Genomic DNA, 288,358 nt, shown 5'->3' with positions numbered 1-288,358 from the left:
CAGCGGTGCCCAGCTGCCGCGACTCTCCTACCTCCGTCCCGGCCTTCGCTATGACAACCGGGATGTCACTTCCGTGGCCAGCCCGACTGTTGCCTTAGCAACGGTCGGACGCTAGTCACTCCAGCGCCACGTCCCGGCACTGTGGGGTAGCCGGGCGCGTGCACAGTAAATTTACCAGCCAGTGGGCTGATTATTAATTCATTACTTATTAGGCAGAGGCTGGGGGCAATTTCAGAGCTAGGCTCTGATTGGTCACACTTAATATTTAAGGCAGGGAGGGCTTAGCCTCCCTGCCGGTTATAGCTTCCAGACTTCTGTGTTGCTGCCTGCTGCTGTGCTGTTGGTGTTAACCTTTGGACCTCCGTTAGCCGTGTATGACCCTTGCCTGTACCTTGGACTTGTCTTTTTGCCTATGCCCTTGACCTTCTGGCTTGAACCTCTGATACTGCTGATTTGCTCGTGACCCTGACCCCTGGCGTGTTTTCTGATGATTCTATCTAGCAAGTGACCCCTGACCTCGGCCTGTTCTTTGGATTCGCTGTTTGCCATAACCCTCTGCTCCTGGGTTCTCCACAGCTGGTAGACATCACACGACCCTCTGTAGTCAGCGGACAAGTCTGTCCCCACCACTAGGGGCTCCAGTGAACACAAGGCTGTCAGAGCAGACTCCGGGTGTTGTTGTACTGTCTGGAGGGGTTCCTAACAGTTAATAAAACTGTTGTCTTTATACCGTTCAAAAAAATTTAAAATAATCCTCCACCATTCTTTGGATGTTTATAGTTGATAGTAGGTGGAATTACAGCAGAGGTGTCACTAATTCTGGTCAATTCTTTTACAGTAGACAAGACCAGATGTCAAAATGTTGTGCTGAGTCATCTGCATTATCAATGGGTGTCTAAGATTTTTGCAAAGCCCAAAACAGTATATAGGACATGTAGGTAAAACTGGCACACAGCGGTAGCTGAAAGGAAAAGTGGTGCAAGATGGAATTGTCCTTGGGCCCGGCCACCCACTATTATGCTGTCATCTATCACCCCCCTGGTCCACACCAACAATTTCTTGAACACTTCTCTGCATGGCTCCCTCACTTATCTACTGACATCCCCACCATCCTCATGGGTGACTTCAACATCCCTATTTCTAATCCACTTTCCAATGCTGCTTCCAAACTACTCTCTCTGACATCCTCACTTGACCTCTCCCAGTGGATTGAATCCGCTACTCACCAGGATGGCCACTGTCTTGATCTTGTTTTCTCTAGACTATGCTGTTTCTCATTTCCTTAACATTCCTTTCTCCCTCATGGATCATCACCTTATTAGCTACTCGCTCACCCCCAGTTCTTTACTCTCCCTAGTGTCAAACTCTTCCAAGCCTCCTCACAACCGCAGGAATTTTCTTCCCAATTTCTACATTCTGCTTCCCTGATCGGGCAGTACCCCATTTTCATCAAACCCTAGCAACTGCCCTGGATCAAGTGGCTCCAGCGACACTACATACTTCGCGTAGAATTCATTGCCAACCGTGGCACACTACAGTAACATGAACTCTACAAAAACTTTCTCGTAAAGCAGAACGTCACTGGCGTAAATCTTGTACCTCTAATGATTTCATCACATATACTTATATCTACCACTCCTATAGAAATGCTCTGGACACTGCTTAACAAAATTACTTCCAATCTCTCATCTATGCTCAGGCTTCTAACCCCAAATGCCTCTTTAACACATTTAAATCTCTTCTGAATCCTCCTGCCCCAAATCCTCCAACTACCATCAGTGCACAGGATCTTACTTCCTATTTCAAGGACAAAATTGATAAGATCAGACTTGAAATGATATCATCTCCCTTGACAAGCCATCAGCTCAATTCCTTTGTAGCACCCTCTGACACACTCTCTTCATTTGAGCCCACAAAAGAAGTGGAGGTTTCTACTCTCTTCTCATCTTCCTACTCTACCTCCTGTCCTCTTGATCCCATTCCCTCACAAATTGGTATGTCCCTGTCTCCTGTGCTCATTCCCTCTCTAACTAAAATCTGTAATCTATCTCTTTCTACTGGTATTTTTCCATCACTATTCAAGCATGCAGTGAAAAAAACAAAATTCTGACCCTAACTCTCGTAAATTACAGCCCCATCTCCCAGCTCCCATGCCCCTCCAAGCTTCTCGAGAGAATTGCCTACACTCGCTTCACACACTTTCTTACAGCAAACATCCTATAGGATCCTCTTCAGTCAGGCTTTCGCTCTCAACACTCCACAGAGACTGCGCTGACCAAGGTTGTCAATGATTTGATCACAGCAAAAAATAATAACCATTACTCTCTTCTAATTCTCCTGGATCTCTCTGCTGCATTTGACACTGTTGACCACTCTCTCCTCATACAAACGCTACAATCCCTAGGTCTTGAAGGCACTGTCCTATCCTGGTTCTCATCCTACCTATCTAATCGCTCTTTCAGTGTTAATTTCTCTGGATCCACCTCTGCTCCGCTTCCTTTATCAGTTGGAGTTCCACAAGGCTCAGTCCTAGGTCCTCTGCTATTCTCTATCTACACCACTTCTCTTGGAAAACTAATAAGCTCCTTTGGATTTCAGTATCATCTCTATGCGGATGATACACAAATTTATCTATCCTCTCCTGATCTTTCACCATCTGTGTTGTCTCGCGTTACTGACTGTCTTTCTGCCATTTCATCTTGGATGTCTTCTCGCCAACTCAAACTCAATCTTTCAAAAACTGAATTAATAATATTCCCACCCAAAAACAGAAGCTTCCTGCCTGACATTTCTATTTCTGTTGATAACATGACCATATATCCCACCCCGCAAGCTCGTTGCCTGGTGTAATCCTTGATTCACAACTGTCGTTTAGTCCCCACATCCACTCTATATCTAAATCATGTTACATACACCTAAAGAACATTTCCAGAATATGCACATATCTGACACAAGACACCGCAAAAACATTAATTCATGCACTTATCATCTCCCGCATCGACTATTGCAATTCCCTCCTTACTGGTCTTAACAAAGTCAGACTTGAACCCCTACAATCTATTTTGCATGCAGCGTCTACATTGATTTTCCTTGCAAACCGTTATTCCTCTGCTGAGCCACTCTTTCAGTCTCTACATTGGCTGCCTGTATTTCAACGAATCCAATATAAAATTCTTCTACTAACATATAAGGCCATCAACAAAATTGCACAGATATACATTTCCTCACTTGTCTCAAACTATCTCCCAACTCAACACCTCCGTTCTGCACAAGATCTATGTCTCTCTTCCACTCTCATTGCATCCTCCCATTCTCGGTTACAGGATTTTTTCCGGGCTGCATCCACTTTGTGAAATTCCCTCCCACGCACAGTAAAACTTTCCTCTAGTCTTGAAACATTGAAGTGTTCACTGAAAACCCACCTCTTCAGACAAGATTATGATATTCCTCAACCACCATCTTAATTTCCCTAGATTACTCTATTACCATCCTCTACACTGCCAATGCAAGACAACAACCCTCTGACCAACATTGCAACACACACAGCCCACTCAATACTTTTACCTTTGCATTCTAGCTGGTCCATTGTGCAATATGATGTGTGTGACATGCCCTTGTGTTTCAAACTCCCATTGCCCTATAGATTGTAAGCTTCTGAGCAGGGTTCTCTTACCTCTCTGTCTGTATGTATTACCTACCAGTATTGTCCTATTAATGTTTGTTCCCAATTGTAAAGCGCTACGGAATTTGCTGGCACTATATAAATAAATGTTGATGATGATGATGACATGCACACTTTAACAAACCAAGTACTTCAGCGACTAGGAGTGCTACTTTTGAGGCTGATGTGCTTGGTTTGTTTGGGCCCTCACAAAACAAGCAAATAATGGGCTTAATGCACCTAAGATAACAGTGCTGTTAGTTAACTCTACTGTGGCAAGATGTTATTGTCATCATCCTTAGCCTCATCCTCACCCTCAGCAGTTTGTACATCATCCTCACATATTATTAATTCATCACCGCTGGAATCCACCATTACAGAAGTCTTAGTATTTTGATGTAATTGGCAGGAAAGGCCTTCCTTGTGGAAATTGAAGTTCATTTTTATGAACATCATCCTTTCCACATTTTGAGGAAGAGGCCTCCTACGCGGATCTCTGACAAGGTTCCCGGTTGTGCTGAAAACTCTTTCTGAGCACACACTGGAGTGAGGGCAGCATAGGCAGTGCAAAGTGAGTTGGTACATTGGTCTCCAAATTCCCTTTTTTTCCTCCCAGTAAGTAAAGGGACTGTCTGATGTGTCTATTTCTATGCTGTCTTCAAAATAATCCTCCACCATCCTTTGGATGTTGATAGTAGGATCTGGTGGAGTTACGGCAGAGACATTTTTTGGTCAATTCTTTTAGACCAGACCAGATGTCAAAATGTTGTGCTGAGTCATCTGCATCATCCCTGGGTCTCTTGGGAAAGTTAAGTTTTTTCCTAGCAGCAGTTGAGTGAGAAACTGAAGGAGAAGACGCTTTCCTGTCCGTAACACTTGAGCTGTAATCTTGCTCACCAGGAGCTCCTTGCATCTCTTCAGATCTGGGTCAGTTGGAAACAAAGAGAAGACATAGCTCTTAAACCGAGGATCAAGCACAGTCGCCAAAATGTAGTGATCCGATTTCAAGATTTTGATAACTCTTGGATCCTGGCAAAGCGAATAAAGTACTTGAACTACAAGCCCGACATACTTAGCGTAATTTGGGGGCTCGAAAAGGTAACACATTGCTCATGGATTCACAAAACCTACGGATTTTCTTTTACCAACAAAGGGTGGGAGACGTGTCATATACAGGTAAGAACGCAAATAATTCTATGCCTTTATGTCATCCAGTGTTGCCAAACCGAATATCCAATTTGTGTAATCTATGAGATGCTGGTGAGGACTTAGGGCCAAGAAACAAAAACTGTTTATTTTTCATGTCATTTTGCGATTTAAACGTGGTTTGTTTGCATAGTGTACGCATATGTTACCCTGTATTGCCACATATTTAAACGGGTGTATTGATAGTTAGTCGTGTTGTAGTTTATAGTGAAATGAATTATTAAAATCTCTGAGAAGTTATTACCAGCATTTGGGGAAATCTTTTTCTGTACAGAAAACAAAGGTGTATGTGTATGTGAATTGTGTGATTGTTAAGACAAAGTAAAGTTGAAGAAGCAGGTTGCTGTTGAGGAAACAGGGTATAAAAAATTACAGAGGAAGGGTATTCAAAGAAGGTATACTGCATTTACGAAAGCAGGGTAGTTTCGTGATGAACCGCAATTGTATACAGATAGCTTAGTATCTGTAGGCTGTGCGATCGAACCGCATGTGTTGCATACATGACAAGTGATTGTGGAGGGTTGGAGGAAATTTGATGGAAAGGCTGAGTGTTCATCAGTATTCAGTTCTCCCAGTTCTAAAGTACTCAACAGGCACTAGCTGGAGGGGCGGGATATCGTTTTATGCTTTGAAGTGTTGATTTTTCCGTTGTCCCAGTTAAGTTCCTGTGTTGGAGTGTCAAAGTCAATTCGATGAAGTAAACCAAATTGATTCATATTGTTTTACCGTGTGATTGCGATCAGTAAGCCACGTGTTATTACGCAATCGCAAGATAAATAACGCACACACACACACATTCACACGAACACATACATTGTAATTAGTTCATATTAAACATAGTTCCAACGCATAGTAATTAATAATATAATGTAGCAGAGTTTATGATTAAATATTATAATGTTATATACATTTTAATGAGATCTAAGGTTCAGGATACAGGAAACATATCATGTTTAGTATAATTCTAATCCCCTAGTTATCCTCAGACGTCCGGTTCAATCGCCTAAAGCAGGGGTAGGCAACCTTAAACACTCAAAGAGCCATTTGGACCCGTTTTCCAGAGAAAAAAAACCTCGGGAGCCACAAAACCCTTTTGACATCTAAAATGACGATAACACTACATATATAGTTTTATTAGCTTTATGCTATGTATAAAAAAACTATAGTGTGTTGCATTTTTTTAATTAATAAACTGCTACAGAGAAAACAAAATTTTATTTCAGCATGCAACAAAAACATTTTGAATGTCGAAAAAAAAAGACGCCGGGTAGAAGATAACATTCCAATAGCAGAATTCAATAGCAAAATTCAAAGCAGAACTTTAATTATCACCCTGCAGCAAACCAAAAATGCTGTCATCCTTTTATCACATGTACTGGATCGTGCAGTCAGCTGTCAACCTGAATAAAAAAAAAGGCAATGTTTGTTTTTAACAAAGTTCATGCTGGAGAAGACTTGCTCACATACGTATGTGGATTTGAAGATTGATAGGACTCCAAATGCATACTTTTTCATGTTCATATAAGTGTCGGGGATGGCATTCCATGTTTCAAGCACAAGTTTGTCCAGTTTGGGAAGTTCTCAATATCACTCCATTTGTGATTCTGAGCAAGAATGGCCTTCTGACGGGCAACATCTTCAAGATCAGCTGTCAAGTGTTTGAACTTGGACACCCATATATCTTTGTCAGCTATGTCGGCCAGTTCCATCTCAAGATCGGGTTGACTTACACCTGCAGATGCAGTCATATCCAATAGGGATGGATCGATTGTCAGGGGAGTGACAGGGAAGGATAATGTGTCTTATTCCTCTCTGAACTCATAGAATCGTTTCCCAAAGGATGTTTGCATAGCAATGATAGCAGACTGCAAATACTTCAAATTTATCTCATTGTTATCTTGTTTGAAATCTCTCAAACAGGGGAAGTGTAAATCTCTGGCAAACACTGTCAACTTGCGCTCAAATGCCAAAACCTCTTCCAGCATGTGCAGGGATGTGCTTCCTTTTCCCTGAAGTGTTGTGTTCAGCCTGTTCAGGTGCGCTGTCATATCTACCATGAAGTGCAGCTTTTCCAGCCACTCTGGCTGTTCCAGCTAAGGAAAGGTGAACCCTTTGTTTTCACCTCTTCCAGACACATGGCAAAGCGTTTCAGCAACTCCCCTCTGGACAGCCACCGGACTTTGTTGTGCAGCAGGAGATCAGAATATGTGCTTTCCACCTTGTCAAGTAATAAACAGAACTGACGGTGATTTAAAGCTTTTGTCATTATTTTATTGACAATCTGAATGACAACATTCATTACTTCTGTGCATTTGGGAGGAAATGTTTGAGCACACAATGCCTCTTGGTGCAGGATGCAATGAAATGTCAGCAGCTTTCTACCCTGCGGCTTCTGCAATAAAGCCACAAAGTCCTTTTGCGCTCCTGTCATACTCGGAGCCCCATCAGTAGCCACTGACACCAGGTGGGTGGTGATTATTTCTTTGGCTCTTAAACAATCCAATACAGCTTCACAGATGTCCTCCAGGTGTTTGGCCTTTTAGTGGTATCAATTCAATCATTTCTTCCTGTGGCCCAGCAGAGTTCACATATTGGCAGAACAGCTCTATTTGTTCAATATCACCTTTGTCTTTGGACTCATCACAGGCGATTGAGTATGCCACAGCTGAATTTATGTCTTTAATTTGCTGTCTGGTGATGCTTTCTGACATTTTTAGGGTTCTGTCTTTGACAGTCTTTGCAGAGAGAGGCATATCTCTGATTTTCTGCACAATTTCACTCTTGTTTTTGAAGTCTGTAAATAGATGTGCTGAAGTCTTTATGAATGATTCTTTTATATATTCTCCATCTGTGAACGGCTTCCCATGCCTGACTATTTCCTGAGCAGCCACAAAACTAGCATATGTAGTTGAATTTGCAGACTTAATCCACTTCTTAAAATGATTTTTACTCTGATCAGTCTTCCGCATCAGTTCCGCAACGGCTTTTTTTCTCTCCTCTCCATCCGGATATTTTTTGGCAAAGGCTATGTGTTTGTTCTGGAAATGTCTTTCAACATTTGACTTTTTGTTGTTTGCCAATTTCTCACCACATATTAAACATACTGGTAAACCAGTCTTGTCAGCAGTGAAACCAAATGAATCTGCCCACGCAGCATTAAACGTTCTGTTTTCTTCAGAAACTTTTCCTTTCTTGGATTAATCCATAGTTGGCTTACAGAAGGTCGAAAAGCTCTATAAATCGTGTGCCAGCTGATGTTGCATATGGGCGGTTGTAACGCATATTTTGAGCGACACATTTAAACACGTTTTATTTTAATGTTACAAGATCACCATAATCTTAAATTTAGAATTACATATAAAAAACGAAAGAGCTAAAATAAAATAAAATAAATTTAAATTAAATACTAATTTATTTTCCCAGTGCCTGCCCTAGCCAATTTGGTGCTATTGGCAAGATTTTGGCTGATGCCCCCCAGCAGAAAATCCTGACCAACAGTAAATAGTTATCTTTCTGTCTTTCCCACAGTAATGTAAAAGAGGTACAATGAAATACAAAATCTAATGACTAGTATTTTTCAATACAATAAAGATATTTATAGTTATTACTCCTTCTTGTATGTCTCAATTTATAATGCACTCCCCTCTTGTATATGCAACTTTTATAATGTGCTCCCCTCTTATAGGTCACAGTTATATAATACACTCCCCTATTGTAGGTCACAGTTATATAATACACTCCCCTCTTGTAGGTCACAGATATATAATACACTCTCCTCTTGTAAATCACAGTTATATAATACACTCCCTTCTTACAGGTCCCATTGTTATTATGCAGTCCCCTCTTGTAGGTCCCTTTTTTATTATTCTGCCCCCAAGAAAATATTTTTTTAATATACTATTTACTTACCTTCACTCAGGTGGTGTCCCGGTCCTGGATCTTCTCTTCTCTGCTCCTCCTCGGCGTGCTCTCTGTCAACTGAATGATGTTGACGTGACCTTAGGGTCACGTCAGCGTCATTCCGTCATTCAGCCAGCAGGGAGCTGCGTCGGGGGAGGAGCGCTCTCTCCTCTGGCGGCTCCCATTAGTTTTTTATATTTTTAAATCGTAATTATTATAGCAAAGGGGGTGACAGAGAGACGCTCTGTCACCCCCTTTGCCACTGACACCCAGACTCCGAAGCCGCAGCAGATGGCTGAAAGAGCCACATGCGGCTTCGGAACCGCTGGTTGCCGACCCTCGGCCTAAAGGATCGCACCTTGCACATGCAAAATATGGATTATAGGAAATAAATGATCAGTATTGCCTGTGTGTATAATGAAAATAGACCAGTTTGAACCAGCTTTCGGCGGGAAGATTAGTCTGCATCTTTTGGAGATCTGACCCCCACCCTTGGAGGGCATCATTTGAACTGGCCAATGACCTGCATTACACTGGACTGTCCTGAAGCCTGAACCTATGGAAACATGCCAAATCATCTGTATTGTTTACACTGTATCACTAACTGTATATATGCAGTGGCTCTGGGGCCAACAGACAGTCTTTCGACCACAGACTTCAGGATTGAATGACTGTAACCTAGATCCAGAGCGCCTGCGTATGAAATCAGCTGTACTTATAATATTGAATTATTATTCTGTTGCTTGTGCTAATAAATCACATTGTGAGTTGGAACCACACAAATTGCAGCAGACAATGTTTATTGGTCACTTTAACAGGGGTCCTAGCTGTGTATTCTTATCATTGCATGAATTGTTAAATTGTACCCAGTTGAGAAGAAGTGAGTGGATGCAGATTATGGAATTCATCCATGGCCACCACAAAACTCTAATGGAAGTTTTGCATGATGAAGCATTGAGTAACACCGGCACTAAACAAATGTGTGAGATGGCGATGTGACCGACGTACAGGTCAAAGAAGGCCCGATAGGGTCTATGATTGTGAGTAGAGAAGTGTAAGGTAAGGTAGGTATGCAATGGCGTACTATGAAATTAAGTATGCAATGGTGTACTGTGAACTTGGTCAAAATTAATGTGTGAAACCTTTTTGCAAAGTAGGTAGTTTTAATCCAGAGGTATTGAGTATGATTAGAGATAAAAATGTTTGTGAAAACTGAGAATTAAACACACTGACTGATTAAAACTGTGGCAACAGGAAGGGATCATGTGGCAGGATAGCGCGTGCATAGCGGAAAGTAGTGTTGCGAAGTGAAAGAAGCGAGCGCAAAGCGTGCCCCTGTCGCCATGCGGGCAAGGGAGGGAATGTATAACCCGAATAAAAAAAACTTATAAAAAATAACAAATATAACTTATAAAGTACAGTCATGGTCAAAAGTTTTGAGAATGACACAAGTATTGGTTTTCACAAAGTTTACTGCTTCAGTGTTTTTAGACCTTTTTGTCAGATGTTGCTATGGTATACTGAAGTAAAATTACAAGAATTTCATAAGTGTCAAAGGCTTTTACTGAAATTACATTAAGTTTGTGCAAGGAGTCAATATTTGCAGTGTTGACCATTCTTTTTGAAGACTTATGCAAATAATCCTGGCATGCTGTCAATCAATTTATGGGTCACATACTGATTGATGGCCATCCATTCTTGCCTAATCAATGCGCAGACCCGATCTATTCATTCCACCTGCCACACTCCCATTGGCTAATGTTTTTGGCTCCAAACTTCAAAAAGCACCTCCTCCTGATGTTTGGTGCCTGTTCTTTTAGTTACCTCCAAGGTGCTAGACGTGGCTTCTTTTCTCCTGTTGAGTACAGAGCTGAGTCCTTACAGAATATTTCCCCGCCACTCCAGTGATAATCTGTCATCCACAGAGCTAGCGTTCTACAGAATATTTCACCGCCATTCCAGTGGTAATCTGTTGTCCGCAGGGCTGACACTCTACAGAGTACTTCACCGCCATTCCAGTGGTAATCTGCTGATTACAGAACTGACACTCCACTGTGTACTTGCTACCATCTCTCCAGTGGTGACCTGCCGATCTCTACTACTCTTCTGCTCGTGTTGTCCGCCATTGCTGACCATCCTTGCATATTCTCCTAAGGGTTTTGCCTGGTACACCTAGTAGGGGTCGCGACCTGCGGGATAGACGCAGCAAGGACCAAACCGCCTTGCGGTGGTTCCTGGTGAATAACTTCTTCCCATTAGACTCCGCGCCTTACTTGACTAGTGCAAATCTAGGCAAACCGAGAGATCCATTCTTGAGCTGTGACACCATGGACCCAAAATTTCAGTTTTTTGATCCCCGAGCTACTTAGTTATCACTATTGCCTTATGGCAAGGTGTTCCATCATGCTGAAAAAGGCATTGTTCATCACCAACTGTTCTTGGATGGTTGAGAGAAGTTGCTCTTGAGGATGTTTCGGTAGGATTCATCAGAGAAAATGACTTCCAATGGCAATCCAATCCCTGTACCTTTTGCAGAATATCAGTCTGTCCCTGATATGCACTCACATCTGCCTGCTTTACATTCCTGAGCAAGCTCTGCACTGGTGGTGTCCCACAGCTGAATCATTTTTAGGAGACTGTCCTTGCGCTTGCTGGATGTTCTTTGGTGCCGTGAAGCCTTCTTCACAAATATTGAACCTCTCTCCTTGAAGCTCTTGATGAACTGATAAATGGCTGATTTAGGTGAAATCTTACTAGCAGCAATATCCTTGCCTGTGAAGCCCTTTTTGTGCAAAGCAATGTTTCCTTGCCGGTAACCATACCTAACAGAGGAAGAACAATGATTTTAAGCACCACCCTCTTTTTAAAGCTTCCAGTCTGTTATTCCAATTCAATCAGCATGACAGAGTGATCTCCAGCCTTGTCCTCATCAACACTCTCACCTGTGTTAATGAGAGAATCACTGACTTGATGTCAGCTGGTCCTTTTGTGGCAGGGCTGAAATGCAGTCGAAATGTTGTTTTTAAGATAAAGTCCATTGTCATGGCAAAGAGGGACTTTAAAATTGATTGCAATTCATCTGATCACTCTTCATGACATTCTGAAGTATATGCAAAATGCCAAAATAAAATCTGAGGAAGCAGGCTTTGTGAAAAATAATATTTGTGTCATTCTCAAAACTTTTGGCCATGACTGTATAATTAAGTGTGTAAATTTTCAGAGGCAGATGAGTAACTTATATGTATTTTTTTCTTTTATATTTTGTTTCTGTTTGTGTGTTTGTGTCAAAGCCCTGCAATAGAAGGGGCAGTGATTGAATCTAGAAAGAAGTCTTGCAATAGAAGTACAGTAAGTGCCACATAGGCAAGACAAAGGGTGGTAATTGAATCTAGTGAGACCAGTTTTTCAAACAGTCTGGAGAGAGGCTTAATATGTAAAGTTAATAAATAAAAGTGACATTCCCCACCTTACATGGATAATAACTAAAGTGCAGCCAGGGAAAAGTAGTGTGCCATGTTTTAATATTAGTGAAATAAGTTTGTTCCAATCCTTGTAATGGCTTAGTTTCAGAAATTTTAAAGGAGTAATAAGATTCCATGTGTATGTACTATTAGTAGATGAGATATCCATCATGTACAGACAATGGTTTTAGCTAATTTACCCTGGTTGCAATGAGGCTATCATCATCATCATCATCATCACCACTATTTATTTATATAGCGCCACTGATTCCGCAACGCAGTACAGAGAACTCATTCACATCAGTCCATGCCCCATTGGAGCTTACAGTCTAAAATTCCCTAACATACACACACACACAGACAGAGAGAGAGATTGAGACTAGGGTAAAAAAAATTGATGGCAGCCAATTAACCTACCAGTATGTTTTTGGAGTGTGGGAGGAAACCCACGCAAACACGGGAGAACATACAAACTCCACACAGACCATGGTCGGGAATTGAACTCATGGCCCCAGCGCTGTGAGGCAGAAGTGCTAACCACTGAGCCACCGTGTTGCCCACACTATAGAGTTAGTACAATACAAAAGACAAGTTGTTAGGGATAGATTTACATAAGAAACATTTGCTGCCAATGAGTTTTTTTTGTTCTTTGCTGTTGATTGATGATAAGGACTGATAGTGAAGAAATTAAAATGCGTTGTTTGTTTTCTGATACTAACTAAACTTTGTTGTTTTTTTTTCTATTCTTTAGACACGGACAGCCAGAGGAAAATATATCATATATGGGGATTACAGGAGAAATCAAAATTTTTCCCTTAAAGACAGAAGTTAACATTGAGTCATTCTAACACTCTTTCTTCTAGTTGCGGTTTCTCATGATAACTTATTTGGCTGAGATTTATTATTTAAAATGAAGTGTGTAATATACTCTGCTTCTAATCGTGTTTTTTTATGTACACTAGGATGACACACATGGGAGATACAGAGTATGTGTCACAAGGGATAATTCTGCAATTCACTGTTATAGCCGCAAGTCCATCACAGATTGTAGAATTATTCTGATCAGAGATACCAGGTTCCTTATGAACTAATGATGGATGACACTGGATTGGATGGGTAATGTAACTCCCTGTTAGGTTTAAAAAGAATGGGTGAGGGGTTATAGATTAGTCAAGATTTAAGGGGATTAATGAAATAGTTGCTGTAAATCTCCCTTTTTGCTTTCCTGCTTTACAGTTTTTCTGCAAATCATTTCATTATTATTATTCTTTGCTGACTTATTTCCCGTTCTTTATAAATCTAACTTTCAATACCTCAGCCTTTTCTTATAATGAGGTACAAGATTGGCCTGGCATGACTGTTTTTAATCTTCCCTACCAAATAAGGGGTCCAGTAAGAAAAATAATATTGCTGTGTCCTGATTTGTTTATGTCAGTTTGAAACTGAATACTTCATTAATTTCTCGGCAGCAGGACACAAGGTTGCAAAAGGGTGGATTACAGCCGTGCCAGACAAAGGTTTATTTATTAAGATATTGTCTCACCCAAAGGGCTAAGAATTTTTTGCCAATGGACAGAGTTAAGGGTACACACACTACACTGACATAGCCAGGGGTGCCGAGAGGGGAGGGGACAGGTACCGATTACCGGGGCCCAGGTATGTCAGGTGACCTGGGCCCACACTGCAGACTAGTTAGATTATTTTTTTCCTACTAATTGTTTTTTTTGTTTGTTTTGTTTCCTGGGAGGGGGACGTGGCGTGGGGGTGTTGGACAGGCAGTATATGCGATCCCTGCATAGGCTATCAAATCGCATACTATGTGTTGTGACAGTCTATACAGGGACCGCACAGGCTGCATCCATCTCCACTAGGTAGCGGCTAGATCTCAGTCACTGTAACATCAGCAGGTCATGCAGTCACATGACACACAGTGCAGGCAGGCTGGCTTGATATTTTCATGTTCCTGTGTGCTTTGCAGTGGATAAAAAGGTAAGAGAAAGGGGTGATGTGTTGAGGAGGGGCATGTGTGACTAAAGCTGCTGGGCAGAGTGGGAGATGTGTGATTAAAGCTGCTGGGCAGAGAGGGCAGGAGTGACTAAAGCTGCTGGGCATAGAAGGTCATGTGTGACTAAAGCTACTGGGCATAAAGGGGCATGTTTGATTAAAGCTGCTGGGCCTAGATGGGCATGTGTGATTAAAGATGCAGGGCATTTCAGTAATGACAGTACTACAGGGCTCCATCCCTAGACTACGGGAGCCCTGTAGCACCAAATGATTGTATCCTCTAATGAATATATATTAAATTATTCCTTGCCTTGCGCTTTTTACCTCCTAGGCATACCCCCAATGACACACAGCCACACCTCCAATGGTATGGTCACACTCCTTTGGTGGTGCACCGCCACTGCGCAGAGGCACATGGGTTTCCCTTCTGCTGTACCAGGGCCCAAAATTTCTCTTTGCTGCTCTGGACATAGCCACAAAGATAACTAAGAATTGCATTTATATGCATACCGAAGCTGCTGGGTTCCTTAATATGGTACTGGGACATGATTCACATTTTTATGCATTGCATGTGGTATCTGCCCACCTAAGTCCTGTATAAATTACATATGGTTGTTGAGCAAGGTGTACAAAGTGTACCTCTAGATGCACAAAGGGTGGAAGGAGCAAAGGAGACTACCTGAAGGGGAATTATGCAGACAAACAGATACGCATGACTGTGTGGAACATTTGAATAAGACTTTTGCCACAAGACCTGACATAAGTGACACCCTATAGAAAACGTAAAATTGTCATGTTTCTTTATTTGTCATAGACAGACAGACATGTACTTGACATTGTTATAAATGACAAAGATGCTATAAAAAGTGACCCCCTTGTCCCTCCTCATTTGGGAACTGGTAAGAGCTTACTGGTGTGCACCAGACTTTTCTTCTCAAGGTAGTAGAAAGGCATTGTTTGTCTTACTTGAGGAAAAATGTTGGATAGACAATTTCAATAGAGCCATCCCATAGCCCTCCTACAGATGGACTTTTTCCAGGTAAAACAAATCAATTTTATTCAATTGATACCTTTCAGGATTTTCAACTACTGTATATGCTGGTGTACTGATGTAATCTAGATTTGGGTAAAGGTTCATTGAAATGTTTCTATTATTGCTGTGTCATACTTGGAATTCTTGTTAGTAAATGTGGTATGCATAGAGTTATAGAAGGTTATAGGGGTATTCATTTTACTGTTAATAACTTTTAGATAATGAGTATAACATATGGGCAGTGATAGTAAGTTACATACTCTTTATCAGCCACAAGCCAGTGGGAAAATAGATTAAACTGTACTTTCTAGAACAAATTCAATAGAGTGATAGTTGAAACTAGATTGGAGTGAAGCTTTGGCCACTAGTTCTCCCCACTATCAGAGTCACTCCTAAACTGCATTTTAACCTCATTTTAACCTGTCACCTTTTGAAATATTTTTGACAAGCAACCTCACTTGATGTTAGATTCCCGAGATGAGTTCATAATGGATAGACTGTTGAAAATTTTATAAAGAGAACCAAATAGTGAGACAGCAACAAGGGGCATTCGAAACACTGTCTCCTGATATGCTATACACTAACTGTCATGATGTTGGATTGGGAAAGTATGTTATGGACTGTAATTTCCTACGCTCAAGTTGTTTGATAGACAGGTACGAAGTGTTGATGAACAGCACCACTTCTCTGGGAGCAGCAGACAGAGACACTTGGACCCATTCCACCCACTGCAGAGGAATCAACAACCCGGAGAAGGTTCAAATTATAGCAGAGACTGACACTCATAAATCTATTCCAGAAAACCTAAAGTCGCACTTATTAACACCTGAGCCAAGGACTTTGCAAAGACTGTTATCCCATCATGGAGCAGCGGTTTTCCTGTTTTTCCCTTTCCAGTGATTCTCTTATCCTTCTTCTCTTTCCAGGGCATTCATTTATTTCATTGGTGATCAGGTGATGGAGACTGGTTCAGGGACAGTGTGAGGGGCTATTGTCTGAAGAATATTGTGTCTGTGACCCCATATTTGAAGAGAAGTGCATCCAGCCATATCAGTACAGTAATAATTTGGACTTGAGCGGTCATCCATGAGAATGATTATTATTCTTTGGTGGCTAAGGTTTTAGACCAAACTGAATGCTGGGTCTGCTCTCACATGCCTCAGAGACTGAGTTATGTAGGACTATTTCTCTTTCCACTAACTATTTCTGAGGTACCCGAATTATGGGGTGGGAGGCCAGTAGAGGGAAGGTAATACAACTAGGTCCCTTAGTTTGAAGTTAACCAATATTCGGCAGACCGATCACTGTTTCACATACAAAGAAACTTGCGTATTGGGAGACTTGACAGAATGAACAGAGAGTAGCCCGCCCCACAAGTGTTGATGAAAAAAACCCATTGATATTATTAGAGTGTATTTAATTAAAAAGGTTGAAGGAGATCATAAATGAGATTATGTTAACACACATAAGATGTGGTTATTTGTGGAAATGTATTGTTTAAATGTCATATACGCTAAGACATGCCTCAGACAGATGGACATACTAGACATGAGGAGCTTTATAGAATATTGTGTATTAATGTAACATACTTTATTGTACCTAGAATTATGACTGTCTTTTATGGTAACCTGGCTGATATCCACAGACAGTGTGGTTGTACTCGGGGGGGAACATACATTACAGAGAATGTACTACTGAGATCCTGCAGTAAAATTTGAAGGTGATAGTTTTGTGCAATATCAAAGGGTGGTCTGTGGAACTCAAATAATTGGTTGAAGTAAACTAAATTGATTAATATAATTTTACCGTGCGATTGTGTGGTGTACGCCACATGTAATGATGCAATCGCACTGATTAATAACACACTCATTTACATTCGCACTTACACTTGTAAATAAAACATATTTATTAAGGTTTCAATCCACATTTCCTAATTAGTATAATGTATTAGAGATTATTTATACATAAATAAAACTACATCAGTGCACTATTTTAAGCACTTTCTCCTATCTCCCGTTGTCAGTTCTTCATGTTTCCTTACCTGTGAGGATGCTGTCCTCTCTGACTCCCGTTCGCATGCTGACTTCTGTGTTACCTGTCATGATCTGCCTCCTGCAGCTCCTGTTTGCCAGGAGCTATGTTGAACCTTCTGGATATATATATATAGCCTGCAGTAACACCATGCCACCAAAGGGGCCACTGTGGTGCTTGAACTGTTTCCCTTCCTGCTGAACTATCAACCTGATAGGAAGCATTCTCCATTGACTCCAGTTCCTGGTTATACTTTCCTGTGTGCCTGTCTTGGTGTCTTTTCTGTTCATTCCAGTGCCGCAGACACAGCTTCATCTACCCTATTCCTGAGTTATACACCTATGTGGATCTCGGTGCTTTTGCTCTCTGCAACTCATTGCTTCTCAGTGTAACCTGTTCAGCTTACTTCCACATTTATCTGCTGTCTACTCTTAAGTATTTCAGCATTAACAGGCTACTCGTCTCACCACCTCTCTAGAGATATACAGCCCTGCAATCCACAGACTACTGCTTCTCACCATTGCTTTACAGTATTGCTTTACAGTATTGCCTATTCCGCTGTTAAGATCTGTGGTTATATTACTGCCTTACTAGTTTTTGCATCCTGAACCTGTATTACCTGTGTCTCTAATAAAACCACTTTGTTCACCTACTGTCTCTCCGTGGTCTTACATTGAGAACCCTGACATTACCTTTTCCATCTTCAAGACCTATGTTATATTGCAGATCCTCATGCTTCATCACCGCTCCCATTTCCAAGTTACTCGCTGTTCAGGGATCTCAGCGCATCAGTCATCTTCAGCTCATCACCTCTCTGTTGGTATCCTTTGTTATCTATTCCTCGATCTAGACCCTTGTTACTCTGCAGTACGTCGTGCCTCATCATCGATCCTGCATCTAGCCTCAGCCACCCACTGTGATCTCAGTACTCCAGCCCGCAGTAGTACTTCCTCATAGTTTCTCCTGTGTCTCCCCTTCCACAGTCCAGGATTGAGGGTCCTCTACAGGACGTGTGCATCATCACTGATCTAGCTACTAGGACCTCAGCGCTTCAGTTCACTGCCGTAAACCTATTCTCGTCTAGTATTCTGTTCTCCAGGATCCTCCAGACTTATCTGCCATTCATCCAAGACTCTGCACTTCCCTTCTGGTAGTCCTTCACCGCTCCTTGGTTCCTTGGTTCCCCTTAGAGGACCGCGACCTGTGGCTTGAAAGCATCTAAGCCCATATTCCCTTGCGGGGATCCCTGGTGAATACCTCTCTACCATTAGACTCCGCACCTCTCTGGGGGTAAGCCTATCCTGAGCAGGTTTCAAGGTCTATTTCAAACCCAGACTCTGTGACGGTAAGAACTGACCAAACTAGGAATGGACCCCAATCGGGAACATTCTGCTAAGGACATGCTGCAACATGTGGTTGGTCAGAGTGAACGGCAGAATGTTTACGCAATAACAGCTCCTTCAGTGTCTACAGGCACCAGCCTCACGTTTAAACTCTCAGCAAACGGCCTTGCCTGTCGCCCAGGCTCCACCAGTTACTGAGCCCAGTCACTCTACCCAGACTGAATCCTCCACATCTCTACATTTACTTACTCCTCAAAAGTTTGATTGTGACCCTAAATATTGTGGAGGAATTTTGAACCAATGTTCAGTTTGAGCTACTCCCGCAAAATTTTCCTACTGATAGCACTAAAGTGGCTTATATCATATCGCTTGTCTCCTGTCAAGCTCTGGCGTGGAGAGGAACGATTCTTTGCTACAAGACTGTTCTGCTTTCACCGCAACATTACAAAAAAATTTCCATTAACCTGGGCGTGTTTCCTCGCCGCTTCACGTTTACTTAGACTTCGACAGGGTTCCCATACCCTTACTCAATATGTTATTCAATTCCATACTCTTTCTTCCGAACTGCAATGGAATAATGAAGACCTTGTGGCTATACTTGGTTTAGGGCTCGCTGACCGAATGAAAGATATTTTAGCTTCTCAGGAACTACCAACTACCCTAGACGCCCTGATCTCCTTGTGCCACCATGTTCACATTAGATGTCAAGAGAGGGCAACTGAGAAACTGTGAGAATGACCACCCAGAGCCTACCCTCTAGTGCCACAGTGGAGGCCATGCAGCTATGGCGCTCTAGGATCTCCCCCGAGGAGAGACTGAGAAGAATTTCTAGTGGACTTTGTCTCTATTGTTCTGAACCTGGGCATCGCTTGCCCTCATGCTCTAAACACCAGGGAAATGCCAAACCCTAATCTGTGATTGATAGGTCAGGCTAGAGAGATTTAAGTCCTCTCCAGAATTTAACAATTCATCTGCTTGTATTATTCCTGTTACCCTTCATGGTCCTGGGGGATCTAAACTTCTCTCTGCTCTCCTGAAATCTGGGGCAGCCAAAAATTTTATTTCTCATGCCTTAGTGGAATACATATCACTACCTACCACGTTATTATCTACCCCAGTGGTGCTCACAGCCATAGCTGGGAGTCATATTCCTAACGGGAGAATTCTGAAACGAACAGACACTTTGTCTCAATAAACCGGGGTCCATCATCATCATCATCAACATTTATTTATATAACGCCAACAATTTCCGTAGCACTTTACAATTGGGAACAAACATTAATAAGACAATACTGGGCAATACATACAGACAGAGAGGTGAGGGAACCCTGCTCACAGGCTTAGAATCCTGCATTTTAAAGAAATATCTTTCTATGTGGTGTCACACACCTCCAGTCTGGTTATCCTTGGTTTACCTTGGCTCTGTCTGCATTCTCCTCATATTGATTGGTCGACATCCCAAGTCCTGCCTTGGGGTCCATCCTGCTTTTCCAAGTGTTTCGTACATGTCAAGACGTTACGTTCAGTTGATGTCATTAAAGAGTCCACCAAAAAGGTTGTTCCTCCCCAGTACTCTTCATTTGCCGATGTTTTTGATAAAAGTAAGTCTGAGGTTTTGCCCCAATATCGTATTTGGGACTGCCTTATTGATCTCCTTGCTGGCAAGATGCCACCCAGATGCCATCTTTATCCCCTGTCGGTTACCGAGACACAGGTCATGGCAGATTACATCAAAGAAAATCTCCAGCGAGGGTTTATTCGTCCTTCCTCCTCTCCAGATTGTGCTGGTTTCTTCTTCGTTTAAAAGGAAGACGACCATCACTCAAAAAAATTGTTATACAATTCCTGTGATAACCAAACTGTTTGACTGTATAAAATGGGCACGAATTTTTACCAAGCTAGACCTGAGGGGCGCATACAACTTAATCAGAATTAGAAAAGGAGATGAGTGGAAGACCACCTTCAACACCAGAAACAGTCACTATGAATATCTGGTTATGCCCTTCAGGCATGGTATGTCATAATCCAAAGGAGATAATCTAAGGGAAAAATATAATCAGCCCTCTCTCTATATATATCATTGATAACCAGGATATTATACTAGTATATAAGATTAGCGGATTATATATTTACATATGTAATACTGGAATATTTATGGTGGCAGCAAGGTTATGCAATTTGTGCTGCATTTTTTAATTGCACAGGACACATGTTTTTATCCTTTGTTTTTAATTATTTCGCTCTCTGTCCAACCAATTCAACTTGTTCAACATAATTTTAATGCATACCTAATAAAGGTTATACATTTTTATGTATTGGCCACCCTGGAGTGCCCCTAAAATACACATCTTTTTCTTTTTCCTTTTGGTGTCCTTCAGGCTTAGTAACGATCCTGTGGTATTTCAAAGTTTTGTGAACGGGCGATATTTTAACTTTTACCAGGATCAGCCTTCCCACAGACAACATGATGCTGAGGTTCTCTCGAGACTTAGGGCAATGACCTTTTTTCAAACTCAAGAAATGTGTCTTCGAAGTCACGGAGACATCTTTCTTAGGATACATTGTTTCCGGTAACAACTTGCGAATGGACTCTGAGAAAGTGCGAGCCATCATGGAGTGGCCTATTCCGTTGGGTCTGAAGGCCATTCAACGTTTCTTAGTGTTCGCTAACTATTATAGACAGATTTTCCAAAATTATTCTTCTATTGTGGCTCCTATTGTCGTTCTGACCAAGAAAGGCCGCAGACAGCTCTCTCTGCCTTTAGCACCCTCAAGAAAACATTCTTTACAACTCCGGTCCTCAGGCAACCTGGTCCTTCTTAACCATTCTTTGTTAAAGTAGACGCCTCGGCAGTAGTAATAGGCGCAGTTCTTTCCCAGAACCCCTCTACCAAAAGACAGTTTCATCCTTGCGCATTCTTTTCACGTAAATTCCTGCCTGTTGAAAATAACTATACCATCAATAATAGAAAACTCCTAGCTATGAAAATGGCACTATCAGAATGGAGATATCTCCTGGAAGGGGCACGTTTTCCCGTAACCATTTTTTCTGACCACAAAAACCTGCCATATCTCCAATCGGCACAGTGTCTCAACCCCTCGGCAGGCCTGTGGTCCCTCTTCTTTTATCATTTTAATTTACATGTTACATTTCAGCCGGGATCAAGAAATAGAAGAGCTTATGTAGCTTATCTAGGCCGTTCCCCTGTGAATTTGAACCTCCGGATGCTGTTAGCCATCCTATTCTCGAACCCAGATTTCTACAGGTGCCGTCCGTATCTCCTGACTCAGTACTACAACCGGGATAAGTTTTGTACCTCGGAACCTTCAAAAAAAACTTTTGCATTGGTTTCATTGTTCCCGATTTTCCGATCATGGCAGGTCCGCCAAAATTATTGAACCCATCTCTCAGAATTTTTGGTGGCCAACCCTTAGATGTGATGTCAAACAGTTTCTGGCAGCCTGTCATATTTGTGCATAACACAAGACCCCCGACCGTCTCCTACTGGTCTTCTCATGCCGCTTCCTATACCATCCAAACCATGGTCACATATATATCAATGAAATTTGTGACTGACCTCCCTCCCTGTAAGAAGTTCAACACCATCTGGTTGATTGTAGACTGTTTCTCGAAGATAGCACACTTTATTCCTCTCATTGGCCTTCCATCTGCATCCTGTTTAGAAAATATTTTTGTCGAGGAAAAATATTCTGCCTACACGAATGTCCTCTTGAAATTGTCTCTGAACGGGGAGTTCACTTTACACCCAAATTTTGGAGAGCCCTCTGTAAACTCTTGGATATTCAGCTGAACTTCTCGTCATCCGACCATCCGCAATCCAATGGCCAAACCGAAAGTGTGAACCAAGATTTGAAGACTTTTTTTTTTTATATATTCCTCGGCTTCCCAGGATAACTGGGTTGACCTTCTGCCTTGGGCAGAATTTGCCCATAAAAACTTATCTTGAATCCATATCTTGCACTCCGTTCTCTATTGTTTATGGCCTTCATCCTAACTTTCCCAAGTTCTCAGCCCTCCCTCCCACCCAGTTTCTGGCTGCTAATGACCTCCATTGCATCTTTCTTTCTATTTGGAACCAGACAATTGAAAGTTTCAAAAAGACTTCTTCCCGTTATAAACGGTTTGCAGATAGAAAATGTTGGGCGGTTCCTCCTCCAAAAAATATTGTTATAGTATATAGTTCACTACTCTTCTCAAATTCCTTTCATGTATCGCTCCTCAAAACCCTAATCATTATTCGGTTTTCTTCCGATAAGAGTACATCTCTTCTTCCGGCTGTTCAGCAATCTGAAAAATTCTAAATCTCCCAGATCTTGGATTCCAAAGCCTTTCAGGGCAAGACTAAATATTTAGTGGATTGGAAGGGAAATGAATCTGAGAAGCGGTCCTGGGTGGATGCTTCCAATGTTCACGCTTCATCTTTGGTCAAGAACTTTTGTGCTAAGTATCCCAAGAAAGTTAGGCCTTTGGTGTTCAATACCCACCATTAAGAGGGGGGAACTATCACACGTCTCACCTATTCCGTGCTCTGCATGGCGTTCCTTCACCTTCTGTCATTATTGTGCCGGTCCTACCGTGCATGTGCAACCCTAGCACTTTCAAACTGTGGTATATTGCAGAACATCGCACCTCATCATCGATGTCGTCTCCAAGCTATTTGCTGTTCAGGGATTTCAGCGAATCAGTCCTCTGTTGCTCATGACCTCTCTGTTAGTATTCTGTGTTACCTGTTCCACGATTAAGACCTGTGGTATATTGCAGATCCTCGCCCTTCATCACCGGTCCATGTTTCCAAGCTTCTCGCTTACCATTAGACTTCGCACCTCTCTGGGGGTAAGCCTATCCAGAGCAGGCTTCAAGGACAATTTCAAACCCGGACTATGTGACTGTATCATGTTTAGTGTCATGTTGATCTGCACATTACCATCAGTAATCCACTACTATTGGTAAAGCAATCTTTTAGTTATGGAAGATAAAGGATTAATGCTCAAAATTATATTGTGTTTGGAATGCAAATAGGTTGGATTAAACTGGATTAGGTTGGTTCCCTTAGGCACATGCTCTCAGTTGTTGGAGTGAGCTGGCCCCAGGGCCGGACTGGGACTAAAAATCAGCCCTGGCATTTAAAGTACACAGGCCCATCTCAGTCCCAGCATAAAATGAACCGTGCGCCGCCGCGCAAAGGGCATGCCCACATTGTGTTTTGGGTGTGGCCAACATGTGGCATTGATACATATATTATAATAAAACATTACATTTATCACGCCCTCCCAGTCACATCACGCCATCCCCAGCCCACTGGGGATGCTTCTGGTGCTGCTGACATCCATCAGGGTGGGAACTTCCTGTAGAGTGAGCAGGGAAGCTCTTTGTCTCACAAGATTACCAAATCTTGTGATACTTGGAGCTCCTAGGCTTCCTCTGCAGGCTGTGTCCTGTCCGGGAACTGAGAGCAGCTATCCGTTCCCTTCCCCTAACATGCTGCATTAAGGCTAAGGGGCCCAAGGTATTTAAGACAGCTGGGCCCCTATTATGTAACATGGTTATCAATTTAGACAAATACACAGGCAATACTGTGTGCACTACTGTTAGAAGCACACAGCTCTGCCTTCACAAGCAGTACGTTGTGAAGCGGGACATACCTCCCAACTGTCCTTGCAGTTAAACCAAATCCTGACTAAGTGAGACAGTCACCCAAATTCAGGACTGCCCCACCAGATTCAGGACCGTTGGCAGACTGTCCTGCTCTCTCCTACCTGTCTTGGTCACTTTCACCGCTTGTAGCAGCTGGTTTCTTTAGCTCAGTTCTTTCTTGTCTTTATCCTGGAATATTAGATCCCCAATTCTGAAAAAAATGGGGTACATGAGATTTAGAAAACTCCAACTCACGTTTTATAATTAGGCCTCCCTCCAGTCCCCACAATAATAATATTCACATTTAATAAGTATACCTATTTCCCTTCAAACAGCCCCAACATTAAATTAACAATATACCCATTTACTCAAAACATATTTCCCTCCCTGCAGACAGTCTAAGTAATAAATTAAATAGCATTAAAGTTTAATAAATATAGCTATTTTCCACAACCATCGCCAGCAATAAATAATTCATATTCACATTTAATAAATAGCCCTCCACCCCACAATCAGCACCATATTCAATTGATAGCCCTAAACCACCCAAGCATGAAATTAAAGATTCCTTCACCTCAACTTAAATAGTTAGCCCCCACCTACACTCCACCATTAAATAGCCTACCTCCCACACTATATTAAGATCCTCCTTTCCCTCACATATTATATTAAAATACTGCGCGCACAAACACACTAATATATACATGGCCACACACACACTAATATATACATGGCCCCACACACACACTAATAAATATATATATATATATATATATATATATATATATATATATATAGGTCCAGACTTCACACAATGTACTGATACACACACAATTGCCAGCCAGACACACCCCCCCCAGGGAGAGACACAGCCAGCCCCCCACCAGTGAGAGATGCAGCAACAGCCAGCCCCCCCAGTCAGAGACTCAGTGACAGCGATAGCCAGCCCCCCCCCAAGTCAGAGACATAGTGACAGTGACAGCCAGCCCCCCCAAGTCAGAGACATAGTGACAGCCAGCCCCCCCAAAGTCAGAGACATAGTGACAGCCAGCCCCCCCGAGACAGAGACAGCAACAGCCAGCCCCCCCTAAGTTAGAGACATAGTGACAGCGACAGCGACAGCCAGCCCCCCCCAAGTCAGAGACATAGTGGCAGTGACAGCCAGCCCCCCCGAGACAGAGACATAGTGACAGCCAGCCCCCCCCCAAGTCAGAGACATAGTGACAGCCAGCCCCCCCCCCAAGTCAGAGACATAGTGGCAGTGACAGCCAGCCTCCCCCAAGTCAGAGACAGTGACAGCAACAGCCAGCCCCCCCCTAAGTTAGAGACATAGTGACAGTGACAGCCAGCCCCCCCCCAAGTCAGAGACATAGTGACAGCCAGCCCCCCCAAGTCAGAGACATAGTGGCAGTGACAGCCAGCCCCCCCCCCCAAGTCAGAGACAGTGACAGCAACAGCCAGCCCCCCCCTAAGTTAGAGACATAGTGACAGTGACAGCCAGCCCCCCCCATGTCAGAGACATAGTGACAGTGACAGCCAGCCCCCCCCAAGTCAGAGACATAGTGACAGCCAGCCCCCCCCCAGTCAGAGACATAGTGACAGTGACAGCCAGCCCCCCCCCAAGTCAGAGACAGTGACAGCAACAGCCAGCCCCCCCTAAGTTAGAGACATAGTGACAGCGATAGCCAGCCCCCCCCCAAGTCAGAGACATAGTGACAGCCAGCCCCCCCCCCAAGTCAGAGACATAGTGACAGCCAGCCCCCCCCCCAAGTCAGAGACATAGTGGCAGTGACAGCCAGCCCCCCCCCAAGTCAGAGACAGTGACAGCAACAGCCAGCCCCCCCTAAGTTAGAGACATAGTGACAGTGACAGCCAGCCCACCCTAAGTTAGACACAGTGACAGTGACAGCCAGCCCCCCCTAAGTTAGACATAGTGACAGTGACAGCCAGCCCCCCCAAGTCAGAGACATAGTGACAGCCAGCCCCCCCCCCCAAGTCAGAGACATAGTGGCAGTGACAGCCAGCCCCCCCCCAAGTCAGAGACAGTGACAGCAACAGCCAGCCCCCCCTAAGTTAGAGACATAGTGACAGTGACAGCCAGCCCACCCTAAGTTAGACATAGTGACAGTGACAGCCAGCCCCCCCTAAGTTAGACATAGTGACAGTGACAGCCAGCCCCCCCAAGTCAGAGACATAGTGACAGCGACAGCCAGCCCCCCCAAGTCAGAGACATAGTGACAGCGACAGCCAGCCCCCCCCCAAGTCAGAGACATAGTGACAGTGACAGCCAGCCCCCCCCAAGTCAGAGACATAGTGACAGTGACAGCCAGCCCCCCCAAGTCAGAGACATAGTGACAGTGACAGCCAGCCCCCCCCAAGTCAGAGACAGTGACAGTGACAGCCAGCCCCCCCCAAGTCAGAGACAGTGACAGCAACAGCCAGCCCCCCCTAAGTTAGAGACATAGTGACAGCGATAGCCAGCCCCCCCCCAAGTCAGAGACATAGTGACAGCCAGCCCCCCCCCAAGTCAGAGACATAGTGACAGCCAGCCCCCCCCCCAAGTCAGAGACATAGTGGCAGTGACAGCCAGCCCCCCCCCAAGTCAGAGACAGTGACAGCAACAGCCAGCCCCCCCTAAGTTAGAGACATAGTGACAGTGACAGCCAGCCCACCCTAAGTTAGACACAGTGACAGTGACAGCCAGCCCCCCCTAAGTTAGACATAGTGACAGTGACAGCCAGCCCCCCCAAGTCAGAGACATAGTGACAGCCAGCCCCCCCCCAAGTCAGAGACATAGTGGCAGTGACAGCCAGCCCCCCCCCAAGTCAGAGACAGTGACAGCAACAGCCAGCCCCCCCTAAGTTAGAGACATAGTGACAGTGACAGCCAGCCCACCCTAAGTTAGACATAGTGACAGTGACAGCCAGCCCCCCCTAAGTTAGACATAGTGACAGTGACAGCCAGCCCCCCCAAGTCAGAGACATAGTGACAGCGACAGCCAGCCCCCCCAAGTCAGAGACATAGTGACAGCGACAGCCAGCCCCCCCCAAGTCAGAGACATAGTGACAGTGACAGCCAGCCCCCCCCAAGTCAGAGACATAGTGACAGTGACAGCCAGCCCCCCCAAGTCAGAGACATAGTGACAGTGACAGCCAGCCCCCCCCAAGTCAGAGACAGTGACAGTGACAGCCAGCCCCCCCCAAGTCAGAGACTTAGTGACAGTGACAGCCAGCTCCCCCCCAGTCAGAGACATAGTGACAGTGACAGCCAGCCCCCCCCAAGTCAGAGACATAGTGACAGACAGCCCCCCCCCAAGTCAGAGACATAGTGACAGCCAGCCCCCCCAAGTCAGAAACATAGTGACAGCGACAGCCAGCCCCCCAAGTCAGAGACTTAGTGACAGTGACAGCCAGCCCCCCCCCGTTCAGAGACATAGTGACAGTGACAGCCAGCCCCCCCAAGTCATAGACATAGTGACAGTGCCAGCCAGCTCCCCCCAAGTCAGAGACATAGTGACAGTGACAGCCAGCCCCCCCTAAGTTAGACATAGTGACAGCGACAGCCAGCCCCCCCAAGTCAGAGACATAGTGACAGCGTCAGCCAGCCCCCCCAAGTCAGAGACAGTGACAGTGACAGCCAGCCCCCCCCAAGTCAGAGACATAGTGACAGTGACAGCCAGCCCCCCCCAAGTCAGAGACATAGTGACAGCCAGCCCCCCCAAGTCAGAAACATAGTGACAGCGACAGCCAGCCCCCGCCCCCAGTCAGAGACACACTTACCTTATCACCTCGCTGCTCGGCGGACAGTGTCAGTGCGATGCGCGGCGCGCCAGTAATCACATGGGAGGCACATCATGTGACAGGTGCTGTCACATGATGCGCCTCCCATGTGATTACTGGCGCGCCGCACATCGCATTGACACTGTCTGCTGAGCAGCGCGCAGTGAGCTGCGCTGCTCGGACGGACATCCTGCCCCGTTGGACCGGCCCAACTAGCCATCGGCCCTTCTGGCATTTACCAGAAGTGCCCGATGGCCAGTCCGGCCCTGGCTGGCCCCCACTTTATTCAGAGGAATCCTTTGAACTTACTTATGATTTGCATTGTACTGGTCTGACCTGACCCCCTGAAACAATGAAGAAAGACCTTAGTTTATCTTTGTGTACATTGTGACATCATCACTGTTTTTATGTTAACTGAAACTGCATATAAGCAAGTCCTGCGCCAGTGTTAAATCTCTCCTCCTGACTACAAGGCTGCACATGGACCTGGGCCCAGAACGTGCTTGTGAAGTTGTAATTACTCGGTTTAATACTTTTCTGTTGTTATATCTTGTATGTTTCATCATGGCTTGCTGTAGACCCTGTAATATTGTAGGGTGGCAAAACAGATGTCAAACTTATTACATAACATGCAAGAGTCCTAGTACAAGGAAGCACAGGGAGACGGTGGCAGTAGACAGGAAGAAAGAGGCCCTGACAATGAAAGTCAATTGTTTATTTAAAAATATATATAGAGTTTCATTACAGTGAGTAGCATGTCAATTTTACCAATTCCATCAATTTGTTGTGGATCGAGGTAGGACAAGGCTTTCTGCTCTGGCCCCCCTAATATAATATTGTTGCACTCTAATCTGTCTTTAAGCCTACACTGAAAGTGCTGCCAGTTTCTTCACCTTCTCCAGAGAGCGTGTGGTCAGAGTCACTACATTGACTTGGTTTGTTATTTCTTGTAGGTACAGACAACAGCCTGCTGGCTCTCAGCTGCATTTCTGCCACACTATTCACTATTATCTTTACATCAGCAAATCTAACTTTTGCATGTCTTTTTTTGTAGGTTGCTTGTCCCTGGATAGATATATATATATATATATATATATATATATATATATATGTATTGCATTTTTTCCAATCTGGCTCTTTTGGGGTATGTGATTGAAGTATGAACGGTGTAGGGGAGCAGTGTGTTTTTTTTTTCACAGGAAACATAAGTACACAAATGTTGGTTAAGAGAATATGTGGATCCACAGTGGCTTGTCTGCATGACAATCAGTTGTGCTTCTTTTGGTGCATGTCAGTCAATCACTGTCTTGGAAGCTGTTTTTGAAAAAGCTAGTTGCATACAGGAGAGCTACAAATTTCTCAAAAGAAAAGCTTCTGTTAATGGTGCACAACACGAACAGATAACTTGCGGGCAAAGAACATATCACTAACATTAGGAAGCATTAGGCCTACATATAAAATCCACACAACTCTAGGAATACATCTCTCCATTAGCCAATTACAAAGGCAGTGCAATGATTTGAGCACACCGCACTCGTGTATTGAGCAGAATGAGCAGGAGAATTATGAAAGATATTTAAGATATTTTAAATTTTTTACTGTCCTGTTCCTAAGTCAAAATTATATTTACACATTTGTTTATAACAAAAATAAGATGATACAGTGATAAGACAAATAATGACACAGCAAATGAATACTCATGGTTCATATTATTGCGTGTATATCATCCCAAAATGATAGCGGAATTATAAGAAAAATGAAAAAAGTGCTTTTGTGATGTGTATAAAAAAATAAAAAAATAGAAATGATAAATAATAAACCTAAAACAAAAGTTAGGTACTCTTACAACAATATCAAATTCAAATATATTATATGCTACTTTGGCTGATAGAAACTATAGTTCCTACAGCTGAGGTGTAATGATTTAAATGATAGCTATCTCTGAATTAATAAAGATACAAATAATTGTATACTTAGTTTAATATGTTGTATCATTGTAGAAGTGACAAATCAGTAATTATTCTTTATAGGAAAAAATATACTGACATTATAGTACTAGTTTTTGAATTGTAAGCGTTTATTCACAGTGCCATTTTTTTTCATGTTTACTTGTTTAATAACAATTTAATATGTCCATAACATATTGTAAAATCTGGAGTTGCTCAAATTTATTAACAATATATTGTATATTTCAGTCAGTTTTAATGATTTCTAGCTCTGTATGGCTGCAGCTCTTTTAATCAGTATCATTTTAACTTAACTGAAACAAGTTGATATTTTGAATCTAATTCTTGTAAAGGCTCTTTCTCCTTCAACATCAATGATTTCTTGTTCTGCACCGCTGCAGCAAACGTTGTTCTGATTTATTACCTTCTGATTTGCAACAACTTGATACATTTTTTTATTTAATATGCCATTGTAGAAGTTTTCACTCAACAGCTTTCTATTCAACTACAGTGGATTACAGATAGTTTAATGTAACCATTAATATAGTTGCTAAATAGGTGTCTGCTAGCATGCTGTAAATTAATTAGAGTTGCTGATGTCTTCTTTGCTATTCTATAAGATTGACTTTGTTGACTTTTTAACAAAACTAGTATTCCAAATTATTCTGTCCACTATGACAGCTTTCATCTAATTCTGAACATGTTTCTACTCCGCAATGGACATGCTGACAAACAGTGTGTGCCTCCTGTCTCCTGATGTGTATTTTGCTACACTGTTTTTTTTCAAAGGATTTGAACCCTCCATTCAGGTTTAAGAAGTTTAAATAGAGGGCTTCAACTAAGCAATTTAAATACACATTTAAATACAGCACAGTGGCCTAGTGGTTGTCACGGGCACTAGGAGTCTTTGCCCAGGATATCACCAGATGATGTTCTTACCAGAGTAATATAGCTGGTACTATGGTCCTCTGGTAGCAGGGTGACAACGGAACAGGAGAATCAGCAGATGGTGAGAGAATGCTCAAGGAAAGTCTATGACTAGCAGCAACTGGTAATGACTAGATGTATGTACACTAGGAACCAGATGGACAAGTAAACGTGAGGAGAGTCAGTGGTCTGCGTACAGCAAGTTGTACCACTGCTTATGTGAGAGGATACTTGAAACTGGTGCCACAGGTAAACAGGAGTCAGTGGTCTGCATTCAGCAAGTTGTACCACTGCTATATATATGTGAGGAGGGGCACGAGGAGATGAATGGAATGGAATGCAGAGGATACACGGGGCACACGGAACTTGATCCCACAATGATAACCACAATACAATAATAACTGACAAGCGCTGCTTGAAGTATACAAAGTCACTATAGAGATCCAGGTAATAGGAAACAAAGTCAATAGTAACAATAGCTTCAGTAGATGGAAGACTCCGGAGATGAACACAACACAGTCCAGACGGATATGCAATACAATAGCAAAGTCAATGGAAAGTATGCATACCGCGATTCAGGAGAGCAGGCTGTCAAGGAGACGTGCAGGGATACCTGAACGGCTGAACGCCGGCAGGAGGAGAGACCACTGGAGGATGGAAGCGGTAATCAGGTTGGTGCAGCGCACGGAAGATAACCGGTAATCAACGGAGCAATACTCAGGAAGCAGTAGTAAGTAAAACTGGAAACATCATGAACACGGGAGAGTTGAGGCTGTCTGGTATCCGGCAGTAGTAGCGGAGGCAGCGGAGGGAAGGCACGCTGAACACGGGAGAGTAGAGGCGGTCTGGAATCCGGCAGTAGTAGCGAAGGCAGCGGAGGGGAGACACGCTGAACACAGGAGAGTAGAGACGGTCTGGAATCCGGCAGCAGTAGCAGATAGGAATCAGTGGAGAGCTGACACGATGAACACAGGAGAGTTGAGACGGTCTGGAACCCGGCAGTAGTAACGGAGGCAGCGGAGAGCAGACACGCTGAACACAGGAGAGTTGAGGCGGACTGGAATCCAGCAGCAGTAGCAGATAGGAATCAGCTGAGTGCAGACACGATGAACACAGGATAGTTGAAGTGGTCTGGAAACCACAATAGTAGTAGACAGGAATCAGCTGGAGCTGAATACACGAGGAAACACAGGAACACCTTCAGAGGCTCATGGGGAATGAGACTCCAAGATCAGGCAACCAGGTAATGATCACAGATGGTTTAAATAGGGAGGGTTGCCTGATCATCCAATCAATTAAAAGCAACAGGTACTGAAGGTTTCATAAGGGCTGCACATGCGCAGACCCTAAGGATGGCGGACGGCCACGGTTCCTGAACACAGGAGAAATGGCACTCACAGTCCGGTGAGTGACAGTGGTTAGCACTTCTCCCTCACAGCTCTGGGGTCATGAGTTTGATTCCTGACCATGGCCTTATCTGTGTGGAGTTTGTATGTTCTCCCTGTGTTTGTGTGGGTTTCCTCCGGGTGCTCCGGTTTCCTCCCACACTCCAAAAACATACTGGTAGGTTAATTGGCTAAAATAAAAAAAATTGACCCTCGTCTCTCTGTCTGTCTGTGTGTGTATGTTATGAAATTTAGACTGTAGACTCTGCCTCTGTTTGTGTGTGTGTGTGTGTGTGTGTGTGTGTGTGTGTTAGGGAATTTAGACTGTAAGCTCCAATGGGGCAGGGATTGAATTGACTGATGTGAATTAGTTCTCTGTACAGTGCTACAGAATTAGTGGCGCTAAAATAAATAACTGATAATAATAATAATAATAATGATGATTGTCACTCCTATAACCACTCAACATGGAGTTGGTCTGTGCCCTTTGGCTCTTTCATTAAAAACAAAATCCTGGGTTTCTATCTCTCTCTGCTCATCAAAATAAATAATTATAACTCATATGACCCATCAACATAAAAAGGGTCATATCCAGTTGGCTTTCTCATTCATATAAAATCCGGTATTTTAGAGCTCACTGCAGGACAAATATTTCTTTGCTTCTTTACATTGGACAAACATTGTAATGTTTGTTAAATATTCTTACTCAACAAGACAGGTTCTTAGTAATTATCATGCTATAAAATTGATGCTTGCATATTTGAGCGATTATACTTGCAAGTTAATTATGATGATGTTCTCATGGGAATAAGAGTAATCATACTGACAGAGACATAAGAAATCATTATCACAAGGATTATGGTTATATGCTCACAGGAATAAAGATCATGTTTTCCTAATTAACTGTATTCAGTTTATTATGAGTGTACCAAATCATTGAGTATTTAGATTGCAATAGTTTTAAGGGATTAATTGATTCAATATCAACTTGATGCTATATTATTAAGCCTATATAGACACAACATTTATAACAATAACTCTTTACATAAAGGCAAATAAAAAGGTTGAAAAATACACTTTTATAAAAAGTGGTTATATAAAGTTAAAATTTTTGTGATACTGTATCAAATACTTATTCACTAATTTGCATGAAATAGTAATACAAAGGAGACACAAATTAATGCAAAGAAAAATATACTTAAACATTAATTATAAACATTTCATAATTTATAGTAAAGTGTAAAATAAGAATGCAAAAGAAATGTTATATAGTGTTAAGCAATAAATGGAATAACAATTTGATGTATATAAACAAGAACAATTTTATAAATTAAATTCATTTTACAATTTACAAGAAACTGAGAGATTTAGTTGACATCTGCCATATTTATCTTTAATATGGGATAATAATTTAAAAAATAAGAATGATAAATAAGTGTGATGTGATGCGTGAGGAAACTGAACAAATATCATAAATGGTGAAGTGCTAAAACTAGTGAAAGAGAAAAATATAATATTGTTTATTTTCATAAACTTATTACACCTTTCAAAGTGAATTCCAAGTTTAATGTGTAGTTTAATGTGTGTTACTAAAATACTTTCCAAACCCTCATGACCCACATAAGTAATATAGCCATTGAGGCCAGTTGGCACAAGGCCTACCATTTAAAAAAAAACAATAATGTTCCTGTTTTATTAACTTTTTGTTCCCCATCTCTAATTCTCAAATGGACATTTTCTAAACTGAAGGCTCATATGTCCTTCAAATTACCTTTACATACAAAGTGAAATATTTTGTCATTGTTGTTTCATTTTCTTTATGTCTGACTCCACATCCATATAACCATTTCATGGCTGTTTTCTAAGGCAAAATTGTGAGTGAGCACACTCCCTTAGTTGAGAAGCAACCTTACACACGAATGGTCTCAGGATGCTTTACTGTTGACATGACACAGGACTGATGGTAGTGCTCACTTTTCTTTCTCAGGACAAGCATTTTTCCAGATGCCCCAAACAATCTGAAAGGGGATTCATCAGAGAAAATGACTTTACCTCAGTCCTCAGCAGTCTAATCCCTGTAGCTTTTGCAGAATATAAGTCTGCCCTTGATGTTTTTCCTGGAGAGAAGTGGCTTCTTTGCTGGCCTTCTTAGCACCAGGCCATCCTCCTAAAGTCTTCGCCTCACTGTGTGCAGATGCACTCACACCTGCCTGCTTCCACTCCTGAGCAAGCTCTGCACTGGTGGGAGTGGGCTCTCTTACAATTTTGTCTAAGATCACAGCCATGAATAAAGAATTGTACCAAAACATCCTCCAAGAACAACTTCTCCCAACCATCCAAGAACAGTTTGGTGACAAACAATGCCTTTGCCAGCATGATGGAGCACCTTGCCATAAGGCAAAAGTGCTAACTAAGTGGCTCGGGGATCAAAACATCAAAATTTTGGGTCCATGGCCAGGAAACTCCCCAGACCCTTAATCCCATTGAGAACTTGTGGTGGGTGGACAAACAAAAACCCACAAATTCTGACAAACACCAAGCATTGATTAAGCAAGAATGGGCGGCCATCAGTCAGTAGGTGGCCCAGAAGTTGATTGACAGCATGTCAGGGCGATTTGCAGAGGTCTTCAAAAAGAAGGGTCAACACTGCAAATATTGACTCTTTGCATAAACCTTTTGTAATTGTCAGTAAAAGCCTTTGACACTTATGAAATGTTTGTAATTTTACTTCAGTATACCAAAGCAACATCTGACAAAAAGGTCTAAAAACACTGAAGCAGCAAACTTTGTGAAAACCAATACTTGTGTCATTCCCAAAACTTTTGGTCATCACTGTATTAGTTTTTTTAAAGCACTGCAAGGAACAGTAAATTAGAAACACAAGAAACAGGAACAGATGGAATTTGAAGGAGAGTCACAGTTGTAAATGAATGAAGAATCCAAATTAATTAATGAGAATTATTAGACTTAGTAATAAAATATTATCTGTTAAATATTTTGGGCCTGATTCATTAAGGAGAGTAAAGTAAAATAAGGAGTAAATGTGATCCCCCATGCAAGGGGTGCAACTTAATTTATTATTTTGCACGTAGGGAAAATAGTGGCTGCTTTTTCTTGTAGCACACCAATACTTACAGTTTCATTTTTACATTGAAATTTAAAGTTGATCTAGGATATGCCCTACCCAATTATAAATCTGTCCCCACATTTTAAATTTACCTCTCCCTCCAATGCAACATGACTTTGCCAAGGTGCAAAGTTACTCCTTTTTTTATGCTTTGCTCCCCTTAATGACTCAGGCCCATCATGTTTTTTAAAATATGGGTTTTCTCCAAAAACACATTTCAATAGGTTCAAAGGAGAAAAATACCTCAGATTATTTGGCAGAAATTACTTTTAACAAAATGTATGTTAACATACACTTGAATGAAACTCCCAATTCTGACCCTATGTCCCGTCTAACTGAAATCAAACAACTGTGATTGGAAGAGGAGCCAGTATTTTTTCCTATTACTTTATGTAATATAGTAAGAGAATGTTATCATAAGAGGATATGGAAATTCTAAATGTGCTGGAAGATAATTTAATAGCCCATAAGCAAGCAATAATTAATTAATAGAATAGAGTGGGATTTTTTAAAGGTAGACAATCCTATAGTAACAATATTTTATTTACACGTAAGAATGAAAAGTGCCCAGGAGGAAGAGTATGAAAATTCTTACTGCAAGTATTTTTTTAGATACTTATGGAAATGTGTTACCTGTATTCCCTCATATGTTAGAGGATAGTCTAAATTACTTTAGAAAGATCAACTATATAGCTTTGAATTATAACACCTTCCTAGCCATTTATGACATAGAATGTTATATACTAGCATTAAACATGAAGAGGAGATTAAATCAAGTAAGTATTTTTTGTAGTGAGTAACCAGGATATTGTTGGCAGAACTCAGAAAGTCAGGGGTTAATGCAGAATAGTCTGGCACTTGTCGGATGGAGTGGAAAGTTCAAGGTAGCAGGTATTGATCAACCAGAATGTATTTGGCAGATCTCAGAGTCAGACAAGCAGGGATCAGGAGTAGAAAAGTCAGCAGAATTCTTGAACAATCTGGGTCAAATACAGAGAACAGAACTGGTCAGGATACAAGGCACACCTGTCCAAGCAGGAACTATCACTAGTATTGGTATGCTGCCAGGAAGAGTTTTATAATGGCAGCAGTACCAATCAAAACTGCAGGAAATTGAAATCTAATTATTTCTAATTACTTCTAAAAGTTGCCAATGTCAGGCCCATTTGAGAATTTCTGTGTGGAGTAAGCTAAAACATTTTCTGCATTTTGTGTTTTTTTCCACTGCAAACCAGAGAAGTACATATGTGGATACCAAAATATCTTTTATTTCAACAATTTTGGGGAGGAAGTTGTGCATTATTAAAAAAAACTGCAAGGGTGCCATTTGTTACCACGACTGTATATAATAAACATTACAATGTTTGTTCAATGTATGCAATAAAGTGACTGAATTATTTTTCCTGCAGTGACATAGATTGAATGAGGAATCCAAATTGATTTGACCCTCTTGTTGGACACATGAGTTTTATAAATATTTATTTTGATAAGTAGATTCTTGAGAACATGATCACATGACTATACAGTAATCATCTAAATGAACTGATTTGAGCAATAAAAAAATGTCTGGCTAATACAACCCGATCAGCCACAACATTAAAACCACCTATCTAATATTGTGTATGTCACCCTCTTGCCGGCAAAACAGCTCTGATCTGTCAAGGCATGGGCTCCACAAGACCTCTGAAGGTTTCCTGTGGTATCTGGCACCAATGTGTTTGCAGCAGTTCCTTTAAGGGGTGGGATACAAAATTACAATGGCAATAATGCTGACATCAATTACATCAATGCTAAAATGGCAATAGGTACAATAGCAACATCTAGGAAATAGCGACTTACACAAAAACTTGCAGACAATATTCTCGACAGCCACGGTAGAAATGCCATCACTAGAAAATGCTGTGCACATTGCTGGTATTAAGGGGGCACTGCGAGTGGGTCCCGCCGCTATACAGCCGCAGTGGAGAGAATCATTTGCACGGCACAGGTTTAATCATGTAGAATAGTATAGAAGACTGCAGCATACTTAATGTACTGCATGATTGCAGACACCTACTTAGCAACTATCTTATAGCAACGCAATTTGTAATCCATTAGAGTTGAATAGTTAGAAAGCTGTTGAAGGAGAGAGCTTATATAATGTATCATAGATGTGCCCTCAATTCTTAGCATGTCACATAGATGTGCCCCCAATTAATAGTATGCCAGGTACTTGTTTCCCAAATTTCTAGTATGCCACATAGTTGTGCCCCAATTCTTGATATGCCACATATTTGTGCCCCAATTCAAAATATGACACATATTTATGCCCAAAAATCATATCATGTCACATAATTGTGCCCCCAATTCATAGTATGTCACATAGCTGTGTCACAATTAATAGTATGCCATGTAGTTGTCCCACCATTTCATAAAATGCCACATAGATATGCCACATAACTGTGTCCACAATTTATAGTATACCACATTGATGTGCCCCAATTCTTAGAATGTCACATAGTTTTTCCTCCAATTCCTACTATGTCACATAGATGTACCCCCAAATTATAGTATGCCACATAGATGTGCCCTCAATTTATAGCATGCTACATAGTTGTGCCCCCAATTTATAGTGTTCCTCATACTTACCTTTTGAGTCAGCACCCCTCCTTCATTCCATAATGAAATCTGGGAGGTGCTTCACTAAAGCAGCCGATGATGACTGTGATGACTGAGGGAAGTCTGGGAGATTGTAAATCCAAGCAACCTAATCGTTTCTGAACAACTACATGTGTATTGTTGGCACACAATTATACAGCCACTTAGGGTGGTGGAAGACAGGAATTGACAACTACCAGAAACAATAAGCTATTGATAAGGTGACAAGGAGGAAAACTGTCTTACTCTGTATTGGTTGAACTATCTTCTCGACATAGATCATCATCATCATCAGCAGCTATTTATATAGCGCCACTAATTCCGCAGCGCTGTACAGAGAACTCATTCACATCAGTCCCTGCCCCATTGGGGCTTACAGTCTAAATTCCCTAACACACACACACACACACACACACACTTTAGGTCAATTTAATAGCAGCCAATTAACCTACTAGTATGTTTATGGAGTGTGGGAGGAAACCGGGACAAACAGAGGCAAACACGGGGAGAACATGCAACAGGCCATGTTTGAGAATTGAACTCATAACCCCATTTCTGTGAGGCAGAAGTGCTAATCACCAAGCATCTGTGCTGCCCATATATGTCACTCTGTTGACATACATTCAACACTCACAATCTATCCAACATGGCACATGACACTACACATGTACTCAGTGCTTTATTAGCCATAAATTACTGCCCTGTTCATAGAGACTATGTTCAAATTACAAGCAGATCTCTCAGATATTATCTGTTCAGAGACAGACTGTTCCAGCTTTCACTTTTCTTTCCCCAACACTATAAGTAACCCCCAGCAAAGTGCACCACCGGTACCAACAGTTAATAATATTGCATACTGTTAGTGAGAACTATGTATTGCTTAGTCAGAATTATATTTGTATTGTTTACTGAGAGCTGTACTTAGTAAGCAGTGATCAATGAGTTTGCATAAATGACCCGTGGAATGAGAAGCGCAATTACTATAGTTATGTTTTGTACCATCTACTGCTTAATTTAACATATTCCTTTAATAACTATTATTTACATTCTATGCTCAATTCTTCTTTACAATGTATTTATAATTGTGAGACTACAACCACGCACCTAAAGTGTCACATTTTTTACCACCCTTTCCTTGCAGTTAGGGTTTTCCCCATTATTTTATTATTGATTAATACATAGTGGATTTTATAATAAAAGAGTAACCCAAGAGTTCCTGTCAACAGAAAAGTTTTTCTTTTTCTTTTTTTTTGGAAATTTTTGCATATTCTTCTATGGTGCACCACTCATAATATTTAGATAATATAGAAGTAAATAAATATATTCTATATTCTTGGGAGTTAGTTCTTATAATCTGTATGTGGAGTTTCAAGTTGGACCTAGAGAGTACTACCATAATTGGTAATATAATAATAAAGTAATAATTAAGTTTAATAGGACATTAAGAAATTACATATTTGTTAAGACAAATAATGTGTGAATAATTCATGAAAAACAAGTACTCACCTAAAGGGGGTTCTGGTTTCCCAGAACCCCCTGGCCAGAAAATGGGGTGGTTAAGGGCCCAAGATTAAATATAGTGCAAGATCAATTTTACTGTTCCTACTCCTCTCACACTGTCACACCCTGTAGTGCTCCCGCGGCACGCAGTAATCTTCTTACTGAGGAGAGCTCGTGACAGTGAGACACTCTCATGAGATCTCCTCAGTAAGAAGATTACTGCGGGCAGATCAGGCAGCTAACAGCATAACATTTGCTGTTAGCTGCCTGCCATTCTCAAGCTGACAGTCGGATCCGGGGGCAGGGATGCCCCCGACCTGATGAATGCCAGCGGGCCCCCCAGATGCCCGCTAGCCCAGTAGACCTCGGATTAATCCGACCCTGCACATCTTACAGTGCCGGATGAAAGATGGTAACTGTGTGTGTGTGTGGGGGGGGGGCTCTTAAAGTAATGTAATTGGGGACTATTCATTTAGTGGTGGGAGCTATAAATCTATTTGTGGAGTGATGATGGAGTTATTTATATGATTGTGTAGGCTACTTAATTTTATAGTGAGGTCATGGAGGTGCCTATTAATTTAAGGTGGGGTAATAAGACTATATAAAACCATATCGGTGGGGCAGTACCATGTACGATGCCGTGGAAGTATCTCGGATGCAACTTTACAGAAGATGTCTTGGAAGTAGATGTAGAGTGCTGGAAGTCTTGGTAGATATGTGAGAATTCTGCAAGGAATAGAGGGCTTTAAAGGTTTTATAATGGGAAGGCATCTCTTAAAGCACTGAGCACCACAAGAAGTAACCTGAGCCAAACTCCAGTTAAATTGGGGTGCATGGAGTCTGAGCGACGATAAGCCCAAAATAACAGAATTTATGGACTGGGGTAAGACCAGAAACTCTATCCATTCCGTATGTAGCACCCCTACCATCAGCCGAATGGAAGAAGTGATTTGGGAGCCAGAACCATTATTAACTCGGTTCTCATCCACGGCGGTGAGGAACAACGGCTGAAGCACATCTCAAGTAGAAATATTTAGTTGCAATACCAAAGTGGCAGAGATAAAATTTCCGGCAGAGTCGGAATCCACGAAGGCAGAGGTTACAAATTGGCCGTCAGGAGTTCCCTGGGTAATAGGCATTAATAAATCTGAACCCGCAGAGCTGTAGGGAGTGGTGAACTTGACTCCTAGATCGGCCTCCCTGTTACCAGCTAGGAGGAAGCATTTCCCGGCCTCTTAGAGCAAGCGAAAATTAGATAGCCTGGTTCCCCACAGTATAGACAGAGGTTTTTGATGAAACACCTCTTTCTCTTTGGGGCGTGGTCAATCACGTCATTTTGGCCCCACCCCCATGACGTAAACGTCATTTTGTCGCAGGAGGCGGGGCCAAAATGACGCGATTCGCTGCAAATTCCGTCATTTTGCAAAGTATATTCCAGTATGTGGGATATTTGCCTGCTCTCCCAGGAATCCCGCAGACCTACCCAGATTTCGGGAGTCTCCCGGACATTCCGGGAGAGTTTGCAACTATGCTTTAAAATAGATAAAATATAATGAATTTAGAAGAATACAAAGCAACAACTTAACTTTTCTTATCCTAGCCAAGAGGTACCTCTATCTTAAATGCTTACTTGCAACTATTCTTCAACTGTAACAATATCTAGCAACAGCACATTCTAAACTCAACACATATCCACTAACTTAACATGTTATACATCAATATATACATATTTAGCAATAAAATGCAGTTAAGTGGTCTTATGAGGAAATTATTGACAAGCAAACGTCTCTCCACTTCTAAATCCCAGAAGCAGTAGACTATGGTAGAAAAGGCTCCAGAATAAAGTCGCTTGTGTCAGTTTTCCTTAGCTTTGTCAAACATAAATCTTGTTTAATGGTGACAATCTGTAGTATCCATTTCCAATAAGCACAGTCTCTAGTCTGTCTTTTTCCAGCGGAATATGACTTGAAGAAATTAGGCATGTACAACATAGTTGCCTACTCTCCCGGAATGTCCGGGAGACTCCCGAATTTTTGGGAGTTCTCCCAGACTCCCGAGAGAGCAGGCAAAAATACCGGATCCAGAAGTCGCTGCTGTTGAAGATGGTGGGGGGCGGGGCTAAACGCAGCATTGTGGCCCCATCCCCTGCTGCGATTGGCTAAAATGGCCTAAGATTGACTGGGGCAGAGCCATTTAGGCTTCTATTAACCATTTGTCTGATATTTTATTAGGTGAGAAGGTCTGCACTGTACTGCATAAACTTGGTACCCATGTTTAGTTTGCTTGATAGTAAAATTAATTTCATATTGCGGATAAAGAGTAACTTTCTTACTTGCATTAATCTGAGTTGAAAATATAGCATATTGTCAGATTGCACAAATGATACTACGTATTCAGAATAAAGCATTTCTGTTTTTATTGCCCACACACAGAAAACACACTGAAAATATTGCAAAATATAAGTCATACTAAGTCTGTTGAGAAAATAACAAGTATCACATCGTACCACAAGAACATTTTTTATTGCATGGCCTGTAGAACAAAGGGATATGAAAAGCTGACAACATTACCACATAGAAGGATAATTATATTTGTTAAGACAGTAATAAAATGTGTAATGAGATGCGATAAGGAAGAAGATAAAAAAAAAAATCACACAACTGGTTTACAAGTCTGTCATAATCACATACTTTGTGTGTGCGTGTGTTATAAACTTTACAATCATTATTTATTACTTCTGTCACAGAGGTGAAATAAAACATTACTTGTTTCTAACAGCAGCTACAATCTTATTTTACATAAGAACATCATAATTTTGCAATTTTGCATATGTGGGTTAGAAAAGGAAACTGTTGCTGAGTTGAACTTTTACCAATATGAATAGTGTAAATTCCGTAAATTTGTAGTGCGCTTGCCTGCAGCCAATGCACACGCATATGTGTGAGTGCAGAGTTGTGCATATCTGACACTTGCGCCTCCTTACAACTAAAGAGCTGGAGCAGCAGAGGAAAAGAGCGGTCCACTATAGGCCGAGTGGAGGAAGGGTGAGCATCTAAGGCAGACCAGCGCAGAGATGCCTATACGCCTATCAGGAACTGTATCCTGTGCTACTGCTAGAGGGCAGATGCAAATACACACTGATGATGATGATGGTCGCAAGCACTAGCTAGATGCTTGTGATTGGCTTATTGCAAATTCACCACTGAAGCTGATGGTTGCTTTCTGCATTGATTATTCATATACTATAGGATTTTGAAGGCGTATTTTGAAATTAATTTTTGGTACTCTCATTCATATGCGAGAATTTGACCACTCTATTTGGTTTGAATGATTAGGTTTAACCTTGCCATTTGCGAAAAAGGCTGTGTAGTTCAGGGAGTTTTTATTTCACAGTGTGGTTGTCTTTATTTTCCAGTGTTTTTTTTAAAGGCGAACTAATGACCCAGTGAGCCCTAGATGACAGGACATGCTGGAGATTGTAATTCTTTTACAGCCAGCATGTTCTGGAAGCCATGGATATGTTGTTGCTTGTAGTTATACAAGTGCCTGCCTAACCTAAAGATCTGGCATGACAGTGCTTGCTGGGACCTGTAATTCTCCAGCAAAAAAAACATTAATTTGTAGCACAGCCACTGCACCAGGGGTGTGCTTACATGTACTGAACAAGCTAGAATTGGTTGACATTATGGCAGGGGGACCCCATGCTGTGGGTTTCCCTGCTATAGTTGTCACCATAGCTTTGTGCTGGTAGAGGCTTATTTGGAGACACACACACTGATTGTCTTCATCAGTACATATGTTGCACCAGGGGTTGAGCACCCACAACAGATACGCCTCCTGACAGATGAACCTGCTGGTGCTTCCACTTCTGCATGATACGCAAATTATGTGAAACATCCTTACTATACTTGGCCTACTTTGAAACACCACTTTTCTAATCTCTAAGTATAGACAGTAAAAAGTGTAAAATGCGTCTGAGTCTACACAGGGACTTACTCTTATGCAGGGTTTGTGTGCAGTAGGGAAATGCAGATTTTGCGCAAATAAAATGGAATTTTGTCCAACTCTATATTAAGCCCTGTGAGAGCAACTGGTGCATTTTATATAACACACTAGTGCAAGACTTACTTTTTGGTGTATTAGTCAATAGTCAGTCTGTCAACCCACTGTAATTAAAACCATTGTGAATGATTCTCTTTATAGAGAATGATGATTTTTATAAAGAAAAGAAACCTGTCACGTGCCGCGGCGGTACTCACAGCCGCCGCGGCTCGCTTCTGGCCCCCTCTGGCGTCCCGGCCGTCACCTTGACGACCGGGGCGTCACTTCCGGATCCTGTCCGGCAACGGTCGGAAGCTCTGTGCCCTGCGCTGCGTCCCGGCAACGGAGGAAGCCGGGCGCGCATGCGCAGCAGTTAAAACTACCTGTGGCTTGATTTAACAAGTCTGTGGGCTGATTAATGCCTGATACATTAATCAGGCAGGGGGCTGTGTGTGATTCAGAGCTAGGCTCTGATTGGTGGCCACTAGTATTTAAGGCAGTGAGGTCTGCAGCCTCACTGTCGGTTATAGCTTCTGTGCTCCAGTCTGCTGACCTGCTTGTTCCTGTTCTAGTCTTCTAAGACCGCTATTGACTTCACGTGTATGACCCTTGGCTTTGAATTGGACTTTGCTTGTGTATCTTGTAACCCTGATCTCTGGCCTGTTTACCGTTTCTGCTATCCGCCTGTGACCCCCGACCCCAGCTTGTTTACTGATACTGTTGTCTGCTGCCGGCCCTTGACCTCTGTGTGGACCTCACTCCGCTTGCCTGGGTTCTCCCCATCCGGTACACACTTCACGACCCTCTGTCAGTCTGCGGCCCAGTCTGTCCCCACCATCAGGGGCTCCAGTGAACACCTGACTGGCAGAGTAGATTCTGGGTTGTGTTGTACCGGCTGGAGGGGTTCCTAACATTATAACCGGCCTACACACTGAGATGAGGTTGCGATGGATGAAAGCGGATCCACACTGTCTCCGGCACAAGCCTTAGCAGGCCATGTTGAGTCCTTGTACCAGGGATTGGCTGAGCGGTTGTCCGTTCAAGAGGAAGCCGCAAAAACTTTACAACCCACTCCGAGTTCCACCTGTGAACCTAAGGTGAATTTACCGGATCGGTTCTCTGGAAATAGATCCCTGTTTCGGAACTTCAGGGAGAGCTGCAAGCTCTATTTCCGGTTAAGAGCAACAAAGAGTCGGGATTATCATTTCCCTCCTACAAGGTGATCCCCAGTCCTGGGCTTTTTCTTTGCCACAGACCAGTCCTGCCATGCAGTCCGTAGACGCTTTCTTTGAGGCATTAGGTCTACTATATGATGACCCGGATCGAATGGCCTCTGCAGAAGCTCATCTACGGGCCTTGAAACAAGGCCGACGGTCGGCAGAGGAATATTGCGCTGAATTCCGTAGATGGTCACCTGATAGTGAATGGAATGACCCCGCCTTACGTAGCCAGTTCCGTCTTGGCCTGTCGGAACAGATTAAAGACTCTCTGGTGCAATACCCATCTCCTACCTCTCTGGAGGATATGATGCACCTCTCCATTAAAATGGACAGGAGATTTAAAGAGCGGAAAACAGAAAAGGAGGCATCTTCACCTCCATCCGCCTTCATTCCTGTTTCCACGGATGGTGAGGAACCCATGCAATTAGGAGCATATCGCCTCTCCCCTGAGGAAAGAGGCAAGAGACAATCACAGGGCTTATGTCTCTATTGCGGCACAAAAGGCCACTTCTCCCGTTCCTGCCTGAATAAGCCGGGAAAAGAGCATGCCTAGGGAACGAGGGGAAAGTTCACCTAGGTCTGCAGATTTTCTCCCCGAAAAATGCTGTATTGATCCCTGCACAGCTCACCTTCAGTGCTCGTTCTGTGGACCTGTCGGCCTTCATTGACAGTGGAGCTGCAGGCAACTTCATTGACTTTGAGTTTGCCCGCTCTGCTGGAATTCCGCGGGTTAAACTCAAATCTGCCATCACGGTATGTGGCTTAGATGGCACTTCATTGCCAGGTGGTAAAATTACCTGGGAGACCCCACTACTACAATTGAACATTGGAGCTCTCCACTCGGAATCCATAGTCTTCCGCCTTATCGAATGCCCGTCAGTTCCTTTGATTCTGGGCCACCCTTGGCTATCTCGCCATAACCCTGTCATAGATTGGGTAAAAGGAGAGATTGTCCAGTGGAGCTCTTATTGTCCTCAGTCTTGCTTGACACTACCTCTGCGTGTGATTCAGCCTATTCCAGAGCAGCTTCCTTCACACTATCATGACTTCTGGAATGTTTTCTCCAAAAAGGCTGCTGACACTCTACCACCGCACCGGGATTTCGACTGTGCCATTGAGCTCATTCCGGGTTCAAAATTACCCAAGGGACGCTTGTACTCTCTCTCCGGTCCAGAGACCCAATCCATGCAAGAATATATTGATGAAAACTTGGAGAAAGGCTTCATCAGGCCATCCAAGTCCCCAGTAGGAGCAGGGTGCTTCTTTGTATCCAAGAAGGACGGGGGACTCAGACCCTGTATTGATTACCGAGAGCTGAATCTTATTACGGTTAAAAATACCTATACCCTTCCTCTCATATCCGTACTTTTTGACCAATTAAGAGGGGCAACTATCTTCACAAAAATCGATCTTCGTGGTGCCTATAACCTCATACGTATTAGAGCTGGTGATGAGTGGAAGACGGCATTCAACACGCTCTCGGGCCACTACGAATATCTGGTCATGCCATTTGGCCTTAGTAATGCCCCTGCAATATTCCAGGATTTGATTAATGAGGTGTTACGTGACTTTCTGGGACACTTCGTTGTTGTCTACTTGGACGACATCCTCATATATTCTGAATCATTGTCAGTACATCAGGGTCACGTCAGACAAGTCCTACAGAAATTGCGAGAACACCATCTCTACGCTAAACTCGAGAAATGTGAGTTCGAGGTCCAGAAGGTATCCTTCCTGGGTTATATAATCTCCTCAGAAGGTTTCTCCATGGACCCAACCAAGGTCCAAGCAATCCTGGACTGGGTGCAGCCGAATAACCTCAAGGCGGTTCAGAGATTCCTGGGATTTGCCAATTATTACAGGAGATTTATTGGCGGCTTTGCTGATATCGTGGCCCCTATCGTTACCTTGACCCGCAAGGGAAGCGATCCAGCTAATTTGTCTCCACAAACAATAATGGCATTTGAAACCCTGAAGAAAGCCTTTGTGTCTGCTCAGGTCCTTAGACACCCGGATCCTAAAGTACCGTTTATCCTTGAAGTTGATGCCTCTGACGTCGGTGCCGGGGCCATCTTGTCACAAAAAGATCCCCATACTCACCGCCTACATCCATGTGCTTATTTTTCCCATCAGTTCTCTTCAGCGGAAACCAACTATGATGTTGGAAATCGAGAACTGTTAGCAATTAAATGGGCCTTTGAGGAATGGTGACATTGGTTGGAAGGCGCTGCACATCAGGTCTCCGTTATAAAGGATCATAAAAATCTACAGTATATACAGTCGTCCAAACGACTGAACCCTCGACAGGCTCGTTGGTCACTGTTCTTCACCCGTTTTAACTTTATAATCACCTATCGTCCAGGTTCTAAAAATGTTCGGGCAGACGCCCTGTCCAGAAGTTTCCTGGCACACCATGCCCCGGTTACTAGTCCAGAGCCTATTGTTCCTGTGTCTATGATCCATGCCGGGTTAACTTAAGACTTGAGCTGTACCTTACAAAGGTTCCAGAGGTTGGCTCCTAATAATACTCCGGTAGGATGCTTGTTTGTCCCAGTTCATCTAAGAAAAGCAATCCTTACTGAAGCACACAATAGTCACTCTGCTGGACATCCTGGAGTCTTCAAAACATTGGAAATCCTTTCCCGTACTGTATGGTGGCCGTCTTTGTCTGCTGACGTCAAGAGTCACGTCCTGTCTTGTGAAGTTTGTGCCAGGAACAAAGTTCCCAGGACTCGCCCGATAGGTCAGTTAGTTTCGTTGGCCGCTCCTGCAAAACCTTGGACATATTTGTCCATGGACTTTATAGTTGATCTGCCACCCTCGGCGGGACACAATACTATTTGGGTCGTGGTAGACCGGTTCAGCAAAATGTCGCATTTCATTTCATTAACCAAGCTTCCTACTGCTCGAGATTTGGTCGTCTTGTTCATTCAGCACGTTTTCCGTCTCTTCTGACATCGTCTCCGATCGGGGTTCTCAGTTCATAGCGCAGTTCTGGAAATCCTTCTGTACCCTCTTTGGAATCAAGGTCAGTTTGTCCTCCGCATACCACCCTCAGTCAAATGGGCAAACTGAAAGGGTTAATCAGTCTTTGGAGAAGTTTTTACGATGCTACACATCGGAGTTCCATGACAACTGGTCCTCCTTGTTGCCCTGGGCAGAATTTGCCTGTAACAACTCCTGTCACTCATCTACCAAAATCTCTCCGTTTTTTTGCAATTACGGTTTTCACCCCAGATCTAACTACTTGTATTCACTTCAGTCTGTTGGTATCCAGGAGATCCGCTCCACTGCCAGGGATCTCAGAGTTATCTGGAGGAAAGCACACTCATCATTGAGACAAGCCTCACTTGTTGCAAAAAAAAATTCGGACCGACACTATACCACCTGCTCCCTTAAGGTTGGCCAGAAAGTGTGTCTGTCTACAAAAAATACCAGGCTCAAACAGTCTTGCAAGAAGTTGGGTCCTCAGTTCATCGGGCCGTTTCCCATCGTCAAGCAGGTGAATCCCGTTGCATTTAGGTTAAAAATTCCGCGCTCATTGAGGATCCCCAACACGTTTCATTGTTCGCTGTTGAAGCCGGTACTATATCCTGGTCAAGCCCAGTCTTCTAGTGTGTCTGGGAGAGGTTCCAGCGGGCCACAAAGGTTCGTGGTTCAAAGAATCCTTGATTCTAAAAAAGTGCAAGGGCAGGTGCACTTCCTGGTGCAGTGGAGGAACCGCGGGTTAGAAGAGCGGTCTTGGGTTCTGCGGAGACAACTCCATGCTCCCAAACAACTGAAGGAGTTCTTCAGGAAATTTCCAAGGAAACCTGGGTGTCGGGGTTCCTTATCCCCTCCTCAAGGGGGGGGTACTGTCACGAGCAGCGGCGGTACTCACAGCCGCCGCGGCTCGCTTCTGGCCCCCTCTGGCGTCCCGGCCATCACCTTGACGACCGGGGCGTCACTTACGGATCCTGGCCGGCCGTTGCCAAGGCAACGGTCGGAAGCTGTGTGCCCTGCGCTGCCTCCCGGGCAACGGAGGAAGCCGGGCGCGCATGCGCAGAAGTTAAAACTACCTGTGGCTTGATTTAACAAGCCTGTGGGCTGATTAATGTCTGATACATTAATCAGGCAGGGGGCTGTGTGTGATTCAGAGCTAGGCTCTGATTGGTGGCCACTAGTATTTAAGGCAGTGAGGTCTGCAGCCTCACTGCCGGTTATAGCTTCTGTGCTCCAGTCTGCTGACCTGCTTGTTCCTGTTCTAGTCTTCTGAGACCGCTATTGACTTCCCGTGTATGACCCTTGGCTTTGAATTGGACTTCGCTTGTGTATCCTGTGACCCTGATCTCTGGCCTGTTTACCGTTTCTGCTATCCGCCTGTGACCCCCGACCCCAGCTTGTTTACTGATACTGTTGTCTGCTGCCGGCCCTTGACCTCTGCGTGGACCTCACTCTGCTTGCCTGGGTTCTCCCCATCCGGTATACACTTCACGACCCTCTGTCAGTCTGCGGCCCAGTCTGTCCCCACCATCAGGGGCTCCAGTGAACACCTGACTGGCAGAGTAGATTCCGGGTTGTGTTGTGCCGGCTGGAGGGGTTCCTAACAAAACCTAGGCAAAAATCAGCCAAAGTTAGCACATGTTGACAATTCACATGATAAAGGAACTTCATCATCCTCTTCATCAATTTATGAGAACCTTCTATTTAGTAACACCTTTGTGGGCTTTGAGGAACATTTGACAGGCCCTAGCAGTGGTGAAAACAAAGTATATCTCAATTACAATTAAGTGCCAATGACAATTTGCGACAGTGCAGGATTTTGAGACAGTATAACTGCATGTGATATTCATCCTCATATCCTCAAAAGAAGTAATGCAGGTTCAAGGTGTAATGAAGTAAAGAAACTGATGCATAATTTTTCAACTTCTTCAGATTAAAAAAATAATAATGAATGTCTACCATTGTCAATAGTACACAACACATAGCCCTTTGTATTTGTAGATTCTCGTGTAATAGCTTCACAAAAAGAAAAAACTTTATACAATCATTTCGGGAATTGATGGCAAGTGTGGGACCAAGATGATATGTTGAGTGACATAAAGTTTTCACAACTCACGACAATGGAGTGATTCTTCAGTGTCTTCCCAATAACTATCATTGTCTTCCTTATCACCATTGGCTTCCTCATATTTAAATAAAAAAAAAATTGAAAGTTTGCCATGTCATCTAATATTTACTCAGTAGCATAGTGAGAGTGATCAAAACAACAAGCTGCTAGCCACTTCAACTAGGTATGTGCACCGGCCACTTTTGGTGTCTCGTGTTTTGTATTCAGATTTGCTTGAGGTTTTGGGTTCGGATTTGTTTCGCAAAACACCTGACGAAAGGTTTTGGTTCGGATTTAAGGTTTTGGATTCGGATTTATTTTGAAAAAAACATAATAAGTGCTAAAAATCAGTTTTGTGTTTTTTTTTCACTCCTACGCTATTATTAACCTCAATAACATTCAATAACAATCATTTCCACTAATTTCCAGTCTATTCTGAACACCTCACAATATTGTTTTTAGGCCAAAAGGTTGCACCGAGGTAGCTTGAGCACATAATGCCAAAAAAAGAGGTACAAGATGGAATTGTTCTGGGCCCTCCCTCCCACCCCTCGCGAGATTCGACGCGAGACTTGGACGACAGAGCCTCGTTTTCAATTTTTTGCCCGCCGGAAATATCCGAACAGTGCTCGGATCTCGTTCGGATCCGCACTGTTCGGGTGGGCTCGGATTAGCGGAATCCGAGCCCGCTCATCTCTAACTTCAACCCAACAATCACATATATGTACATTTTCAAGCATTTTCACCTTTGTACTCTTAACCTAAATCATATAGTTATAAATCATATCTGCAATCTGCCCTTTGTTTCATCAACATTTTATTTTATTGATTTCTTTTTATCACAGGTATAATATGAGGTAAAGGTAGTAAGTGAACTTTGTTGAAGTGGAAATGACTCGGGGGGAGCAAAACATAAAATCAATTTGTAATAATGTAAATTATTATTAAACTTTTTTCTCTATGGTATTTCTGTGCTGTGTTATAAAACATACAATTGTACTTCTTGCAGGGGTTACCTGTAGATTTTTAAATTGTCGTTAGGATAGCTAGATGTATATTTACAGGTAACTATCACCAATACAGTTATTTCTTTCCCCTTTCAAAACCTTTCAAAACTTATTCACTCACCTATAGTTAACCAACATTGGACATGTATTTAGGAAGAGCAAAATTTTGTATGGAATATTCTTCTATTTTCTCAAAGTGGTTGTACTGTTCAGAGCCGACAAGAGGAATTTTGGGCCCCTGACACAGCAACTTTGTGGGGCCCCCTGTCCATAGATGAATAGGAAAAGGATTGTGTGCCACCACTGAATGGGGTGTGGCCACATAATGTTGGGGACATAGCCAACATGGGGTGTGGCAGCGCCTCTTTAGACATTACATATTATGTATTAAAACAGTGTTACTCTTACTAACCTGTTATTGCAGCTTTCACAACCTGGTATTGGATTCTTGTATGAATCCTGAAATTTTGGGACCTCTTTGGAAAATGTATGGTACCTGAAATATGGAAAACCGAGCAATAAGTGAACACAGTACATAACATAAATCATGCAGTATAAAATACATACATATTAATAAAACATTACATTTATCACACCACCCTCCCCATTCACATCACTCTCCCCCAACCACATCCCACCCCCCCAGCCAGACATCACACCACACCCAGCCACATCACACCACACCCAGCCACATCACGCCAAATTTTAGCCACATCACGCCACCCTCAGCCACTTCATGCCACATGACACCACCCTCCTAGACACATCACGCCACCCCCATCACATCACGCCACACACCTAGACACCTCATGCCACACCCCCAGACAAATTATGACACCCCTTCCTCAGACACATTATGACATCCCCTCCCCACACACACATTATGACACCATCCCGTGACACATTATGACACCCCCAACCCACTGTACTTACCTATGCGCTGGTGCTGCTGACATCAGAATGGAAACAGGATGAGCAGAATGAGCAGGGAAGCTCTTAGTCCTGTGAAAGATTTAGAGCACCAAGGTTTGCTCTGCAGTCTGTCGGACAGTGTAATGTGACACACTCAGGGCCGGACTGGCCATCTGGCACTTCTGGCAAATGCCAGATGGGCCGGCCCGACTCCTCTTGTCTTCTTGGTTCCTCCCTGGGAACCAGCCACCTCTGTTGCACCCTCCTCAACTCTCTCCCCCATTATGCTGTGTCTTGATTCTCGGGGGAGGGGGGGTCGCGGGGGTGCCACGATTTTCGTGGGGGGGGGGTGGAGGGGGGTCGCGGGGGTGCCACGATTTTCGTGGGGGGGTGGAGGGGGGTCGCTGGGGTGCCGCAAGTTGCAGGGATCATTGCAGGGATCATGTGTGAGAGAGGTAGAGGATAGGGGCTGCTTGGAGAGGGGTGAGAGAGCCAGGGGGTAGGGGCTGATGGGAGAGGGGGTGAGAGAGCCAGGGGTAGGGGCTGCTGGGAGAGGGGGTGAGAGAGCCAGGGGGGAAGGGTGTGCTGGGAGAGGGGGTGAGAGAGCCAGGGGGGAAGGGTGTGCTGGGAGAGGGGGTGAGAGAGCCAAAGGGGAAGGGTGTGCTGGGAGAGGGGGTGAGAGAGCCAAAGGGGAAGGGGGTGCTGGGAGAGGGGGTGAGAGAGCCAAAGGGGAAGGGGGTGCTGGGAGAGGGGGTGAGAGAGCCAAAGGGAAAGGGGGTGCTGGGAGAGGGGGTGAGAGAGCCAGGGGGTAGGGGGCGCTGGAAGAGGGGGTGAGAGAGCCAGGGGGTGCAGGAAGAGGTGTGAGAGAGCCAGGGGGGTAGACTGTGCAGGAAGATGTGTGAGAGCACCTGGGGAGAAAGTGGTGCAGGAAGACTTGTGAGAGAGTAAGGGGAGAAGGTGGTGCAGGGGGTTAAGTGAGGGGGACAAAGAAGAAGATGGTGCAGGGGCATAGGTAAAAGAAAGTGTAAAGGGAGAGACATCTTAAGAATGGGAATGTCAGGGATGCAGCCATCATAAAACACAAGTAATAATGAAGAATGGGAATGCACAGAGGGGACAAGTGTTAAAAAAAATAAAAAATCAAGCCTTCATACTCCATTCACTTATATTTTCCATACCCCCACTTCTAAATTTCCGCTTCGACCACTGCCCTCTGTTCCTGCTCCCGACTGCCTGTGTGAGCTGACAGCTGCTGATCCCTCCTCTCCCAGCGTGCCCAGTAGGAGAACAGAACACAGGATGCCATAATCAGGTAAGTTCATATATTTCTCATGTTCAATGTGTTTTTAACCATCCTTTCATGAACTGGGAGCACTACTGTGTATCCAATGACGTTTAAAACACTATGTATTGCTCATTATTGCACTGTAATGTTTCTTGCATATTTATCTGTACAGAGATTTTTAATTAAGAGGAAAAAACATTGCTTGTCATAAATTTTATCTGTGATTGTGTCAATATATCGATTTTTGTTTGCATTGTAAATGGTGTATTAAGCTGCTCCTGGGACTCACACTCTCAGTATCTGATATGCTGTACTAATTTTTATTTGTGAATTAGTTTTTGTCTGGGCACTACTAATGGTTTGGGGGCACTGCTATGGCATAATGTTATTTGGGGACACTATTGTGGCATAATATGAGCTTGGGGCACTACGATGTGGCATAATATGAACTGGGCGCTCTGCGGTGTGGCATAATATGAACTTCTGCCAAAGGCAAGTCTTTCATTGTTGAATATGATGGTAGCCCAAAGAAGTTGCTGTATCGTGGCCCAAAATTCCTCTTGTCTGCCCTGCCTGTGAGTCAAGGGGGTAGACGTCTCCAGGTAAAAAATCTAAATGTTTCCCATCTGTTTTCCATCAAACTGATGGATCACAACCAATTATCTCTCACCCACCTCCAATATCCCGCTTAATTTATATACTGTGTTATTTAAAATGAATAGAAAAGACGCATATCCAGTTACTAAAAAAAGTTAGTAAAAAAAATATTTTTCTCTGACATTTTGCTGTAGATGGAAATACTTTTAATGTGGCCATGTGGGTTCAAATGATCATTCAATAGTTATGTTTTTTTTTTAGATATATGTTATAGTTTTATTTCATGTGGAATGAGTCATGAAAATTCTGCCGTTACTATTTAATTGAGGGAAAGGGTAACTGTTGACTATATGTGTGTAAGTATTCTGTTGTTGCTATTTTGTGGGAGATTTCAAAAAAGCAAAACATTGGTTTCCTACAGTGGCGCCTGTTTAATTGGTGGTATTGCTGTAGTATGGGGTGGCGTGGTGGCGGCAGTGTTGTAGTGTGTTTAGGGCTTAGTATTGTTAATAAGTAGGAGAGGGTATTGCTGTAATGTGGGGGGTGAAGCCGGTTGTTGTAATGTGGGGTTGATGCCAGATGCTTTAATGTGGGGGGTGATGCCGGATGCTGTAATTTGGGGGGTGATGCCGGATGCTGTAATGTGGGGGATCATGCTGGATGCTGTAATGTGGGGGGTCATGCTGGTTGCTGGAATGTGGGGGTGATGCCGGTTGCTGGAATGTGGGGGTGATTGATGTAGTATGAGTGTGTGTGGGGGGTTGTTTATTGCTGTAATTTGGGTACTAATAATGTATTGTCATGGTATTTATTGATGTAATTGGGGTGCTAACAATGTAATGTTAAGGGTCATCAGGAGAAATAATTCTCCCCCCCACACACACACTCATAGTACATCATGTTGTACAGCTCCAGCAACGCGCACTGCGCCAGCATCAGTGTGCAACAATATAGTACATGGAGCCCACAACACGTGGGCCTGTGTGCTTTAAATGCCAGGGCTGATTTTTAGTCCCAGTCTGGCCCTGGACACACTGTACGGGGGCTGGGAGCAGCTAACAGTCCCCTCCCCGCCCACTAACCCATCCTAACACCCCCACACGGATGCACACATTAACATGCCACCTTCTGGACAAATAAAATTGATTTTAACAGAATGTAAAATTAAAGATTAAAAAAATTTGATGACCTGGCTGCTTGCTTCCAGTGGAGGCCTGGGACCCACAGGCAGGCCCGAGCCCCGGTACTTTATACCCGAACCCCCTCTTGGCACATACATAGTGCATACATCAATTTACCCTTAAAGAGGTTGTAACATCAAAATATATCAGTTTGCAAATTATTTACTTGCAAAATAGTATATAATTTTTATTTTTCTTATTCGCAATATGATTAATAAAGTCAACACAATCTTTTGATCTCCAAATATCCCTGTCTGGAAAGTATTAGGCCATAAGCTTTATTACTCAGTATACAGTAGTGTAAACATTATGTTTAAAAGATAGAAAATTAAAAATGTTTACAAATGTTATTCTTTTGAGTGATGCATCTTAAAGCAATGATAACATCAGTGATATTACTCTACAGCCAATACATATGTTTCAAAAACACTGATACAGCTTTTACTTAAAGATGCGCTACTATAAAAATATTTTACGAATTTATCCCCTCCTCCTAGTTAGAGACCCAGGAGCCCAGCTGTCTTTCCCAAACTCAGCCAAAAATTAGGGGCAATGGAAGAATGAAGACCAATTGCAACACAGAATTGGTGATTGGTCCTCCATTCATAACACCCCTCCTCCACCATATAAAAATGTTTAGTTCAATTGATTTGCTGGTTCTGCTTTACAGAACTGGCAGAGCCCAGGGAAAAATTGCTTCCATGTAGCAGCCCCCAGGTCACTGCCAGGTAGCGAGACGTGTTAGTGAAAGATTATCCTAAGTGGTAGTGCTGCGTTAACTATAACATCTGCAGAACTTTGCTCAGGCATGACATTTCATGAGCATGTTTGAAAATGTTGAAATATACTGGTATTTAACTGCTGCTTAAAATGATAGACCAGAGAAAACCTTTTATCAAAGCTATTAAGGCACACTATCTGTGACCTATACAGCTCAAGATAATTATAATTACCCTAATGACCAATAAAAATAACTACTGGTTATTTATCAAAGTCCAAGATTTTTTTTACATATCCTTACATTAAGGTATCAATAATCATGTGTACTTTTTCAGCAAGGTTGTGTTTTTGTTTTCCCTAGTGTTTTTTTTTTATGTTTAAATTTTACTTTAAGTTTATGTTTTTTAATAAATTGATCAATCTATATATTTTTTCACGAGGGTGAGCAGGTCAAACTCCTGATTAAAGTAAATAGACCTATACAAAAGAAGCCACACAACTTTCTTGGAAAAGCCACAGTCCAGTTTATTTTGCCAAGACTTGTTACATTTAACCAAAAACCTATATATAGTCACAAAATTAGAGATGTGTGCAGACCCCAGTGTTTTGGTTTTGGTTCTAAAACTATCTTCGTGTTCTGGTTCTGGTTCTAATTTTGACCAAAAATCTTCATCTGTTTTGGTTTTGGATCTGGATTGAATAAAAAATTGTAAAAAAAAAGGGTAAATCATTTGATTTTGAGATGTTTCTGTTCCTACATTACTTTTCTAAAATCAGCATTCATTTAATGATCTCTTCACAACTGTCAAAATTTTCCCCAATTTTGGCCAAAGGCTGCAGCGAGCTGGCTGGCAAAAATTAGGGACAGCGCAGTGGCACAAATATATAGAAAACTTAAACTGCTTGGCCTCACTGCTCCACATTTGAGGCAAGAATCAGGGCCGAATTTCCCGCTAGGCACCCTAGGCAACTGCCTAGGGCCCAGCGGTACCTAGAGGGCCCTGTCAGAGCCAACGGTGAGCGGGGTATGTAAGGCAGAGGGGCGCTCCCCTCCGCCTGCCGGCATAACGGCGGAAATAAAGATGTAAAAAAAAGAAAGAAAAAAAAGAAGTCAGCTGACTGGCGGGACCTGGCAGTCTCCTCTGCTACTGAAAATGACGTTGGGCGTGATGACTTCGCTCCCGACGTGATTTTCAGCAAGAAGTCAGCGAGGAGCACTTGCTGAGCAGAGAAGAGGAGCAGCGGCAGCGCGACATCGGACAATAGAAGGTAAGTTAACTAACGGAGGGGCTATGTCAGAGAAGTTTGAAACAGGTATTAAGGGAGGGGGCATGATGGCAATATTAAGTATATGAGGGGGCATGATGGCAATATTAAATATATGAGGGGGCATGATGGCAATATTAGGTATATGAGGGGGCATGATGGCAATAATAAGTATATGAGGGGGCATGATGGCAATAATAAGTAGCAGAGGGGCATGATTGCAATAATAAGTAGCAAAGGGGCATGATGACAGAAATGTGGAACAGGCCGTGTGAGGGTAAATAAACAAGGGGAGCAAAAATATGGAGGGCACAGTGTGATGGTGAAGGGTGCACAGTGTGATGATTAAAGGGCAAAAGCAAGATGGAGGGCACAGTGTGATGATGAAGGGAGTACAGTGTACTAAAGGGGAAACAGTGTGAAGGAGGAGCAAAAGTGATGAAGTAGGGGACATTTTCTTCTCTTCTGTACTTTAACTTATTTGCCCAAATACATTTTTTGTAGGAGGGAGCTGTGAGAGCTTACACGGGCCCAGTGTGCTTGGTCTGGGCGTGCAGGGACTGAAGTGACATCATACAGAGGATCAAGGTACAGTGCGCAGAGTTGGACCAATAATATCAACCTGCAGGGACTGAAATAACCTTTCTTTTCATCAGCAAATGTGAGTAATGAAAAGTTATCATTCTAAATGATAAAAAATCCTATTATTGAAATGTAATTATCTCTATTGTAATAATGTGCACTCTTCAGTCTGTGACAGAAGCTCTGGGCAAGTGGTAAATAGCAGGTACATAAGTCCCAGGTTCCTGTCGGTTGTACTTTAAAACAGACTGATCAAGAGATGGGAGGTGTCTGTGAAAAGGCAGCTGGGATATGCATCCAGTGTCTTAGACCTGGGGAGGAGATGAGCTGCCTCCTCAGACACTCTGCTGCAGTGAGCAATAATAAGTTGTAGTTCTGAAAAAGGGTCTTGCTAAATGTATTGTCTAGTAGCCAGACGGCTAGGATTTTGATTATATTCTGTTTTGTTTACAAGCTGGTGAATAAACTGTCTGTGGTTGTTATGGTGAAACGTCTGGACTTGTGTGGTTTACTGCTGCTGCTCACCCAGGAGATAGTACCTATTCCCCTGATTATACTACAAGTCTTTATATAGTGCGAAATCATGGGGGGAGCATGTCTTCTCTGGGAGTGTGTGTTATACACAGTAGTAAATTATATTTACAATCACATGCAAATGATTTGGTTAAGTGTGTATAAGGTTGCTGACCTCTGCATGTTATATGATCACTGACTTTACACCTACTGGGTTAAATCTTGTATAAATATCACATGCAAATAAATGGATAAAATTCTACCATACATTAAAGTATTGACACGTGACATGAGGGATACTACAAGAATATGTAAACACAAATGGGAGGTTCAAACATGTCCATATGCTTATTGCTTTTTCTGCATGGGAAAGACAGTAGGTTATAAATAGACCTATGTGGCGGAGCTTCCTTCAGTTTGGATATGGTTCATAGTCCTTTTTTACGATTATATGTATTTCTGTATCTGTAGAGAAATCTGTATGTGAAAGAACAAATAATGTATTTATGTTTCAAGGTGGTGATTGGTCTTTTTTAGGGGCTTGTAGTTAGTCAACAGCTGCAGTCAACTGGTAGAGAAAGTGCAGAACTGATTTTGGAAATGATAATATGTTTAACATAGTTGATTAGTGTTGTCCCAAAACCTTCAGTATGTAATTTATTGTATATTTAGGAATGAATGTTGCCATGCCAATTTTATTTGGGGGCAATTGTGTAGGATTATTGACTTTTCTGTTTTTGTTTGGATGTAGCTTAATACACAATGATGACATTTTCAGCAGGAAAATAGAATGTAAGGTATCGTATAGGTAATACAATTGCTATTAACTTTTCTTATTCTGTAGAAAAACTACAAAATTTGAATAGAAGATTGTTTGCATTGTGTTTTATGTCAAGTGTATAGTTACAAAAAAAGCTTGGGGTAAGAATTCTTAGCATTTAAAGCTATATACAACATTATTTGCACTCTGTTTTATGTAAGGATTTAATTAAAAGTTATTATTTATTGGTATAACATTGTCTGCACTATCTTTTCTAGTACCTATTAAAAGTTAATATTGTTTCACAGAGGGGGGCACTAAACCAGTATCTTGCCTAGGGCCCTATGAGGTCTATATCCGTCTCTGGCAAGAATTAATGGGGCTGTCACGGTCCGGAGACTGGATAGGAGCCCAGTGGCAGGGAGGAAGGCTGGTCAGTAGGATATTATAATATAAGAATAGTCAAACATAGCCGGTACGTTACACAGAGAGGCAATGAGGTCCAATGGTTAGGGAAGAAGCGAAGTCGAGGGCAAGCCGAGGTCGGTACACGAGTAGTAGATGTCTGCAGGTAAGAGGAGCAACAGGTACAGGAGCTAGCTCACAGGCAAGGAGCACAATAATCAGGCACTGGAGACAGAAAAACTGGCCAGGCTTTTATAGGAAGTCAGGGGATGGAGCTAAGGCATGCTGGAACATCAGGAGATCCCTAGAAATGATCTGGAACACAGGCTAAAGGCAAGGAACTGTCCAGCAGCCAGAATAGCTCAGTCAGTAGAGCAGCAGTCCACAGAGCCAAAAGCCCAGGGTTCGAATCCTGACAGTACTCCCCTCCTTCCAGTACCTTCTCTTGCTGTCTCAGGAGCTGGTTTGCTAGGATGTCACTGGTGAAATATTCTGGTTAATCTGGAGGCATGGACATTTTCTGCAGGCTCCCACAAATTTTGTTCCGGACCATATCCCCTTCATTTCACCAAGTATTGTAACCTATTTCTGTGGATTCTGGAGTCTGGGGTCTCTTCAACAATAAATTCTTCTTCTCCTTCCACAATGACTGGTGGTGGTAGGGCTGACAAGGGAAGGTATTGTCTTGAAATGGTGTGAGCAGAGAAACATGGAATACCGGGTATATTTTCATAGAGGCTGGAAGTTCAAGGCAACTTGACCAATTTGGGATAGGATATCTACTCTGCCTGAACTCCACGCTGCTGTCCGCCAATCACTCCATCCCTGGGTTCTCCTTAGCCGGTATACAATTCTTGACCCTCTGTCAGCCTGCGGCCAAGTCTGTCCCCATCACTAGGGGCTCCAGCGAACACCAGGCTTTCGGAGTAGACTCCGAGTTTTGTTGTGCCGGCTGGGGAGTTCCTAACACACAGAGGCAGAAGCCCTGGGCTCGAATCCTGACAGCAGCTGAGGAAGTGTTACAGACTGCATTTTTGTTTGATCACGGGCTGCGGGCAGTCCACTCCAAACTTAAGGGACAGCCATACAGCAGTTGTGTTTCTTCACTGAAGGATTTTTTTACCCATGGTGGCTACTCTATGTGAGCTGTACTTGATTGGGGCTACATTTTTCAGATCTGATGGAGACCGCATCCACACCAGCAGTCAGTCCACACAGGATGTTTGTAAGAGTGTCTTTATCCAAAATACACAGGAGGCCATCCAGTGCCAGTTGACACTTCTCAATGCACCTGCATACCTCTATCCTGTGGCCATGGAGTAACTTATGTCCTGTAGATCTCTTGGGGCAGATTGCCAATAAAAACCTCAGATTCGTGGGGAGGCATTTTCCTAACCTGACTTTGCTAGGGCTGCATTTTTAAACAGGACTCCCGCTGCGGTTTTTGACTCCCAATCCAGGAATTTATACACTCCAATGTCCCCAGAAATTTGTGTTCCTTCTCACACAGTTTTCCCAATATCTTGTCGGACAAATTGAACAAGAAACTTCACTTGGGTAGCATGATTGGCCCTTTCCCTTCCCCTCCTTTACAAAATTTAGTAGTATTCCCAGTGGGTATTATCCCTAAGAAAGCAGCAGGTAAATATCGACTGATTTAGCATCTCTTATATATACGACTGGGAGATCGGTTAATGATGCACTATAGCTCAGTTTGTTACCAGTCCACTCTGGTTTTAGTTTGAGATTTTGGCCCCGGGCTACTCTTGGCTAAGCCTGACATTGAGTCCGCCTGTTTGCTGCCCCTCCATGCAGACTCTTTTTGTTATATGGTTTTTCATCTGGCAGACGGTTTCCACATGTATCTGTCTGTCTATGGGTTGTTCGATTTATGTGCACATACTTTGAAAGGTTTAGCTCTTACCTTCATTGTTGTGTACAGGCAGGAACTGGGCATAATGAGATGGCCATCTACCTGGATGATTTTTTTTATATAGGGTTCGTGAATCCCTCCCAAAGAGCTAAAACTTTGTTCGCTGCTCAGGCTCTATTCTCTGTCCTAGGTGTTCCCCTAGCACGCGACAAGACGGAGGATCCCTCCTCCTGCTTGTCTTTCTTGAGCATTGAAATTTACACACTGGAGGGCTGTTGTCGTCTCCCGCTAGACAAAGTGCGTAAGATGGAAGCATTGATTTAAAGAGTGCAGGGTGCCCCTTCAGTGCCCCGTGCAGTCCCTTTTGGGCTCCTTCAATTTTGCTTTTAGGATTATTCCCGTGGGTACAGTTTTCTGTTGTAAATTTCAACAGGCCACTGCAGGCTTACGTGATTGTATGCCGTTGTTCTTTTGTTCCGGGAGATCAGAGATGAACTTCAGGTGTGGTTGCGTTTCCTCAGGAATTTCAGTGGGGTGTGGATTTGGCCTATCCTTTTTCCAAGCTGCAGATACATTTGAATCCCAGGGTTTTGGGGCCTACCTGATTGGCGAGTCGTGCGCCACTCCTTTGCCAGACTCCTGACACCAAGACAGCATAGTGACTAATCTTCAGGCCTTAGAGCTGTTTCCAATCATAGTGGCCGTGGAATTCTGGGCATTGCTCTTACGCGGATGCAGCATAATCTTTTGGTGTAACAATGCGGGTGTGGTTCAGTCAATAAACAAACAACACTTTCTTATGCTGGACTATGACATCTCTATGCCAGGCTTAGACAACAGTATAGCGAACTTCCTCTCACACTTTCATTGGCAGCATTTTAGGGCTCTGACTACACATGCTAACCTCATTGGTACTCCCTGTTCTTCTCATGTTTGGCCCCTTGTCGAACAGACATAGAGGGTCTCATTGAGATGTATCTGGTCTCTTCTACCAGACGGGCTTAGCACTCAGCATGACAGCAATGCGTTCCCAGGGCTGCTGGGACACAGGTCACAGTAGCGATGTGCCGGCCTTCATCTGGTTCAAATATAAGGTCAGGGTCTCCAAGACCTCCATTTCTGCTAAGTTGCTGGGCATTTCATTTATGGATAAGTTGCATGGGGTGGAGAACCTCACAAAAAGCTTCCTGATCTCCAAGGCTCTGAAGGGCTGGGCTTGGGATAGGTCAGTGGGGGAGGATACCAGAGGACTGGTAGGTGTTTACTTGTTACATAAGAAAGTGCGTGCCCTGCAATTCATTGCTTCTGATTCCTATGAAATACTGTTGTTTTTCCCTAGCTTTTCCCCTAGCTTTCTTTGGTGCTTCTAGGGTCTGTGAGCTGGTGGCTCAGTCTAGCCGCTCTGCAAGCATGGGTTTGCTAGCTAGGCACATGGTTGTCAATGATTCACAGGTCTCCTGCAAGCTATCCAGGTCCAAAACTGGCCAATTAGGCAAAGGTTGCAGGTTTAACATTCCCGCCCACGAGAATACAGATGTGGGCTCGCTAGCTTTATAATAACTACTAACACCCTCAGGGTGTAACTTCAGCACTATTAGATGGATGGAACGTAGAAATAGATTTGAAATATTATAATATCATTTTTCATCACAATGGGTGTGATGGACCCTCATCACACCCTCAAAAAACACAACCAAAACAGAGAAAAGCACTGAAATATTAATCATACCACTTAATATTCAATAATACAATGCACGGGTTTTGCAGATGAAATATACAATATATAATTTAATTTATTACATAAAACCATTAAATAATCATATTATTATACAGAGCCACACTAATTATATATATAATATGCCAATAAAAATTAAAATGCACACATAAAACCTACATGAACACCACAAACAAATATTGCAAATTTAATGCATAAATAGAACAGATCAGAGTGCTGTATAAATGGCTCAATGAACGTTCGGCACCTTCAAATCACAGTGCTAAGTACCGATTAAGAGCTCTGCAAGACATTATGGGGCGTATTCAATTGTTTTCCGTGACCGCCGAAAAACGAGTGCGTTAAAACTATTACCGTTTATACGGTAATTACTCGCTCAATTTTAGCTCGCAGCTCCCTGAGCAGCGAGCTGAAATTGAGCGAGTAAATTACCATATGAACGGTAATTACGCGCAATATTACCGTATAAACGGTAATAGTTTTTGAGCGCTGGTTTTTCGGCGGTCACGGTAAACAATTGAACACGCCCCTGAGAGTAGGAAAAAGTCTCTCCTAGTGGATCCTGTTGTCAGTTCATTTAGGGAGCGATATCCCAATTAAAGCAATATGAACTTTATAAATGGATCCTGTTATCCACATATGTTTACAGAGAGACTTCACATCAGTCTATCCAATGTTAATGCCCTTGTAAAAATTCACATACCAAACTCTCCTCCTTCCAATAATAAAATATTCATCCAGATTCCGGAATAAGAAAAAGAAAGACTTCTTACCAGCAACAATAATGTCAACCCTCTGAAGGGATTGCCCGACTGTGCACTCTGAGTCCTTGACTTTCAGAAGTATTTCTACACCATGGGTATCTTGTGCTTTTACCGCTTGTCATCACATCTCATAGGTGTAACCTTCTTAGCGGTTCTAACAGAAACGAGAAAAGCGTATAGTAGTTCCATAAAAGGAAGGAGCTTGTGTTATACTTGTATTACCGAATGTAATAGCCCGACTCTGAAATAACAGCTGACACAGTTTTTTTACGACTTTCTCAAAACTCAGCTAGCTCGCTAGCTTTATGTAAACAATTTTTGAGGATCAGACCCCCAGGGGGAGATCTGTGGTTAGTACATGTGGACAGTTCCATCCTCACTAAGTTTCAATTAATTACACCCTTTAAATGGACCAACAAATTTGTCAGCTTAAGTCCTTGGGCAGAAATCTGAAGCATACAAGAACTGTTATACTTATATTAAATAATATGATGCTGCTTCCCTCAGTAACTCAGGGCTCTGCTGATTGCAGCTTATAGTGAGGGCATGAAGAGATTTTTTCTGATTTTACCCTGGATCAAGGTCTGATTATTTATGTGCCTCCAGGACTTTTTACAGGATTTTTACCTTCATATGTGGTACAGTTTCCCCACCTCCCTTTCCCTTCCAGCAGCACTATACTCCCTGATTACAGGTTTGTCTACAGCTTTATGTTAATTTTGCTGTGTGATGCTTGATAATTTTGTTCACAGGTTTGATAGAGTGGAAGATTCAGGTCTGGGTAGTGGGGCATTCCTTTGTGTTCTGGGCATCCAGATACAGTATGGCCCATGGCTGGTCCAACTTTTCACGCCCCGTGGAGGTGTACTGGCTGGGTAAGAAAGTTTTATGTTGGCCGGCCTTTATGCCTGTGGAGATAGGAATATAAGGGCCCCCCAAACATACTGGTCATGCATCTAAGAGGCAGTGGCTGGGGTAAGGGGTAATCCTTAGACTTAATAATGGGTATTAGGGAAGATGTTTGCCTTCTGAAGTTTTGATGCCGTCCTTATGGTTGTGCTGATCTGATATCATCCCATGGTTGGTAGGGTAGTATTCCTACTCATGTCAGACACCGTCCCTGCTTGTCCTCTGCAGCCGGGGACAGACGCCTTCTTGCTGTTCCTGTGCACACCGTTGCTAGGCAACTGGGTGCTTCTGCTCTTGCCTGCTGGGCCCGGCACTAAGGACGCATGTGCGTCCGTTGTCAATGCAACGAGATGCTTCTTCATTAACTCCTGACGGCGGTCAGCTATTCTGACTGCCAAAACCACTGTCCATCAATCAGATTCTGGTATCCTCTATTTTAGGGAGGCTTTGGGACCATTAGCATGCCAGAGTATTTAGGTCTCCCTAAGCTCCAGCACTCCTGTACTAGTTACTATCTTCTGCCTGACTTCCTGTGTTTTGACCCGGCTTCTCCTGACTCTGCTTTGGATAATTCTTTGCCATTTACTCTGCAATCTGGTTCTGACTCCTGGTTTCCTGACCTCGCCTCTGCCTGCTGCTCTGTACCTTGCCTGCCCACACGGTTTGACTACAGCCTGTACGACTATGTGTTAGACTCTCCGCCTCCTTGTTTAGCAGCACCAATACCGTCAGGTGACCTTCAGCCCAAATTACTCCATGACAGTATACTCTGGCCATGTCTTCTGAAGAACCTGGTGAACCGTCTGCTCGTGTCTTGTTACTTCATCTAGCCCACAGGGTAGAGAAGCAAGAATCTGAACAGACTCAACTGCTCCAATGCATCCAGGGAGTCGCCGCCAGACTTGAGTGTATCCAAGCCTCCGTGGCTGCCTCGCAGGCAGAATCTGTCACCACCTCTAGTGATCTGCAACCCACTTCTTCTTCTGCAGTAATCTCCACATCTTCTTTACGCCTTCCTTCTACGGAGAAGTTTGATGGGGATCCTAAGAAGTGTAGGTGTTTTTTGAATCAGTGCCTGATTCATTTGAATTTAACTCAGCATCTTTTCCATCTGAATGAGCTAAAGTTGCCTTTATCATCTCCCTGTGATCTGGGCAAGCCTTGGCTTGGGCCTCTCCTCTGTGGGAATGAAACGATCCTCTCCTGCAAAATGCCTCTTCATTTACAGAAGCTTTTCATGCAATTTTTGATAAGCCCAGTCGGGGTTCCTCAGCAGCCTCCAGTCTCTTGAACCTGCGTCAGGGTTCCCAGACTGTAGGTCAGTATGCAGTACAGTTCCGTATGCTTGCTTCTGAGCCAAAATGGAACAATGAAGCATTAATGGCAGCCTTCTGAATTGGTCTCCCGTGAGCTTCCGGCTGACTTGAATTCCCTCATTTCCCTGTGGAACAGGATGGACCTATGCTTTTGGGAACGTACAAATGAACGGAAACGGACCTCTGCCAGACGCTTTTCTCCTCGACTTGCTCCCCTCTTCCAGAGACCGGTTCCTACAGAGGAACCCATGCAGATAGGTCGTTCCTGTCTCTACCCTGAAGAAAGAGAGAGACGCTTCAAGCAAAATCTTTGTCTCTACTGTGGGGTACCTGCTCACGTGCTGTCTGCCTGCACCAAGAGACCGGGAAATGCCACCTCCTAGTTGGTGACAGGTAGGCCGACCTAGGAGTCCAGTTTACCACTGCCTACACTAGCCCAGTCCAGATTTTTTGATGTCCATCTGATGAAGAGTACATAAATAAGCTATTATTTATGTTTCATTTTATAACATATAACAGATTCAGCTACAATTGATTAAGCACACTGTCTAGGAACAAATCCTTCCCCATCTGGGACTATGGATTGTAAATACCAGATAAACAGGTTTTGGAGCATTTGGTCAGTAATTAACATATGAAAGACTGTAGCCAGGTTCTAGTCTCCGCCCACAGAAAAGGGTTTTTACTGTACACAGGAAAAGAAAGGGTCTTTTTTGGAAGCTGTTGCCGGCCTGAGCAGACATGACGTGAGATACATCACGGCCTACTTAGGCCCTGACTAGTATGGAGTGTGAATGGCATGAAAGGTGAGTGTGAGCATGTTGTAATGTGTTGTTGAATGGAAGACGCATATGTGTAGAGTATATGAGAATGAAGGTTTGAATACAGATGGTAAATGTGATTGGAAAGATTTTGGTTTGGTATGGACAGTGTTACATAAATGCATGCCTTGTTGGGATAAATTGCTGGTTTAATTGAAAGCATTTATGTTATACATAGTTCTTTGGTTCAGTATTGGTTTCATGACTTGTAATAATGTTGCAATGCTGTGATTCGTGGAGTGCTGTATATAAATGGAGACGTTTGTGTTATACTTGGTTCTGTATTGGTTAAGCTTTGGTCATGGAAGCATTGGTGTTATACATAGTCCTGTGTGGTTTTGTGTTGGTTTCAGGAAGTGATCAGATTGTTAAATATAACATTTTGTTTGGCTGTGTTGGTTTATGCATAGAAAGTGCAGGAAGTGATCAGATTGTTAAATATAACGTTTTGTTAGATTGTTGGTTTGAAGGGAAAGTAGAGCAGATTGATCTGGTTGTAACCATGTGTTTAAAAATGGCCGCTGGACTTGAGTGATCTGTGCATGCATATCTGTATGGATTCTCCCCTCCCCCTTCACTACACAATGCATACACATAGCTTAAAACACACACACACACACACACACACACCTTTAGACAATAGTTAGTCAAAACACACACACAATTACTTATATATTTATAGAACAGGAAATGAATGATGTATGGCACAAAATCTATATTTTGTGTAAAATATTGTTATGCTGTTTATTGTTCTATAATATAATACAACACACTTTAAATGAAGCTATATCTTGTTGTGGTTATTCTTGTTGTGGTTATTCTTGAAGGGAACATAAGAATGATGTTTCTTGGGTTAATATAGAAATACCTTTTGCGAGGAGTTGGTTGACGGTAATAGTCATATAAATAACGGTATTAAATGGTCATACATACATTTGCCAGAATATTAAGGAGATTGAAACCCACAAAGGGGGTAAAAATCCTTTAACACCATCTTGCTGGACACTCCTGTCGGCCCCTTTGTAACTTCTGCCTTTGTGGATTCCGGCTCTGCCGAAAATTGGATCTCTGCCACTTTGACTTCACAACACCAGATACCCACTCGTAAATTGTCTCAGCCTCTATTTCTTACTGCCATGGATGGGAATTAAGTCACCAATGGATCTGTGCCCTGGGTTACTTCTACCATACGGCTAATGGTAGGGGTGTTACATTCGGAGTCTATTGAGTTTTTGGTGCTTCCTCAGTCTATTAATTCTGTCATCCTGGTGCTTCCTTGGCTCAAGCTCCATTCACCTCAATTTGACTGGAGTACCGCTCAAGTTATTTCTTGGGGTTCCCAATGCTTTAAGAATTGTCTTTCGGGAATCAAGGCTGGAAGATCTACAATTCCGTGCCGGATTCTCTCGTCTCAGGCATAACTACCATCTTCTAACATCTCGTTTCAGGATGTCATCTGTAAGGTGGCAGCTGAGACTCTTCCTCCACATCGTCTTTGAGATTGTTCTATGGAATTGCTACCACATAAACCTCTTCCTAAGGGTTGGATATACCCTCTCTTGCTTTCCCGACAGGTGCAGGCTTCTTTTTTGTATTTTTTGCATTGACTATAGGCAATTGAATGCTACAACCATCAAAAACAGATATCCTCTCCCTCATCACTGCGCTCTAAAATCTTCAACAAAGTAGACTTAAGAGGGGCATATAATCTAATCTGTATTCGGGAGGAGGGGCGAATGAAAGACTGCCTTTAGTATTCGCGAAGGACATTTTGAATATCTCGCTATGCCTTTTGGGCTTTGTAATGCCCCTGCAATGTTCCAGTCATTCATTAATGAGATATTTTAAGACCTACTCTACAGTTCGAAGGGTAATATACTTGGACCACATTTTAATCTTTTCTCCAGACCTTGTGTCTCACTGTTCTCACGTGAAAGAAGTTCTCGTCTGTCTCCGGTCTAACCGGTTGATTTGTAAGCTTGAGAAATGTGTATTCGAGGCTTCCCAGATTCTATTTTTGGGCACATTGCAGGGCTTCAGATGGACCCATAGAAACTTTCAGCAATCATCAATTGGCCCAGACCTATGGGGCTGAAGATGGTACAGCAGTTCATTGGTTTGGCCAATTACTATAGGCAATTTATCCAACAGTTCTCTACCTTAATTGCTCCCATTACCTCACTCACCTGGAAATCGGCCAATCCTTGGAACTGGTCTTCTGAGGCCATAGCTGCATTTGTTTCCTTGAAAAAGGTATTCTCTTTGGCTTTGGTTCTTGCTTAACCCTACCAACAAAGACCTTTTTTCCTGGAGGTAGATGCCTCATCCACCGGAGTTGAGGCAGTTCTGTCCACAGGAATCTTCCACCAATAAACTCCATCCCTGTGGTTTCTTTTCCAATAAATTTAATGCCTCCGAACGCAATTATGGCTTTGGAGATAAGGAATTGCTAGAGATTAAATCCGCACTTGAAGAGTGGCATCATCTCCTCAAGGGAGCTCCTTACCCAGTTATGGTGTTTACTGCTCACAGAAACCTTACTTATCTCAGAGATGCTTGTTGTCTGAATCCTCAGCTAGATGGTCCTCATTCTTTGCTCAATTCGACCTCAGACTCACCTACCGTTCCGGAGCTCTTATCTCCAGGGTTGATGCTCTATCCAGATCTTTTAACACATAAGGTCAATTACCGATTTCTGAACAACCTCCCATACTCGAGCTTCCTGTATTGTTGCTCTTACTGGAACTCCTCCCATGCGCTGATTGTATCTGGAACCTCATCTTCGTCCTAAGGCACTTTGTTGGGCTCATGCAGCCAAATTTGCTGGACATGCTGGTTTTGAAAATACCATCTTGTTGCTATCCTGATGCTATTGATGGCCTACCCTTTGCACAGATGTTAAAGAATTCATAGCTTCTTGTGTGACATATGCGCAGAACAAAGTTCCTAGACAACCTCCGTCCGGGTTATTTTTACCTCTGTCCATTCCTCATCGCCCATGGGTCAGTCCTTCTATGGATTTTATCACCGACCTGCCCCCTAGTAAGGGGTTCAACACCATCTGGGTAAGGGTGGATAGATTCTCAAAAATGGTTCACTTTGATCCCTTGAGAGGTCTTCCTTCTGCTGCCAAGCTTGCACAAGTCTTCATCAAGGAGATCTTTCACCTTCACAGCTGGCTACAGGAGATCATTTTTGATTGTGGTGTGCAATTTATATCCCGGTTCTGGAAAGCTTTTGCAAAGACCTGGGGTCACCCTAAAATTTTCTTCTGGCTACCACCCCCAGAGGAATGGTCAGATGGAACGAGTAAACCAAGACCTAGAACTATTCTTACATTGTTTCTCTTCTCATAATCAAACTAACTGGAGCAACTTGCTGCCTTGGGCTGAATTAGCCTACAACAACCACATTCATACTTCCTCTGGCTCCTCTCCCTTCTTTACAGTATACAGTGCCCACCCCATTCTCCTCGATTTCTCTTCCTCCCCTGCAGTTACAGTTCTGGCGGCTCACTCCATAGTACGTGATTTTGCTAAGGTCTTTTCTTCCATCTTGGAAATGTTGTTAAAGTCCTCATAACCAGTACAAAAATTTTGCAGATAGTCACTGAAAACTAGTTTCCAGTCTCCATGTTTGGAATAACGTGTGGCTATCTACTCAGAATCTCAGGCTTCGGGTACATTACATGAAATTTGCACCACGTTATATGGGACCTTTTACAGGGATTCAGATTATTATTCCTGTAACCTACAGACTCAGTCTCCCACCATCTCTTAAAATTCACAACACCTTTCACATTTCATTGCTTAAACCGTTGGTGCTTAATAAATTTCCAGTGCTCCATCTTCTCCTCAACCTATTCCAACCATGGCTGGTAACAAGTACGAGATTAGTCAAGTATTGGCTGCTCGCAAGCTATGGGACGCTCCCAATAATTGTTGCACTGGTGAGGTATAGGCCCAAAAGAAAGGTCTTGGGTATATGAGGAAGAGCTACATGCTCCCTGCCTGTTGGCTAGTTGCCATAGGAAGCATTTGTTGACGGAAAAGTCCTTAGGTAGAGAGGGGGCCCATTCCGCTTGTCCTCTGCAGCCGGGGATGGGCGCCTTCTTGCTGTTTCTGTGCACCCTGGTGCTAGGCAATGGGGCAGCCATTTTACAAATATGGTAGCTTCTAGATCCATTTTCTCTATTGTCTGCATTCAGCCTGCTCTAAACACATGGTATTTAACCTTGCTGCCATATTAACTACATCAACATTTCCAGCAATAAACCGTATTATTTCAAAGTTTCAGAGTTACAAACTACCTTTTAAACCAACAGTCGAACAAAACTTTATATTGAACAATCTGACCACTTCCTGAACAATCCTATCATTTGCTATGCAAGTACTAATCTTAGCCACATTCTTCAACAGCAGCATAGTGTCAAGAGCCGCGGTGGTACTCACAGCCACCGCGGCTCGCTTCCTGTGCCCCCTGGCGATCCACCCGTCACCTTGATGACCGGGACGTCATTTCCGGATCCTGCCCGATCATTGCCAAGGCAACGGTCGGAAGCTTCTTGTTCTGCGCTGCGTCCCGGCAGTGGATGAAGCCGGGAGCGCACGCGCAGTGTGGAAGAACCTGTGGCTTGATTAAATGGGCCTTGTACTAGTCTGTGGGCTAATTATGTTGTATTCAATTAATTATGCAGGGGGCTGTGACTGGTTCAGAGCTAGGCTCTGATTGGTGGCCACTAGTATTTAAGGCAGTGAGGTCTGCAGCCTCACTGCCAGTTATAGCGTATCTGTTCCAGTCCTGCTGACCTGCTCCTGTTCACTTGTCCTGTCCTGTGGATACCCTGTTTGATTCCCCGTGTATGACCTCTGCTTGGGTTATTGGACTCTGCCTGTTTTGCTCGTGATCTTGACCCTTCTTGCCTGTACCTTGGACCTCGCTACCGTGCCTGTGACCCCGACCTCTGGCGTGTTTATCGATTACCCTGCTTGCCTGTGACCCTTGACCTTGGCTATCGTATTGACTACCCGCTGCCTTCTACCAGTCTCCTGGTCCGCCGCTGTGGTCCTGTATTTCCAACCCACACTACTCTTGGAGCTAAGTCCTGTGGGCATCGAGTACCGGTGAGTGCGTCAAGCTCTAAGGGAAAGGCGGCTGCTATAGGCAAAGACCTCCTCATCTGGTTCTGTGGGTGGGGGATCAGGGCCAGCAGCCTAACACATAGCAGGCTTTCCAATTCCATCTAAATCAAAATCTCAGAAATATAACAAACAGTATACCATCTACATAGTTTCTTCACTTTCCCATGAAATACTTTTCCATAACAACCATTCTAACAAAGTATGCGCAACCATTTTCATACACTTAATATACATTTACACTAAACTGAATTAAACAAACTATAACCATACACTTCCATTACACAGCATTTGCAATTTCCATTAACCTTTTCCAAGAACTGAAATAGCTTACAATATTTAAAATGGCTGACTTGCTTTGTTAGAAGTTACAAGCACGTGATGGTCACATGTGCTTGTAATGGCTTAATTGACTACCAATGAACAGGGTCCAGTTCTTAAACATCTAGTAATATACTTGTAAGTCCACCACAAATATCTATTTTACCCAAAAGACATCTATTTAGTGAGAGCCAGAAAGGCATATTACACAAAAGACATCTATTCCAAATAACCTTTGCAACAAACACAAATGCTTCCGTGACCAAAATTCCACTTCACTCCATTTAATCTAAAGTCAAACATTTACATTCAAATATCCTACTGTATACAAACTCCCATAAACACATACACTTACACATTTTCACAGCTACACATTTTAAATGTATAGCTGCATTCAACCACCTTCATTCAATCCATTCAATAATATATACTAACCATCCATGTCCAGATTCAACCACCTTCCTTTCAAAACTCCATTATATCATTTTTCCTGATAACCAGGACCTTCCCAGGCCATATGAACAGACCTCCATGGCACTAAGCCTCCATCAGTTAAGGCCTCTCACCTTGTGTTACAGTATCAAAAACCATTCTTCTGGGTGGAGTTTACCTTTCCACAGGAAGTAGATCACAGCATTCATATGCTAATTCTGACCAGCTCCTCAAGACTTGCATAAACATTCACGGCCCTTCTGTTTCTAGTGGGGGAAGGAGAGTTTTGTGCCTAGACACCTTCCAATTCAATTATGGCTAAATTATGGCTATATTAGAAAATGGAATATCCTTATCACTTGGTTTAGTGGAATCAGGGCCATTTTGACCAACCACTTATTTGGTTTTGTATTTAGTTGTCTTAGCTGTCTCTTATTTTGCATTCTCTGCCACAAATTTATTGCAATTAATATGTGATCTGATTATTGCCAAATTTACATCTGTGCCCCAGCTGGTATTTATAGATTTACAGTATTAAGTTTTACCATGTAAAGAGGTTTATTGTGCAGTGGGAAGATGTGTGACAAAACGAGTATGATATGTGAATTATAGCAAATACTTTGTATAGCCCTTCTTTTGTTTCCCCAGCTCATCAGACTACAACTGCATTGTCCAATTACATGTGGTTAAGGGGACATTGTAATTCAATTTAAATATGTATATTTTGTATTATATATTGATGACTTGAAGTAATGTTATTCATTGTCCTTAAACTGAAGCCAGGAGGGTTATGGGTAAAGATCAGGTGGTGTCTAGGATACAGGTGAGAGGGCTTGAGCTGCATTCATTCTCCCCCCTCCTTCCTCTACAGGAAGCATGGAACAGCCGGGGACCCTGTGACATCACAAAGTAGTGTAAGGGGTTAATTTTAGGAGGGGCTCACTGCTACCTTATCCTTGGAAGTAGGGGAAGCCAATTAAGCATCAATTGTTCTCCTTAGGACTAGTCCAGACGTTCTGTCTGCATCCCAGCAGGGGGCTTCTGTGAAAGGACATCTCATCTCCACTGCCCTGTCCAAACCCCCTAGTCCTGCACTGGCCAATGGGGAAGTAGGATAGATGCAGGGGTTTGTCCAGGGAGGGGAAAGACTGTGGAAATTAGACCTGTGATATATAAGGAACAACTCCAGGGGGGAGGGGTGGTCATGCTTGGATTTCATTCAGGAAGGTGCAAGATGGAGTTTTGAATTGTCGTTTTCTAACTCGAGTCTATATATGCAGCTGAGAGGGATCCATGGGTCATGAAGTCTGGACAGCAGGTGACAATATCTCCTTAAGTTATTGGGGTAAGGGACAGATGATGTGGTAAATCTGCCTGGCATTTATTTACTGTGTGTATTTAATATTCTAGTGTTGTTTGTATAACAATAAATATACTGTTGTATTTTTATAACTGCATTTTGCCTGAGTGACCATACGAATCCTAGAAGGTACTGGGTAGCACTGGGCCAGATAAACCCGGTATCTTCACATTTTTGGTGGCAAGCAGTGGGGTCACTCAGTCCCAGGTCCTATCTGGGTAGAGCTGCAGGGGAACTGTATCGTGATACATTCCAGGGCTCTGCAAAGCAGTTAGCACTAGAAACCAGTTACCACATTATCCTGAACTTACTCCTAAAGGCTTTAAGGTAGAAAGTGTCACGAAAAGCGTTGTGGGCTTTAGGCGAGGGAAGATGCCGTCTAAGTGCCGATTTGATAAGGGGAAGCGCACCCCGCCAGAGGAGAGCGGAAGATGGAACCGTGTCTCAAAGAGAGGAAATCACAGTGAGGTGATCCCTGGAAGTAAAATGGGTGTGAGCTCTAGGAACAAGAGAGCAGATCACAGCCCAGTGTTGAAAAAGTTCCCAAAGGAAGGGATGAAGCAGTCCAGTACAACCAGGAGAAAGGTGTACTGGGATGAAGGACTGTGGGAGTGTCTGCAGGATGGGGATATGGATGTGTTGCACCACCCCACCACAATGCAGCACATTTTGGATTATTGGGATGAGGAGTGCCCAAAGATTATTATGTGGGAAGGAGCCAGTCTACAGGAGAAATTGGAGAACCTGTTGGATGTGTTCCTAATGTTGAAAGAGGAGGCAAGTGCCTGTAATTTTCAGGATGAACCAGCATGGGATGATTTTACACATGAAGTTATTTGTACTATGCAGAATCTGGCCAAGGGAGAATCCAGATACAACAATAATCAGCAGTACAAACAAGACGTAAATGGACTATTACAGCACAGGGACATGCCTGATGAATCCCCTGCAAATGTATTAATAGAATCTGTCCCATTAGCAGATTCTACAGATCCACTAGAGACAATGAGTATGGAGGAGCTGATAGTGGAATGCCAGATCCGGGGTGTACCTTACCTGTACAGCACACACATGGATATCCTGAAACGTTTGTTAAAAGATCAGGAGAATCCCTTCAATGCCTTTAGTGTTTATAGAAAATGGATGCTCACTTTAGGTCCCCACATACCTCTCTGGGAACAAATGCAATGTCTGCAACAGAGTTTTGAAGAAGCAGAGGATGAGGTATGGCGGCAAGGATTTACGGACACTGAAATGTGGCAGGATCAGTGTTATCGAGTGAATACTGAAAAATGCCAATTGGAATATCTTTTATCACACTCTAAAAAGATGGCTGCTCAGTCTGTTAATCAGGGGGAGGTCCATCCCAGTGGATTAAATACAGTTGCCCAAGCTACTATCTTGGGGGAGACTGGAGAAGAACTGCTTGGTGAGGATGTTGTACCTCTGACTACTCAGAAAGGATTAGGAGAAATTCTCCCATTTGGTGACTTGGATGGAAAAGAGCTACCAAGTAAGTACCATGTAGTAGCATCTTCTGATAATTTGCCAGTGTTATTGGAACCTGAGACTGTGTCTGAGTTAGAACAGAATTACAGAAAAGACCAGTTATCCATCCCTGTTGTGCCTGAAAAGAATTTGTTTAATGAAGTAACGCAGGATACCGCATGTGTGCTCTCCGGGGCAAGTGATGTACAGCTTTACCCAATTGTGACAGAAGAGAATCATAAACTTGCGCAACATATGATCTCAGCAGAAATCATGTTTACAGACTGTAGGACAGAATTAATGGGAGAGGATAAAGGAATTGTCATGTCAGAGGCCACTACCATGGGGCCCTGGGAAAATTACACTTATGCCTTCCCCTATGCAGAATTGGCAGATGAGGAGATGTTGACTGAGTGGGTGTCTGAGAGGGCACCAGTACAGCAAGATTCACCAGCCCCACCAGCTTTGATGCATCGCACTCCAGCTCCAAATCTGGGAATCCAGGACCCAATACCAGAGGCCTGCACTGGACCATCCACTTTGCTTTGCTGCCAGGAGGACAAGTCTGTGTCCAATGAGGATTCACACTACCCCGATGCGCCAGAGGCGAGGGAAGTAGTGCAACAGTTGGATGTGGTAGCAGGGGAGGGGAGATGCACACAAACATACTTACAGGGGCACCCACATGTGGTTTGGGAGGGGGACAGAGGATTCCCCATAAGCAAAGAATTAATGGAGCCCCCACGCTTGCCTGCCACTGGGCAGTTGTCCCTTGAGTGTTTGGGGGAGGGGGGATTGGATCTTTGCCAGAAACAAACGGACAAGGAGCCAGAAAGTTTGCCTGCCACTTGGCAGTTTTCACTTGAATATGTGGGGGAGGGGAGCATGGTCTCCAGAAACAGAGGACAGGCCAAGGGACTATTTGCAGTTGGGCAATTAAGGGTGGATAAGGCACACAAGGGATGTTGGACTACAACTCTCCTACCATGGATGTGTGCACAGGAGTGGCCCAGTTTTATTGTTGTCTCATCTTATGACACAGGGCAGCATAAACCCCCACTCCAGCTGAGTGGGAAGATATGCCTGCAGCCATGGGACCCTGGTGGGAGATTGAGGAACTGTGTACTGCTGTCTACCTTGCCATCAGACCCAGGAGAAACCACAGCAGGCCAGAAACTTTGGACTTGGAAGAAATGATTACTTGGGGCTAGGGAGCCACTGGGAAACAAGGGCTAAAAAAGTAGGGGAGGAATGTGACAAAACGAGTATGATATGTGAATTATAGCAAATACTTTGTATAGCCCTTCTTTTGTTTCCCCAGCTCATCAGACTACAACTGCATTGTCCGATTACATGTGGTTAAGGGGACATTGTAATTCAATTTAAATATGTATATTTTGTATTATATATTGATGACTTGAAGTAATGTTATTCATTGTCCTTAAACTGAAGCCAGGAGGGTTATGGGTAAAGATCAGGTGGTGTCTAGGATACAGGTGAGAGGGCTTGAGCTGCATTCATTCTCCCCCCTCCTTCCTCTACAGGAAGCATGGAACAGCCGGGGACCCTGTGACATCACAAAGTAGTGTAAGGGGTTAATTTTAGGAGGGGCTCACTGCTACCTTATCCTTGGAAGTAGGGGAAGCCAATTAAGCATCAATTGTTCTCCTTAGGACTAGTCCAGACGTTCTGTCTGCATCCCAGCAGGGGGCTTCTGTGAAAGGACATCTCATCTCCACTGCCCTGTCCAAACCCCCTAGTCCTGCACTGGCCAATGGGGAAGTAGAATAGATGCAGGGGTTTGTCCAGGGAGGGGAAAGACTGTGGAAATTAGACCTGTGATATATAAGGAACAACTCCAGGGGGGAGGGGTGGTCATGCTTGGATTTCATTCAGGAAGGTGCAAGATGGAGTTTTGAATTGTCGTTTTCTAACTCGAGTCTATATATGCAGCTGAGAGGGATCCATGGGTCATGAAGTCTGGACAGCAGGTGACAATATCTCCTTAAGTTATTGGGGTAAGGGACAGATGATGTGGTAAATCTGCCTGGCATTTATTTACTGTGTGTATTTAATATTCTAGTGTTGTTTGTATAACAATAAATATACTGTTGTATTTTTATAACTGCATTTTGCCTGAGTGACCATACGAATCCTAGAAGGTACTGGGTAGCACTGGGCCAGATAAACCCGGTATCTTCACAAGATGCATCAACAATATGCAGTTTACTACTTGTTTGACCCAAATTTATGTCCCTCAGACCTATTTTAAAGGGCTATGTACAGTAATATTTTGACGAAACATATTATTGTAATTAAACCAAGCATAACCACTAGAGTTACAATAAGAATCAAGTTTCATGTCTGCATTACCAAGCAGAGGACAACATCTTGAAAGGTTTTTTCAACCAAAATACATAATCCCTTAAAAGCATAACCCTTTAAATCAAATACTAAACATTTTAGGTAATGACCTCCATCTCTACTCAGCAAATTTGTAAATTTTCATATATATTTCCAAATCTTTTAATAATTCTTTGAAATTTTATATTTCACATTTTATATTGCAAATTTAATGTGTGCCATATTTATGAGTTTTTTTTATACATACTCAACATTGATAAAGAGACCCTAAATCCGAAAGCACTTAAACGCAATGGGCCTGATTCATCAAGGAGATGCCGGCTGTACAATGTGCTTTACAAAGCCTTGTACATTATACAGCCGGTGCCTCTATAGATTACCACCGTAACAGCATGAATAATAGTGTCGCCCTTAAAAGTGATGTCGTTGAAGCCGGCCGGGATCTTTATTGCTTGGAATTCTTTCAAGTGTTTTTTTTGAAGCAGTCGGTATGAGCAGTCTGTCAGGGATGACAGCTTCGGTATGTGTTGTCGGTGTTTACATTGTTGCTTTAAAGACTACCACCTAGTTAGCTAACTGACCCTCCACCAGTGACCCATCACAATTGATAGAAAGTTATACATCACACCTTTCATATAATGATAGAGAACCTCTGGACACCTCAACTACCTCCAGGGTGTGGAAATCTAAAGTGTAAGTAATAATCCACCATTATGACTCAAATTAATTTTTTCAAAGCCTTTATACATATTATTTCATCCTTGAAGGCATTGGACTCCATTGGGTAAATGTATCAAGTTGCAATTTTTTCAGCGATTTTAGTCTCCAAGTCGCCATATATATTAAGCAGCAATTTTTAGTCTGAAAAACCAAATCGCTGTTCATCTTTTGCGATTTGTGTCGATGTAAACTTGCCTGTGTTTAGCTGAAAATCACCATTTTCAATCCAATACTCCTTTCTGATTAGTTGCAAGTTTTACATGCAAAACTCGCATGGTTTTGGCCTCACTAACATTATATGATTTTTTTTAAAAAAAAAGTGTCCCCCCCCCCTAAAGACTCTCCTTTGGACCAGAAGAAAATAAGATATTTTCCCTGGACTATTTGGATTGCAAATTATTTGGGACAACTCCATGGACCTTTGTGGAATATAATTTATTTGGACATTGTTTACAAGCCTATTTGGATTACAGCTTCAAAAGATCAGAAGAAGAAAGCTGTTGGTAAGTTTTTGGGGATTTTTTTATTTGTAATAAATGTATGTGGTTATAAAGAGGGTGTTGTGTTTTATTTTAGGAGTTTTATTATTTTTATTACAATAATGTGGTATTAAAGAGGGTGTTATGATTTAATTAACAGTTTTCTTTGTGGTACTACAGGTCGCAACAAGCCATGGGTGTCAGGACATGTTGGCACTTGTGGCTCTCCAAGTGCCAGGATGCCCTGGCTGCCATGGATATGCTGGTTCTTGTAATTCATACAAAAAATGTATTTGTGTATTCCAGTGAACAAACAAATCTGTGAATTAGCAGCTCCACCATTATATGAGTGACATCAATCTCAATCTATGATAGTGCTGAAGCTGCAGCTAACCGCAGGATGTGATGGCATACCATGTCTGTATTGCGCAAGGAACAAGTCCATTAAGGCTTTTCCCTTATTCATTGTAATTTCATTACTTTTTGGAGATTGAGTGGAATGAGTTTCAATAGTTTTCTTAAATGTTAGATGATGTTTAGGTGTGACAAGCTTTAATCGGACATGTTAAACCGTAATGTATTTAGTTTAAATTTCATAGCTCTTTGTAAAGTTTAGATATTTAAATTTTCAAATTCAGAAGCCTAGAATTTGACCACAGATAAGAACCACTTAGTCCTAGTTTCCACTATTTTTCTTAATCCCTTATAACAAAGCATGTTTAAATGTATAAGCATGTTCCATTATATTAGGCTATATTACCTATGTTGGATGCCTATTCCACTTATCCACACCTTTTTCAAGTTAATATCTGCTTAAAAATGCTTTTCACACACCTGTCACAGCAGTGTACCAGCTTTTTTCTCATGTCACCACATATGCAAAGAAGCTTTTCTCTCACATGCCACCCCATACGCTCACCAGCTTTTCCTTCACATGCCAACCTAAATGCCTACCAGATTGTCTCTCGGGTGCAACCTCCATATGACCACAAGCTTTTCTCCCACATGTCACCCTTTATTACCAAAAGATTTTCTCTCACTTGCCCCCCATATTCTGATCAGCATTTTCTTTCATGCCATCCGATGAGCTCACCAGCCTTTCTCTCACATACTGTCCCATATGCCTACCAGCTTTTTTACCACATCTCATCCCATCTGGCCATCAGCTTTTCTCTTACATAAAGCCCTGCAGCTAACATATGCCCACCAACTTTTCTCTGATATACTACCCCATATACACACCAGCATCTCTGTCACATGCAAGGGTTAAATCATGATGAACCACAAATTTGACATTGAGACTTAACAGCAGGTGGCCATTTACGTACAACATACTTGTATTAGATTCCTATTAAATGCCCCTCCCCTCAGTGACATAACTTAATTTATTCAATGCACTGCTGGGGGCAGCTCCATAATGCCAATAATGAAATAAACAATAAGTTTAAGAAAAGCACAGCGTGGCTCCTCCTACAAATCCTAATCAGCCATAGAGTTGGCAGCCTATGCTGGCATTTGCAAAATCGGGGGACAAAAAACGTGGAGTCATCCTGAATTTACAAATACCAGCAGTAAACCTTGCAAGTCCGGGCTGGTGTCACTATAGTAGGGAATACAGCAGAGTGGTGCCCCCTGCCATAATGCCAAACTAGTCAGAGCGGGGCCAGATTACCTGGGGAGATAGGTTTGCAAACAAAAATGCCGCCTCCCCCCTAGGTTTAACTAGCCCCACGTTATAAAGCACTAGGGCTCTTCCCACACCCCTGGGGTGGTTGGTGTTAGGTAGTAATAATTAATTCAATGATAAATGCAGTAACCAGGGACAAACACCATTTTTTCCCTGGTGCACTTCAGATCCGAGTGTGCCCTGGTTGCCATTAAGTGCTTGGGCATTCTGGCGCTTGAAGTACCACAAGCAGAAGCACCAGCATACCCATGGCATGCACTTGGAGAACCACAAGTGTCAGCATAGAACCTGTAGTGCACCATGAAAAAATGTAAATAAAACACACACACGCAAGTTTAAGAATAATTTGATTTGAAATACAACCACCCCAACACACCCATTATTCACCCTTTTTATTGCTCTCCTAGATCCAGGCTCTTCATCTGAAATAAATCCAGTGATCCTTGGCTTGGCAAAATAAAAATCAACCACAACTAGCTACTGAGAGCTCCCATCGCAAATGAGCTCATAGTGGCAGTTTAGTCATATATATATATATATATATATATATATATATATATATATATATATATATGTATATAACATGGGGATTCCCCTCGGCCTGAACTCAAGCCTGTGGCTGAAAAATATGTCTAATACACTCCCTCTCAGAGAAGAACATTTTTATACAGAGAATTCAGCCATATTTGTACTCTCAAGTGAAGCCACTTTGAGTACACCCAGCACACACCTCTATTTGACACATGCACCACTAGTAAACATTTTTTAAAAACATCACCCTTCAAAGGCACTCCACTGCCACAATAGCTTTCTAGTAAAACACAACCCTAGTCTTAAAACACTCTGTACACTTAGTTCTGCTGTCAAGTCAACCTTAATATAACGGCATAAATAATATATATAAATAATATATATAAATATATATATACACTTTTTTTTATTATTAATATAGATTTATATAACGTGCAGCTTCTGACAAGCAATATAACAGTATAACAGAAGGAAAATAATAAGTGCAGCCTTTCGCTGCAAATACCTATTGTTTCATAGATGTTAAAAAAACAAGAAGTGGGTGCTTCCGATTATGCCTAAGCACAATAGCAAAACACCAAAGGGGCTCATTTGATAGCTGGAACTGGGGGAAGTGCTGGTAACCTTGTGCCACCACAATGGGAAAGAATGACAGAATGCAGTGGTAAAATAATTTATGATATTCATACATGGCTCCAGAGGCTACTTTTCTGCACTTTCTTTTTGACAGGAACATTAATCCTGTCTCTCCTAGCTCACATGTTAGCCCTAATGTGGGATCATATGGCTGTAATACTATTGTAGGAGATGGTATACAGTATGTTGCATAAATTTGGTTCCCATATTTAGTTTGATACTAAAAATGTTTTCATACTGAGGGTAAATATTTAACTTTCTTACTTGCATTAATCTAACAATATAATACACTTTCAGATTGCACATATCATCAGCAGCAGTTATTTATATAGCGACACTAATTCCGCAGCACTGTACAGGGAACTCACTCACATCAGTCCCTGCTAAATTGGAGCTTACAGTCTAAATTCCTTAACATACACACACGCGCACATGCAGACAGACTAGGGTCAATTTTGATAGTAGCCAATTAACCTACTAGTATGTTTTTGGAGTGTAGGAGGAACAAAACCGGTGTACCCGGGAAAAGCCCATGCAAACATGGGAAGAACATACAATCTCCACACAAATAAGGCCATCGTCGGGAATCAAACTCATGATCCCAGTGCTGTGAGGCAAAAGTGATAATCACTAAGCCACAATGCTGCCCACATATTGCTATAGCTGCTTGTTGCAAACTAATTGAAAATTTTTGGGTTGAAAACTACTATGGGCCTGATTCAGAGTGCAATGTACATTGGGTTGCGTGCACATATTATTATTATTTTGCACTGCACATGCTCAGAAAGTTAATGCACACAACTGCAGCTATTCACTTGCAACTTTCTGGCACTTAAGTCTCTTTTTGCCTGACGAGGTGAGATGGAGAGGGAAGGGGTGTTCTAACATAGACAATGTACACTGAAGGTGTGTTTCAGCACTTGTGTAAGGATTCATATTGGGATATTGTCGCAGATATGGCAGAAAAAGAGGTGTTATTTGCACGTGGTCACGGGAAGGTCTAAGTAGCAGATGACAATGATGACGACTAACACCCTAACTAGCAAGCCGATTGTAATTAGAGGTTTACGAATGACTCAGACGCTTTCTGAAACTTTAGTAGTCGTTTAGCCATAGATTAGGATTTGCAGAGCATGTTATAGCAAGATAAAAATATAATTAATTATTGTATGCATTTGGGGAAGTTGTTCCTGCTGTATTAGCTAGGTTATCAAAGCTTACATGATAACTTGTGTTCGTAACATAAAATAAAAGGTTTTAGTACATGTTCGCAAGTTGGACGTTAATTGTCTGAGGGTGTATCTGTTGTCAAGCTGCTACTTATTTAGACCTGGATGCATTTTCCACTCTAATATGGCGTACAAATGATTACACTTCAGTGTGATTTTTCCAATTACAAGTTACGCTTACGCTTGTATACCACTCTGAATCAGGCCCAATGCATTAAGACTAAAGCATTTCTATTTTTAGAGATTTTTTTGGTCTAATCACTTGCAGAAAATTGTCCACACATACAGTAGAAAAATATAGGTTATACTGAGTTTCCAAAATGAAGTTAAAAGTGAATCTTATCAGTGGCGCACGCAGGGGAGGTTTCTGAGTCTCCAGAACCCCCCCCCCCTGCGCTTACTAAGTGGCCACCATAGCGGCACTGTCCTATACTGCAGCCGTGGCGCTGTCAAAGAAGCTTCTTTGACAGCGCCGCAGCTGCTATATAGGACAGCGGGCCGCTGACAAACCCCCCCCCCCCCCCGACAAACCCCCCCTCTGACAATCCTGCGTGCGCCCCTGCTTATTGTTAATGAAATAAGGAAAAATGTCAAGAGTAATTTTGTTAGTTTTGATAGAGGGTATAAAATAGGTATGGAATAAGTAAACCATCAAATGTATTATCATATCTTACTCTGAAAACATTTTCATATGCATTTCCTGTAGAAGAGATAACACATTGCCCATACAAAAAGAGTTATTACATTTGATAAGAAAGTTAAAAGAAAATGTATTATGCAATGCAATACGGAAGTAGATTAAAAAAAATATATTACACCACTGATTTAGAAATTTGTCATCATGAAACTTTGTAGATGCAATATTTGCACATGCTTTGTGTATGTGTTGCTAGTCTGTGGCATGCTAGAACAAAATCATAGAGCAGCTTGCTACTTTGCATATGTTTGTTAAACTGTGAATAATATTTTAATCACTGTGTTTCCTATTATTTCTCTTGTATAGTTTGCATGTTAAGACTCTCCAGTGTGCTGAAATTATTAGGTACAAAAACAATTACCCCCCACCCCCCCCCCATTTATCACCTCTGTGGGAATAAGTAAGAATCCAACATCTTAAACAAAGAGGCAAAAGTACTAGATTCCAAAACTTGAGAAAATTATGTTACAGACTGTCCCTGAATTATTAATTCCAAAGATACCTTGAAAGTCATTTATGAATCACACCTGAAAAAACATTCCACGGGTGGTGAGCACAGATCTGGAGCTTCTATGGGAAGGGGATAAAACTAAGTGCCTCTGTAGGCTACCAGACCCAAGTCAAAAAGAACTATAGCTCTTCCTGACCCCATGGATAATGGTACCAGGGTGAGCATAATAGATCATGTTGCATCTTTTGCTCATAGTTGCATCTGTCTCTGTGTGTATGTTAGGGAATTTAAACTGCAAGCTCCAATGATGTGAATGATGTGAATGAGTTCACTATACAGCGCTGTGGAATCAGTGGCGCTATATAAATAAATGATGATGATGATGATTGTTAAGGGAAATGTTTACATATTTTTTCCCATTTGAACATTGACAAAGCAAGGAAAGCAACCACACAAACTTCCTGCACTTTTATGAGCAGGTAAGAGATGATTTGGACCAACATACTGGATTAGGCCCCCTTCTAATCTCCTTTTGTAAAAAAAAACTAAGCATAAAAATAGGTTAAAGTAATCTAGGCTGGAGCTTAGATTGCTTAATGTATGATCTTGCTATGATATACGACCCTCTGCAGATCTACAGGTCTGTCAATTGAAAACAACCAAGAAAAAGGCATTTTTCACAAACCAATCCATTTTTACCAAACCACTGGTGGTTTTGTAGAAACTGCCTACGGCTTTGGGGTTTTCAAAACACCACACATCACCAGCATTTTGAATTTTCACCCTTCAAACCACTGAATAGAAAATTCTGTGTAGCAGCTTGATAACATCCCAAAAAAACGCTGCTTAGTCTATTTAGAAGCACCATAAAAGAATGTTCTTGCTTCCACCATTTTTAAATGTTAATTAATGACCAACATTAGTAATTAGTTAGCCGATGGGGATGCTAACCTCCTGATCTTGAAATTATATAATCAGGCTAGTACTATTCATATTATTCGAGATTGGCTCCATTCTACAAATCTATATACTGACACTCAGTTAGATAACTTCTTTATGGTTAACGTTGATTTCATTTCATTTCTACATTTACATAAAGCTGAATTATCTCAGGATATTCTAGATAATCCTGTTCTAATTACTACTTTGGTAACTTGGAAGGCAGTATGGAAAAAAATTAACTTAAATAGTTCTCAATCATTATTTTTTGCCATTCTTGAGGAACCCTGTCATCCATAATGGTAAAGTCTCTTCTCCTTTTCTTCTTGGAAACATTTGGGAATTTGCAATGTTCGATCTTTATTGAACTTATAAGAGTATAAACCCATGACGGTAACTCAGTGCAGATTTAAATATGTTATACCAATGACGCATTAGTTCACTATTTATCAAGCACTACATTATGTCTTTTCAATTGTGGCACAATTACCATTACGCGATTGGTCTAACGAACTGGATGATGTATTGTTACAGCCTTTGGTTGCTCGTGGGGCTGATTGCATTATCGAATTCTTCATGGATCATATGGGAGTGCCATCTGGTTTATCTGGAAGGCTTATGACATTCCCAGAACTTTCTATGGATTGTCTTCTTAAAACTTTATTTTACTACTATACTACAATTTCAGATAGTTCATATAGGGAGATGTTACTAAATATCTTTCACCGGGGTTATTTATCGCCTAAACATCGGTATGCCATGGGTTTATCCGAAAATTATATATGTCTTAAATGTGGATCTCCTGGGGCCTCTTTGGTGCATTGTATGTGGGAATGTCCTCAAAGTTTTCTTTTTTGGAGACAGGGTCATCAATATGTTCTGGAATATCTTTTAACTTACAACCCATTTACTCCGGACTGGGCGATACTTGGAGTGGTTGATTCTTGTTTAAAGATGTCTTTAAGGAGCAGGAAGTTACTTCTTATTATTTCAGCAGTATCTAGAAAGTGTATATTACACCAGTGGATCTTTGATCAGCCTCCTTCTCTTTATTTAAGATCAAATTATTGTTTGTGTTTAGGTTGGACTGGCTGGAGACATCATTATATAAAGAAATTAAATAATCAATGTTTTTCTTATTTGGGAAAATTTTATTATTAGTTTACCAAGAAGTAATTAGTTAGCAAAGCAGTAGCTTTAGCATCATTAATCATATTGTGACTGGAGTTGGGTTACATCTTAAATAATGGGAAACTATGTAAGTTCATGCATCTAGGACTCTACCTATGTATAAAGTGGATTTCAAAACACAAATCAGATTTAGGAATACTACTAGATAATGGACAAAGTAGAGATGAGCAAAATTGCTACAAAATGCTGCATATGTTGATTTTCTTGGCTGTTTCGCAGAGGTGCAAAGTTCCAATGATGAAATATTCAAGTTCAATTTTTGCTTTGATGTTCCATGAAATGAAGTTCTACACTATATTTGTAAATTTGCATTTTGAGGAATGAATAGAGCTGGGACAGTAACATTTCATTCCATTGGCTGGTGGCGTGCTTGCAGTAGTACTAGGAACACTTTAAGCAAAATTCCACTAGCTAAAGTGTAAAATTTTGCAGCCAAATGTGGATTCGTTTTGAAAACTTGACACATCTATAGGATAAAGGGGTTAAAAATGTCACTGGTTGAGGGCAGGGCCTGAATGGAGACTAGAACAGTCATGCTCCTGGAGCTATTTATTGACACCCACTGCGTTCTGCCCTTCAAAGCCTATTTCTTTTCAATACAACTCCCAAATGTATCTATTTAGGTGCCAGTGCTTGCACTGATGCTGTGTGAGAGGACAACTTGATACCCCACGACATATTCCACCTGTGACCTACTTCCCATCATCCAAGCCAGGCCTGGCGCTCTGGTTACCTAATCATATTTTAACAGACACATTTGACTATTCATGTGAGCAAGACTCCTGTTCTCTCCCCTAATACCTGCAGTGAGCCGTGGATCCCTTCTTTCATGCCCTATGCTGCCAAACATTTTGTGCACAGCAAATTCTTCTAAGCTTCTAGTTGCTGGTCTAATCATTTCCCTCTGACATAACCAATGATGCCAAAGGGAAAAAACACCACACTAATGGTCTCCCTTATTATTTTGCTGAGAAGTCTCTTTCAGAACCTCACCTAACAAGACACCTCTCAGCTTAAAGCCCCGAGGATACCAATTTTGAAGTAGAAGACTATATTCCCATTACTAGGATGGACTTCCTTTCACTGATATCTGGAAGAGTTATGTGAATTCATCCATGGAGATGTGCAAGGCATCCTCCATACTTTTAAAAATGATGTTGCAGCACTTGCAAACCATACTAATTAAGTGGAGAGAAGAGTTAAGGATATAGTTACCTACCAGGACTCTGCAGAGGAGAACCTATCTCAGATTAAACTATAACTGCAGGCCATTTAGGAATGTCAGTAGGACATAGATAACTGAGTCCACAGGACTAGCCTTTGCATCAAAGGCATTCCTAAAACCGTCCACTTACAGGGCCATCTTTTCCATTGGGCACGATGGGCAGGTGCCCGGGGGCCCCACGGGCAAGGGGGCCCCCATATGCAGGGCTCTTAATTAGAATAAATAATCCTGCAAAAGAAAAAACCTGCAAAAAAAACCTTCAAGGGTCACTGAGCAAGTACATCTTTCTATTTCTATCTCTATATATCTATATCTCTATCTGTAACCATCTATATCTATCTATATATATATATATATATATATATATATATATATATATATAGATATATATATAGATATCTATATATGTAGGGGCCCCGGTGCACTGCTTTGACCGGGGCCCATAATGTTGTTAAGATGGCCCTGTCCACTTAGACTCTTATCTTAAAAAGCTCTTTGCTCAAATGGCTTCAGAATTTCCAGAATAGTATCTTCTACTCTACAGGGCACATAGAGCACTTAGGCTGAGATCTGCAGACTAGTCCCTCCCATGAGATGTCATATTGATGTCATATGGTACCTACACTACTTTACTTCTAAGGAGATTGAACTGAGGGACGAATCAAGGAAACTTCAAAAACTCTAATATGAAGATTACACTCTACATTTCTTTCTGGATATTTCCCTTAGGTCGCAGGATAAAAGATGTAATCTTTGACCAGTGACCTCAGTCCTAAGGGATGCTATTATTCAGTGACATTGGGGATTCCCCTTTCAGCAGATTATATGGCATCAAGATCATCACCTATCAGCAATATCCCTGCCTGCAGCTCAGGCCTTACTCAAACAAGTTCCTTCAAGCAACATCCACATGTCCCTTGACCTGCTATTAAATGCATCCATATTGGTTCTAACTTTCTCTACTGACTTGTTTTTTCTAATTTCTACTTACCAGGATGAGGAACTCGTTCTACTCAAAGTAGCCTTATACCAACTCTACAATGATCACATATTGCCCAGGACCTACTAGAATTATGCAGCCAATCTCTCCACCTAGCTCTTAAACCCTCCCCCCAGGTCTACCTGGAGGATCAATGAGTCTACTCACACCACACATCTCCAGAAAATTATTATTATTATTATTATTATTATTATTATTATTATTATTAATAACTTCAAAATTAACAGTACTCTTAAAATTTCCCCGGTGACGCTTTGGGTTGTCCACAAGGCTGTCCTGTGAGGACATCTAATCTCCATGGCCTTGAGCAAAAAAAATATGGCTAAAATAACCACTTATCCCAACAACCATGTTCCAATCCTCTAATCTTCATGCCAAAATCTCATCCGGCAATCTCTTCGGTGTTACGGTCTTGGGAAGCTCCCTAATTTATGAACCTCATAGGATTTAATCAGAGTATAAAATAACTATAATAACTTATACAATCTCCCTCTACCCCATGCCCCTTCAGCTAGGAACTCCCAAATATCCAAAATTTGATCAACAATTTCATAAAAGAGGCAAATCTCCCAAAACTCTCCCCTCAAACTACATCGCACCTTAATGAAGAGACCTCATCTGAATAAATTGCCCAGACTATACAAATGCAGAAATCAGAACGGCCCAGGGAGTTCTCAGCAAACTATGACAAAAAGGTTGCTATCATTCTTGTCCCCAACCTCCATACCCTTTTCAACTCTATCCTGGTCTTGTGAGTCTCTAGAAGCCACAGATCATTTTGTGGCTAGGCAGGATCATTGCACTATAGATTAATATCATCCCTACACTCCTTTACCCCTTTCATGGACTTTTGATTAAATTTCTCTTTTCAGTATTTTCTATTCTCCAAAAATGTTTCTCCAGGTGCATATGGAATAACTGTCCAGATTCTGTCTACCTACAGTTAAGAAGCCCATGCTTCTCAGAGGTAGCGCCTTCCAGGATGTTAGACTATTATTGGGCAGCAGATGTCAGATCGCAGTCTCATTTATTCCTCCTGCCACTCTGTCCTTGTCCTTGGACTTAGAAACTAAGGGCCTGAATCATTAAGAAAAGTTAAGTAAAAAATTGAGTAAATTTTTTTTATGTAGCACAAATACTTGATAGCTTATTTGTACACTGAAATTAAAGATGATCTAGGACATGCCCTACTGCAAATATAAATCTGCCATTACATTTTAAATTTACCTCCCCCTCCAATGCAACATGGTTTTGCCTTACTTACTTACTTTTGCTTAACTTTCCTTAATGAATCATGCACTAAATATCTAAAACATTGTTGTATTTTTGGCATACCTTAACAAACTAGATTCAACCTTGTAAAACTTACACTTTTCCACCATGTTATGGGACATGTCTAAATTCTGCCACACTTCATAAACAGGCATTCTGCACTAGGGTGACTGATAGGGAGCTGGGACAGTCAGGGCAAAGGCCAGGTCCGATAAGCATGGGCTGGCTATGACTCTGTGCATCTACTCCCCATACCAGTCAGCAAGAAATGTAAAAAAAATAAACATATGAAGGATGTGTGGAAAAAAGATCAATGGCACAATAGGGAAGTGCCCCAGAGCCTTAGCCCCCCTATTGCACTGTGCCACTGGCAGGCACCACATCAATCCATATTATAATCTGTCAATGTAGGGTATGCTTCAGAATTGACCTCTGGAGCATATTTAATAGAGATGGGCACATTGATTCAGCCAATTTTTTAATTTAGTCTAATTAATTAATTAGTTAATGATTCAGCCCCTATTCAACAAATATTCACTAAATAATTAAAAGCATCTGGAGTATCAGATCAACAACAACCCATGGATCATAAAGAAATCAATATTCAAACAAATATCACGTCTATATCTTCTTAAAATCAGCTCAGAGTCATTCTTCCTGCATTGTACTAAGGGCAAATGTTTGTGGATACTATCTGTGACTGTGACCATTTGTAATACAGACTACTATAGACTTGTTTTATAATTGTGTTTGCTACATAACTATGTAACATTGCAAAATGATCACATGTACAAATTGGCACTCAGCCCAATATTATACTGTACAAAGTCTGTATAGAGATGTACCTTAATACACTTCCTTGTATAAAGGTGGCTGTTAACCATCAAGATGCTGGGTAGTAAGTCTAGACAAATGTCTAGGGAAATAAGGAAGTAAGAGGCCGCATAATAGTGTTCTAATTAGGAGGTGAGGCCTAATTCATATAGGTGATAACTATTATGCATAACGGATGTAAATGTCAGTGCGGCAATTCTGTGTCTCAATCCCAAAAATTTAATTCCTGTGTCTTGAAGGGCTCTGTGCAGAAGTGCCAGATAAGACAAAAAGGGATAACCAGAGAAAGTGTAGTATTTTCTTAACAAAATCAATATATGTGAGTTTAACATATCCGATAGGAGTGCTTAAGCGTACAAAAAAAAAGGAATAAGAGCTTTTCTGCACTAGTCCTTGGTACTGCTGTGTATCTTGATTATTCTAAATGCCTCCAAAAGGAAGAGATGAAAGACCATATGGTGTAGTATTTTTTGCAGCAAAGCTTTTTAATCTCATAAACATAAAGTATTACACTCATAAACATAGATTAAAGTGCACTTATCTGGAATTATGGAATATCAATCCCAATGTAGTTGGTGTGGGGAATTCAGCTGTTATCCCCTGTGCCAGATCCAAAGGTACAGCTTCTAAGGTCAGTTTTCAAAAAGTACAAAATAGTCTCACAAATTTAGTTTATAATATACTCAGCTTAATAATTTCTGCCTCAACATGTTTCATCTCAACTAAGGCCTTATCAGGAGGAAATTTTAGTCCAGAGCAAAATTCTCTGTATAAATAATTGAGGGGGCCATTTTGCTCATGGACAATGGGTAACTGTGTCCATTGTGCATGCACAAACACGGATTGTATAGGGAGAGAGTTAAAATTATAATACAAGTGGACTACCAGCACTGTAGAACTTGCTGTTATGGGACTACCAGTGGCCATATAATATATATATATATATATATATATATATATACAATAAATGATTAATAACACCAAACCATCATAGATCCACGTATGATCAAATTGTTATAAAAACTTAGTCATATAAACTAATTAAGAAAAAAAGACCAGGTAAGTAATACAAGCATATAAAATATGTAATAAAACAATAAAATTTTTGTTCATTTAAAGAAAAGGTGCAATTTCGTAACCCTCATTTAATCATTGTGGAGAAAGGGTATTGAGTTCATAAAGCCAGATCATCTCTCTTTGATAAAGCTTTTTCTGTATGTCTGGACCCCTGGAACCTAGTTTAACTTGTTCAATTTCTTTAAAATTGATGTGCTGTGGATCCAAATTATGTTTTTAAATAACATTTTTAGACCCTGAATGGCTCTTGATTTTATTTTTAATGTTTCTAATATGTTCTTGTATCTGGAATTTCAGTGGTCATTTAGTTTTACTCATGTATTTAAATCCACAAGTATCATCAACATCTATATATAGCGCAACCATTTCTGCAAAGCTGTACGGAGAATATTTGTCACTCACCTCAGTCCATGCCCTATTAATACTTACAGTCTAAATTGCCTAATACACATACACACACACACACACACACACACACACACACACACACACACTAGGGCCAATTTTGATGGCAGCCAATTAATATACTAGTATGTTTTTGGACTGTGGAAGGAAACCAGAGCACCCACACAAACACGGGGAGAACATACAAACTCCATACAGATAAGAACTTGAACTCATGACCCCAGCACTGTGAAGCAGAAGTGCTAACCACCAAGTCACCGTCCTGCGAGAGTATAACTACATACTAATAGGTATATAACTGGTGACGTGAGACAATTCATTACCTATTTAATTCCAATAAACTTTCTACTGTTGTTGAAGTTGTAAAAACCTTTTTATCCAGATTAGCATATTTGCAAATATTACATTGATTGCATTTAATAAAGCCTTTATAGTCTGAAAGGTATTGCTTGTATTCTTTTCTTCACTAAGCATGTGTCACGACTTAGTGTTGCGTACCTGCTTTCGTTGGCACTACTCGAAGGAAGGTGCGGAGTCTAATGTTCCCCTGGTGTTCACCAGGGACCCCCGCAAGGAGGTATGGACTCCGCTGCAGGAGACACGCAGGTCTCGGTCCTTCCTCGAGTCGGATAGCGAAGCACGAGAGAAGAGTAGTCAGACAAGCCGGGTTGGTAACTGTGCTGGCAATGAAGGTACACAAGGAGTATGCGAAAGGAAGGTGAGACAAGCCGGGTCGGTAGCGTTCTGGAAACGCGGTACAGATGGAGATCCAAAAGGGGTAGTCAAAGGCAGTCCGGGTCACAAGGGTCACAGGCAGGCAGGCAAATATCAGAAGACTGGCAAATATACTAGAACACTAGGAAATGCTGGAGGCAGGTAGGGACCTGATGCTCTGGCACTGGTATGGGGGCCAGGAGTGGTTTAAGTAGTCCTGTGGCCCAATTAGCGGCAGGGATATCAGGGCATAGCGTCCCGTTGCCTAGCAACGGGGACGCACAAGTGTGTGCAGTGGCCGGGCGGCCGGAAGTGTAAGCAACCAGACGCGCTGGAAGAGGGCACAGGCGGCCGTCCCAGGGAGATCGTGGGACGGCGCCTGACAGTATGCTCTCCTCCTCCTCCCCCCCTCTGTTGGAAAAATCTTTTGAGCAGCAGGGGGCATGAAGATCTGGTTTGTCCACCAAAGATTTCTCTTCTAGACCATTTGGTCTAGAACTTTCACCTTCCAATGAACAAAGAATTGCTGCCGGCCATAGCAGATACGGGAATCCAGGATTCAGCTGGTCTCAAACTTTGTTCCCAATGAAGTTTGAACCGGAAGGGGGTCGAGATGAAGGATCAAAAAATTTGTTGAGCACCAGCTGTCGAAGTAAGGACACATGGAAGGTGTTGTGGCATCGTAATGAAGCTGGTAGCTTTAGTCTGACACAGACAGGGTTGATGACCTGTGTGATGGTATAGAGACCGATGAAACGTGGGGCCATCTTCATAGACGGTACTTTTAGTTTCAAGTCTTTAGTAGACAGCCATACTTGGTCCCCTACTTTCAATAGAGGAGTAGGTCTATGGTGTTGGTCCGCAAAAATCTTGTGGTGCTGTGTTACTTTCTGCAGGGCCATCTTGGTTTTGGTCCAGATAAGGGAGAATTCTCAATAGAAGGTGTCCACCGATGGAACTGAGGAGGAGGAACTTAGGAAAGGATCTGGTATAGTAGGATGCACCCCGGTCACAATAAAAAATGGGGAGAACCCGGTGGATTCATGGACGTGCAGTTTGTGCGAAAACTCTGCCCAGGGAAGAAATTGTGACCATCTGCTCTGATTGTCAGCAGTAAAGCAGCGAAGAAAGGTCTCCAAGTCTTGGTTGACCCGTTCGGTCTGGCCATTGGTCTGGAGGTGATACCCTAAAGAGAACTTTCATTCCATACCCAGTTTTTTACAGAAGGACCTCCAGAATCGGGAGGTAAACTGGACCCCTCGATTGGAGATGATCTCTTTCGGGCAACCATGTAATCTGAAGATTTCTTTAATAAACATGTTGGCTAAGCGACTGGTCAAAGGTAGACCTGAGAGGGGAATGAAGTGCACCATCTTGGAAAACCGGTCGATGACAACCCAGATGGTATTGAATCCAGAACTGCAAGGGAGATCAGTAATTAAGTCCATCGCTATACTTTCCCAAGGGGCGTTGGGTGTAGGCAGGGGGCGAAGCAACCCAGCAGGGACTTTCCTGGATGTTTTGTGTTGGGCACAGATGGTGCAAGCTGCAATAAAATCACGTACGTATGATGGGCCACCAAAAATGACGACAGAGTAGAGATGTGGTCTTTATTACTCCAGCGAGACCCGTGATGTGGGAGGAAAGAGCCCACCGTTTTGTCTTGAGTCGCAGGTGTGGTTCCACAAACGATCGCCCTGTAGGAGGAGCAGATGTCTCCGTATTAGTGAACGCCACAATATTAGAGCGGTCGATGATGCATTGAGGAACCAATGGATTTAGGTGGTCAGAATCATCAAAGGAATGATATAAAGCGTCTGCTCGCCCGCTTTTAGCACCTGGACAGAATGTAAGAGTCATATTGAAGCAAGCAAAGAAGGACGCCCAGCGGGCTTGCCGAGGATTTAAACAGCGGGCTTCACGAATGAATATGAAATTCCAATGGTCCGTAAATATGGTAACAGGGTATAAGGCGCCCTTCAGTAAATGACGGCATTCTTCAAGTGCAGCTTTAATAGCGAGGAGTTCTTTGTCTCCGATTCAATAGTTGATCTCACTAGGGAGGAACTGTCTGGAGAAGAACCCGCATGGAGAATGAGTACCTGATGACGTCTCTTGGAATAACACGGCCCCAATGTCCACCGAAGAAGCATCCACTTCCACAAAGAAAGGTCGTTCCTGGTCCGGCTGGGAGAGAACAGAGGCCGAGGAAAATGCTTTCTTTAGGGTAGCAAATGCAGAGATAGCTTCTGGAGACCAGATCTTAGGGTTGGCAGATTTCCTAGTTGGCGCTGTAATAGGAGCGATAATGGAGGACAAATCTTGAATGAACTGCCGATAATAGTTAGCAAAGCAGATGAATCTCTGAATGGCAATGAAGGTACACAAGGAGTATCCGAATGGAAGGTGAGACAAGCAGGGTCGGTAGCGTTCTGGAAGCGCGGTACAGAGGGAGATCCAAAAGGGGTAGTTAAAGGTAGTCCGGGTCACAAGGGTCACAGGCAGGCAGGCAAATATCAGAAAACAGGCAAAGATACTGGAACACTAGAAAATGCTGGAGGCAGGTAGGGACCTGATAATCTGGCACTGGTATGAAGGCCAGGAGGGGTTAAAGTAGTCCTGTGGCCCAATGAGGAGCAGTGCCGCAGCGCTGTCATAATTAGCAGAAGGGATATCAGGGCATAGCGTCCCGTTGCCTAGCAACGGGGACGCGCAAGTGTGTGCAGTGGCCGGGCGGCCGGAAGTGACGCGTCTGATTGCTAAGCAACCAGATGCGCTGGAAGAGGGCACAGGCGGCCGTCCCAGGGAGATCGTGGGACGGCGCCTGACAGCATGCTGTGGGCCAGAGTATCTTTAAATATCTGTTCTCCCTAAATATAATAACGGTTTTATCTGCAAGGATGTTAGTCAGAACTGGATCCATTTTAACGCTGCTCCAGGATTTGGCTATTGTGGACCCAATTCTGTTTTCACCACTATTTTTATTGTGTGATGAATGAGTTAGTATTGCATTTCTTCTCTTTATTAGTGTAACACAACTGGTCGGTTCTATTGCCCCTGTTAATAGGCTATATGGATATTACTTATTTCTGAACCGGCTTGCATAGATGGATATTTCTTCTTTGCAATGGGTCTCTTCACTACAATTTCTTTTTATCCCAAAAAATTGGGAAAAGGGATATTAGTCTTCCATCTTTTTACATGTCAACTCTCAAAGTGGAAGTAGTTGTTTGTGTTCACAGCCTTAATATAATTCTTAGTGGTGACTATTTTACCTGTTTCCATAAATAATAAATCAAGATAGTTTATTTGTGTTGGATCATTTTTGGCTGTAAATTTCAAATTAAAGTCATTAAAATCAATGTATCTAAGAAAAGACTTCAGAGATTCTACATCGCTATTCCAAACCAGTATAATGTCATCTACATACCTTTTGTAAATTATTATATGATCAGAATATCGATTGGAGTCCAGACATACTGCAAAAATCATATCCATAATTGTCCCACATGCCTGTAGGTAAAATGATCTAAGAATTTAAAATAATTATTTGTCAAGATGAATAATATGAGTTCACAGATGAAATCTTTTTCTGCCTTAGTAAGAGTGAGATCTGGATCCTGAATTGCCTGCAGGCTTCAATATATTTTTGTGTTCAATTGATGTGTATAAGGACTGTACATCAATGATGACACAAGTATAACTAGAATCCCATTCAAAGTTTTGAAAAAGTCGTAGCACATTGGTGACGTCCTTTAAGTAAGATACCAAGTCTACAACATATTTACTTAAGAAAATATCAACAATCGGCCTGCCTGGAGGGTTAATAAGAGTTTTAATAAGAGTCTTATGGATTTGCGGTAAAAAATAAAAATGGGTATAATTGAATTTGTGATCATCACATATTGGTATTTATCTTTAGTTATAATATTTTTATGTAGTCTTTTTGCCAAGGAGATACATACACACTAGTAAGATGTCTGATAAGTGGTTTGCTGTGCAACTTGATAATTCTAAATGGAGGCATGAAATGACCAAGATGAACAGCAGTAACAAGGACTAATGCAGATAAGCTCTTATTCCTGTTTTATCTGGTACGCTTAAGTACTACTATCAGGTGTGTTATACTCACATATATTGATTTTGTTAAGAAAATACTACAATTTCTCTGATTATTCCTTTTTGCCTTTTCTGGCACTTCTGCACCGAGCCCTTCAAGATGCTGAAATGAATCTTTTGGAACCAACATACAGATGTGCCTAACTGACATTCACATCTGGTACACATAATAGTTATCACCTATATGAATTAGGCTTCGCCTCCTAAATCAAACATCATTAGGTGCCCGCGTCTTCCTTCTTTATTTCCCTGGTACTATAGCATTTCCTGCCTGATTTATCACTTTATTTTTTACACATTTTGTATCCTCACTATAGGACACTGACGGATGCCACACACAACGATTTTATGTGCTTGATGCAAATGCCATTATTGTGATTTCAACAAAACATAAACCAGAGCAAAACATATTATTTTCAGGTCAATGTTATTGTTAAGAACACGCTCCCAGCTGCCGTGACTTTGGGTTGTTCGCTGTATGAGGTCACACACGATTTCAGCCCGCAGTCTCTCTCTACCTATCACACAGGTTCTAGACCTACGGAATCACCCCCAAACACAGCGCTCTTACACCCCCAGACACTTCAGGTTTACCACCACCTATTGAATAAGGGCAATAGGACCCCAATACACTGTCCCACACTGGCACACAGGCTTCTAGCTATTCACAGACTAGCAAGACCCACACCAGCACACAAAGGGTTACCTCTTCACACCTCCAGTCTGTTACACAAATGTAAATGTACACACACAGAGCTTGTTAATAAAATGTATCAACAAATCGCACACTGGCATTCCAAGGGTTAACTTGGTTGAGCAATCTCTTCTAAAAGGCTAATGGATTCGTTAGAGTATCAAGGACGCAACTTATTAAATTATAGATTCAATATACAAAAATGCAGGGCACTCAGATATAAAGAAAAATAATGAATAAACAATTAATAGATTGATATAACAAGCAAAACAGTTTAAAATAAAAGGGGTTACATTCAGAATAGCACTTACTTGAGTTACATAATCTGTGCCATGGGGAATTTGACTAGGAAGATGGACAGCTTATCAATGTGGCTTGATTTCCCCAAAAATTCTGATCCTTGCCCCTTCCCAACACAGGTTTTTTAAGCAAAATGAAATGGGATGGTCTTCACAGGGGTAGTGTTTAATGCTAATAGGGGCAGGGATGTCCCCTGGGTGTCACTATTCTTTGCTCACAATAGTCTTGACCTGTGATGAAATTCTTCACAGATATATCCCAGAGAAATAACTCCCCTTCAATAAACCAGTCATAATCTCCCGCACATTTAAATACCAAACATGATGGAATTATGACAATGTGACATACCTTTTCCAAAAATATGTGATTTTTAGCTGTTCACGGATACCACCCGTACCTGTCATTCACAACCCTGGTGTGATTTCTGCTCCTCAGTATGGAGTGACACACAGATTTCCTAAAAAATGAGCTATGACAACATTTTCCTTTCAAGGTCATATTTCTATATACCTGTATAGGCTTTCACATGCTGCCTTCAAGGCTCTCCACCTGTGATCGGCCCCACAAAGTCTATTCAAGTGTCCAAAAATCCCTCCCAGGCCAGTCTGTCTCACAGTAGGAGCCATTTGGAGCCATTTGAAGCTGTCACAGATGACACACTTATTTTTTCACACTGGAATGTGCAAAGCCAGCAAAAAGATTTACAGCAGACTCTCTGTCTTTAAATTTTACACTTTAACTAAACTTATCAATAGATTCATTTGATACAACATATTTACACTGCAGTTATTATTTATCCCTTATAAATAACTGCAAGCTCTCTATGTTCACGACAGTTATTAAAACCATGTATTACCTAGGCGTAGAAATACACAGACAATCTGTTACAATCTCATAAAATGTATTTTTACAACACTGACACTGGCACAAAACACAGCTTTGCTTAGAACTTCTCATTAGTACCATTACATACATGGGTGTGCAGTATAAAATAAATGTGAAAGCAATCAACGTATTTTGTACAACATGACACAAACTAAATTTCTGCTGTCTTAGAACCTTATTCATTAAGGAACTTAGGCAAGAATTTGAGTAAGTTTTCTTACTTAAGTTTTCTGGACAAAACCATTTTACAATGCAAGGGGTGCACATTAGTTTATTATTTTGCACATAAGGAAAATACTGCTATTTTTTCATGCAGCACACAAATACTTGATAGCTTTTTTTTTTTGTACACTGAATTTTAAAGTTTATGTAGGAAAAAGAAGCCAATATTTTCCTTATTTGCAAAATAATAAACTAATATGTACCCCTTGCTTTGTAACATGGTTTTGTACAGGGGGAAACTAAGTAAAAAAAATGAGTACTTTCCTTAATGAACCAGGCCCTTAGTCACTAGACAGTCTGTCCATCACTCTAATCAAAGCTATTTTTTAATTATGCAACCATAGTATACAATTTAATTGTATACTAATTGACTATCAGTTTCCTTAGATCGTATATTGCATTGAATGAAGAAAAGCAAAGTAGCCAAAATAACAATGCCATAATGACAAGATTCCTTTGCCAAAGTGGTGCTTTTATAGATATGAGTCAAACATATCTAGTTGTGCACTGGCTACGCATATCCTTTATCAAATTGTGACAGAGAGTTTCCTCTATTTAGTCACACCTTTGTGAACTTTGAGGCCAATTTGTAAAGATCCTAGAAGTGGTGAAAACAAACTACAACTGAAATTATAATTAACTACCAGTGACTATTATGCGCTAGTGACTATTTGAAGCAGTTGGGAATTTGAGGTTCATGAGATACTGTAATACGATAGTCATTCTTATATCCTCAAAAGTAGTAATAAGTGTCAGTTCTGAATGAAGTTTTTTTTCAAAGGATTACCATTGTACTTTTTTGTACTGGCTACCTATAGCTTTTGACAAAATAATTAGTAAAATATGTATTAGACACTTAACTATCATCAGCCTACTATGAGCTGTAGTTGCCTTATTTTCATTAATACTTATCCAATTACTTATAGTTAGAAAAAATTGGCCATAGGCTTACCCTCCCTGCCAGTTATAGCATCCTTTGTCTTGCAATTGCTGTGCCTGCTCTGATTTTTTATTCTGCTGTTTGATCACCTGTTACCTGAACTTTTGGCTTGTTATCTAGACCATTCTTGTTTGCTCGCCTGCCCATGACCCTTTGACTCTTGACTGGACTACACTTGTTCGCTGCCAGACTCTGACCCTCTGGCCGAATTAATATGCTCCCCATCTGCACCTGACCTTTTGACCGCTGGCCTGGCTATGGGAGTTTAGGTGCTATGGCAGTTACCAAAATAACAGTTTTGTCTTTGAGTGTGACTGGTAGTAGTGTTCTTTCATACTCCTCTGTCGTCCCATGTACGCAAAGAACCTTCACCTTGGGCAACCGAGAAGTTATGGTTTCGGATAAGGCAGAGCTGGAAACCAATGAAAGTTCACTCCCTGAGTCAACCAAGGCCAGGACAAGGTTTTGGTTGATTATCACTGTCACCCGGAACAAAACAAGGACTTCCTGACGTGGAAAACATGGTAAAACAGAACATTCCATGGGTTCTGGTAGTTTAGGACACTCTGCCTTAAAGTGGGCTGGCTCACCACATTCAAAGCACTTCAGATTAGACACCTTTGTCACTGGCCCTCTGTTCATAGCAGTTTTGCCATTGGGCCCTGTAGCAAGGATTGTCAAATCTGGCTTTTGGTGTGGCATCGGCTTTGGCACGAATGCAGGTTCTTTAGTCATTTGCTGTAGCGCACAAAACCTCTCTACCACTATGGCAAACTCTTCATAATTTTGTGGGTCTGATTGCAGCACCCACCTTTGCAAATCACGGTTCAGCCACCGGATGCAGTGATCTATCGCCAGAACTTCAATAATCCGAGAAGGCGAATTCTCCTCAGGCTGCAGCCATTTCTTTAAAACTTTAGAAAGCTCAGCCAATTGCGCTCTGACCGGCTTATCTTTATCACAGCACTATTGGTGATAGCGCTGGGCTCGGCCTGGCCCGGAAACCCCAATGCGAGCCAATATCTCAGACTTTAGACACAAATAATCAGAGGCCCGGTCCTCATCTAGATCCATATAAGCTCGCTGAGCTTCACCAGTCAGATATGGTGCCAGCCTATCAGCCCAATCTTTAGGGAGCCATTTTGCCTGTTTAACAAGTCTCTCAAAAGACACCAGGGGATAAATGTATTAATCTCCGGATTCTTGAACTCCCGCGAGTTCAGCTTCTTCAGCGCTTAAATTTTAAGCGGCACTGCCTTGTTTTCCACCTGTGCCTCGGCAACTCGTAGGATCTGAGCTTGCTGCTCTTGCTGCGCAGCGACCACATTCCCAAGGGTTCTCAGCACCTCCTCCATGTTGATGTCTGTGTGGGTTGGGTAGCGGAAACTTGCTTCCCTAGCTTGATGGGCAGGTGACACACCCACCTTCCCTTTAAGAGGAAACTCCCATCAATGGTTCTGTTTGCACTAACAGACACATCCTGTCTGTTTGCTGTGAGGAAGGAGCTTTCAAACCATGTGAGTTAACCAAACTTTAAAGTATTGTTTGTCACACATAAGTCTGTGCCTGGTTTATCATCCATCAAGGTGCATAACTGCACCAATGTTTTTTTCTGCTTGCACGCTTTCTCTGCATATTGTCAGTTAAATGCCTCCCTTTGTTACAATATATATATATGTATATATATATACATAGACATACATATACTTATATATGTTTACATATATATATTTATATATATATATATATATATATATATACACGTTACATAAATGTAAGTATATATATATTTATATATATACACGTTACATAAATGTAAGTATATATATATTTATACAAAACAGAAAGAAAGTTGTCAGCGCTTATCCTTTAAACTGCATATCTGTGTGTGTCTAGCAAAATGAAAACATGAGGTATTAGTTCATATTTTGATCAAAAGACTTAAGCCTGCATCCCACGTCAAGGGTACCTCATTATATGCAGGTCCTACACTGACCTATGTGCTTTAAACACTATTAAAATGCAGTTAAAATCAGATGCACTCACCTCCCAGGTATAGGGGTTTACATCTAACAAAGACTGGCTTGTGAGTCACACCCAAATGTGCCTTATATAGGCTTGATGGACAGCTGCTATGACAAAAAGGCAATATTTTGAAACAAAACCAGAGAAAAATAAGCCCGCGCTCGGTATATCCCACATTATATATGGTACCAGCTGCTTGGCAACAAGCCCGCGCTCGGTATATCCCATATTGTATGTGGTACCAGCTGCGTGGCAATATAAATGCCCATATATGTATACAAAACAGAAAGAAAGTTATCAGCACTTATCCTTTAAACTGCATATCTGTGTGTGTCTAGCAAAATGAAAACATGAGGTATTAGTTCATATTTTGATCAAAAGACTTAAGCCTGCATCCCACGTCAAGGGTACCTCATTATATGCAGGTCCTACACTGACCTATATGCTTTTAACACTATTAAAATGCAGTTAAAATCAGATGCACTCACCTTCCAGGTATAAGGGTTTACATCTAACAAAGGCTGGCTTGTGAGTCACACCCAAATGTGCCTTATATAGGCTTGATGGACAGCTGCTATGACAAAAAGGCAATATTTTGAAACAAAACCAGAGAAAAATAAGCCCGCGCTCGGTATATCCCACATTATATATGGTACCAGCTGCTTGGCAACAAGCCCGCGCTCGGTATATCCCATATTGTATGTGGTACCAGCTGCGTGGCAATATAAATGCCCATATATGTATACAAAACAGAAAGAAAGTTGTCAGCGCTTATCCTTTAAACTGCATATCTGTGTGTGTCTAGCAAAATGAAAACATGAGGTATTAGTTCATATTTTGATCAAAAGACTTAAGCCTGCATCCCACGTCAGTTTAAAGGATAAGCGCTGACAACTTTCTTTCTGTTTTGTATACATATATGGGCATTTATATTGCCACGCAGCTGGTACCACATACAATATGGGATATACCGAGCGCGGGCTTGTTGCCAAGCAGCTGGTACCATATATAATGTGGGATATACCGAGCGCGGGCTTATTTTTCTCTGATATATATACTTATATATATATTGTATTATATTACATTGTTGGTATATGTATGTTGGTAAAATGGATGATGGTGAGCATATGTAAGACCTCAGTATATTATTGGAAACAATGTGCATGTGTATAGCTAGCAGTACAATAAGTGGATAATGTGACTGTAACTGGTTAAATTGTAACATTTTATTCACACATGTAAAGGGAAAAGGGAGCACTGTTATTTATAATAAATGGACTAGAGACCATACCGGCAGCTGGTGGCGAACTGAGACTTTATGGGCCTCCTAGAGGAAGCCAGGTGACACGTCGGGAGAGAAATTAATGTTGAAGTATTCAGTTATAGCCGCTTTGGCTCCTGAAATATCTTGAAGTCTAAGAGAAGGGTATCATCGAGGCACTAAGAGGCAGGGACATGGGATTGGGGCAGTTAAATTTAAAGAGAAAGATGTACCTGCATGGTCTGTCCATGAGAAAATGGAGATGGTAGTGGCAGAAACAAGTTGCATCAGGAAGCAGAAATAAAAAGCATATATCAATTCAGGAGTGGGTGCAGTGTGTAGCAGAATAATAGGTGAAGTCTCTACCCAGGGCTTATTTTGGAAGCCAGACATCATAGAAATTAAATAGATTAAGATATGAGGCCAATGACTGAGCATCCCTAGCAAAGGAGTAAGTAGAACGGTAGGGGGGGGGGGTAAAGGTGCTATGTTAATTATAGGGTCTAATACCACATTAAAATCATCACTGATAATACGATGGACTTGAGTAACTAGCTCAATGGGGTGTATTCAATTGTCAGCGGAAACGCCGAAAATCTCGCGCTTGTCGCACTATTACCGTTACTACTACGGTAATAGTGCGCGTAAAAACCGTTAATACGGTAATTTTCTCGCTGGATTTAAGCTCGCGGTTCCCTGAGCCGCGAGCTGAAATCCAGCTAACTATTACCATATTAACGGTAATAGTTATTCCGCAGCACGGAAACTAAACAATTGAATACGCCCCAATATTTCAAAAAACCCTGGTAAAAAAGGATTTTTTTCCAGGATTGGCGGCATAATGGGAGACCAGTGTGTATGTTTCTGTGGGAATAAAGTCATTGTATCTTGATGTAGAGCAAAACAAGAAAGTCAGAGAGGAGGAAACATACATATGAAGAAAGAGCATCTGGGCCCTCATGAACTGGAGGTGTTCCTTGGGGAGCAAGGGCCTACCCACTGCCAATCTGGGGATGAGGCTCTGACAAATTGGAGAGGGGGAGAGCCAGAGGCAATCTGGGAGGAGGAGTCAAGGAGAATTTCAGGCTTTGAATGGAGAACTTGGCCCTGTTCCAAGCTTTTAGCTTGCAGCTGAAACGGGAAATACCATTTGTATGTAATATTGTGGTGGTGTAAGACCTTAGTGATGGGTTGTAAATCTCTAATCTTTTGGATAGTGGAGAAGGCAAGGAATTGAAAGACTTATATCTGGGCATCACAAAAATCAACATATAGGGTGTTCTGTGGAGCCAACTATGTTCTTTCTTTGATCTTAATTTAGTGGACGATTATGTCACATGGGTTGTGTTCCATGGATGGTCTGACTTCGCGGGCTCTATTGGTTCTGTCCATGTTATGGCTCACGCCCCAGGTATCAACTCCTAGAACCACTTCAGAGGTCTTCGCCTATAGCAGCCGCCTTTCCCGTAGAGATGAACTTGCTCACAGGTACTTGGATGCCCACAGGTCTTGTTCTCTAGTAGTAGGAGCTGATAACCTGAGATCGTAGCGCAGGTGATTACAAAGAAGAGGAACTTCTGGGGAAAGGTAGTATACAGTCTCGCAGCACTACAAGGCCCAGGCAGGCTTGATAGACTGAACACACGGGAGATCTGTGTCTGAATCCAGGCAAAGGAACTGGGTAACTGATTAAATAACAGTGTCAAGTATCCAGGCAAAGGTTTCAGGGTCACAGGCAATTCAGCGGTGTCAGAAATCAAGCAAGAGATCAGGGTCACAGGCAAATCAGCAATGTCAAAATCCAGGCCAGAGGTCAGCAACAGTGATACAGAAAACAGCAGGAATGCAACAGCAGGAGAAGTATGCTTGGGAGCAGGGACTATAACTGGCAGTGAGGCCTAGTCCTCACTGCCTTAAATACTTCGATGGACAAATCAGAAAGGAGGAGGACAGGGCTGGCAATCAGCCTCAGGAGGCTGCTAATTAATTCCTAGCTTAGAACTAGCATAGATAATATCACAAACCAGGAACATGTATGAAAATATAAATGACAGATTAAAATAATGCGAGAACTCCCCCTGGAGTTGGAGGATGTTCCTACACCATCCTACTATATGCCACAAAGATAACAGTGCATTGTAACTAATGCATGTGCTCGGCTACTACCTCACGCCAGGATGAGGCTCATGATAGTCCATCACTAGATCTGAGTCTGAGCATTTGGGAGAATATGTTTGAACAAAGCCTAAAGCTAGTCTGGCAATGCAGTTGGGTCCTGAAATTCTGGAATGTTGCAAAGTCTCAGATTATTGCAGTGGGATCGATTCTCGAAGTCTTCCAATTTTTTCTTTATGCTTTCGAATTCAGAACAGATAATGGAGAGTTCTCTATAGACGGTTGATTGAGATCTACAAAGTTCATTGGTTTTTTTTTCAGAGCATCTTTTCTGAAGCCGGGAGGGGCAATTTCTGTCTTAAGATCGTCAGCATTGGTCATTACTTGTTGTGTCCTGGCACCAAGTTCAATGTAAAGAGAAGGCGCTGAGCTTGGAGAAGAAGTTTGTTCCAGTTGTTGAGGTTGCACTTGAGCAGAGGCTGGTTTGCCATAAAAGTTCAATTGGTTTGCTTGTTTTCACAACTTATTTGTTAGTATAATTTTAGTATAGCTTTGCTTGACATAGTAGCAGGTAAGGGTTCAGTGGAAGTTCGTGGTACAAATAAGGATGGGGTGGGAGGAAAACACACAGCTATGAAATGGACTCAGGGTTGAATCTTCATTAATACATTTATAGCGGAGTCATCTCTGATCCATGAGATGGAGACTCAGAGAGGATAAATAGGACAATAAATGCAGGAATCTCACAGTTCAAGAAAAAGCCCACCAGGGGGTAGATCACAGAGATTCTGACACTGAGAGCTGTTTAACACTGGATAAACAGTAGGTGACAGCAGTGAATCATAGATAGTATGATCATCAATATATGTATGGCATGGATAAGTTCAATAGATTAGTGGTGCCAGCGGTGTAGGGAGATCCACACCCAATGTTGGCAGTCTGGACTGACTTGGGTAAGTGTGAGCAGGGAATAGTATCGAGGATGAGCGAAGCACAGCTTTTGTCACTGCAGGGGGGGACAAAATGCCTGCGCCAGCAAACTCAACTGTATTACACAGTCCAGCCAGACTGGAGCAGTACAAGGTGGCACTTCCGGGTGCCACAGAGACAGGCGCAGTCGACAAGTTACAAGAAAGGTGAGTGGCTGAGGTGCCAGATAGACTGCAGTGAGTGGTGGAATCCCAAGCAGGAGAGGCACCTTTTAGCCGACTGAGGGGTGGAACAGGAAGCCCGCAGGTAGATGCTGCCTAGGCCCCAGGGCTGAGGCACATTGATTCTGGGTCCAGAGAGGAGAGAAGGAGCACAGCTCGATCCTGGGGGAACCAGGGTTGTGAAGCAAATTAGAGAAAAAATGTTCCAGGTAACTCCAGATAATTCAGGCAGAATAGACGGAGCTGCAAGAATTTGCGAGTACCGAAAGTGGAACAAAATAAGCACTGCCCCTGATCCACCCAAGCTCGTTCCACAAATGAGCATATTTGGGTAAAATTCGACCCACTTTCATGTTAAGCCCTGCCTCTTTTCCCGACCACAAATTGGGATGTCTAGGCTAAATAGGGACAGTTGTAAGGTATGTAATGACAAGATAGCTCAAACCGCATGTGGTTTGAGGTAACACACCTGTCAGAAGCAGGTTAAAGTATCTGCATTATGACATGTAGCCCTCTGCCCTCCCCCCCCCAAAAAAAAATTGGGGGGGTACCCATACTGCAGATGGAGAGCGGCAGAAAGCATCTGTAGATCTGTGGCTGGACCCATGAAAGGGGGTCCGCTTGTTGCCATGTCCTGGTTGGGGGGGGTTTCGAGGCAACTGAAAAAAACCTCAACTAAGTGCATGCCTGATGCCTATGCAGATTTATGTGATTTTGGCACTTATGCCTGCTTGCGCTTGGAGAGGCGACAGAGAAGGGAAAGGGCAAGTACAGTAAGGGCATTTGGAAACAGATCCAGGCCAGGACACAGACACATAACTGACTGACAAAGCCTTATTATTTGCGGGTTGTCAAGGGTAGGAACAACCGCTTTTGACTGGCTGTTTGCGAGTGCTCCACTGACTCTGATTGATGCTGTCTTCATTGCACATGCATATATTGTGCTTTTCTGAAAAAACATTATGTGCAAATGTGACATCCAATCCACCCTCTTTCCACTTTAGAACCAAGCTTTTCATTACATTCATTTTATTTATTCTACAAATCTTTGTTTATTTATATAAGCAAAATTTCTTCACATACGGTTTGTGATAGGAAGAGTGGTTTCACCTGTTATAGAGATGTTTTATAGATGCCTAAGAGTAAACACATATGCTGAAAATCAAAGAAATGGTTATAAATACAGGAGCAAATGTATATGTGTATGGCTAACATAAACTCAATGCATATGCTATAGCAGATCTGCTTGTATCATGCACTTGCACAATTACGCTGAATACAATTTACACTTGTGACTTGGGGAGCAATTTTGGCCAATGCTGCATCAGGCCCAAAATCTAGCCAACAATTTTGCATGGATTTTAAAATGTTTTTGACATAATTGTAAATAGTGAATAATAGCAAATTATAGCAACAGTTCCAAAGATAAACAGCATAAAGAGAAAAAATAAATCTCCATGATACAAAATGAATTGACAGAAATAGAGAACACTTATAGCTGCAGTAAGATTTCACAATGGGGTAAAGTGAAATTATCTTTTTAATCACAGGGCTACCTCAGCCCTCTTTCTGTAACTTCTTTCATTTCTTTTGACTGGAATGACAGCTGCTATAATAAACTTGCAAATCACTTTAGTCATTATTTCTCAATTCATAACTGCACTATTCTACAGTGTGCAGTTAAAAGGATCAGTAACACAGGGGGAGGAGATGGTAGATCTTTTTCATTTCTATGATAATGTTCACTTGTGGAAAAAATCCTATCACACTGCATTATCTGTATAAATGTTTTTCATTATCACTCAATACAACATGGTTCTTTTATTCCCTGTGATATTACAAGACTCTCAGGAAATGTTAAAATGGTTGAAATATATATTTTATTTTGTATATATGATTGGATAGCAGCTTTCATTCACTCAGGCTAGCCTAAGATTAGCTGCCCAGGTCAAGTCGCAGTGCTTGGTGAAATTGTTATGTCTCTAATTTTGCTGTATTATTGTTATAACAAAAGCATTGAAATCCATATTGTAGTTTTATAAACATAATTTGAATATATAAAAACACCTTAAATGGATAGGACTCTAGATATTGAAGTGATTTAATGGGCAATTGGAAAATATTGGGGCTTTTTTTTATTACTGTAACCATTTTGGGCAACACAGTGGCTTAGTGGTTAGCACTTCTGCCTCACAACACTGGGGTCATGAGTTCAATTCCTGACCATGATCTTATCTGTGTGGAGTTTGTATGTTCTCCCCGTGTTTGCATGGGTTTCCTCCAGGTGCTCCAGTTTCCTCCCACACTCCAAAAACATACTAGAAGGTTAATTGGCTGCTATCAAATTGACCCTAGTCTCTCTCTCTCTCTCTCTCTCTCTCTCTGTCTGTCTGAGTGTGTGTTAGGAAATTTAGACTGTAAGCTCCAATGTGTCAGGGACTGCTGTGAATGAGTTCTCTGCACAGCGCTGCGGAAATTAGTGGTGCTATATAAATAAATGGTGAGGATGATGATAATGATGATGATTACTGTAAGCATGGTATAGTATAAGCTGTATATTGGCCTTCATTTTATACTGAATGGTTTGATTCAAATAACCTGTTCAATTTTCAGGTAAAGTATACTGTACGTCAATATACACAATATACTTCTGAGATCACCAGGAAACCAAGTGATGTGACGACAGAGGTTTACTGCAAGAGAGAAGCTCTGGTTATTGTTTTATCCAGGTCACCTCCCCACAGCACCCTTAGGGGTATATTTGCAAAATTGCGGGTTTGAAAATGTGGAGATGTTGCCTATAGCAACCTATCAGATTCTAGCTATCATTTTGTAAAATGCACTAAATAAATGATGACTAGAATCTTATTGGTTGCTATAGGCAACATCTCCACTTTTTCAAACTCGCAGTTTATTAACTATACCCCTTAGTGTTAGAGAATTTTCCTGTTCTCTTTCATCACTGGAGAGGTGATTTTCTTACCTTTGACTTTGCAGATTAGTGCTATGCTTTCAAGTAGCATGGACATCGCTTTGGCCATTTCCAAGTTGTATTGTAGTTTTGTTATTCCTTGATCACTGTAATGTTATTTCTAGAGTTGTATGAAACCCAGGAATTTCTTTTTGCTGCAATTTTACCAAATTATGGCTCAAAATTCTCATTGAAAAGTTGGTGTTTATAAAATTATACTAACAATTAAGTTGTGAAAACAGAAAAGTTGTGAAAATATAAAATGTTTCATTTCACTACTTCCTGTCAATCATTTTAAAAATGTGTGGAGCATCAGGCAGTAGCAGGGCCGTCTTTCCCATTGGGCACAATGGGCAGGTGCCCTGGGGCCCTACAGCCTAGGGGGGCCCGTCAGAGGCAGCAAAAAAAAAAAAATTGAAAAAAAAGAAGAAAATACCTTGTGGTCAGCTGGCGATTCGTCTCCCTCCATGGTCTCCTCCTACGTTGCGCTTGCAGTGCATGTCGGGCGTGATGTCATCACGCCCGCCCGACATCCATTGCGGAGCGTGACGGAGGAGGAGACCATGGAGGTAGCCGGATCGCCAGTTGACCACAAGGTATTTTCTTTTTTCAATTTTTTTTTTTTGCTGCCTCCGATGGGCCCCCCTAGGCTGCAGGACCCATATATATAATAATTATTTTTTTCTATATATATAGGGGCCCCGGCGCACTGCTGTGCCCGGGGGCCCAAGATTTTCTTAAGAGGGCCCTGGGCAGTAGTAGCTTTTCACTGAGAGTTTGGAATTAATGGTTGTGTCACTTGGAGCTTTTAATGTTAGTGCTCTTACAGTCGATACAGGTTTAACTGAGGAAGATACTAGACAAAAAATAGGCAAATCTGACCAAAAGCTATGTACCAGAAAGTGGAGGTAATTTTCCTTAGATTTGCATTGGTGTGTTTAGTGAACTTCCAGGAGCATGTCTATTCCTCAGAGTCCAAAGACATATTTGTACATGAAAAGTGGCACTCGGTTTGCAGAGAGGTGAAAAAAATCTAAAAGAACACACTGTGCAAATGTCACATCCAATCCACCCTCTTTTCAATTTAGAAGCAAGCTTATCATTACATTCATTTTATTTATTCTAAAATGTTGCTCTTTTTAGCCTAATTCATGGTTTATAGTAATCATAAGGGGGAAATCAGGACTGTCTATTATTTGTGGTTCTTTTCAATTATCATTATATTTTCATTTTATTGCTCAGAGTGCACCTAAAATTGAGCCTCGATGCAAAACTACTTATGGAATGTACAAAGTCTATGTGCATATCCTAATATAGTTATATTGTGCACAAAATTCTTCTATGTATGTATATGCTGACACAGTGATTTATATATTGTTTGTTTTATAGCAACAGACTATCTTTCTTTTAATAAACTCAGTGTTATCCTGGCTGCACTTTCTAAATGATTTTAATCACTTGTACACATTTGCTGCTGTCTGGAACACTGGACACAGGAGTTGAAGAAACACGTATATATGAAATGTAGCAGAGTTTATAGTTAAATATTATAATGTTATATACACTTTAGTCAGATCTAAGGTTCAGGATACAGGAAACATATCATGTCTAGTATCATTCTAATCCCCTATTTATCCTCAGACATCCGGTTCAATCACCGAAGAGATTGCACCTTGCGTATGCAAGATATGGATTATAGGGAATAAATTATCAAAATGGTATAATGCAAATAGACCAGTTTGAACCAGCTATCGGCGGGAAGATTAATATGCATCATTTGGAGAGCTAAACCCTTCCCTTGGAGGGCATCGTTTGAACTGGCCAATGTCCTGCATTTCACTGGACTGTCCTGAAGCCTCCACCTATGGAAACATGCCAAATCATCCCTATTGTTTTCACTGTATCACTAACTGTATATAAGCAGGTGCTCTGGGGCCAGCAGACACTCTTCTCAACCACAGACTTCAAGACTGAATGACTGTATGCTGGATCCAGGGCGCCTGCGTATATAATTGACTGTACTTATTTTATTGGAATGTTACTCTGCTGCTTTTGCTATTAAGTTGCATTATGATTTGGAACCACAACTATTTGAAGTGGACAATCTTCATTGGATAGCGACTAGACGTACATAAAAACCCCCTCCCTCATTTTGTTCTTCCCTTTTCCCCCTTTTGTTTTGCTTTCTATATCCCCATAACTCTTCAAAATGAAATAAAAATTATTGATGATAAAAGAAAGGGGAAAAAAAAGAATAAAATAATAGTTATTGTCTCCTAATGGTGTATCGTCAGGGCACGTGCATTTAAGCAATCTATCCCTTCTAAACAGACTATGTATTAGTTTAGCACAAAAAGAACATCAATTGAATTAATTAATTGATTAAATTTAAATTTTATATATACGAAAAAAGTGGCATATTGCTTACAGAAAAGAATTATAAAATAAAAGGAGAAAATTCAGAATATAAACTTATATATGAGTAATATATCCAGCACCTGGGACTGGCAGAAAAGAAGTACAGCTTACAATTTGACTGAGTTCCAAGAAATCTGACCCCAGTTATTAGGTGAGCTAGCCTTTTTAAAGACTTCTTTCCACTTTCCTCCCCCTGCTGGTCTGTGTGATTGGTCAGCTGGACTGATGACAGGATTTTACAATCTCACCTTTACAACTCGCTTTTTAATCTCCAATACGTATAAGTAGCAAACGTTTTCTGTTGAGTGTCATCCAATCCCAATTGCAGCAATAATCAATCCAGTATAAAAGTATCAATATTTATATCAAATATGGCTACGTACAATTGATCAGTTGAGCCAAAAATCATGTATGGGTTGCCATCAAGCTTCCTGTTTAAGAATATGTGTTTTAGATATGGGTATTAGATTTTTCCTATATAAGGTGTAGGGACAGCCATGTGCTCACAGACCACATGTCCCCTTTGTGTGTGTATGGTAGGAACCCTTCTGAGCTGGAGACCTGACGTCTTGTTAGGTGTCAAAAGTTACTCCAGTAACAGGACATAGGTTGTGGCAGGAGCTCTTTTTTTTTTGCATCAAAGTGTAATCGGGTGTTTTTCCTTTTAATAGGTGAGTTCTATCTGCCAGCATTCCAGGAGACAATTTTAAGCTGTATTAGGATTTGTATTAGGGTTTGCCTGTTTTATTATGTATATCAGACTGCATGACTACCTACCCATTTTTTCAGCTATGAACTTCTGCAGCTACATCACAAGGGATGGAAAACTCTTTGCTTTCCTTTTCAGATTCATAGATTCCAGTCTCAGGTAGCCTCTATATAAATCTTTCCTATGGTCTTGTAACTAAAAAATCCATAGCAGATAAACAGGAAGTATGTAAATTTGTATTCATTTTTGATACTTTGCTTATATAACATATCCTTACTGAAATTTGCATAGGTTTGAATGAAAATAAACCAAATAATTAAATTCAGAACATACATAAAACAACTTCAAACAACTTTTTCCAATATTTTCCCTAAACTGCACTATGAGAGGACACCACTGCTAAAGAGCAGTGCACAGTTTAACTGAATAAAAATGAAAAGGAACTACTGGATACAGAGTAACATCTTGAATTTCAGAGAACATTTAGAGATATCACTCACAATTAATATATACTTATAACCCAAAAATAGAACAAAATCAGTTGTGATCATTCACTGTAATCATGAGCTGCATGTTGATCTTGGTGGTGACCTTTGGTTAGAAAAAGGGTTTTTGCTGATACAGAATTGTCTAAATATATGATATATGAGTATGGTCATTATCATATACTCTCAATATCACTAGGTGTAACAGGGCAAAGCACTTATTTTCTTCATGAAGTAAGCTGCAATCTTCAGATAACTCTTTCCGCTTTTGGGAGACAATGGAGGAAAAATCTCGAGAGACCAGAATTCAGTGGCAGTGACAAGCATGGGGGAGTTTATGGTACGACATAAGGATCTTATTTTTGGTCCTATAATCCAGGAACTTTGCTATTACTAACCTTGGACTAATTTTTTCTCAAGCCTTCACTCTATATGGAGTACGTAGGTACCATTCTGGATGCCCAAAACCTTAGGAATGTCAGCGCTTAAGAAATCCACTAGCAGTGATCCATTAATATATTCCAATATCACTGACCCCGTGTTTTGGTTTTGTTTTTGGTTTTGGATCTGGATTACCTTCGTGTTTTGGTTTTGGTTTTGCAAAACCGCCCTTGTGTGTTTTGGTTTTGGCTTTGTTTTTGTTTGGTTTTATTTTGCTATTTTTGAAAAAAATACCATTTTTGTTGGTCTAAAATAATCTAATTTAGTGCTCCACCAGTTTCTTAGATAAGTGAGGTAATTCTAAAGCTAATAAATTATGAAAAAAAACAGTTTAATCCCTGGTAGGCCGTACTTAATTCGAACACTTGTCTGCAAATTTTACAGACAAACCTGGTTGTCTACCTCCTCCATCTTTGATTATTGGCAATGTAGCCATCGTCTTTGGGTGTATATTACACCCTCCACTTGTAGTTGAATATAAAAAAAGCAGCCTGCACAGACTGTGCAACTAGAAAGTAAAATTAAATGGACCACGGTAGTTTGGTGGCTATCTATGCCCCCCCCCGCCCTCCACTTGTAGTTGAATATAAAAAAAGCAGCCTGCACAGACTGTGGAACTAGAAAGTAAAATTAAATGGACCACAGTAGTTTGGTGGTTATCTATGCCCCCCCCCTCCCGCCCTCCACTTGTAGTTGAATATAAAAAAGCAGCCTGCACAGACTGTGGAGCTAGAAAGTAAAATTAAATGGACCACGGTAGTTTGGTGGCTATTTATAGCCTCCCCCCGCCCTCCACTTGTAGTTGAATATAAAAAAAAGCAGCCTGCACAGACTGTGGAACTAGAAATTCGAATATACAAAGAAATGGACAAAGGAGGTTTGGTATCTGTCTGCATCAGCCCCCCCCCCATCCACTTGTAGTAAAATAGAAAAAAAAGCAGCCTGCATAGACTGTAGAACTAGAAATTTGAATATACAAAGAAATGGACAAAGGCAGTTTGGTATCTGTCTGCATTAGATCCCCTCTCCACTAGGAGTAAAATAGAAAACTATTCAGCCGTTATATAATCTAGAATATAAATAGAAATTGAGAAAGGCAATTTGGTAACTGTCTGCATCATAATCATCAACATCATCATTAGTGCCCTCGTCACCTCCACAAATCTCCCCCTCAACCTCTTCTATTTCCAAAGTGGCATCCTCACTTGGTGTATCACCGGCTACACTCGGGCTGTTCAGGTACACATCAGCAGAACTGCTGAAAGGGCCCTTCTTTATGGGTACACTAACAGAATGCTCACGATTAGACATCCCACTGCTGGATGGACTCTCCACAGGGATTGGTTTCATTTGTGAATCAGAGCAAACATTATCCTCTAATGCCTTACTGTTATCTTGCACCTCGGCTTTGACGCGTAACAGTAGTTGTGCACCAATTGTAGGCTCGGTAACTTTTTGGGATCTGTCACTAATAGCCAAAGGTGAAGGCCTCATTCTCTCTTTGCCACTGCGTGTGTAGAATGACATGTTGGCAATTTTTTTTTTTATCGGCACTTAAATTTTGATCAGTTACACTTCTTTTTCGCTTCAACACAGTAAAAAAAAAAATTTGTTTTGTTTTTGTGGACTGATTTCGAAACACTGTGTAGTTTGACATCGCCTTGCCCAGATGGCGTACTGGAAACACTAACATCAGGACTGGTGACAGAACCTGGTTGCTCATTCTGATCATATGTGGACTGCTTTGAATCCATTCTGAGCGCCAAGCACTTGTAGTGCTAAAAATTATTTGGTAAGATACTGCGGACAGATAGTAATTTTGACAGCCAGAAATATTTATGCACAATTATGGGGGACACCCCTAAAGCACTGGGGAGTGCTAAAAAGTATTTGGTAGATACTACTGACAGATAGTAATTTGGACAGCCAGAAAGATTTATGCACAATTATGGGGGACACCCCAAAAGCACTGGGGAGTGCCAAATATTGAAGAAAAAAAAAATCCTCTATCCTCCTCTCTTCTCTAGCGATTTTTGATAGCTCAATTGGAATAAGAATATTGTATTCTCTGCCCCTGCTCTAATCAGCCTGTGACTACACCCTGCTCTCTCCCTCTGTCAAATGGCGATGGATTACTGTGGAGTCGTGTATTTATAATCTTCAAGTATCGCGAGAACTGAGCCACGAGATCCGACGACGTCACAATGACGTTCGGCCTCGATTTGGATTCCGAGCGGGCGGGAGTAACGAGCCTGCTCAGCTCGGTACTCGGATACCTGAAGTTCGGTCGGGTTCAGTTCTCGGGGAACCGAGCCCGCCCATTTCTAGTTCTATGGTGGTGATTTTCTAAATCATCCACCATTTAAACCAGAGACTGAATTGTTGTGGACTGAGTAGTGTTTACATTTTTCATTGTATAAATTCAATCTTCTGCATCACTAGTTCTATGTTCTAGTGAATTTTACTGTGATGTGTTAGTAGAGATGCTCACTGACCCCTGTGTTTTGGTTTTGGATATGAATTAGCTCCGGGTTTTGGTTTTGGTTCTGCCAAAACCGCCTCTGTGTGTTTTGGTTTTGTTTAGGTATTTTTTACAAAATTTCATTTTTTGGGGTATAATCACATACGTTTGGTATTATTTTGTACCAACATTATTATTAACCTCACTAACACTAATTTTCAGTGATTTCCATTCAATTTTAGGAGAGGTAGCATGTACAATTGATCAAGCCAAGCCATTCATACACAAGGAGTGGCACTTTTGTGACTAAAGTGCTTATTTTCTTTCGGCCCTCAATAAACAAGATAACAATGTCACCCACACTTATGAGAGGTAGCATGTACAATTGATCAAGCCAAGCCGTTCATACACAAGGAGTGGCACTTTTGTGACTAAAGTGCTTATTTTCTTTCGGCCCTCAATAAACAAGATAACAATGTCACCCACACTTATGAGAGGTAGCATGTACAATTGATCAAGCCAAGCAGTTCATGCACAAGGAGTGGCACTTTTGTGACTGAAGTGCTTATTTTCTTTCAGCCCTCAATAAACAAGATAACAATGTCACCCACACTTATGAGAGGTAGCATGTACAATAGATCAAGCTAAGCAGTTCATCCACAAGGAATGCCACATTTGTGGCTGTAGTGCAAGTTCAACATGGCCCTCCCTAAACAAGCTAACAATGGGCTTGTAAGAGTAATGGCAGAAACACACATCAGTGCCAAGAAAGATTAATGGTGGAATTGTCCTTGGGTATATGTTGGATCTTACAAAGAACATGTACACTTTAACAAACCAAGCACTTCAGCGAAAAGGGCTGCCACTTTTGTGGCTGAAGTACTTGGTTTGCTTGGGCCCCCACTAAACTAGCTATCAATGCGCTAAAGGCAGGTTAGATCAACAGTGCTGTCAAATGAATTCTGCACTGTCAAGATGTTGTCATCATCATCTTCAGCATCATCCTCACCTTCATCAGTGTGTACATCATCATCACAGACTATTAATTCATCTCCGCTGGAATCCGCCATTAGAGAAATGTCAGTACTTGGCTGTATTTGCCGGTAAAGGTCTTCCGCGTGGAAGATGTAGTTCATTTTGATAAACATCATCATTTCCACATTTTTAGGAATTAACCTCCTACGTCGATCACTGACAAGGTTCCCGGCTGTGCTGAAAACTCTTTCTGAGTACACACTGGAGAGTGGGTAGCTTAGGTATTGCAAAGCAAGTTTGTACATGGGATTCCAATTGCTTGTTTTTCCTCCCAGTATAGAAAGGGACTGTCTGACATTTCAATTTCAATGAACTCTTAAAAATAATCCTCCACCATCCTTTGCATGTTAATAGTAGGATCGGATGGAGTTATGACCAAGGTCACACTTTTTTTGGTAAAATCTTTCAAACCAGATCAGGGGGTAAATGTATTAATGTCCGGATTCTTCAACTCCGGCGAGTTCGGCGTCTTCGGCGCTTAAATTTAAAGCGACGCTGCCTTGTAAAGGGAAACTTCCCTTTACAAGGCAGCGCCGCTTTAAATTTAAGCGCCGAAGACGCCGAACTCGCCAAAGTTGAAGAATCCGGACATTAATACATTTACCCCCAGATGTCAAACTGTTGTGGTCTGCCCCCTGTTTCATCCATGCTTCTCTTTGGAAAGTGCAATTTCTTACGAGCAGCACCTGCCTGAGAAACTGAAGGAGGAGATGTCGTCAAGCCAAGGACGAGTTCAGCGGTCAACTTGCTGACCAAGAGCTCCTTGCATCTGTTCAGATCTCAGTCATTTGGAAGCAAAGAATCGATGTAGGTCTTTAATCTAGGATCACGCACAGTCGCCAAAACATAGTGAGCCGACTTCAAGATTTTAATAACTCTTGGATCATTGTGAAGCAAATTAAGTACTTGATCTAAAAGGACAACATACTTTGCGGAATTGCTTTCTTTCATCTCTTCCTTCAGTTTGTCAAGCTGCTTATCCAAAAGTCGAATTAAGGGAATGACCTGGCTTAAGCTAGCAGAGTCTGAACTCACTTCACATGTCACAACTTCAAATGGTTTCAGCACCTTGCACAGCACAGATAGGATTCTCCACTGTGCAAGACTGAAATACATTCCCCCTCTTTTCCCAATGTCATGGCTTGTGCAATACGCTTGTATGGCTTTGCGCTGTTCCTCCATTCTCTGAAGCATGTACAGGGTGGAATTCCACCTCGTTAACACCTCTTGCGCAAGTTGGTGGCAGGGCAAATTAAATTGTTCTTGGAGATGCTGCAATCTCCTACATGCTGTGACAGAATGCCGGAAATTTCCCGAAATTTTTCGGTCCACCGAAAGCATCTCCTGCACCTCACGGTTATTTTTCAAGAAGCTCTGCACCACCAAGTTTATTGTGTGAGCAAAACAGGGAATGTGATGGAATTTACCCAGCTGTAATGCTTGCACAATATTGTTGGCGTTATCAGAAATAACATATCCTGGGGAGAGTCCAAGTGGTATAAGCCATGTATCAATGACATCCCTTAGTTTTCATAACAAATTATCAGCTGTATGCCTGTTAGTGAATCCGGTGATACAAAGAGTAGTCTGCCTGTGAGAAATGTTACGTAGTGATGTACATGCTGCTGCTGTTCCTTGTGAAGGCGAATGACCAACCCAGTGGGCTGTCACAGTCATATAATCTTTTGTTTGCCCACTTACATTTGTCCACATATCAGTGGTTAAGTGTACAGTGGGTAGAATGGCATTTTAGAGCCCAATTAGTACATTTTTATGAAAGTTCTGGTACAGTTGAGGAATAGCTTTTCTTGAAAAATGGTATCGCAATGGAATTTTGTAACGCCGACACAAAACCTCAATTAACTGTGAAAAACCAGCTGCGTTATACTGGATATTGGATGCAGATCTAACACTAGCATAGTTGTCATGGCGTCTGTGATACGCTTTGCGACGGGTGACTGCTGTCATACTTGCTTCCTCTAGCAAATGATTGTTTCACAGTTAATTGTTGTAAAGTACTAGTGGTCTTCTTCTTGGGCTGCTTATGGGAGGAAGATTCACGCCCAGCAGCAGCAACAGCAGCAGCAGTGGGACTAACGCTCAAGAATTGTTCAGAGGAATCAAGGATAGTGCAGGCGTCATCGAGCCTTACCAACTTGGATGCAGGACTAACTCCGATCGCTACTGAGGATAATGATGAGGACGGTGTTGTGGGTGTAGATTGCAGGCGTCGGGATGTAGGTGATGATGGACTGCTTGTTGTTATTTTTTTACCATAACTTTCAGATTTTCCCAACACCTTGCCATGAACTGGCGTCAAATGGCGTAACATGGATGAGGTTCCTAGATGGTTAAGGTCCCTCCCACGACTGACTGTGACATACACAACAAATGGCTAGACAAGTGTTGTCAGGATCTGGGTAGAAATAATTCCACACATAAGAAGTGCCTTTTTTGGTCTTATGTCCAGGCATGACAATGGCCTTCTTTTTTTCACGTGCCAGAACTGTTTCTACTGGTGCAGGACTTACACAAACAACCTCATCCTCATCAACATCCTCATTAGTGCCTTCGTTGGCTACACAAATATTCCCCTCATCCTCTTCCAATTCCAAAGTGGCATCCTCAATTGATGTATCACCGTCTACACTGGGCCTGTGCAGGCACACATCAGCAGAAATGCTGAAAGGGGCCTTCTTTATGGGTACACTATCAGAATGGTCACGATTACACATACCACTCATGGATGGACTCTCCTCAGGGATTGGTGTCATTTCTGATTCTGAGCATACATTTTCCTCTAATGCCTTACTGTTTTCTTACAGCTCGGCTTTTACACGTAACAGTATTTGTGCATCACTTTTTGACTCCGAATTACTTGGCCTTGCTTGGTCATGAATGAACTTGCAAGAAGAAGCCTCAGTAACATTTTTAGATCTCGCACTCATAGAGAAAGACAAAGGCCTCATTCTTTCTTTGCCACTGCGTGTGTAGAATGGCATGTTGGCAATTTTCTTTTTATCGGCAGTTAACTTTTCCTGGATTATAGCTCTTTTTCTCTTCAACACGGCAAAAGGTGTTTTTTTGTTTGTTTTTTTCCCTGACTTCAAAAGACTATGTACTTTAACACAGGCTTTACCAGATGAAGTACAGTGATAACTACCATCAGGACTGGTGGCAACAGCTGCTTGCTGCTGTTGCTCATCTGTGTACTGCTGTGAATCCATTTTGATAACACCGTACACTTTGTAGTGCAAATTCAGAAGAAAACAGTGCAATGACTGGTATATTAGGATTTCAGCAATGAGCAACGCAGCTCTTCTATAAGGGTGTATATCAGACCCTACACTTTGTAGTGCAAATTCAGAAAAAAACAGTGCAATGACTGGTATATTAGGATTTCAGCAATAAGCAACGCAGCTCTTCTATAAGGGTGTATATTAGACCCTACAATTTGTAGTGAAAATTCAGAAAAAGACAGTGCAATGACTGGTATATTAGGATTTCAGCAATGAGCAATGCAGCTCTTCTATAAGGGTGTATATCAGCCCCTCAATTTGTAGTGCAAATTCAGAAAAAAACAGTGAAATGACTGTATTAGGATTTCAGCAATGGAGCTTTCTCTAACACTGCTACCACTCTCCTATTTCTATTCTATCAATTTGCTTGCTCTATACTCTGGCCTAACCCTTCTCTGTCCCTCTCTTAAATGGCGCTAGATCGCCGTGCAGGCGGGTAATTATTGATTCCAAAACTTGCGAGATCCAACGACCGCACAATGACATTTTGCTTTGTTTTGTAATCCGAATAGGCGGGAGAGTTCCGAGCTGACACGGCTCGGTACTCGGAACCTCAAAGTTTGGGCGGGTTCGATTTTCAGGAAACCGAGCCCACCTATCTCTATGTTTTAGTACCTTATTTACCTAGGGCGGCAACATACCTTATATGCAGGTCTTAAAATTTTTTGGTGTATGAGGGACATGAGCATTTTTGAAATCTCATGAGCAGTCTTGGTCAATGATGTGATGGTTACATTAATGGGGTCTATGTTCACTGATTCAGGTGAATCATCAATATCAGGGCTTGATATAAGAGGTGAAGAAGGAACTGTTCTCCCAGCATTTTGGTTTGGCTATTCTATTTAAGGAACACTGTGATGCTGTCAATACCAGCAGTCTTAGACATCACTGGTCTTCCTACAACACTCAGCAGGTGACTGATTCCTGGCCTTCCTTATTAGAATCCTTAACAGAACCCAGCTGGACTCAGCCTCAGACTAGAGATGACATAAAACCTCTCTAACCTTGAGTACTGATGACACATTCAGAGAATCACCAAACAACTAGCCACTATAAGAACCTGCTTAGTGCACTCCTCAAGTACCTTAGTATCAATTGTGCCCAACATCAATACTCCCGTTCCAGGACTATACTAGGAAGCATAGCATCTATTCGTGTTTCTACAACTCCTGTGTCCAGTCTCACCAGTAGCAGCACAACCATACCTACATTTCCATCTGCTGTGTTTTTGGCAGAGTCTTATAAACCAGCTAAGAACTCTGCTTCCTTTACTGAGGGAACCAACTACACTGGGCCGTGACCTGTGTCTTCACTGAGTGAAGTCCATATCCTCTTCTAGGGATACCTGGTGAAGTTATGTGGGAGTCTAAGACTCCATGCTGGTGTTACAAGCCGCGGCGGTGCCTAGCCGCTGCGACTCTCTCACCTGCGTCCTGGCCGTCGCTATGACCTGTGAGCATAACCAGTCTCTACGGGAAAGGCGGCTGCTAAAGGTGAAGGCCTCTTCTACCTGTTCTATAAGTTTATGCCGCATCGGTTGTCGTAAAAGCTGGTATATTTGGATGTGCTAATCCTGCCGGCTATTTATTGTTATCTCTTTATGTGTTCTCTGCTACACAAGCTGTCCATCAATCTTCTACAGTGTCACTGTGACATACTGCATTGTATCCATTTGTAAATTGCACATCATGTGCTGTTAAAGCAGTGCTAAAACAGCCATGTACCCCATTACATGTCATTTATCTATCATCTATGTACCTTATTGCACACTACAAGTTTTTCAACCAGTGCAAACACACCCGTGTGCCTTATTGCACTCTATGTACTGTTCAATCAGTGCCAACACATCAGTGAACATTGCTGCACACTAAGTGCTGTTCAACCAGTGCCAACATATCCGTGTACCTTATTGAATGCTACACACTGTTCAAACAGTGCCAACACATCTGTGTACTTCCTTATATGCTATACACTGTTCAGCCAGTGCAACACCTGTGTGTACCTTATTACACACTACAAGCTGTCCAAACAGTGCCTACAATCTCTGTATACTCTGTTTCTTGTTACCAAGCGCTCACACTTATTGTATTCAGCTGTTGCCTCAGCATTTTGCCTACATTGTAAAACATCTCGGTGTATTCCGGTGGGACAACCTCTCTTTGTATCAAATCCATACTCTTCTGCTGTGTTCCCCCATAGGTGCAAAATCCCAAGTTCTCACAGATTCTTTGGAAGACAGGGTTTTATCCAAATATTTGTCCATACTCTGGAGGGCAATATTTGATGCGGAAAGACATCAGGAGTTCTAGATTTAACAAATATACTTACATATAATAGATAACATGATCTTCCCTTCCTAAAACTATCAAACTAATATTAAGAAAAAGGAGATGGCTAAACCTGGAAAGGAGAACTGTAGTTATAATAATTTAGTGTCTAAAGAGTATATCACTTTATATGAGAAATTTCGACATGTTATGCCCTATATAACTGAGAACTATAGTTAGCACTTTTTCAGAAAAAGTGATACATACTTGTAGAAGAAAGTAGTCAGCAGCACATTAATGGAAAGACAAAGCAGAAAATAGTATTATGCTAATGCTTGTATTATATGATTATTTTGACAATATAATCCAATAAAATAAGCAAAGGATATAGTTAAATGTATGCTTCTGAGTTGGTATGTTTCTTAGTCTTGCAAGGACCTTCACCAAGTCGGATAGCTACCCTCAGGATCAAAGACCTTTAATGCAATCCCTGATACCTTTACTAGATATCTAATAATAAAATGTAATAATGGAACAGCAAAAATAATAGCCTTTATCACAAGGAAAGCTAAAATATGTAAATCACGAAAGTAAAATTGTGGTATATTATACTAACATAAATGATACTATGAAACAAACAATATGGCAAAAGTGCAAATATAGAAACACATTAAGTAAGCTCCTATATGGATGGCTAGTTATAAGCGATCTTGGTATATGTATACAGTCCCAAAAATAAAACAGAATTTAGTATTGAAGGAGACATGAATAGTTATAAAGTGAAGTCCATCACAATACATTTGTAATTAGCATGTTGGATGTATGAACTTGTTTGTAATTGAGTCACATTACACAAGTGCCTCTATATGCAATGGCTAGCCTTTACAGGACTCAATTCAAATAAATGAATGTAGTCCCACTCAGTACATCAAAAACGTGTGAAAAGCTAAATGAAAGTGCAGAAGCTGTTTTAATGCATTCACCTGAACACCACTCAATTGAATTGAGTTATCTTCAATTCATCAAAACTATATGTTTCATTCACATGTGCAAAAATTATATATCCAAAGCATCACCAATTTTAGAATGAATAGTAGAAGCACCAACACCCTATTGTAAGCCTACAAATATAACATATTTTTTTATTAATTAATGACTTAGTCAGATGGACTTTGTTTTAAGTGATAACTAATTTTATATACTGGGTATTTTGGTGTCCTTAGCTCATATGTTATGTAGTCAGCAGCATTGACAGTTTACTGATTACTTAATAAATGGAACATGTCATGCAATTTCAAAATCATTACTAAACCCATAGGTCCTGATTGAATATAAGGATCAAATACACTAGAAGGTACAATTTTTCAACTTGACAAAACCATGTATTGCTTTGTGTTGTGCTTCACTTTGTTCAGTGTTATCACAATAAACATTCTGCAATTGTAAAATCCCTTCCTCATGTTTCATATTGCCAACTAAGGTCACAGGTCTCATTCTCCCATAAAAAGCTAAACAAACATCCAATCTAAACCATAACCTTTTAAAGAGCAAACTAAAAAAGCAAGCTGACCAAAATTTAAAATTATATAGAATCACTATCCCCATATATTTTTCAACCTTTTAAACCTTGTTGTCAATCACCCCCACTAATGTTGCCTCCGGTACTGGTCCAGAAATAAATTAGCATTTTTAAGCTACTCTTGGGACATGAGAGAATTTAAACTTATAATTTTAGTGCTCTACAGAATAAGTTCCCCATTTTTGCTAGTTAATGCCATGAGCAGCCTTCTGATGATTAATTGATTGCAAGGATAAAACACAAGTGAAGTTGTATAAGATATGATTGCATGCAAGCCATATATTACCTAAGTAGAAACTGAATTGAAACTGATACCTCTTATAGCCTTGATTCAAATAATATCTCCAATAATGACTAGGGCCTAGAGTCTCTCAGGAATGACAGTATGAGTGGATATTTTAGAAAAGGATTGTGTTTATGGGTAACTGATAACAATTAAAGTACGAACAGAAGGTTAATAAAAAAATTCAATTATCTCAGAATTTTCAATGTGATCACTAAAGGAGCCTAGAGCAGTGTTAAATGAAGTAGAAACTTTTTAGAATAAACTATATATTAGTTTATTAATGTTCTACTTTTTTCAATTTATTTGGTATTTTAGGCAAAATTTTATTTATTATTGTTGTATTGATATTTTGTTTCAAGTCTAACAAAATGACTGCTGAAACCCCAGTTTGACATTTTGTACTTTCATGTGTGTATTACTTTAAATGCTATTTCACAATGCTTATGTAACAAAAGGCAGAACCAGAGATATGTTCACATATTACATATCTTGCTACAGTGTTGTCCCTGCGCTTATTGCACATGTGCAAACTTCTTATCAGTAGTATACCAATAGAAAGTCAGAAAAATCATATTTATAACTTAAATGTAAGTGATTCCCGAAACCATTGTTTTCTGGTTAAAAAAAGATAGATAACTGTGACATAACCATGTTTCAGCTCAGATTACTGCAGGGGTGCTGAGTACTCTTTTGTTTGTTTCCAGTTTGTTTATTCTAGCTTTTGTCTTAGAAATATGGAATCATCAGTAACTGAACATATTTTTACTGGAACATTTATTGACAGCTAAGTATCACTTTTTATTTACTCTTTGTATTATATTTTACTCTTTGCATTATATACACCAAAAATTATATGATACACTTGAATGACAGTCTTAGTATCATGTGTTATTAATTCACTGTAACCCAAACCTGCAACTTCCACTGTTAACATAATATGGTACCAGAGTGGGGTTACAGAAGGTTAAACTGTGGTCATGTTGTTCTGTTTATAAGAAAGATTTGTGATTAGTCCAGATGATTTTGTATATGTCTCCATCTTAGTTGCCGTGTGAGAGAGAACCATGAATTGTAAATTAAGCTGTATGACTCTCTGTCTTTCCAGCGTGTAAGGAAGATCTGTAATTATATAACCAAACTGATTGTTTGTCTGTTTGTTTGTCCTTTTTACAAGAAACATGTTTCACGGGAGAAAAATTATAGACATAGACTAAATGCATAGACTGAAAGCCCTGTAAATCTTTACATTGCAAATGGGACATCTTACAAGAAGTCTATATGGACTGCTGTCCAGAACTGGAAGAACAACGTAGGATATGTTGATATACACACCTATAACTTCATTGGTGTGCAACCAAAGAACTGTTTATAAAACATGGTATGCAATTCATCGTGGAAACAGCACCTATGGTGCTAATACAATTGATGCAAGAACTGTTAAGCCACGGAGAAGCTGAAGCTATTTTCCAGCAAACTGAAGACTGAAGTTGATGAGATTGCATTGATTCAAACCATTGTTGGAGACATTGCACAGGGGCGCACGGAGGATTGTCGGGGGGGGGGGGGGGTCTCCCCGCCGACCCCAAAAAAAAACAAAAAAAAAAAACGAGAGAGAGCTCCGTTTCGCCAGCGCTGTCCTGTACAGCAGCCGCAGCGCTGTCTAAGAAGCATCTGCGGCGGTGCTGTATACAATACAGCACCGCAGCGGACGCTTCTTTGACAGCGCCGCGGCTGCTGTATATCACAGTGGCCACTTAGTTAGCGCAGGGGGGGGGGGTTTCTAGAGACTCAGAAACCCCCCTGCGTGCGCCACTGTTGCAGTAAACTGTTGTTTACCAACTGCTGAAAGTGTAGCCCACATTGTGTCATACTGGTGAAGAAGGCCTTATGACAACTGCATAAATATGATAATATGGATTCATCACTTTCTACTAGAGGGTGGAGAAGTACTATAAACACAAACTTTTGAGACTTTTACTTTTGAACTTTGGAAAAATGACATAGAGTACACTGGTCATTTATATTTCTTATTCTCAACAAGACAAGTGTGTAAGGAACAGACAGGTTTAAATAGATACAAAATTGAGTTTTTAGAGCAGGCTATGTTTTGTTAATTGGAGGGTGGTAAGAAGTTGGACCTTCAAGATGTGTTTGTTAGTTATATATGATGCACACAAATTTTTTTTATAATCACACTGTTTTTAAGAAATATTCAGAGTTCTATATACAAAGTACATGTTACAGTAGGTTTTATATCCTGTTTATTATAAGGTATTAGAACCAGAGTGGTGTAGTACATGTAAAGCAATAGTTACATTAGCAGGATTATTAGGTATCAGGACTAAATGTGTGGATTTTGCTGGCTAGCAAACACACTGAAAGACAAAGTGCAAAATTATACCTATAGGGCAGATTTGTTATGTCTTAATAGATGTTGAAACTCACCCTATTTTCCTTTCCCTTTTTCAGGATGAACTGTCGAGAAGGTTGAAGTCTTTTAAGTGTATCTTGAGCCTGCTGATACCAGTTTTTCCCTTGTGGTGCCTTACTGAATCAGGGACTAGGCCATGGTATAATGCACTTGTATAAATGTATTTCTAAACAGTCTTATGACTACAGTTGGAAGATTACTGGACTTGTATGGAATCTTTCCGGTGCAGAATGGGGAAATATTGACTTTGAACGAGATTTACACTTTCTTTGCTATACATTAAATTGAGAATTGAGTCACATGTACTGTGATATTACATGGGACTAGAAAAATATACACATATATTCAACATGCAAAATATAGTGTTAAAGTTGTATATATAATAATAATAACATTTAGTGTCAGCAACCTGATTTGCAATATTATTATATATTATTGTTTTAATACATATTATTATATTGAGGAATTGATGGTATAATACTGTGAAAAGGCTAGGAACTATATCTTGTGCAAATATCTCTTCTGAGAAAGTAGATCCGTGAAGGTAATCCTGATTCATTGTAAGCCATTGACCTCTGTGATGACATCATTTTGTAAACACACCCACCATCTTAAAAGTTTTTAAATTGACCTGCAGTCAATTGAGTGCAGGTACTCTGCTAAGAATCCTAGTCTGCAGGCTGTATGGTAACTAAATCTCTATTTATTGCAAAATCTACAATTGGACTGGACAATTTTGATTTATTTTGGAAATTAATTCAACAATAGTACAACCTACCGTGTATATTACCACCTGGTGTATATTATGTGTGTGGGAAAGGAGCATTTAAATGACTTCACTATGGAGCATATAAAAATTGTACTTTAGCACGCTTACTGCCATATACTATGATAGTTCCACATAACAGTTTAAAGTAAGCATATGCAGAGCAAGACTCTGCAGGTTACTGGTTTAAGTGAGGAGTACAAGTTGTGGACAAAAAGTTTAAGCATTGGTTTAACTGGAGTGATGGCACTATAACAGGATACATTATGGTAAATGTTATCACTTTAGGAACAGCAAGAAGTGCTTATCATGACAGACAAGCAAGAAGAGTTGAAAATTAACAAGAAAGAGATCATTCAACACAAATTAGTGCTGGATTACCTTACAGTCCAGGATAGAGGCTACTGCCTCACATTGTCCATCCAATTTGATGTACAGTGTTGTTCAGTCTACATTGATGACCCTGAAACAGTTAGAAATAAGCACATACAAGAAATTAAGGCGTTGAAAGCAAATTTTGCTAGTAAACATCAAGGTCAGGGTAATTGTTTTAGTTGGTTAAGCCCAGCTAACTGGTTTACTGGAATAGGAGGATGATTCAGTGGTATCCTACATACTCTTTTATATATCAATGTTATCAGTTTTTCCATTTATGTTAGCCAAGCCTGCACTAGACTCAGATCATTTGACAGACTGTCCTACCTGTTGTTGTCACTTTTAACACCTGTGGCTGCTGGTTTCTTTAGTTGCAGCTTGTCTGGATCCTGGAATGTTGAGGGCCAGCCCTATTTGGAAAAAATAATGGGTATATTTTGAAACGTCAACCATCCCTGCCATTAAATAAACAGCGCCCACATTCAATTATAGACCCAAACCAACTCAGCATTAAAGATCCCATTACCCCCTCCCTATAGTGTTCTCTGTGCAGACCCCCCTCACTATAGTTTAACATAGGCAGCCCCCCTATAGTTTAGTATAGATAGGCAGCACCCCTATGCCACATAGTAGTGCCCCCAAAACAATGTTATGCCACACAGTAGCACCCCCAAAACAATGTTATGCCACATAGTGCCCCAAATGTTATTCCACATAGTGCCCCAAATGTTATGCCACACAGTAGTGCCCCAAATGTTATGCCACATAGTGCCCCCAATGTTATGCCACATAGTGCCCCCAATGTTATGCCACATAGTGCCCCCAATGTTATGCCACATAGTGCCCCCAATGTTATGCTACATAGTGCCCCCAATGTTATGCCACAAATGGTTAAAAAATATACTTACCGATATCTTGCTTGCTGCAGGCTCTCTGTCCTTCTCTCTTATTCAGCGGCGGCAGGCGGGAAGATCAGCTGACAGGGGGAGGGGGCGGGTCACATGATTGCAGCTGCGATCGCAATTGAGCAGCGGGGACTCCGGGTTCTCGTGGGGGCCTCCAGGTAAGCTCTGCCCACTGGTGAAAGGGGGTGTGGCCGTACAGTAGCCGGGCCTACCGGTGGTTTAACTGGTTGTCCGCTGGGCCAGTCCGACACTGTATTTATTCAATTATGTACTTATCCAATTCTCTATGCAAGGCCTTCCATTCATGACTCCTTGATACCTGATTAATATCATCCCTTTAAAAGTCTCTGCTTATTTGGAAGATTGTTCTGGTTTAGAATCTCTACTATCTCTGCATAAGAGTAGACAAAACTCTCTCAATAGACAACGTAGAGACAGTCAGCATCAACCACTAGCCTACATGAGTGCACCAATTTAAATTAAATAACTACATTAAAATTAAAAAACTGCACCTTCATATTGCAGGCAATTCATAGCCATACTCAATTGACACCTCCTACTCCCTACAATTTGTGGAGTGAAACAGGGGAGGGAATGGGCTGAATAAGGTATACATAATAAAATGATCACTTACAGCGCTGAAAGGGTCACACATACAGGAATGCCAGCATCAAACAGAAAGCTGTAACATAAAATGAAATAGACATAGGGCAGTACAGTCCCAACAGTTGAATGGGGTATCCACAATATTAGGCAGATAGACCCACTTCCAGATGTGTTCCAGATAGTCAAATAAAGAATAACCACGTGAAGGGGCCCCCCTTAGTTGTATGCTTACAAGCTAATTTCTTTGGATACAGCACATCAATCAAAGCTCGATAGGGATGTTAGTCACTGACTCCACCGCATGCTCCAACAGTAAAACATGTGCAAAAGAATAAAATCATAGCGTAATACCATTTATTAAATGACAGTTAAAAGTCTAAAACATCCACAGAGCTAGTCTGCTTCTAGGAGCGTACCTCAAGGCAAAGTAAATACAGCATGTACATTGTAACAGGGAAAATACCCCAAAGTCCAAACGACTTGTAGCTGCTACCGCTGCCTTCTGGTCGTCCCAGCAGTCGTTTCCCTGTTAAACCAACGCGTTTCGAATCACGGAGATTCTTTATCAAGGTAACAGGTAAGTGAACAACAAGTCCTTATAACATAATTGAGTCCAGTCACATGGTCCGCATTAGCAAATCACATCCCATTTGTGATGGTCACGTGATCGCATTCCAATGGATGTTTTCTCAAAACGAGGCTTTGAAAATATGCGGTCCACGCATGCGCAGACGAGACCTTCCTCTCAGCGATAATAAATATAAGAATTATCTTATATTAATGGACTCATGTATATTCCCACAGACATGGTCAAAGGTAAAAAGTAAAAAGTATAACATATTAGTATTTCACAAGATACAGTTTCATTATAATGATAAAATTGTGCATACAATAAAATAACATTTATCAAACTAGACATGATAATGCTGCAATACATTCTGCTGTTGTACCCATCACATAATAATCTTAATACAAAGGATGTTTTCCTCAGAAAAGACCCATACAGTTCACACATGTACATATGGATCCTTCCTTTAGGTAATATCGGACATGAACATTATCTTACTCAAAGTGGGAGACATCAATAAATTCATGTATAATGCCACAACCATGGTGAGAAATAAAATAGGATAAAAAACCTCTTTGCCTTGAGGTACGCTCCTAGAAGCAGACTAGCTCTGTGGATGTTTTAGACTTTTAACTGTCATTTAATAAATGGTATTACGCTATGATTTTATTCTTTTGCACATGTTTTACTGTTGGAGCATGCGGTGGAGTCAGTGACTAACATCCCTATCGAGCTTTGATTGATGTGCTGTATCCAAAGAAATTAGCTTGTAAGCATACAACTAACATTTTTTGTGTGGATGACCATCGGTGGAGAACATAATACTGGGATAAATATTATTTTCCTATGAACTAAAAACTTTGAATTCAGGAACATTGAGGATATTGTACTGGACAATACTTTTCTGGACTTGAGTTGGATCGATTTCGGCAATTTTAAAGTGACTGTATGCTTTTGGAATTTATATACTATTGTTCATTTGTTAGAGTATAAGCGCCATACTTGTCTATTAATTTTAAAAGTTTTATCTATATACATACATAGATGGGTTGTATGCCAATAGACAGGGGCAGCTAAATACTAGTCAGCGCAGACATATCCACAATTTTATATAATCTAAGATAAAGCTCCTGTTTGACACTGACTCAAGACTTTGGCTGGTGACTTGATATTAACACACTACACTCACATATACCAACATGTAGCACAGGTGGTGATTCTGGAGGATTACAAATATAGTCCTCTCCAAAATCAGCAACTGGAGCAACTTCAATGGCCCAGGAAGCCTTTCTTCATGCCTTATGTCAGGCATTTTTTTATCTCAGATTCTGAGGTGATCTGTCATTATTGGCTTTGACCTCATGTCATCATGAACACTCTTTGCAAAGTATAGAGTGACCTAGTGGCCTCTACATAACATCCCCATAGCAGTACTGACTAAAATGTTACCGATGTTACATTTCTGTGCTTCTGCGTCATTGCAGATCACAATGGTTGTTGGGGCAGTAATGTCCCAGAATATTCCTGGTCCTGTACTGAATGTAATGCTGCAGACTTTCCTGATGTGCACCCAACAATTTCATCTGCCATTCAATAAGGAGTCCCTTGTGCCCATATAGCGTCAAAAAGCCAGTAATGCTGGAATTTTGAGTATTATAGGGATAGTGGATGGTACACATATAGGCCTGATACCATTGGGTGGAAATTAATCTATTTTTCATAATAGAAAAATTTTAACCTGATTAATTTTCAGGTTATATGTGATGCATCTCTCCAGATTAGATGTCTTGTTGCTAAACGACCTGGAAGCAGCCATGCTCCTTTGCCTTCAGGAAGTCAGGCATTTTGTGAAAATTAACACAATTTTGCACCTCCATGCCTTTTGCCACATGGAGATGCACGTCTATACGGTGCTTTTGATTTGTTAAATAATTGCTTATTATAAGCCCACATTTTGGACTAAATTTATTTTTGTTTAAATTGTAGTAGTAAAATATTTGTTTTGAACCTTTACAACATTCTGACAACACTCTTTGCATAATGGTGTATTTGATTATTTGATAAGTTATCAAATAAGGGAGCCGACAGAGTCGGGTCTCCCTGACAGGCGAGTTTAGGCAATTCTATCTAGAAGCTTAAAAAGACATGGGAGCTGGGAGATGGTTCTGTAGTTTCAGAGAGATTTTTGGTCAGAATTTTTTTTTTTCAGATTAGGAGTAATCACTGCATGCTTGAATAATAAAGGAAAGTTACCACTAGACAGAGAGAGATTACCGATATTAGCTACAGATGGAATGAGCGATGGTGGCAGGGATCTACCAATTTGTGAGGAGGACAGGAGATAGAGTAGTAAGATAAGAAGAGAGCAGATACTTCATCTTCATTTGTGGGATCAAATAAATCAAAAGAGAAGTTGTCAGAGGTTGTTGGGAAGGAATTGAGCTGGTTGCTATTTGAGGAATTGGATACCATTCCTAGGCTGATCTTACCAATCTTGTCCTTGAAGTAAGATGTAAGATCCTGGGCACTGGTAGTAGTTGGATTGTTTGTTGTGGGATGGGTGAAAAGAGATTTAAAAGTGTTAAAAGGCATTTGGAGATAGAAGCTTAAGAGATGAGAGATTGAAACTATGTTTATTTAGCAGTGTTCAGAGCACATCATTAGGAGTGGTAATAGCAGTGTATGTGAGGAAATCATTAGAGCTACAAGATTTGCGACAATGACGTTCTGCTTTAAGAGAACGTTTATGAAGATTTTGTGTTACTTTAGTGTGCCATGGGTTAAATTTTAGATGACGTGGATTGTGGAAATAGCTGGAGCCACTTGATCAAACGCTGTTGCTAGGGTTTGGTGAAAATGACTGCCATATCAGGGTAGGAAAATGTAGAAATTGGGGAGAGAAGGTGTTTGAGAGAGGTGGAAAACTGTTAAAGATTAATAGAGTTAAGATTTCTTTGGGTATGAGGGGGCTTGGCAGAGTTTGACAGCAGTGAGTTTGAAGTACTGGGGTTAAGCATTTAGATGGTAAGGAGATGATCTAAGAAGGGGAAAAGAGCATTGAGGAAATTAAAAACTGAGCGTAGTCTAGAGAAAAAAAGTGGCCATCCCAATGAGTAGAGAATTCAACAGATTGGATAAGTCCGAGGGAGGAGGTTAGAGAGAGTAGTTTGGAAGCAGCATTGGAATGTGTATTAGCAATGAGGACGTTGAAATCACCCATGATGATGGTGGATATGTCAGAAGATAAGAAGTGAGAGATCCATGCAGAGAAATGGTCAATAAATTGTTGGTGTGGTCATTGGGAAAGATAGATCACAGTAACATGCACAGAGAATGGATTAAAAATCCAAATAACATGTAAACATAGAAACATAGAATTTGATGGCAGAAAAGATACGCTTGTCCCATCTACTCTGCCGATTTTTTAACGTATGGTAATCTCAAACCTTATTTGATCTTTAGTTCTTTGTAAGGATATCCTTATGTATATCCCAAGCATGTTTAAATTGCACTGCTGTATTAGCCTCTGCCACCTCTGATGGGAGGCTATTCCATTTATCCACTACCCTTTCTGTGAAGTAATTTATCCTCAAATTTCCTCTGAGCCTACTTCCCTCCAGTTTAAGTGCTTGTCCTTGTGTTTCCCTCCTGTACCTCGTTAAAACCTTTGATATATTTGAAATTCTTTATCATGTCCCCCTTTCCCTTCTCTGCACCAAACTATACATATTAGGATCTTTTAGTGTTTCCAGGCAAGTTTTATTTATATCCTTCTAGAGATATGACCAACAGAATTGAACAGAGATTCTAGATGAGGATATACCAATGACCTATACAGTGCCATTATTACTTTTTTATTTCGCTACTGATTCCTCTCCCTATGCAACCAAGCATCTGACTGGCCTTTCTCATTGCTTTGTTACATTGCTTACCTGCCTTTAAGTCACCTGAAATAGTGACTCCTACTCCCTTTCCTACTTAATAGTTTCCATTATAGTGCCATTTCTACTATATAGGTTTTTTTTTTTTTAAAAAAACACTTTATTTATCATCATCATGATCATCATCAGTTATTTATATAGCGTCACTAACTCATTCACATCAGTCTCTGCCCCATTGGAGCTAACAGGCTAAATTCCATAACATACACACACACACACACACACACACAGACAGGGAGAGACAACCTAGGGTCAATTTTGATAGCAACCAATTAACCTACTAGTATGTTTTTGGAGTGTGGGAAGAAACCCACGAAATCACAGGGAGAACATACAAACTCCAAACAGATAAGGCCATGGTCAGGAATCAAACTCATGACCCTGAAGTGCTAACCACTAGGCCACTGTGCTGCCCCTACAGTTTTGTCACAAAAAATGCAAACAACTGACATGTTCAAAAGGTAATAAAGACAATCGATATCTATCAGTAGAGGCAAGATGAGGGAACCAAATTTGGTTAGAATGATTGCACAGTGTAAACACATATAATAGGTACATTAGCACAGAATTGAAAATAGACCTAGGAAAGGAGTATAGCAGTGTGGCGATGTATATAGAGGGTAGGGGAGAGATAGGAAAGAGAAGGGGGGTAAGTGGGGAAGGGAGTAGTGAGACCGAATACGGGACTCCGGGGGCCAAGTGACATTATGCGTGTGTAATCTCCTAAATAACAATCACAGGAAGAGGGCTGAGACACACTGAGGAAGATGAGGTGAGTGTGCAGATCCGGAAGTACCATTATAAAGATCTATAAGGCTTAGGAATCATGTGACCGGCCCTGCCGTGAACCCAGAAGTGCCGTGCAGCTGTCAGAACTCGACACAGGAGCGAGGAGAAGGTAAGAATCCCCCACCCCTTAGGGTGGACACCCTAAAGGGTTTGTCAGGAAATTTTCTGTGGAAACGTTTGAGGAGAGCAGGAACATGGAGATCTCGAGCCAGGACCCAGGAGCATTCTTCAGGGCCATAGCCCTTCCAATCAACTAGGATTTGAAGGGTTCCTCTGGAGATACGAGAATTGATAATCTCATTAACCTCAAATTCCTGATCTTGCACAGAAACAGCAGAGGGATCTCTGGGGTAGAGAGAAAATATATTAATGATGACTGATTTAAGCAGGGAAACATGGAAGACGTTAGTAATCTTCAAAGTGGAAGGAAGTTCCAGTCTGAAGGCTACAGGATTTATGATTTCCAAGATTCTGAATGGACCAATAAACCAGGGTGAAAACTTTCTGGAAGGAACCTGGAGCAGGAGATTCCGTGTAGATAGCCAAACCTTATCTCCAGGACTGATTAAAGGAGTGCAACATCTTCTTTTATCAAATAATCTTTTACTGGAGAGGGAGGTTTGAGTTAAATTTTGATTGGCGAGAGATCAACGGGAGGAGAAATCTTTAAATAGAGAATCAACTGCCGGGACTCCAGAGGGAGAAAGATCAGTAAACGAGAAAGTTTTGGGTGAAATCCTAGAAGAGTATAGAAAGGAGAAACAGCAGTGGACTTATAAAATAAATTATTATGGGCGAATTTGGCCCAAGTTAATAAGTGAACCCAGTTGTCATGAGAAGGTGAAATATAGCATCTTAGAAACTTCTCCAATTCTTGATTGGTCCTTTCCGTAAGGCTGTTGGTCTGAGGATGATAGGCGGAGGAGAATTTTAACTTGATTCCACAAAGATGACAAAAGGCCCTCCAGAATTAAGCCACGAACTGGCTACCGCGATCAAAAACAATTTCATCTGTGCATCCATGTAGATGGAAGATCTCTCTTATGAAGAGTTGCACCAAGAAGGAAGCGGGGTGGTAGGCCTTTCAAAGGTATAAATGGGCTGCTCAAGAGAAGTTATCAGTAACTACCCAGACTACCGAGTAACCTTTGGATAACGGAAGATCCGTGATAAAATTCAATAATAGATGACTCCAGGGATGATCCGGTACAGGCAAAGGATGTAGATTCCCATATGGGGGCTGTCTAGAATTTTTACTTTGCGCACAGGTAGTGCAGGAGGAGACGTACTATTGAACATCAGAGGATAAAGATGGTCACCAATACTTTGGGTGATTAATTCATTGGTCTTTTTGATTCCAACACGACCAGAAAAATGGGAAAGGTGAGCCCTTTTAAGAAGTTTACCACGAAGATGGGAACGTATGACCGTCTTTCCTCTGGGGATCACTAGGTCTGTGGGGGTAGTGGGTAAAATACATTCAGGATCCAGAATAGGTTTTACCTTGTCCTGTTCCTCTTGATCTGAAGAGACGAAGAACGTGAGAGGCATCAGATTTTTTGTTCTTAGATCCTGGTCTGAAGGTAATACAAATGTTAAATTGTGAGAAAAACAAGAGCCATCTGGCTTGTCGAGAGTTCAAGCAAGTAGCAGATTGTAAAAACAGGTTTTTATGGTCGGTATAGATGATAACAGGAAAAGAAGCACCCTCCAAAAGATGTCTCCACTCTTACAACGCTAGTTTTATAGCAAGTAATTCAGGATCTCCAATGCCATAGTTCCTCTCCGCATGTGACAACTTCCGTGCAAAGAATATGCATTGCAGGATTTTCCCCATGGGGGACCATTGAGATAAGACTGCCCTGACTCCAACGGAGGAAGCATCAACATCTAGCTGAACATGATGAGGTTGTTGTAACACAGGTGCAGTAGTAAAGGCTTTATTTAGTAGCCTGAATGCTCTAACTGCCTCTGACGACCAAACTTTAGAATTGGCTGAGTGTTTAGTCAAAGCAGTGATTGGTGCCACTAGAGAAGAGAATCCCTGAACGAATTTTCTACAGAAGTTAGCAAATCCCAAGAATCGCTGAGTTGCTTTAAGGCCTACAGGCTTAGGCCAATATATTTATTGAAGTTTCGTGGGATCCATCTGAAGACCGGACCCAAAAATTATGTAATCCAGGAAAGATATGCGTTCACATTCAAAGACTCATTTTTGAAGTTTGCAGAATAATTGATCCTGTCATAGGTGAGTCAGAACTGTAGATACATGTTCCCGATGGGACTTTAGATTAGAAGAGTAAATGAGGATGCTGTCCATACAAATGACAACAAAACGATAAAGCATGTCATGAAATAACTCATTCATAAAATGTTGGAAAACTGCTGGAGCGTTATATAACCAGAAGGGCATCACCATATATTAGAAATGGCGGATATGAGTATTAAATGCTGTTTTCCATTCATCCCCTCTTTTGCTCTGGATTAATTTATAAGCGCCCTGTAAATCCAACTTGGTAAAGACAGAAGCTCCTTAAATCTGTCGAAGAGTTCAGAGATTAGGGGTAAAAGATATTTATTTTTTATAGTGATACAATTAAGACCCCTATAATAAATACATGGGCGTAGACCTCCATCTTTTTTTTTTGACAAAGAAAAAAACAGCCCCAGCTGGGGAAATAGATTTCCTTATGAACCCTCATTTTAGGTTGTCCTCAATATAAGCAGACATAGCCAGAGATTCCGCCATAGAGATAGGATATACTCGCCCACGTGGAAGTGTTTTGTCAGGAAGCAATTCTATTGCACAATCCCAAGGTCGGTGTGGTTGTAGCTCGGAGACTCCCTTGTTCACAGAAAACATCAGAATAAGAGGCATATGGAGCAGGAATATCCATAGGCGTAGAGGCTGTGAGTAAGGGTTTTTTTTCATGGATAATCACTTTTTGTAAATAATGGGAAAGACAAAATAATCCCCAGGATAACACTTGAGGCTTTTGTCAATCCAGTACTGGAGAGTGTGTCCCAAAACTAGAGAGTTAATCGCTTTATGGATAATTAAGAATGAGATGGTCTTAATTTGCAGGACACTAATTTGAAGAGACACAAGCACAGTACGAAATTTAACTGACCTGCCCCCACAATCCTACTACCATATGTAGCGGTAATAGCGATAGGTTGGGGAAGCAAAATGATGGGTGTGGATAATTTAGCAGCAGTCTCTGCAGAAATAAAGTTCCCACTGCGTCTGAGTCAATAAGTGCTAATTAGAAGAGTTGGTGATTAGAATAACGAAGGGACACCTCAATCGAGAAATTAGAATCACATGGAGAAGTCCCAGTTATGCCTAACCTAGCCTAACCAGAGCTGGTTAGACCTTTCTGTTTCCCGACCGAATAGGGCAAATGCATAGATGATGTCCAGGCTCACTGCAATAGAGACATAGGTTATTTTTAAACCGCCTCTCTCTCTCTTCAGATGTGAGGCGTGCTCGACCCAATTGCATTGGCTCTTCAGCAGGTATTACTGGAAACTGGAACCTAGGTGCCAATGATGTGTATGACAGGTATACTCTCTCTCCTGATTCCTTTCCTGAAAACGAATGTCAATCTGATTGCAAAGGGAGATTAAGGCATCAAGAGTAGAGGGGAGTTCTCGGCCAGCCAGCTCATCCTATATTCTCTCGTACAGTCTCACCCAGAAGGTGGATGTAAGCGACTCGTCGTTCCATCGCAGATCAGAAGCTAGGGTAAGGAAGCGAATGGCATACTGTCCCAAAGGGAGTGTCCCTTGGCATAAATGAAGGAGACAGAAACTACAATGGAGACTCTGCCGGGTTCATCAAATACCTTTTAGAAAGATTCTAGAAACATATTGTACACTTGTAGAAGGGGATCATTTCATTCCCAAAATAGAGAAGCCCATGCCAAGGCCTGACCTGACAAAAGGGATATGATGTATGCCACTTTAGTCTTGTCAGTAGGGAAGTTTCCTGGCTTTAGTTCAAACTGGATAGCACATTGATTTTAGAAACCCCTGCAAGACTTGGGATCACCGTCAAACTTCGGAGGATTGGGAATCCAAAGCTGGGTAGAAGCAGCCGGAGAAGCAGCTGCACCCTGGGCTGCAGGGTCTGGTGGTAGAGAATTGACATGGGTGGCCAGAGTGTTCTGCAGGGTATCCATGCGGTTTGAAAATCCCCACAAGAACTGTAAAAGTTGCGTCTGGTTCATTTCTTGCTCCTCCACATGTCCTACTAATTGTCCCAAAAGATCTCGTGCCTAGGGATTGCCAGTTTCATCCATATCTAATTTTTGGTAAGAGCAAACTATTATTTCCAGGAGTGTTCACTCAGTCTAGATTGACACAGTCCTAGCAAGGCACGGCTGCGCAGAGTTCAACAGCCCCCTGGTCTTCTCCAAGAACTACAGCAAGGTGAGATGGGTTTAGCTGCTAGGAGACTGCAGGTCGCGGACCTTGGATCGGTCCCTAGACATGAGAAGGATAGAAGAAATGGCAGCAAGCAACTGAACAATGGCAGTATCTTAGGAGCTGCTGGAGTGGATGAATGATTGATACAGCTGACACTCTGCAGAGAGGAGATCCAGAAAGGGAGGTTAGTAAACTAGCCGGGTCCGGTACACGATTCAGAAGGCCAAATATACACAGGGATGAGGCAAGAGAGTGGTCAGAAGGTAAGCTGGGTTCGGTACACAGGTCAGATGTCTGAATAGCAGAAGGAAGATCTGAGGAGAGTAAATAGCAGGCAAGCCAGGTCTGGTACACAGAATGGAATTAGCAGACAGTAGAACCATCAGCTGAACTAACGGGAGTCAGTAGGTAAATAACATGTTGCTCTGACACAGGTTTAGCGTCAGAGCCTCTCTTTTATACAGCAAGAGATTTCAAACTTCCCGCCGCGGGAACATGTGATCATCCCTGCTGAGGAGTCTTGTGACCGGCCCCACAGCAAACCCGGAAGTGCCGCACGTCTGTCAGAACGGGACATAGGAGCGAAGAGAAGGTATGAATCCTCCCACTTTGGAAGAGACAGGAGACAGATGATGTATTTGAGGTTAGCTGGATTTTGGCAGTGTTCAGAAATATGTATGGGAGAAGTGAGGGCGACCTGGATTATGTGATATATCATCAACTATTAGAAGCAGAGAGAGAGAAAGATAGGTAAGATAATTGTAAGGTGTGTGAACATTTAATTTCTGGAAACAGGATGAGGCTGTTCCAGATAGTGAGTATAAAACAAGTTCATGAGTGTTAAATAGAGTTGAGTGAAGTAATGAAAGGACAATGTGAAGAAAGGTGTGTCTTGCAGGAAGAGTGAAGGATGTTATAGTCCTAAAGATAATTCCACAAAAAGGAAAGTATGAAAAGCAATTTGCTAAACAATTGGATTTCAGAGTAAAAGCAAGAAACTGAGGGAAAGAAAAAGAAATACCTAATAACTGTGTCCATTGTAGTTCAACAGGAAGTGAAGATGTAGCTTATGTCTGAAGGTCTTAATTGTTGTTCAATGTTTGTTTAACTGTGTTGTTTAACTGTATTTTCTAAACACTTTTTGAATGTGTTAGACAGCATGTGTGACACATGCTGTCTAACAGAGAGAGGATCTAGAGAGGGTCAGCAGCAATACTTTGGCCAAAATTGGTGAAATTTTGGACAGTTGTGAAGAGATAATTAGAAAATAGACTGTAAATGACTATAATTCTGTAAATAGTCATATAGTGACTGTCAGGAGGAGAGCATAAATCGGATATGCTGAAATAGAATATTGGATGTCAGGACCCAAAATAAATCTTTGTATGAATACCTAAATTAACCTGATCTTGAACTCAGATAAAGGTGTGACCAAATGAGCCCAGGAGGAGGTCATTGAGTTAGGCAAACCCTTTGTGCAGAGACCAGCTTAAGATATGCAGATCACAGACATCCATTGTATTTGATCATGTGTAGCCCTAGCTAATTGACTTCCTTTCAATAGGTAGTGTAAACACAAACTAACCCCTGGGTGTAAATTGGTGAACCATATGCCTAGGTGAGATCCTTGTAGACAAAGATAGCGTTTGAAGACTGCCTATAAAGATATATGTAAATATGGGTTTCAAAGGAAAATGTCTACATTGTTCACATTTTGGGAAATCTGGATGCCACTCTGTACTGAGGGACAAAAACCACACAAGGGTCTTGAAACATAGATACCAACTACACAGGAAACAGCCATAGGCACATGTATTTCAGGATGAGATTGGATATTGTTGTAATTCCATTATGTTTGGTGTTTAAATGTGCGGGAGATTATGACCGGTTTATTGAGGGATGTGTCCTTTCTCTGAGATATATCTGTGAAGAATTACAAACAGGTCAAGACTCTGGGAATATTTGTGAGCAAAGTATAGTGACACCCAGGGGACGTTTCCACCCCCACATTAGCATTCACACTGCCCCTGTGAATGCTGTCCCATTTGAGTTTGCTTAAAAATCTCTGTTCTGAAAGGAAAAACTGTCAGACTTTTGGGAAAATCAAGTTACATTGATAAGCTGTCCATCTTCTTAGCCAAATCCCCTTGGACAGAATGCAATTCATGGAAGTGCAAATCTGAATGTAATCCTTTTTATTTTAAACTGTTTTTGCTTGTTATGTCAAATTTATTAATTGTTATTCATTATTTTTGTTATCTGTATACCCTGTACTTTTTGTATATTAAATCTATAATTTAATAAGTTGCGTCCTTGATACTCTAAAGAATCCATTAGCCTTTTAGAAGAGAGATTGCTTGACCAGGTTAACCCTTGGAATGCCAGTGTGTGATTTGTTGATACATTTGATTAACAAACTGTGTGTGTTTATATTTACATTTGTGTAACAGTCTGGAGGTGTGAAGAGTTAACCCTGTGTGTGCTGGTGTGGGTCTTGTTAGTTTGTGGATAACTAGAAGCCTGTGTGCCAGTGTGGGACAGTATATTGGGGTCCTATTGCCCGTACCCAATAGGTGGTGGCTGAACCTTGAAGTGTCTGGGGGTGTGAGAGCGCTGTGTTTGGGGGCGATTCCGTAGGTCTAGAACCTGTGTAATAGGTGAGAGAGGCTGCGGGCTGAAATCGTGTGTGACCTCATACAGCAAACACCCCAAAGTCACGGCAGCTTGAGCTTGTTCGTGACGGTGACAAAAACAGCTCAAAATCACATAATTTTACCTATTTTTCACAATTATTAATATTGTTTTTGAGGCAACATCTGTAACAAAACCAAAATATGAAGATGTTTTAGAACCAACACCACATCCAAAACCAAAACTAGAAAAAGAAAGAGGGAGAGAGGGAGAGAGAGGGAGAGAGAGGGAGAGAGAGAGATGAGAGAGAGATGAGAGAGAGAAAAAGAGAGAGACTACAATTTTATTTCAAACAGAACAGCAGGAAGTCCAGGAGGAGGCTCAGGAGAAATCCAAGGAAGAGGACAGTGAGGAGGATTAACAAGAGGTCCAACAGTAGGCCAGTGTAGAGGCCCAGTAGCAGGCCCTGGAGGGGGCGGGGAGGCCATCCCAGGTCCCAGAAGCAGAATATAAATACATATTATAGTATATTTAGTGTGTTGTTTCTGTGGAAGAGTATAGGCCTCACATTTATTTATTTTCTGATTCCATAATTGCCTAGGCCTATGCAAATGTTGGAATTACACAGGTGTATTAAATACTTAGCATAATAACTGTTTGGCATTAACTATAACTACCCCCTCACAACTGCATCTGCATGTGTCTCCAAAATACAGTTCTCTAGGTTGTACTTTGTTAACAATAAAATGAATTCTTAGAATAATTTATAGTAATGTAGCACCTCTCAGCTCTGTAGAGCTTGAGAAATATGGAACCAAACTACACCGCAGAGAAAAATCATGTTTCTAATATGTAATAATGTTGTGATGTAATTATGTTTAAATATAGCATTTCATATTTTTTTCTTTTTTACAACTGACGACAAAGACCACCCTGAGAAAAAAATAAATAAAAATAGAGTGTGATTTATTAAACAAACGTGCCTTTTTTTTTTTCAACAAAAAACATATGTACTTCAAGCATACAGACATTTGTGTTCAACTACAAATGGATCTGAAGAAACCTCTCTTGCTGAATATGGTCTAGATATAAATTCCCATCAGAATACACGGAAGATAAAAAGTATTCAATTAACCGCACCTGATCACAATGTACTTATTAATGAAAAATCATTAAAATTTTTTTTTTTTTTCCATTTTTCCCTCCTTGCAATAGGCTACATTTATCAGGATTACATTTTACAGTACTTAAAATGCCTTTTTACAGTTGCTCTTGATTGCAAACACCTTCACTAGCATGCATATGCGCCCATCAGCACTATCAATTGGCACTTACACCAGACCTGTAGTTGGTACAAGTGACACGAGAGAAAGTACCTTAGGAGTTTGAATTGGGTGCTATTGCGTGCACTCGAGCTTGGCATGCCCTCACCGGACATTGAATACATGCATACGCCCATTTCCCTTCCCATTCCGCCCAAGAAATCGTAGGCTGTCCTAAGCATTCTTTGCACTCAAAGATGAATTGCATACACATGCGTTCTGTGGTGTATAGTGAATTTCTGGGCACCATACCGCATTTGCATCATAAAGTATACTTAAAAGTATACTTAAGTATACTTAAAAAACTGTGGATTTGAATACAAGTGGAAATCCGCACAAATTCCATAAATTCCATACATGTTACATTCCGATTTTAATCAAGCCCATTGAGTGTATGTGGATTTCTTGGCATCAGGTATCATGTGTAAATTAATTGATATGTTATGTCATGTTTGACATATTATATTATGTGTGTATTACTTTGCATATTACATCTTGTTTGGGCTTATTCCTTGGCAGGCTACATCTTATTAAGCTTAGTACTTGGAATTTTACATCTTGATCACTACTTGGATGATTGTATCATATTATGCATATTACTTGTATTACATATTGTTGGAAATATAACTACTCAGCTCATTATCATGTGCTTCGAACTTTATATTGTGAGCACTGGGTTTGTATTCATAGAGTTTCCTTCTTTAGCCATACAAGGCATGGTAAATATGTACACCCTAGTACATAATGTTGTGTGCTCTAAATAGCCTACTAAGGAGAAGATTCAATTCAACACAATGTGTCTCCAGAACAGCCTGCAGAGACACATTTCTCGCTTCCCATAAAGGTGGGAAGCAGATGCCATAGAAAATGATGGGGATGACAGTATTGATTGTTAGTTTGGTTAAAACAGGAGGTATCGCAGATATCAGCTGCGTTAGCCTGTAGTTGCCTATTTGTTTTAGCCTTTGCTCCCTATGCGCATCAATGAGCCTTGGACGCCCTTGACCTTGTTGCCAGTTCACAGCTTCTTCTTCTTTGGACCACATTTGGTAGGTAATAACCATTTCATAATGGAAACACTCCACAAGACCTGCCGGTTTTGGAGATACCCAGTCATAGAGCCATTACAATTTGGCCTTTGTCAAAGTCACTCAGATCCTTACACTTGACTATTTTTCTTGCTTCCAACACATCATTTTCAAGAACTGACTGTTCACTTGCTGCTTAATATATTCCACCCCTTGACAGGTTCCATTGTGACAAGATAATCAATGTCATTCTCTTCACTTGTGAGAGAGAGAGAGAGAGAGAGAGAGAAAGAGAGAGAGAGAGAGAGAGAGAGAGAGAGAGAGATTGTAGAATATCAAAATGTAAAAGAAAATCTAACACATAGAGCGTCTGAAAGCAGCATATGTTCAAATATGGTATACTAGTGCCATCTTGTGGACAATCTTGGTTATGAAAAAATGTTGTAATTTAATTAGATAATTTAAACGTTCAATGTTTATTGTTTACTTGGGGTAAATATTATTTAAATATGCATTTCTGTATCTATATAGAAAATTATGAGCCATTCTGCATACTTATTTTTTTTCTAAAGTAGGGAGCACATCATGAGGTTATGAGGTTTGCTATACATATATATATATAGGGCATCTACAGTATGTTTACATAACAATAGATAGTAGATATATTAAATTTTTTTGAAAAGTTAAAGGTACAAGCTAGCCCATCCTACATTTTTAATATGCCTGTGATTTATTTGCAAAGTGGATAAACAAATGTATACATTTCAGATAAGATTAAAACCCCTTTGTGAGCCGAATTTGCAGTCTGGATGTGCAAACATGCCTACCTGTATTCCTATAACACTTATTGAAATGTCTTCATCCAAGTAATATACTTTTAAATGATTTTAAATGATTATTTAACTCTAACATTTTCATAAACCCCTCAATGACTGGAGTGCATTGCAAATTTGTGATGATACATATTTTAACATTTGTATATTTGCTGGTTAAAAAGCAATATCTTGTTTATTTGTCAGGGTATCTGAGTGAAATTTTTGTTGCAATATGTGGCAGATCAGGCTTTTATTCGGTAGCAATTTTTAAATAAGCAATTTGTTTTATTTTTAAGGTTTATAAAACTAAACTGCATCAAAGTAGGAAATAATACCCTTTTCCAGAATAATTTAAAATAATTGTAAATAATTCTCAGCTATTAGAGTGCCTCTGTTTCTCTTGTTTATTTTAATACCTAAAATGTGTACATTTCTCTAGTTTTAGGGGTAAAATGTGTTTTTGTAAAAAAAAATATATATATATATTTTATAAACTTATTGATTTTTATTATAGAATTATTTTTATTAGACTGTCTCCCAATAGGTCAGAAAACAGTGAATAGCCCACGCATCATTGCAAATACCAGCTTTTAGACAGTTACTTTTCTAGTTACTTATCCCAAGTGTTAGAAAACAACTCTGTGCCGCTTTGTTTTTTCTTATTTAATTTCTGTATGAGTATTTCTGTGTGTGTGTGTGTGTGTATGTGTATGTGTGTGCTAGTGTCTGTGTGTGTGTGTGTGTGTAACTTGGAAGCATGCAATAGCATATATTGGCTGTGTTGCATCTCCCAAAACCAATATGACCGCTGTGGAATGCAGATTGGGTGCTCTGATTCTGCTGTTAAGCATAGAGTCTCAATTGGGGAATCTAGTGTATCTCTTGTGCTTTTGTGGGGGGTACAGAAGTGTAGTACCCAATGTATTTAATCCATATGGGGACTTCTTTTGAGGTTACTGTGTATGGAGGAAAGGGAGGAAAAAGGCTTGGTGATTATATGGTGAGTATATGGTTGGGTGGGAAGAATTTAATGGTTGCCATGGTAATGTGAATGGAGAGTACAGTGTGTAAATGGAAGAGGTAAAGTTAGCTTGTGCAGGAATGGTAATTGCTGGAGGAGTTAGGAAAGGAGATGAAATTAATATATATAGGGGGATTTAAGTAGGCAGTGAGGCAGTTGAGGAGCATTTGAATGAAATGTTCATAAGGGGAGTAAAACAACTGTTTATAAACAAGCACACTCCAGAAGCATGGTGATCCCTAAACAAGTGCCTGAAATGATGAATTGCAATGGGTGCTACACCTTGGCACCCCAACATTACCACAATCAGACTGTGAGTTTCACGACATCTCAGTCTGTGTTACCCGGTGGTCAGGCGCGGGATGACGGACGTCAGCCCCGGGGGCACACGCCGCCTGCGCGGCCGCATCACATTTATATTACTTCCGGGGGGCGGCCGGCCCTAACAGCCGTGATTCTGAGCGGCCCGGGGGACCGATGCCCCCCGGTCCAGCCCGCCCCTGCCGGTGGTCATCTTGGAGTTGGGAAACACTTTACACTGATACACACTATTGCTTGCTGCCCATAACAAATGAACTGCTCTTCTATGTGCAATACAAGCTACAAACACTGTGCCCCAAAAGGACTTTGAGACACAAACATTTATGAACATAAACATTATTAGACCACCAGAGCTATTTATACTGAACTAATTTACCACCAGACCTTTAAACATTCTCAACCCTCTCATCTATTTTTTTTATTGTACCACTCTGATGCTATCTAGCTTCAATTTGCTCCTTTTTTTCCAAGCAGTTTATTCCAAGAGTTTTTACATTACTTACATCTCTATCTCTCTTAACCTAACTATTGCTCTATTATGGCTTGACAAGCCTCCCGCTGGGCTTACCGACTGCTCTCCTACCCCCCCTTCTTGTTTCATCTACAGGTTATGAAGTATAGAATTAGATACTGAGAGAACCACAAAGACAACAGGTACACACTACAAGGATAATTGGTGCGTCCCTACAAGAACAATTGATACAGCCATTATCTACATCCTGAATCTCACCTACAATATATATTCACCTAATATCTCTCTCCCGCCTCTCTCTCTTTTCCCCTTCCACTATTTTCTCTACAGGAGCAGGGCCACTTTTACCGGCCCAAAAAACAAATGAATGGCCGACCAGCCAAATATTCTTTCCATCCTGCCATGAACCTGCAACATGCAGTAAAATTCACATACAACAACCGTCATGACAGAACACATAGTAAATAGGGAAAAAAGAAAATACTACTACAGTTGCGCACAACGCAGGATGACCCATGTGGAGGTAAAATCGGAAACCCAGAGTGCCACAAGCCAATCAGGCCCCTGAGGAAAAGAAATGGAAAAATCCCTCCGCGCCTCCTTTTAACAGGAAAAGCAACGCATGTTATGGGTCAGCCAGAAAACTGGAACTTCGTAAGGGGGTACCCATCACGGTGTCTAAACCAATTACCACCAGGGGCAGGGGCCATATCCCTATACAACCTTGTTAACTCAACCGGGCAAACTGCAATATCCTGATTACGATGCAAGCTAATCCACTGCCCCTTACCCAACGGATCAGTCTTTGATCTATGGATCTTACAAGCTATGCTATCATTCTTTACCACAACATTCCTGTGAAGTAACCCCGACCCAATTGCCAATATAGAGGAAGCTAACAACTCCCCTATTACGAAAGCACCAAAAAAAGCCACGCAAAACAAAGCAGCCTCAAACTCATCATTAGCAACTACCGAAAATATATTTAAAAGTCCAACTAACAATCCCTTGTCAATAGGCTTACGCCTATTTTCCACCGCAGGGGAAATCCTACCCCAACCTCTTAAAGCTTTACAAACCAAAACATTCTTAGTAACATCCTGACTACCATTAAGCTGAGGAAAAAAGGAAATACCTTACAGAGCCAACACCATATAGGGCTTACATTTAGCCACCTGAAAACAATGCCGCACAAAAGACAGGATGCGCTGCTGCTCAGTCTTACCTCCAGCCTCCCTTTATGCACAAAACCTTTCCCAGGGTGACCAAGCCTCCTGATATTTCTTCAAGGTGCCCGGTGCTGCCGAATGTTTAGCACGCTCCTTTATACCGGCCTTATATTCTGCCAGACTAAATCAGGGCATGATACACCAATATCATTAGCATCAGGGGCTAGCAAGCGAAACTTCAGCCAAATCAAATCTAGACAAAGCATCCGCAATCCCATTAGCAGACCAAGGCACATGCCTCGCCCTAAAGGTAATGTTAAACGTTAAGTATTTATACACCATATGTCTCAATAACCTCAATAAGGGAGTAGCCTTCTGATTATTGATAGCATGCACAACCATATTATCACACCAGAAAATTATACTTCTATTACGAAGATCACCCCACAATTCCATAGCCACAATAATAGGGAACAATTCCAACAACAAGAGATTACCTGTGAGACCCTCCTGCCAACAAGAAAGGGGCCACGATGCCGCACACCACTCCCCGCCCAATTAAGCACCAAACCCGGAAGAACCAGCAGCATCCGTAAACAATTGAAGCTCAACATTATTGGAGGCAGGCAAAGTCCACAAACAAACCCCAATAAAACTTTCCAAGGACAAGCGCCACATAGCCAAATCATCCCTAATCTCCTTGAATATCCTTACAAAATGAAGGGCTTTTGTAATACCAACCATAACTCTCTCCAACTTCCGACAAAAAACCCTACCCATGGGGATCACAAGACAAGCAAAATTAAGCAGGCCAAGCAGTGACTGCACCTGTTTTAGCTGCACCTTACACGAGTGCCGTAACTAGACATTTTGGTGCCCTGGGCGAGACAGAGCACAGGCGCCCCCATCTTAGTGGGAGTGACACTTGCGGAGTGGGTGTGGCCAACCTAATGTGGGGGTGTGGCTAGCGCATTACCTTCTATGTGTCTCACTGATAGTCGTGAAAGCTGATTCAATAATAAGCCAGCTGTGAACCTCACTGAGAGTGGACACCCTGCCTCAGTGTAATTATGTGTTATATATGAGAATTTGACTTACTGTCCATCAGTGATGGAGTGCAAATGAAAATGGTCTGTCCACTGTGCCATGAGACAGGTCAGGTGGCGTGTTTCTCCTTCTCTAGCTGTTTTACCTGGTCTGAGGCACAGGGGTAAGCCGTTCTAGAGAGGGGTTCCAAAGAAAATTGGCTTAAAACTTAAATAAAAATCAGCAAAACCTCACCAACTCTCCCCATTGCAGCCAGTAGTTGTACCAACCTCACCCTGCACCAATACAACCCATGTACCCACCCTACACCAATGTCATCCCTGTCCCCACACTGCACCAATGCCACCCCCTCTACCCACACTACACCAATGCCAGACCTGTCCCCACACTGCGCCTATGCCACCCCCTCTACCCACACTACACCAATGCCAGCCCTGTCCCCACACTGCACCTATGCCAACCACACTACACCAATGCCAGCCCTGGCCTAACACTGCACCTATGTCACCCCCTCTACACCAATGTCAGCCCTGGCCCCACACTGCACCTATGCCACCCCCTCTACCCACACTACACCAATGCCAGACCTGTCCCCACACTGAACCTATGGCACTCCCTCTACACCAATGCCAGACCTGTCCCCACACTGCACCTATGCCACCCCCTCTACCCACACTACACCAATGCCAGCCCTGGCCCCACACTGCACCTATGCCACCCCCTCTACCCACACTACACCAATGCCAGACCTGTCCCCACACTGAACCTATGCCACCCCCTCTACACCAATGCCAGACCTGTCCCCACACTGCACCTATGCCACCACCTCAATCCACACTACACCAATGCCAGCCCTGGCCCCACACTGCACCTATGCCACCCCTTCTACCCACACTACACCAATGCCAGCCCTGGCCCCACACTGCACAAATGCCAACCACACTACACCAATGCCAGCCCTGGCCCCACACTGCACCTATGTCACCCATCTCTACTACACTACATCAATGCCAAACCTGTCTCCACACTGCACCTATGCCAGCCCAACTGTGACATGTAGGGGGGTAGAAGAAGGGAGACAAAAGCTTCACTTGCCTGGGGGGGAGATAAAAGCTGATACCTGAAGGGAAGCAGGACAGAAACTGTCACACACAAAGGGGGTGGGGGGTTAGAGGCGGGCAGAGGATCTCACAAGGAAAGGGTGGAGACAGAAGCTGTCACACTCAGGGAGATTTTTTCGGAGACAGATGTACATGAGGAGGAAGTCAAGCCCACTTTCCCATAAGCCCCGCCCCTCCGAAGTCCGTGAATCGGATGGTATGCTTTAGCTGTCACACACACAGAGATGAGGTGAGGGGAGAGATATTGTAAAAGAGGAGTGGAGGAGAGAGTCTCAAACTCTTAGTAGGCACAACATGGGCTCTTAAGAGGATCCGGGTGCTGGGCACCATTTTGGATTCGCTGAGTGCCGGTAATCTGCAGTCACAGAGCCAGGGCAAATAGCGGGCGGCCGTTGCTTGTGCCCTGGGCGACAGCACCGCCCGCACTGCCCTAGTTACGGCTCTGCCTTACACTCACCTTGAAAAGAATCAATCACACCCCTCAACTTATCCACTTTCTCCATAGGAAGCCTACAACACTCCGCTCTAGTGTCAATTTCAATACCCAGGTATGACACTTTCTCCGTCGGACCTTCTGACTTGTCCGCTGCCACTGGAGACCCCATCACCCTAATCAATGACTGAGCGGAAAACAACAAATCCTGACATACCATTGAACTACACTGCCCAATAAACAAGAAATCATCCAGGTAATGTGCCACACTCTGGTGACCGGACCCAGCCACAATACACCAATTAAGAAAACTGTTAAAACACTTAAAGAATGCACAAGACACAGAACAACCCATAGGCAAACATTTATCCACATAATAACCATCCGACAAGCGAAATCCCATGTATCTAAAGGAAGATGGATGCAAAGGCAGCAGCCTGAACGCTGACTCAATATCAAGTTTTGCTAACAACGCACCAGGCATACTCAAAAGACTGATACACCACAGAACATTCTCTGCGATCACATCATTCACAGACATGCCACGTGGGTGAGGCAAATGCTGGATCAGCTGAAATTTACCCACTTTCTTCATTGGCACCACACCCACCAGGGAGTAACCAAACCCTGAGTAGGAGGGACAGAAAAGGGACCATACATTCTTCCCAACAACACCTCCTTCCGCACCTTCTCTTGCACAATCAACGGCAACTCCAGGGCTGATTTCAAATTCCTGGGAGAACCAGCATGCACTGTTCCACTTACCGGCAATTTAAACCCAAACCTAAAGACATCCCATAGAAATTCTGAGGCCAACCTATTGAGGTACCAACGCAACCATTTACCTAGCTCAGACAACACAATAGGCAAAATAACCTTACCGAGCATTAGTTACTGCGGTGGGTCTATCAGTGGGAGCCGAACCGCTCCTCCTAGGGCATTCTCTTCTGGGCATTCTCTTCTGGGATGCCCCCCTCTACACGCGGCACAGGCATACTTAAACCTACAGGCCGCACTTCGGTCACAATGACCTCCGTTGTATGCAAAACATTTCCCTCGAAAGGGCTGACCATATTTAATCAGGCGTTGTCTCTGCCTCATCACACTCACATCCCTCCATCGCGATCTAGGCTGAGTCACCACCAGCCACACCTCTACGTCCTTACATCCAAAATCCATCACCAGCAAACCATCTTCTTTTCTGCAAAATGCCCCATCATATCGCCTCCACATGATGCCTCTAGACCGGGTATACATCCCCTGGATCAAGTATATGTACTTGACAACATTTATGTGCTCCTATGGCCTGCTCTCCAGGTAACAAGCAGCAAAAACCAGGACGCCAAGCAGTTCGAAAAGTTTCTATATGCCTCCTCACCCACGCCAGAAAGTGACCTTGCTGCTGCCAAAGCATTCTTAGCCTTATTAGTGATGTCAAAAATATCCACAAAACGGCCCGTGCGTATCTTACCACGCTCCCTACCTCTAATGTCTTGCAGGACGGCTGTATTGGAACAGCGCACCACATCATTTCCCGTTATCCTGCTTTCTTCTTTGTAGCTGACACCTTCCAACCATGCCTTACGGCAGGTACCACCCAACTTGCTCTCCAGGAGCTTCATTAATCTTGTCTCTGAACTCCCGGACCTGTCCGGAACATCACTGCCAGAGGTAGAAGAGCTTGAATCAGAGCTAAAACCAGACACCCTACTGGCATGCACACAAACTGATACACAACCACCACTGTCCGCATGTGATGATGGTCCCGTCATGGCTATAGATGCGGCTTCCGCGCCTGGACCCATGACCTGATGAGTTCCCAAAGGTATCTGTTTCTAACCAGATAAGTTTCTAATTAAGCAAGTGTCTTATAACCCTGGGTGTTTTCGAAACAATTGTCATATGGGTATGCGAAAACAAGTTACCTAGTATCACAGGTACATCAAGTAAACAGTGCTAATGTTTGCGGTATATGTGTTTGGAGTTGGTGTAATCAATAATCTGTCCGTGTAGGAAAAGTCTGTTGGTCTGTGTAATCTTTGACAGAGGCATCTGGTAGCAGGACGTGGGTAGGAAAACAAACGTACCCCGCTGCAGGGGATATTCCGAGGTTCTTCGTCCCTTTAACATCCCTCCTCTTGCAAGCCACACTTTGCTTTGCCTCCAGATGTGGTTTGCTTCCGGCTGTGTAACTGTAAGCTATTGCGCATGTGCATTAGATGGTGTCAGTTTAGAGGCGATCCCACTCCTGTCAACAGCTCAAAGGTGTATTTCCCAGCTTGGAAAAGATTCTTTTAGGTGGTGGTCGATACAATAAAGTCAAACCAATGTGTTTGGCCCTAAAAACTGTGTTTCCTCAGCGATAATTAAAGTGTTTAATATCGAAGAGCCATACAAATAGGAGGATCTCGATGCTGGTTACTATCTGACTAGCTGTAGTTCAGATGCTGCAGGTATGCTGATGTGTGTAATTAGGAAGCATCTATCAGCTTTATGGGAAGCAGTCCTGATCAGTGATATTAAACTGAATTTCACAGTTCCAAAAAAAATAAGTGAACATAAACAATAAATAAATTAAATAATCTATACAGTATATAGTACAGAGTTGCTGGTTGCAAACAAGAGAAAAGATCACTTGGAATATAAACATCTGTGTAGGTGGTAACCATACATGTCAATTAAGTCTGTTAGGTATATGCATTCATAACAAAGCGGAAATAACAAACAGACCTTAAAGCCAAATAATGACGTTTGGCTTGTGTAGTTTAAAGGCAGCTGGTTAGCTCAAAATCTATATTGAGATTGTTTGATGTGAGTGTTTTCAGTGTGTAGGTCCATTTTGTTTCTTACCAGGACATAAGTCCAATATAGTCTCCATCTCTCCATGATTTTGTAACCTTACAAATCGCCATAAAGTTCAACAATGAGGGGTAATTTCTGTGATTTTTGCTAAATGGTCTGAGACATTGAATCCCTTCTTAATGCTTCTGAGATATTCAGAAATCCTTGTGTGTAGGTTCCTAACAGTCCTCCTTATGTACTGATTCCACAGGGGCACGCTAATAAATAGATAACCCTTTTGCTAACACGGGAATGTCTGTCCCTGATCGGGTATGTTTCTTTAGTGCTGTTAGATGTATACATTTTTACTGGCTTAGTACTCCTTTTGCCCCTGGTCTTATAGGTGTGGCGTCTATTACAGGAATAAAAAACACTTTTGTTTTCCCCTAGCCATGTGTTAGTTTTATATTGGTTGTTGAATGAGATACTGCTCTTGACCAGTAGATTCCTAAGATTTTTTGCTCTTTTGTACACAAATCTCAGGCTACAAGGTAGGATTTCATTAAGTTTCTCGTCACCAAGTAGAATCCACTAGTGTTTTTTAATAATTCTCTCCACCTTCTTAGAATCATTACTGTATCTAACGCGATCTCAACTCTCCCTCTTTTGCCGTTACCATTTTCCTAAAGTCTGCTACAGTAATAATTTCAAATGTAAAACAAAACGTTAGGCTTGACAGATGTTGTTTCACGTAGACTGGAAAAAGGTAGGGCCTCTAAGTTACATCAAAGATTTTCAACCAATCTTACACTTTTATAAATTTATACACGTATGCTCCCAACCAGGGCCAACCTTCTTTCCATGCATGCAAGAATGATAGAATGTACTGAACTCTTACTGGAAAGATGGACAGTGCTTGGCGGAGATCTCAACTAGACAATGGACCCTCAGTGAGACTCATCAAGCAGTGCGCAATGACATCTGGCTTAAGACCACTGCAAACTGAGCAGCACCTTCCATGAATAGCGTGGTCAACACATGGAGACTTCTACAACCAAATCATCAGCATTGTACATTCTAATCACATTGACATAAAGTATTAGACTATTTACAAATTAGTCACAGACACCTTTAGTTACTATTAGATTCAAGGATAGGCCCTGTGACATAGTCAGACCATGACCCAAACTTTGTAACATTGCCATTCAACAAGCTTGGAATACATTAAATGTATTGATTTTCCTGACATATCTAAAACTGTAATATGAGAAGCCCATAAATGCGTTATCACAGGCAAAAATATCTAACTAGGGCCTTTCCTGACAAAAGCAGAATAGCCGAAAAATACATTTTACTACATAAAAATGTAACTCTAGGAGACCTCTGATAAAGCCCAATCCAGAGACACTTAGGCCACTTAGAAACACGAGCAGACCTAAATAAATTGTTAATCACTAAAGTAAAGCTTTTATACCAGAGATACTGCCTTAATTTTTCCACTTTTATTGATTCCATTATGGATAATAGGGAAAAGGACCACTTTAAGACCAAGCAGATTGCTTCCACTTTTAACTCTTACTACTCCACAGAGACTGCGCTGACCAAGGTTGTCAATGATTTGATCACAGCAAAAAGTAATAACCATTACTCTCTTCTAATTCTCCTGGATCTCTCTGCTGCATTTGACACTGTTGACCACTCTCTCCTCATACAAACGCCACAATCCTTAGGTCTTGAAGGAACTGTCATATCCTGGTTCTCATTTTACCTATTGAATCGCTCTTTCAGTGTTAATTTCTCTGGATCTACCTCTGCTCCACTTCCTTTATCAGTTGGAGTACCACAAGGCTCAGTCCTAGGTCCTCTGCTATTCTCTATCTACACCACCTCTCTTTGAAAACTAATATTGGATTTCAGTATCATCTCTATGCGGATGATACACAAATCTATTTATCCTCTCCTGAACAGTCACCATCTATGTTGTCTCGTGTTACTGACTGTCTTTCTGCCATTTTATCTTGGATGTCTTCTCGCCAACTCAAACTCAATCTCTCAAAAACTGAATTAATAATATTCCCACCCAAAAACAGAATCTTCCTGCCTGACATTTCTATTTCTGTTGTTAACATGATCATAAATTCCATCCCGCAAGCTCGTTGCCTAGGTGTAATCCTTGACTCACAACTGTCGTTTATTCCCCACATCAACTCTATATCTAAATCATGTTACATACACCTAGAGAACATTTCCAGAATACGCACATATCTCACACAAGACACCGCAAAAACCTTAATTCATGCACTCATCATCTCCCGCATCGACTATTGCAATTCCCTCCTTAGTGGTCTTCTCAAAGTCAGCCTTGAACCCCTACAATCTATTTTGCACACAGCGGCTAGATTGATTTTCCTTACAAACCATTATTCTTCTGCTGAGCCACTCTGCCAGTCTCTACATTGGCTGCCTGTATTTAAACGAATCCAATATAAAATTCTTCTACTAACATACAAGGCTGTCAACAAAATTGCACCGACATACATCTCCACACTTGTCTCAAAATATCTCCCAACTCGACACCTCCGTTCTGCACAAGATCTAAGTCTCTCTTTTCTACTCTCATCACATCCTCCCATTCTCGGTTACAAGACTTATTTTAGGCTGCACCCACTTTGTGGAATTCCCTCCCTTGCAGAGTAAGACTTTCCTCTAGTCTTCAAACCTTCCAGCATTCTCTGAAAACCCACCTCTTCAGACAAGCTTATTATATTCCTCAACCACCATCTTAATTGCCCTAGATTACCCTATTGCCACCCTCTACACAGCAAACACAAGACAACAACCCTCTGACCAACATTGCCACACACACAGCCCACTCAATACTTTTACCTTTGCATTCTAGCTGGTCCATTGTGCAATATTATGTAGCACATGCCCTTGTGTTTCAAACTCCCATTGTCCTATAGATTGTAAGCTTGCGAGCAAGGTTCTCTTACCTCTCTGTCTGTATGTATTACCCAGTATTGTCTTATTAATATTTGTTCCCAATTTTAAAGCGCTACGGAATTTGCTGGCGCTATATAAATAAATGTTGATGATGATGATGATACTCTAAGTTATATAACATAGCAGGCTTCAATCATCAGGTTAGGGATTCCAATAGACAAATATATATTGACAACTATCTCCAAAATATAAATGTTCTGGGAAATAGAACATGCCATTTCAGTCACTCCTCATTCTAAAAGCACAGGAACCAATCATTTTTCTATCTCCTACTACAAAACCTTTATAAATAAACTCGCCCTTTCCTTATGAAAGTCTTTAACACTATATCAGTGAAACAAAAGTTCCCAAAACAAATTCTAAAGGCCAACATTACTGTTCAACCAAAAGAAGGGAAAGATTCCTCTTTATGCCCTAGTGTGGCAGAAGTGCTGGGAAAGAAGTGAATGGCAGGTTTATAAGTCCTGGATTCCTGTAATTTGCATTTTTAAACACCAGGGAAATTGTTTAGGTGTGTGGGAAAAGGCTGCAGCTCAGATCACTCTTTCTTTCACTGTCTGGTCATATGGCTATTGAGAGAAACTGCAACTTTGATCTGTGAGTTCAATTGTTTGGTTTAAGTGAGGGACACTAGGCCCCTCACTCTAGAGAGAGAATACCTTTGTATTAGTTAGTAGCCAGACGGCTAGGATTTTGTTTATATTTTGTTCTGTTTGCAAGCTGGTGAATAAAACTAGCTTAGGCTATTGAGTCTGAAACACTGAATTCATGTGATTTATCTGGCTGAAGTGCAACCGTCCACCACAGAGGACAGCATCCTCGATACGATCTTGTCACACCTAGTTACAGGCCAATTTAACTTGTCAATATTGATGTTAATCTGTACTCTAAATTAATCGCAAACCCCCTAAAGACAATTTTACCAAAAATAGTACATAAAGACCAAGTGAGATTTGTCATAGGGCAAAAAGCACAATACACAACTAAGATAGCCAAATTTTTCTGGGATTAAAATAAAAAATAGTGAACATAAACTAGCTGTCACAGTCACTATGATTGTCGGATCCTCAATGTCTGCCTGGCTAGACACTACCCAGCCCAGAGATGCGGAGTCTAATGAGGCAGATGGTTTTCGCCAGGGAGGTATGAACTTTGCGGCCTCTGCCGCAGGTCATGGTCCTCTGAGTTAGTGCTAGGTGAGACCAGTAGAGAGAACTCAGAGACTGGGAAAGGAGATCATTCAACTGAGACTGGAGAATGCCTGATGGTCTTAAATGACTGCTAGAATTTAGGAGCGCTGGTGTGCGTCAGAACTAATGATAACTGTGGATAGCTGCAGAGTTGCAAGACACGGAGAGAAAGTCTGTGGCAGATATGGAGACCACTGTAGATAGCTGCAGAGTTGCTGGAAACAAGGACCAATAGTCTGCGGACCTATGAGTAGAGGAACAGAGGGAGCCACTTCTAAACACAGGAACAGCGCTGACTCAAAGAACAGTCACGTTACATGTGGGACAGGTGCTTTAAATATCCTATGGATAATTAGTCTCCCAATGAATGTGAGGAGGAGGTGATAAAAGTTTTAGAAAGGCATCTGGGAGGCCTCGAAAAACAATTCTGCAGCTGGCAGAAGAGACGATTCTAACAGAGTGTGGAGAGCATCCGGGAACCTGAAGGCGGTGAGAGGAGAGATCTCGAGGTAAAATGAAAATATCATCTAGGTAAACTACAACAAAGTTGTAGAGGAGGTCGCTAAAAATTTCTCAAAACTTTGAAACGCTGTCGGGGCTTTATAGAGTCCAAAGGACATGATGAGGTACTCGTAATGACCGTCATGTGTGCTAAATGGAGTCTTTCACTTGCCACTGCTACGGATATGGATGAGGTTATGGACTCCCGGAGACCCAGTTTTGTGAAGATTTTTGTTTCCTTGATTCAGTCATACAGTTCTGTAATTAATGGGAGAATGATTCTTTATAGTGAATGCATTGAGACCGCATGAGCAGACCCAGAAAATAGATTGGTGGTGCCAGGGGAGGCGCCATGCCGAGCCCCACAGGAGACTCAGTAAACGCAGGCAGGTGACTGCACCAGACCTAAGGTAGTAGGTTCGCATGTCAAACATGTGTCACTAGCCTTACTAATGGATGATATCCTCACATCAATTATCAACCCAGTTGTGTCACTCCCCAACCTGATCACTAATTAGGGAAGTTCTCTAACTTCAAGTTAAATTACACAAAGCCTGTTGCCTTAAGCATCTCAAACCCTCCTCATGTAGTAACAGGACTCAAACAGGCTTTCCCCTTTATCTGACACGCTACTAAGACCTATTTTACCCTTTCTCATCCACGTTTGCACCCCTCTTAACCAAATAATGCTCAGATTACAAAGATTGGCGAACAAAGCAACAGTCATGCATTGTGAGGATTAAATATAGTAAAAATGAATACACTACCCAAGATACTGTATTTGCCCCAAGCACTTCCAATACAGACCCTGAATAATTGGCTGCTACATGTACAGAGCCATATTAAGAAAATTTGTCTGGGGAGGGATATTCTCTACAGGCAGACCTGCAACTTCTTGATATTACTAGTGATTATCATGCAGTAATGTTGAATATAATTTTAGAGTGGACCACTGATAAAGGCTCAAAACAGTGGATTACCATAGATGCTTTCCTAAACTACCCATAACTCTACACCTAACCATTGTACCCACTATTACATGCTGGAAAAGATTAAGAACATACAGCCACATATCAACACTTATGTCACCACTTACATCTTTTTTAGCAAATCCACACTTCTTCCCAGAAACCAATTTAACAAATGGGTTACTGAGGGGGTTTTCTGTGTCGGACAGCTGGTAACCTCGTTGGGTCCGCACATTTGCTGTTTTCCAGTCCGTTTGGGATCTCCCTCATACTGAATTGTGGAAATATTTTCAGGTATACCATTTCCTAGTTTCCAGTTGTCTTTTCTATTGAGCCAAGAAGAAACTCTCTGACTTTGGTAGATTCTGTGTTTCCACCCAAAAACCCACACTCTATTTCCATTCTATATAAATTGATTGTAAAAAAGCTATTTAACCAACATCCTTAATTCCCTGCAAGGTGGGAAATGGATCTATATATAGTGTGACCCTGGCATCCGGCAGATATCAGACACAAACAATTTCTTGCTGGATAAACAGTGCCTTTATTGTTTTACATCACAGATCAACAGCACACTTTCCTTCGGGATGACACCACATGAGCCTACCTCTGGCTCGGATACAGTCCTCCTGCCTAGTCATAAGCCAATATTTAGCATTGGGCACTCTACATGCATACACAATACTGTTTTAAATACGTTACAGTTCTCCTCCCCCTAACTTGATTGACAAGTGACACTCCCACCTGGTCCTTATAGGAGATTTCTTCATGGAAGAATTACCAGTCAACCCAGTCTTGCTACTAAATATGATGAAAACTCCTATTTCTGGAAACAAATAACATGTATTGAGACTTTTCATTATTACTGCAAAAGCAGTTATCCCATTCTATTGCAAGTTTACCTCCCCTAACTATATAAGAATGATCTTTTACATGAACATGGATGATATAGCTTCCTCATGCAACGAAAAAAGTTATGAGTACTGTGCGACTTGGCAATCCTGGTTAGGGTTCAAAGATTCAGGTTTAGCTTTTGCAGTTACAGAGTAGGTTGGTTGCCAAAACATACAATTTATAATACATACAACCAGGGAAAACAGCAACATAGCATTTAATATTTATTTTTACAATAATCTACTCAAACATACACCTAACCGTTTCCTCATTATTGTTCTAGCAGTTTTTGCCCCTCCCCCCATCCCCATTCACACACCACTTCTCAATACCCACCCCTGCTGTATTGTTTAAGTTTTTCAAGAAATGGTATTCTAGGTACCTAGAGTTTTTGTGGGGTTTTTTTCTGTATCCCATGCGCACGCTTTTATACATCTGTTTAAAATTATATGGTAAGGGCATTATTCTCAATAATACTTTTTTTTTAAATTCATGTATCATATACTTTTTGTATAAAAATTCACTGTGAAATTTATTGGACAGTATTATATTTGTTTTACGTGATAAAAACACATTATTGTCCAACATTCTGGAAACTGAAAATGTAATAAAATTGGGGCGACAAATAGAATCAGCCAATAAAATTTTTAGCACTGTCTACCCCTATTTGTGCATTGTATCCTTGACAGCAGCAATATTATGGAAATACGAAGATGTATTCTTTGATAATTAAATTAGAGCAGAGTCATCTGCTAGCAGAATATCCCAATCCTTGTAATCTTTATGCTTTCAGGAATAGAAACTTGAAACCCTCTGTCTACTGGAAGAGAGCTTCTCATTGTTCTTATTGTATAAACCACTAAATGAGTCTGTTTATTATATAAACCAATAGATTAGTCTGTTTAGTCTTGAACCATAACTTCATCGTATAAGCATTCAAGAGTGTTTGGCTAAAAAACATATAAAATTTTAAATCTGAGTCAGAGGACATAGCGGGAACATCATCTGATCTAGTTTTACCATGTTCATTTTCCTTAAAGATACCTGTAGGATTCCTCAGGAAACAGCGTCAGAAATTAGGAAAGCAATATTACAACCTGATGGTTATATCTTAGATGCTTCTTTAGGACAATTTTTCCATGAAAAATCCTCTTTGAAATAATTCCCTAATCTAATATGGCCATCAAGATATATAGCTGGCCTGAAATGATACATGTGCAGCAGCTCTGGCAGCCACTGGATCTACTCATCCCCAGACATTTAAGCTTACAAGAAAATGGCTACTGGAGCCACTGTACATGTTTTGGCAGCCACTCTAGACTGCAGGCAGCATAAAAGCCACCAACACTTTCTCATATTTACAATTACTAATGATTTCAAATAACTTAAAGTTATCTCTAAGGTCCCTTGTTACTGTGAAAAGCGAGGTTAGAAAATCTGATTGCTTCTGAGAGAACTTTGTGACAATCAGCGTGAAAAAGTGATGTAGAGCCAACAACTAGAAAACGTATCTGCAATAATCCGCCTAACGGTTGATAGTTATACCTTTTACAATATTTCACTTATCAATACCTGCTGTAACATAAAAATAAATACACAAGACACTTGTTTGGCGTATCAAAGCTCACAAAAATGTTATTGATTATATAAAATTTAATCAGAAAGAATGGTGGCTAATAAATAGCAGGACCAATCAGCCATATCCATAAACCTCAAAGTTATTGAATTACAATTTGGGACACTTCTAGGCGGCAGAGCCCAACTCAACCCCGTTTGGCTAATTAGCTGAGGCTTGCCCGGCCAAGTGGTGCCCCCCAGCTACCCCAAGATTAGTAAACTAATTGAACATCCCTGTTAGGGGAGAGTGCCCAACATGCACCTGAATGTGTCATTAATGCTGCTGATTGGACAGTTTTCCACCACAGCTAGGTTCCCCCACCCCAGGAACCTAAGGCCGCCATCAAAGTGACCTCTCAAAGTCCAACAAGAAAGCAAAAAATTTGCTCAACAAAATATGCAACACTGACATCGGACAAAGGCACCCCATCTGCCCTATAAAATTGAGTGAATTTGGCCTTAATTTTAGGGTAACTAATCACTCCACCCCCTAGCCTAATAATTAACTTTCTAACTGCTCTATTCACTTTAGCAAAAGCCCTATCCATGCGGATCAGATTAAAAACCCCTCTTCACATTATCCTGGGAATAGTATTCAACCAAATTAAGCGAACAGAGGGCCATTGATCTCCATGTCTGATTTAATGTGGGCAATGAGATCCAGGCCCATCGGTTTACTGAAATCATTCTCACCCAAATGAATAACCAAAGTCTCCGGGCACCCAAACTTATACTCGCTGTCAAAATGGATATCTAACAATGAAACCAGCAAAGCTCCGTAAACCCCAGCCAGCTAACAGCTCTAGCTTTAGAAAAAATGCTTGAATCCCGAGCAGGACCACTTTACCTGGCCCAAAAAATAAATTAATGGCCCACCAACTACATGGACTTGACACCCCCCTGTGCACCTAGAAATATAAAAGTGTAAAAAGACATGAAACACACATCAAAGTGTACATATAACAATTAGCAAATAAGTAAAGAACACAGTAAATGCACATGCCGGGCATAAAAACTATTGACCCATATGGAGGTAAAACCTGTCAGTAAATTGGTAAACTAGTTCCTGAAATCATGACTATTACACATGAAGAAATGGTTGGTATCCACAAGACTACATCCCCATCATACATACACACACAGTATGAACATTGTGGCAAAAGAAATATGATTCCTGGCGAAGAACCCATAGCTACAAAATTGATTAGTGAAACCTCTGGATTTCAGGTTATGGTTGCTCTAGATCTCACCAGGACCGCTCGGGGAACGTTAAATTTTAAGTATATTCAAGATCTAGCTAAATTGATAGATAATTTCACCAAGATGTATGATGACACTTTCAGGTATACGGGAAGAGAGCTACAAGCGTATAAAAAAGAGTGGGTGCAACATAGACTGGTATTGAATTATCTAACATCTATTACTGGTGGATATTGTGTGACATTGGCCACCCAGTTTGGTGTCAAATGTTGCACGTACATCACCAATAATACAGATGACCCCAAGGAAGTCATAGAACGGAAGATGGATGAAACTCTGCAACTAAAATGGGAATTTCGAAGGAACCATAATTCTTCGTTGTATGAGGTTGGAGAAAAGGTGGCAGGTTGGTTTTCATGGTTAAACCCTGTAAAATGGTTCTCTGGTCTAGAGGAGTGGGTACAGGAAATGGTTGCTAGCATTGGAAAGCTCCTTCTCCTTATACATGGTGTTTTTAGTAATTGGCTTACGTGTCAGATGTGTTCCTACTTTGTGGAAGTGTGGAAAGCAGTCTACGGAGGTAAATACTGAAAACGAGACTGAAATGGTGGTGAGGGATACTGAGATCATGGTCTGTGAAGAAGTACGGTACAATCCTGATCTTGAGAATGTGATTTGGTGATAGTTTATTACACTATCAAAGGGTGGAGCTGTCGAAGTCAGCAAATTGGATAAAGTCATTTCAATCAATATCTAGCTAACTTGGTTGTCTTGTCTGAAATTATTCGTAGAGAACGCTACGGCGTGGAGAAGCGTATCCAGCCGCGACACATGGCAATAACAGGTTTTACACTTTTACATATATTTACACGAACATACACATTTGTAATTAGTACACATTAATTGTAGTTGTATCACATAGTTAATTATGTCTAATTATAGTAGTATTTATGTTTAACATTATAAGTTATATACATGTTAATGAAATCAAAGGTTCAGGTTACAGGAAATATGTCATGTTTAGTATCATTTTAACCCCTTATTCATCCGCAGTTGTCCGATTCATTCACCGAAGGAATCGCATATTGCATACTCTAGTTAGCGATGTTAGGGAACAAATGTTTAAAATGATGCTGCCTGTATAATGTAAATAGACTAGTTTAAACTGGATTCTTGGTGGGAAAATCGGACTGCATCCCCTGGAGATCTGACCCCCACCTTTGGATATTTTGGTTTGAACTGGCTCTATATCAAGCCTCGTCAGCAACGTGCCTGACCCACACTGCTGCACAAGCCTCAAAGTATCCTCAAAAGAGTGATAAACCACTTTGCATATATCATCCGTAATTGCATCATTCACAGACATCACAAGAGGGTGTGAGGAGTGCTGTATTAGTCTGAACTTTCCTTGTTCCTTTTTGGGAACTACTCCCACAGGTGAAACAACCAAACCCTGCAAAGGGAGGGGGGGGGGCACACATTCTGCCTAAGCTGATGTCTTTATCCACTTTTTCTTGAACTACTAGCGGTATTTCCCTTTAAAATTTCTATGTGCCCCCACATGAATCTGACCACTAACTGGCAACTCAAAACCGATAACAAAACCTACCCATAAAAATTTGGCTGCTCGTCTATTGGGATACCAAACCAACCACTTGCGCAATTCAGGCAAAACAACTGGGGAAAAGGACCTAACGAGCAGGTGCCCCTGCATTGGGTCGGTCGGTCGGTGGCACTAGCGACTGACTTCTTTGTGCATTTTCTCCTGGAATGCCCTCCACCACAGGATAAACAGATATGCTTAAATCTAGAGGACTGTCCGCTCTCACAATGTCATCCGTTATAGGCAAAACATCTGCCACAGCCTTAAAAGGACAAACCACGTCTGTCTCACTGGAGGTTGCCGCTGTCTCACCATAGACGCATCAAACACCCCCGCTCTTGGCTAAGTCACTTCTAACCAGACTTCCACATCCTTACAACCCAAATCCATTACCCCATTTTTACGGAAAAGCCTCGTCATACCTCCTCCACATGCTACCCTTCGAAAGCATGTACATACCTTGTATTAGGTATAAATATTTAACCACATTTATGTGCTCCTCTGGCCTGGTCTCCAAATAGCATGCTGCAAACACAAGCATAACTTCCAAATAATTTGAGAAATTGTGATATGCTTCCTCACTAATGCCAGACCAAGACTTTGCAGCAGCAAAGGCCAACTTAGCCTTACTAGTGATGGTGAACATGTCAACAAATTTACAGCTGCGGATTCACACACCTTTTTTCTAATGTCCCAAAGGACTGCTGTATTACCACAGCGCACCACACCCTCACCCGCTTTGCCTATGGTGCACTCCTAAACATCCCTAGCATGGCAGTGGGGACTATGGACATGCTAGGAACTCCACTCTCTAGCCGTCTGCAACAAAGCCCCCTGAGCCGAGGTGGATGCTACTTTGTCGCCAGCTTTATGATGCCTCCAATGCCTTGAAGATAAATGACCAGCAAAACCTGTAGTGAAACAAGCAAAAACACAGCTCCCCGATCCAGGACACTCCTCCACACTGTTGGGTTAGTTGAAGTTACCATTAGCATAGAAGGCTCTATTTCAGGCATACCAGCCATTACAGACTGATTGGCTTGTGAACTTATAATGAGCGTAGATGTAACCATGTGAGTAGCCACCAAAGAAGGCGCCAAGATGGGCACACAACCCAACCCAGGACCTGTTCCAACAGTGACCAACGGCACGTTGTTAGTATGCATAACACTAGAGAAATGTGATTGAGCAGAACTTGTGTGAGTTAATGTGGAAATTAATGGCGATGCAAGTGTCAACCGTATTATGTGACCAGTAGGTATGCCTCTCACCCATGACAAATTTGGACCTTGCATTTGACTGGAACCTGAGCTAAATGCACCATATCGGTTTTGCAGAATGCCAGAACCCAAAATAGGATTGGGCAAATATGAAGAATGAGGAAAATAAGGGTCATAAGTGTTAATAGGTGCAGAAATATTAGAAAATCCGAAAACTTGGCCCGGAAAATTCACAATGAAAGGGGAAACATTCGTACCAACTGGATATCAACTTGTAGCTATACCCTGGAAACAAAATTTGTGTTGCGCAGGCAAAGTGGGAACACCAGCCGAGTGTCAGCGTAGGAGAAAGGGAGAAATGCTGCAACATAACTTTGGGTGTGGGGTGACCAGTAGGAAATGGGGAGAGATTCAACTCAAATAACTGTGCAGAGGGCCTAGCCAGAGTGGAAGAAGCAGTCAATTAAATTTACGCTGCCATATCAGCCACTGCTGAAGCTATAGCGCTTGAAACATGCGCAGTTAATGTTGCAGGCAAAATTAAAGGGGTTTGGGCAGGTGACCTTGACACCATAGTACTGCATAGCGATGAAGGGACCTGCGGACTGCTCTGTTGCACAGAAGAAGTGTTTATGGGTACAAAATATATATTTAAATTATTCTCCTGTGCATTTGTCATGACACGTGCCTGAACCGAGTGACCTATCTCAGCATTAAAAGGGTCTGATCCTACTGAAGAGGAGGGTAGATTGTATGTACTTATTACTGTCTTCTCGCTGCCACCAGTGATTGAAATGGGCTGAAAAGTGCTAAACCAGCGCCACCTTTAATACTGCAGCCCTCATTTGCAGCCAAGTCATTCCTTGTTATGCAGATTGAATCTCACACCTGTTACAAGTAGTGGTCTTTAGATCATGCCCTGCACATTTAATTGGGCCCATTCTGTGCCTCCATATTGCTAACACATAAAATGAACACAAATGATAAAGTCTGATAGTCCAGAAGGCAGGAGCTGCCAGGCAAAGCAGTATGCTGCAGGCAGATCGTGACACTGTGGCTACTCTGCAGAACATTGCACATCATTATCAATCCTGCTTCCAGGCAATACTGCACCTCAGGCCTTCATCGCTCCAGTTCTCTGCAGCTATCACTCCACTGTTGTTCTCGCGTTACCTGTTCCTCGACCAAAACCTGTGACTATTCTGCACAACATTGCGTATCATCATTGATCCTGCTTCCAGGCTATACTGCCCACTAGGATCTCAGCACTCCTGTAATCTGCATCTCATCGCCTCAACATCTACTCCATGTCATCTAATCTTAAACCCAGATTGTGGCGTGTTCCACAGAACACAGCGTATCTTCATCGATCCTGAACCAGTGCTTTATTACCTATTAGGATCTCAACGTTTCAGTGCTCTGTTGCTCATCCTACCTCGTTACTCACATCCATCTATCTGTGTACTTACCTGTGACTATTCTGCACAACATTGCGTATCATCATTGATCCTGCTTCCAGGCTATACTGTCCACTAGGATCTCAGCACTCCTGTAATCTGCATCTCATCGCCTCAACATCTACTCCGTGTCATCTAATCTTAAACCCAGATTGTGGTGTGTTCCACAGAACACCGCGTATCTTCATCGATCCTGAACCAGTGCTTTATTACCTATTAGGATCTCAACATTTCAGTGCTCTGTTGCTCATCCTACCTCGTTACTCACATCCATCTGTCTGTGTACTTACCATCTGGAGCTCCAGCTCAGCTTCTCATCTTCTTTGTATCCTGGTGCCGCACCCTGCTCTGTGCCTCCTAGAGGACTGTGAACTGCGGTTATATTAACTTGCAAGGATCCCTGGTAAACACCTCTCTTTCTGTTAGACTCCACACCGCTTGGAGGTTAGTCATCACCTGAGCAGGGTTCGAGTTCTATTCAAACATCTGACACAATGACAGTAATACTGGCCAGTGACTACCTCAGAAATGATCACAGGTCAACCACACCTTGCAATTCAGGGTCTACTACATGCTTCTGCACTCACACAGGGGTCTGGTGCCTCCACACTCATGGAGGGTCCTACGCTTTAACTATCAAGAGGCCTGGTGCCCTATTGTTTTAGAGGCTTTTTTTCTTACCCATGTGTCCTAGTGTCCTACTAACTCAAGGGTCATGTGCTGGGCTAAACCTAATGGCGTTGTGCCCTCCTATACCTAAGGGCCTTGCACACTGCTAAACCTAAAGGCTTTGCAACTGCCTAAACCTAAAGTCCTTGCGCCCGCCTAAACCTATTGGCCTTGCGCCCTGCTGAACCTATGGGCCTTATACCCAGCTAACCTTTGGGCCATATGCCCAACTAACCGATGGCCTTATGCCCAAATAACCACTACCTATTCCCTATTTGCCTGACTTGCGAGCCTTGTGCTCTACCTAACCAGTAGGAATTATACTAACCTGTTCTTTGCAGGATAATCATGTTGTCCCTGGCATTTTTTGGGTCTTCCAGACCCTCCAGCCTCCTTCGTCGTCTTCTTGTAGCAGGGTTGCTCCTAACCCTTACAAGGGCTTACTGCCACTGTCGCCATCACCTTCTTCTTTTCTTCTTCCAGATGTCCCACAATGTCTTCTCTCCAGGGCTCCACAACTTGACTGACTGACATGAAAAAAACTTCAAACAACTGGAGGAAAAGAAAATAAGAAGATTATTTATAAAAACCTTTAGAATATTTTTTGCCCATTTTTTAGGGACAGCTCCAGGACCTTGGATGATATTTTTATTTGACAACTACAAGACCTGGAAATATTATGGTTTTTTTTTATAGTTTCAAGCAATCTGGATTAAAAGCTTACAAGATTGTATGGTAGATGAAGACATCAGATGGTAAGAATATGGTGATTTATTATGTTTAATAAAATTATGTGATTACAATAAAATGTGGGATTTATTTACATTTTAATAAGGATTTTTTATTTTTTTTACACTAATGAGATGACAAAGAGGGGTGTGATTTATTTAAATTTTCCTTTTTTGGAATAACATGGCTCAGCAATCCTTGGGTAGCAGGGCATGTTGGCACTTGTGGTTCTCCAAGTGCCAGCATACCCTAACTGCCAGGGGTATTCTAGTGCTTGTAGTTCTAGAAGCACCAGCATGTTCAGACTCTTAATGACAGCCCGGACTGTCTGGGACTTATAGTTTCACAAAGTAAAATAGTGTTTTCACATTCATTAACCATTTTTTTACTCTATACCCACCACCCAGGGTGTGGAAAGAGCCCTTTGTCTTTCAGCATGGGGCTGGGTCTCCCTAGTGGAGGGGCATGCGCATTTTTTGAGGACACCATTTCCTAGGGATATCAGTCCCTTGCTGAACAGCCTGGGGCACTGACAGGTACATACATACATGCAGCATCCTGTGTAGTAGAGAACAGTAGCCCTGCACCCAAATTCAACAGAGTATTGATCTAGATTGCGCTCAGAATGCTTGCCTTGATGGATCAGGCCTCATATGTCTATGTCCTACATAATTTTATAAAGATGGCTGTAGCATATTCAGATATTGCAACACACCACTGATATCCCCACAATATAAACACAGAACAAGATACCATATTTACTCTACAATGTACAATTTGCAGCTTTCTGCAATAACACACAATGGGCCTGATTTATCAAGGCACGCATTCTGAACTCAACGTGTCTTTGATGACAAATGGACGTTTCAGCTTTGTGCATGCCTGAATTCATCAAAGCACGGATCTCAAGATATGTGCGCTGTAAAATTTGGGTGTAGGTCTGCTGTGCTCTACTACACAAGGTACTGTACGATATGTTCAAAGCATATGTGGTTAATAAATTCGCAAAAAGAACGCAAAGAAAAAAAATATATAGTTAATATCACCAGTTAAAAATAAAGGCATCAATGAGCAACCAGTAAAAAAAAAAATCGATTTTGAGCGCATTCAATGCAAAATCACTCTGTGCATGCCCAAAACCAGGACATATGCCAGTAAAGGCAGCCCTATCAGTTTCGTCATCGAACGCAAGGGACAGTTTCGTCATCGAAGAGCAAGGGACACTTACTTAAGCCTACAATTTCTGGGAGGGAACGGAGTGGGAAAGGGATTTTCACTAGCAGTCAATAAACAGTAAGGGCATGCCAAACTTGAGCACACGTAACTACGTCCGAATTAGGCTTTGAGCATCTCAAAGTTACTTGTTTTTTTGCTGTATTGTTTGTTTCAGTTACTGGGCTAGTCTAAGTCCTGAGCAGTGACAGTCTCCAGGGACAAACGCAGGATTTGTAGAGAGGGGTTTCCACGCTCCGCCGCGGGTGGGCGTGTCCAGCATGCATGGGGACCTGGCTAAAGTTTTAGACAGTGCTTGGCTGCTCTCCAAATCTTCCTATCCACATCATATACATAGGCAATTCCTATCCCCATCATATACACTGGGCAAGCCACCTCAAGCATACAGTGCACCATGTTGGGAAGGAACCCCCCCTCAGTTTGTCTATGGTCTCTCATGCATGCTAGAATGCATTGTCTTGATGAATTAGGCCCTATGTTAGAAAATTCCACACTTTGTAGCATTTATAGTCCATGGAAATATATAAGACAATGACAATGCTGTCCTGTGGTGATATTGGGGTATAATAAGGAGTAGGTCCGGTTGGAAAAAAAAATGCAGAAAGAGGCTAGTATTTCAAGTTTCAAAAATGTTATTTATCTCTACAGAAATACTGTGTTCCTATTATATAAAGTATGTTTGTTTGAAGTATGTTTTGCCTGCGAAATATGTATGAGTTTCCTTCATCTAATAAAGATTGATATTTCCATCTTAGTTTCTATTCCAGCGTGCATTATTTGATTTGAAACCACTGGGATTTCTTGTTTGTCATGTGTTTTGTGTGTCATTAAATAAACATAACAGTGATGTAAGTGAAGATGCTGTTCTTACTAGTGATGAGATGAGATATGATTCAATATATAGAAAATGTCAGTTCTTTATCCTATTGTTTGAGGATCAGTATGCTTATTAAACCACCTCCTTATGTAATTTCCTTTGGGAAATTCATTATTTCTTCTTCAATGTAAAAAGGGGATAGTATGATCTTCCAACATTCCATGAGGTTTAGTCCTTTAGAAATTGCCGAATTGTTGAAATTGCAAAACAGCAATACTTGCATAGCAGCAATACTGGTGACAAAGAAACAGTAGAATGGAAAGAAAAATCCTCAATTATATAGATATTACAAATGAATGTGTTATTATTCTTTTTACCCGTCATACAAACAATTATGCATACCATGTTTTCAGTCGTTAGACTATATTTAAAATTGCAACTTGTTTTTGCTGTAATAGTTGATGTTAAATTGGTCATTTGTATTCTGAACGTTTTTGGCATAACTATAATTGTTAAGAAACCAAGAACTCAATGTTGTTGACATTCTTCTACATCTACTGAAAGAAGAAAGACATAAGCTAGGATCTAAGGATCTTGATATTTGCTGTAAAACAGAGCAGATAAAAGAAAAGGGTTCTGTTCCTAAGCACCGAAGAATTATAAATAGTTTCTGTTTCATTGCTATAGGAAAAACAGAGGTAGAACTGGAAACTGTGAATCCCACAATTTAAAACACATTCCAGCAGTTTTAAGTACTTCAAGAACAGCACAGAAAGCGATGTCAACTCTAAAATTTAGACATACTGTAAAGAAAATGTGTAGTACTTTTGCCCTGAAGGATTCATTCACCCAAGATTACTCAAGTTTGTCACTGAAGAATAAATAACTAATATCCATAAACTGCTTGGGAAAGTTTACACCTGCAGCACTACAAGTGCCAGCAAACACTTGGCTGCGAAAGCATGTTGTCAGTTGTAGAAGTACAAGCACCAGCATGCCCTGGTATCGAGGACCCACCGTGACCTTTAGTGACCCATAGAAAACAGCCTGTTTAAAAAAAAAACAATACTGTCAGAAAAATACTTTATTAAATTAAATATTCCCCCAATTCATCTTTAATCAATTAATTATTCATTTCAATGTGACCCCTCTTATTTTTGTCAGGATTTTACTCCATTGAAAAGAAGGAAAAAAAAAAAAGAAACATGCCTTCAACCTCAACACAAATGATAGCTAGGAGGCCTGTCAAAACTAACCAACACAGAGAGTGAAAAAGCCGCTTTGATTGGTTAGAAGCTAAGTGCCACAATATTCAATGCTTACGTGCATCTTCGATACCTACCTCTCCCTTGCCTCTCTACATAAGGAGCTTTAAATAAAAGAGGCAGCTAAATCTGCATCATTTGTTGTCAGGGCTGCCAAGAGGAATTCAGGGCCAAGGTACAACAAGTTCATGGGGCCCCTCTTCTAGTTGAGCATGCTAAAAAATTGGCGCCACGTGGATGTGGTCATATTATTGGGGGTGTGGTTATGCACAATTGGGGCGTAGCTAGCAGGTGAAAAATACTAAGACACCCTCCTACAGAAAAAAACCCTGCATTGTTGTGTACACCATTGACACAAGGGGGCAGTGCCCGCTTGCCTGAGCGTGACATATGTCCCGGCAGGCCAGACTTTCAGGACATCTAGTATAGTATAGTGTAGTATAGAAAGAATGCAGTGTGTACATAAACAGTTCCCAGTCTTGGCCTACCCCTTACATTGGGCAGTACACTCACAAAAATTGGGAATGTCTCACTAGAATCACAACATTTCACAGACTCTCCTAATCTCTCCTACCTGTTCTTCTCACTTTCACCACCTGTGGCTGCTGCTTTCTTTAGTTACCGCTTGTCTGGATCCTGGAATGTTGAGGAAAAAAAATGGGTACATTTAAAAAATTACAGCTAGCCCCGGTGTTAAATCAATAGCACCCACGAGTAATAATTAGGCCTTCCTCCAGCCCCAACATTAAAATAATAGTATTCCAATTTAATAAATAAACCTATTTCCCTCCCTGCAAACAGCCCCAGTGATAAATTAATTGTATTTACATTTCATAAATATACCTATTTCCTGCAACCATCACTGCCATTAAATAATTCATAGTCACATTTAATAAATAGGCCTCATTCTCCCCAAACTCACCCCCACATTCAATTAATAGCCCCCAAACCAACCCATCTAAAATTAATAGTACCCACTATTAAATTGCCTCACCATCACCCCACAAACAAAATGGCACCCATTAATTAGCCACCACCTACCTCACACACACTACATTGCCACAAGCCCCCTGTGCCATCACACACACATAACTGTGCCCCTTCATCATCACCACGCTGTACCTCCTTATGATCACACTGTGCCCCTTCATACCAACTATGCTGTGCCTCCTTATGATCACTCTGCGCTCTCCATGCTGCTGTCCCCCCTTCTTTATCACTGTGCCTCTCCCCCCTTCTTTATCACACTGTGCCACTCTCTCCTGCTTCTTCATCATACTGTGCCACACTCTCCCCCCCTTCTTCATCACACTGTGCCATTCTCTCTCCCCCTTCTTCATCACACTGTGCCTCTCTCTCCCCCCCTTTTTCATCACACTGTGCCACTCTCTCTCCCCCTTCTTCATCACACTGTGCCTCTCTCTCCCCCCCTTTTTCATCACACTGTGCGTCTCTCTCCCCCCCTTCTTCATTACACTGTGCCACTCTCTCTCCCCCTTCTTCATCACACTGTGCCACTCTCTCTCCCCCTTCTTCATCATACTATGCCACACTCTCCCCCACTTCTTCATCACACTGTGCCACTCTCTCTCCCCCTTCTTCATCACACTGTGCCTCTCTCTCCCCCCCTTCTTCATCATACTGTGCCACGCTCTCCCCCCTTCTTCATCACACTGTGCCACTCTCTCTCCCCCTTCTTCATCACACTGTGCCTCTCTCTCCCCCTCTTTTTCATCACACTGTGCGTCTCTCTCCCCCCCTTCTTCATCACACTGTGCCACGCTCTCCCCCCCCTTCTTCATCACACTGTGCCACTCTCTCTCCCCCTTCTTCATCACACTGTGCCACTCTTTCTCCCCCTTCTTCATCACACTGTGCCTCTCTCTCCCCCCCTTTTTCATCACACTGTGCGTCTCTCTCCCCCCTTCTTTAGCACACTGTGCCTCTCTCCCCCCCTTCATCACAACGTGCCTCTCCCCCCTTCTTTATCACTCTGTGCCTCTCTCTCCCCTTCTTTATCACTCTGTGCCTCTCTCCCCCCCTTCTTTATCACTCTGTGCCTCTCCCCCCCTTCTTTATCACTCTTTGCCTCTCTCCCCCCCTTCATTATCACTCTGTGCCTCTTTCCCCCCCTTCTTTATCAGACTGTGCCTCTCCAGCCCCATCTTTATCACTCTGTGCCTCTCTCTCCGCCTTCTTTATCACACTGTCCCTTTCTGCTTTCCTCCCCTTGCCTCTCCATTCCTTTACTTACCTTTTGTTAGCTTCCTTCTTCTCTGTTCTTTCTTCTTGCTGGGTCCTCTCTGCGCCGCGCCTCACTGAATGTCGGGCGTGACTTGATGACGTTATGCCTGCGGTCACGTGAGTATGTTACTTTTTTTTTTTACTATCCAGCTGACCCCACCAACGAACGGGTCGGAGACATTACCCCCACTCCGAACAAAAAAAAAGGACAAAAGAAAAAGAAATGGGTATTAAATTTTTTTTAAAAAAATCAGCAGTGGGGGCTCCCTGGCATGGCCAAATAGTACCCGCCCCCCCGTGGCCCTGTTTGTTGTGCACATATGTAGTGCAAAAATGTGTCGTTAATGCAAAAAATCAGATATAGACATACCTCAGCATTAGTATATTAATATCACAATCACATATAGATACATCTGATACAAAATCCAAAGTATCTGTAGTGTTATTAGACTAATAATACATTGTTATATCGTGTTACCAAATCAAAGAATTTGTTAAATAGAATCACAACTTCAAACTATCTCCTTAAACTAAGGGGTAAATTTATCAAGCTGCTGGTTTGAAAAAGTGGAGATGTTACCTATAACGACCAATCAGATTCTAGTTATTTATTTATTACATGCTACAAAATGACAGCTAGAATCTGATTGGTTGCTATAGGTAACATCTCCATTTTTTTCAAACCCTCAGCTTGATAAATTTACCCCTAAATCTTATAAGCTGTTCAGATGTTCTTCTAAAAACAAAACAATGTTCTGGATATATAAGTCCTTGTAGAAAAATAATAAAGTAGCAAAAATCTCTCACAATAATGTTATTGAAATTGGTAAAAGTTTTTCAAAGTATCTTTGCAAGGGTAAAATTAAATCCAGTTAAGTCGAAAACAGCTTCTATATACCAGTATACCAGTATTCGACAAATTATAAGATCCAAGTTTAGTCCCAAGATATTCTTCAAAAGGTTTCAAATAAGATTATCACAATCTTATCTAGTTGATTGCTCATCATTATATACAGCTTCCTGTTTCATTGGACTTCAGCAACATCCGTGTAAAAGTTAGTCTAACATGTTTCAGCTTAATCAGTCTTCCTCACTAGTGTATGTGACTTCTTGTGCACTTACATGAGGTCAAATAGACCCAAGGGACTGGGTACTAACTGGCTGTAATTCTCAATGCACTTACCCAAATGTCTGATCATGTGATACAAACAATTGTTTTAATAATATTCATAAAAGAAACAGATACTAGATCAGTTTTTGCCAAAGCAAAACAAAATAATAAATACCGTTTAATGACATTTATAATATCAATCTCTGGATTTGAGCTTGTTTTCCAATTTCCATAGTGGTCATGTGATCTCAGATGAGCTTTCAACGTTACCAAACTGTCTGTAGTTGTATCTTTTTGATGTTTTAAAACTGTTCACATGGATTCCCTCTTGTTCTTTGTGTACTAATTGTACTATAGTCTACCAAATAATATAATGAATATTGATATTTAATTTAACAAGCCAAAGAAGGGGGTATGTCCTTAATAATTCCATATGGATGATCTCTGCACAGCTAATAACTATCTATTCATGATCTGTAAGTTGACTATATGTGCTTGGTTGTTTACTTACATGTTCTAATTTTTCTATATACATAGAGCCATTTCTTTTTTAACAATTCCTTTCTAATGGTATTGTCATATCTAAGTGTTTTATATGGGATAAAATGACATTATTTGCATATAGCTTGTAAACTAAGGAGGAAGAGAGCTATATATCGTCCCTCTCATGAACAAGATGTTTCAGATATTAAACTAAATCTTGCCAAAATCCGCATTCATGCATTTGGGGGTTGGGGGTCTTTAGTTCATAAATCCACTTACTTTCTGTCCTCGTTTACCTTTCTAAAGTAATTCCCCCACTTTCCAGTTCCTTTGAACTACCTGTATTGCAATAAATATGGGCACTGTTGGGTCACATTTATGTGTGATTCTAAAGTAATGTGATTGTGCTTTTCTAACCCTTTCTTTATTTTATGCAGATTTTATCCTGCTCTTAACTGGAGGGGTCAGATTGTCTTCCTATGCACTGCAACCCACATGGTCATTCTTGCATATAGATGACTCCATTTGTCTCGCAGGTCAAAAATTCTTCAATCGCTTAGGTCTGATTGGTCTGTCTTGATGTAAAGGTTTTGTGCTCCCATATTTCAGTGTTCTGCATCCTTAACATCTCATGCAGTGGTAAAATCCTATGCACTGTGTGGTAGCATGTAGTAATATTAATTTTTTATTTGTTGGGGCTGTTCTCAAATGTTTCTTTACCAATTGTGTTTTAAGGTCTGGCGTTTCCTGTATACAGCAGATAGAATTCCCAACAATTTTAAAAAAAAAGGAAGAAAGGAAAAGGAAAATGCCTATCACTGAGGCACTCCTTGGATAAATTCATTTTAAATGAAATATTTGAATTTATTTTTATAATTTCTCGGTTTTAATATCATATACCAGCGGTTTCCAAAGTGTGTGCCGCGGCTCCCATGGGTGCCGCGGCCAGGTGACAAAAAAAACCAAAAACGACTTACCAATCCAGCAGCGGTCAGGACCCACCATCCTCCTTCCTCCTCACTGAATCACGTCCGACATATTCAGTGAGAAGTGGCAGAAGAGAGGAGGATGCTGGGTCCCAGGCGCTGCTGCATTGGTAAAAAGATAGAAGGGAAGACAGAAGAAATAGAAGAAAGAAGGCCAAGTATGGTAAGTAAAGAAACGGAGGGGAAGGTGAAAGGAAACAGCAATGGAGGAGCAAAAGAATGAAGGAGGGGGCAGAGTGAGGATGAAGAGGGGCAGACAGTGTGTGGATGAAGAGGGACAGACAGTGTGTGTGGATGAAGAGGAGCAGACAGTGTGTGGATGAAGAGGGGCAGAGTGTGGATGAAGATGGGCGGACAATGTGTGGATGAAGAGGGGCAGACAGTGTGTGGATTTAGAGGGGCAGACAGTGAGGATACAGAGAGGCAGACAGTGTGTGGATGAAGAGGGGCAGACAGTGTGTGGATGAAGGGGCACAGAGTGTGTGGATGAAGGGGCACAGTGTGATGATTTTTATACATGTTGTTGTTTTATTTTGTTTGATCTTATTCCACTTAATATTAGCTGTAAATTATTCTTTGACAGAAATATAATTGAAAAAAATATATAAAAATATTATTTTCCCTTAGATTTATGTATATTATTTTGCAAACAACTTACTAAGTATTTCTGTACTGACCTAAATACTTATTATGTTATTTGACTCAAATACTTAAAAAACGGGACTGCTTAGTAATTAGTGCCTTGAAAAAATTATGGAGACTCTACTAAAAAAGTTTGGGAAACACTGTCATATACTAATTATTTTTTCACATCACTTAGTATTTCTCCTATTATAGTTATTTTAATATAGTCATTTCCAATTTACAATACTACTGTTATTTAATGAATTAGTTACCTTGTGATCTACCATAAGGTAATTTTCTAAATTATAGATTGACGGCATAAAAATAATGCATGCAACGCTTTGAATAGTACTTAATTTAATATACATCAGTATTCTTAGTCATCCCAGTAAACGGGCGGAGATTTCTGTGTGTGTGGGAAACAATAGAATGGTTAGAGGCGTTACAGATGCCTTAATAGAATACACGTTGTTACGAATGACCTCGCAGAAGAAGGCGGGGTTCCCACTACAAGTTCCTGTCAGAATCTGCCCTCGGCTTGCCACGAGTAACCCCAGGGGCGGGTTGTGCCGGGGGACAGAATCAGTCTATTTTGGGCCAGTTCAATAAAGGGCCCAAGTCTCTATTGCTTGGCCGTCTCTATTACCTACTATCATTGGCCGTGTGATGGGCAGAATCTTAGTAAAATGTGTGTGTGTGATGGGCAGCATGTCAGTAAAATTTGTGTGTGATGGGCAGCATGTTAGTAAAATGTGTGTGTGTGTGTGTGTGTGTGTGTGTGTTGTGTGTGATAGGCAGCATGTCAGTAAGATGTGTGTGATGAGCAGCATGTTAGTAAAGTGTGTGTGATGGGCAGCATGTTAGTATAGTGTGGGTGATGGGCAGCATGTTAGTATAATGTGTGTGTGTGAGATGTCAGTAAAGTGTGTGTGTGAGATGTCAGTATAATGCGTGTGAGATGTCAGCATAGTGTGTGTGTGAGGAGCATGTCAATATAATGTGTGAGGGAAGGGGGGTCTTAATTTAGTGTTGGAGGTAGACTATTTAATGGTGGAGTGCAGGATGGGGCTAGTTATTTAATGGGTGCTATTTTGTTTTTGGGGTGGGGGGGCAATTTAATTTATTGGTGGGGCTGTTTGATGGAGGGGAATAGGTTTATATATTAAATGTGTTTGCTCTCTAATGTCAGGGTTGGTTGGAGGGAAATAGATCTATTTAGCAAATGTGAATATTATTATATTAATGTTGTGGCTGGAGGGAGGCCTAATTATAAAATGTGGGTGTTATTTATTTAACACTGGGACTGGTTGGAGTTTTCTAAATGTTATGTACCCAATTTTATGCCCCCACATACTTAACCAGCTGCTAACATGCATGACAAGCAGCCGGTAACTTCTTACCTGTGAAACTGTCAGCTGCTGCTCCACATAGTAACTGATGGGCTGGGAGAGTGGCGCTGGTCTATGATGTTATTGGCAAGCGCCACGCTCCCATAGTGAAGGGAGCAGAAGACATTGCCCCACCCCCTAAGGCAACTAGCAGCAGGAGGTGAACACTACAGCTCCAATAGGAGGTCACCAACTAGGGTGCCTACAGAGCATCTGCTGGCCACGGGCTTTTATGTTATCAATAGTGGAGGAATGGGGAAAAGAATTGTATACAGAGAAAGCAGGAGTGCAGGGTATGAGGCTCTGGTCTGGAGAGCTCATGGATAAGTAACTAAATGCTGTGTGTGTCAGAGAGGAAGCAGTTTGTCAGACAAGAAATTTCAGTGAAGGTGATGTCTGGATAAATTAAGTATGTTGAACCTCCTGTGCTATTGCATTACAAGTGTATCATTCCCTGTATATGTCTAATTCCTAGTTCTATGCCCTTTTATTTGTATTCAACAATGTCTCACTTGCTACATTAACAGAAAGATTATTATTGTTAACCATTCTACGATTTCAATATTTCCATTCCACAGTACTTTCTTTATATGATGAGTATTGCGAGCTTTTTTATGACAGGTAATCATTTTATAATGGAAGAGAGGCAATGTTTCATTTAAAGCATCATAATATATATTATCTTGGGTTCAGCTTACAAAACCTCCTCAGACAATATATTCATTAGTTACTAACTGCAATGTTTACAATAGAAGGGCTGATCTATTATTTTTGTGAAACAGCAAGGTTTGAATCAACCAAGGTACTGCAACACAACTGTTTTGAAAGATGCCTTAAAAATAAATGTTTCCGACTGTTTCAAATACACTGCACACTGACATTTTCTATCCTGTAATTCCTTTTGTTTAATGAGCCATCTAATAATCCAAAGAAATTCAAACTGTGACGTAGTTATACTAATTAGCATTTTCATCACACACTGTTTTATGACTCCATAGAGATTTATTGAGAATGTTGGTAAAAAAAAAATACATTTAATAACACCATGAGCCTTATTTGAAGCAGCAGTTAAAAATGAAACTGTATAATGGGACTATAAGCAAAATAGATGGATGTATATAATACATTTTAGGTTACACATAAGATGACAATGAATTATGGAATATAGTAAGCTTGCAAAAATTATACATAAAAAACACAATGATGGTAAACTTGTATTTTTTCATTATACATAAATATTACTAGCCAATAAAACAGCTTACTTATTATAGAAGACAAATATAATTTGACATTATTCCTTAACTGATACATTTGTTAGGTTTATTTTTTGTCACATATAATAAAATTAAGCTAAACATTTTGTAATATTCTGGAACATATGGCCCTAAAAAGCATACCAACAATATAATCATAATGCTTTATTAAAATGAAAGTCTCAATACACATTCATTAACCATGGAATGTAAATACTGTACCCCCAGAGCCCACATCCAACTGCAAGTTATAAGGATATGAGCAGGTTACATACACTTTTTAAAAAAAATAAAAATGTATTTATGTATTTAAATATTTTTGACAAACATAGTAAATATACATGCTGTTAAAGATCATCATCAGCATGTATCAGATGCAGATGAGCACCAACACAATCCCTGGCTACTGCTACACTTGCTTGGTTGCTTATGCAACATTTATTAATTGGGTGATCAACGTAATGAAATCAAGTTATTGCACTGCAGCTAATCACCATAGAAGGGGCTCTACAGCAGCCTTCTGATTGGCTCTCTGCTCTGTGTCGCTAAAGCCTAGTTCCTTGCTAGGACTGCCCTTTGGTGCTACCTTTATCTTGATACTAACTTAAATCCACCTGTGCTAAAGCAGGTAGATATGGTAAATAATGCACTGCTAGGGGTCCTGAGGACCAGGTTTAAGAAACACTGTTCTAGATATCGTCTAATTTTCAGTTACCTTTGGCTGGTGGAACACAGCAATTAGGGAAGTCATTCAGTGTAGAAAAACGTGTATGGACAAATATCTTTCCTTACATGTCTGTGTTGCTATTGCCAATATTGGGTCGTTACCTAATGTTTTCAGGGGTTTTTGGACGTGTTCTGCAAGCAGCCAATACTTTACTCCTGCATAAGAGTTTTGATTATGCAATAGATATAATCACTGGTTCAAAACTCAACATTTTGAACATTTATGTCCTATCTGCCCCCCAAATCTAAGGTTATGGAGAATATATTGAATTAATTCTAGAGAAGACATTTACCAGGATACTCCTGCTGAAGCCAGATTAATTTTTGTCTTAAAAAAGATGGAGGATTACACCCTTGCAAAGATTAGTCTTAATAAGATTACTGCCAAAAATAAATACCCACTACCCCAGATCTCTGAACTGTTTGACAAGTTAAAAAGGGTTATTATCTTCTCCAAGATTGATTTTTGGGGAGATTATAACCTGGTTAGGATATGCTATGGCCCCCAATGGAACCCAGATAAACTATTAGAACAGGCTAGAGAATTCTTCACCTATAGCAAGCCACCGTTCCTGTATAGAGTAATGTTCTCACAAGTTCTCAGATGCCCATGGGCTCTTATTTTCAGAGTAGTAAGAGCTTATTTATTGTAGGAATCAAGCAGTGATAAGGTATAGAGACTGGAAGTAGTATGTAACCAGGAGGCATACTAGGCAAATCAGGAAGGATGTTATAGGTCATCAGCAGTCAGCGAGCAGGGATAACCAGAAACAAGCCAAAGGTTGAGGCGGACAGCAAGCAGGAATCATCCAGAAACAAGCCAAGGGTCAAGACAGGTAGCAGACAAAAGAATAATCAGGAACAAGCAAAAGGTCAAGCGAGTCAGCGACAGCAGGCAAACGAGGTGCAGACATAGCGCTAATACTGACAAGGAGGTGAAGTCCTCCCTGCCATTTAAACTAAAGAGGACCAATCAAAATGCTCCATGAAGAGCGAGCACCCCTGCAGTAATTGGTAATTCTTGTCATGAGACCACTAGCCTCCAAAAGCACACAGAAGAGGCAATGTTAGTGGTCGCACAAAGAAAGCAGAGTACTGGCTGCTTACCAACATATAGGACGATTTATCAGTGTTAGCCTTCAGGACTTAATAAATAAAATACTCAGGGGTTTCTGAATTTATTTCTAGACTTTGGAAGGCCATCTATTCTAATGTGGTCATTGACCTCAAATTTTTCTCAGCCTACCATCCACAGACCAATTCACCAATATGGTCAACTGGGTATTAGAATAATACCTGAGGTGCTACATTTAGGAAGTACACCATGACTGGACAGATTTCTTACCTTGGACAGAATCTGCTTGTAACAACTCTTCTCACACATCCACGGGAACTTTGCCCTTTTATTGTGTATGGATTACACCCTAAGACCTGTTCTTTTTCAGGTTCATGAGGTCAGACAACCCTTATTATGATTAAAGTCCATTTGGATGAAGGCTCAAGCCATGTTAACCTATATTCTCTCACGCTCTTAGTATTTTTTTAACACTGGAAACCAAGTACATTTAAAGTAGGTGTTAGAGTCTGGTTGTCAACCAAATACATTAAACTTCAACAACCTTCAGGCAAGTTGGCCCTAGGTATATTCAACATTTTAAAATTGTTCTGAAAATTAACCCTATTAACTTCCAGTTGGAAGTACTTAGTACTGTTTGACTTCCTAGAATGCACCAAAGCTCCTTGTTTAATACAGGGTTTTATTACGTTTTCTAAAAAGTCTTCTTCCAGGCCTCCTACAGTGGTGCTCAATGGGCAACCAGAATATGTAATTGTAGTCGAGAAAATTCTCGACTCCAAATGGATTTGGAAAGGGTATAGACAGGAGGAAAAGTCATGGTTCCCTTCCAGTCACCTCCATGCAAAAAGTTTTTTTGCATTTTTTTTTCATTTTTTTTCATATGCTCTTTCATGAAAAACCGCAGTATAGAGGTCCCTAGACCTCTCTTCAAGTGACAAAGGGGGAGGGGGGGGTTACTGTCAAGACTGACATGAGCAGATGTACACCAAAATGATCCCCCGCTGCTTTTGCAGATGCTCGCACTGCTGCTAATCCCCATAGGGGATTACAGTGGCCTTCAGATTGGCTCCCGGCCCTTATAGTGTAGGAAACTCTGTCTCTCATGTTAGTGTGTGTTGCTCAAGCTTGATTCCTTATTAAAACTGCCCTTTGGTGTTACCTTTGCCTGGTTAATGAATTTGTCTGTTTGCTGCTGCCCTGGTCAATGCCTTTTTGTAATAACCTTAGCTGTTAGCCACATGCCCTGACCTTAATCTGGGCACAGACATCGCTGTTCCCCCTAGCAAAATCTGAGGAGACAATGTAATGCTGGAACAGAAAACCCAAATGTGACTTCACATCTATATATATGTAGATGTATATATATATATATATATATATATATATATATATATATATATATATAAAAAACCAACAAACAGATATAAAATGGCGCTCACAACCACAACGTAGTCACAATAATGCAGTATCAAAAACAGGAAAATTCCAGATGTGTAGATAACTCAAGTATGAGCGGCAGCCGCGATGACCTGTAGTCAGATGGTTAGTCCGGAAATGGAGACACTGTAACAGAAGACAGGCAGGGCGCCTCAATGTGTATTATCACTTGTATAGTATAAATGGATGTAATATATTGCGTACCATGAGGTATTAGTAGGTCGTCTAGTCAGAGAAGGGAAATCCTCCTCATAGGTTGTTCCTCCCATTGGTTCAAATATCGGACAATGCAAAAAACAAAGCACAACATAGAGTAGTATTGTCAAGATGTGAGAACACACCACCTGTGAATATATACACCACCTATAGGGCTTCCTTAGCGTGAAAAAACACCTAAGTCCAGGATAAAAGCAACTGTAGTATATGGGACACCCGTGTGCTCCAACCATATAAAGAAATAAAAACTCTGTACCAGATGGTCTCTCCAAATTTGCATGGGATTGATTCTTTAGAAGATCAAATCTGTACTCTCTCCCTCCCAGTCTTAATCATTGGCAGCAGTAATGACAAGAAAAGGAGGGATAAATAATACAATAGCACTTTATTAAAAAAGGTAAATCAATGCACTTACATCAAGGAGTGCAGATAGATGCTGATAAAGTAGGCTCAACGCGTTTCATCCCGGTAAAACGGGACTTCATCAGGAGCAAAAGTAGCAGATATATATATATATATAGATAAATAGATTGACAAATAATATTTATATATTTATATATAAATGTACAAATATATATATATATATATATATATATATATATAGTAATACATATACATATATATATATTTATATATATACGTATATAGATATATATATATATATATATATATATATATATATATATATATATATACAAGTTAAACCGTGCATGATACTCATGCATTCTAGTCAAATCAAGCTACTTAAGGTCTTAAAAAGGTTCTTGTCATGCATTTGGGCCTAGCCCATGCCTCCTCAGGGGAATAGCGTTACTTCCCGACGCAAGCGCCCTTTTTAATGTGTGTTCATGAGGTAAAATTACCTCATGAAAATGAGTTTGAGACCTCAACTCGTAAATTTAGCCTTTACTACCCCTCCCACGGGGAAAGGGGGGATGATGGAAGTTAACTGACTTCACTATTCTAATTTTTTGTCAAATAATGTCAGTATACCAAATTTCAGGTCAATTGGATGAGTCCTTTCTGAGAAAATAGTTTTTTCCACACACACACACACACACACACTAACACACGCCGCTACACATGTGTGTTCATGAGGTAAATTTACCTCACGAAAATGAGTTTGAGCCCTCAACTCGTAAATTTAGCCTTTACTACCCCTCCCACGGGGGGAAGGGGGGATGATGTTAGTTAACTGACTTCACTATTCTAATTGTTTTTTCAAACAATGTCAGTATACCAAATTTCAGGTCAATTGGATGAGCACTTTTTCAGAAAATAGTTTTTTCCACACACACACACACACTAACACACGCTGCTAGGTTTTTACTTTTATATATTAGATAATGCTAAGAATTTAGTAGGTCAGTGTATAACTCCGCCCAGCAGGTGGCGCTGCAGCTTGTTTTTTTTTTTCACACACAGACTAACACACGCCGCTAGGCTTATATATATTAGATTTACACGTGTATATATATTAGAGATGGTCACTGACCCCCGTATTTTGGTTTTGTATTCGGTTTTGGGTCTGGATTACCGTCGTGTTTTGGTTTGGTTTTGGTTTTGCAAAACCGCCATTGCGTGTTTTGGCTTTGGTTTTGGTATTGTTTGGTTTTGTTTTGCAATTTTGTTGGAAAATCAATGTTTTTGGGCCTAAAATAACCAAATTTAGTGCTCCACCTGTTTCATGGATAAGTAATCTAATTGAAAAGCTAATAAATTATCCAAAAAACAGTTTCATTCCTGGTAGGTAGGCCTTCATTAATTCTACACACAAAACAGATTGTCTTCCTCTCCATCTATGCATATTGGCAATGCAGCCATCGTCTTTGGATGTATATTACACCCTACACTTATAGTTAAATATGTAAAGAAATCGAAAAAGGCAGTTTGCTTTCTGTCTCTATAGGCCCCCCTCCACTTGTTGAAAAAAACAAAAAATTCAGCCGTTATAGACTGTACAATATTAATTGAAATGGGAAAAGCCAGTTTGTTTTCTGTCTCTATAGGCCCCCCTACACTTGTCGAAAATACAAAAAAATTCAGCCCTTATAGACTGTACAAAATTAATTGAAATGGAGAAATCCAGTTTGGTTTCTGTCTCTATAGGCCCCCCTCCACTTGTTAAAAATACAAAAAATTCAGCCGTTATAGACTGTACAATATTAAGAGAAATGGACAAAGCCAGTTTGGGGTCACTCTGTCTATGACACCCTACCCTTAAGGAGAAATTGCCCAAACAGCAGCCTTTCAAGAAGGTACGTGATATGGAAATGCCAAAAGTCCCTTTCCTCTTTGGGGGTAGATTGCACCCTACACGTACATAGAAAGTTTTAAAAAGATGTTATCGTCATCATCTTCAGCTTCATCCTCACCCTCATCAGTGTGTACGTCATCATCACAGACTATCAATTCATTGCCGCTTGAATCCGCCATTAGAGAACAGTCAGTGCTTGGATGTATTTGCCGGTAAAGGTCTTCCGCGTGGAAGATGTAGTTCATTTTGATGAACATCCTACGTTGATCACTGACAAGGTTCCCGGCTGTGCTGAAAACTCATTCAGTGTACACACTGGAGGATGGGCAGCTTAGGTATTGCAAAGCAAGTTTGTACATTTGTTTCCAAATGGCCTGCTTTTCCTCCCAGTAAGGAATGGGACTGTCTGACATTTCCATATCAACTACCTCTTGAAAATAATCCTCCACCATACTTTGCATGTTTATACTCATATTGGATGGAGTTATGGGCAAGGTGACACATTTTTTAGAAAAATCCTGCAAACCAGCCCAGATGTTAAATTGTTCTGGTCTGCCCCCCTGCGTCTTCCCTGCTGCTTTTTGGGCAATTTAATTTTTTACGAGCAGCAGTAGCTTGAGAAAGTGAAGGAGGACACGTCGTCAAGCCGAGGCCCAGTTCAGCGGCCAACTTGCTGAGCAATAGCTCCTTGCAAAAGTTCACATCTCGCTCATTTACAAGTAAAGACTCAGTGTAGGTCTTAAACCTTGGATCAAGCACAGTGGCCAAAACGTACTGATCCGAGTTCAAGATCTTAATAACTCGAGGATCATTGTGAAGCGAATGAAGTACTTGATCGACAAGCCCAACATCCCTTTACAAGGCAGCGCCACTTTAAATTGAAGCGCCGAAGATGCCGAACTCGCCGGAGTTAAAGAATCCGGACATTAATACATTTACCCCCAGATGTCAAACTGTTGTGGTCTGCCCCCTGTTTTATCCATGCTTCTCTTTGGAAAGTGCAATTTCTTACAAGCAGCACCTGCCTGAGAAACTGAAGGAGGAGATGTCGTCAAGCCAAGGACGAGTTCAGCGGTCAACTTGCTGACCAAGAGCTCCTTGCATCTGTTCAGATCTCAGTCATTTGGAAGCAAAGAATCGATGTAGGCCTTAAATCTAGGATCAAGCACAGTCGCCAAAACATAGTGAGCCGACTTCAAGATTTTAATAACTCTTGGATCATTGTGAAGCGAATTAAGTACTTGATCTAAAAGGACAACATACTTTGCTGGATTGCTTGCTTTCAGCTCCTCCTTCAGTTTCTCAAGCTGCTTTTCCAATAGTCTAATTAAAGGAATGACTTGGCTCAAACTAGCAGAGTCTGCACTCACCTCACACGTCACAACTTCAAATGGTTTCAGCACCTTGCACAGCACTGAACGGATTCCCCACTGTGCAAGTGTGAAATACATCCCCCTCCGTTCCCAATGTCATGGCTTTTGCAATATGCTTGGATGGCTTTGCGCTGTTCCTCCATCCTCTGAAGCATGTACAGGGTGGAATTCCATCTAGTTACCACCTCTTGCTTAAGTTGGTGGCAGGGCAAGTTAAACTGCTCTTGGAGCTGCTGTAGTCTCCTACATGCTGTGGCTGAATGCCTGAAATGGCCTAAAATTTTACTGGCCACCGAAAGCATCTCCTGCACCTCACGGTTATTTCGTAGGAAGCTCTGCACCACCAAGTTGATGGTGTGAGCAAAACAGGGAATGTGTTGGAAATCACCCAGCTGTAATGCTCGAACTATATTGTTGGCGTTATCAGAAATGACATATCCTGGGGAGAGTCCAAGTGGTATACGCCATGTATCAATCACATCTCTTAGTTTGCGTAACAAATTCTCAGCTGTATGCCTGTTAGTGAAGCTGGTGATACAAAGAGTGGCCTGCCTGTGACAAATGTTAGGTAGTGGTGTACATGCTGCTGCTGTTCCTGCTGGTGAAGGTGAATGACCAACCCAGTGGGCTGTCACAGTCATATAGTCTTTGGTTTGCCCACTTCCACTTGTCCACATATCTGTGGTTAAGTGGATAGTGGGCAGAATGGCATTTTTCAGCGCAATCTCTACATTTTTACACACTTTTTGGTATAGTTGTGGAATTATTTTACAGGAGAAATGGTGTCGCGATGGAATTCTGTAACGCGGACACAAAACCTCAATTAACTGTGAAAAATCAGCTGCGTTTATTGTGGAGATTGGACGCAGATCTAACACTAACATTGCAGCCATGGCGTCTGTGATTCGCTTGGCGACTGGGTGACTGCTGTCATGTTTGATTCCACTCACTAATGATTGTTTCACAGTTAATTGCTGAAATGTAGGACTGCTCATTTTCTTGACCTGCCTCTGGGATGACGATTCACCCCCTGCAGCAGCAACAGCAGCAGCAGTGGGACTAACGCTTTCTTCAGAGGAATCAATAATAGTGCAGGGGTCATCCAGCCTTAATAAGTGGGATGCAGGGCTAACTATGAGTGCTACTGAGGATATTGATGAGGATGGTGTGGTGGGTGTATTTTGTAGCCGTTGGGATGTCGGTGACCGGAGGGTCTTAGCTGATGGAGTGCTTGTAATTTTTTGGAAGACCTTTCAGCTTTTCCCAACACTTTGCCATGCACTCTCGTTAAATGGCGTAACATAGACGAGGTTCCAAGATGGATAAGGTCCCTCCCTCGACTGACTGTAGCTTGACATAGACTACAAATGGCTATACAATTGTTGTCTGGATTTGGGTATAAATAATTCCACACATAGCCAGAACTGCTGCCGCTGGTACAGGACTTACAGAAACAACCTCATCCTCATCAACATCCTCATTATCGCCCTCGTCGCCTACACAAATCTCCCCCTCATCCTCTTCTAATTCCAAATTGGCATCCTCAATTTGTGTATCACCGACTACACTCGGGCTATTAAGGCACACATCAGCAGAATGCTCACGATTAGACATCCCACTGTTGGATGGACTCTCCACAGGGATTGGTGTCATTTGTGAATCAGAGCAAACATTATCCTCTAATGCCTTACTGTTATCTTGCAGCTCGGCTTTGATGCGTAACAGTAGTTGTGCACCACTTGTAGGCTTGGTAACTTTTTGGGATCTGCCACTAATAGACAAAGGTGAAGGCCTCATTCTCTCTTTGCCACTGCGTGTGTAGAATGGCATGTTGGCAGTTTTTTTTTTTTATCGGCACTTAAATTTTGAACAGTTACACTTCTTTTTCGCTTCAACACAGTAAAAAAAATTTGGGTGTGTGTTTTTTGGACTGATTTCGAAACACTGTGTAGTTTGACAGCGCCTTGCCCAGATGATATACTGGGAACACTACCATCAGGACTGGTGACAGAACCTCTTTGCTCATTCTGATCATATGTGGACTGCTTTGAATCAATTCTGAGCCCAAAGCACTTGTAGTGCTAAAAATTATTTGGTAGATACTGCTGACAAATCGTAAATTTGACAACTAGAAATATTTATGCACAATTATGGGGGACACCCCAAAAGCACTGGGGAGTGCTAAAAATTATTTGGTAGATACTGCTGACAGATAGTAATTTTGACAATCAGAAATATTTATGCAAAATATTGGGGACACCCCAAAAGCACTGGGGAGTGCTAAAAATTATTTGGTAGATACTGCTGACAGATACTAATTTTGACAGCCAGAAATATTTAGACAAAATAATGGGGGACACTCCCAAAAGCACTGGGGAGTGCTAAAAATTATTTGGTAGATACTGCTGACAGATAGTAATTTTGACAGCCAGAAATATTTATGCACAATTATGGGGGACACCCCAAAAGCACTGGGGAGTGCTACAAATTATTTGGTAGATATTGCTGACAGATACTAATTTTGCCAGACAGAAATATTTATGCACAATTATGGGGGACACCCCAAAAGCACTGGGGAGTGCTAAAAATTATTTGGTAGATACTGCTGACAGATAGTAATTTTGACAGCCAGGTTCGGCTCGGTACTCGGATACCCAAAGTTCGGGTGGGTTCGGTTCTCGGGCAACCGAGCCCGCCCATCTCTAATATATATATATAATAATAAGAGTGAATAGACAAATGGCGCTCAGTGAAACCAATATAGTGAACAAACGTGCTCAACAACAATATAATAAATAACATACAGTAGACTGTTTTGCTTCAAGGCACCAAATTGCAGATGCAAAAACCTATATGAACATAAAAAGAAAAGCGCCAAACATAGTGTGATATCACAAATATTAAATAATTTATATGTGTTCCAATATCCGTGTACCAAATTCAAATAAATAAGAGCTTATCTGCTTGGAAATTCAACTGAAATCCAAATTCTTCCCAGAGATGAAATGTACATAGGTGATCCAATTCATACTAAAATTCAAGAAAGTGAGGAATAATATAGTGTAGTAGATTCATAACATCAAATGTTTCTCATAAAATGCTGTATTAAGACACATTCATCAGATAGCAAATTAATGCCGTACATTAAGAATAAAGATATAAGGCTTACCTGAAGCTATAGCTCTCTCATACAGATGATCCCAGGAGAACGCTCACTGGTCAGGGAAGTACTCTTCAACACAGGCTGAGAGAACAAAGATAACACCTGATCCCATGACGCATTTCGTCATAATGACTTTATCAAAAGGGTAATAACAAACACAGAAAAGTCCTTTCTTAAATAGTCTAAATGTCCAATTAGTACATGGGAGTTCGAGGTACACTCACCGATTCCATAGGTCTGTTTACTTCCGTCTAGGATCGATATGTCACTTCCGTCCTTACTCCGATGCCAAAATGTTAACAATACATGTGTTTAGCATCCGCCCTTCCCTCACTCAAAAAACAGGCAGTGATAGAAATTGGTAGATCCCTGTCTCCTGTGCTCATTTCACCTCTAACTAAAATCTGTAATCTCTCAATCTCTACTGGCATCTTTCCATCACTATGCAAGCACGCAGTGATTACTCCTATTCTAAAAAAAACAAGATTCCGACCCAAACTCTCTCTCAAATTACCGTCCCATCTCTCAGCTCCCGTGCCCCTCCAAGCTTATAGAGAGATTTCCCTACACTCGCCCACGCTTCCTTTCCACAAACAACCTGTTGGATCCTCTTCAGTCTGGCTTTAATTCTCAACACTCCACAGAGTCTGCGTTCACTAAGGTTGTCAATGATCTGATCACTGCTAAAACTAAACACCATTACTCTCTCCTAATTCTGCTGGATCTCTCGGCTGCATTTGACACCATTGACCACTCTCTTCTCATACAAATGCTGCAATCCCTTGGTCTTCAAGGGATTATATATATATATGTAAATATACATATGCAGAATCAGTGGCACTATATAAATAAATTATATTGATGATAATATATATATATACACATATTTATATATATATATATGTATGTATATATATATATATATATATACACACACATATATATATTATAGTGCTATATTATATAGACTAGAGATGAGAGGTTTGGATTCCAAAGAAATCCGACGAAATCCAAGGAAATCCGACGTTGGGGATCTGAATGAAACAGAGTTGTGATCAGGGCTGGGACTAAAAATCAGCCCTGGCATTTAAAGCACACAGGCCCACCTGCTGGGCGCTCCATGCACTATATTGTTGCACGGTGATGATGGCGCAGTGCGCGTTGCTGGTGCAGTATAACATGATCTAGTATGAGTGTGTGTGTGTGGGGGTTAATATTTCTCCTAATGACCCTCAACATTACATTGCTAACACCCCCATTACATCAATAAATACCATGACAATACATTATTAGTACCCAAATTACAGCAATAAATAACCCCCACACAAACACTCATACTACATCAAAACCCACCCACAATACAGCGTCCAGCATCACCCCCCACATTACAGCAACCAGCATTATCCCCACATTACAGCAACCAGCATTACCTCCCACATTACAGCAACCAGCATTATCCCCACATTACAGCAACCAGCATCACCCCCACATTACAGCAACCAGCATCACCCCCACATTACAGCAACCAGCATTACCCCCACATTACAGCAACCAGCATCATCCCCACATTACAGCAACCAGCATCACCAGCATCAACCAGCATTTGGGCCCTGGTACAGCAACTTCTTTGGGCCCCTGTCATAGTCAACAATGAGAGAGGGGGTCGGTCCGGCAAGACCAATGGTGGGGGGAAGCTGGAACAAACCAAACAAACAAAAAAAATTAATACTCACGTGATCGCTGCGCCGCGTCCCTCCTCTCCTCTCTGCACCATTCACACTGACTGCCGGGCGTGACGTCATCAAGTCACTCCCGTCAGTCAGTGTGGAGCGCCGCAGCCAGCATGAAGAAAGCAGCATGAAGAAAGAAGAGAAGAAAAGAAAGAAGCTGACAAAAGGTAAGGAAAGAAACGGAGAGGCAAGGGGAAGAAAACAGAAAGGGACAGTTCTATAAAGAAGAGGGAGTAAAAAAATGGGGGAGAGAGGCTGAGATTAAAAAAAAAAAAAGGGGGAGAGAAGCACTTATAAAAAAAAAAAAGGAGAGAGAAGCACTTATAAAAAAAAAAAAAGGGGAGAGAAACACTTAAAAAAAAAGGGGGAGAGAAGCACTTATAAAAAAAAAGGGGGAGAGAAGCACTTATAAAAAATAAAGGGGGGGAGAGAAGCACTTTTAAAAAAAAAAAAGGGGAGAGAAGCACTTATAAAAAAAAATGTGGAGAGAAGCACTTATAAAAGAAAAAAGGGGAAGAGAAGCACTTATAAAAAAAAGGGGGGAGAGAAGCACTTATAAAAAGAAAAAAGGGGAGAGAAGCACTTATAAAAAAAAGGGGGAGAGAAGCACTTATAAAAAAAAAAGGGGGAGAGAAGCACTGATTAAAAAAAAGGGGGAGAGAAGCACTGATTAAAAAAAAGGGGGAGAGAAGCACTGATTAAAAAAAAGGGGGAAAGAAGCACTTATAAAAAAAAAGGGGAGAGAAGCACTTATAAAAAAAAAAGGGAAAGAGAAGCACTGATTAAAAAAAAGGAGGAGAGAAGCACTGATTAAAAAAAAAGGGGAGAGAAGCACTGATTAAAAAAAAGGGGAGAGGCACAGAGTGAAAAAGAAGGGGCAGAGAGGCTAAGAGTAAAAAAAAAAAGGGGGAGAGAGGCACAGAGTAAAAAAGAAGGGGGGAAAGCAGCATGGAGGGCGCAGTGTGAGCATAAGGGGGCACAGTGTAGTGATGAAGGAGCACAGTATTGTGTGTGTGATGGCACAGGGGGCTTGTTGCAATGTAGTGTGTGTGAGGTAGGTGGTGGCTAATTAGTTGGTGCTATTTTGTTTGTAGGGTGATGGTGAGGCAATTTAATAGTGGGGACTATTAATTTAAGATGGGGTGGTTTGGGGGCTATTGAATATGGGGGTGAGTTTAGGGAGAATGAGGTCTATTTATTAAATGTGACTATGAGTTATTAAATGGCAGTGATGATTGCGTGAAATAGGTATTGCTGTTTGCAGGAAGGGAATAGGTTTATTTATTAAATGTGAATACTATTATTTTAATGTTGGGGCTGGAGGAAGGCCTAATTATTAATCGTGGGTGCGACTGATTTAACGCCGGGGCTGGCTGTAATTTTCAAAATGTAGCCATTTTTTTTTTCCAAATAGGCCCTTCAACATTGCAGGATCCGGACAAGCCACAACTAAAGAAAACAGCAGCCCCAGGTGGAGAAAGTGAGAAGAACAGGTAGGAGAGAGCAGCACAGTGTGTGAAATGTTGTGATTCTAGTAGGGACAATACCAATTTTTGGTGAGTGTTGTGCCCAATGTATGGTGCAGGCCAAGACTGAACTGTTTGTGTACACATTGCATTCTTTGTATACTACACTGTGGTTCTAGATGTCCTGAAAGTCAGGAGTGCTTGGACATGTGATGCTCCAGCACATTGAGAGCCTAGTGATTTTGATGTTGGCCACGCCCCAATGGCACATTTGCCACGCCCCCAAAGGCATGACCACACCCCCGATTTATTTTTTTTGCATGCTCGACTATAAGGGGGGGGGGGGGGGACCCATGAATTTGTTGTACCAGGGCCCTGAATTCCTCTTGGCAGCCCTGCCTGCATCACCTTCTCCCCTGGCACTCTCACCCCTCTTCCAGCTCCATCTTCTCCCCTGGCACTCTCTCCCCTCTTCCTGCACCACCCTCTCCCCCATGCCAGGGTCTAATGCCAGGGTAACCTTGACACCTCATACTGCCGCTGAGTCCTGGCTGCTGACACGCAGCTTGGTGCTTGGCTGTAATTAAATGAACAGGCAGAGGTCATTGGATGGACAGTGGTATGAGTGAAAAAAGTTAAACATTTTGGAAAGTAAATAGACATAGGTGTCCTGCACCCATACAACAAAAATCCAAAGATTTGGCACACAATACATTGCCAGAGTATTCATTGTTAGCCAAGAGCAATGCTCTCCAACTTTGTTTTCCTTATATTAACATGATCAGTTATTTATATAGCACCACTAATTCTGCAGAGCTGTACAGAGAACTCACTCAAATCAGTCCCTGCCCCATTGAAGCTTACGGCCTAAATTCCCTAATATAGACACACACAAAGACCGAGAGAGACTAAGGTCAATATAATAGCAACCTTAATCTTGACCTGCTGAATTAAAGTAAGATACTTGTAAACATTTATGTGGGATGGAGGGTGGAAAAATTATTTCCCTGGGGTAAGCTTTGTTCAACCCCGGGGTAACAGGGACTACCCGAGACTTGCAGCAGAGGCAGTCCCCAAGAAGGGGTGTACTCACTCTGGCATCAGGGCAACCAGGAAACCTCACACTGCTGCTGCGTCCCGGCTGCCGAGGAGCGCAGCTGTAATTAAATTATTGCTTTCTCCGGAGTGAACGTGGGGAGGGCGTGCTCTTGGCCCCATTTCTCCTATCTCCATGCTTCCAATTCCTGCTCATAAGCTTTTACTACATTGAGTTAAGTCCTGGGGGCATCAGAGTATCTGTGAGTGCGTTCAATGGTATGGGGAAGGAAGATGTTATAGGTGAAGACCTCCCCTGCTAGTTCTAAAAGCTTATGACAGTTACTATTAAGCTGTAACATTGTAAAGGATTATATCCTGGGACCAGTGGTATAATATGAAACTGACCTTCCACAGTTTGGTTTTGCTATAAGTTGTTAGCTGACTCGCATTGCCCTCTTCTGCCACCATTTTTGTTTAAATAAAAACTGTGACCCTTTGCCAAATTAACACTGGTGTCCCTATGGTTGTTTATTTATTCAATTACAGTAATAGTAAGTCTGAACATGCGAAGAATGTTTTGGTACAATGAATGGGAGATATCAACACTATTCAGTTTATTATTTTTTAAATTGAATCCGAGAAAGCAAATGCAGTGATGGCAAAGTTACAAAATCCTTCATTAAGATAGCTCACTGCCCAACTTTGCACAACATTGGTGAAAATTGGGACTGTTCTGATGGAATCATTAGAAAATAGACTGGAAATAACCGGCAAATAATGTTAATGAAATAAACAGTATTATAGGAGTAAAAACAGTTCAAAATTACATTTATGGTACCCCAAAGCCCTGTTGAACAGCACAGAGGAGTGCATAAACGCTTTTAAAATGCAGGGCTACAAGGGGTTAATTGTGCTCCTGAAAACTTGTGCCCAGGAGTGATTGACAGGAGGAGGATGAAGGCCCTGATTGGCTGGGGGAGTAACAGGAAGAGGATGTGCAGGAAGGAGGAGAAAGAGAGTGCAACATGGTAGAAGGAACAAGGGGGAGGACATGCAGCCGAGCAGAGACAAGAGTGAGCTGCTGCCAGAACTGTGACATTGCCAGCAAAGCGGACGGAGAACAGCTGGGGACACGCATCGCGGTGCCAAAGACAGTCTCCACTAACTACAGAACCGTCTCAAGGTAAAACCCTAGCCTGCAGTGTACTACACACACCACAGTGTCAGAGGGAAGAGTGATGAGAGAATCTATCCAAAACTGACATTGCATTCTTGTACAAGGAAGGATTGTGAGAGCTTTTCCCCCAGATCATACCTTTAAACAGGCTGCAGGGAACAATTAAGACGGTCGTTTCAGCTATATCCTGTGTGTGTGCTGATATCTGGACACCATACCCTGTTCCAGAGCACATGTGCTGATAGAGATTCATTGACTGTTGAGAGAACAGCGCCATCTTGTGGCTGAAATGAGCAACAGCCCTGCTTTCTACTATAATACTTAACCCTTGATGGAAACCTCTGCAGGACATTGGAATTCCTGTGCACAGGTCAGCCCAGGACTGAGTGGAAAATATGGTAACGTTACCAGGGATAATATTGGTGCACCAAATGTTGAGATGAATGTTAATGTTATGTGATTTACCTAAGAATTGATTTATTAATATTGAAGGTGTGACATTCAGTGTTAGTGGTACCGCTGCAATTCAAGTTAACTCAGCAGTAGATGCTAAAAGTGGGGCGCCTGACCCATAGGGAATAGCATAGTACCCCAAACACCTGAATAAGAAGTAGCCCTCTAGTGGGCGCGGTAGTGACCGTAAGAGTCTTGATAGGTTATTATTGATGGATTTTGCATCATCACCAGTCAGATATTGTTAACGTGAAAGTAGTAACTGTGATTACCAGTGTGCCTTATTAGACAATGTGCATTGAAGATGTTATCATTATTCTGCCTTATACTCACCAGATGTATGTCATATGTTAAATGCTATTGTGCTCTATGTTGATCAGATGCAATATTTTGTCATTACTATTGAGCTGAAGGGATCAGTGGCGCGGTGTCTTACCGAAACTATCCTTACCGCATTCTCAATAAAACCAAGTTGTTTGACCAATCCTTGTCCCTTTCATTGAAGTATTTATCTCCTGACCACCGGATATCCGAACAGAAAAGAACCTGACTCGTGTCTGGAGGACAAGGTAAGGGAAGGATTCCCATCAGTACTCGACCACCACATAAACTTTGGCATCACAAACAGGATCCGAGTGCATCAGGAGAGTAATACCCTCAGTGAAAAATGAATCAGCAACAAGGTGGGGGAGCAGCGCAACCGGCATGGCCACAAAACCCAGAACAGGCCGCCCCAGCAGCAACACCAAATATGCCCATAACCCTACCATACTATTTCGGGGCCCCATGGCTCCCGAAGTACAGCGGAGACGACGACAAGCTACAGGAGACTTCATTTACAGAATTCAAGAACAAACTGGAATCCATGTTCCAGCTATACCCGTTGAATGAACAGCAGAAAGTGGAGATCTTAATAAGGCAACTCACAGGGTCGGCGCTCAGAGAAGTAATCTCATGGCCGATGGACGAAAAGAAAGAAACGGCACAAGTTTTAAAAATAATTTCCACAACGTTTGAGACAAGAACTCTTCCGGAGCTGAAGATGAAACTATATGCAGGCAAGCAACAACCGAACGAGACACTGCGGGACTATGCCCTGAGCCTACAAGAGATGCTAAGAGCCAATCAGGCAGTGGACAAAGAGGAAGTACAAAACGCGGACGAAGCCCTGACCGTACAGTTCGTAGAAGGAGTCACCCAAGAAAGCGTTAAGATTCAGCTACGACTGATGAAAGCACAGATGCCAGGCAAAACCTTCCGAGAGTTTAAAGAGACCGCCATCACCATTGTCGGTAACCAACGGGGAAGGGTGGAAGAATACCCAGAATTGGTGGGCTTCAGAGAAAGCGCAAGCTCGAGGGGAGCCATGGCAAGCAGCACAGAAAAATCAACACGGGTCCAAGAATCGGTAATACAGAGCGGTCAGTATCCCACCGAAGACCCAATACAAACGCTCAAAAAGCAAATGGAGGAGCTGGCCGTCGGAATGGTAGAAATCCAGCGAGAGATGAGCCAAATGGCGAGGCCACCGGCACCCACCTACGGGGAACCAGAGTGGAGGCCCGAAAGACAAAGACCAGTCCGAGGCAGGTGGGAACCACTTCGCGAGTATGTACGGCGATCGCCCAACCAATTCGATGGTCAAGGGCCCCCAATATGCCACCGGTGCCATGGGGTAGGACACATAGAACGAAACTGCGTCCAAAACGAACATTTAAACTCCGACACCCCGAGATCGAGGGCCGAATCTCTGGGCGAGCCCCGGGAATAGATCCGGATCCAGAAAACTGGAGGCCCCAGTTCATCGGACAATGTCCCACATTACCCGTTACAATTAATGGAGTGGAGACCCTGGCTATGCTTGACACTGGGTCGCAGATTACGACCATCCGGCTACCTACATTCCACAAGTATTGGTGCAAAGAGCAGCTGTTATCACCACCCCCAACCTGGCTGCGGCTGACCGCCAGTAATGGCCTCAAGATTGCGTGTGATGGGTATTGGGAAGCAGACATCCAGATCGGAGCGACCTTGTTGCCAAGACAAGGCTGTCTCGTCACCGCTCCCTGTGAAGGGAACTTAGCCCCCATCATCCTGGAGATGAATGTGCTGCAAAGATGCCCAGATGAGCTAGTGGCGACTTTGAAGAGTAAAATAACCCAAGCGGCGTCCCCCGGTCATCAGGCCTTTCAACATACTGTTTGGCTCCTACAAGGTCATCAAAAGTCCGCTGGTCCCCATGTAAAGGTTTTGGGCACTGACAAGTTGTTTAATGTGCGGAATGGATATGACTTCAACAACAGAAATGACACCAAAGAAGATGTCTTTGTCCACCAGACAGCAATAAAGCGAAAAAACCCACGGAAGTTTCTGCGCAGTGTCGGAGACGGGGAGACTGTGGAATTTGATGTTGTTGAGGGAGAGAAGGGTGCAGAGGCAGCAAACGTGACTGGCCCTGGTGGTGTACCAGTAAAAGGAAGCAGATTTACACCCTACCAACAAAGGTTCCGCAGACGTTTCTACCAGCCAAGAGGAGAGAATGCTGCAGAATCTGGTGGAGAAGTAAGTGCAGAGCAAGTGAGTGAGGGAGTGAGAGCAGAGGAAGTGTCCCCTCAGCATAGACCTGTTCAGCGCAGGCGCCCTCCTCCGTTCTTCTACAAACGGCAGAAGAAAGACTACGACCGGGATTCGCAGGCCTGTCAGCTGCCAGAAAGGAGCATCGTCCTCAAGAAGAACAATCGACCCCGGAGTAAGCTGGATCCCAAGTGGAAGTTGAACCCGTATGTGATTACGGCCAAACCCATATCAAGCTCCGCCCAAGGCCAGACCAAGGGCCAGAAGAAACATCAAGGGATGACTGGGACGAAGATCCAGACGATGGCGAAGGGACTTTGCCTCAGCTGCCCACTGACCGTTTCGAGCTACTATTGGCGGTATCAGGATTAGAGATCTACTGAAACTGTTGTATATAATGTATATTAAAACTGCTGTCATTGGACATGTTTGCCATTATAACTGTTGTAGATTTGTGATTTGAGTTGATAAAGAACAACCACCTTTATGTCTTAATGCGTGAGGACACGCACCTGAAAAAGCGGGGGTGAATGTGGTACCCCAAAGCCCTGTTGAACAGCACAGAGGAGTGCATAAACGCTTTTAAAATGCAGGGCTACAAGGGGTTAATTGTGCGCCTGAAAACTTGTGCCCAGGAGTGATTGACAGGAGGAGGATGAAGGCCCTGATTGGCTGGGGGAGTAACAGGAAGAGGATGTGCAGAAAGGAGGAGAAAGAGAGAGCAGCATGGTAGAAGGAACAAGGGGGAGGACGTGCAGCCGAGCAGAGACAAGAGTGAGCTGCTGCCAGAACTGTGACATTGCCAGCAAAGCGGACGGAGAACAGCTGGGGACACGCAGCGGGGTGCCAAAGACAGTCTCCACTAACTACAGAACCGTCTCAAGCTAAAACCCTAGCCTGCAGTGTACTGCACACACCCCAGTGTCAGAGGGAGAGTGATGACAGAATCTATCCAAAACTGGCATTGCATTCTTGTATAAGGAAGGATTGTGAGAGCTTTTCCCCAGATCATACCTTTACACAGGCTGCAGGTCGTTTCAGCTATATCCTGTGTGTGTGCTGATATCTGGACACCATACCCTGTTGCAAAGCACATGTGCTGATAGAGATTCAGTGACTGTTGAGAGAACAGCGCCATCTGGTGGCTGAAATGAGCAACAGCCCAGCTTTCTACTATAATACTTAACCCTTGATGGAAACCTCTGCAGGACATTGGAACACTACCCAAATTCCTGTGCACAGGTCAGCCCAGGACTGAGTGGAAAATATGGTAACGTTACCGGGGATAATATTGGTGCACCAAATGTTTTAGATGATGTTAATGTTATGTGATTTACCTAAGAATTGATTTATTAATATTGAAGGTGTGACATTCAGTGTTAGTGGTACCGCTGCAATTCAAGTTAACTCAGCAGTAGATGCTAAAAGTGGGGCGCCTGACCGATAGGGAATAGCACAGTACCCCAAACACCTGAATAAGAAGTAGCCCTCTAGTGGGCGCGGTAGTAACCGTAAGAGTCTTGATGGGTTATTATTGATGATTTTTGCATCATCACCAGTCAGATATTGTTAACGTGAAAGTAGTAACTGTGATTACCAGTGTGCCTTATTAGACAATGTGCATTGAAGATGTTATCATTATTATGCCTTATACTCACCTGGTGTATGTCATATGTTAAATGCTATTGTGCTCTATGCTGATCAGATGCATTATTTTGTCATTACTATTGAGCTGAAGGGATCAGTGGCGCGGTGTCTTACCGAAACTATCCTTACCGCATTCTCAATAAAACCAAGTTGTTTGACCAATCCTTGTCCCTTTCATTGAAGTATTTATCTCCTGACCCCCGGATATCCGAACAGAAAAGAGCCTGACTCGTGTCTGGAGGACAAGGTAAGGGAAGGATTCCCATCAGTACTCACCCACCACACATTATTTTACCTATAATTACAATTATAATATACAGACCTTTATGAAAACACACACACTTTTTTCTTTATATTGGTACATATGACTAAATATGTATTCTTTTAAAAAATACTTTTACATGTTGAATAAAATTATTTTGTTCAGGTAACCCTTTGTCCGCTCTACTCGATTGATGATGATAGATTTTCGGTGATGGTGTTACGAATGAGTTCTACAGAGGTATTTGTACGTTCTTCCTCATAAGTCGCAGATTCCACTGAACAGAAATACACTGTTCCTGTACGTCCCACTCTGATAGAAACTGCCCTTTCTGTACGTAACCCCCGGCCACTGTGTGTAGGGTGGGGTGCAAAGATTAAACAGTGTACCTTCTTCTCAAGCCCTGACAGACCCATGTTCATTATGAATGCGGTCTACTCTGGATTTTGACTCCGGAGGAGCCTCTGCCCTCCTCTGTCCCCTGGCAATATCCCGGATTCATATACTGGACTGCAGTTTGAAAGCGGTATATGTAACCCAACCTGTATTCACTGGGGTGGAGGGTTTACAAAAACGCCACTAGGGGCAATTGCATGTATTTCACAAATATTATGCAAAATACAGCAAGCAGCAACTACATGGGGCACAAGTTTGGTATCAATATCATTGCGCTTTAATAAACACCACCAATGTCCTTTCAATCATCCAAAGGCATTTTCTACCAGCATCCGAGCAGAGCTGTGGATATGAGTGAAGCAAATTTGTTCTGCAGAAAGTTGATGTTACTGGGAGAAGCCCTTCATCAACCATTGCCGCAATGGGTAAGCTGCATCCCTGATGATGTGTACTTGGATCTCCACCGCATTCCCGGTCTTGGATTTCTGTAAAGCAATACAACAGATTCAATTTATAGTAGCGCTGGTGCAAGTACGCTCATGTGATTGTCTAAAATATTCTATGTTATGCACAGCAGAATATATGTGGGCTCAGTTTATTTTATAACAATTCATTCTATAGTGCACACATATTCTGCAGTGCTTTACAGAGAATATTGGAACTTTGACAAAAATCACTACACCTATGGATCTTGCAACCTATAATATCTAGCACAAAATAAAACACAAAACATATACACGCTACCCATATGTTGGTTACATAACACAATTCACCTCCTGGTATATTTTAGAATTGTATTTGGAAACCGGAACATCTACAGATGGACAGGAACAATAAACATATAGCAAAAAATACATTAAAGTATTCGCTTGCTGAGAAAGGCATCAGAAAAAAAATATAGATATTTACCTCTCTAGGGAAAAAACAGCCATCTTGCCTCTCCTCTGCAATCTGGTACAGATCCGAATTGGCCAGAATTCTGGCGTCATGGGAACGTCCAAGCCAGCCAATAAGTACATCTGTAAATCTAAAAATGTAAATATATTTAGCATTGTTTTACCATACACATCATAAAGACACAGTCACATTAAAATAAAAAAATATGCTTACCAATAATTGTGGTCAACTACAGCCTGTAGAATTATTGAATGCCATCCTTTGCAGTTGTAGTAAATCCACAGGTTTATCTGTGGGGGCAATGACAAGGATGTGTGTTCCATCGAAAGCTGCAGCACATTGTGGCTATCCACGTCACAGGAATCCAGTGATGGTGTCCTCTAGTCGCTGTCCTTGAGGAAAGGAGATAAAGCGATGGTAAAGGGCTTCCAGCAATGTCTTGGTTATTTCATGCACTAAATTGCAAACTGTGGCTATCCCCACTCCAAACAGGCAGGAGATTGTGCGGTATTCGGCAAGGATAGCAACACAATTGCTAGTCTCCTACTTGGTGCAATAGGTTTTCTGCAGTTTGTGGTCTGTCTAGAAAGTGCTGGGGTGATAAGGTCCAGTACTAACTGAAATGTCCCACATGACATACGAAGTGTGCCATCCCCTGCTTATCCTCAAAAGCTTTCACGGTAGACAAGAAAACTTCTCTGTGACTGGTCTCTGGCCAACATTCTTAGGTTAGTTGCCACACTGAATCTTGATATGGAGGAAATGCTGGCCCTAACAAAAGCTCTCCTCCTGTGTAAATAAAGACGTTGAGTATTCTCCCTCTTTGCCATAAATTGTGCTTTTCTCCTCCTGAAATGACACTGTGCAAGGTAGCACAGTGTTAGCAGCTGCATCAGGCTCTCATTTGCTGTATGAAACAACAAAATAACGCAATTAACCAGGAACTCCTGGCTACACAATACTGTCTCGTCGGCCATGATTAAACCAATGCTGTGAACAGTCACCACCCACTTTGACCTCATCTTTGCAAAAAAAAAGTTCCCTTTAAATGACCTCATCTTTGTCAGCCAAGTATAACTGCTCTTGTCATGACTCACACTTATCATCATCACCATTTATTTATATAGCGCCACTGATTCCGCAGCGCTGTACAGAGAACTCATTCACATCAGTCCCTGCCCCATTGGAGCTAACAGGCTAAATTCCCTAACATACACACACACACAGGGAGAGACAGCCTAGGGTCAATTTTGATAGCAGCCAATTAACATACTAGCATGTTTTTGGAGTGTGGGAGGAAACCGGAGCACCCAGAGGAAACCCACGCAAACACGGGGAGAACATACAAACTCCCCACAGATAAGGCCATGGCAGGGAATTGAACTCATGACCCCAGTGCTGTGGAGCAGAAGTGCTAACCACTTAGCCACCGTGCTGCCCAGGACAGACCTTGGTTCAGTATGAACGGGGTCGACCTAGGAATTTCCATGGTGCAGTGTGAACAGGGTCTGATGTGCTGGGATTCTCAGAGACAAGGCAAAATCCCAGCTTCAAAACCCGGGATATTGCAGGGGCGGCAAGTGTGTAAGTTGTATAATATAGACATCATTCTGAACTACTATTTTTATTTAGTTGGACATCATTCTGAAGTAGTATTTCTTTCTAATTCTATTAGAAGAACAGGATGCTGTGCTGTATGACTCTGAGCAACAACCCCAAAAATCAATTAGATTTATTTAATTTAAAATCCAAAGTGTTAAAATCCACACTACACATGTCTATGTAAAATCCCGGTCAGCTGATTGTGCCCGGGATATTACATAGACATGCTGACTCATCTTTACTATCCGGTATAAGTGCATTAACCGTTTGATATCAGGAGTTGATGCTGGAATTGTTTTTATGTGAGCGCACTCGGATTTCCTGAATCCGAGCCCACCCGAATGTTGCCGATCCGACTCGGATCCGAGACAGATCCGGGTATTGGCGCCAAATGAAAACTTGAAACCGAGGCTCGGAGTCATAATCCGGCTGTCGGATCTCGCGATACTCGGATCCTATAAATTCCCCGCTAGTCGCCGCCATCTTCACTCAGGCATTGATCAGGGTAGAGGGAGGGTGTGTTAGGTGGTCCTCTGTCCTGGTAGATCTCGTGCTGTGCTGTTTAGTTCTGTGCTGTGCTGTGTTCTGCAGTATCAGTCCAGTGGTGCTGTGTGCTGTGCTCTGTCAATTTTGAGTTCAGTGGTGCTGCTGGGTCCTGTGTGCTGTGTCCTGTTCAGTCCAGTGGTCCTGTGTCCCGTGCTCTGTGCTTCTAAGGGCATAGTTATTTCCCCAATATCCCCAAGTGTTTAAAAAATTAAAAAAAAGTTAATAAAAAAAATATACAAAAAACTAATTAACTTTTTTTTTAATTACAACAAAATTTGCCAAACCAATCCTGCAGTATAAGCTCATTGGTACTGCAATATTACCAAGTTCATACATTCAGCAGTAAAAGTCCAGCGGTACTGCTGCAATATTACAAAGTTCACACATTCTGCAGTATCAGTCCAGTAGTGCTGTGTGCTGTGCTCTGTCAATTTTGAGTTCAGTGGTGCTGCTGGGTCCTGTGTGCTGTGTCCTGTTCAGTCCAGTGGTCCTGTGTCCTGTGCTCTGTGCTTCTAAGGGCATAGTTATTTCCCCAATATCCCCAAGTGTTTAAAAAATTAAAAAAAAGTTATAAAAAAAATTACAAAAAAATAATTTAAAAAAAAATTAATTACAACAAAATTTGCAAAACCAATCCTGCAGTATAAGCCCATTGGTACTGCAATATTGCCAAGTTCACACATTCAGCAGTATCTTGTGCTACATATAATGGAGAGCAAAAATTTGGAGGATAAAGTAGGGAAAGATCAAGACCCACTTCCTCCTAATGCTGAAGCTGCTGCCACTAGTCATGACATAGACGATGAAATGCCATCAACGTCGTCTTCCAAGCCCGATGCCCAATCTCCTAGTACAGGGCATGTAAAAACCAAAAAGCCCAAGTTCTCAAAAAATAGCAAAAAGAGAAACTTAAAATCATCTGAGGAGAAACGTAAAGTTGTCAATATGCCATTTACGACACGTAGTGGCAAGGAACGGCTTAGGCCCTGGCCCGTGTTCATGACTAGTGGTCCAGCTTCACCCAAGGATCTTAGCCCTCCTCCTCCTCCCCCCCCTACAAAAAATTGAAGAGAGTTATGCAGTCAGCAACAAAACAGCAAACAACTCTACCTTCTAAAGAGAAATTATCACAAATCCCCAAGGCGAGTCCAAGGGTGTTGGTGGTTGTCAAGCCTGACCTTCCCATCACTGTACGGGAAGAGGTGGCTCGAGAGGAGGCTATTGATGATGTAGCTGGCGCTGTGGAGGAACTTGATGATGAGGATGGTGATGTGGTTATTGAAAATAAGGCACCAGGGGGGGAAACAGCTGATGTCCATGGGATGAAAAAACCCATCGTCATGCCTGGTCAGAAGACCAAAAAATGCACCTCTTCGGTCTGGAGTTATTTTTATCCAAATCCGGACAACCAATGTATGGCCATATGTAGCTTATGTAAAGCTCAAATAAGCAGGGGTAAGGATCTTGCCCACCTAGGGACATCCTCCCTTATACGTCACCTGAATAACCTTCATAGTTCAGTGGTTAGTTCAGGAACTGGGGCTAGGACCGTCATCGGTACAGGGACACCTAAATCCCGTGGTCCAGTTGGATACACACCAGCAACATCCTCCTCGTCAACTTCCTCCACGATCTCCATCAGATTCAGTCCTGCAGCCCAAGTCAGCAGCCAGACTGAGTCCTCTTCAATACGGGATTCATCCGAGGAATCCTGCAGCGGTACGCCTACTACTGCCACTGCTGCTGTTAGTCGGTCATCTTCCCAGAGGGGAAGTCGTAAGACCGCTAAGTCTTTCACAAAACAATTGACCGTCCAACAGTCGTTTGCCATGACCACAAAATACGATAGTAGTCACCCTATTGCAAAGCGTATAACTGCGGCTGTAACTGCAATGTTGGTGTTAGACGTGCGCCCGGTGTCCGCCATCAGTGGAGTGGGATTTAGAGGGTTGATGGAGGTATTGTGTCCCCGGTACCAAATCCCGTCGAGATTCCACTTCACTAGGCAGGCGATACCAAAAATGTACAGAGAAGTACGATCAAGTGTCCTCAGTGCTCTGAAAAATGCGGTTGTACCCACTGTCCACTTAACCACGGACATGTGGACAAGTGGTTCTGGGCAAACGAAGGACTATATGACTGTGACAGCCCACTGGGTAGATGCATCCCCTTCCACAGCAAAAGCAACAGCTGCATCAGTAGCAGCATCTACAAAATGGCTGCTCGTGCAAAGGCTGTCAACATTGTGTATTACAGGCTTTAATAAGAGGCACAACGCTGACAACATATTAGAGAAACTGAGGGAAATTATCTCCCAGTGGCTTACCCCACTTAGACTCTCATGGGGATTTGTGGTGTCAGACAATGCCAGTAACATTGTGCGGGCATTAAATATGGGCAATTTCCAGCACGTCACATGTTTTGCCCACACCAATAATTTGGTGGTGCAGCATTACTTTAAGAGTGACAGGGGTGTGCAGGAGATGCTTGCGGTGGCGCGCAAAATTGCTGGACACTTTCGGCATTCAGCCAGTGCCTACCGCAGACTAGAGGCACATCAAAAAAGCATGAACCTGCCCTGCCATCACCTCAGACAAGAGGTTGTGACGCGCTGGAACTCCACCCTCTATATGCTGCAGAGGATGGAGGAGCAGCAAAAGGCCATTCAGGCCTACACAGCCACCTATCATATAGGCAAAGGAGTGGGGATGCGCCTGAGTCAAGCGCAGTGGAGACTGATTTCCGTGTTGTGCTAGGTTCTCCAGCCGTTTGAACTTGCCACACGAGAAGTCAGTTCCGACACTGCCAGCTTAAGTCAGGTCATTCCCCTGATCAGGCTGTTGCAGAAGCAGCTGGAGAAAGTGAGGGAGCAGCTGGTAAACCATTGCGATTACACCAAGCATGTAGCTCTTGTGGATGTAGCCCTTCGTACGCTTTGCCAGGATCCGAGGGTGGTCACTCTTTTAAAGTCAGAGGAATACATTCTGGCCACCATGCTCGATGCTCGGTTTAAAGCGTATGTTGTGTAGACACAAGTCTACATCGGTGCAAAGACCTTCTGGTCAGGAGATTGTCCTCTGAAGAGGACCGTGACATGCCAACAGCTCCACCCTCATTTTCTTCCACATCTGTGGCTGCGAGGAAAAAGCTCAGTTTTCCTAAAAGAGCCGCTGGCATGGATGCTGATAACATCTGGTCCGGACTGAAGGACCTACCAACCATTGCAGACATGTCTACTGTCGCTGCATTGGATGCTGTCACAATTGAAAAAATGGTGGAGGATTATTTTGCTGACACCATCCAAATAGACATGTCAGACAGTCCATATTGTTACTGGCAGGAAAAAAAAGGCAGTTTGGAAGCCCCTGTACAAACTGGCTCTATTTTACCTGAGTTGTCCCCCCTCCAGTGTGTACTCGGAAAGAGTTTTTAGTGCAGCGGGGAACCTGGTCAGTGAGCGGCGAAGGAGGTTGCTTCCTCACAACGTTGAAAAAATGATGTTTATAAAAATGAATAATCAATTCCTCAATGAAGTACAGCACTGCCCTCCAGATAGTACAGAGGGACCTGTGGTTGTGGAGTCCAGCGGCGACATCTTTCCTCAGTAGAGCCTGTTTAGTTTGTATAGGGAGAGATGAATTGTTTTTTTGGTGTGGGGGCCCAAACAAACCAATCATTTCAGCCACAGTTGTTTGGTAGGCCCTGTCGCTGAAATGATTGGTTTGTTAAAGTGTGCATGTCCTATTTCAACAACATAAGGGTGGGTGGGAGGGCCCAAGGACAATTCCATCTTCCAACTCTTTTTTTGGCATTATGTGACCATTCAACAGTCGTTTGCCATGTTCAAAAAGTAAAAGAAAATGTCAACAAATTCAAAAAATTAAATCAAAAGTTAAATGCCCTGTCATTATTTAAAACAGGAGGTATTGACGTGCTAGAATTAGTGTAGTGTTAATATGTTATAAACACTACACTTGGAACTTGGAGGAGGTATTGTGGCCCCGGTACCAAATTTAGTACCGGGGCCACCCCACTACGCAGTCCAGATACTTGTTTGGTGGAATTCTGGCCAGTTGAGGGTGTATTTATTTTATTGTGGCCCTGGTATCAAATTGGGTACCGGGGCCACCCCACTACGCAGTCCAGATTTTTTTGGGGGGGAATTCAGAGCCGTGGAGGGTTTTTTATTAATTATATTGTGGTGACCACTCCTCTACGCAGTCCAGATACATTTATTGGTGCGATTCATACAAGTTCAGGGTTTTTAAATTATATTGTGGTGACCACTCCTCTATGCAGTCCAGGTACATTTTTTGGTGCGATTCATACCAGTTGATGGTTTTCTTATTATATTGTGGTGACCACTCCTCTACGCAGTCCAGATACATTTATTGGTGCGAATCATACAAGTTCAGGGTTTTTAAATTATATTGTGGTGACCCACTCCTCTACGCAGTCCAGGTACATTTTTTGGTGCGATTAAGACCAGTTGATGGTTTTCTTATTATATTGTGGGGACCACTCCACTACGCAGTCCAGAAAGATACCTCGTTGCAACGTTTTGGACTAATAACTATATTGTGAGGTGTTCAGAATACACTGTAAATTAGTGGAAATGCTTGTTATTGAATGTTATTGAGGTTAATAATAGCGTAGGAGTGAAAATAAGCCCAAAAACTTGATTTTTGAACTTTTTATGCTTTTTTCAAAAAAAATCCGAATCCAAAACCTTTCGGCAGGTGTTTTTGCGAAACAAATCCGAACCCAAAACATCACGAAAATCCGAATCCAAAACACAAAACACGAGACACCAAAAGTCGCCGGTGCACATCCCTAATATTTTATATAGTGTGTATTTTAATAAATCTTTTGAGGTAATACACCAGATGTGATTATATTTTCTCCTTATGCACATACTGATCGAATAACGGATCAAAGGGAGAATCACATACGGAAGGATACCATATTTTTAAAGTGGATCTACACACATTTATGTAAGTTTATTGATGATAGATATTGCCTACATTTGGTCTTTATTTCTATCTTCACTTTATGGTGCCACGTATAAGTATTTGACACTTATGGATAGTGGTATTTCTGGGTGTGCATCATTGGGGTTTGAATAACCACTTACCTAGCTTTTCCTATTTTTATCTATTTTAACATCATATATACCGTTGGGAGCTGCCACCTGTTGAATGGGATACTTTTGATGATCAAAAAACATTTACCCTAGAGGAAGACTATCTGTCTTATATAAAAAAGAGAGGAGAAAAAGAAAAGAAAGAACGTACAACAAATGAGAGACTTTACATCCATCTATTGAAGGTTTTAAGGACTGGAATTATTTTTGTTCCATGCGCCTTGTTGTATTTTATTGTTTAATTAGTAATTTTGCCGCTACTCTGTCCCTAATCCTTAATTTTAGCCAGCCAGTTCACTGCTAACTTTGGCCAAAATTAGTGTAAATGACTGGAAATAAATGTTGCTGCTATAAACAGTAATATGGGGGCTAAAACAAAGTCACACCATTTCACCAATTTTTCACAATTTGTTAAACAAAATCCAGATCCAAAACATTTCAGGATTATTGCTCAAAACCTGTACCAAAATCACAGCACAAAAACGTTTTAGAACCAAAAATCACATACTAAGTAGACATGTTCTAATTACAGATGAACTAACACAAACAATTATGCATTATAATGCCTAAAGATTGACAGTCTCCCCATAAAAAATAATATATGGGGAGACTGTTAATGTTTTTATGTTTATATTATCCAAATACCAACAAGTTTTTTTGTATTTGAGCTATTTTTATGCATAAATTGTTCATGTTAGTTCACCTGTACTAATTAGAATATATTCACGCTGATTGGACATTTTTCATTTTAAATTGCAAGTAACCCAGGCTTTTTCAGAACCTCTAATGAAAACACCATACAATTAGGTGGAGAAAAGCATACGGAAACAATTGGAAAGGGAATCACTGAAACTATCATTCTGTATCACACGCTGTTTATCGAAACCCGAGTCCTGCCAACATTAAAGATAAGAGCGTGTGTGGCTGTCAGTTGGAAGGTAATCTGTGTCAGCATTGAAAAACGAGACATATTGCTACAAAAGATCTGTGTGAAGAGTTGCCAGCAAGGAATATTTAAGGTGGCAAGAGAGTTTCTTCATTACTATGCCACTAACTCCTGGAATTAACCTCTGAATACAAAATTGGATTATATTTTGGGATAGGTATTTCCATTAGAGGGACTGTGTTAGTTCCAGAACCTATAAACCAGGAGGTTGTCCCTTAAGACTGTGAGCTTTGATTGTGTGACTGACTGATTACACTGAACTGATTGCAAGAGTTCAAAGAACACAAAAGCTATTATTTATATACATATGAAACTATATCAGCTAGGGCTAGTTGGAAAATTTTAGCTCAGGGGCAAGACTCTGCTCAATGGCATATTGTGAACATTTTAAAGGGATAACATTAAATTTACAAATCAGCTCTCCACCTGATTTGCTTGTAAACTTTGGATTTCATTGGTGTTTATGAACACACAAGCATATATTGATTGGCGCTCCTATTATTTATACCTTGTGTGCCTAGTGCCAAGCCACTCCGATGAAGTCTACTGATAAAATACATCAGGGCATGGCATGACCCACTATGAGTTATACAAACAGCGGCCTTCTCCTGGTGTGTCGTCTGTTCACCTGATTAGATGAGCAAGTATATTCAATTATTCTGGTACCCATTTAGTTGTTTGTTTATAGTAGCTAATATAAAAAAGTGGCTTTAACACTAAAGAGTTCTCCCTTTTCTTAATTTCAAAAAGGGAAGCAGCAGACTTATTAATGACTCTGAAAAAGCATTGGGACATCTAAATTCTGAATTACTAACGATGACTGACTTGTCATCTTAAGCAATTTAGCAGCACAGTCTGTGGGGTGCCATGATATGGCTGGAATGTAGCGTGATGTGGCTGGGGGATGTCGTGATGTGACTGGAAGGGTGGTGTGATGTGGCTTGTGGGGTGGGTGTGATGTGGCTGAGGAGGGCCTGATATATGTATCATTTTATTATAATGTATGTGTTAAATACTGTGCAAATTATGTTATGTACTGTGTTCACTTATTGTTCATGTTTTCCATATTTCATGTGCCTCTACATTTTCCAAACAGATCCCAACATTCCAGAATCCATACAGAATCCAATAATAGGTTTTTAAAGCTGCAAAAACAGGTAGTTGAGAGCAAAACTGATTTAATAAATACCATATTTACCCATGTATAAGGCGCTCCCATGTATAAGACGCACCTTATTTTGGCCCCGAAATGTGAAAAAAAAAATATTACGGTAGCTGTCAAAAAAGGCTGGGAGAGTGTAATGGCCGGCTGCTCTGATTGTGATCAGAGCAGCCGGGCAGCACACTCTCCCTGCAATCGCCCCCCGTTGCCACTGTACCTCTATCCCCTACCTCCTGGATCCCCCCGCTGCCACTGTAACGCTGCCCCACTCCCCCTCAATCTCCCCCGCTGCCACTGTAACGCTGCCCCGCTCCCCCTCCACCCCCCCCCCGCTGCCACTGTGCCACTGTAACACTGCCTCCCCCTGCATCCCCGCTATCCCTGTATAAGACGCACCCAGGTTTTAGACCCAACATTTTGGGGGGAAAGGTGCGTCTAATACATAGGGAAATACGGTAATATGTCATGTCTAAAGAGGCACATCCACACCCCATGTTGGTCATACACCCAGCACTATGTGGCCACACCCATCCACCCAAAATGTGTCTGGAGTTAGCCCATAGCTCATAGTTTGAGACCCCAAGTGGCATCGTTGCCACAAAGTGGTGGTAATTAAGTCCCTGATACATAGTGTAATCCTGGGGAGAGATTTTCTGCTATTTTGGAATTTGTGGTGAAAGAAAGACATACCTTCTGGGGGGGATGATTTCATTAGGGTACAATCTGGCTTCAAACTGTTACCCTTTGAAGAGGTCTCTTCATTTTCCTTAGTGGTGTTAGATAGTGAAAGCAGAGAAGAAGAGGGAGTACTGGATATACCTGACTTATAGGTATGATGTATCCAATTTATTATATCCCACTTAAGAGATCCTATCTTAGTGAAAGTCAGGGCAAATATTTAAGTAATTAATGGAGAACTTCAATTACCAGGGGCTGAAAAAGCGTCTCCCCAAATAGAACAGAACCATGATCACCTTTGACGACTAGACAGTACTATTGTAGGAACGTGATGGATATGGCCCACAAACATGATTTAGGGGGAAACTTAGGAAGTGAATGAAACAGAGATTGGATTTTACAAAGGTTCTTTTGGTAAAGGGTGCATACAAACGTCCAGAAATATTGTAAATCCTGTCCTGAATGTCAGTTGACGGCTCCTGTATTCAGAGCCTGTTAGTGCCACTCTCCATTATAGAGGTTCCGTTAGAAAGGATTGCCGTGGACCTGGTTAGTCCCTTAGTAATGTCTGCTAGGGGACACAACTATATTTTAGTGATAATGGATTCTGCTACCTGCTATCTGGAAGCGATTACACTACGAAATATGTCTTCTAAAAATATTGTCAAGTAGTTGTTTCATGTGTTTATCCGAGAGGGAATTCTAAAAGATCTAGACAGACCATGGTACACCCTTTATGTCAAAAATCATGAGGACATTATGTCAATTATTGAAAATTAAACATTTACCTACTTCTATCATCCCCGAAAGGATGGCCTAGTTAAAAGGTTTAATAAGACTTTGAAGATTATGCTAAAAAGAAGTGATAGTTAGGGATGGAAATGACTGGGATTGCCTATTATCATATTTAATGTTTGACACTCAGGAAGTGCCACAAGCTTCCGCAGGTTTTGCCCCCATTTGAATTACTGTATAATTGGTGGCCACGGTGACTCCTAAACATTGCTAAGGGAATTTGGGAGCTGTAAGATACTTCCTAGCAAAGTATACTTGAACATATAACCGCTATACAAGATAGAATTGCAGTGATAATACCAATTGTAAATAAACATATGCAACAAGCTCAGGAAACCCAAATCAGGGTCTACTAAAATTAGGGGATTTAACCCCAGGGATAGAGTGTTAGTTCTGATACCCACTGTGGAAAACAAATTTCTAACTACGTGGCAAGGGTCATTGGAAATAATGGAAAAAGTGAGTGACGTAAACTATAGAATCTACCAGCCAGGATAATGAAAACCTGAACAAAATTATCATGAGAACTTAATAAAGCCACGAAAGTAAAGAAGCACTTGTTACCATGAGCACACTGTCTAGCAATTCATTAACCAGGATTCCGGAACAAAAATTCCATAAACATCATCATCATCATCATCATCATCATCATCAATTTATATAGCGCCACTAATTCCGCAGCGCTGTACAGAGAACTCATTCACATCAGTCCCTGCCCCATTGGAGCTTACAGTCTAAATTCCCTACTATAGACACACAATCACACAGACAAACCGAGAGGGAGACAGACAGACAAAGAGGGAGAGCCTAGGGTCAATTTTTGATTGCAGCCAATTAACGTACCAGTATGTTTTTGGAGTGTGGGAGGAAACCGGAGCACCTGGAGGAAACCCACGCAAACACAGGGAGAACATACAAACTCCACACAGATAAGGCCATGGTCGGGAATCGAACTCATGACCCCAGTGCTGTGAGGCAGACGTGCTAACCACTAGGCCACTGTGCTGCCCATAAACACTATCAGTAGCTCATAAACAAGAGTGTAAAGAGTTTTTACAAAAGACCCGGGTCCTGTTTTCAAAGTTTCTGGGGTGCATGACATCATAATCGATCTTAGGGTACAGGTCCATTTTAAAGTTTAGCGATTTCTGGAACCTCATAGATAAGCCATATGAGAGGAAGTCAAGCAAATGTTAGACCTAGGGATCATTGAGAAGTCAGAGTCAAATAGTGAGTGGTCCAGCCTTATAATGCAAATACCCAAACCAGGCGGGTCAGTACATTATTGCAATGACTTTCGTAAACTGAACGAAGTGTCAAAATCTGACACATCCTATGCCACAGGTAAGCAAACTAATCGAGAGGCTAGGACATGCCCGGTATTTTAGATTTAAGCAAAGGCTGCTGGTAGGTTCCCCTTGCAGACAGTGCTAAGGGTAAACAACATTTTCCACCCGAGAGAGTTGATCTTAGTATACAGTGTTACCGTTTGGGCTACAAAGGGCTCCTGGCATTTTCAAAGCGTGACAAATGGGATACTTAAACCTCATTGCCAGTATGTTTATGCATATTTCGATGATATTGTCATTTTTAGTTGTGACTGGCATAGTAATTTACAGAAAGTAGAGACTCCATAGACTCCCTTAGAAGAGAGGGGTTAACAGTGAACCCAAAGACGTGTGTTATAGGCATGAAGCTGCCTGGGTATATATCATAGGACAAGGGATGATAAAACTTGGGGTAAATAACATAGAGGCTATACAGGGTTGGCCATGACATTTGTCTTTCTTAGTAATAGGGTTTCTAGATATTGTGGGCTACTATTTTATGTTCATACCAAACCTTAGCACAATAGCTGCATCTTTGACTGACTAAGTGGAATAGATCGGACTTGCTTAATTGGGGTCATAGCATAGAAAATGTGTTTAGAGAATTTAATTTAGCCTTGTGTGGGCAGCCTATGTTGATAGTTTCTGTTTAAAAATGAGAGTTTATTATCCAGCCAGATGCCTCAAATGTAGTATAAGGTGCTATTCTGTCACAATAAATTAAAGGAGAAGAACACCCTGTAGTATACCTATAAAGGGATCTGACACTTGGCGGGGAAAACTAAAGCATAGTTCAGTGGAAGGGCCTAAGTATTGAATGGGAAGTTGAGCCACTGATGTATTATCTGATCAGATGCCATTTTATGTTAATCACAGATCAATCCCCTCTCACTTTGATGAGTTAAGCTAATGAAAGTAATGTCAGAGTCACAAGGTGTTTCCTTTTGTTACAAGTTTATTGTTTTAGGTAGCTTGGCATTATGGCAGGTGGATCCCACACTGTGGGCGTGACAGGATGGACCGCCTTTGCCACCCTGTCTGTTGTTGCTGGGAACCGGCTGGGCTTACTTTGCCACCGTTCCCTTTCGTTATCCCAAATGTGCCCTCTTGCTGCAGTAGGAGGGGCTTACGAAGACTACCACAACTGGACTCCTATACTGGCATCCAGAACCGGGTTTCTTCTGGGTAACTGATGCTGCAACTGTACCCCATTACTGGTGTACCTGGGCTGGTACTCCTGACCTCTTACTATGGATCAGGGATGCTGCGGATGGATCCCCCCTGGCCTATCACTCTGACCAGGGCTGCAGGGTAGCAGGCAGAGTGGTGGTACCTCAAAAGCTGGGTCCATCCTCAGTAACAGCCGAAGAACGGATTACATTTAGGGTCCAATCTGCAGATCACAGGAATACAGCAATATTGAAGATGTTTCCAAGCAGGTCTTTGAAGCAAGATGTTTATTTGCTCTCACACTGGTTGGAGGTACCAGTGATCAGGTCAGAAACAAGAAGAACAACTTTTCAATACAAGCCAGTGCCGTTTATACAGTTTAGACACAGGCTATTTTAAGAATCAGGATGTAATCTGTTGACACAAACATGGATTTACATGCATTGCAAAGCCAACAATATTTACACTTATCTATGAAATTCTAGAGACCCTGTGATGTCATGCATCACATGCTGTTCAAAATGTTCAGAAAAGTATGAACACTCTGACAAAAGGCCACACAGTAACAGCCTCCTGCTGGGCCTTTGGCCAGAGCAGGCATTTCCTGCTATCAGACTCCCTCCCCATAGGCCTAATTGGAGATTTCCACTAGCAACCTTACAAACCCCAAACAATGACACTTCCATACAAAACACATCCCAATACACAAAAGACCTCCATCCACAAAGGCTCATTGTAACAGGTATATACATCAGAAATAAGGCATTTGCTTTAGAAAGGTTAAAACAGAAAAACAAATTTTCTACCCTGGTCTCAGAAATAACGATTTCCTATCTCAAAATATACACAATATCAAAATAAAGTGCATGTGCAATTATATAAATAAGCGCCCTGCACTATTTCCTTTAAATGCATTTATACCAGAAGTTATTTATCAGTGATCTTGTCACAGTGGGTATCCGTATTATAGTGCCAACAGCCCAGGCTAACAGAGTCTAGTGCTAGTAATAATAAAATCGGCGTCACCCACTTTCTGTCCCCCCGGTTTTGCTCATACCAAGCTAGCAGTACTGGGCTTGGATAAGAAACCGTTTTGCTTTTGCACTTAGTTCCGTTTTTCTTTTTTAGCATATATTGGCTTTTTAAATATAGTGCTTTAGGTCAACATTTTGACTGTAGAATTTACAACACTTTTTATACATTTACTTTTTTTACACATTTTATATGTCAACATTTTAACAGTAGCGACCTTGTGACTGTAGACATTTTGGTATAGACATTTCATTTGTTCACATTTTCACTGTCAACATTGCAACTACATTCTCACCGTTCACGTAAACGGTACTTTTATTGTTCCATCACAATAAAACAGCATACACTTCTGTCAGGATGACAACAGGCAACCAAACACTGATTAGACCTAATTTTCATTTCTGGTCACCAGCCTCTGTCTGACATTGGTCGCACTGCACAAGTGCACAATTCAGGTTCTCTAAAGTTTTTGTATAATTACTCTTCACAACAGACAAACCCTGTCAGCTGTAGAAAAAAACACCTTTAAACCATTTTCAAAACATCTAAGGTAAATCACACCTTACACGTTTACTTTGTCACACATCTTACACCTGTATATCTTAAGTGTGGTGCTATACATGTGTTTAATCCTCTCTGCAGTCTAATATATCCCTCTATACAGCAATTGAACACAAAAAAGGCATCAGTGCATGCAGAGAATTTTTAGACCCCCGGCCCTGAACTGTCTTTAGACCATAAAGATTTTATATGTGAATTAATTTTATTCTCACCCACAATTATTTTAAATTTTTAGATGCTTTTTACCTCCAGGTGTGCAGGACTGCGATGGGGACAATTTTTGCACCCAGTTTCGCTAATCTTTTAATGGGTAGTTGGGAACAAGCCTACATTTATAATCCTAACCCCTTCTTCAATTGCATAAAAATTTATAAAAGGTATATAAATGACATACTAATGGTGTGGGAAGGAGATGATGAATCTATAAATTCATTTTTAGCATACATTGGTAACAATGACTACAATCTCAAATTCACTGCAAATCGCAGCAAAAGTAGTATTGTATTCCTGGACCTAGTCCTATCAGGATCTGACAACAAAGTGGACTTCCAGAATTTTATTAAGACAGTTGATACAAACAGCTACCTGCATTTTAAAAGTGGCCATGTAAAAAAGGGAAAATCGAATATTCCCTTTTCACAGTTCTTCAGAATTAAGCGAAACTGTAGCAATGAACTTCAGTGCAAAGAACAGCTTTCTCTTTACGCACAACGGTTTCAGAATAGAGGCTATGCAGAACAACTATTATCAGAAGCCTTAGCTAAAACTGAAGGGGTGACAAGATCCGAATTAATGCAATATAAAAATAGAGAGACTAAGAAGGGGTATGTTCCAGTTATTACAAACTATAATGCCTGTGAACACAGGATTAGGTCCACACTATCCAAACACTGGGAGGTTCTAAGAATGGACCCCATACTAGCCAGCATTTTACCCACTAGACCAGACATAGTCTTTCGTAAGAGTAGAAACCTTAAGGACACTTTGACCCCTAGCATGATACCAGAGAGCAACTTCAATGTTAGGAAAACCTTTCTGGAAATCAAAGGTTTCAATAAATGTAACCATTGCAATGTTTGCAAGTATGCTAACCCTGACAGGAAGGTGTTCTACAACTACAACAATAGTCGGAAATATAACATTAAACAACTTATGAACTGGCAGACAACTTCCGTCATATCTGCTTGAATGTACCTGTGGTCTAAAATATATAGGTAAAACTAAGAGACCATTAAAATACGTATACAGGAGCTCATTCGCAATATCAAGAATAAGATTGAGTCACATTCAGTTTCCAAACATTTTATTAGTGCACATAATTCTGACCCTAACCACATCACGTTCAAGGGGATAGAGAATGTACGCCTGGGCCCAAGGGACGGGGACATCCAAACTAAACTGTCTAGACCAGAAATGTTTTGGATATTTCAACTTGGCACCTTGGCCCCTGCTGGTCTGAATGAAGGTTATGAGATCGCACCATTTTTATGATTATTAAGTTTTATGTTTTTAGTCTCTCATGATGGTTATATTCTTTTATTCTTTTAGGCTGTGTAATTATTCCAACTTTTATCTTTATATGTATGTACATTTTCTAATCCCCACTGGCTATATCATGATATATTATGAGACTTGTCTACACCATATACGGATTTATTGGAGATTATTTTTTATTGCTTGATTATGTAACATTTTGTATGGATGTACATGTAAATTTGTATACAATACCTATGTATGAAGGTGTCATATTGCCTTTAAGATTACTAATTGCATTCTCATCTTTTTATGATGTCACTTGGGGAACAGTATTTTAACATATATGTATTATATTAATGTTCTGACATCTCACAGTTATTATTTTTAATGTGACACTAAGTGGTATCTATTGTTCTAATATATTTCTTACTTATCCCAATAAGAGTTCAACTATGCCCCTTACCAAAAATGGCTGCTACAAAATTGTAGATACGACTGTAACTAAACCTGCCCTAAATCAAGATGGCCGACGGCAATTTGCCGTTTTTTATACTTATTTTAACATCCCTGGTGACAGGCATATGTTTGTTTATGCTGCTATGTCATCAAAGCAAGTTTGCACAATGGAAAGGGGAAACTCACTCTAACATCTGGTGCTAAATCGCGGCTCGCCAGCGCATGCACAGTAACGAGTGTGTATTGCACTTGCGCAAAATGGCCATTTTCAGTTTTATTTATTTTCTAACATCCCTGATGATAGGCATACTTTTCTCTATGCCCCTATGTGCCCATCTAAGCGAAAGTTTGCACAATAAGAAAGGGACACACTCTAGTATTAGCTGTAAAATCGCGGCACGGCTTCGCATGCGCAGTAGCAAATAACACTCCTGTAGTGAAAGAAGATGTTTTACATTCCTTCTGAAGAAGTCATTAGAAGAAACGCATTGAGGCCAATTCCACTGATTGTACCTCCCTGGGCTAAGCCTATTGGACTATCTGACCATCAAGTTTTCTGTGTGGAGACTTTGGGAAGTTCCTGTGTGCACCCGAGGGGCTGGCTTAACAGAAATCAGTGTAACCTGTATTACAGATAAGCTTGTTTTTTATTGAGTGCGCATTTTATATGATTTGCTGATTAAATACCTACTGTTTTGAAATACTACACCATATTATTATTATTATTATTATTATTATTATTATTATCTTTTACTTATAAGGTGCCACAAAGGGTCCGCAGTGCCGTACATTACATATACAGAAAACAGAACCAAGACACAACATGATACAAAAATGTATACAAGCACAGGTGACAGGGTAAAGCAAATCAGATTATATCTGAGACAGATAGTGAAAGGGATAGTAGAAATCAGCGAGAAGAAGGCCAAAGCTTAAGAAGACAGGGAAAAAAGGGCTAGTGAAGCAGGCCAAGTGGTACAGAGGGTGAAGGAACAATAGAAGGAGCACGCAAGGAAAGAGGGCCCTGCTCATGAGAGCTTACATCCTAAAGGGAAGGGGGAGACACAAATAGGGTGGTACTAACTGGGGGAGAGAGCCAGGACAAGGAAGTTAGGAGGAGGACTGATAGACTTGAATAAAGAAATGAGTCTTAAGGGCACGCTTGAAGCCTTTGAGAGTAGATGCTAGCCTGATGGAACGTGGAAGATCGTTTCACAGCAGGGGAGCAGCCAGGGCAAAGTCCTGAAGACGAGAGTGAGAGGAGGTTATCAGTGATGTAGTAAGGCGGCGGTCACAGGCAGAGCGAAGGGGGCGGGTAGGAGTGTAGGTAGAGATGAGATTGGAGATGTAGGGAGGGGAAGATTGTCTAAGAGCTTTAAAGGTGAGGGTGAGGAGTTTAAATTTAATTATTAAGGGTATGGGGAGCCAATGTAGTGACTGTTGGAGGGAGACTGCAGATACAGAGCGGCGGGAGAGAAAAATGAGGGGGGCAGCAGCATTGAGAATAGACTTAAAAGGGTCAAGGCGAGAATCAGGTAGGCCAGAGAGAAGGAGGTGTGAAAAGTGGATTGATATATTGATTGGTGATTCTATATAGCCAAATATACTCCATTTTGTATGCTCAATTTTAAAAGATACATTTTTAGAATATATTCTGTAAAATATGTAACAGCTTTTTTGCAATCTTAACGCCTGACATTTACAAAGATGTCATGATGTTGATAACAGAGGAAGTACGTTTTTACAGATAGGACCTGCGGTTAAGCCATTTCTTAGAATTTAGCAGGGTAGATGGAGGCCTCTCTATCTTATCTACCCATATAGCTTGTGGTTAGCAGGGGCTGATGTCTGGGGCTGATGTTTGTGACGATTTACGCATTATAGGCAGTACAATAAGATAACAGCTAAAATATAAATGTAATTGTACTTTGTGGAATAAACTCAGAACTCACTTTGACAACACCGAACTTTGAGTGTTCTCTTTCTGATTTCCTCAGCTAGCTGACAATTCATAAGTTACAACATTAGTTACTGAGACTGAAGGATAGGCTGTTGAATGATATCCTCACTTAAAAAGGATCAAGGGTGGGGATTTCACCTCTAACATTTCTTGGTGCCGAAAAAAACCCGGGAGGCCAAGTGATTGGATCGAAGAACGGTTCTGACTGGGAATATCAACGACATCTATAATCATGGTAAGTAACATATTGATTAGCGATTTTCACCAATTGTTACTTGACGTGTCTTGAGATTCCTGTCAGACAGTTAGTTTTTCTTTCAAATCCAAGCGCCTCTCTATAACCCTGCCTCCTTGTCTCAGTATAAGAGTAAAAGTGACTAAGATTATATGTATTTACTGTTGTCATATATTATTGATGAATTAATAAGGAAAAACAATTGTTATTCAATAGTCAAATTGTATGGTCAGCTATATTACAAAGATAATATTATATAAATGACTGAAGCCTTTAATATTTTAGAGGATGCCTTTATAAATAAGGAAAATACATACGGTTGTAATTGTTGTGTAGGAAGTTTGAAATGGTTTGTACATGGTAGAACTGCCGCTTTGTTTTATTTTGTAACAAAATCAGTGAAAGAACCTTTTGGATTTAAAAAAACTGATCGCCATAGAAGGAGGGTTTGGGGAAAAAACAAAACTACTATTTCAGGCATTTTGACAACTGGATATCACGGGTCAGTAAACCTCAGAGAAGGAAAAAGTCTTCATCAAATAATTAACGAACCAGAGCCAGACAGATTCTTTTGTCCCTATTCAATTCACTACACAGAGTTAGTGGACCACCTGATTGACGCATGTGAAGCAGAGCTAATATAACATTCTGCGACAGTTATAGGGATTTATAACTACCAGAAATTAGAGGATAAAAATTGTTGTGACCCATTCTGCAATAATTAATACATAACAGAAGTGTTGATTGCCTATAACAAAACTCTTTTTAAAGGAATAGGGAAAGTGTTAATAAGTTGAGAAAGGATAGAATGGGAGCCTCTAACGGCAAGGGTGGACGCACCCCTGTCGAAATAGTCAAGGAAAAGGTTGGTCCACATGTAGTGAAGGGAATAGGAAAGATACTTAAAAGAGGAGGATTTTCCCCAGAAGGAGAATTTAATTCTACAAAATGGAAAGACTTTAGAAAATGTAACTTTGACCGGTTAAAAAGGAAAAATAAAGGAGATTTAGTTCATATTTGGGTAATGGCTAGTGAGAAGTTGGAAGAGAAGCTTAGAAGGAAAAAACAAGATGAAGAGGCAAACCAAATGACTGTCTGTCTAGCCACATCCTCAATCACTAATGATTATAGACCCCCTCCATATCAAGAGGCAGTTACTGTTGACCAGCCAAATGACCCGCTAGTTGTGCCTCCATTAGCCAGATATCCAATCATAATGACATGTCCAAAATGCACAAGTCAAACGGACCAAGAAGGAAAATGCCCCGCATGCCCTATAAACCCCCCACGTATGTTAACCAGACTAGAAGATTATAACCCAAAAGGATTAAAGGAAGAAACAAGGGCAGAAACCCGGAGAAAAGGCAACCCCATAGATATAACAACAGCGGGGATACAGACCATGTTTTATGCACAAGATAATACAGACACCCTTCAAATGTATCCAGTACGTACATTCGCCTATGCCAACCCCCGCGGAGGGCAATTGGTGGATGCGAACGACCCAGGGGTATTTCATCCACAATTCCTCACAAGAGAACAACACACACCCTTTTCAGTTATGGAAGTCAATGCAATCTTGAAAGACTGTCCAGACCCCTATAAATCCCCTGGCCAGTTCGGGACTTATATGCAAACTATGTGTACCTTACATGCTGCTGCTTGGCTAGATATGTCACAAATCTGTAAAAACAAACTTACACTGGGAGACCTGAGAGCTATTGAGAACATGAGAATACATGCTGTAACCGAGTATCATGGGTAAATTGTTGCAGTAAACGATAATGAAAAGAAGACAGAAAACAGTGGAGTCCAATTCATTAATCGGCTACGCAGATGGAGTCATGAAAGAAATGAAAGACACCCTGAAGATGTGGGTCCGCAGGGAGACAGACCCTTTAGAGACTACTACTACAAGATAGTCACCCAGATATGTAACGAAGGGATGGACCCTGAAGCTGCGGTTGGACTACGAATGGTCAAGAAAACAGCACTAGAGGGCATGCGACCACTGATAAAACAAAAACTAATGATGAGTACTCCAGCCTACAAGACCACACCTGTGGATCAGTTGTTGGAAATAGTGGAAGCCCTGGAAGATCAAGAAAAGAAAGAAAAGCAGCCAAACCTAAACAAGTGTATGTGGTGACCGAAACAAAGAAAAAGTATACACCACGAGAAGAAACAAGGAGATTCGTAAGTCCATCCTCTGGACAGTGTTTTTGGTGCCAGAAAACTGGTCACATGAAGAGGGAAATATATACCTTCCCTCCATAACAAAATCGGAGTGAAGGATTCGTGAATATCACTTTACCAGGAGGGGAGGAAATTTCCTGTTTGCTCGATAACGGGGCAAGCCAATCAGTGATTCATAAAGAAGAAATGCCACCATGTCTCATTACCAACGAACCAGTAATAGCCAAAGGACTTACAGGGGAAGAAGTTTCCCTGAGAAAGACAAAAAAGATCAATGTGCAAGTACAAGGACACCCACAACAAGTGCCAATTGAATTTCTGGTTTCACCCACTTGTACGGTAAATCTTTTAGGATCAGATCTCCTGCAGAAGCTACAAGCAAGTATTTTGTACAGGGGGGACAAAGTAATATTTAAAACAGCATTACACCCCCAAGAGTATGACCAGTTGCAAGCAGCTATCAAGATCTTCCTCCTAGAAAAACCAGAGAGCAAGGATACCTTTGAGTCTTGGGAACATTTGGGGATCCTGGATAAACTCTGGGCAAAGGGAAAGGATGATGTGGGAAGGATGAATGTCCAGCCAGCACAACTCACAGTCAAACCAAACACAGTACCAGTAACGACATGACAGTATTCACTGAGCAAGGAACAGACACAAGCGGTAGGGGTACAGGTGCACAATCTGGAACAAAAGGGAATCGTTAGGAAATGTAAATCACCCTATAACAGTCCACTATTCCCGGTCCGGAAGCGACCAACACCTGACTCAGATGGGACTCCAATTTTCCGCATGGTGCATGACCTGAGGGAAATCAACAAAAGGTTGGTGGTCCCTACTCCAATTGTCCCGAATCCACATACCCTCCTAAATGGCATAGATCCCAAAGTGGTTCTCAGTCATAGACTTAGCCAATGCATTTTTCTCTGTACTGATCACAGAAGATTCTCAGTTGTTACTTGCATTTACCCATGATGGACAACAATACTGCTGGACAAGATTGCCTCAGGGAGGGGCAACGTCACCTTCGGAATTCACTGAAGCAATGTCAGGAATACTAAAAAAATGGGGACCCATCTACCCCCAAGATACACAACTATTGCAGTACATAGATGACCTACTGATTGCCACCATTTCCAAACCGAAATGTGAAGAAGAAACTATATCACTTCTCAAGTTTCTGGCAGAAGAAGATTGTAGGGTATTCCAAAGTAAACTACAATATGTTAAGCAAAAGATCATCTTTTTGGGACATTGCATCTCACAAGGAACAAGACATCTTACAACGGAAAGAATAAGGGCAATACTAGAAGCCTCTTTCCCAAAGACTTTGAAAGAAAAAAGGGCGTTTTTGGGCCTGACATCATACATGAGAGATTGGATACTGGGGGCATCAGCCCTAATGCAGCCCTTGTATGATGCTACCAAGAAAACGGCAGTTAATACCCCAGAAGAACTACAAGCACAACAGGAAGCAGTGGACAAAATTAAGGAAGCTGTGTGCTCAGCCCCAGCACTAGGACTATCGGATTATGACAAATCCTTCACGCTGTTTTGCCATGAGAAAAAGGGACATGCCATGGGGGTACTTACACAAGAACACAGTAAAAAACAAAGACCAGTTGCATATTACTCCACAACATTAGATGGAGTCATGAAGGGTTCTCCATCCTGTATAAGGTCAGTGGCGGCTGCGGCAACATTGAAGGATAAATGCGCTGATGTAGTACTGGATCATGCATTGACAATCAAGGTACCCCATGCAGTAACTGAAATACTGCAGCAAGCATCTACAAGACACCTCAGCACTGCCAGACTCACTAAGTATGAGGTAGCCTTATTATCTGCAAGCAACGTCACCATCAAGAGATGCACAGTACTGAACCCTGCCACTCTATTGCCAACCGAAGATGAAGATGAACCGGACGGTTCAAAAGGAGGGAAGTAAGGAAGCAAAAAAGGGGAACAACATGAAGCACCTTACGATTGTATATCAATGATGGAACAAGAAATAAAACCAGACTGGGAGATAGAAGAGAACCCAATAGCTAATCCAGATTTTTTATTTTTCACGGATGGATCCAGCTATTATGAGAACGGGACCAAACATGCAGGCTATGCAGTGGTTTCCCCAACGGAAGTCATGGAAGCAGAACCTCTCCCAGTAGGAACTTCAGCGCAAGCAGCAGAACTAATGGCACTCATAAGAGCCCTAGAAATGGCTGAAGGACAGACAGTGGACATTTACACAGACTCCCGCTATGCATGGGGAGTGGCACATGACTATGCATCCATCTGGAAGCAAAGAAACTTCCTCACAGCAACGGGAAAACCCATAAAAAATGGAGAACTGATACAAAGACTGACAAGGCACTACGCCTACCAAAACAGATGGCAGTGATAAAGACAAAAGCTCACACAAAAGAAGATACTGAAGAAGTGAGAGGAAATGCGTTTGCAGACAAACAAGCCAAGAAAGCAGCAGTAAGGGAAAAAAGGACGGGAATTTATGTCCAAAAAGAGAAAACGGAAATTGATGTGGAAATCCTCATAAAATTGCAAAAACAAGCAGAATCAGAACACAAGCTTTGGAAAAAGGAGGGAGCACAAGAATCTTGCATAGGTCTATGGAAGAAGGATGGCAAGTGGTGTTTACCGAAAGCACTGTATTCACCAATGCTTCATGTAGTCCATGGACCAGATCACAAGGGAAAAAAACAAATGACAAAGTTAGTTCAAGAGTTCTGGATAGCACCAGGATTCTATGTGGCAGCCAAAGCATACACAGACCAATGCTGGATATGCGCAGAAAATAATCCAGGAAGACGAACCAGGACCAACATGGGACATGTGCCCAACGCATATTTCCCTTTCCAAAGACTGCAAATAGACTATATCCATATGCCAAAGTGTGGCACTTACGAGTATGTGTTAACGGACATATTCAGCCGATGGCTGGAGAGTTGGGCAGTATCCAAGGCTAACGCACTCACCACAGCAAAGAAAATAATGTCAGAAATAGTCTGCAGATATGGGGTACCGGAAGTCATAGAATCAGACAGGGGTAGCCATTTTACAGGAGAAGTAATGCAACATATCATGCAAGATTTAGGCTATTCACAAGCCTTCCATGTACCTTATAGACCGCAAGCTAGTGGCAGGATAGAAAGGATAAATGGCACTCTCAAGTTGAAAATTCAGAAGGCAATGCAAGAGACAGGGAAAACCTGGGTGGAGTGTTTAGCCCTAGCCCTGTTCGCTGTAAGAACCACACCTGGGAAAGAGACAGGGTATTCACCATATGAAATATTATTTGGAGAGAAACCCAAGACAGGTTTCTATTTCCCACAAGAATTGCAGCACAAACACGGCAGTATGACAGGATATGTTAAATTGCTTGCCGAACATTTAACTAAAATACATTCTCAAGTTTTGTCTTCTGATAATAGGATTACAGATGTTGAACCACACAGTCTAATGATCGGTGATTGGGTGTACCTAAAGAGACACGTGAGAAGTACCCTGGAACCCAGATACGACGGGCCATTCCAGGTGTTACTGACTACTCCCACTTCGGTCAAGGTGTCCGGGAGAGACTCTTGGATACACGCCTCACACTGTAAAAAGACCAAGATAACCATCCAAACAGGAGAACCATAGATATAGGGAAGTAAAGTTTTGATAATCATTTCCTTCCTTATATTTAGGTCTCTAACACTGTGTGCTCAAAGTAACAAATGTAGAGAAAAGATAGGGGTTGAGGAATGCATATGTGAACGTTGCATCCATAACGGATCCCAATGCACCCATAGTTGCAAAGATCATTACAATAGGCTTGGACACCACGGTTCCCCACTTGTAATGGAGAATAGGTTATCTCGAAGGGAGACTAAGCACCCTTGTGATAGACTTCCCCCGATACTCAAGTGTATTTGTGAGTACTGTGGAGACCCCCCAGAAGAAAGATGTAAAGAGTGGTGTAGGTCACCCCATGAAAGAAATAATGTAATGATGGGATTACATAGCATGGTCTCTCAAGTGGTTAATGTTACAAATTGTTGGATATGTTCCCCTAACCCAGAGTCAGGGGGGGAGGCCAATAGACATTTATTCCCATAACCCTAATAGAACTTGCGGTAAGCATAAAACCAAACCTGGGCACAAAGGTCAATTCCCTGAAACATCTGTTTCTCCAGGAAGAGAGAAAATTTATAACAAATCCTCCAGAAATAGATGCCCAGTTGAGCGGCAGAAATATAGAATTCTGTTTTATGATCACAAATCACACCATTCTGAGGAGAATAACCATGACCAGAGGTAACATTACAACTATCATCAAGCCACAATACAGGGATTTGGGATATCTTCCATGCAGAAAAGCCCCAATAATCATAGGAAAGGTGGACCATTTCAATATCACACCAGGAGTCCCCTTACCCTATAACATAGAAAAAGACACTTGTCTCCATCACAATATAGGAGCCTTGGTAACAACTGATATCCCAAGCTGGTTAAATACTACTTACCTTAATTGCAACATCACAGAGAGACCAACTCTTGTTCCCAATGACACTGTATGGGAAGGTATAAAATTCATAAGTGAGATATGGGCTCATGTCCCTAGGTTATTACCAGATGATTTGTACTTCCTCTGCGGGAAAAAGGCTTATAAATAGTTCCCATATGGGGGAAGGGGCAACTGTACCGTAGGAAGAATTGTGCCATCAGCCAGGGTGATCACTCATGAAAATATGAAGAAACTAGCAGAGATGGGACACCCTCATAGTAATCTAATAAGACATAAAAAAGACATTGTGAGTATCCCCAAGGCCCCGCGCACACTCATAGAGCTCCCATGGGCAAATAGGTGTTGCATAAAAAAGGCATTCCAACTGATCATAGATTTGTCAAAGCTGTTGGACAATATCACTGGGATTTACGATCAAACATTTACCTATTTGGCTAAGGAATTGCAAGAGGTAAAGAGGGAACAATTGCAACATAGGCTCGTCTTGGACTATTTGACAGCCTAAACAGGGGGTTACTGTATGACCCTTTACACCCAGACCGGTAGAATGTGCTGCACATTCATAACTAATGAGGAAGACAATGTTGAGGAAGTAGTCGCAAATCACACTGCAGAAGTACAGGCCATTATGACTAAGTTTGCTACAGAGCACAAAGAACTGCCATGGTTCTATGGGGGAATAGATTGGTCATGGCTGAATCCCCTGAACTGGTTTAAGGGAATTGCTGGTTGGATAATGGGAATATTAATATGGATCGCAAAAATTGCAGGATTGATTCTATTATGCTATATACTCACCAAAGTTTTTATGTGTTGTTTTACATGTACCACTAAGAAAGTTAAGAAACATCTGACAAATGGAGTAAATAAAGGTAATGAATATGAAAGAAATTATCCAGAACACAAATATGATGACATCAGAGCGTTGGAAGACAGGGACGAAGAAATCTACTTGGAAAGAGAAAAATATGTTTAGAAATAATGTCAGACAGGTGCACTATTCACTTTGTTATGCGGGACGGTTATTACCCTCCGGTTGGTCTGTAACAGGACCTAAGGGGACAGGACGCATTTAATCAGGGCATCGCCTGGTCTGATTAACATAGTGAACTAGTGTTTTAGTATATTTGTCTTTTTAAGAATAAAAGTAGGGACTGTGAAAAGTGGATTGACATATTGATTGGTGATTCTATATAGCCAAATATACTCCATTTTGTATGCTCAATTTTAAAAGATACATTTTTAGAATATATTCTGTAAAATATGTAACAGCTTTTTGCAATCTTAACGACTGACATTTACAAAGATGTCATGATGTTGATAACAGAGGAAGTACGTTTTTACAGATAGGACCTGCGGTTAAGCCATTTCTTAGAATTTAGCAGGGTAGATGGAGGCCTCTCTATCTTATCTACCCATATAGCTTGTGGTTAGCAGGGGCTGATGTCTGGGGCTGATGTTTGTGACGATTTACGCATTATAGGCAGTGCAATAAGATAACAGCTAAAATATAAATGTAATTGTACTTTGTGGAATAAACTCAGAACTCACTTTGACAACACCGAACTTTGAGTGTTCTCTTTCTGATTTCCTCAGCTAGCTGACAATTCATAAGTTACAACATTAGTTACTGAGACTGAAGGATAGGCTGTTGAATGATATCCTCACTTAAAAAGGATCAAGGGTGGGGATTTCCCCTCTAACAGAGGTTACAGTAGTCAAGGCGAGAGATAACAAGCAAGTGAACAAGGGTTTTCGTGGCTTCCGTGATGAGAAAGGGATGTATCTTAGTTATATTCCGAAGGTGGAAGTAGCAGGATATGGTACATTAGCTTGTTTCCCCATATCTGATGAGTGGAGGAGAGATGTTATGACTAGTATATGACTGAGGAGCAGACATACAGATATGCTGACTATGCTGGTTTTCGGAGAAAGAACGTGATGCCTGAAATGCTGGTTATATTTTATTGGAAAGTGGTTATACAGATAAGCGGTTCCTGCTTCTGAATAAGAACAATCTATGCAGATAATCTAATTATTAATTCTCTGGTGTGGTTACATATGGTGATGGGCTATCACTAACACAATAGTTCTCTGATGTTTCTGTTTTTCTGTCTTTTCTATGCATTCAAGACTGGACTTATAATATTGTTCCAAGAGGACTATCCAGAAACTTGAGATACTAATTTACTATGTATTATATGTATATCCACTGAACTTTGGTTAACCATCCAATATTATCACACCATTGTGCGCCGATTCCTGTATTATACCTATCTATATATATATATATATATTAATTAGAGATGTTCACTGACCCCCGTGTTCTGGTTTTGGTTTAGGTTTTAGAGCTGGATTAACTTTGTGTTTTGGTTTTGGCAAAACCGCCCTTGCATGTTTTCGTTTTGGATTCAGATTTTTTTCCTGAAATTCCTATTTTTTTTTGCTAAAATCACATATTTTTGCTTTTTTTCCCCCTACATTATTATTAACCTCAACAACACTAATTTCAATTCATTTGCAGTCAAGTTTGACCACCTCACAGGTCACAATATTATTTTCCTACACTTTCAAACAAAGACTGCAGATTTAGAAGACCAAGCCTGCCATTATTATTTGTATTTCAGCAATGACAATTAGCAATGGAGCTCTCCTGAATGTCACTGGAGACTTTGAAGAACACTGCTACCCCTCCTCTTTCTTTTCTACCTATTACACTGCCCAACTGCACTAAAGACTGCTAAGAACTGTGCTACCCCTTCTGTGTCTCTCTGTGAAATGGCGCTGGATCGCCGTGGAAGGGGGTACATATAGAAACCAAAGCTCGCGAAATCTGAGATCCGATGACATAACAAAGACGTCTTGACTCGCTTTCAATTCCGAGGGCGCGCGAAAGTACTGAGCTGAATCGGCTCGGTACTCGGATCTGCTAGGTTCGGGTGTGTTCGGTTCTCGGGGAACCGAGCCTGAGCATCTCTAATATATTTATATACATACTATGGTGCAATCTGACAAAAGGTAATGATCGAGACAGGGTATGATGATTGTCTGTAGGCACTGTATGGTGTGTGTGTGTGTGTGTGTGTGTGTGTGTGTGTGTGTGTGTATGTGTGTATGTATGTATATATATATATATATATATATATACACACAAGTTAACCCGTGCATGATACTCATGCATTTTTTTGTCAAATAATGTCAGTATACCAAACTTCAGGTCATTCGGATGAGCCCTTTCTGAGAAAATAGTTTTTTCCACAGATACACACACACTAACACACGCCGCTACACATGCAGGGGCGGATCTAGAAAATGTTTGTTCCCCGGGGGGATGTTAGGGCGGGGCGATTTAGGCCCCGTCCCCTTTCCAACTTCTGAGGCTGCCGGGGGCTGCACAGTATGTGCAGGTCCGCTCAGCAGTGACAGGCAGGGACAGTGTGCTGCCTGGCTGCTCTGATTGTGTTTAAAACAAATCAGAGCAGCCGGGCAGCACACTGTCACTGCCAAACGGACCTGCACATACTGTGCAGCCATCGGCAGCAAACCCCTGCTAGGGGGGGCGATTGCCCCGATCGCAACCCCCTGGATCCGCCACTGTACACATGTGTGTTCATGAGGTAAAATTACCTCACGAAATTGAGTTTGACCCCTCAACTCGTCAATAATGTCAGTATACCAAATTTCAGCCCTTTTTGAGGGTTTTTTCCACACACACTAAGAATTTAGTAGGTCAGTTAACCCGTGCATGATACTCATGCATTCTAGTCAAATCAAGCTACTTAAGTTGTTAAAAACTCCCCACTGTCACCCCCGGCAACCACCAACCACTCCCAACTGTCACTTCTCCTTCAAGAAATATATAGGTCAGTGTATAACTCTGCCCAGCAGGTGGCGCTGCAGCTTGTTTTTGTTTTTTTTACACACAGACAGACTAACACACGCCACTAGACATTTATATTATAGATAGATAGATCTATTTAAGGGTTGTTGAGAGCCTATTAATTTTTAGCGCTCAGCATATATTATATATGTTATAATAAAACATTATCATGGCCTACCCAGACACATCATAACCCTCCCAGCATGTTTACCTAAGCTGGGCTGGTACCGCTGACATCTTAGTGGAAACGTCCTGCAGAGTGAGCAGGGAAGGTTTGAGTCTTGTGAGATATCCAAATCTTGCACAATTTGGAGTTCCTTGACTTGCTTTGCAGGTGGCTGGGACAGTGTGTGATGTCACACACTGTCCAGGGACTGGGAGCAGCTGTCAGCTCAATCCCTTCTCCACCATAACAACCCCTCCTTCGCGGCTGCTCTCGCACGTGTTTCCCTGTAGCAAAGACAAAAGTAATATAATAAGTAATAGTAATAATTTAAAAAAAGTAATTTCAAAATAAAAAAATATCTGGCTTTGGAGAACCGGACCCCCAGGTAGACGGGCTCAGTCAATTTGTACCCGTCCTCAACCCTCTTGGCACCACTGCTTGTAACCACCAAATAATACAGAGCATTCTCATGACTGCCAAGCAATACAGAGCATTCTTGTGACCACAATACAGAGAGCATTCTTGTGACCGCAATGTAATGCAAAGAGCATTTTTGTGACCATCACACAATATCACTCCATCATCATTAATTAACTCCTCCTCAAAATCATTATCTCCTTCAGCGTCATAATATGCCCATGCAACATCAATGACTCCTTTATAATAATTATCTCTCTCATCCCCATTATTAATTAACCCCATACATCATCAATTAATGTCATTCATATTCATTACCTCTCTGTCTCTTCAAAAAAACATTTCATCATAATTAACTACTTTAAGATCATTAAACCCTTCACTCTCATAATTAAACCCAATCTTTAGAAAATAACCTTAATATTTACATTAGTTACTTTCCTCAATCCCCACACTCACTTACCTGTCGCTGATCCGATTCAACTTTCCCTTCTTGCTGCTGACACACAGCAGGGCAGAAGTACAGAGGAAAGATCCTGCCACGGAGTGTAAGTAGGAGTACCAGAGAGGAGGTAGGGGCAGGAGTGCCCAGATTTTTTTTTTAATAACATTAAAAACTATGTAGTGGCGTACACTGCCCACTCTAAAGGAGAATTAAAAAATACATTAAACAATCTACTGGGAAAAGTCCTGGTAAGGTTTATGCCCAATCGCCACTGATACTGTGAAACATGATGCTCTTTACCAGGCACTGGGCAATTGGTTACAATAGAAAGGAAATGGATGCTGCCAAGTGCACCAAAATTCTTGAGAAAAACCAGCGGCCATCTGCTAGACAGCTAAAAATGGGCAGGTGGTTCCAGCATAACAACGACCCAAAACATACCACCAAGAAAATAGCCCAGTGACTTAAGGATATAAAGGTGAATGCTCTTGCCTGGCCAAGTGAGAGTCCTGATCTATATCCGATAGACAATCTGTTCAGCAGTACATCACTGCTCCCCACAAATTTTGAACTTGAACAATTCTACAAGGAAGAATATTCACCAATCTAGGTGCACAAAGTTGGAAGAGACATATCCAAATGGACTGATGGCTGTAAATACAGCAAAAGGTGGCTCTAGAAAGTATTAAATCAGGGGACTGATCACTGTTGTTCTAGTTTTGAATTTTTTATTTATTTTCAGAACTGTTGCTTGCCTTTTTTGTTAGTTGAATGTTGTACGGTTCAATGTATAAATAAAACTATCAAGAGTGTTATTTAATTTATTTACAATTTGCAAGAATTAATGCTGGGGGGTGGCAACAAGTGCCTTGAATTGAATTTAATTGAATTCTATTGCACTGAATATACCACAATGATATTTAAGCCAGACATGGTGGAGGCCAGCTCCATCACCTTCTCTGTAGCCTCCTATTTTGTGGTCAACTACTCCAGTGCTCCCAAATCAACAAAAGCCTATCTGTGATTGGTTTATATGGAGGAAACCTATTATCTGAGCTCTTGTGCTGTTATATGTAATAGGTGTCAGGGGCATTGGTGATAGATGTTAAACGACAAGAAGCTTTTAGACTTAACCAATTTGTTGATTTTATTTCAGAACTAGTTGTAACAACTGATATATATATATATATATATATATATATATATATATATATATATATATATATATATATATATATTTATATACATACAGTCAAGTCCATAAATATTGGGACATCAACACAATTCTCATATTTTGGGCTCAATACACCACCACAATGGATTTGAAATAAAACAAACAAGATGTGTTTTAACTGCAGACTTTCAGCTTTAATTTGAGGAAATTTACATCCAAATAAGGTGAATGTCACAGTCACTAGGATTCTCGACCCAGAGTTCTGTCAGTAGTTATCATTACACTCGAGGCATTGAGTCTAATGCAGCAGCTGGTCTTCTCCAGGGACCCCTACAAGAGGGTTTGGGTTTTTGCAGTGCTACTGCGCAGGTCGCGGCCCTCAAGAGAGTGCGGCAGAGCAACGGAATACAGCTTAGATAGAGGAGGCTTGGCAATCCGAGCAATAGAAGGTGATGCGATGCTCCAGGAGACAACCCTAAAGTTAGAAGAACAATGCAGATGGTAGACAGCTGGTAGACACCACAATACTGAGAATAAGATTAGGCAATAGGAGATATGCTAAAGTTCATAAGAGTTCAGGTATATAAGACGGATGAGACTATGAGATGTCCAGCCAACAGGTAAGATGTAACGGGTACTCAGGATGATCAGCTGGAGGCAGATTTACTACGGATGTGGCTATAACGTGTACGGCCAACAGATGAGGTATAGCGGAGGCTATGCTGATAAGCCAGCAGCAGATTTCCCATGGATGTGGATGAGAAGTATCCAGCTAACAGGTAAGGTAATGCAAGTGACATGATGAACTGCAAGAAGCAGGTTTACCATGGATGTGGCTATAACATGTCCTGCCAACAGATGAGGTATATCAGAGACAGCGGCACCAGGGAACTCCGTAAGAGGCAGGTTTACCACGGACGTGGCTGAAGAGTATCCGGCCAGCAGGTGAGAGACAGCGGCACCACGGTGCTCAGTGAGAGGCAGGTTTACCATGGATGTGGCTATGGAGTATCCGGCCAACAGGTGATAGACAGCGGCACCATGGAGATCAGTGAGAGGCAGGTTTACCACGGATGTGGCTGTGGAGTATCCGGCCAACAGGTGAGAGACAGCGGCACCACAGAGCTCAGTGAGAGGCAGGTTTACCACGGATGTGGCTGAGGAGTATCCGGCCAACAGGTGAGATGTTACAGGTGTAGATGATCAGAGACCAGGAATGTAGACCACGGCTGTCACTGGAAAGTGAGAATCAAGAACAGACAATTAGAGAGAGGTCAAAGGTGCTTTAAATAGGGAAAAGCTAATGGATAGCCAATATTAAGTAAGGGAAGGTTATAAAACTCCATCTTGGTCTGCACATGCGCAGAAGCACAGTCAAGATGGCGGACGGCCGCAGCACATCCCAGGCGCCAGCAGGGAACGAGTGGCCCGACTCTAGGTCCAGAAGTCTGGTGAGTGACAGTGAACAGTGTAGGATTTACAACAGTTTCTATATGTGCATCCCACTTTTTAAGGGACCAAAAGTAATGGGACAAGCTAAACAATCCTACATCAAACTTTCACTTTTTAATACTTTGTTGCAAATTCTTTGCAGTTAATTACAGTCTGAAGTCTGGAAAGCATTGACATCACCAGACGCTGGATTTCACCCTGGTGATGCTCTGCCAGGCCTCTACTGCAAATGTCTTCATTTCCTGCTTGTTCTTGGGGCATTTTCCCTTCAGTTTTGTCTTCATTAAGTGAAATGCATGCTCAATCGGATTCAGGTCAGGTGATTGACTAGGCCCTTGCATAACATTCCACTTGTTAGCCTTAAAAACTCTTTGGTTGCTTTTGCAGTATGCTTTGGGTCATTGTCCATCTGCACTGTGAAGCGCCGTCCAATGAGTTCTGAAGCATTTGACTGAATATGAGCAGATAATACTGCCCGAAACACTTCAGAATTCATCCTGCTCCTTTTGTCAGCAGTCATATCATCAATAAATACAAGGGAACCAGTTCCATTGGCAGCCATACATGCCCACGCCATGACACTACCACCACCATGCTTCAATGATGAGGTGGTATGTTTTGGATCATGAGCAGTTCCTTTCCTTCTCCATTTTCTTCTCTTCCCATTACTCAGGTACAAGTTGATCTTTGTCTCATCTGTCCATAGGATGTTGTTCCAGAACTGTAATGGCTGTTTTAGATGTTGTTTGCCAAACTCTATTCTGGTCTTCCTGTTTTTGTGGCTCACAAAGGGTTTACATCTTGTGGTGAACCCTCTATATTCACTCTTGTGAAGTCTTCTCTTGATTGTTGACTTTGACACATATACACCTACCTCCTGGAGAGTGGTCTTGATTTGGCCAACTGTTTTTCTTCACCAGGGAAAAAATTCTTCTGTCATCCACCACAGTTGTTTTCCGTGGTCTTCCAGAAAGCAACATAGAACATTTTCAACAAAATAATAAATACATATGACATTATTTAAAAAGTAAAGGAATTATTTATTTATTTTTAGTTATAAAACTTATTTGTGGAAGGAATCCAGGCATGTTTATTGTATAAATCTGCAAAATGTTATGGTGATTGGGCAGGGACCAAAGTAAATTAATTTAAAGCCAGTGTAATGTAGAATCACATTGACTACTGTAATTTAAATGTAGTTTCCTTTACATAATTTTTGCAGACATTTGCTAATTACTGTAAACAAAACAAATAGAATTTACATACATTTACAGAATTGCTTTTCTCTTGCAGATATGCCACAAAAGTGTCCGTTCAATCAGGTAATATAGCTGCTATCAATGAATGCAGTGGTATAACTTTAGAGATGATAGGAAAAGAGGTAATGTTTAAGTTGACCATAATAATCCTTAATTTTCTCCTGTAAAAGTTATGCCTCTAAATAGGTGTATAATAAACTTCTAGGGGTAAATTTATCAAGCTGCGATTTCCCGGCGTGTTTGAAAAGTCTAGATGGTGCCTATAGCAACCATTTAGATTCTAAGGGCCTAATTTATTAAGGGAAGTGAGGCAAAGACAAAATCATGTTACAATGCAAGGGGTGCTAATTAGTTTTTATTTTGCACATAAATGAAATAATGGCTGTTTTTTCATGCAGCACACAAATACTTGATAGCTTATTTTTACACTGACATTAAAAGTTGATCTAGGACATGTTCTACCCCAATTATAAATCTGTCCTCACATTTTAAATTTACCTCCCCCTCCAATACAACATGGTATTGCCAAGGTTCAAAGTTACTAATTTTTTGCTTTACTGTCCTTAAAGAATAAGGCCTTAGCTGTCTCTTTGTAGAATGTACTAAATAAATGACTCTGATCTAATTTACCCCCTATTGCACATCGGTTGCATGTGCATGAACACGCTTTAACTTTACAGGGTTTACAGTAGACCACCTCTTCCATCCCCTATTCTGCCTCTCCAGTCGTAAAGAGCCAGTTCCAGGTCCTTTTGTCAGGTAGTACTTCAGGATATCGTAGCACAAAAATGTTGTTGTGTATTTCGCAGATGGAAAACGAGAAGAGGGGGTGTTAGGGGTGGGTGGTCTTACCTTTGTGCTGTAAACCACCTTGATTTCTTGGTTGTGGCTGGATAGATGATTGTACCCAGGTGGGTGTGGGGTATTGATTGTGTTGGTGGGGATACATTAGTGAGAGGGTGGATGTATCATTTATCTTTGTAGTAAGCACCTAATATCTTGATGTCTTGATATTTTGTTGTTTGTTCTGTGTAGAGAACACAGAGAGTTGGGGGCAGAACAAAACAACAATAGCGGTAAAAGGGAAAAAAAGAAACACTGGAAGAGAGAGGGGGCAGAGGTGCAGCCCAGGGGGGACTATTGATGAGTTATAGCTCAAAGAAGAAAGGAATGTAAGCCTGTGCAATGTTTTAGCTGTGTATCAAAAGAAAATGCAGGTTGTTGTAGCTCTTTTCAGAGTGGTCAAACTCTGATAAGTGTTATACCTAAATAGCCCTGACAGGGGCAGGATTAGTAAACTTGTTTAGGCTCTTAGAAGAGCAGTTTGTTTGCTGTAGATGACATGCTGTGTCTGGATACAAGATGGCCGCAATGAAACGCACAACAGGTGCAGTGGAACGCATGCTCTCAGCATTGTCTCTTCAGCAAGGAAGTTCTGTGTGGGTAGCAGAAGTAGGGGAAATGTAGACTTCTACAGGGTTCCCATGGTTTGCAAAGGCAGCTGCTGAGATCAGGAAGTATGTGTGTTCCCTGAGGTGCATTAGTGAATAATGTAGGAGAATTTGGCAAAAGGTAAGGTTTAGTCAGTTATGAATATTAGCAAAGGACATAAAAATATATAGTTTCAGTTCCTCTTTAAAATCTGATAATGGATGTACAGTTATATTGATCCATCTCCTTATCTCTAAATCTCAATTGATCTGTTTTCTAATGATTCCCATTTTTCTTTCAGATTTAATTTTTAGCCACCTAACTTGCACTTTCTACTGTATTCCATTATACATGATCAACACTGCATCTTTCTCTATCTATTATTTCACGACTTAGCCTTTCTCTCTGTAGCTCAATCTATTTTACACAACTCAGCTTCACTCTCTCTACTGTTTCTCTTCATTGGTCCCTCTCCGATTCTTCTTTAAAATCTGGCATATTACTTTTCGAATGGTTACTTTTCACTGATTGTTTTTATTTGTTCATTTTTGTCAACCTCTTAGCCTGTTATTAATACAGTCAGAAAAAGTTTGTTATTAAAAAATAATATACAACGGCTGTTTACAAGGCGCATTATTGAAATAATCTAGTTTACAGGGGGTATCAACAAGTAAAACAATATTTAAAGAATTTCTTTAAAGTGCATGGTATATTGTAGACCACTTACCCACTTGCATTATAATTCATGCTTTCACTAAGATTTTGAATTGCTAATAATCACATGTAAATAGGGATAGGCCCATCCAATAGAAACATTGGTGGCTTTGGGGTCGCTGAAAAGGTATGCCAGCACCAGTAATTCCCAAAAACACACAATTCCAGCAATAGCAGCAAATCAAGGCAATTGTATTGTATGTGTATTTTTTCTTAGTCACAATATTTGTAAAGCAAAAAGGTCTATGCAAAATAGTTTTATTATGTGTTAACAGTATAAAATATTGCAAAATATTTTTTTAAAATTCCACATTTATCATTTTGTACATATGCTGTAGAAAATTTCAATTATTGTGTCATGCAGTTTCACACTTTATTATATGAAAACCTATTCTCACATATACTTTTTTAATTTTAGTTTTCTCTAGTGCTAACTTAATTAAACATTAAATGTTTTTATGTTCAAGAAATAGCAATATGCAATATGTATTCAGTCCAGCATAAAAACATTGTTATTAGCTATGATATACTCTAGCAATATCAGGAAGATGTGCTACTTAAAGTACAAATGATTTTCATGAAGCAACAAGGAATTTATGTAAAAGTGCCTGTTCTGTAATAATGCAATTTGCATAGGAATTTAAAATACATATTAAAGGTGAACACCAACGAGAAGCTAAGTTTTGAAAAGCCATGGCTGAGTCCAATAAGATTCTTTCTGTCACTCTCTAACAGTGCAGTGGATTAAAAATCTCCAGCAATTTAACTAGCTGGAGGGAATTTAGAAAGACAAATTACCCTGAAGTACTAGAGCATTTTACATTTTCCTCTTAATAAAAGAACTGCTAATAATGAAAATGCCACAAATTATTTTTCAGTCCAAGCTAACTTGTCTAAAGAAGGGAAGGGTCGATATTTTGACTATTAGAAGCAACAAGCCATTTTGCCACATTTAAAATGTGCACAATAAGCTTTGCCATGGATTTGAGAGTATCTCGAAGTGAACGGTGAAAGAGAAATAACGAGGGACACATTGGCAAATTTGCTCCATGCCAAATTGGCAAATTTACTCTCTGACAAATCCTGGTTAGTTTGGGATAGGTCCTCCACATATTGAGCAGGGTGCCCTCCGTATTGCATACCCTCTAACACTTGCTGGTTCAGTTGAGGTAAATTGCATGAAGATATGTGGGAACTAAATATCATCTGTAAATAATTATAAAGGAATTTTTCTTTATTTTCGTATATCGAACTTTTAGCTATATTTTCTCTGATTTGGGTCCATTCTTCAACCTTCAAGGTCTCCACAGTATCTGTTTTCCACTTCCGCCCTTGGGCATCATTCTCATGTTCGCCATGGGGAAACCAAAAACTAGTAAGATATTGAGACTAGGCATCTAGAGTATGCCCTTCATCAGCAAAAGGCATCTATCAAGAATGGTTGACTCACAATTTGCTTTGCCATGCTTGAGTTGAAAAGGTGACTAATCTGCAAATTAGTAGGAATTATTTGAAAGTGAGCTGAAAGCATTTCCAGTGTTCTGGAAATATGTGTAGTGGAGCTATAGCTATACAAGAATTTAATGTTGTACCTAGTCCATGGCTCAAAGGCTTTATGGCAGTGGTTCCCAAACTTTTTCAGTTTGCGGCACCCTTAGAGTCTCCATAATTTTTTCAAGGCACCCCTCCAAAATAATTACAGAGCAGTCCCATTTTTTAAGTATTTGGGTCAAAATAACGTAATAAGTATTTAGGTCAGGACAGAAATACTTAGTAAGTTCTTTGCTAAAATAATATACATAAATCCAAGGGAAAAGAATATTTTTATATATTTTTTCAATTATATTTCTGTCAAAGAATAATTTACAGCTAATATGAAGAGGAATAAGATCAAACAAAATAAAACAACATGTACAAAAATCCCCTTCACCTTTACACTGTGCCCCTTCATCCACACACTGTCTGTCCCTCTTTATCCACACACTGTCTACCCCTCTTTATCCTCACTCTGCCCCCTCCTTCTTTCTTTTGCCCCTCTATTGCTGTTTCCTTTCACCTTCCCCTCTGTTTCTTTACTTACCATATATTGGCCTTCTTTCTTCTATTTCTTCTGTCTTCTTACCAATGCAGCAGCGCAGGGGACCCAGCGAAGGAGGAGGATGCTGGGTCCTGGGCCACCGCATTGGTAAGTTGTATTTTGTTTATTTTGGCCCCTGGCCGCAGCACCCCTGTGACTGCGCAGCGGCACCTTTGGAAGCCGTGGCGCACACTTTGGGAACCGCTGCCTTATGGTCTAAGTCAGGCAGAAATGCTTGGTTGTTCCAAAGCAACATCATCTCGATTGGGTTATGGATCACCTTACATGTGTGTGTGCATGAATCCCATATGGATAATGAAAATCATATTGTTGGGGGTAACTGCACGAGGGTGGATGTTTTTAAGAGATATCTCAAACAAAATATATGAGGTGTGCATATCCAATAAATTCCCTTCGAAGTCCACCCGAAGCCTGGTGCACCCATTTGCGTGACTTAGTACCAACTGGGTGAGATGAGATGTTAATTGGTAGTTTTGTATATTTTGCAAACCCAGACTCCCCTCTGCCCAGTGTTTCTGGTATATATGTGCATGAACACAGAGCCTTTTACCTGACTAGTGAGAAATGTGATTTTGCTAAGCTGACGCCATCTTGTTGCCTTGTAGCCATTTTATACTCTTATAGCTCAAAGGCAGCTTAGATACAGCTAGTTTGTAGGAGTTATTCATTGTTTGCAAGAAACTATGCCCATGACCTTGGATATGGCAGACAGGGGAGAATTCCTGTGTCAAAATGTGAGAATGTAGCAAGATCTGTGTAAAGGAAGCATGAGTGGTTAAAACCTTTTGGGTCGTAGTTTTCTGTAATACGTCATTTTGTGCTATATAGATATGAACTTGTAACTAATAAATCAGAGTTAATTGCACACACAGAACTTGCAGTCTTTTATATACTATAGATTTAACCTGGAACAAAGCTACAGATAGTTTCTTGCCTTAATATGTTGTCACATTGAAAGGGAATACATTGAGACGCAGGTAGGAGAACATTGGGGAACACTTTAAAAACCATTCCCAGAAATATTTTATGGAGGGGGCATTCTATAATCGGCCCAAAGTTTAGAAAGAGTTTGCAGACGTTCATCCCAGATACTGTCAGAAAGGCTATTCTGCACAGACATCCAGTGTAAGAAGTCCACAGGGGCATCCAGTGTAAGGAGCCCACAGAACCAGACATCCACTGTTAACAGTCCACAGAAAGGGATGTCCACTGATAGGACAACCCACAGAAACTAAATCAGAGTCTCTATTGGGACTCAACAGAATACTGTCAATATGGGAAATATACACAGTAAGCAGATAGATGACAGCAACTCCCCCATAGACATGTGCATCCGGGCCTTCTGATATATGTGCTCAATCTGAGCTCCCTGAGTTGTGTGCCCAGTCCGGTCTTTCCGAGTCTGGTGCCCAGGCCAAGGTAACAGCTGCTAGCCCACAGCCAAAGTCTTCAGAGTGCCCAACCATGGACTCCTGTGCTATAATTGCCAAGGCTACCGCCTGTAACCTTCCCAATTTTCAGCCTCTGTCTTTTGATGGGGACCTGCAGCAATTTAGTGCTCTTACACGGCAGTGTTTCAATCATTTCCTTTTCAATCCTACATATTATGCCAAAAGTTTAAACAAGTAGCTACTATACTAATGAGTTTTAAAGGGAAGCCTCTGGAGTGGGCGCTGTCCTTGATAGAATCTGATCACCCCATTCTTTATCATACCAGTATCTTTATCGGTGCAGTGGCAAGGAAATTTGGACCACCCTTTCTTTTTGACCCACCCTCTGATACCGTAGAAGCTTCTATTTCTTCACCGGAACCAACATTACCTCCAGTGCAAGCTCCAGCATCTGTCGATATTCTAGCTCCTGAAGCGGCCATACGCTCAGCTCGGGTCGGGAGACCTGTATCTGAAAAGAAAACTTATCGTACCAAAGTCCACAAGAAGAAAAAAGCTGTTTTCTAGGTTGGGGAGAGGAAAAGAAAAAGCGTCTGGAATCCGCTTTGTTAAGAGGAGTGTACTGTTATGGCTTGATGCTTTTCTGCACTATGTCTTTACAGGTGCAGTTCTGTATTTTCTCCACCAGTGGCCGCTATGGGGATTGTGTGTCCTGGAAGCAGCTGAGCTCCTCACTCAGCTGTAAGTTGGCATGCTGACGACCAGACTATAAATACTCACCCTTGGCAATCAAACCTGGCTGCATCATTGTATGTGTTTGCAGCTCTGGATCATTGTGTTATTCCTGGTTCCTGCACTAATTGCCTTTTTTTACTTTGGATATTCCTGACCTTACTCCTGATTTTCTGGTACCCTGACCCAACAACTAGTCTGACTACTCTGCATTTCGGGAACCCTGAAACTGGCAAGTTTAAAGGACTTTGTTTATGAATATTATTTCTGGACTTTTATTGCATGCCTTGACTGGCCCTTCAGCCAATGTGATCCTAACCTGCTTGTAATAACAATAAACATTTCTTAAGTTCATCATCACCATTGTTTTTGTGTGATAATATTGTGTGATACACCTGAGAGTCGTGACACCACTTCTCTCTATCTCTATCATTCTACCTGCATTTGCATTATTCCCTGAGCGGTTTCAGCTATATTGGATTCGTACCATTTATCTGTATTTTCGGAGCAATAAACACTTTATGCTTCATCACCTCCCAGGCTCCATAGCTATGATTTATATTGAAGACTGACACAAAGCTCTTTATGAAGAGTTGGCAATGGCACCAGCTGGTTCATTATAGTAAGAAGGACAACATAGGAGTACATGAATAGTTTGCATTCTTGGAGAGCTATCTCTGATACCTGTACTATTAGTATTATTTAGATTCCTTGATGCCAGATGCTCCATCACCAAAGTGAATGTCACGGAATCCGATGTTAGAATAGACCTCAAAACCTCTGCGTGATGACTTCCCTCTGAGAGGTGCGACGTCTAACGGAAAGAGATGTACTTGCCAGGAATCCCCACAAGGGTATATGGGCTTGGCTGCTCTCTAACTGCAGGTTGCAATCCTCTAGGCGACGCAGAGCAGGCTACGGACAACCAAAATACAACAGAGATGTGAAGCAATGAGGAGTGTCAGAAGGTAAGTGTAAGAAAGTTACCTGTTCCTCTCTCCTGTTTTGATCGCAGCCGCTGCAGTGTGCTTCCGGGCGGCGCGCAGCTGCGGTCATGTGACATGGAGGCAGGGAATTTTAATTTGTCTCCCCTATATCTTGCTCGCTCTGACAAACTGCCTGTGTCAAAGCAAGAAGTTACAACTTGGCGTCTGATTCACTTCTGTGTATCCTGTGCGGCTTCCTGGTGATTATTTGTGTTTGACCACTGCCTTGTTAGACCACTGCTTCTGGATTATTCTTCTGCCCGTCATCCTGTGTTTCCGACCCGGCTATAATCCACTTATCGGTTGACATTTTTACCTTTACAGTGTTACACCCAGCAGACTTAACCTACCACCATGAAATAAAGACACGGAGACTTGTTTTGGCTAAAAATAAAGGTCAGCAATTTATTGAAAAGATCCATATATTGAGAAGATGTGGCCAATGTAAGCAGACCAATCAGCCCCCAGGCCACACCCATAAGATATAATCTCTGCCCCAATAAATTGGGCACGACTGAGGCCCGCCCACCCGCCTAAGCGGAGCCCCATAACCCCGAAGGGTTTTTCTTACTAATTGCCCAATCCTTTTAGGGGAGAGTGCCTACCACACCTTGAATGTGACCAAATTGGTGGTAGATTGGACTGCTTATTGCCACAGCTAGGTTGCCGACGCTAGGAACCTAAGCCTGCCACCAACTGACCTCTCATAGCTAAAGCACTGAGAATCTGCTTCACAAAATACAACAACCCCGTATCCGACAAAAGTACCCTATCCGATTTATAAAGATTTGTGAAACGTGCTTTGATGCACGGATAGCTGATAAACTTGCCCCCTACCTCCTAGAATATTCTCCTCACAGCCCTGTTAACCTTCCTGCAAGTCCTTTCAATATGAGCTGGCCTATCCGCTCCCCTCCAATTAATTCTAGGGATGATGTCTGACCAGATAAGGTGCACTGCTGGCCAATGTAACTTAATTGCTCCAACATCCGTGTGACAAAACGAGTGTGATATGTGAATTATAGCAAATACTTTGTATAGCCCTTCTTTTGTTACCCCAGCTCATCAGACTACAACTGCATTGTCCAATTACATGTGGTTAAGGGGACATTGTAATTCAATGTAAATATGTATATTGTGTATTATATATTGATGACTTGAAGTAATGTTATTCATTGTCCTTAAACTGAAGCCAGGAGGGTTATGGGTAAAGATCAGGTGGTGTCTAGGATACAGGTGAGAGGGCTGGAGCTGCATTCATTCTCCCCCCTCCTTCCTATGCAGGAAGCATGGAACAGCTGGGGACCCTGTGACATCACAAAGTAGTGTAAGGGGTTAATTTTAGGAGGGGCTCACTGCTACCTTATCCTTGGAAGTAGGGGAAGCCAATTAAGCATCAATTGTTCTCCTTAGGACTAGTCCAGATGTTCTGTCTGCATCCCAGCAGGGGGCTTCTGTGAAAGGACATCTCATCTTCACTGCCCTGTCCAAACCCCCTAGTCCTGCACTGGCCAATGGTTAAGAAGAATAGACCCAGGGGTTTGCCCAGGGAGGGGAAAGACTGTGGAAGTTAGACCTGTGATATAAGGAACAACTCGAGAGGGGGAAGGGAGTTCAGTGTGGGATTTCATTCATGAAGGTGCATCTAGTTTTGGATTGTCATTTTCAAACTAGTCTCTATATATGCAGCTGATAGAAATCCATGGGTCGTGAAGTCTGGACAGCAAGTGACTATATCTCCTTAAGTTATTGGGCTAAGGGACAGATGATGTGGTAAATCTGCCTGGCATTTATTTACTGTGTGTACATAATATTGTAGTGTGATTTGTATGACAATAAATATACTGTTGTATTTTTATAACTGCATTTTGCCTGAGTGACCATACGAATCCTAGAAGGTACTGGGTAGCACTGGGCCAGATAAACCCGGTATCTTCACAATCCGCTTTGATCCTTTCTATGAGTTCCAAAACTTTCCACTTACCCAAAAATTCAAGGAGAATTATAAATACTGAAGGGCGCCCAAATCTCGCCTCGCTATCCATCAGAACTTTCAATAGCGATTCCAAACGCAGCCCCCTGAGACCTATCCACCTAACTGAACTTGCCCAGAGGTATCTGCTCAAGTTATGAGCAAGGCCACTTTTATGGCCCAAAAAACAAATAAATGGCCAACCAGCCAAATATTTTGACCATCCTGTCGTGGACCTTCAGGATGGATTGAAATGCACATAAACAAGAGTCGCAACACACATCTAGTGAATAAAGGAGAGGAACACTACAGTGTGTGAAAGATAGGGTGACCCATGCGGAGGTAAAACCAGAAACCCCGGGGTGCCAACAGCCAATCAGACCCCCGAAGAAAAGAAAATGTAAAATCCCTCCGCGCCTCCTTTCAACAAGACAAGCAACACATGTCATGGGTCAGCCTCACGAAATCGTAGCTAATAACCCTACAGCAAAATAGATGGTTGAACATATTTTCTATAACACTTTGACTTCCACCAACCCAATGCCATAATAGACTGTTCTGAAACCCCCTCTTCAGCCGCTACTGTAGCAGCTCCTATTCTAAAGGAATGAGTCCCATAATCTGCCGTATTTAAGCCAAGCTTCACAACGCATTTCTTAAAGACAGCTGAAAACCGGTACTTCGTAAGGGGGTACCCATCTCGGTGCCTAAGCCAATTACCACCAGGGGCAGGGACCATATCCCTGTACAATCTAGCTAGCTCAACTGTACAAACTGCAATGTCCCTATTGCTATGCAAGGAAATCCACCGCCCTCTACCCAATGGACCCGTCTTTGATCTATGGATCTTACAAGCAATGCTATCGTTCTTAACCACGACATTCTTGTGAAGTAACCCAGACCTAATCGCTATCCTAGAAGATGCCACCAACTCACCTATTTTGAATGCACCGAAAAAGGCCATTGCAAAAGTTAATCGGAACAAAGCAGCCTCAAAAGCGTCGCTACCAACTGCCGGAATAATATTGACAAGTCCAGCCAACAATCCCTTATCAATAGGCTTACGTCTGACCATAAAGAAAAAAAGAAAAAAGTTGCGCTGTAGGAAGGCTGAATGTAGTCTATATGTCAAAAGTAAAAATTAAATAAATAAAATTTATCTGGAGTATCTCCCAAAGAAAGAGAGAGAATCTCTAGTAAAAAATATTAAGTAACATTTATTACCTAAGAATAATGATACATAAATGGATGGATAAAAAAATGCACACCACCAGCAAAATACATAGTCTAAAATACACATGAATACCGTATATAACAAATATAAAAAGAAACTTCAGTACTGAGGTAATTAGGCTATACAGCCAAAAAATACTGGATAGTAATTACATTCTTCATGTAAAACACCCGTTTACGTGAATCAATGAAATGTCCGTTATGTATATATCTCGATAGATAAAATTTGCGAAATGATGTAATTTTAGAAGAGCCAGGGGTTCTTAATAGTAATCACAAATCCAAGGCTAAACTTCATCCAAGTGTTTTTCCGGCGTATAAATATAGTCACCACCTTCTGATAGGTAATGTGAAAAACTAAACCTCCATAGATGGATCAAAATACAGTCAGGTAAAATATTTTTCTGCTTACCGGCATTCAATTTAACCCTCCAAAGGGAGTTCATATAATGAAGCGGACTCCAATATTGTACCTGGATCAAGTCAGACTTCCATTGAGATCCTCCGCTATTAGCGCGGTTGGGTGCAGCTTCAAATGTAGTCTCTCTTGAAACACAAGGGATACAAATCACGTTCTGATTTTGGCTCAAAGACAGCAGAGATCAGTTGATATCCAGAAACAGTGTATCGAATGAGAACAGACCCAACTGACGCGTTTCGTGCTATCACTGATCACTTTCTCAAAGCTACTAAAGGTTCTGTGGAAGTCCTCTAAATAGAAATACAAAGGTACAGGTGTTATCATCAGTCAAAGCTGTATGTTTGTACTCATTATCCCAACGGTTTAATCTCATAACCAGTAAAATATTTAAACAAACAAAACACATAAAAAATATATACATAAAAAAAAATATATATATATATGTTTATATATATATATGCACATAGATGTGCATACTAACACGAAAATTCCATTGTATAATAAACCAAATATCAATAAAAAAACGCAAAATTCATATATAGGTATAAATTAAAATTACAACTAGACAGCCTCCTACACTCAATACATAATTAATAAATGATAAATACTGGTAATAATAATAAATACCTTTTAAGCATCATAAATCATAAGATATATAGACACCAATTATTAAATCATCCCATATCCTAATAAATATGTCAGAACCTAATGATATATGTAAAAACCAAATACCTAAAATATATAACATATAATACAATAAATTCTAGAAACAAAGAATAATTTATATCTCATCAGTTGAGACATTGATGGTCTAGAACTTCATTAAGACCTGAGGGAAATAATGTGGTCAATTTAAAAATCCAGGCAGATTCACATAAACAAAGTTTCATAAAGTGGTCACCTGTTCTTGCTGTATTCTTAACATGTTCAATTCCTACTACCGTTAAACTTCTGGGATCACCTTCATGAAAATCTGCAAAATGTCTTGAGACACTGTGAACTCGTACTCGTTCAAGATGTTTCTTTTGTCTTCTCTAAAACGTGTCTTTAATGTTCTGGTGGTTCTACTGACGTATTGAAGTTTGCAGCTGCAACACATAAACAATATAAGTACTATCATAATTAATAAACTCTTTTATAGGAAAAACAACACCGGTATAGTTAGACTTTATGTTCTTAGATTGATTAACAATATGTTTACAAGTCAAGCATACTTTTTTATTGCATTTAAAACAGCCATCTGGGGGTAAATGTATCAAAGTGCGATTTTGCAACTCCAGCGATTTTCTCGGGAGAGCTGAGTTTTCATACAAAATCGCCATAGTTCTGCTTCTGTCAAAATCGCTACTTGCAAAATCACCAGAGATCAAACTCACAACTGTTTGCCAATACAGCTATACAAGTCTACAATGTATGAAGCTGCGAGTTAGCAAACTCAGGAGAGTTTGCTAACTCAACATGCCAGATACAACACGCTGCTTGATAGCAGCGTGTTGTATCAACACATCACTGTTACACTGCCCTGGCAGTGTTAAAAAGTTAAAGAACAGATAAAAGTTGGAAAAAATAAAAGCGTGAGGTCCCCCCACTATTCATGCTTAACCCTAGTGCTGCCTGACTAGTGCTGGTCCCATGAAAATCGGGGAAAAATTTTGCGTGGGGTCCCCCCGATTTTCACTTTACCAGCACTAGGCAAACCAGCCAGGGTTGGCGGCACTATAGCAGGGGGACGCGCGGCAGGGGTCCCCCTGCCATAATGACTAACCAAACCTAGACTGTTCAGCGCTGGGCTGGATTCCCTAGGGAGTGGGGTCCGCCGAAAAAAACGAGCGGGCCCCCCCTAGAAAGCACCAGCCCAGTGCTGATAGCACTAGGGCTCTTCCTACTACCCCTGGGCTGTAGGTAGTAAGGTAATACGGCGATAAAGTATTAAAAAAACAAGCTGACACCAATTTTTTTTGTGCAACTACAAGTCCCAGCCAGCCAGGTTGCCAAAAACAGTGTGGCCATGCTGGTGCTTTTATAACTACAAGCACCAGCATACCCACGGCAGCCAGGGCATGTTGGCACTTGGAGAACCACAAGTGCCAACATGCCCTGACATCCCTGGCTTGCTGGGCCCTGTAGTTCCACAAAGAAAAAAGTTTACAAAACAACAACTCCCTCATAAACACCACATATATTTATTAAAAATAAAAAAACCCACAATAAATACACTACCCACCCTCTTTTTTACCACATCTATTTAATAAAAATAAAAAAAAAACAAATACTTACCAATGCTGTCTTCTTTCTTCTTACCAAGGTCCTGGCTTGCCCCAGTCCCATCCATTTTATACCTCCATAAACGATTCTTGAGAAACTGGAACACTTCGCCCACAAGGGGCCCATATTTGTAATTTCCCGAATCTTTGTGCTTGATTGCAGAAAAAAAAAAAAGTTCTTGAGCCGCCGCAAACACCTCCTACCTAGTAGGAGGTCCGTATCACACTGAGCTTATGTTGTTTGCGTAAATTCAAAGTACAGTATTATGGCATTTTCCTACGCTAGTGGGGAAATCACATAATACTGTACCTAGAGCTTACGCAAGTAACGTAGCTCATTGCGCATGCGCTACGCTACTTGCGTAAGCTGTAATACAGTAAATACAGCTTACGCAAGCTCCGGCAGCTGTATAACAGGGGCAGTGTAACAGTGATGTGTTGACAACTCACTGTTACAACACAGGAGAGTTTGCCAAACACAGGAGAGTTAGCTAAACTCGGGAGTGTTTACATCGCCCAAAATCGCCAGAGATGACCAGCGATTTTGAACATCAGTGTCAAAATTGCAGCTTGATACATTTCCAGTTTTTTTTTTCAAAACTCGCGGGTAAACACCCGCGATTTGCCGCGATTTAAACACGCTGGCAAACTCGCACTTTGATACATTTACCCCCTGGTTGTCTTTGAAGCCATCTCTCTCTATGAGTTTCTTTCAGTGTCTTCAAAGTACTTGGTGCTAAGATCTTCTTCAGATCTAAATTATTTTTAAATATAATAACCGGCTTTTCCTCTATACAATTACTCAAAATGTTGTCTAGTTTCAATATGCTAAAATTAGTTCTGATGATATTTGTAATCTGTCTAGATTTGGAATTATATTTGGATACAAAAGCGGGTGTCCTATTGCTATTGAACCTTCTTCCAGTTTTTTTTAGGGTTTTTGGTGTTTTTAAGAAGGGACTCTCTATTTAAAGCTAGAGCATATTCCTTAGTTGCATCTTACATGGCTGTCGGATAGCCCCTACACCTAAAGGATTCTAACATTATATCTAATTGACTCCTAAATTCTAGATCATCTGAACAATTCCTTCGTAGGCGACCTACTTGACTTTTTGGAATGTTTTTAATCCACGGGCCATAGTGCCCACTCTTAAAGTGCAGAAAACTACACACATCGGCTGGTTTATTATAATTGGATGTAACAATTTTCCCCTCACTAATAGATAAGGTAATATCCAAGAAATTAATCTCATGACTACTAAACAGATAGGTTAATGTAAGATTAAAAGTATTTGAATTAAAAAAACTAACAAATTCCAAAGCTAACTCTTGAACACCCTTCCAGATAACAAAGAGATCATCTATATAACGACCATAGAGAACCAGGTTTGCAGCGAATGGACCATCCCATATAAATTGTTGTTCTAAAATTCCCATATACAAATTCGCGAAACTCGGGGCGAACCTGGTCCCCATTGTGGTCCCAGTGGTCTGTAAATAAAAACTTTCTCAGACAGAAAATAGTTATGAGATAAAATAAATGAAATTGCTATCAAAATAAAAATCTTTTTCCCATCTGAAATCTCACTATCGCTCTCCAGATACATTTTTGTAGCCTCAATACCTCTCATGAGGAATGTTAGTGTAGAGAGCTTGTACATCCAGTATTAAGAAGCTATATTCTTCATCCCATTTTACTGATTCAACTAATCTCAACATATGTAAGGTATCCTTGATGTGGGAATTCTGGCGAGAAACATGTCCCTGTAGGTAATAATCTACAAACATGGACAAATTAGATGTAAGTTGTCTAAGTCGTATAATTGGATGAACGAAAGTATATTGGTTAATATTGTTTTGCCGTGTGATTGCGATCCGTACGCCACGTAACACGTGGTGTATTGCGATCGCATGGTAAAATGCGCACGCACACACTCGCATTACAGCATTTAGTTATTTATATAATTCATATTCATATTGGATCCATTACACAGTAATTTATGAGCAGATAGTATTTGGTTTATTATTAGTCTATATATATATATATATATATATATATATATATATATATAGTTGTCGAAGTTGTATAATTGGATGAACGAAAGTATATTGGTTAATATTGTTTTGCCGTGCGATTGCGATCCGTACACCACGTAACACGTGGCGTATTGCGATCGCATGGTAAAATGCACACGCACACACTCGCATTACAGCATTTAGTTATTTATATAATTCATATTCATATTGGATCCATTACACAGTAATTTATGAGCAGATAGTATTTGGTTTATTATTAGTCTATATATATATATATATATATATATATATATATATATATATAGTGATTATATATACACTTCAGTGATATTCAAGGTTCAGGTTATAGGAAAGGTGTCATGCCTGATATCATAGTGATCCCTATTCATCAGCAGCTGTCCGGTGCAGTCAGCGAAGAGATCGCACATTGCATACTTTAGTTATTGATATTAGGGAATAAACCTTTGTTTTATGCTGGCTATGAAAGTAGCAGACCCCCCTGGAGAGAAGACCCCCACCTTTGGATTCCTTAGATTGAATCAGCCTATGATCTGTTTACCCTGAACCCACCCAACGTCTGGACCTATAGAAGCAAGCTACGTCATCGCTATTGTTCACAATGAAACACTGACTGTATATATAATAGCTGCATCCCCCACCAGCCTCAGTCACTTCTGACACAGTATTCTAAGCAGATATACTGTCCATTGGGTTCCATGGGTGCGCAGCGAGCGCAATGCGATAAGAGCGTGGTATGTATGTAATTTTTGGTATTGGCTGTACCGTACTGTATTATAATATAATAATGTATTGAATTGTTGACTATTTACATCTGCTAAAATAAACCACTCTGTGCTTTGGAAACACATACAATTGATTGGGCAATGCTTATTTGAAAACGATAGAATTACTTTAATAATTCTGGGGCTCGAAGGTGAGTTACATTACCGGCAGGTATGCAACGCTTACGGTATTCGGTTCCTCAACAAAGGGTGGATTGACGGACGCGTTGCATAACAGGAAAGAACGCAATGTGTTTAAGACCTGGGGTTCACTTTGTGTTGCGAAACCGAATGTCCGTTGTTGCATAGACTGAAGGAACGCTAATTTGAATCTAGGGACAAGAAAGAAAAATTTTTCTTTTTATTGTCGTTTTGCGTTTTAAAGGGTATAGCATTACATAGAGTATGTGTATTTCCTGCATTGAGTATGTTTACTTCCAATATTGTTGCCACGTGTGTAAACAGTCATGATCATAGTCTGTTATCTATGCATAGTGTAATCACTTGGTAAAATCTCTGAAAAGATAGTGCCATTGTTTGGGAATTTTATTTTCTGTACAGAAAACAAAGGTTATGTGTGTGTATGTGAATGTTATTTATACATAAAGGCAAAAGTATAATAGGCAACTATAGGTTTTTACACGCGTGCCTAATACTAATCACGATGTTCACAGATAACTAAAATCTCTGAGTATCTGCGGTTGGACCGCATGGCAGGGCCTTGATTAAGTATTGGGAGGGCAGTGTGGAACTATTTAAAATTGATAGCGCTTTGGTTCAGGTGTGTCTGACGGGGCACGATAAAAAGGGGACCTGACAACAAAGGTTCTGTTCACCGGGTGAGCAGGATATAAAGAGACCTTTGTGTGAGTGGTGTTCTGTTCTAATAAGAGCAGGTGATAAAGAGACACCACAGAGTATGCATGGCATACTCGAAGCGAAAATAACAGGTTTTCGCAGCATTCCCAAATATTAATCGCAAAGCTTACTGATAGTTAGTATCCGTAAGCGGTGCGATCGGACCGCATGGTTGATTTAGTGCAGCCGTGATTGGGACTTGGGAGATGTGGGAGGAAATACGCTGCAACCACTGATATTCTTGATTGATATCGGTTGCTAACAGTGGTAAAGTACTCAAACTAGGAAAGGCATTGATATTTTTAAGGGGACGTACCTGTTGAAACCGTCCACAGATAAAAATCTCTAGTAGGTTCTGTTTTGCGTAGCGTTGAGAAATAGGTTGTTTTTACAATGGATAAGAAGCAAACGCTAGAGATAGTTCATGTTGTACTGCCTAATGAATGGCCGGTCGGTTCGGCAAAGTATGTTATGTATAATAAATACGGTGCGTATGCAACGGCATACTGCGACAAATGGGTCAAGATGACCCGGGAGTGTGTGAAACCTTTCCCAAACATAGGTACTCTTGGCTCAGAGGTGTTAAATAATGTTAGAGATAAAGTGCGGTTGATTAAATCAACAAAAATGAGAATTGAACATGATGACTGTTTAAAATTGTGGCAGCAAGAAGGGAACACGTGGCAAGGAAACGCGGAAGTAAGCGTACCGGAAACAAACATTCCGGAAGTGTGCGTTGCTAAGCGTGGTGAACTGAGCGCAAACACGCCCCCGACAAATGCGGTCGCGCCGGATAGTACAGCCAATACTAAAAATTTAAAAACTGTAACTAGTAACTTGTATGTTGTTTTAAGTAATGTTAAAAGTAATGTTTCAGGACAAAGAGAAGGAACGATCCCACCAGCAGGGACAGTGGCTAAAAGTGGTGAGAATAATGTAAAGGTTAACACAGGGGGAGACATCCATTGTACTGCAGCAGCAATTTCAGCAACTAGTTCAGAACATAGTCATTTGGTAGACTTACATCCTGTCTGCACAACAGCAGTTCCCAATGGGAAAGCGGACAGAGATGGTGACGTTCCCTTAAAACATGTAGCAAAGCATGATCCATGCACTAGATCTGAAATATTTTCAATTTTGTCTGATATCCCTGATCCTAGGAAAGATTTGACCAAATGTCAGCAGTTTATTAGATATTATGGTAATGTGTACGAGCCAACTAATAATGATTGGCGAGTAATGTTGAAGGCCTGTCTTCCTCTCAATACTGATATATAAAAGTTCATTAAGGATTGTATGTTGGAGGAGGATGAATCCTTAACCGAGGATGATAATCAGGACAATATTAGACAAATAATCACGCAGTTGGCCATATATTTTCCAGTGAGAGTGGACTGGAGTAAAATTTTTACTATCAAGCAAAAAGATAGTGAAAAAGCAACAGACTACTTTTGCAGGGCTCTGATAGCGATGGCCAAATACACTGGGGTATCAGACATAAAGGATAATGTACCCTACAGAGAGGTTGCTGTTAAAGTTCTAATGGATGGACTCAGGGAAAACTTGAAAAGAAGGGTGCAAACTTCATTACCATACTGGAAAGGAAGTACTGTAAGTGTTCTCAGGGAGTCAGCTATAGGACATGATAAAAATATATGTAAAGAGGAAAAAGCACTAAGTGATAGGGTAATGATGGTAAGTATCCCAGCATTAGAGGGATTGCACACACGACCACAGTGTAATAACACCTGGGTTAAGGAAAAGAAACAACATGAGTTGAGGAAGTGTTTTCAATGCAATAAAATAGGACACCTAGCAAAAGATTGTGCAGACATGACAAGGACGTGTTTTTACTGCTTTAAGAAGGGACACAGGAGAAGGAACTGTGTAGAGAGAAAAAGGGATACCTGGGTTGGAAATCATATAGACACCCACAAAGGAGGCGTACACAAGTCTCAGAGGTTCCCCAACAATTGATTGCACACCCCATAGCAACTAATACTTTGGGGGAGAACTATAGCCGACTCTAGAGTTAATCTATGGTAAGTATTAGTGTGTACTTTTAGGAAGAAACTGAATTTTAAAAAAAGGTAATCTTTATTGATTTTGTTTGTTTGTTTTATGTTGTCAAATGCTTGTTTTCCTAATCGCTGGCCGATGGTAAAGAATGGAAATGTTTGTTTTGTTTGCTGTTTTAAGATAACTATCTTGTTTTTCTTCTCACAGATAAAGGGGACACAAAAGGAGTATAGACTTAGTGATCAGAGGGGTGGGATAGAGAAATAGAAAAAAATCACTCTTGAAAGACAAATTAACAATAGACAATTGAAACACTCTTTTGTTTTAGGCTGCAGTGACTCATGATAATTTGTTTGGCTGAGAATCATTATCCAAAAATGAAGTATGTATATACTTTGCTCCAAAATATCGTTTTATGTATTTCAGAGAAAATATGAGTCACTAAGAGTAAATTTTTCATTTCTCTATAATAAGTTAGGAAAAGTCCGTTGAAAAGGTATGTAGTTGATGTTATACCGAGTTCTTAATGAACAAATGAGGGACGACACTGGATTGCACAGTTAAGACCCCCTAGTCAAGTATGGGGAGGGATCATAGTTAAAGGAATACAGCCATTTTCCCCAATAGTCCAATCCAGCTGTCATTTTTTGCTATAAAGATCTCCCTTTCTGCATGTATGTTTGTTTTCAAACCTTTGTATTCAAATCTTGGTATTCCTATTATTCATTGCTTTCTTATTCCTCATTCTCTACATCCATGCTAGTCTCTCTCTCTCTCTCTCTCTCTCTCTGCTCTGGTAGAGATAAAAAAAAAAAACAGACACAGTCTCATCAATGGGGCTAAGACATATTTTTATTTTTTTTCATAAGATAAGTTCAGGGATACACACACTAGATTGACATGAGTCACAGAAACAGTCAGGGGTTTTGTTTTCATGCGTATAGAAACTGCTGATTTTAAGCAGAAAGGTTCTGTTGTGGAAATACGATTCATGTTTTATAGATTGCATATCTTTTTTTCATTTATTATTTTTTTTCGTTTTATGATTCGTGCCTCCTGTACAAAATTGTGCCTTTATATGGATGCACAAAGGGTGGATAGGATATTGCTGGAGGTTAGGCATACAGATATGCATCTCTGCATAGAACATTGGAATAGGATTTTTACCACAAGATACGACATAATGTGAAACCCTAGAAAATGTAGAATTTTCGTGTTTTATATTTTTCACTGTTAGACAGACATGTACTGGATACTGTTATATTTGAAGAAAGTGTTATAGAAGTAGACCCCTTTGCCTTTCCCACTTAGTCAAGTAGCTGAATGTGAGGTACTGAGAATGGCATGTGAGTTGGCAGAGGGAAAATCGATTGATATACATTGGTCTTTAGCATTTTTCTAGTCTAGGGGGCGATGTTGAGGTGACTGAAAAATCGTTTTATAGCAAAACCAGCACATAATTAGGACACTACATAGAGGACTTTATACAGTGACACAGTTACCAACTGAAGTAGCTGCTAGTAAAGCCCACACTTACACACACAACCATACATGGCTGTCACACCAGGGCAAACACAGCTGTCAAACAGACAGCAGGGTTTTATGTGACAGCTAACAAATCTATGTTTTATTTTTCGTTGTATTGTTTTAGTTTTAAAATGTGAACACACACACACACATGCACACATACACATATTGGTTAATATATGAAGATTTGGGTTACCTGAAGAATTTCTCCAGGTAAAACAAATCCACGTCATCCAATTACCACAATGCAGGATCTTCAAGTATACAATGGTGTACTAATGAAATATGTCTGGGTAAAGGTGTATTGAAATGTGTCTAATGTATTACTGTATCATGCTCAAAGCTTTTGTTATTCAATGTGATAGTCCTGGAGCTATAATAGATGATAGGGGTATTCATGTTATTGATAATAGAGGTATAATGTATGAGTAGTGGTAACAAATCACATACTTTCAATTAGCCATAAAACAGTGTGAACATAAAGTAGTTGTACTAGGTAGAACGAATTGAATAGAATAAGAGTTGGAACTTGATTGAAGGGACTGATAGCTTCGGCCATTAGTCCTTCCCCGCCACCAAAAGATCACTCCTGGGTAGCCTCTTAACCTGATGATTTTGAATGTTCTTGACCCCTCGTGAGATGAGATTGTAACTGGGAGGCTTGGTTAGACCTTCAGAGAAGGTAAATAGTGAGACAGCAACCGAGAACGTCCAAAACACTGTTTCCTGAAAAGTCACACTAACTGTCAGGATGTTGGATCGGGAGAGTAAGTTGTGGAGCAGTAATTTCTTAGGCTCAGGTTATTTGACAGACAGGTACCAGGTGTAGGCTACCAGCATCACGGCTTCAAGGGTAACAGAGACACACTGGTTCCCATTCCACCCACTGCAGAGGGGCCAACACTCAGAGAAGGGTCCAAGGGCACTCATGAGTCTGTTCTGGAAGGCCTCAAATGCAGTTAGTAGCACCTGAGCCAAAGGCTAAGACAGTTGTCCAGCATGAAGTTGTAGTTTTTCCTGTTTTGTGTTCTTTCATTTCATTCTCTTCTCAGGACGGTCAATTCTTTTAATTATTAGCAGGTGACAGAGACTGGTTCAGGTAATGATGTTGAGGAATTTGGGATGAAGGAGAAGTTTTTACTATCAAGCAAAAAGATAGTGAAAAAGCAACAGACTACTTTTGCAGGGCTCTGATAGCGATGGCCAAATACACTGGGGTATCAGACATAAGGGATAATGTACCCTACAGAGAGGTTGCTGTTAAAGTTCTAATGGATGGACTCAGGGAAAACTTGAAAAGAAGGGTGCAAACTTCATTACCATACTGGAAAGGAAGTACTGTAAGTGTTCTCAGGGAGTCAGCTATAGGACATGATAAAAATATATGTCATTATCCAAATGTTGATAGAATAGATTATTATTAAGTTGTCTCAAAGCCTCATTGATATACATCTCCCGATCCATCACTACAATGCCACTTCCCTTGTCATCAAGCAGACTGAGTCCTTTTGAAATTCCCTGAGAGCTTGTCTTTCATTCCTAGTTAAATTGCATGCTCCCTGGATTTCCAAAAACTTTTTTCTGGCCCAGCTGATGCATTTCGTGCTAAGACTGAGCACTTTCTCAAAGCTACTAAAGGGTCTGTGGAAGTCATTTAAATAGAAATACAAAGGTACAGGTATTATCATCAGTCAACGATGTTTGTACTCGTTATCCCAATGGTTTAATCTTTTGCAGATTTTCATGAAGGTGATCCCAGTAGTTTAACGGTAGTAGGGGTTGAACATGTTAAGAATACACAAGAGCTCAAATGGCGATGCTCTAGGATAAGGTCTACAATGCTGCACAGAGTAACAGGGGATGTCCCACCCCTACATACAACAATAAAAACAGAAAACACTTGCGCAAAGTATGACCTGCGAAAAGACAGAAAGTGGAATACAGAAGAAGTGACTGAGAAAGTTATCAGAGATGTTGTATAAATTGTTAAAAATGGATATAATTGTAATTGGTATAACAGTAAAACATACAATAACCAGTGCACTGGTATAGAAATAGGCAATATAACAATAGTGATCACACAAGAGTTATAACATGATCAAATAGGTTGACTGACTTGGCAGCTGCAACCGTATTGTAACATGCAGTCCTGAGTAATCAGAGTGCATACAAACAATGTTCCAATAAAATGTGGCTGTAACAAATATTGAATAAAAATCACAACCTCTATCCGCATATCAAGAGAGTATAGCTGATTTCTTACTTGTATGGGTCAATAGTGTTTTTCTGTCTATCTGCTTAATAGTTTCCAACTGTTTATTAATTTCTTGTTCAGTATAATTTCTCTCAACAAATCTTGCTTTCATATTATTGGCTTGCTCAGTATAGGCTTCTACTCTTGAACAGTTTCTTCTGAGGCGCCGAAATTGTCCGCTTGGAATGTTTTTAAGCCACAGCGGATGATGGTTACTAGTTCGCGGAATAAAGGTGTTACTGTCTACTTCTTTGATGTATGTTTTGGAAAAAACCTGATTCCAAGAAGACTATATCTGATAAGGACGTACTCTTTATTACAGGATTCACTAATCAAGCCAAAAATCTGGAAAAAATTCTAACAAAACATTGGCCCATATTACTACAAGATGAAAAGTTAGCAACTTGCTTGACTAAAAAACCTAAAATCATATTAAAAAAAGCAAACAATTTAAAGAACAAATTAGTGAAAAGTGCTTTTAAATCAACAGATAAAGACAATACAATAGGAACTTGGATGGGCGAAAATAATCCTGGATTTTATTACTGTATGAATTGTTCAGCATGCAGATCAAGCAATTCTACATGCACGAAACCGATAACACAATTTAAATCAAATTATAATAACAAAGTTTACACAATTAAGGAGAAAATTACGTGCAACAGCAAAGGAGTGATATATCTACTTGAGTGCCCTTGTGGCGCTCAGTATGTTGGAAGGACTATTCGTAATTTAAAATGTAGGATAGCAGAACACATTAGGAATGTGAGAAAAGGACTGACTACTCACAGTGTACCAGATCACTTCCTCAATGTACATGCGAAAGACCCCACAGGACTGAGATTTATCGGAATAAAAAAAGTGGAAAAATCCTGGAGGGGAGGAAACTATCTAGCGGAAATAGCAAAAGAAGAAACCCGCTGGATATACAATTTAAGTACATTGACCCCAAAAGGTCTGAATTTAGATCTAGATTTAGGCTCCTTTCTACATATTTAAACAACACCCATTTCTTTTAATTGCTTTTTTTCTTCTTTTTTCTGTTTTATATTTATTTGCATTAATCTCTGTTTATGATTAATTATGATTTTACTAACCATTTGTTGGTAGTTTGTAAAGTTCTTTTACAACATGTGAATCAGCCGCTATCAAACAACTTCAATCAGCTGCTAGATTCACATGACCTCAAACCACGCCTCCAAATTCAAGAGGATGTATAATGGATCTTTATCAGTGAACACTATTACACTGCCTTGAGAAAGCCCGCATGACGGGTGAAACGCGTTGGTAACAAGCCCTAACTTCATTTCCATTTTTATTCTGATTTATTCACACTGCAAGTATATCAACGAGCTCGCTTCTATACATCTAGATGATTAGGAATCATTCACGCATGTGCGATCACACAAATGAGCGTGATACTTACCTGCCTACTGGGAAGCTCAGTGAGAGGATTTCCTATATCAGATAGCTACTAGCCAGATGAAAATCGCTATCAGATGCCAGCATAATACTGGCAAGATCATCCTTCAACATATTACGGACAGATTGTGCGGATACCTTTTTGGGAAGCTCAGTGAGAGAATTTCCTATACCGGACAACTACTAGCCAGACAAAAATCGCCATTGGACGCCAGCATAGTACTAGCAATATCATCCTCCAACATATTACGGACAAATTGTGCAGGTGAGTGAGATTCCGTTTCACTTTTTTCACTTTTTTGGATTTATTTGTTAACGTGTGAACTCGACATAATCAATCAAGAACCCATTGTGCTGATCAACTACCCTTTTAAAAGGAGTGTATACGCTTATTGCAACTCGGTTCACATAAGCACCTCTCTGAAACTTCTCGCGATAATTCAATGAGTGACTCTCTTGATATACGGATAGAGGTTGTGATTTTTATTCAATATTTGTTACATCCACATTTTATACTCCAACATTGTTTGTTTGCATGCACTCTGGTTACTCCGGACTGCATGTTACAATACGGTTGCAGCTGCCAAGTCAGTCAACCTATTTGATCATGTTATAACTCTTGTGTGATCACTATTGTTATATTGCCTATTTCTATACCAGTGCACTGGTTATTGTATGTTTTACTGTTATACCAATTACAATTATATCCATTTTTAACAAGTTATACAACATCTCTGATAACTTTCTCAGTCACTTCTTCTGTATTCCACTTTCTCTCCTTTCGCAGGTCATACTTTGCACAAGTGTTTTCTGTTTTTAATGTTAAGAATACAGCAAGAAGTTTGACCGCTTTATGAAACTTTGTTTATGTGAATCTGCCTGGATTTTTAAATTGGCCACATTATTCCTCTCAGGTCTTAATGAAGCTCTAGACCATCATTGTCTCAACTGATGAGATATGAATTATTCTTTGTTTCTAGAATTTATTGTATTATATATTATATATTTTAGGTATTTGGTTTTTACATATATCATTAGGTTCTGACATATTTATTAGAATATGGGATGATTTAATAATTGGTGTCTATATATCTTATGATTTATGGTGCTTAAAATGTATTTTTTATTATTATTACCAGTATTTATCATTTATTAATTATGTATTGAGTGTAGGAGGCTGTCTTGTTGTATTTTTAATTTATACCTATATATGAATTTTGTGGTTTTTTATTGATATTTATATGGTATTTGGTTTATTATACAATGGAATTTTCGTGTTAGTATGCACATCTATGTGTATATACATATTTTTTTTTATATATATTTTTGGTGTGTTTTGTTTGTTTAAATATTTTACTGGTTATGAGATTAAACCGTTGGGATAACGAGTACAAACATACAGCTTTGACTGATGATAATATCTGTACCTTTGTATTTCTTTTTAGAGGACTTCCACAGAACCTTTAGTAGCTTTGAGAAAGTGCTCAGTGATAGCACGAAATGCGTCAGTTGGGTCTGTTCTCATTCGATACACTGTTTCTGGATATCAACTGATCTCTGCTGTCTTTAACCCAAAATCGGAACGTGATTTGTATCCCTTGTGTTTCAAGAGAGACTACATTTGAAGCTGCACCCAACCGCGCTAATAGCGGAGGATCTCAATGGAAGTCTGACTTGATCCAGGTACAATATTGGAGTCCGCTTCATTATATGAACTCCCTCCGGAGGGTTGAATTGAATGCCGGTAAGCAGAAAAATATTTTACCTGACTGTATTTTGATCCATCTATGGAGGTTTAGTTTTTCACATTACCTATCAGAAGGCAGCCGGGTGGTGACTATATTTATACGCCGGAAAAACACTTGGATTAAGTTTAGCCTCGGATTTGTGATTACTATTAAGAACCCCTGGCTCTTCTAAAATTACTTCATTTCGCAAATATTATCTATCGGGATATATACATGACGGACATTTCATTGATTCACGTAAACGGGTCTTTTACATGCAGAATATAATTAATATCCAGTATTTTTTGGCTGTATAGCCTAATTACCTCAGTACTGAAGTTTTTTTTTTGTTATATACGGTATTCATGTGTATTTTCGACTATGTATTTTGCTGTTGGTGTGCATTTTTTATCCATTCATTTATGTATCATTATTCTTAGGTAATAGATGTTACGTAATACCTTTTACTAGAGATTCTCTCTTTCTTTGGGAGATAGTCCAGATAAATGTTATTTATTTAATTTTCCCTTTTGGCATATAGACTACATTCAGCCTTCCTACAGCGCAACCTTTGTCTTTTTTTCTTTATGGTCATTTGTTGATGGTGGTTTTTATGCAATAAACCACAGGTTTACAGCAGTGAAGGATTTGGTTTATTGGTTTTTTGAGCTTGTCTCTTTACCTATATCTTTTTTGGAATTTTGTTCCCTCCATTATTTTCTGTGAGCGCCGATTAACCCTTCAGTGGGATAATCTGTTTTTGTGAGGCCTTCATCTGTCTTCCACCGCAGGGGAAATCCTAGCCCAACCCTTTAATGCCTTGCGAACCAAAACATGCTTAGTAACATCCCGACTACCGTACAACTACAGAAAAAAGGAAATACCTGCCAAAGCCAAAACCATATAGGGCTTTGATTTTCCCACATGAAAACAATGCCACACAAAAGACAGTATACGCTGCTGATCAGTCTTACCTTCGGCCTCCCTTGATGAACAAAACCCTTCCCAGAACGACCAAGCCTCCTGATATTTCTTCAAGGTACCCAGAGCCTTGTAATCTGCCAGACAAAATCAGGGTATGAAACACCAATCTCATTAGCCCTAGGGGCTAGCGAACAAAACTTCTGCCAATCAAATCTAGACAAAGCATCCGTAATACCATTATCCGACCCAGGCACATGCGTTGCCCTAAAAATAATGTTAAACGATAAGCATTTGTTCACCAAATGCCTCAATAACCTCAGCGCCAGAGGAGAGGTAGCCTTTTGATTATTGATAGCATACACTACACCCATATTATCACACCAGAAAGTTATACTTATATTGCTAATGCGATTACCCCACAATTCCATTGCTACAATAATTGGGAACAATTCCAGCAACAGGAGATTCCTTGTGAGACCACCAAGAAAGGGGCCCCGAGGCCGCACACCACTCCCCTTCCAGGTAAGCACCAAAACCGGATGATCCAGCCGCATCCGTAAACAATTGAAGCTCCACATTATTGGCGGCAGGCGACATCCACAAACAAACCTCATTGAAGCTCTCCAAAAACAAACACCATATAGCCAAATCAACCCTAATTTCCTTGGTTATCCTTACCAGATGACAGGCTTTCGTAACCCCAACTGTAGCTCTCTCCAACTTCCATGGGGATAACACGACAAGCAAAGTTACGTAGACCAAGCAGTGATTGAACTTATTTTAACTGTACCTTACCCTACATCTGCAACGAGTCAATCACACCCCTCAACTTAGCGACTTTCTCCATAGGCAGCCTACAGCACCCTGCTCTAGTGTCAATTTCACGTATGACAATCTCTCCGTTGGACCTTCCAATTTGTCCGCAGCCACTGGAACTCCCATAACTCTAAAAAATGACTGAGCGGAACACAACAAATCCTGACACACCGTGGACCCACTTGGCCCAATGAGAAATAAAACATCCAGGTAATGGGCCACACTTTGATGGCCTGACCCCATAACAATACACCAATGAAGAAAACTTCTGAAACACTCAAAAAATGCGCAAGACACTGAACAGCCCATAGGCAAACATTTATCCACATAATAACCACCCTGCAAACGAAAACCCATGTACTTAAAGGAATATGGATGCAAAGGCAGAAGCCTTAATGCTGACTCAATATCGAGTTTTGCCAGCAATGCCCCGGCCCCGCAGCACTGCACTATCAGCAAGGCGTCTTCAAAGGATTAATACACCACCGAGCACTCAGATTCTGCAATCGCGTCATTCACGGACATACCATGCGGGTGAGACAGAATCTGTGTCAGCCTAAACTTACCCACTTCCTTCTTCGGTACCACACCCACCGGGGAAATGACCAAACCCTGAATCGGAGGGATAGCAAAGGGACAACACATTCTACCCAATCCAACCTCCTTATTCACTTTCTCCTGCACAACCAAAGGCAACTCCAGAGCTGATTTCAGGTTCCTGGGAGAACCCGTATGCACAGTTCCGCTTACCGGCAATTTAAACCCATACCTAAAACCATCCCATAAAAACTCTGAAGCCGGTCTATTGGGATACCAACCTAGCCATTTATCCAGCTCTGACAACACAATGGGAGAAAAGTCCTTAACGCGCAGAAGCTCCTGCGGTGGGTCTGTCAGTGGTAGCTGGACCACTCCTCTTAGGGCATTCTCTTCTGGGATACCCTCCTCCCAGGGCCTGATTAAGGGTTCCAGCCGCCCTAGGCTAATACACCGGTTGCTAATCAACCCGCCCGCCCCCCATTTATAAACAGTGGTTAAAGTGTAAATTCAGGAAAGTTTTACAATGAAGACAGCAGAAGTGGCAGTATGGCCACTGTGCGTATATATATATATATATATATATATATATATATATATATACACACACACACACACACACACACATACATATACATACACACCACACACAAAATTGTAAAATATAAATTAATACATAGAACACAATTAATTCTGCAAACATATTAAAATATCATTACAGTAAGATTTCGCAGTGAAATTTAGACAAATTGCTCCGTTCTCTCTTACCTGATCTTGAAGCGTAGACTACCTGCTGTTTTTTCTTGCTTGTACTTGGAGCATTGTTGCTAGTTGGCTGGATTCTGGAAACTTGGGAGTCCTGTTTCGAAAATGTGCAAAAATGTTATTATAGTGAAAAATGTTAACAAACCCTGAATGATACAAACACAACACTCCATTATGACCATATAAAACAACCTCCTAGTACAGGCACATATAGACAATAAAATATCTACAAATTATTTATAATCATATACTAACATCTACCAGCCCCATTTGTCAAGTATTTAACATTCTAGTGACCGCTGAGACTACAGAGATCATCCATGTCACTACCACACAATACAGAGATCATGTCCCCCACAAGCTATTTTATCACCTACCACAGCCATTTTTGTAAACCCTCACCAGAAAGTTTGACACCCTATCCATATCTTCTCCCACCCAACCACTTATTTGCTCACCCACCCCATTAATCACCTCACTTTAACCAATCCATTAACCCTCCATAGCCAATCCATTAACACCCCCCCCCTGCTAGCAAATTCATCAATGGTTGCAGATAATTCAGAAATCCCCCTAGGTAAATTCATCAATCTGTTGCAACCAATACATTGCCCCCCACCACACAATTCTTCAACCCACTGCAGGCAATTCATTAACCCCCCCAGGGCAAATTGATTATCCTATTACAGGCAATAGCATTACACCCCCCCAATGATCTACCTACTGCAGGTAGTTAAGTACCCCCCCCCCGCCCCCCCACAAAATCATCAACCCATTACAGGCAACTCATTACCCACCCCCCCAGGCAGTTCTTCAAAACCATTGCTGCCGATTCATTAACCCCCTCCCCACACCAGTAATCCCCCCCTCCTCAGTCGCCACCTGTATCACACCCTCCTCCATTATATTATAGACAAAACTTACCTGGATGTCTTCTGCTCCTCCTCTTTGCAGTCGCCGGCACTTCTGTCTTCTGACAGGCAGCTAACAGTAACCCGAGGATGTTAGCTGTCCTGCCATGAGATCATGTGACCACACTAAGCAGTGACAGCGCACCCGCTCTGGCAGGACAGCTAACATACTCGGATTTAAAAATAATTAAAATATAAAAACAGATATTAATGTGCCCGACACTCCGCCCCCCGGGACCCAGCGCCCCAGGCTGCAGCCTGGTCAGCCTATTGGCTGATCAGGCCCTGCCTCCTCCACACACTGCACAGGCATGCTTGAACCTACAGGCCGCACCTCTGTCACAATGACCTCTGTTGTATGCAAAACATCTACTCCGAAAGGGCTGGACCAATCTATTCTGCCTCACATTCTTACAACCCAAATACATCACCAATAAACCATTCTGTTTCCTGCAAAATGCCTCATCATAATGCCTCCACATGTTACCTCTAGAGCGGGTATACATCCCCTGGATCAAGAATATTTATTTGAAGATGGGCTCTTCTGGCCTGCTCTCCAAGTAAGAAGCAGCAAACACCAGGAAACCCTCCAACCAATTGGATAAATTTCTATAAGCCTCCTCACCCACCCCAGAGCGTAACATTGCTGCTGCCAAAGCATCCTTAGCCTCGTTAGTAATGGGAAAGAGATAAAGAGCAAGAAAGGGGGGGGGGTAATGAGAGTGGGGGTGGAGGAAAAAATGAAGAGGTGGGGAAAGCTGAGCCTGAAGTGCAGGGGAGGGTGGATGAAAAATGTTGCTGCAGGGCGGGTGAGGTATACACAGGCTGGCAATAGGTAGGGACATTGGAGGACCTGCAGGAGGCTGAAGGACTGACTGTCCTTTGTGACCCAGGAATGGAGGGATTGCTTGGGCCCATGGCCTGAGTCCCCAATCGTTGGTGGCGGAACTAGAAATGATTGGGAGAGGGAAGGAGGAGACAGAGCTATAGAGGTGCGGGGAAAGAAAACTAGTGGGGGCACCTGAAACAATGCCCTGACTTGTGGCTACAGCAGGGAACTGCTGTGAAACATTAGACAAGGAGGGGATGGAAGAGGGAAGGGGATTAGTGGCCAATGTAATTATATCGGCAGAGCCTGCAGCATCTCCCCCCCAGCCTGATTGACAGACTTGCATTCGGGGGGAATTTATACCCGCGCCTCTGCGCGAGCATGCTGCCGCGCACCTCTTTCGTTGAGGCGGCCGTGGCGGACCCCCCTCGCTTGCCAGATCCCCGGCCTGCGAGGGGGGTGGGGGAATCACCCAGCGGCGAGTCCTGGGCCTGTGCTCGCCACCTGAGAATGGATGCAGGGGGGGAAACATCCTCTAATAGGCGTGGGAGGGGACCCGGACATGTTTGGCCCTCAGAATGGTGGGCAAGGGAAAGAAAAGAGTAATAAAAGGGGAAAAGAGAGAGGGGGGAATCAAAAAAGGAGAAAAAAGAGGGAAAATATAAAAGGGGGAGGGCAAGGTGCGATAGAAGGAGACAGTCAGGTAAAGCAGAGGAGAGCAATAAGCAGAGAAAACTATATGCAATAAACAAAATACAATACAGTATAACACAACTTTGCACAGTATATACTGACCAGGACAGCAGAGCAGGATATAGTCACTCAAAACTCTCCAGACGGTAAGGGGAAGCTAACTGCTCATTCCTGAACCTTATCCTCCTTCCCCATTATAATCTTTCCCCCTACGTTCCCTCTGATTGTCTGACCCTTGCCCCATCCCCCCCAGCAAAGTTAACTCTTGCTAAACTCAGTAATTTCTTTTACCTGCCCCCTCAGCGTTTATGTTACCTCAGGCTAATCCCCGCCCTCTGTTATCCTTCTTATTGACTACTCTGCTGTCTGAGCTCTTGTGTTGCTGAACCGAGCTGTGCTCCTGTGTATCCGACCCAGCTGTGCTACTGTGTATCCGACCCAGCTATTCATTCTGACTACTCTGCTTCCTGTACCTACATGTATCCGAAACAGTTTATTATTGTCCTTCCCTCTCCCAGAGTATCGATGTAACCATCTCTACGACTCTCCTGACTCACTAATAGGAGTCTTCTGTGAGACGCAACCGTAAGTACAAAGGCCTATGGATCTGGAGGATGAGGTAGGATGAGCAGCAGAGCACTGGAGCGCAGAGATCCTTATAAGCTGAACAACCCTGAAGCTTGATCCATTATTAAGCATGATGCCCTGCACTGAACCCTCAGATCTAAACTGTGGAACAGATGACACAGGAATAGTCTGTGGAGAGAACTACAGTGGAGTAGAGCTCTGAGATCCTAGTCGGTAGTACAGCATAGGTACAGGATCGTGATGCATGACATTCTGCGGAATAGCCACAAGTCTTGGTTGAGGAACAGGTGACAGGAATTTTTATGGTGAAGCGATGGGCTGCAGAGAATTAAAGCACTGAGATCCCGGTGGGCAGTATAGTCTCAGAACAGAAACAATGATGATGTGCTATGTTCAGCAGAATAGCCACAGATCTTAATCGTGAAACCGATGACACAGGTTTAAACAAAGAAGCGGTGAGCTGCAGAGAACTGAAGTGCTGAGATCCCATTAGGCAGTATAGCCTGGAAGCAGGATCGATGATGATGCGTAATGTTCTGCAGAGAAGCCACAGGTCTGGATCGTGGAACAGTAGACACAGGTAGCTTGTCATGAATGGAAGCAATCAGGAGTCAGAGAGAACAGTGTCCTCACAGGGAAGGAGACCTGAACATCTGACAATGGGAGATAGGAGGGAGTGCCTTAAATAGTGAACTGACCTATAGTCAGCCAATATGAATCCAGACGAGGTTTGAAAGTGCCGGGTTTGTACATGCGCAGCAGTGCCGGCAAAATGGCGTCAGAGAGTGGAGAATGCCGTGCAGCCCTAGAGGTAGCGGTAGTCACGGAAAACCGATATGTCAGCTGTCCTGGACAAAGTAGCAGGTGAGATGTGTGGTAGTGAAGAAAAGAATGGGGTAGAGACATTGCCATTTGCGAGGATAGCTACTGTTGCCTTGTAATAAAGAGCCATGATCCCCCATGGAAAATTACAGCCGAAGCCCATATTCTCTAAGGTAAACTACATGAACGACCAAGTGACCCTATCAAAATCCTTTTCTGCATCAAGAGCCAACACAAGGGCAGGTGTCACATATTTATATACAACATGTAACAAATCTACAGCGTATCTAGTGTTGTTTGTCACATGGCACCTGGGTATAAAACCCACTTGATCTGGAAAAACAAGGGAATGAAGCAAAATTATTTGACAGAATCTAGACAAACTATTTTACAACAACATTGAGGAGCAACTGTAAAAATTTATTTTATGTACAGCAGACATTAAGGTCAGCCTAATAAATGTGGAAAAAAAATATTTAAAAAAAATATTTTTTATACAGATTTAATTTCTAATCATAAATGACTATATTATTGACAGGTAACATTAATTGTTTTTTTTTTTGTGCAGCCTTTTGAGATTTAATATTCCACATACGTATTGTACGCATCCTGGAGTTGAGAACAACTGCACGATGCACTCAGTATACGTGCCTTAATGACTCAGGCACTCAGTCACCTCACTAGTCACTGGCCAACTAATTCAGCGTCAGTCGCCCCACCCCAAACACAAAACCAGCTATTTATGTTTCTTCCCCAGCATTAAGTACTAAACCAGAATTTAATCACACCCATCACCTGTCAACCTGTGTGTGAAGGAGTGTAAGTGATTAACCCTGAGCCTGCACACTCCCAGAAAGACTATCACTCTCTCTTTTAATAATCCGTGGACAACTGCCCTTTTTGCCAGAATAGCTAGTGCTTATTTTTGGATAGAAACAATAAATGCCGTGGGGTCTCTTTAATCTTTACCAGAGGATCACATTAAAGAGCTCCAAGAGCAGAGGAGAAACTTCCGCTACAAACTTTTCATGGTAGGTTGCCGTTTGGTTCGAACCTTATACCAGAACTATGTCCCTATGTGTGTTATTTTATTTCATATTATATTATAGCAGGCTCTGAATTTGGAGATAGATTACATCTTGAACCAAATTGGAATATTGGAATGGTGTAGGCACAGTATAGGTTTCAGAGACTGCAGCCATGTTTTATGTTGCTAAATATGATCAGAGCTGTTATAAAGCAGGTCAGCCTCCACTTATCACTAATAATATATGGATGTTTCAATCCCTGTTTTTTCCCCGATTTCAGCCCCAATCTGAGATATTAACTGCCGTTCTCTAGTGGCGGGCAAGATGGAGGCATTCATTTGGTTGATTAAGCTGTGGTATAATGAGTAGTTGTTGGCTCACATCATATTTGTATTTGTATTTTGGCCCAACATGCAGTGTATTCCGCATTGCAAAGAGCTGCATTTCAAGAGGGACAGTAGGAGCATTAGACCCAAATCAATTTCTATCAGGGTGAACTCAGTGGAAAAAAATCCTAGGGCAGACGGTCTAAGGGACAAGGATTGCAGTTCTCAAGATGGGGATACTTCAAAATCTGATCACTGGGCTCTCAATATAAATGAGTGGAACATCCACTGGGGAACCATGGCCAAAGAAGTTTGGAGCTCTTTGTTCTCCTTTGTCAGGGGGATGAGTAAAATAAGGGAAATATACAAATTAAACTGGATTGCTTTGGATTCAGCATGGAGTCTCATATCTGTCACCAACAATTGCTGTGTCATACCCCAATCTCTTTCAAAATTATGGTGAACACTAGCTCTTGATCCAAAGTGGTATATTTGAATGATTCATGCCCAGTGTAGTTTTCAGAGATTGTGATCTTCCTTTATGTTGGTGCTAAGTCATTTTGCATTCACATGGCTGTGGGAATTGGCTATGAGAATATTGAGGTCCAGGCTATGAATGGCTGGATATGGTAGGGATATATAAGCCTTATGTTCACCAAAATGGCCATTACTTTAGTATACTTGACTACTTGCTACACAAAACAACATCAGCCTGTCTTCACTTTCAGTACTTACTTATAAACCAAAATATACCACTTGTAACTCTAGTTCTCAGTAGACCTAATCAACAGGAGTGACCTTATAATCCTTAGAAAAGAATCTGGAAAATAAATCTGCACCTTTACTACACTGTCACACTTCTATCACAACTATCACAAAATTATTGTGATAGTTTAACCAAACATTTATTTTTAGTAGCCGTGTGCAGAAATTTCCAAATAAAAAAGCAGTCTTTTTTATTACAAGTCAAAGATACTGGTAATGTGTTCACTTAAGACAGTACTGAAAGGTGATCTGTTACATCCTGAGCCATTTAATATAAGGAATGACTGAGCACACAATGCAAGTAAATTGAAATGTCAGAATACTGATGTACATCTCTATTTCTCAATGCCTTACTTAATGGACTCTAACATATATGATCTCTATTTTTGTACCTACAATATATTTGCATGCAGTGCATGCACACCTTTATTATAAAAGGTTGCCATATCACAAGTGAATTAATATTGATTTATACATAATACTTTTCTAAAAATTATGCTCCTCTGCATATGGTTCATGAACAACCATTCTAAAAGGGTAGCAAACTAGAATGATATTCAAGATATGTTTTCATTAGTAATGTGAAGATTTCTCCCCAAAATTTCAGTAAAAAGCAAGTAGTGACCATGCTTTCAAAATTCAAACATATTATAAGAAAAGAAACATTAATACTACTGCTAACCCTGTGGAGTGGTTTGGCAAACACGATGTAAGACGTACTCTGTGAATATTCCAGTAAGCTGAACCATTACATTCACAGCCATCCTTATAATCTTCCCTTCAACAGCCACTCTTGAATTTTTGGTACATAATGAGCTGGTTATTGGTGCCCATATGGGTAAGAGGCATCTGTGAATTGTGAGGACCAGCTCTTCCCACATAGCTTAACGCTTCTGGCTCAAAACCTGCTTCCTTCACCTGAGCATGCACCCTGGCTGGCGATGTAACTGGAGCTGAGAAGACAATCTGAGTAGAACTGAAGCACCTTATTATTGTCAAAGTTCCCTCCAAATAACCTACTAGCACTAGTCTCAGATATCTAGTGATGGATCTCTCTGCAATTCTCTGTGAGAAAAACAGAAACTGAATAGTGCAGGGAAAGGTGTTATAAATAATACAGTATGATCCTTGTAATAGCAGATAGCTATAAAATAGAGAACTGTTGAACTGAAAAATAAGCAATTTATGTAAAACAATACAACAAAGTCTAGAAGATAAATTCTCGCAAATATGAATATAAATTTATATAAAAGATTGACAATATCACTGGCAATGAATATCATCTATTAATATTAGACATGTAAGACTCAAATCAAAGCAGTGCTGATTAGATAGAAGAAAAACAATCACACCACCACAATTCACAATTAGAAACTCAATAGTTTTTATGAGACTGAATCGTCCCCACCTGATACTGTATGTTCAAATAGTCACAAGCTTGACATGCACTAAAACTAGAGAGACAATAATCCATAGAGGTAATGAAAAAGTTTAACCAAGGTCTAAAACCGGGGGCCGCTGCTTTTTTTCTTGAAATTCACTAATAAATTCCATACGATTAGGAATATAATTTTAGTAATCACAAAAACAAGAAGGTGTGGTTGCACACAGCTACGGGACTTTTATTCTATTGTTTATGATTCAATATCATTTCCCAAAATGAATAGGGTGCACTCTTACATGTTAACAGTCATAAGCTAAACAGGAAGAGAAAGAACAAAAGAGGCACTCCAGTCCCAAATAATCAATTGGTGAAAATATAAAACTTTAGTTTTATTTCATCTTATTAAAAAGCAGCAAAATATAATTTCGCTCACATTTCTCGCACATTTGGCTGATTCAAGTTCAGGACACCTCTTAGAATGTGTTTTTTAGCTGTATCACTTGTACCAGCTACAGGGAAGGTGTAAGTGCTGAATGATAATGTTGACTACACGTATGCATTCCACAACATGTGTTTGCAAGTAAGAGAAACTATAAAAATGCATTTTATGTACACTACGCATTATAAACACCCTGATTTATGTATTTCAAGGAAAAAAATATTTTAAACATATGTTTTTTTAGCAAGTATTTTATTAAGAATTGTTAATTATTTTTTTTAAATACCCCAAAAATCTTTAAGCTATAAAGCGCTTATTAAAAACCAAGTGCAAATAACAAACAGAAATATTAAGGAGAATACTTAAATTTTGTAATAGGCAGCTCCCCAGTCGTTCAACACCTGTCTGCAAGTGTCATACCTAGTGATTGAGATACAAAAAGACAGGGGGCGCCAAACATAGTGTATTAAAAGTGATAACAAATGTAAAACACGCTCCACACATAAGTAGTGCCCGTACCAAATGGTCAGTGAATCTAGGCCAGGATTAGCAGTCACTCTGATGGTACCAGATGGAATAGGAACTTCTCAACGAGCCTAATGTTCAAATAGCACATCCAATCATGATCCTGATGACTATCGCGGATCTGCAGACTCAAATATGGCCACAATAGTGTGATATCATAAAAACATTACAGAATATCAGCGCAAACATGTATTTAATAGCAGCAAATCAGCTCTGCAACACAGTAAAACAAATGCCCGTACATAAGAATAGTAAAAACACGCTTATCTGTCCTCTGGCACATGCGCAGATAGTAGGCGTACCAGCCGGCAACGTCCCATACACATCCCACAACGGTCACAGGATACAGACAAGAACAGCTCTCCGACGTGTTTCGTCTTATATAAAGACTTTTTCAAGGAGTAATGAATATAAACCACTGTGGACTCTTAAATACTTAGTTGTCTTTACATACAACCAAAGTGTAGTTTCGGAAGTGTGGGCGGAAGCCATCTCTATCCCGATACCTCACATCCGGTTTGGTCATTTCCGGTATATCGATCCACATAAAAAACATTCCCAATCAAATAGTATTGTATACAGAACTATTTACAAAAGTACAAAATGGAATTCCTATATACATAAAGTGTATTTAGATCCTCTTAATATATAACATTAAAAGTATGGGCAAAGGTATCTCAAGCCCGATATGTCATATCCGGTTAGGTCACTTCTGGTATAGCGAAAAAAATACATTACCATGACAATAGTCCACATAAAGGACCTATATAAGCGAAAACACACATTAGAGACATAATTGATGTTACAATCAGGGCCATCATATCTAACACAAATAAAATGCTATCTAATACATAGAATTCTGACTATTACATATATAAAATATTCCATACATTGGAACAATATAGTGATACATACAATACCAAATATACATAATCAACCCACAAAATATGGGCTCCATGTAACGGATCAAACTAATACATAGCCAATCTAGCTATATAAATCAATGTACAATATTAGCCAAAAGGACATCACACCAATAAAGTGCTAGATGACGATAATCCTAAAAAAGAGAAAAGGGTTACCAACAGTATATACATTATACAAGGAAAGAGGTCATTTCAAATGCTTCATTGAGACCTACCGGTGCCAAAGTATCTAATTTATATAACCAGTACATCTCTCTACACGTGAGTTTCCTCCCCAAGTCTCCACCACGTGCACCCAACACCACATGCTCAATCCCTTTAAATTTAAGACCGCTAGGATCAGCACCTTTCCCTGAGTTATTAAGAAATGTAGTCTTAGTATCTTTCACCTTTTTTAGTAGGCTAGGTGCTAGCAGGGACTTTAAATTCCTAGTTCTCTTAAAGACAATATCTGGTTTAGATGAAACTACAGAGCCCAAAATAGTGTCCATGCAGATTAAGTTCCAATGCTTATTCAAAACAGACTTGATTCTCTTCTCATCTTTACTATATTCAGTAATGAAAGGGACAAAACCCTGTCGTCCCTCCTGATTTTTGTTCTTATATACCAACATATCTTTTCTATCCACACCATTTGTTTTAACTAATGCCTCAAAAATAATTGGATCTGGATAACCTCTCTCCCTAAATCTTTCGGCAAAGATGAGGGATTATTCCCTGTATGAATTATCATCTGAACAGTTACGTTTAATACGATTAAACTGCGATTTAGGAATATTATCTTTCCACTTCATCAAGTGACAGCTGTCATAGTGCAGATAGCTATTTGTATCAACCTCTTTAATAAAAGTCTTTGAATGAATTTCAGAACCTTTACTTTCAAGGGCCAGTTCTAAATATTCTATACTAGTACTATCAATCCTGGATGTAAACTTTAAATTGAAATTTAATTTTTTTAAATAGTTTATTTTGCATGTGTTCTAATGGGATTTTATATTGCACTTATTCATGTGCCTATCCTGCACTGTGTTCTGTCTGTCTGTATACTTATGCCCTGGCAGCATTTCAAAAGGAAATGCTGCGTTCACATTGCGTTCGGAGATGAATCAGGGCCATAGTGGTTCAAGACACTTTTATGAAAAATATAATTGTAACCCATGTGGTTTTAGGGGTTGAAAATATTAATTCTATTACAGTATAAGAGGGTGGACACAGGTATAGAAAACTCTGTCAGGGAGAGGTGTCATGGATATTTAAATTGCATTGTATTTAGGAGAAAGGATTCTACAGAAAACAGTGGGGTGGAGACAAAGGAATCTACAGAAAACAGGGGGGGAGAGAAAGGATTCTACAGAAAACAGGGAGGGGGGAGAGAAAGGATTCTACAGAAAACGGGGAGGGGGGAGAGAAAGGATTCTACAGAAAACGGGGAGGGGGGAGAGAAAGAATTCTACAGAAAACGGGGAGGGGGAGAGAAAGGATTCTACAGAAAACGGGGAGGGGGGAGAGAAAGGATTCTACAGAAAACAGGGAGGGGGAGAGAAAGGGTGCTACAGAGAACGGGGGGGGAGGATGCTACAGAAAAAGTGGGGGAGAACGGGGGGACTGCTACTGAAAACAGGGGGGAAGAGAAAGGATGCTACGGAAAATGGGGGGGGGGAAGGATGCTACAGAAAACGGGGGGAAAGGGAAGCTTAATACAGAAAATTCTGAGGCCTTACAATGACATAAAAGAAGCCATGGGGTTACAGAGCTCCAAGCTGATTTTTAATATACTGTAAATTGCAGTATTGCAGTTAGTATGCTCTTTCTATATAATCCATAATTATTACAAATTAATATTTATATAATCTCACAGTTTATGAAAATTAATTTAGTGGTGTTAATATGTTAACGCTGTGGCATAATATGATTTGGGGGCACTACTGTATGGCATAATACGAATTGAGGGTACTCCTTTATGGCATAATATGATCTGGGGGCACTATTGTGGCATACTATGATTTGGGGGCATTACTGTGTGGCATAATAAGAACTGGGGCACTACTGTATGACATAACATGAAATAACGGCCTTACTGTGTGGCATAATTTGAACATGGGACACTACTGTATAGCTTAATATGATTTGGGGACTTTATAGTGGCTTAATCTCAATTAGGGACACACACTCAGGCCTGAGGGAAGGAGGAAAGTGTTAATATAGGCTATTCATTTAATGGTGTAGGATAGGTGGCTAATTGTTTAATAGGTGCTATTTTATTTGTGGCGTGATATGGGTCAATTTAATTTAATAGTGGGGACTATCAATTTAAGATGGGGTGATTGAACCTTTAATTTAATGCTGGGGTGGTTTGGGGGCTATTAATTGAAAGTGGGGCTTTTTGGGGAAAAAAATGTCTATTTATTAAATGTGAATATGAATTACTTAATGGATTTGATGGTTGCGGGAAATAGGTATATTTTTTAAATGGAAATGCTATATAATTTCTTGCTGGGGTTGTTTGGGGGGGAGGGAAATAGGTTTATTAGGTTTATTTATTAAATGGGAATACTATTAATTTAAGGATGGGGCTTGCTGGAGGGAAATAGGTATATTTATTAAATGCGCATGATATTAATTTAATGTCAGGGCTAGTTGAAGGGAAATAGATGTATTTATCAAGTGTGAATACTATTATTTTAATGCTGGGGCTGGAGGGAGGCCTAATTTTAAATCATGGGTGCTATATTGATTTAACAATGGGGCTGGTTGGAGTTTTCTAAATTTCATGTACCCATTTTTTTTTTTTACAAATTGTACCCACAACATTCCAGGATCCGAACATGTAGCAACTGATCTAAAGACACTAGCAGCCACAAGTTGTGAAAGTGACAATACAGGTAGGAGAGACCAGGACAGTCTGCCAACTGTCCTGAATTTGGTGGATGGCTAAGTGGTTAGCACTTCTGCCTTACAGCACTGGGGTCATGAGTTTGATTCCTGACCATGGCCTTATCTGTGAGGAGTTTGTATGTTCTCCCCATGCTTGCGTGGGTTTTCTCCGGGTGCTCCGGTTTCCTCCCACACTCCAAAAACATACTGGTAGGTTAATTGGCTGCTAACAAATTGACCGTAGTCCGTGTGTCTGTTTGTGAGTGTGTGTTAGGGAGTTTAGATTGTAAGCCCCAATGAGGCAGGGACTGATGTGAGTGAGTTCTCTGTACAGCGCTGCGGAATTAGTGGCGCTATATAAATAAATGATGATGATGATGATGACTGCCCCGTTAGACAGGACTTTGACTCCAAGGACAGGTTGGAAGTATGTCCTGCTTCACACTGTACTGCCTGTAAATGGAGAACTGTGTGCACCTAACAGTAGTGCACACAGTATTGCCTGTGTATATGTTGAAAATGTGTTTTATAACTATATTACATCATAGGAGCCCCCCTGTATTAAGAGCCCTGGGCCCCCCGAGCCTTAATCCAGCTCTGGTTAGCAGGAGGAATCTGATAGTTGCTCCCAGTTCCCGGACAGGACACAGACTGCAGAGCAAGGCGAGGAGCTCTAAACTCATGAGATTTTTTAATCTTGTCAGACTAAGAGCTTCCCTTCTCACTCTACAGGAAGTTAACATAGTTGATATAGTAACATAGTAACATAGTAACATAGTTGATGAGGTTGAAAAAAGACACCAGTCCATCAAGTTCAACCTATTTTGGATCTCCTGCGATCCTGCACTTATATTTGAAATTAATCCAGAGTAAGCAACCGCCAATCTGTTTCAATTGTGAAAAATCCCCCCAGACTCAATATTGCAGTCCTATTTTTACCCTATATCCACTACTATCCTTCATTTTAATTAACGGTCGTTTCCCTGGATACACCTTTCCGCTAAAAATTTGTCTAACCCTTTCTTAAACATATCTATTGAATCTGCCATCACAACCTTCCCTGGCAATGAATTCCATATCTTGACTGCCCTTACTGTAAAGAACCCCTTCCTTTGCTGGTTGTGAAATTTCCTCTCCTCTAACCACATGTCCTGTGTATGGTCCTTGGGGTAAAAAGTTCCCATGAAAGCTCTCAGTATTGATCCCTAATGTATTTGTACATAGTAATCATATCTCCCATTAGACGCCTCTTTTCTAAAGTAAACATGCCTAAACTGGCTAACCTTTCCCACCCTAATGGATGCCAGCAGCATCAGAATCATAAATAAGTACAGTGGACTGGGGGTGTCGTAATGTGTCTGGGGGGGGGTGTGGCATGATGTGCATGGGGAGGACATGATAAATGTAATATTTTATCATAATGTATGTACCATGTTGACGACGCCTCCAATATATTGTGGCCACACCCTTGGCACACAGGTTTTTTCTTGCTCATCAACAGAGGTTGGCATGTATGCTTTAAATGCCCCACTGCTGTCCATCAAAATGGATTGAGTATTATTATTCTCAGATTTTGCCGTTATATTATTGACTCTTGGCCAATATATATACATGTCATTATAGGTGCACCTATATATTTGATGTTTTAATGACCAGCTATTGTAGTCAATTTGTTTGAAATCAAGTGGCGCTACCACTGGTTATGTTTTATATTTATATTCATATGTTAATAAATTATATTTGTTGAAATTCCGCAGTGTTTCACCAGTTCATTGTGATTGTTATACCATTGTAAACTTTTTTGTGCTTTTTTATATATATTTTTTAAGGCTGCAGACCTCATACATTGGTATCAACAGTTCACCACCATATCTTTAGCACCAAGGTATTTTTGTTTATATTGATATACACAACTGTTATATCACTGGAATTAAGGAATTATATTACATCAGATATATAGTCTGAATTCAGGACAGTCATACACAAAGAGATTAAGGTACTTACTGCTGAATTTAAGTAGCAACCCAGTGATTCTAGGTTCCATAACTGCTGCAATGGAACAGAACGTCAACGATATATGCAACTTTCAAGAAGTTGTGGAATCAGAACTTAAACATTTAAAAAAGCATTTGGAAGACTCCAAAGCTTGCACCTTAATCCTACTTTGTGTCGATGACTCTCCCTCTCTCCCTTTACCTAGGCAATATAGCTTGTTGGTAGCCCATTATTTGCAACAGGATGTACTGCTTTGTTATCTTGGAAGACATTCCCTGGTAGTCTCTATATATCTTTTCCCCCTCTCACCTATTCAACCCTAAATTATTCTTCCTTTCCCAGGAACTTGAGACATGATTTTGACTGACCATAGCACAAACTGCTCACACAGGTCAGCTGAGGTCTCCTTGTATCCTGGATTGGTCACTAACCTGTTTTGGTAGAGCTGCAAATTCAGAGGGTAAATTTATCAAGCTGCGGGTGTAAAAACAGTGGAGATGTTGCCTATAGCTAACAATCAGATTCTAGCTATCATTTATTTAGTACATTCTACAAAATGACAGCTATAATCTGACTCTCACTTTTTGAAACCCTTAGCTTGATAAATTTACCCCCGGGTCACAAGGTCACAAATGGTTATTAAAGTAATTCTATCATTTTCAAATAAGCATTGAACAAGCGATTGTGTTGTTTCCAAAGTAATTTATTTTAGCAGATGCAAAATTTAACAATTCAATACATGATTATAATACAGTACAACCAATATCAAAAGATAAATACATACCGCACTCCCACTGGCACCAGCGGAAAGTATTTCACTCCAGAATACTGTGGTCAGAGTAGACTGAGGCCAGTGCTAGTGAGAGCTGTTATTATATACACTCAGTGTTACAGTGAGAACAATGCAGATGGTGTGGCTTGCTTCTATAGGTCCAGACTTCAGGTGGGTCCAGTGTAAACAGGTCATAGCCTAGTTCAAACAATCTCCTCCAAGGCTGAGGGTCAACATTCCAGATGATTCTCCTGCCCAGAAACCAGTTTAATCTAGTCTATTTACACATTACAGTCAGCTTCACTTTTAAGTATTTATTACCTAACATCACTAACTAGAGTATGCAATGTGCGATCTCTTCAGCTAAATAACCGGACAACTGCTGATGAATAGGGGATTAAAATGATACCAGACATGACACATTTCCTATAACACGTACCTTAAATAACACTAAAGTGTACATATAATCATAATTTATAAACTAATAATAAACTAAATACCATCTGCTGATAAATCACTGTGGAATGGAATCAATATAAATATGAAATATATGAATAACTAAATGTTGTAGTGCGAGTGCGTGCGTGCGTATTTTACCGCGTGATAGCGCCATGCCCCGTGTAGCGTGGCATATTGAGTGCAATCGCACAATAAAACAATATTAAGCAATATACTTTTGTTCATCCAATTATACGACTTCGACATGGTATATGAACAATCATATTCTAAAAAAAATTAAATATACAGAAGATCACACATGTACTTGAGGACTTTCAAGATAACAGTGCCTCATTCAATATCTCTCCTACAATCAGATGTGAAACTCATAAGGTAACTATTATTGGCGCAATTATCAGTTTGTCATCTTCAGAAAGAAAAGTTTTTGCAAAATTTGTCACATGTATGTGCTGGTGCTCTATTGCCATTTGGAGGCTTTTGGGGGACCTCTTGGTATGTTAGCTCTAAAACACATATATGTATGACCCAAGTATAGGGACTATCACTGTTTAGAGTTAGGACCACCCTATTAGTAGAAGCACCTTGACGGGGCGGATGGCTTTCCATACATTTACAAATGTGTGCAACTAAGATTTCTGCATTTTTATGTATAAACAAAATTAGCAGCTCTTTGCTAGTTATTGCAGTGTGTTTGGGGATTCTTTTCTGTGTTTATTACATGCATTGATCCAACTGATCGTCACCAGAAAAACCCAAGACGTAAAACATAAAATCAAACTCTTTGCACTCAGAGGCCAGGTTGATAAATTGCTATAATCTAAAGCAGCCAAGGCCATCCAGTGATTTTATGAGAGAGGGGGAAAAGCAGCCCGATTTTAATGTGTAAATTTACCAAATTAAATTAAACCAACCTATCTATCAACCTACCTGAAAAAAAAATGCAGAAAAATTTCAAACATATTACATCTCCCTTTATAATTTACACCACCTATAATATCTTAACTAGCTTGCCAAAAAACATTAGACTTACACACTTCTAATCAGCCCAAGCTATTAGAAACACAGAATTCTGATTTAAATAAATAAATAGCAACAGAAGAAATTCTGCAGACAGTAAAGTCCTTTAAAAATGCAGAAGCGCTTGGTCCTGATGCACTCACAGCATCCTACTATAAAATGGTGCCTATGCTTTTACATTATCTTGAAAGCAAGAAATTTGAAAGAGACATCGTCAAGACAGACATGCTTGTCATCCCTAAAGAAGAATGTGAGCACAGTTTATGTGCCAACTACAGGCCCTTATCTCTCTGTAATGTGAAGTTGAAGTTATTTGCCAATTTACTAGCTAACAGACTTGCCTCTATTATGCCAACTTTGGTTCAGCCAGACCAAATAGAATTTCTTCCAGGCCATCAATTGTCGGACATCTCAAGGAGAGGGATAAAACTAATCCATGCAAGCAATGAAAAGTTAATTCTAGCTCTGGTGGTGTTTCTGATGGGGTTTCTTGTCATTTTATGAGATGTACTCTTAAAGAAAGGGTTACCATGGAAGCTTCTTGAACAGTATCACAACACTATACTATACCCTTTTCCTCAGTCTTTGCTAATGGTACCACTTTGACCCTCTTTTTCATTGCAGACAGGGTTATTTTTTGTCCCCCCTAATCTTTGCCCTCATGATGGAGACATTGACATCTTGAATTCGCAGTAACCCAACATAATGGGAATACAAGCTGGCTCCCAAGAATTTAAACTCTCTATGTACCCCAATGGTGTTTTATTGGCATTAATAAATCCCTACTTATTAGTACCTTACCTTCTTAAGGAAACCCAGTATTAAAGTAATTCTATCGTTTTCAAATAAGCATTGCCCAAGCGATTGCATTGTGTTTCCGAAGCACAAAGTAATTTATTTTAGCAGATGCAAAGTTTAACAATTCAACACATGATTATAATACAGTACAGCCAATACCAAAAGATAAATATATACGGCTGCATTCGCATGCGCTCGCTGCGGTCCCACGGGTACCAGTGGACAGTATATCACTCTAGAATACTGTGGTCAGAGTAGACTGAGGCTAGTGATAGCACAGCTATGATTATATACATTCAGTGTTACAGAGAGAACAATGCAGATGACGTGGCTTGCTTCTATAGGTCCAGACTTCAGATAGGTCCAGTGTAAACAGGTCATAGGCTAGTTCAAACAACCCCCCTCAAAGGCTGAGAGTCAACATTCCAGATGATTCTCCCTCCCAGAAACCAGTTACAACTAGTCCATTAGCATTTTACAGTTTGGTATCACTCTGACTATTTATTCCCTAACATCAATAACTAGAGTATGCAATATGCGATCTCTTTGGCGAATGAACCGGACAGCTGCTGATGAATAGGGGATTAAAATTATATCAGACATGACACATTTCCTATAACCTGAACCTTAAATAACACCGAAGTGTACATATAATCATATTATATAAACTAATAATAAACTAAATACTATCTGCTCATAAATCACTGTGGATTGGAATCAATATAAATATGAAATATATAAATAACTAAATATTGTAGTGTGAGTGTGTGCATGCGTATTTTACCGTGTGATCGCACTATGCCACGTGTAGCGTGGCATACTTAGTGCAATCGTACGATAAAACAATATTAACCAATATACTTTCATTCATCCAATTATACGACTTCGACACCAGATACACAGAGAACTGTCCAGCTCCAAAATCAGCAAGGATAAATCTGAAATTCTATCTTCAACAAGTACTCAGACAGAATTACAACCAGAAAAAGATAAATGTTTGGACATCTTCCTAATCAGTCATTATGATCAGCTATATTAGGCAAACTTCCCAACTTTGTTAGATACTCTAAAGAAAAGTCTGTAAGATTGGTATAGACAATTTATATTGTGAGTTGGTAGATTATACCTATTTCAAACTCTTACAATCAAAATTCCATCAAAAGTATCGAAAACATTAGAAAATGAAATGGCTAGATTTGTCTAGTCGGGCAAGATGCCCAATATGCGACTATGTACACTATATAGACACCCTTTGGAGGGGGGGGGCTGAACTTTCCTAATATCTAAAAAAATATTATATCCCTACTCACCTGTCCCAAACATTCCTATTCCATTCTAATAGCTACTCCAGGCTATGAGTTGGCATTGAAGCTAGCTTATTGGACATCCTATCACACTGCCCACTCCCACCCTCCTCTTTTCCTGCTACAACAGGCTTTTTATTAAGCATATGGGACTACAGCACGAGAGCATATCAGCTCATATGTAACCTCTCCTTAGTGAATCCATAACAGTATAGAGCAGCTTTCCCTCCTGGACAAGACCACAAATCTTTTAGAGTATGGACCGATCACATTATAAAATTCTTTGGGGTAATTTTCTTTTTTAATTTTCAAATCAGTGGCATTCATTATGATTCACAAGTTTTGATGTTTAATTTGTCTCAGATAATTTCTGGAGATTCATATAACCCCACTACTGACACAGATGATGTTTATGTATAAAGCTGAGCAGAAAAGAGTATAATGCAGTTTGCAGACAACTAGCTAAATCCACAGGGTGAAGAAAGCATGGATGGACACTTCCTTTATCACAGTATAGCAGTTGATGTTCTCTCTCCTGCACATAACACTAAAACCACAAATCTTTAATGTTATAATAAAATGAAAACCACGAGAAAGTTTGCCAAAAAAAAGTGATCACAGCTTTAATTATCTGGAATGGTGGCAAAGAAAACACAAGCAAACAATCACTTCCTGCCAAAATAACAAATAACCAGTTTTGGGCAATGACATGTTTTATCCTATCAGAAGATATCTCAGGGAAGGGAGCTGTCAATTCCCATTATCATCCCTGGTGGGTCATAAAACAGAGCCTCTGAGGGATCAGAGGGGTGTTCATTTTGGGAAAGAATGACCTAAGAGGTGATGCTCTTGCTAGGGTAAACTTGACATCAGTACTCCATTAGATTTGTGTGCTATTGGGATTTTTGCGAGTCACCTACTTTGGGAAGTGTAACCTGCCATTTGTTAGACTCTGTTACCCACTTGGTGATTGTATTTTACTCTGTTGTATTCTGTTGATATTCCTGACTGTTAAGTATACACTTAAATAAATCTTGTTGGATTTATACATGCTGTTGGTTTGAGTAATATCAAGAACCCCACATCCTCACAGGTATACCATATTTGAGCTAAGCTCTCTGACAGCTCCTATTAAAATATTATTAACAATGACCATCTGCATCAGGTTGCGGTCAAAGCGATAGAGAGCATTTAAGTTCTGGTTTTGTGAAATCTCTATGGAGTTGAGAAACTTCAAGCTCTTGTGAATGTATTGGCTTATACTGCACATATGATTTTTTTGTGTGTCTATATATTGTGGCTGAACTTGGCGGAATTGTCTAATAGCCAATGCCATGTCTGGATTAGAGGGTGTTTGGCCAGGGATTGATGGTCACTCAGCAGGGTGATCCAGTGTCGGACTGGGGCATGAAGGGCCCACCAGGGGACTGCAACGCTAGGGGCCCACCAGAGGGGGGTGTGGCCAGCCATCAAAGAGGCAGGAGCAGACACTAGAGGCAGCCCACAAAGGACAGTTAGCACCCTAGTGTAGTATATAAAGAATGCAGTGTGTATATAAAGAGTGCACAATCTTGACCTGCCCCTTAGATTGAGCAGAACAGTCACCAAAAATCGGGATTGTCCCAGTAGACTCAGAACATTTGACAGACTGTCCTACCTGTTCTTGTCACCACCTGTGGCTGCTGGTTTCTTTAGCTGCGGCTTGTCTGGAACCTGGAATGTTGGGGGCCCTATTTAGGGAAAAATGGGTACATTTAGAAAATTCTAACCAGCCCAGCGTTAAATCAATAGGACCCACAATTAATACTTAGGCCTTCCTCCAGCCCCAACATTAAAGTAATAGTATTCCTATTTAATAAATAAACCTATTTCCCTCCCTCCAGACAGCCCCAGCAATAAATTAATAGCATTTACGCATAATAAATATTCCTATTTCCCGCAACCATCACTGCCATTAAATAATTCATATTCACATTTAATAAATAGACCTCATGCTCCTCAAACTCAGCCCCACATTCAATTAATAGCCCCAAAACCACCCCATCTTAAAATAATAGTCCCCACTATAATATTAAATTGCCCCATCATCACCCCACAAACAAAAAAGCACCCATTAGTTAGCCACCACCTACCACACACACATTACATTGCCACAAACCCGCTGTGCCATCACACACACATTAATGTGCCCCGGCCCTTCATCACCATGCTGTGCCTCTTTATGATCACACTGCGCCCTCCATGCTGCTTTTGCTCCCCTCTTCTCCTGGCCCCCCTTCATCAGCCTGTGCCATGCTGCTTTGGCCCCCCTTCATCACACTATGCCATGCTGCTTTGCTTCCCCATTTCACATGCCCTTATTTCCTCATCACTCATGCCACATTTCTTTCTCTCCCCTCTCCAATATCCTTATTTATCCATATCTCATTCTTGAAATATATTTTTTAAACATTTTTTAACATGCATTGACTTTCAAATAACTATGGCAAAAAGCATTCACTTAACAAGCTCCTACCTGGAGGCACTGTAAAGTGTCTATTGCATTACACCAGGGAGTCACTGCATTTATATTCTCTTATAAAATGAGGCTTATTGGCATAATATTTAATTTTTTCCACTGGTAACAAAATGTGAGAATTTCTAAAACAGGCTCACTTCACAGTAATTTTCTGCAATGAAGACTGCTGAGACATTAGAATAATAATAATGATGATGACCCATGGCGCTATGTGATAAAGGAAATGACAAATGCTCTCCAAAACAAAAAAAATATTATATGTGTATATAAAGCAAAATAAAAAAATATATGAATATATAATAAATAAATAAAACCAATCCAATTATATCTAAAGCATTCCTGAATGGACAATATGAATGTAGGGAAGAAAATATGCACAAATAAATAACAAACAAAAGAGTAAAAAATGCAATATTTTATTATAAAAAGATACAATCCAAGTAGAAAAAATCAAAAAGAATATCCAGTAAAAAAAAACATATAAAAGCATGGAGTGCATCCAAAACGGTAGCGTGTATTGAAAAAAAACAGTCATATGAAGATTACCTCGTAAATAATGTCCCAAAGGTATCCCAAGGATCCAGAAATCCATTAAATGTAATGAGACTGGCACCGAAGACTCCCTTTTTTTCAACGCCGCCAGCCTCAGTTTGTAAACGATAAACTTCTCTGACACTTCCTCCGCCTCGGAACGCAAGCCTGAGTGTCAAAAGCCGAACTTCCGTTTTTTGGATAAGAGGCACAGCCGCATACTCGTGCTGCTGTGTAAAAGTAAAAAGTATAACGCTGTCGCGTTTGGGCTCTCTGCAGCTGGCTTGGCACTCGGAACAACGGAATAGGTGGGGGCGTGGCTTGCCAGCGTCGGGACCTACCGGTGGATAGCCTGGGGTGATCTTGTTTCTGCCTTGCACTTTTTGCAGGCTGCTTATTGCAGAATTATTTCCGGCTCTGGCTATGTGGCATCCTATAGCTCCTGTTTAGCAGTCTCATGTGGGGGCGCTTGTAAAACATACATGTGTGAAGGTCCTAAAAGGAAATAATACAATATATCTTACTTGAATTTTCTTTTTGTACATTTTTTAGGGAAGGGGGAGAGGTAATTTTAATAACATTAATATATAATTTGTAAAGGTAAACTCACTTGCTACCTTATCATCGGCATGATGTGAGTACAGTGGAATCTCCTGATGCCCTGAAGAACCTGTGAAATGAACTATGGGAGGAAATGTTGATACTTTTTAAGCATGTTAAATATGTTTATGTTCTGCAATAAAGCACATAGATCTGGCATTTTTACACAAGCATTTATCTTATTGGTTCTTCATGCTTTTTAAAGCATGTTATTTAATTTGGTATATGCAACAATTAGAAACATTGTTTAATATGGTTTTAATGGTACATATTATCTTTTACTCACCAAACTCACCAGCTGCTTTACATCCTCCTCATTAGAAGCTCATTAAACCACAAAGGGGTGCCCATAGCCCATGGTCCATGCCACACTCCTTTCCTCTTCTTTTAAAAGGTCCTACACCACTAACAGCAGCGAACACCCCTGCCCACAGCTGTCTTTATGGCAGCTCAGAATCCAAAATGATTCTGTAATAAGTGAACAATTCTCATCATGACTAAACCTGACATTTCTGCCAGATTTGGACTTCCCTGCATGCCTACTCCCCTGTCCCCCTGCCTCTCTCCACTCTTCTCTCTTAACGGCTGCCTTTTTTCACCCCTATCCTTGGCATCATCCCCTATCCTCCCACTGATCATAACTCTAAATCTAATATAAAAATCACAGAAAAATAAAGACTGACTACACTGACACTACCACACAAATACCACAGACAACAATGAAACCAAAAAATACAATGACCAAATAATATAGAAACAGAAAAGTAACAAGTTCATAGAAATGGACAAGACAACTTTCAGTAATCTTTGTGCTCTAATAAACTACACTATCATCATCTATTCCTGCTCTCACTAGCTCATGAAACCTCTATCAACTAATATTAGAATGCATTATACATAGCGCAGCTGATGTCTAAATTACGCAATTTTATGCTTATGTAAAATCACCCAATCAGAAACAGGTCAGTTTTTAA

General features: G+C 41.2%; 2 long non-coding RNA genes across 2 annotated transcripts; one reads left to right on the top strand and one right to left on the bottom strand.

Moving 5' to 3' along the window:
* The first annotated feature begins 77,019 nt into the window (after window positions 1-77,019).
* On the top strand, window positions 77,020-245,583 carry LOC142142905 (uncharacterized). The gene is made up of 2 exons (XR_012689388.1): window positions 77,020-77,231; window positions 245,362-245,583. It is a non-coding gene; the product is annotated as an uncharacterized LOC142142905 (long non-coding RNA).
* A 1,371-nt stretch (window positions 245,584-246,954) lies between these two features.
* Window positions 246,955-287,267, bottom strand: LOC142142904 (uncharacterized). Its single transcript, XR_012689387.1, has 3 exons — window positions 286,800-287,267; window positions 248,250-248,436; window positions 246,955-247,638 (listed from the first exon to the last, which is right to left on the bottom strand). It is a non-coding gene; the product is annotated as an uncharacterized LOC142142904 (long non-coding RNA).
* Window positions 287,268-288,358: the final 1,091 nt, after the last annotated feature.

Source organism: Mixophyes fleayi, chromosome 3 (genome assembly GCF_038048845.1).
Source record: "Mixophyes fleayi isolate aMixFle1 chromosome 3, aMixFle1.hap1, whole genome shotgun sequence".
Taxonomy (NCBI): Eukaryota; Metazoa; Chordata; class Amphibia; order Anura; family Limnodynastidae; genus Mixophyes; species Mixophyes fleayi.
Note: the sequence above shows the minus strand (reverse complement) of the source record. Positions and strands in the feature narration are given on the sequence as shown.